The sequence below is a fragment of the Oryzias latipes genome, chromosome 17 (genome assembly GCF_002234675.1).
Source record: "Oryzias latipes chromosome 17, ASM223467v1".
Lineage (NCBI taxonomy): Eukaryota > Metazoa > Chordata > Actinopteri > Beloniformes > Adrianichthyidae > Oryzias > Oryzias latipes.
In genome coordinates, this window is record NC_019875.2 from 9,551,891 (window position 1) to 9,840,248 (window position 288,358).

A 288,358-nucleotide genomic window follows, 5' to 3' on the forward strand; every position below is an offset into this window, starting at 1 on the left:
CTGGGCAACACGGACTTTATACTCTCTCCAAAGATTATCTATGGCAGGGGTTGGGAACCTTTTTGGCTGAGAGAGCCATAAACGCCACATATTTTTAAATGTAATTTCGAAAGAGCCATACAATAATGTAGTGTCCCTTTCCCACACTGAGGCATGGAGACTTAACCTCTTTTAAGGTTCTTTATTCTGGTTACTGCAGGCCGTAACCAACGCCGTACAAATAATTCAGCAACTCAATCTCTCCTGCTGAGACGAGAGCGCTTCTCCCAACTTTATATTCCCTCACTGCCGCAACAGCCCTTATTCGGTCCATAGCTTAACCCCATTGGTCCAAACTCCCCAGGCTGAGTGACAGAACTGAGAGCCAATCAGATCTCTGCTTGATGCGTTCAATGAACTCCAGAATTTAGAACGCGACCCAACAACAGCCACCCAGTCCAACTCAGTCCGCAACAATGTTTAAAACTAAATATACAAGTGAATGTGTGCATTTGATGTAATTTCAACACTTTTAAAGAACAATAAGTCTGTGGCTTCTTTTTTAATATCATTATTATACTCTTGCTAATAAATGATGAGTATTTCTTACTATAATTAAAACTTCTGGTGCTGCATGGTTTTGCTGATGGTCTAGTCTGGTTGATACGTGGTGAGTTTCAGCTTCATGCAGGCGTTAAGACTTTAAACGTGATCTTAGGTCTGAATGTTCTGTAGATGTGAGACAGACTGCTCACATGCAGACGCGGAGCCAAACACACACTCACATGCTGCAGTGAGTGACGGGCAGCGCGTTTTAAGTTTTGACAATCCCTGCGCGATTCACCTGCTGCCTGTGTGCCCAGAACCCCCCTTTCTTCCACACACATCCCGCTGCAACTGCGCCTTTTCTCAGAGACGGGAGCGCGCAGTTGAAGGGATGGCGGTTCGCAGGTTTCGGGCTGTTATAAACTCTGTGAAATAATACATAATAGTAAATTGATAGTGGTGCAGATTTATTTTCTCCAAGCACTGATAATACTGCGCGCCCCCCCTGGCATCGCATGACACCCGAGAAGGACTGGTCTAATGAAAAAAAAAAAGTATAATTAAAGATTTGTCTGCGAGCCACATGTGACCATCAAAAGAGCCATATATGGCTCGCGAGCCATAGGTTCCCGACCCCTGATCTATGGAGTTGAGTTCTGTAGATTAGCTAAGCCACACTGTTCTTGTGATCATTTTGATCCCATGGGGTGAGATCTTGCGGGAGACCCAGATAGAGGGAGATTATCAGTGGTCTTTTGTTACGTCCACAAACGTACAGGTCTATGGCTGGAGTGTACGCAACATAAACACACACAATGTAAGAATTTAAGAGTTTTATTGAACAAGGAGGAGGGGAGGTAGGGACTAAGGTTGGGCCAAAAGGAATGAAATAAATAGAACAAAACCCAGCCTGGCTATCAAAACTCTAAAACTAAAACAAGAAAACAAAAGTCTCACTGACTTTTCTATAAAGTGGTGATAAAACATACAAGGGGTGGGACCAACCAACTTACTTAGTGTGTCTAACAGAAAGCAAGCTACATGAGATGTTCAGGGTACCCTGTCAACAAACCTCGCACAATCTCCAACACAAAGACCTGTTCACATTCATCTGTTTGTGATCCAGCCTGAGCTCTCCCTTCAAGTGATCCACAAGAGCTTATATGCAGGCCTGGTGGCTGGCTCTGGGGCCTGATTGCACAGCTTGTCTGGTCTTCACCAGGTGTCTTCACTCAGCACTTTTAGCACATGCAGAGGAAGGAAACAAAAGAAAGACAATGAAAAACCCCTGCATGTAACATCTTGCATGTCTTCCATTTCCTAATATTTGCTCCCACAGTTGATTTTCTTTAAACCAAGCTTCTTGCCTATTGCAGATTCAGTGTTCCCAGCCTGGTGCAGGTCAACACTTTTTTTCTGGTGTCCTTAGACAGCTCTTTGGTCATGGCCATAGTGGAGTTTGGAGTGTCACTGTTTGAGGTTGTGGACAGGTGTCTTTTATATAGATAACCAGTTCAAACAGGTGCCATTAATACAGATAACCAGTGGAGGACAGAGGATCCTCTTACAGAAGAAGTTACAGGTCCGTGAGAGCCAAAAATCTTGCTTGTTTGTTGTTGATCAAATACTTATTTTCCACCATAATTTACAAATACGCAATTTACCATTTTTATACAGTCACATCATTACCATGGTAACATGAATAAAGCTATAGTCTCCGGCACCTACGTGAGTGTAAACCTGTACAGGTGCTGGGGGGGTTTGGGGTTGTCCGGGCTTGTGGAGGGTCGTGGAGAGGAGCAACGGGTCCAAGGCGTCTCAAGGGGAGCACAGGTGTGTCCTCCAGTTCATTTGAGGCTGGTTGAAAATGGAGCAAGTGATTGTTGTGCATGTGGCAAGTGTGTCGTGAAGTATTTGTACATATGTGAGTTAAATTGCACTTGTGACATACAGATGATGCTGCCCTTATGCCACACTCTAGTCATTAGTAAAACGTTAGTCAGAATTGCCCTTGGCTAGATACGGGCTGTCTGCTGACAAAAGCATGGGCAAACCAGTACGGGCCACGCAAGGAGCTCTTATCGCGCTTATCGCTCCAGGGATCCATATGACACGCACGTGTCTCTCCTACTCCATCCTTTCGTGTTGTTTAAGTGTTAACTACAACCTGACGCAGCATCCAAGTGGAAAACAATGAGCATGGATATCATAAGTCTACATGCTTACCTAGTTGTCTTAGACCATGATATTTTGGCAGGACGCTTGCATCTCCTGTACAGATTTGGCCATTTCTCACCTGCTGGTAACCCGTACCCACCTGTAAGGGCAGTTGGGACTGAGGCATGTGAAGGTCTTTACCATAGATTGAAGTTAAATATATTTGGTTGAATCAAATATCTCGGTGTGATCATTGGGAGTTTTAGTGTAAAATTGTTGTCCTGCTGAGGCGATGAAGCTGTTCAGCTAGAGTAAAGATTTTCATTAGTTACATTGTGTGATGCTAAAACTGGTTAACTAGCTAAAACTAAACTAACACTCCAGTAGGAAATGTCAAACTGTGAAGAGCTTTCAGGCTGTGTTACCAAAGTCAACCTGGAGGTTTTTTAACAGTAAATATGACATCATGTCAGATTTGACATCACTGCCCCGCCTCCCCCTGTGGAACTGCTGAGTGGAAATGAATTATGCGACAGTTTTAGCGCGGTGGATGTAAAAACAAAAATGCCCTCTTTGCATTTTCACTTTAATTATGTCACAGAATTAGCGGTGTTGAAGAAGAAAATAAAAAAATTTCTGTTAATCCATTTTAATTGTCAAATTAGTTATTTCTAATTTAATTTTGCTACACATTTACTAGAGAACTTTTTGTAACTGAAATGTCAAATACTATTTTCTTACATAACAGAATGAGCGGTGTTAAAGAAGAAAAAGTCGCTTGGCGGCTTAATTTTTCATTGTGTTCTTGAGTCATTGAACGCAGCTTTATTGTGAAAATTATTCCAGTATTGACTTTTATTTTGAATTATTAGACACATATGCTTCCATAGAAAACTAGGATGTTTATAGATAATCAAATTAAAATGCTTTTTTGTGTCGCATTTAAACATCATTTAATCATGCATTGTGGTCTATGTTTTCCAACCCATTAAGCATCAACACTGGTTATTCACAGAGATATTAAAATGGTGAAAGCCCTACATCAGGGGTCTCAAACTCGTGGACCCAAAGATGATATTTTGCGGTCAGATGAAGACAAAACTGCAGTTAGACTGAACACAGAATAAGAAGTTGGAGTTGTCCTTAACATTCAATTTAGTTTCAATATGCCTCTCCCCCTGTGTTATCATATCTTTTATAATTATTTTTATGTTTTGTAATGTATGTGCCGGAAGCCTTTTTCTATCAATAGGTATTTTAAATTATTTTGATTGATTTGATTTGATTGATGAACGTCAGGACACTATTTCCCATTATGCGTTGTTTAGTAGTCATAGGCAGCTGGCAGTCAGCACAGTACTAAATTTCCAGCTAGATCGCTTAGGCTGGCGCCTTGCTCCCGCCCCTTTTTTGTGATGATTGACAAGTGATGTTGGAGCATAAACAATAACATACGTCACTCACCAGGTTATCGGTGCAGCGTTGCGTCCACCTGGGTGATCTCAAACATGCTTATTGTGCATCTTGGCTGCACTTATTTGGTGTTGCCAACATGAATTTCCATCCGTTTTTGAGCCTTTCTATGATCTCAGGAATCGGTAACGATTGTTCTGATCTCCAATGAACAGCGCCCGTTCTTTTACAAACCACAGTTTGAATTCATCTATGAAAATATAGGAGTGGATGACCAGCTGCTCTACAATAACTTGTGACCAGGGTTTAAATGTGCAAAAAGTCATAAGAAAGAAAATCCAAAAATGGTAACTGAATTTTGTGTCTCCTTTACTAATTTGTGTTTTAAAGAGTAAACTTTAAAAAAAAAAAATTCAACACAGACTCAAAATTGGGAGCGCAAATCTCTTATCATCCGTAAATTTCAATAAGTCCAAGTACAGTCCAGATTTACAGACAATCCTCTTCATCCACACTGAGGGTCTCGGCTGTTTGGGAGGAAGTGCTGCCAAGTGTCCAGCAGTAAGAAGAAGACAAGAGAAGCCGTGTTCAAAAGAACCATTGATGGGTTTACAGACTGTAGAATTGGAGTCTTCTTTTGTGTTTAATAGTGATAATTCAACAGTGTTAACTGAACTGTGTTAATAAGGATGTTTAAATCAGAAAACAGTAGATATAGAAGACTAGATGAATAAAAATGTATTACTGATTTATTTACTTATTGATTTTTTTTTATTTGGGTATTTTATTTCATTTGAATGAGAGTTTTATAAGTAAATTTTTACGGAAAACAGTTAATAATAGTGTATAGTTAATAGTATAATATATGTTCCATTCAAATTTGCTGTCTCTCAGACACTCACAGATTGTGTGTCTATGTGTGTGCGCTGAAGTTGCGGCCCAGCCTCAGCCAGACCCTGCCTTCAGTGGCCTTCAGGTAAATTGAGTTTGAGACCCCTGCCCTACATAGTGAACTAAGTAGTGAAGGAATTCGGACAAAACTTCAATGTTCAAACGAGGTGAAACTTTGCGGTTATCGTAGGGAAGTCACCATTTATTTGCCCTTTTCTCAACATTTGTTGATTTTTAATTTTATTTTTTTAATATTAATATTTTTTTTACCCTTATCTTTATCAAGGATTGCATGTCTCTGGTTTTTATAGGGTCTTTTGTTCTCGAAAGAACGCTGAAGCAGGATCCATTTTTCACCATCTACAACTCCCAAGTGTTTTTTTTTTAATTTAATATAACAACTTAACACCTTTATGGGACACAAATGAATTCATGATTTCCTGAACTTAACATAAAATCAATTTTTTAAAGCTTTTTTTTTTTTTAACACGTAACTGTTTTTTTTTAACCCTTGTGCTATCCTAGGCACTCTAAGATTGGGAGTTGGGTCATCTAGACCCACTAGACAGTGCGTTGAACCTTTTTTCTTCAATGATTTGTGATCTTCACTGGTGTCCATGGATTACATGAAATCTTTCCACCTTTATCCACCTTTGTCATGGTAGGGAGAACACATCAATGGTCATCTTGACCCCATAGGATAGCACAACGGTTAAAGGTCACCAATAAAAACTGTCATTTTCTTCTCATTTCCACACGTTTGTGTGTTTCACACATTTTCAGGTGAATGTAGAGTAAACGCCAAACCAGAAAAGGCGTCAAAAAGGGGATTAAATTAGCAGATTATTGGTGAACAAAAACTTTCAGATGAGCTGGAGCTCCCCAGCTGAAAACTCCATCGATCCAAGAGTGGACGGAGCCAAACTCCAGAGCATCCAGCTGCTCTGCATAAAGACGGCCCGCAGCACGGGGCCGCCGTTTGTGTGTCTGCAGACGGGCGCACGCACACACACTGCTGATCCAGAAAGACGATTTCCAAATGTCAAGTGTTTGTGGAAGAAATGTCAACCGGCTGAGGGATGGGAAATCAAAAGGCTCCTCAGCGGCGGCTGCAGTATACCGTACGGCACCAGTGAGAAAAACAACCTGACAAAGAGCTCAGAGGAACTGAGGGGGGAGAAAATACATTATTGATTTCATTTTAAAGCATTCTTGACATGTCTGAAAGAAGAAAACTGGAATCCACATGAGGCATGTAAAGAGAGCAGACAGCTCTGTCCTGGATTCAGAACAGCTGGAGGAGGATGCTGGGGATTTATGGGCCGTCAGTCAGCCTGAGCCGCTCTTGTGATCTCAGTGAGGCTGCAGCACACATGTTCAGTGGCAGAGGCCCTGGTGTGTCGCATGGTCACACACCGACATGGAAACAATCAGTACGACAGTCAAAAAGTCCAAAGCCTTGTCTCAGCATCGGTCACCTGTTGTTATGTCGCAGCAGGAAGGGCAGAACAGCGTTCCGGTTAGTCCTGCTGCTGCTCCTGGTCACATCTGGAGGGTTTGCAGATGTAAACAGCAAAATCCACAACAGAGACACAAAAACACGCAAAACAAAGTTGCCAGCTCTGCACAAGTTCGTCCGAACGCTTATTTTCCAGGAGGTGGCTGTGATTCTCACAGCATCATATTTTTTTTTTTTTTATTTGTTATTTGAAATGGTTTATTTCAAGCAATTAAGTAGAAATAATACACAACAGCAATATAAACATCAGTTATACATTCATACAGTAACTAATCAAACTTAGGATAATTAGACATATTAATAAATATTGCTTGAAAGGGAGTGGAAGGAAGCAAACTTATATAATCCCACCCCGTTATACTGTAACCATTTTATTACATGATTTATCAATATCCGGTTCCCGGTTTTTATCAGACAGAATTAAAAATCATAAGATATCGATAAAGCACATGACAAAGATGAATTACTTAGGTATTACGTCAAAAATAACTATTTTTGAAATCAACATGGCAAATGCAGATCAGTCATCTGAAATATATGCAGATTATATTACTTATAAAAGCCATTCATATGAATAAAACATAATACTATATCAGTAAAATAGACAACACTGTTTCAGGAATTTTCATAGCAAAATTTCATCAAGTATCAAAAGATAAAAACATGTGCAAAATTATGCTACATTGGGAAAGATTTTTGAATCAATTTATCAATTTTTGGAGAAAGTGAAGTAATATCATTAAAAGTCAATCAATTTAACAATTTTCAATAAGTGATTAATCATTTGTTTTACTTTTTTAAATATTTTTTTGTATTTTTATTTTTTTATTTTTTTTATAATAAAGTAATGCTGTAGAGGAAAAGTAAAAAGGGTCCATAACTGTCGATTGTCCAAGGTTGGTATTTCTTCTTTTACTGGTAACAGCCGTTCTTCTGGGTTCAAAACAGTTAATAGTTCTCTTCGATGTTATGTCTGCAGACATTAGATTCATGTCCATATCCTTCTTCAGCTGATATCAGCTGCGGTGAAAGTTGAGGTCAAGTTGTCTGCAGGTCAAAGACTCTGCTGTTATTCAGGTGACGTCAGACATACAGAGAAAGTGAGGAATCCAGGTGTCATATTTCTTGAAATTATTTGGCTCTTTGGTTTATTACTCCATGTTGTTTCAGACGACCGTGATCAAACACTTCTCAAAGTCCTTCATGGTGTTCACAACCAGAACCTTGGATCGGTCCTCTGGACTGAGCGGTTTGACATAAATCCTGCAGCCTTTAACCCAAGTGTTCTTAATCTGCTTATGCTTCCTGAGAAGCCGTGCATGTTTTGAGATTTCAGCATTCCTTCTGGTCAGATGGTCGTTCAGATAAACAGCAGATCCTCTGAGATTTTTGCGTTGATTCATCAGAGCTAGTTTGTGTTTGTGACTCACAAACCTGATGAGGATCATTGGTTTATCCGTCTCCTTTCTCCTGGGGAGCAGGTGGCAGGTCTCGATGGTATTGAGATCCAGGGAAATCCCTTTAGATGTGAGAAATGAATGTATTTGCTGCTCCAAAGACACTGCACCGATCTCCGTATTAGCACTGCCAGCTACGCTAGCGCTAGCATTAGCAGTGCTTGCTCCTGCTGCATTCAGCTTCGCTTGAGGCTTGATCGGTAATCCATTTAGAATGACATTATTCATCCTTAATTGTTGTTACACATCGTCCAGTCTTTTCTCCAGAATCTCGACCCGGTTTTCTCGCTGCTCGTTTTGAGCCGAAATCTTCGGAACTCTTCCATCATTTCCCAAAGTGGCGTTAGCTTAGCCGACACTTGTTCCAAAAAACTTTTCAGCGTTTCTTGAATAATGTCAAGAGTCTTTTTGAGGTCTTCGTATTCCTGGGGTTTCTTCGAGGGCATGGTCAGCTCTCTTTTTTGGGGAAAATCAACCTTTTAAGCAATTTGAAGATAGTTGTATTCGCAGAGAGGCACGCCACGCGTCCTGCTGTGTAACCCGGAACCGGAACCTTCAATCAACCAGGAAAAAAACATGTTAAAGATCCCAATGACAAATAAGAAAGCAAAACAAATAACAAAAAAACTAACGTCAGATTTTGGAAATCAAAACAAAATTTTAGAAAGAAAAACATAAAAAAAAACGTTTGAGAAAACTATTTTTTTTTCCAGTAATCAAAATGAAAATGTTAAAAAATGAAACAACATAAAGAAACTGGAAAAGGAAGTCTTATGGGACGTCGATGATTGGAAGACGACGTTTGAGTTTGAAGAAAAAGGATGTTTTGATCTAACTGTGGTAAAGAGTTGATTGAACCATTACTGTACCAAACTTCCAGAGCCAGAAGCTTAAAGTTCCTCTTCGATCATCTTTTGATCTGTTCTCAAAGCGTTTCCAGGGCTCTTTTGATTATAATGAGGCCGTTTATTAGCCAAAATTAAAAAAACCTGTTTTGTTTTCTAGTACAAGGCTTCTGAAGAGCAGCAGGAGTCCATCAGAAATTCACCTCTGAAGCTATGAACACTGTTTAGCCCATGGTATTCACACTGGACAAGCAAGGAGGGGCTTCTTCGTTTTTCTTTCCATTGTTTACCAGCGCATGTCCGCCACCTCCAGCTGGAAGAGGTTTGGTGGGAAATATAAAAGGTGGTGTAAATCTGGTGAATCCGACCTTTCCTTTTACAGCTTTTCTCCGATATTTGAAATCCAATCCACACGTCACTACCAAATCCAAGTCCCTGGTTGGTCAAAGTTCAACCTGCTTTAACTTTCAATGCGTGTTGTACGGAGATCCCTCAAATGCTCATAGAAACATGCATAGTCAGTGTGAGAATGCGAGAGTTTTAAATGCAGATGCCTGAAACGTAACCTGACGGGCGGATGGGACCGTTGGTGCCGAGCAAGTCTGCCTCACCCTTACCCAACTTGGTACAGAGAGCTCTCTGTTTACATCCTCTCCCGCTAGCTTACAACCCCTCACACCTGAAAACTAACATTAGTGCTGCAACAAAAAGGGCAAGCAATGTTGGAGCTATCCAGCCGTACGGTTTTGATCCAGATTCCAGCTCAGACGAGGAAAATGAAGACGTACATGGCTCTATTTGTCTGCAAGTGGATGCAGACAAATAGAGCAAGGAGATTGTGGCCCCTCGATTGTAGCTTCTGCATCATAAAGTCTTTTTTCCTTATATCTGTCCTCCATCATGAGAAAAATGCTTCAATGACATGTTAAAAAGACCAAAAACACAATTTTCATTGGAGTGGGTCTTTAATCTGTTTTTGCATTGTGGACCACCGTAGGACAGGGGCCCAGAGACCTGTTGACATGTCCAGGTCTCCACTTCTTCGACATCTTCCTCCTTCAAAAACCATGTAACATGAAACTAAAGGCTTGGTTTGTGCTAAAGTGAAGGCTTTGAAGATAAAAGTTGAGATTTTTCTGCAGCATGTCTGCTTTGAGCTCCACGGTGAACCAGAACACGCTGGCAGAATGTTCTTCAGGAGGATGGAAGCCATGATCTGACCTACTGGATTACTGAGCGTCTAGCAGTCGCTTACAGCGTCTGGCTAAGCCAAAAAGCTTGGTTTTATGCTTCAGATTGTGAAAACAACAAACCTGTTTCTGTCTGACTGACTGCATGAATACTATCTTCTGTAAGTCCTGTCGTCACGGTTACGTAGCGCTGACTGTCAGACATGGAAATGGTGAAGCAGCTTTTTCCTCTGATGTTTATCCTTCCTGACACACGGATGCCCCCAAATTACACGTCTGCGACTCGTCTTGCTCTTCTGCTGAGCAGGAGAAGATCCCCTCCTCTCTTGCCGTCAGTAATCCTCCCTGCTGCGGCCTACTTTCCCTGCAGCTGGAGCTGAGCAGGCGGGACAGGAGTCAGCAGCGGCTCAGGTCTGCCCTCTAAAGAGAGGAACCGGGTTAGTGTCTGCGGCTGCTTCACCGCCTGCAACTGCACACAGCTGCATCTCCTTCACTTTTCTCCCACTGGAAATACGTTTTAACACTTCTTCCTGTTGAACTGATGACAAAATATCTGTTGGAGCACAAAAATACCTTCATAAAACCTTAAACTGTTTAAAATTGACCACAGATTATATATTTATTCCTGTGTTTGTCTTTTATATTTCTTTAAAACTTACTTTTTTTTTTTTTTACAATTCTTGCTTTCTGATTTGATCACAAATCTAAAAAAACACCTCGCAGGAGACAAAAAATCCAAAACATCCTGACTATTTGAAGCATTTTTGTTCTTCTGTTTTCATCTTCTATCAGTTTTCACTTGTCATGTTTCTTTAAATGTTAACCATTGACTCACATACATTTTTTTCAACTCACTTTGCCAATTAAGCATAAAAATTAAACAAATTGTCTTTATTAAAATTTAGTTATGTCTGCTTGGTTTATTTTCAGTTATTTGCTTGGCATATTCTAAATAAGAGCAGAATAGAATGCACTGTGTTTCAGCAGCGTCTTTGTAGAAACACCAGAAACTACAACCTGTCAGATGTTGCTTCCCTCGTGAGAGGACTGCAGCTTTAATGTTGATGATATATAATAACAATAGCCCAAAATATTATACTGTTATTTAGGTTTTTTATGTTATGATTTAACACCAAATAGAAAAACCTGGAAGCAGAATCAAAATGTATTCCCAGCATGTTTGAATAATCCATTTATACATTACTTTGACGCTTTTTCATTTTTTAAGGTAGAAGCTATTTCTGTGTAAAATATCATTTGGCCGGTTAAAAATATGTTTGGCAGGAAGTTTTTTTTTCCTACTGGCCAACTTGGTCAGTAATTAAAAAATGTAATTTCGGTCCGTGTGGAGGCGTTACACTTATTTAAAATTGTCCAGAGGGCATGTTCGTTCTAAAACTGACCTTTTTTCTCATCTGAAGCAGATCCACCAAGCATGTTCAATCTCAGACTGAAATAAACGATGATTCTCCAGCAAGAACAACAAAGGTAAAACCTGCACAGCAGCACATATAAGACCAAACAACTATAATAATAGGCCCTGTGTGTATCTTTTTTTTGAATGCTCATATATAAACCAAGTTAGGGTGAACAAACATTATAAATGCGCATATATAAAAAATTTTTAAAAAATAGGCAAAGGCAAGGCAAAAAACAATTCAAAATAAAAATACTTTTGAAGTCTTTTGATAAATTACTGTAGTTTTCTTGTTTTTGTTTGGAATGCATTTAAGACACTTGTAATAATAAAAAAACAATTCAAAAAATACTAAACAACGGGCATGTATTTTTTCCATTTACATAAATGAATTAAATGTTTGCATAAAATTAAAACAAAATTGATGACATCAGAATGTCCTGGGTCCAGATTTCCCATGAAGAAAAGAACTGCATTAGGTAAAGAAAAAGGGAATATTTAAAACTTTGAGTGACAACCAATTGTGAATATCAGTCCAAAATATTCCTATCTGGTTGCAACTGTATAAGAGATGTTCTAACATTTCAGTTTCAGATGAACAGAATATGCATTGTTCCGATTGAAATTAGAATCTTTTATGTAAAAGATCTTCAACAGGGTAAATTTTAGATATTATTTTAAAATGTGTTTCTTTCTTTTTTGGTGGAAGTGGTTGTTTTGTGTATAAAGAAAACGATTTGTGCACTAGGGTGGTTTATTTATTCTGTAAAACTTGAAAACAGTAGAATTTATTAGTAGAATTAATATTTTGTTTTTTTTAAATGGAACTGATCAAACATTGTAGCATTCTGTTTTATTTATGTTCTTGTTGAAACTTGAAAGCTTTTTCTTTCATTTCCAGGGAGAATCATTTTCTTTTTCCTGGGGGGGCCTGGCAATAATATTTGAGAAGCACTCGATTTGTCATGGTTTGAGTTTGTTGTGTCTTGTTTTTCGTTTTAGTTCTTGTTCTGTCTTGTTTGGTTCTGTTTCCTGCTTTATTTTGAAAGGTTTCCTGTTTTGTCTTGTTTCGTGAGTTTTACTTCCTTTGGTCCCCATCTGCCCTAATCGTGTTCACCTGTGTCTTGTCTGCGCTGTCTGTATTTAAGTCTTGTCTCTGCCTTCCTCCTGTGCTGGTCCATTAGCTTTGTCATGGTGTTTTTGTCTTCCTGTCTTCATGCCTTGTTCCATGTTTCAAGCCACGCCACAGTAAGTTTAGTTTTTGTTATTCCTGCTCTGCAGCGCTTTTTGTTTTTGCATTAAACCCCCTTGCCCTTGAACTGTGTGCCTCCGCCTCTGCATTTGGGTCCTTCCCTGGCTCTCGACCCCCCCACATCGTGACAGGATTAGCATATATGATTTGGCAAAGAGTTTACGTCGGATGCCCTTCCCAACACAACCCTCTGTATTTAACCGGGCTTGGGACTGGCACCATGAGACCCTGTGTAATTATAGCTGTTTTCAAATTTTTTTTGTTACTTCATTTATATTTAGTTAATAATAGTTATAGTAAATTTGTAAATGATATGATAAATAAAAAAAAATGTTATCATTAAAAATATTTTAGAAATGTTAATACAAAAAAAGACATGTTAGAAAAAGATTCCAGCTCAGCTTTGGTCCAAGACTTCGTTTTATTGCAGCCCAGCAGTTAAAGACAGCCCCAGACAGTTTTCAGCTGCATTCCTTCACCCCCCACTCCCGCAAAATAAGAAACAAAGGTGAAGGGCACGCCTACGGGTTTAACAATCCAAAGTTTCTTCAACAATTCGGCCACTGACTGCCAGGTCTGGACCTCCAAACCCATGAAGAAAATCCTCCTCCCGAAAAGTTTCTCTCCACTCTGTGGAAAAATCCCCAAAATGAGCTTCAAAAACAGGGGCAGCACGTCGGCCTGTTGGTTGACACGGTTGACTGAAAGCAAAACAAGAATGCAGAAAACACCAATCCCAATACATGCAATAAAATAATTAAATAAGACCCTGCACAATAAAATACACAAAAACCAACATAAGAAAAAGAAAAACAATTTATGAAGAGAGATCCCAGAAGGTGCCGTCTGCCCTGTCCTCCTTTTGGCCAGGGAGTCAGTGTAGACACAAACACCCCAGCCAAGGGTGAGAAAACACTCCTAAACAGTCTAATTTGGCAAAAAAAAAATGAAACAAATAAATATCAGTCACCAAATTTATAGGGAGATAAGTCAAACAAATCCTGGCAGTCCTGTGGGTTTTCTCCAAGTTCTTTGGTTTCCCCACAGTCATTTTCAGTGATTGGCTAGTGACTGATGAATTCCCCTCCCTGAATCGCCACCTTATCGTGGTGGAGGGGTTTGTGTGCCCGGATGACCCCAGGAGTTGTGTTGCTGGAAGCATTTGCCCTGTTGGGCTGTTTCATGGTAAACTGCTCCTGGGGGACGGGCCAGACTAAGGGCGATTCAAACAAAAAAAAATTTAATTACAGGATGCAAGCATTCCTCCCAAGATTTACCTGGACCTCAGCCTGGAGCCAGAACCATTAACACAACTTTGTGTTTCTTTTTGCACATAGATTCAGAGTTATTGTTCTTACTAAGTAAATGATCTTTTGTTTTTTTATTTTCTAGTCTTTAGCTGCAGATATGTTTAAAATTTTGATATGGTATTAAAGTTAAACATTTTTGGCTTAATTTGTCACAGATTTCTCTCAGGGGAGGGGTTGAACATTTTTCCTCCTCCAAAGGGGGGAAGAAGACAAAAAGTTTGAGAACCACTGCTCTAAGCAAACGTTGGGAAAGTTTCAAACCAGGACATTTCTCAGAGAACGTGACAGCAGGAAATCCCCTGCAAACAAAAATCTCACTGCTATCCCGGGCTCTCTGAAGAGCAGTAGAACATCTGGCGTGCAGCTGCCGCCTCAGCAGATGAAACGACAGCCTGAACACCAAAGCTGAGCCGTTTGGTTTAATTTCCACAGCTTGAACTTCTCACTGTCATTTAGAGAAAAAAAAACTCCAAATCAAATAGTGAAATGTGGATAGTGCTGAGCGCAGCTTCGATTGTGTCTTCAGTGACGAGCTGACAGCAGAAATCCAGCTGTTAGCTAAATATTGACCAAAAATGCAGCAGTTGAACGCGTGTTATCTGATGTCAACCATCTTATGGCGACGCTGTTTGTGTTTATGTTCCTACATTTGTCCTGTCCTCAGTCTCACTGCAGTCTTCTGTTTTCTGCCCAGCTTCCTTTGATCAGTCCTCATTTTTCTCACCTGTCAACTAGCGGTGTGCGTATCAATCAGTAGTATCGAAACTACTACAGTAGTATTGATTCGAGTGTGATGAGATTGACCCTTTCTACACTTTCGTTGCCGTTTTTATTTAATACGTGCAGCAAGGTGCTTAACTCTTGTGCTATCTTGTGGGGTCAAAATGACCCCACCCCTTAAATTGACGTGTTCTCCATACCATGACAAAGGTGGATAAAGGTGAAGAGGATTTCATGTAATCCACGGAAACATGTGAAGATCACAAATCATTGAAGAAAAAAGGTTCAGCGCACTGTCTAGTGGGGTCCAAATGACCCCACTCCCAACGCTACTGTGGCTTGGATAGCAAAAGGGTTAAATTTACTTATGGAGTTAATGCAAGCGTGGTCTGTCTGCAGTGTTGCCAGAATGGGCAAAAATCTGGCTAATTTGAGGAAAAACTCGCCCAATTTGAACAGAAAACTGCCCAATCTGACAACACTGTGTGTGTAAACAGCATAGACTGTAAAAACAGTGGAGGAATCGAGGTGTGACGTCCCCCATAGAAAACACCTTACCTCCAGCTCTCACGAAGTCAGGCAAAATCCCCCACCATTGCTTCCTGATTTGGGCGCCACCATGTTGAAACCGGTCAACAGTGACTGGTCTGAGTTGCTCCGAGTCATAGTATCTATAGCAATGGCGACAGAGCAGAAAGAGTCATTAATCTTACCATTTTTTTGTTGGTATTTATATTTTTATATTTATTTAAACCACCAAATGGTTTCCAAGCGTGGCTGTGTCTGCAGCTCCCCCAGTGGTCAAATGTGGGGAACACATTTCACCCAAGGGACTTTAACTTTATAACAATGTTGCTTTTGTTTACTTTTTTGACCATTTACTTTGTTATTTCACTACTACCCTTATTTTAATATATCTATTTGGGGTACTTTTTTAAAATTATTGTATTTCATTGTAGCTTTTTTTTCTGCACAAGTTACTGTTTTATTGTAATTAACTGTTTTATTGTATTTTACTGTATTATTATTGTATTATGCCAATATTAATATATTATATTATATATTAAGATGAAGATCAACTTTATTTAAAAGTAAATTCAGTTTTCAGAATAAATAAGTCTTCTTTAAAGTTTAGATTGTTGTAATTCATTTTAATTTGCTGAACGTATCTTTCCTTTGTTTTATTTATGCACTTAACAAAAAAGTGTGCATTTCCAAAAATGACTATTATCACAACGTTTCAAACAAAAAGTATCAGGATCCATGTCAGCGATGCTAGCCCTGTAGTTACTTGGTATTGGACCTATACCCAAACTCCCAGTATCGCCCACCCCTACTGCATATATACTGTTTCTGTTCACTCCAGTGCTGTTTGTTTGCTCCGTCTTAGTAGTTGTTGTGACTCTAAGTGTGGATTCCTGGAGGTTGTCGCTGTGCTGGACTGCTGTCAGTTTATTTATTTATTTATTGAATTGTTTTAGAGGATTTTCAGGTCTTTGCATTAATGGACCGCTCAAATCAATATGGAGTGAAGAGGATCATGCTGTGTGGAGCTTTTTTCAGGAGGAGATTATCCCACTCTAGATTTCTGCTTCCTAAAAAAATGTGTTTAGTGTGCAAAAGGTAACATATTATCATATATGAATATAGTTTACTATGAAAGGTTTAAGAAAAGCATGAAATATGCTGTTTAAAAAAATCCATGTGACAAGTGAACAGACAAATGTTTGGTCTGAAGTCTTGGAGTTAAGTCACTGCATCCACACTTTTTTCTTTGAAATGTTTCAACAATCAACCAGGTAGCTTCATCAGAGAATTATATATGAGCAGTCTCTGAAGGAGCCACTTGGATGAGCGGTGAAACATTTCACAGGAAGATTTTCAGTCAAGATGTCATGACTCGCATTCGAGACGACATCTCATGGATAAACGAGAACCATCATTTAAAATCTGGTCTGAAGAGGAAAATCCTCAGCAGACTCTTATTATATCAGCTTAAGTCAATCATAATTAACCCTGTAAAGCCTATCACATCAACGAATTGACAGAAGTTTATTTTTTGTTTGGAATTAGGTTTTTTTAAATTAATGAAATCCACAAAAAATGTTGCAATGTCATTATTTTAATAAGATGGGTTTCAGCTTTGACCAATTATGAGACGTTGTGTGATTTGGTAAGTTTTTGCTCACGATTATGTTGGTTTAAGATGCAAAAATATGAATATGTTTTCAGAAACGACCTTAAATATCCACGGTCTCAAATTTAAGTCAGCACATTTTGAACATGGTGTAACTTTATTATACAAAAAATATCAACAAGTTTTGCATTCTTTCAATGCAGCAAGTAGTCATTTAAAAAATGAATAACAGATGAGTTATTCTTACCTTAATGTTTAGAAAATTAACTAATCTTTGACCTGCCAGAAGTTTTTTTGAGATTTCACGGAAGCTGATATTTTGAAATGAAATGAACAGAAAATGCCCTTCTACTGCCTCTAGTGGAATGATGATGAACTACAGGGCAGAAAACAAGTCCACCGTGCACAAGCTCAGGTGCAGGAGTAGAGAAGATGGCTGCATGCATTTGTTTTCTCGCTATGACCAAGTTTGAAGTATTGCTATTCCGCATTAACCAGAGAGGGTAAAAATTAAAAAGAATAAAATCAGGGGACCTTTTTTATTATTGCCTTGATGAAAAAAAGAAAAATATCATAAAGTTCAGGAGGCCCGAGCAGGCTGGCTTCCCATAATCGCAGCAGGTCTCTGTCTGGTCGCCAGCTCTCCTCCCGGGAGGCGGAATAGTGACCGCGATTGCTCCAGCTCCAAAGGCCCTGCAAGGGACTGTCCAGGGTGTCCCTCAGACGGGATGGGTACTGTTGGGCGATTTGGTTCAGACGGGTACCAAATTGCGCCACACCACTCAAATCGCAGAGCTGCACCTTAGAACGCGTCTGTACCATTAACTTAACATTGGAACTGGCCGCCTCTAATCGCGTGAAAGCAGTTTCACGTAACATATAACCCTAAACTTAACCCTTCGTCTGGGTCTGTGCCACTATAAAAATGGTCAGCACTGGCCGCACAGATTTAGAAAATTACGTTCAAATAGTCATTTTCTTTAGGAATGGAGACTGTCAGTCGGTGTTGTTTCATGCCCCCCCCCCCCCCTATTGTATCAAGCTCTTCACTCATGCAAGACACAGCCTGCAGAACGGGGGAATTGGGGACATAGCTGCTCAGCTCAGCACCAATAGCCATGCCCAAAGGAAATTCTGGAAAACAGAGGCTTTAGATAAACATGAAATATAATTTTAAAGACATTTAAGTTGTTTGATTTTGGTTAAAAACATTAAAATCAGAATCAGAAGTACTTTATTGACCCCACACGTGTGAATTTTGTGCATTACAGTAGCATTGTAGCATTTAAAAAAAGAATAAAATAATATTTAAAAAAGTTCTTATTATTTAGTTTGTTTTTTAAATTAAACAGTACAGGCAAAAATGTGTAAAAGTTATCTATTACACTGTGAGTTATTGTAAAGTGTTATTGTATCGGACAGCTTTTGAGCGGAGCTGTCTGAGTCTCTTAAAGAAGGAGCTCCGCTGTTTGTCCAGAACAGGGTGGAGAGGATGGTCTGGGATGTCCATGATGTATAAGATCTTGTTCAGTGACCCTCCTCTCCACCACTGCTTCAACTGTTTCCTGTTTGCAGCCAATGACAGAACCCGACTTCCTGATCAGCTTATTCGGTCTGTTGGTGTCACTGACTGCAATGCCGCTTTCCCAGCATACCACAGAGGAGAACAAGGTGCTGGCTACCACAGACTGATAGAAGATCTCCAGCATCTTGCTGCACACATTAAAGGACTTCAGCTTCCTTAAGAAAGGTGGCCTTCTTGTACACAGCAGTACTATTGCTCCTCCAGCTCAGTCTGCTGTCGTTAGTCACTCCCAGATATTTGTACTCCTCCACCACCTCCACATCCCTGTCCAGAAAGCAAAGAGGCTACAAGACTGTCCCCTTCCTTTAGTGGTCAATCACCATCTGACTACGTTGAGCAGCAGGCGATTCTCTCCCTCCCACTCCGTCCACTGCTTATACACCCCACTACCACAGAGTCATCAGAGAATTTCTGTAAGTGGCACGACTCTGAGTTGTGCTGAAAATCTGAGGTGTACAAGGGGAACAGGACTGGAGAGAGCACAGTGCCCTGTTATAATTAAAACATCACTGGGAGCGTATCAATATGACACAGATGGTTATGTCGGGTTAGAGTAAAAGTACAAAATACAATATTCTATGTGCTGGTGAACTTTCTGAGTAAACAAAGTCAACAAATACTAATCAGATGAATCAATAATAATCAGATGTTAATGTCTGATGTGTTTTGTCTTTGAGGTACAGAAATCAACAAGAAGAGATCAAAGTTGTTAGGTCTTTGGCTACGAGCTCCAAGTTCAAAACCCCAAAGCAAAAAGAAAGTTTCATTTCATCATTAGTGTTTTATAGTCAAAATAAACAAAATATTTAAAGTACAAACAAAATATTCTGATGAGTTTTAACTCCTCTGAGCCCCTGAGTCCCTTTTTTTCGTTTTTCTAAAAAATCCACAAAAACTCAGGGTTGTTTTTTTTAGCATTGTTTAATCATGTGAGTTTAAGCAGCTTAGTTTTCTCTGTCATGTCTTGTTTATGTTGACTAAACTGTTATGAGGGGTTATGTGTGGATAGAAAATCACAAGTCAATTCCATGAGCCAGATGATCTCCAAACATTGCCGCCGTGGTGCAGTGGTAGGGCAGTCGACCTCTTTGCACTTTGGGCCTTCGAGGAAGGTAGAAAAGTGCTATACAAGTATATGCCATTTACCATAACACTATTGTGGGTTCTTTCAGGTGTTTGACGGGTTAGGCTCTTTCTGGGAAGTTCAATGGTTTGTTGAGCAAAAGAGACATTAGTGTGTTTAATGATTCGTGCAGAGCTGAGGGTGCCTTTGATTTGACTCGCACGCCGTTCTTGTCCGTTCTCGGTTCCATAGCAGCTCGTCAGCTCCACGCCCTGTCTGCGTGTTGTTGCTGGGCGGTTGCTGGGATTACTCACACAGCCGTGAGGTTGCCGGGTCAAGTCCAGACATGGACTGAGCAGAGGAAGTCACCTGCAGAAGGGCGTCGCAGGTGACTTCCTGCTGCTGCTTCCTGAAGAACCAACAGTCTGGATGCTGAGAGAACAGAGGAGGAAGCAGATGCTGTGGTTCTAAAAAAGAACTTGATTTTCGATCAATGATTTAAACTGAACTAAAGCTGTGCTTCTATAACACACATAAGCAAAAATTTATTGACAATCTATTTGGGACCAAAGCCATATGGTGTTCACACCATCCTGCACCACCTTCAGCACCATCCTGCTACATTCACAGCGGCCTTTGGCATTGCTCATTCAAGCTGCCACTTCCAATGGAAAGTCCATGTAAACGCTCCTACATGCTTCGCTTCGGGCTTCTGCCTTCAAAACTCTTGTGTTCAGGCGAAGCTACGCAAGTTTCTACGACTGTTTTTGGACTGTATGTACAAAATGCGCAGTCATTGAATGCACGTTGAACTAGGTCGAACTTTGATCAATCAGGGACTCAGATTTGGTAGTGACGTACGGATGCTGTCCCTTTTAATGGCATAAGTGCCAACCCTTTGAAAATTGATCATGGAGGATAAATTACTAATTACTGTTTGTAACCGGCCAGAATTCTATGAAGTCTTACACACATGGGAGTAGATCTTTGAAGCAGAGCACTTTTTTTCCTTGGGTTCACAAAAAATCCAACAGCAACCCTGGAAATCCAAATGTATCAAAACTGATCATTTGAAAAAATATCAAGAATTCTGCATCTCTTATTCCATTCCTGAAGTCACAAACCAGAGAAAAAAAGGTTTGGATTTAAAGCACTGTCCGACTCTGTTTTTATCACTCTAATCTGATTTTTGGAGTGGACATAGTAAAGACATACAGCTGTGAACCCAGAACCCCCTTTGTCCACATCCCAATTTGTCACAAATTGGAAAAAAAATAAAATATCTCAAAGCAGCCAGTCATTTTTTTTCATAATGATATTATTTAAAGGTTTTATTGACGTTGGGGCGTCGCCTAAGCTCAAAGACTCCCCTTTTCCCAATGACCCTGATTCTGTTTCTCGTTTGAAACTTCTCCTTAATGGACTCAAAGTTCAGACAGAACGTGTCTTTGATATTTAGGCTTTGATGCTTAAAGAGCCGGATCAGAATGAACCCAGGCTCATCAGAAGCAGCAATAAATCCCCACAACCATCAAAACACTCAATCCAACTTTATTGATCTGAACAAAGAGGAATGGTGTCTTTGAATCTGCCGTCTGCTGCCAGAGCCTGAATGTTAATGATCTCCTTTTAGTGAGACGCTGTCACTCCTTCAATGAGAGAGCATGATTCAATCAGAGCACAAAGCCACAGATGTCAGAGTATCTGGAAAAAACGAAAACCAATGTACAGAATCTGATGTCACAGTTTAAGTGTTACTAAAATACTGTCGACTGTAGTGATGCTGCTTCTGTCCGACTGCAAAACTTTTGGCATTTTGTTTTTGTTGATAAAGAGAAAAGAGCTTTTCTGTTAAAAGGCATTTAAATACCAAATGAATAATAAACATCTAGATTGTATCCATTTAGGTAAAACAATTAGCCACAAACCTAATTGAATTTTTACGTATCTATTTGTGGACCATGACCAAATGATAAGATCCAAAAAACAATTTGGAATATCAATTTCAAATAAAGAATTTGCAGAAAATACAATTAAAAAAAAAACAATAAAAATATTAAGTTTGTAGCCATACTGGTGTATTTTTTACATAGATACATAAATATTCCCTTTTTAGCTTTTATCACTATTATATATCACTTTACAAAAATGGTTTTATGAAATATTTTGCTTGTTTTCTATTTTAATTATGTCACATTTGTATTGGTTTTTAAGGTTTTGTTTCTTCTTATGTTTTATCCTGATCTTCTGTTTTCAAACCGTTCAGTGAGTACAGCTCTGATGTGAACATGTACTGCATTAGAGCGATTACACTAACTCCATCTTTTTGTGCCTCTGGCTGCTGTCACTCATTTGACTTTAACGCGGTCGGCACGCCATCTGCTTGGTCAAAGCCTTTAATGACCCTTAAGTCCATTGGACGCTCCAGCAAAGGTCCTTAAGAGCTTAAAAAGCACAAACGGCACACTTTCACGCTCACATCAGCTGTGAGGGTTACAGTTGGTTCAGGATAATTACCATCAATTGGGGGGGGGGGGGGGGGCTCTGAGCAAAAGATTGCAAGTTCGGTTACCGCTCTGCTCACCCACTTGCCACTTGTGTCAGTGTCCTTGGGCAAGGCACTGACCCCTATATGTGTGAATGAGCCTGCAACTGTAAATTACTTTGGGCCTTGAAAAAGGTGTAAACAAATACAAACATATAGTATGACATATAGCATTTATGGTTGAGATTAAAATCTTTTTGAAGTATCTGTGCTGTCTTATTATCAATAGCTCAGCAACCTGACGTAAGTAACCACAAAATGTTCCTTGTTGACACTTTTGTGAATGCTGAGCCCCATTAGTTCATGTCTATTTCTCTATTTAAAGTGTGGATCAAAGTAAATGTCCAAACCCGCACGTGGTCTGTGGTTAAGAGGTTGAATAAAGAAGCTTCTTCTGTGTTTAGCGAGATCCAAATCTGTTCCATCTGTCACATATCGGCTTGTCTTCTTGTAGACTTGTCAGGATTCACATTTATGCAGGTGTCACACAGGTTTATGTTGGAGTCTTCCGACACCTTTGTGTTTGACACGCATGCCTTTATTTTACAGGTCACCATAAAATAAATAAATAACATGTCACGAACCCTTTCGCACTGGAGCTTTAACTCCGGTGTGGACATCACTTCAAACTAGCATAATTATTCAAATGTTTACAGAATTAATGTGAATCAGGCAGATTCTGAAGTGGAGAAAAAAGGAGTTTTGGAATTTACAGTAGTGAAGTGCTTGTGCCATCATGCTGGTTTTGGCACAACGAAAACTTTACTGTTTATAAATGCTGCATATCAATGTGTTGTGTAAATGCTAGAAGAGTTATGGTATGTCAAAGAGCGTGTGGTGTTTAAATGTCATTTCCAACACCTCTAGTGTTAAAGGGTTAAAGCCCAAAATAGTTTCAGCACATCATATACACTACATAACTCAGCCACCAAGTGGTAGATGACACAAACTAATGGAGAGCGCAGAGTGCAAAAAAGGTTGGTGACTTTCTGCACAGTCAATACAGAGCTCCAAACTTCATGTAACCTCCAGATTAGCCCAAGTACAGAATGCAGAGAGCTTCATGGAATGGGTTTCCATGGCTGAGCAGCTGCATCCAGGCCACACATCACCAAGTGCAACGCAAAGCATTGGATGCAGTGATGTAAAGCACGCCGCCACTGGACTCTGGAGCAGAAGAGACGTGTTCTCTGGAGTGATGAATCACACTTTTCCATCTGGCAATTTGATAGATGAGTCTGGTTTTGGAGGTTGCCAGGAGAAAAGTACATGTTGGACTGCATTGTGCCGAGTGTGAAATTTGGTATTGGTGGAATTATGGTGTGGGTTGTTTTTAGGACTTGAGCTTAGCCCCTAAGTTCCAGTGAAAGGAATTCTTAATGCTTTAGGATACCAAAAAATTGTGGCCAGTTTGGAAACAGTTTGGAGCTGCCCCTTCCTCTTCCAACCTGACAATGCACCAGAGCACAAAGCAAGCCCCATAAAGACATGGATAACAGAGTCTGGTGTAGATGAACTTGACTGGCCTGCACAGAGTCCTGACATGAACCTGATGTCAGATCACTGTCACATATTTACTTTTTTAATTAGATTTTAGTAGGGTGGGTAAAATAAAACACAAACTAGTGAAATATTTAGTTCTTAAGAGCCTTTAGATATTACTATGACTGTAAAGCGAAATTCGTGAAGACCCACTTCACGGAAAGTCAAACTGTTGGTGTTTCTAACATGTTCTTGTTATTTTTTTTGATGATGGAGGACGTGCAGAGAAAAGGAATAAAAGATCAAGAAACATTTTTTTCCAGTAAAGATGGGAGTTTTGAAAGTCATGGATGTATTGTTTTTTGAATGTTGTATTAATAATTACCGCTTTAAATCAAAGTGAATGTTTTTGTGGTGGTCTTCAACTTGATTTTGTTTGATCAATCTGAAAAATTAAAATCAAAACATTAATTTTTTTTAAGGTCAGACATTGTTCATAGCTAAGGGTCTCCTGCAGTAGATTTACCGTGCTTTAGTTTGTGTATTGTTGTGTTGCAGTGACTTGAGCTGAAACTATTAGCATGATGCTGGAAGCAAATTATTTCAATTCTTTACGTTTGGAGACACCTTCTCATTCAAAGAGTTTTCTTTATTTTGATGAAAATTGTAGATTCCCACTGAAGCCATCAAAACTGTGAATTAACACGTGGAATTATATACATAACAAAAAAGTGTGAAACTGCTTAGCACTTGTTGGCCCTTTGGCCTTCACTCTGCGGTCCAGCTCACCCCTTTGTCTTGAGCATCTTTGATGACAAATATGTAACAATTATTGGGCGATACGGCCATCGCCATGTTGGAAGCAGACGTCGTCAGTAGGCAGTAATTGGTCCGAGATGGAGTGAGTCTACATTTCTATAGCAACCACTTTCTTCTGTCAGGAATAAACCTGTTGGAAGACCACACCACTTGCACTGAAAACAGGCTCCGGAGAATCTGTCAATCAAACACTTTGAACGTTCAACGTTGAGACTCTATGCTTTTACTGAGGTATCAGATCGATCACTTTATAACTTAAATAACTTGCGCTAAAGCCAAAATATGAAAAAAAAATCATTAAGAACATGTTTAAAAAAAAAGGTATAGGAGAAGGAATGGTTATTCTGATGAATATGACTGAGCCAGCTGTTTATTTTTCAACAGAAGTCTATGGGTTTTTGCAATGTAAAGGGGAGGGGTCACTTAGTTCAGTTATCTTTCACAGTCAAAAGTCGGGCAGCTGAGTTGTGACTTTGTGCCCTTGTCCGCTAAGAATGTGACTCCGCCCCTGAACTCTGACTCTAAATCGTAAAAAAAAGTTAATCTTACGAAGAAAGTACCGCAGGTTAACGCAACAGTTGCGTATTATTTCAGATAGATTTGCTGTCACTGAGAGAGGGGGGAGAGAGACACCTGGCTGCTATAATTAGCCGCGTGCCCGGCCGGATCTCGCGCGTGCAGGCTGCGTTGGACCGCAGCGGGGTTGTGGCGGGCGCGTGACTGGCTCCCGTCACTTCCGTATCTGTCAAAGGTGTTGCAGGAGGCTGCGGAGGAGGCGAAGCGGGCGTCCTCCTGCAGGTGAGCCCGCCTGACGCCTGTCGGAGTGACGGACGGGCGTCCAGCAGCAGACGTTAGCTTAACGTCTTCGGCTAAATCCTTCCTGCGGCGTGTTCACCGGCTCGCCAGGTTTGTCTGCGTGTCAGCGCCGGAGCGGCCCGCAGGCGCAGAGCGGTGATTTGTGTGCTGCGGAGGAGCCGTCATTGATTCCGATGCCCGCCGAGGCGGACAGCCAGCGGAGAGGCAACATGGAGGCTAACTACTAACCCCCGGACACCGGACTGCGGTACATCACGGCGACATGCCAGCCGGTAAGACGACCGTCTGTGTGTTGACACACACTGACTAGAACAAAAACAACAACACGCTACTGTTGTGTGAGAACGTGCTGCGTTTAAAGACTCCTTTAATGGCAAAGGACAACAAGTTAAAAAGAAGTGGAATGGTGCGTTCACGGAGCATGGGATTTAAATAAGTCCCCTGAATGTAAATACACTTTTACGGGAAGCTAATTAGCTTTACTCCAATAAATATCTTTAAAAACATAGAGACGAGCAAAACTCACAGATAATAAAGCAATTAAATACAAAGGGTTAACAATGGTCAATATTTAAATGATAAAAAGTTGAAATATATGGTAAAATAAAACAAAACTACATTTTTTATTGCTGATACCCCACAAACTTAATATTATTTAGTAGCATTCAGATTTATATCCACATATTACTCTGTTGAAGTTTAACCTGAGTTGGTTTAGTTGGTTGACAGTGTGATTGTTGACATATTTGTTGGTGGTTGAGAAGAATCCTCCTTTGTCTTGTCCCATCTTAGTTGTGCAAAGGTCCAAAGGTGCATTCTGGGTGAAATCTCACCACCATACTGCATGTTTATGGAGAGAAATTAGACTCAGTCGGATTTGTGCGTGCGTAATTCTTGATTTGTGCGTAAATTAGGATTTGTGTATGCATATTCTTGCTTTGAGCGTGCGTAAATTAGGATTTGTGCATAAATTTGGATTTGTGCGTGATTTGTTACTCACATAATACGTTTTGTGTATAAGTTAAAAAAATATAAAATGAAAAAAATACAAAATGCAATTTGCGTATGCACAAATTAATATTACAACAGCTTGAAACTACTTACACACACACATCTTTGAAAAACACGCATGAATCCCTTGTTACGATCACACGAAGCTACGCACGGATCTACCGTGAGACTGTTTTCACGTCTCACAAATTCGTCTGTAAGTGCTGCGTTTAAATACTAGTGGAATGCTCGGTCATTAGAATTTTCCTATCAGCCTTCCTTTCTAAACATATTTCCTTCAGTGGGTGTAGCAGGGTTAAAAAAACTTTAAAGGAAAATAAAAATTATTATCTGAGAATATTACGTTCCCTTTTAAACGCTAATATATATATTAAAAGTATATTATTCTCCGAGACACCGAATTGATACAAAATGCGTAACAGGAACGACCAGTAGGGGGCACTGTTTTTTCTTCCGGAAAAATCAAAGGCAGTCAGACTGAGAGAGTCACGGGAAGAATGGCGGCCTATCTCGGTGGTCAGCGCCCCGAAGTAAGTAGCCTCTATGTTCAACACTAACATCTACTGTCTTACTGTATTGATTGAGTCATTGTCTGGATACGTTTAGAAGGGAAGGCCAATAGGAAAAGTCAAATGACCGAGCATTCCACTGGTATTTAAACGCAGCACTCACAGACGAATTTGTGAGACGTGAAAACAGTCTCACGGTAGATCCGTGCGTAACTTTGGCTTCGTGTGTGTGTAACAAGGGATTCGTGCGTGTTTTTTAAAGATGTGTGTGTGTAAGTAGTTTCAAGCTGTTGTAATATTAATTTGTGCATACGTAAATTGCATTTTGTATTTTTTTTCATTTTATATTTTTTTTAACTTATACACAAAACGTATTATGTGAGTAACAAATCACGCACAATTCCAAATTTATGCACAAGTCCTAATTTACGCACGCACAAAGCAAGAATATACATACACAAATCCTAGTTTACGCACAAATCAAGAATTACGCACGCACAAATCTGACTGAGTCTAATTTCTCTCCATACATGTTCCAGGACTTTGGCTTCTGTTTGTTGGATTAGGAGAGGAAACCATAAACCACCTTTATGGGCCTTTTCCACTGACTCTGTTGCTCCTGCGGACTTTTATCAGCACGCATGTAGGGAATCCTCACTGGATTTATGTTCTAAGTTACACAAGAACATTCCAGAGTAAAAAAAAAATCAACATTTGGATCCAGATCCTTAAACTGGACTGGCTAAAATCCTAAGCGTTTGCAGAGAGTCCTGCAGAATTTTCCATCAGAGGAAACTCTCTAAATGTGTGGATCAGCCATGGAAATCAAAGGTAGACTCTTTTGCTTTAGATGAAACTTTAAGGGGAAATGTTTCTGCTTCTTCTGCTTTTGTCTCATGAAGCACAGTCAGCTGACTTCCATGATGAACTTCCTCTTCTACTCAGAGGGAAGCAGAGCTGCTCTGTTTGTGTTTTTTAAAAAAAAAAATCAAACTTGTGTCGCATTATTTAGAAACATCTTCACATCTCAACATTGATTCTGTGTTTCAACAGCAGATGTTTCTGCAAGAGGTAGCAGATTGCAGCTAAAGTCTGGATTTTGTATTTCCTGGAGACTAAACTGTCTCATAAATGCATCATTTTAAGGCTGATCTAACTGAACGGCTGGTGTTTTACTTTATTCTCCTGTAGAGAAAGTGATTTTTTTCTGCACAGAGACACAGTTCTGGTCACATCAAATTGACCTTTTTAAAAACATTCATTCATCTTCTAAACCCGTTTGTTCCCTTTCGGGGTCCCGGGGCTGCCGCAGCCTATCACGGCCACTCGTGGGGGAATGGACATCCTGGACAGGTCGCCAGTCTGTCGCAGGGCCACAATTTCACACCAATTTATTGTAACCAATCAACCTATGACGGTGGTAGGACGCCGGAGTCCCCAGAGAAAACACGTGTGCACGGAGAGAACATGCCAACTCCACACAGAAAGGTCCCCCATTGGTGTTCTGTTTCAGGTCCCCCAGCCGGGACTTGAACCGGGAGACAAGAGCGCTAACCACTGCGCCACCTTGCAGCTGACCTTTTTAAACAGTTTTCTGTTTGACTTTACTTTTTACTAATTAATTTGCTCTGAAGTAAAACAGAAGTCTTTGTGTGGCGGTCTGAACCTGATGGAGCAGTGGTTAGCGGGAAGGCCCTGGTTCGAATCCCAACTGGGACCTTTCTCTACTGTTTGCACTCTGGCTTCTTCCTACAAAACATGCTTCATGCTTACTCTAAAGAGTCCCTAGCTGTGTGTGTGATTGTGTGCTCTGTGACAGACTGGCGACCTGTCCAGGGTTTACCCCGCCTTCGCCCAACAGTAGCTAGGACAGGCGCAGACGACCCCGTGACCCTGAAAGGGATAAACGGGGATAAGAAGATGGACGGATGGTCTGAAGCTGAGAAGAAGGAAAAAAAAACGGTCCTTTCTTTGTCAGACTTAAGTGACTCAGCTTCTGCATAAGTCAAAAAGTGACTCTTTACAGTTCTGGCTTTTATTGTTTGGTCTGTATAAATTCCTGAAATGACTGAGATGGTTTCTGTTTGCATTTGTTCAAACTTGACTAAGAAAATGTAATTTAAAGAAGTAACACTGTTCACATTCTGGTAAATTAGTTGGAAAAAAATCCCCAAATAGCAAAGCTGCATGTCAAATGAGCTAAAGAGGTTTTAAAGCTGCTACAAGTCATGTTGATGGAGATGACACTAAAAAGGAAATTCAGATTCATCTGCAGAAAGTTTAAATGGATTAAAAAACTGCTTTGTGCCAAAGGTTCTTAAGTATTGTTATTTTTCTAAACGCTAAACGTATAGAACGTGTGAATTGCCACCAAATCTAAAGCTAAATAAGCCTAAAGAATGAAACAGAAATAAATTGAAAGGATGCAGCATTTGCAAGAAACACAACAAATGCTAAGCTACACTGAAATGTAAACAATGACTCAAAATGGGTAAACTTAAAACACAAAATGAATTGCCAAATAAGAGCATTTATTAAACAATAAAAGAGAAAACTACTGATGCAGAATTAGCTGAAGGAAGTATAATGCTGATGGAAATAAAGTGAACTGCTACACATGTTAGGCTACATGCTAAAGGATATGAGATAAAGAACTTTTAAAGCAAGTTGTGTTGAAGCCAATAATTCTTAAACACTGAAGAAATTTAAATGGATGCTGATGTCATTTGTTATTGACATGCGTCCAGTACAAACAGCAATAAATTCATCTTGGCCGCATGTATTTAAAGTGCGTTCAAGGCTAAATGCCGTTGTTGGCCGCACATATTTAGAGATAAAGTCTGGTTAGCAGTCTGCCTTGGTGTGTGAAATATGTTGTCCACAGTTGAGGGGCAGAGGGAGTGGTGAGCTGCAGAAACAGAAACCATTTTAACCCCAAATGAAATTCTAACCTAAACCTGAAGTGCGGGTCGATGCGGCCAAGAAAAAAGTCCAGACACTTTTTTTAAATGTATCTGAGCAAGTTTAGGATGAGGTATATAAACCTGGGTTGTGTTAGGTGCTAATATAGTGCTATTTTTGTAAAAGCTAAAAGTATAAAAAGTGTAAATTGGCACCAAATGAAATACCAAATATAAAAATTAGCTTGAGAATGAAGCAGAAATTAAACAATGCAGAAATAGACTAAAGACACGACAAATGTTAAGCTGTATATAAAAGGAAGCAATACATTTGCTTAAAGTGTTAATATTGTTAAAGTATGCTTACGTAACTTAAGTTTTTGCTAAAGTTGAGCTATTTTACAATGAATTATCTAAAGAATTTAAAGATGAATATGGTTAAAACACCAAAAACTGTCAAAGTTCAAAAGTAAAACAGAAAAGCTAAATTAGTTGGAGAAAGTGGAATGCTGGCAGAAACAAACCAATGCTATGAATGCTAGGGACATGCTAAAGGAGGTGAAGAAGCAGTGAACAGGTGAAAAATTGGATGAATGTTGGATGATGGTCAGAGATGGGAGTGAAAATGGTGACGGTTTCCATGAGAGCTCAAGGTCACAGACGAGGTGGGAATATCTGTTTCCTCCTGACATGGTAATCTGTGGATTATTGTGTAGAGCGCGTAGCAGAACCACAGCTGTGATGGTGAAATGTTTTGACGGCCTCCTTACTGCAGCGTCGACCGCTTTGACCTTTGCAGTCGTTTACATGCACCTGCTTGAGCTTTGCAAACAAAGCAAAGACGCCACCACGTCTGTGTCTGTGCTGCTATTTTGGGAGCGCTGCTTCCCTGCGCCGCTCTGTCAGGTGAGCGGCTGGAGGTCTTCCTCTGATCTGTCTGGATGCTGCAGAGAACCCCCCCAAACCCCCACATCTGCACTGCGTCTGCGGTCGCTGCTAAACGCTGTTGGTGGTAACGCGATGCCTTCAGCATGGATGGCTGGAAGAGGCCGGGATGGAGCGTCTGTGATGCTGGCGGGCGCGCTGATGCCTCCCACCGCCTGCTGCTGTCAGCAGGACCTGGTTACATCATCATGCAGCTAAACCAGCCTGCCGGTGGAGTCTGACCTGGAAGAGCACAGACGCACGGGGAGCTCTGAGTTTGAAACTGGCGTGTGTCAGTTCAGCTGTGTTTCATTCTCTGTTTTACTCCTGCTTTTCTTCCTGTGTCTGTGGTGGCTTCTCAAAGTCCAAACTCCTACGCTGGAGTCGCAGGCTGCAGGCGGATGGATGGATGGATGGATGGATGGATGGATGGATGGATGGATGGATGGGGAAGATCCTGTTAGCACTAACCCGGAAGTGTGCAGATTGAAACTGTTGGGATGGCTGGAGTTTTCCTGCGGTCTCCAGAGGCTCATCGACAAACCAGATAATTTCTGCAACAATAACTTAATTAAAGTTCGTGGAATAATCATGGAAGGTTTCATGATGGTTTTTGAACTTGTGAAAGATCCTAAAACTATAAACCAGTACAGCGGTTATCAGTCCTTTGTTTTCCTTTCTTCTGTCAAAATTTGTCCTTTTAAAAATGACAATTTTAGCGCGCCGGTGGCTCCTGTGAAATATCCTAGAACAGTGTTTTTCAACCAGTGTTAGTGTGCCGCGGCACACTAGTGTGCCGTGGGAGATGGTCAAGTGCGCCGTGGGAACTTGCCCTCATTAACTGATCTAAAAACATTTAACATCTCCAGGATTTCAGCTCTGTGTTCATCCAAACAGGCCCTGATAAAACACTGAGTAGTTAGGAATATAAAAGATCTTAAAATTAGTTTTTCTTTGTGTTTATTTAATTCTATTAAAGACATTTTGATAAGAATCACGGTACCGCGATTTAGCTGCAGCTATAACTGTGTAAGGAAAAGTCCCGCCCCTTTAACTGTCTCCACCAATCATTCTTGAAGGCTTAATCACATGTCATCAGTCTGACCAATCAGAAGTGGTTAAAGTCTTCACTTCCTTGTTCTTAATTCTGCTGATAAAGTCGCTCAGTTCTAACAAAAATACTAGATGAAGCTCGTCCTTAGCTGGTGGTTCATCTCTTAGAAAAAAACAGCCGCAACTTCCTGCTTTTTCTGCCACAATTATCATACAAATCCACGTGAGATTGGAAGGGGGGGGGGGGGGGGGCTGTCGATCAATACAGACCATGAATTTCTGCTTTTTCTTTTTTTGGGATGCTGGTGTGCCGCGGGATTTTTGTCAGGGTTAAAGTGTGCCGTGGCTCAGAAAGGGTTGAAAAACACTGTCCTAGAACACTTAGTAAGCCTGTAAAACCTGTAAGGCAAACATTCTCATGTAGTTTTTTTCTATGCGTAGAGCTGTGACGGTGTGGTATTTGTGATCACTGCGGTGATGAACCAGCAGGGGGCGCTGTGTCGTGGTCACCCGCAGCCCCCCCCAAAAAAAACAAAAAAACAACACAAAATCCCCCGGCAGCCACGTCGCAAATGAATTCAATTACAAGTGTGTCGGGGGTGCTTGTTGTTTTTTGTGCAGTGGACCGCTCTCTAGCTGCACCGAGGATTCACCTGTGCTCTCTGGTACAGACATCTTCTCAGAATATTATGTATTGCCCAGTAATAAACAGACTGCAGACACTTTGTCACCTTTCTGGTAGCCATGAAGCCTGACACCCATGAAGAATGCTGGGCAGGAGGCTCCGCCTTTGTTTATACAGAGACGTAACGTTGCGCTGCACAAAATAGTTCCCAAATAAAACATGTAGTGATATTCATCGAAATCTAACAGTGCACGTTCATGTTTGGTGTTACGGAGTGAAGGAGAACAGTAATATCCCCCCCCCCCCAAAAAAAAAAAAAAAAAAAACAACAACAAAAAAACAAAAAACAAAAACAAAATCCTCCGGCGCACGGCTGCGTCGTGCATTCAAGAAAGCTCGCAGCTTGTAATGGCAATGAAGACAATGGAAATTAATAATTAGAACGCAGTAAATTTGTCATATTTCCTCGCGAGACGGAATCTTCTGTTTCAGCATGAGGATGTGTGTGTGTGCTTCTGAAACCTGCGGCGTTCAGTAAGGGGTCAATACTCGCACCTTACTAATGACTAAAAGGTGGTGTATGGGCACTTCATGACAGAATCACCCGTATGCCACAAGTGCCTGCAACTCATATTGCGCGTACAAATACTTAAGGATACACTTACCAAATGCACAACAATGGTTTGTTCAATTCCATGACGCTCCTTGAGGTGTCCATATGAGCATCAAGGAAACTGACTGGATGGTGATGTTTAAGTTTTGCAGAAGCAGAAGGATGTTCTGATTAAACTGTGGTAAAGAGGTGGTGGCCAGAAGCTTAAAGTCTCACTCGATCATCTTTTGATCTCTAAAGTCTTACCCGTGGTCCCTTTATTGAGCTGTTTTTAGCCTAAATCAAAGAACCTGCCGCTTTCAAGGACATAGTTTCTGCAGAGCGGCAGGAGTTCATTAGAAACTACCTCTGAGTTGTGGGTGAGACTGTTGGAGGGGGGGGTAAGCCTGCGCTAATTTCCCATTATCCCTTTGTTTACACTCCCTTCCTTTAGCCTACATACAGCCCCACACAAACCCAAGCTAACATTTGCAGTGCAACAAAAAATTTTGAGTCGGATGCCAGCTCAGACGAGGAAAACAAAGACGTTAATGGATCTTTGTGTCTGCAAATAAATGCCCATGGAGACAACTATTGTTGTAATGTTGGGCTATATGAATGAAACTGAATTGAATTGAATTAGAATGGAACAGAGCATGGTGCTTGAGGCCTGGCTATTGTAGATCATATGTAACAACTACCGGTACACATTTTTCTGCCTGCTCCTGAATCACCACAATTTGGAATAAAGAAATACTTAGAAACACAGTATTAATCTGAAATTTTCTTTATATTTGTCATCCAGCATGAGAAAAAAATGCTACAAAATCATGTTAAAAAGAGCAAAAGTACAATTTTCCTTGGATTGGTTCTTAAAGATGCACCTTGATCCGACTGGTTGTCGGTAGGACCACATCTCCCTGCTGGTGCGTGTGAATGCAGCTTTAGATGCAGACAAAGAAGAGCCATGGTTGGACTTGCAATGGAAGAAACGGTTGCTAGGGAAAAGTGTGAAACTGACTTTAAGATGAAGACTTGAAATAAGCTGCATGTTTTCATCATCCTGAGACCGAAAGGAAAAGCAACGGTTGCTATGGACCGTCACCTTCATGGCAGCTGCAATTTATAAATAAAGCTGTTTGTGGGTTTATAGTTTGAGGTTACAATCGTTTCACTACTGTGATGCCAAACAGAGGCTTCAACAGGAAAGCCAGAGGGCTGCTGGGAAATAAGGGGGGTTGAGGCCTATTTGAACCCACTTGTTAATGTTAATAGAATATAGCATTACTTTGAGCTGAAGAGAAGCAGCTTTTTCAGGTCACTCTGTGGTTTATTTTTGTTTTCCTCAGAATTTTCTCTCTGAGGTTTCATTTGATGGCTCCCAGCATGCATCTGTGTCCCATGCGGAACGGTTGCATTTGCATTGCAACTGGAATCAAAGACCTACCGACGTTCGATGCTCGGCTGGGTAATCGCTTATGCGGAGCTGCTTCCCGCGCTCTCAGGACTGTTGCTGGATGTGATCTGTGTTCACAGCAAAAAGACGGTTTGCTCTGCAAAGAGGGATTTTGGCCTAAATATAACTTCAAAGGAGGGGCACCTCCCCACTTCTGCGCCGCCGGTCCCTTCTTTGCACGCGCCTTTATCTTTCTGTGCCTGTTGTGTGGCGCTGGATTGGCTGCTCTTCATCCGTCTGGGAGGGATTTTCCATCCTGCGGCCGTTAGACGGATTCTGTCGTAGAGCTGCGGTTCTGTGACGGGCTCTACCTGCCTGGTTTACGGCGAGCTAGCACGGCTCAACCTTCACTGCATTGGTTTGCTAAAGCAGATTCACAGAAACCCATCAGAGTGTTCAGAACCACCTAAAGGCAGTCCTCTGTCTTTACATGTCTTCATTGTTGAATGAATTCATTACTGGTTTTCTATTGTTCAAAGAAGGTTACAGAAGGAAAACGCTGACTTCTTTATGAGAAACATTAAGATATTGAAACCCATTTAATTATTTTAAGATGGTTTAAAAACACTTTTGGATGTTGTTTGTGAGAACAGATTAATATTTCAATGAACTACAACAGTAGGATAACATGATTTTTGATGCAGTCCCCCTCCCCCCCTGCATTTTGGGCTCTTTTTTTTTCTCTTTGAAATATATTGTGGCTATATTTTTAGTCACATGACTGTGACTGTATTTTATTTACAGTCTGGAACAGATTTTTGTCTCTAAATCAGGGATGTCAAACTCCAGGTCTCGAGGGCCGGCCTCCTGCTGGTTTTCCAGATTCCCTGCCTTATCTGCTGCTGATTACCTGGATCAGGTGTTTTTAGCCAATTAGGAGCTTCAATGGCAGGTTGGTTGGAAAACATGTCGGACACCGGCCCTCATTCTGTCACCCTCTGCTCAGGAGGTTTTGTGGAGGATATACAGTGATCCCTCGCTATAACGCGGTTTACTTTTCACGGTTTCGCTACTTCACGGATTTGCATCATGCATTGTGTTCTGCATTCTGATTCGCTAAAAAGTCACTCCGGTTCTTCTCTACCTGTGCGTCAATAACGTTGCAGTTTAATATGTACACGTACGTAAAACAGCTTTCCAAATTTACAACACGTACGTGCAAATTCCTTTGCAATTTCGAGTTTCTCTAAAGCCCATAGAAAAAGAGCGACAACAACTGCCAATCACTATGTTCTTCCCCTGAACAAACACTGCACCGCGGGCTTCAAAGGGAGAAAACACTGCAGAGCGGAGTCAGGATGCAGTGGCTCAGTCTGTAGAGCAGTGAAATACACCTGAGTCACTATTTGTCCCCATGTACTTTGTATTTTATTCATAATCATTTAAAATTTTCTCCCGTTTAATCCAATTACTCGGGTCGCGGTGGGCAGGGCTAATCTCCGTGATTTGAAGCCTTCTGTTCACATTGATGATTAAAATTATTATTTGACAGTACAGTACAGAAGTTATTCGTTTTTAAAGTACTTCTAATTGTGAAAAAAATGCTTGAGCCTGTAAAATGGTCTGTTCTTTCTTTTCAATGTATAACAGTGTATTTAATTGTATAATAATTATTAAAAAAAAAATAGAGGTTTCTACTTCACGGATTTTGCCTATCACGGGTTCTTTTTGGAACGTAACCCGCGCGAAAAACAAGGGTTTACTGTAGTTCTTGTTGGGGTTTTTAGGTTTCTAATGGTGTTTAAAGCTCCACTTAGGAACTATTTGCAGAGTTTGCGTTTTAAAGTCTCACTCTTCTTCATGACTCCAGATTTCTTTGTGTTCAGTCAGCTTTACAATTCACCTGGAAATGAGTAAAAAAGCAGCTGATAACTAAAAATCAAAAAGTTAATGAGACTTAATGGGAAATGCATGTTTAATTATGGCTACATTCACACTGCAGAGCTTAATGCTCAATTCCTACCTTTTGAAAAAATGCAATTTTAATTTTTTTTTTTTTTTTTTTGCACGTCACTCGTTGTTCGCGGAAGTAGCTAACGTTAACAATGGATGGTAACAACGGAGCTCTTTTTGCATTATTAAATTTATTTTCACAAAAGAGCCAGCACAATTAAAATCTTCTCATTTTAAGAAGGCATTGGAGCCAGGATCGTCTGTACCCACAGTTGTGGAATGGGGATGTGTTTGTGTTGGGGCCGCGCGCGGGTGTGTAAGAGAGAGGAGAAGGCGTGTGCAGCGAGGTAGGGAATGAGGGGGCCGGAGGAAGTGTGTTAGGGGCGCGCATTCATGTTGTGTGTTATGGAGGAAGGAGAACGGTAATAAAAGAAGGCTTCCCCCAGAATAAATGCTATTGACTCTTTATTTACCGGCTCTGGATAATCTGAGGGTCCGAACGGGGAAGTGAACCCTGAAGGAGGATCCGCCTTCTGTCCCCCGCACTTCTGACCACGGTCGGAAAGTAAAAAAGGTAATCGCGGGAAAGGTTCAACACCACGCTCGGCCATTTCCCTGGAATTTATTTCAAAACCTGCCTGGTTGAGATAAGAGACCTCAAATTTGGCCTAAATGGAGCTGTCACCCAAATATTAATCCTATCGGTGACCTCGCTTCCCTTCCACTGACTGGTCTCAGGAGCATCGTCCGCCATGGTTGATATTTATGTTCTCGTTCCCGCCTACTTGAAAGCAGAATGATGACGTTTGTAGCGTATCGATGACGTACGGGTCGGATACATGTGGCCTGGCCGTTCAGACGGAGGTTGCATTTCAAAAGATCGGATACGTTTCGGATTCAGGACCACATACCCAAGTGTCCTGGTTCGCATTTTGAAAAGACCTTCAATCCACCCATCAGTGCTGTCCGTCTTACCTTCGCACCAAGGCTGCCCCAGTGGGATATTATTGACCTGATATAAGCATAGGAAGAGTAGCTACAGCCCCTTCTGTAGGACTACATTCAGAGTTGGACTTTTCTCCTTTTGGTTGACAAACATTCAAACACTTCCACAAAAGGAGAACAAACATGCTGCTGGAATTCAAAAGATGACCCTTTTTTTTCCAAAATAAAGTCACGTTTCTGAAGTTTTGTGGAATTGAAGTTAGATCGCTGTCACTCTGCCGAACAAGTCTGAATTAAAAAAAAACAAAAAACATTTAGACTGATAATTGGATTGTTTTCTGTGTGATCTTTGTTTTCCTGGTCATTGCTTGTCTTAGCATCTGCGATATCACCTGTTGGAAGTGCAAGAGAATTAGGCTCATAATGGTTTGGCTCTGAAATTTTCCACTGAATCAAGTTCTAGTCACTCTGAAACCAACTCTTCAGTCCAGCTCAGGGCAAATGTTTGAGTTTGAAAATTATAGCCTCAAATTAATAACATGCGGACACAATTTTTAGTTTGAGGAACCTGATCGACTTAGGCTCTACATTCTGCGTAGAGATTTTCTGCTACTTCTGAAGAATCTGTGAACTCTCCTGAGCTTAGACCACAGTTGGGAGAAAGATTAGAAATCTGGCATTAAAGTGATCTGGAAAGCATGAAGCAACGTTCACACTGCCTTTTGCAACAAGGAACCACCTTCAGTGAAAAGTCTATATAAATGTATGTTTTGGGCTTCCGTGTTAAAAACTCTCATGTTCACGCGTCGCATCGCTACGCGATGACCATTTTATGACCATTTTCGGGCTCTACATACAGAACATGCAACCATTGAAGACATGTTGAAAGTTAAACCAGGTCGAACCTTAACCAATCAGGGACTTGTAGTGACGTATGGATGGTGTCACTTTTAATTCCCTGAAGTGCCAACCCTTTCAAAATTGATCACGGAAAAGACAATTAAGGTTTGCGTGTACAACATGAATTATGACACAAAGTCTTTCAGAAACCTGAACAGAGCTGTGACAGAAGCAAGCTTCATGAGATTTGCACCATTTTGACATTTTGCAACAGGCCTCTGTCAACTGTAGACGATGGACATGTGCTTGTAAACAATAGAAAAAGAAAAAAAAAGCCCCTCCCTGCCCATGCAGTGTGAACACCGGGGTCCAAATGTGCTTTCAAGTATGCACGTTCTCGCTCCACATCTCTCCATGTTGGCATGGGGGTTACATAACTGCTGAGGCCCACTGGTTCATGTAAAGAAACCCGACTGCATTGTTCTTCAGGGTTTCTGTGTAAACGCTGACAGAAATGCTTCAGCTCTGCTGAGCACGCTCTGGGGGTGAACGCCTGTGCACTTGGCTCCGGGTGGGGCTGTGGCAGACCAGAGGAGTTGTCATGATTCACCTGCAGCCCTGCTGCTGTCAACAAGGGGAAGCTCTGCACTGCAAGGTCAGCCGTGGGTGTCAGTGAGGGAGGCGGGTGCAGGGGGGGACGGAGAGCGACCGAAGCTGGAAACAGTAGGACGGAGGTCCAGCGCTGCACCTGCAACATGGACTCTGAGAGCAACGACTGTGGTAAGAGTGCGCTTTCCATCGATCTGCCTGACCACCTTAGACAGATGGTCCTCCGGTCTCGGCCTCACCGACCAATCAGATGCCTTCTTAGAGCTGATCGCCGTTCCTTTACACCGGATGCTGAGGCTTCATCAGAAGGTTAGACTGTCGCAATTGTGAGGGAAAAGCTGAGGAGATTCTTATCTTATCTTTAGTCATTCTTATCTACTTTAGTCTTTCGCCCCTTTTTTAATGTTTTTACTCGATAATCCTCAGAATCCTTTGTCTCTGTAAACACGCAATTAAAAAAAAAAAAATCCAAAGCAGAGAAACCCAGCAGACATGAAATACAACAGATGATCCAAAAACTGGAGCATTTTTATGTTATTGTCATTAGCTTGTTTGGTGCATTGCTGTTAACATTGTTTAGCATTTAGGTATTGGCGATATTTCGGTGCCAGTATCGGTGTCGGACGATATTTGCATGATTTGAGTGTATCGGCATCAGTCAGATACTAAAAAAAATTACTGATATTCTTCGGACTATTTTTAGAAAAACTTTATTTTTGAAATGTATTCTTGTTCCTAATAGGGAGCTGGTTTAGCTCGTGCTGGTTTGCGGCGCCTTCCGTCCGTGAAACCAGGGTTCGACTCCGGGCTGCTCCCTGTTCCCTTCTCTACCTCTGTGCCGGTTCCAAGGCCGGCTTGAGAAGGTTGCGTCAGGAAGGGCATCCGGCGTAAAACATTGCCAAATTTACCATGCGACTTGTTCGCTGTGGCAACCCCTGATGGGAGAAGCCGAAAGTGGAAGAATTCTTGTTCCTAATAGATTGAGAAGCTTCTGTTTACATTCATAGTCTGCAATTGACTGGTTTCAGGTTAATGTTTTTTTTCTGGTTTCTGTATTAGTCAATGAGTCTTCTGCACCTGTCCACAGGTATTTTGGCCCACTCCTCATCAGCAAACTGCTCCACTTGTCTCAGGTTTGACGGGTGTCTTCTCCAAATGGCCTGTCTCAGCTCCTACCATAGATATTCAATGGGATTCAGATCTGGGCTCATAGAAGCCACTTCAGAATAGTCCAACACTTTTCTCTTAGCCGTTCTTGGGTTTTTTTGGCTGTGTGTTTTGGATCATTGTCCTGTTGGAAGACCCATGACCTGCGACTGAGACCAAGCTTTCTCACACTAGGCAGCACATTTCTACCCAGAATGCCTTGATAATCTTGAGATTTCATTTGACCTTGCACAACTTCAAGACACCCTGTGCCAGATGCAGCAAAGTAGCCCCAAAACAGAACTGAGCCTCCTCCATGTTTCACAGTAGGGACAGTGTTCTTTTGGTTGTATGCTTCATTTTTGCGTCTAAGAACATGGAGCTGATGTGCCTTACCAAAAAGCTCCAGTTTTGTCTCATCTGTCCAAAGGACATTTTCCCAGAAGCTTTGTGGCTTGTCAACATGCATTTTTCCAAATTCCAGTCTCGCTTTTTTTATAATTTCCTTTCAACAGTGGTGTCCTCATTGGTCGTCTCCCATGAAGTCCACTCTGGCTCAAACATGAGTGGTTCGATCTGAGACTGATGTACCTTGATCTAGGAGTTCACCTTTAATGTCTTTGGAGGTTGTTCTAGGCTCTTTAGATACAGTTCCAACTATCCGTCTCCTCAATTTGTCATCAGTTTTCCTCTTCTGGCCACGTCCAGGGAGGTTGGCTACTGTCCCGTGGGTCTTAAACTTCTGAACAATATCTGCCACTGTCGTCACAGGAACTTCAAGCTGCTTAGAGATGGTTTCATAGCCTTTACCTTTACCATGTTTGTCTATAATTTTGTGTCTAATGTCCTGGGAAAATTCTCTCCTTGGCTTTCTGTTGTCCATGTTCAGTGTGGTACACACCTTTTCACCAAACAGCAACGTGACTATTTGTCTCCCTTTAAATATGCAGACTGACTGATTATGGGTTTGAAAACAGCTGTGATGTCAATTAAAGGACATACCTGAGTTCATCATGACCCCCTTGACAATTAGTTCTCAGTCTTTTATGGAGGTACCATCATTTTTGTCCAGCACTATTTCTTTTTTTAAATAATTCTGTTAATCATGAACTCAAAAGTAATGGCTGATTTGAGTATTTAATTTTCAACAAATGTTAATTTATTGTTACTTTTGAACGTTTCAAGTCATTTCAGTGAGCATTGTGGACTTTCTTTCTTTAATTGAGGGGTACCAACAATTTTGTCCACCACTGTACATGTTGTTCCTAACACATCCCTGGCCATGGGGAGCTTATGGTTTACAACAGTGACGTGCTGTGAGGTTCATGGATAGTGAGGCACATTTACAATTGCTAGAACTGAATATTTCACCATTCATCCAACAGCAGGTAACAGCATATAAGATGCACATATTTCTCCTACAGAGAATATTTCTTTTATAGACATGAATAGAACATTCTTCTTGTGTATACATTATTCATATATACTGTAAACAAATAAAAGTAAACAGATGTGTTCAGCACACATTTTCATTTTGAACCCCCTTTATTCAGTGCTATCAAATGATCATTCAAAATAATTTTTTTAGGCCTAAAATTTAGTTTTTAAATACTTTTTTTCCCTACTTACTCCCATGTTATTTTTCACTAACAAAAATTGAAACCATGTTTGGCCTTACTTTTGTACGGAAAAAAATACATCGGTTCAGGTTAAAAGTTGACAATTTGGAAAGGTATTTACTAAAATGTTGGTGCACATTATTTCTCTTTAACATTGTTTAGCTTTTTTGTTAGTTTTATTTTAGATACTTACTGTTTATGTATGTTTTCTATATTTTAGAGCCATTTTTCATTGGTGCTTTTCATAACTTCTTTGTTTTTGCAATTTTAAGCCCATTTTTTTGCATATTTTCATCTGTTCAAGATATTGCATGTCTTTTAGTCGTCTTGATAATATTAATTGATGCATTTTGGAGTCTCTGTTTTTATATTCATATTAGTTTACATTATTCTTCTTTGGAGGCATCTTCAGATTTTATCTGGATTTTTAAGTTATAAAATAAGCAAACTTCTTAAAGCATTTAGAATCTTTTCTCAAATTACTATGTTTATATTTTGTCTATTTATCATGTTTCAAAGGTGGCTTGTTTTAATGATATTGCTACAATCCAAAAGTTTGAGAAACTGGTCCAGAAAATGGAACAGGGTTGGTTCTTTTAACTCCCTCCCCTTTTAACATTGACCTGGAGTCTGTCAGACCTGTTGGTGTTCCTTCCTGCAAAGGGAATCACAGGGAGGAACACCCTCTTCCCATTCACTTTTCCTTCATTTTTACATTTTTCTCAGCTTTAATGTCCCCATAGCAATTGCTTCTCTGTCTGAAATCTGCTGAAGCTGTGATGGAGATGCTGACTTGTCTCTGCGGAGTGTGTCCACACGTTAGTAGAGCGTCCGTTCACCTCAGTCCAGTGAGGATTTGAACCTTTACGTTCTCTCATAACCTGCATGGCTGCAGATGTGTGGATGGCAGACAAACACTGAAGGTTTTGGAAGGAGGCGTGGACACAAACCGTCACGCTGGATCTGTTCTCTCTGCAGTGCCCCCCCTTCCTGCAGGACTGTCCTTCACAGCAGTGTGGTGACATTGCTGAAGGGGGAGCAATGTGTTTTCGTCAGAAGAGCTCTAAAGAGATGATTTTGATGCATAAACCTGGTTATTTCCCATCATGCTTGTTGGAAACTTCCTGTTCAAATCAGATGTAGCTTTAAACTGAATTTTTTCTCGTTTGTTTTGCAGCGTGGAAAAAGCCATTCAATGTGAGAAAAGATGTTTTCGATTTATTTTATTTATATTTTTCCTGCTGAAAATCATTCCGGCTGTGTTCACCTCATGTCTTAGTGACAAAAAACCCTTGAACTTTGTCAACTTTATTTAAAAACAAACCCCAAAATGACGCCCCCCACCCCCTTGTGTTCCAAACAGGAAGAAGCCGCTGGCTCCAAGAAGCCAAAATCCCATCGACTTCTATAGATAAATAAACAGCTGTTACTCAGTGATTCTATTGGTCTAAATAACTATTCTTGTTCTGCTACATCATTTTATCATCTTTTTGCTAAACCGATTTTTTTTTCATGCTATTTTTTTCTTTACCGAAAATGTTTAGTTATAAATTGACCAATCAGTTGCATCACTAAAAGCATGCAGTGACCCTCAGAGGTTTGATTGACAGATTCCCCTGAGCCACGTTAAGTAGAAGAGGTGTGGACTTCAAAAAAGCGTACTCATGATTGGTGACAGTAGTGCTCTTCAAACACTCAGACTGACTTGGACTGTCAACTGGCTCTGAATGGCGGTGCACGTTTGGCAGAAAAATGGTCACTGAATTGGCTTCATTTCGCTGGAACAGGAGGTGAGGCCTTTTCCATGGGTGACGTCCCAGCCGGCTGTGTTGTTGCTGCGAGTCCTGTTGATCATGGCTGTTGGATTCAGTCCCCTTTGAATTATGTATGTTGTCTGCGTAAAATGAGTATTAAAGCGCCGGTTAGGTTGATATTTCAGACAAATCGTGTATTTTGGGGCACAAACAGCAAATTTGCCATGGATGTACCTTAAGATCTTAAGACCTCTTTCAGAGAATGTCATTAGCTGTTAGTTATTTTAATAACTGGCTCCGTTATCAAGTCTGCCTGTAGAAATTTACATTTTTCTCCATGGAAAAGAACTAAAAGGTTCCTCAAAAAGAGCCTTGTGGAACTTCAAACTTTATTATTACAGTGTTTGAGGTTGCCAACTGCAAACAGCCTAAATTATAGATTAAAAACAAACAAACAAAAAGTTAAATGCTTGATCAAAAAATAAAAAAAATACATTTAACCCATAAAATAGTTTGACTTTATGTGGAACCAATCAGAAGGCAGGCCCACCTTCGTCTTTTGTTTGTTATCTTTTAACTAAAAAAACACTAAAGTTGATGGATACCTGCTGAAGGATAAATGAGCTGTTCATCAGTTATTCTGACTTTTAGAGGATCTGATGTGAAGTTAGTGTAAAAAGTCATTTTTTAGCTGAAACACTCCACTTATTTAGCTTGAGGATAAAGGGTTATTTTTGATCCAAGTGTGTCGTGTCACAGCGATAAAAGATTTTCACACTTACAAGATCCCAAGCAAACAAACATTCACACTTCCAGCAGAAAAAAAAGTCTACAAATCTTCAACTTAACACCAACATGGAATCTAAACCGTTCAGTGACTCAATCAGATGCCTGGTTTTTTTTATTTTGCTTATTGTTATGCTCATTTAGAATAAAATAGAAAAACTCAACATATGCTAACTTTTAGCTACAAAGTCTTAATAGATAAGCAGCAATTCAAACTTTAGCTTAACAGTTTACAACCAGGACACACAGCTTTGTAGTTGTGTAGCCAGTGTAACTTCATTTTAAGAAACAGTTTTGTTTTGTGTAACAGTTTCTAACTGTCCTTTCTAATTTAGGTTAGACTTCTTTTTATTGCTTTACAGTTGATCTCAGGCTTTTGATCAAATGTATTTATTTCTGGAGCTTCCTGGCTGTTTTGTAAAAAACCTCCAGCCATAACTGAGTGACTTTACAGCCTTTTCTATCAGGTCAACCCTTTTTCTTTTAGCTTTGACTTGTTCTTCTGGAGCTTCAGTATTCACATGTATTTTTGCAATACCTTAGTGGTTTTGTGCTCTCTCTTGGTGGGCAGGAGCCTGGGATTCATAAACCATACAATGTATAGTAGATGAAAAATGGTAAATCTGTACAGTACGCTAAGGTGGCCTGGATAAATATCAAGGTAGTGTACCACTTGGTGAGTATCTAGAGCAACAAAAGCTCATGCTGATTTTTTTTTTCTTTTCTTTTATCTCTCCGAGTGGGCTGCAAGTGACGGATAGTAGCTAACATGTATAGAACATACACTGGTAAGTCAGGCTGAAGTGGGTGGACATAGGCGTGTTTTACAGGTTTTTTTTTAGTTCTGTAGTCACCCCATGTGTAAAGTGCATGCTTCTTGCGTCACGCTTGTGTGCAGCATTCACTCATGGTCATTGAGTGAGTACCAGCAGCAGTAGAGAGGAAGATTTCTGGACTGAAATCTGCCTGCTTTTTTCTACATTTTTTAATCATGACTTTAAGCTTTGGTGAAGGGGGTCTAAGGGCAGGGATGCCAGTTTAGCTTAGTCAGTTTGTTAGTTCATTTTAGTATTTTTCTATTGAACTCTATGTATTCATGATCCTTCTGATTTTATGTTTCACTTTTTCAATTACCAATACGAAGCCCATCGAGACGACTGTTGTTGTGAATTTGGGCTATACAAATAAAATTTGAAGGATTTTTTTTTTTTTTTTTTTTTGGAGTGGATGTTTTCCTCTAACAGAGAGTAGGTTCTAACCCCTCTACAGGGAAGAGGAGGCTGGATTGAGTTCTGGGGGAGGAAGCTCATCCTCTGTGTGACACTTGAACCCATCTGAGTGAACCCTTGAGCAGAAGATGAGCCTTAAGGTTTGGACTGCTGAGACTAGATTTTCACACCCAGATGTTTGTATTCAGAGGAACTTGACCAACTCAGAAACCTTTATTGTAAAAGTCAAGTTTCTGATTCAGATTGAGTTTGTTTTTCTTTTTCTGCCATTGGCTGTTTGTTTCATTTGAGGGAAGTGTTGAAGTAGAAGGTAATGAAGAGTCCTTAGTCTTGATTCATGATGAAGTACATCAGTGGTGAGCTTCTCCATTCATCTCTGCTGATTTGCGCCATGTTTGGGTCAGTTCGCCACATTCTTTCAGCTGGTTTTGGGGCAGACGATGATGTGAGAATGATGGGTGTGGTCAGGAGTGTCGCCTTCAGGCCCCGGTTTAAGGTTTTGAGATGATGGGCGGAGACTGCCTGAATCAGGTGTTTTTTGGGATACTCAGCCTGTTGGACTTGGGCCCTCTCTGGAAACAGGAGGGATGGATGATGAAGAGGGGGGAAAAATTACTTTGAATTGGACCCATTTGTCAAATCCTTTTCTTCTCCACCCCCATCCATCCTCTGTTTTTTTCTTCCCGTCATCTCATGGTTTCAGCTTTTTTCTCTCCCTCCTGTCTTCATCATTCCTTCTTTCATTTCTTTCCCAGCTCCTTTACTCCCTCACTCCCCTGCCCTTCCACTGGTTGATTTCTCCCTCATGGTGGCTGTAATTTGCTGGTAGATGGATGGACGAGCTCTGCAATCATTCCCTTGCCTGCTGCTTTTGATGGAGCTCCCGCCTCAGCTGTTGGCGTTCTCCTGGCGGCAGGGCCCACCCCTCAGCAGCAAACTGATGGAGCTAATGACCGCCGTGACGGGACCTTTAGCTGTCACGTGATTCCAGCGTCAACTCAGGCATTTCGGTCCAGGTCCAGAATTGGTCCAGAATGCTGCTCCTCATAAGAGAATTGACCGAAACTGAAGGAACCTCATAGATTGTAGACGTCATAGCAACGTAGACATTTAGGAGGGCACAGTGTCATTTTGTCCTCGTCATTCGTTCCTGCTCATTTTGCAGATAATTTGTGGAAATGTCATGTTCCAGAGTGCGTGCTGAGATGAGTGATTGTGGAGCCGTCAGTCACGCTTTAAGAAAAGGGTCAACGTTTAATGAAAACGCTTTGAGTGCTTCTCTGAGAGCTAACGCTAACACTTATGAAGATTTTTTTCTTCTTCTGCCAAATAAAGCTGAATTTCACTGCCAAATTCTGGATTTGATTCAATATCAATTCAGTTTTAAGGGCCATTGAAATTTACAATTGCTTCACATCACAAACATTTTTAGATTCATAGTTTTGTCTGCATTCATGCTTCCGAGGTTTTTTGTTTTCAAATTGGGCCACAATTAATATCAACAATCATTTAATTGGATACGTAGACTTTATATGAGAACTAGAATGAACGAGTGTGACGTCATCCATAGAAAATGATTGGTAGAGAACGAGAACCCCCCCCCCCCCACCCGTTATAGACTGCTGTATGCTCTATACCCGTCACACTATGCGAATCATGCGTGACTATTGGGCTGTTTATATGCAATTAATTAGGGATTCGTGCATAAATTACGCAATTCTTACATGATATGAAAGTTGTACAGTGTGAAAAGTCTGTTAGACATACGTGGAACGGTCATAGCAAGCCACAAACTTGCGTGTGCTTCTCACAAGAATTGTGCACAGTTACGTATAATTCATGTAATAATTGTGGATGAACTAAATAAATTAACAATGGGGGGGGACTGCTGCTCATTTAAAGGACCTAAAATTTTAAATGTCTCAAAACTGAATTTACGTAAGGGCCTGATGGCTAAGACCCTGGACAAACCTCTGCGCACATTGAAGAATGATAAACACAAGAAACTATTCTGAATTACGGATATTGTGCATATACCACGAAAGACCGAAAGTTCATCAGTGAAAAATGCACAAATTGTATGTAGCGGTTGTGTGATACAGCCTTTAATAGAAGTCTATGGAATTTTTTTCTTCTTGGAGCCAGCGGGAATGCGAGGGGGGGGGGGGGGGGGGGGGGGCACTCAGTCAAGTTCTCATGCAAAGTCTGTGATTAGACTAAATGTAGAATAAAAACTGATTGACACTCTGTAAACCTTGTTCTTATGCGTCTGCTGTTTTTTATTTTTATTTTATTTTTTTAATCAAAACACAAGACTATAGCAGTCTGGAGTAGCAAGATAGGGTCGGCTCTGATTCCAGTCAAGGTTGGCGTGTTCGTCTTAGCACTCAGTAAGAGACAGCTAGAACAGGACAATCTGTGTCAGATGACAATGATCCAGGAAAAAACAGACTTAAGTGAACCACAGCAGAGTTCATGTCGGAGGTGTTCTCTCTGGGGCATCTGATTGTTTGATTTAGGGTCCTACGATTCGATTATCAAACGATTATCCCAACATTTGCACTATTTTTTTAAGCATTTTATTTTTACCCAGAGTGTTTGTTGTAGCCCACACTTTCAAATTAAATCATGGAAGTCATCAAAACATCTTCTTCTCAACAGTTTTACTCTTGAAAAGTAGGAATAAATGGCACATATTCCCCACATTTACAAGAAACATGAGCTGATAAAATTCTGTAAATAGTATGAAAAAAGCTTTGATGTATTAAGGCCTGCCTTTTGTGTTTGCTTGACAAAATACCTTCAGAGATGGTGTTGAATGGCGCATACTTGTATAGCATTTTTATAGCTGCTTAGAAGGCCCAAAATGCTTTACAGTCACCCAAGCGCACACACATCCACACTTTGATGGCAGCTCCACTGCCAAACACTGGCGCCAACCTATAACCACCCGACGAGATTTGGGGTTTCATTGTCTTGCCCAAGGACACTTCGACACATAGGCACACATAGGTGGTAACCAAACCTGCAACCTTTAGATTTGAGATCAACGGCTCCACCAACATACTGTTCAACACACTCAAATTCAAATCATCCATTCAGCCATGCATCTATTTATGTATTCATACATTCATTATTTCATTGATACATTTATTTTCTTCTGCTCAAACAAATTCAAATCATAATGCATCCCCTACCATGCCGGGTAGTTGGATTGAGACATTCTTCAAAGTCATTTCATGAGCAAATATGTTTGTCTCTTGTTTTCTCACGCTTTGCATGATTCTCTTTCTGAATGTCTAAATAAAACTTGATCTTGAACTGAATTTAGTTTTAAGACCTGGAGAAGTTCAGACAAATCTTTTTGCATATTCCCTCTCCATGAACGGAGTCAACCCTCTAACCAGTTTCTCTTATTTACTAAGGTCTCCGAGACCTTTGCCACACTCTGTTAGCCCTGTTTTCGTGTGTCCATGCAGACGGTCTGTAGTCGTTTGCACAGCTGCGTGTCCCGATGAAAGTCACAGTAACTAAAACACCCAGAAGCAAAAGCAAAAAGCAAAGCTTCCCTGTAACGGGATGAAGGTGTAAACGGGACTGGCAGAAATGTGGAGGAACCAGCCTCAAACATTCCTCGAAGGTAAAGGCAGATAAACGAAAGTTGTTGTTTTTTTTTTTTGTGGCACAGTGGAGACACTTCAGCTGATCCCTCGTCTGCTGAGGAATGTAGACACATGTCGCTCTTCAGCCTCAGACAAAGGTTGCTCATGCAGAGGAACCGTTTCAGATGGATGGCTGCAGATTGGATCTTTTCGAATGCCCCCCCAGCTTTGCCTCATAAACATTTAACAGCGAGTGCTCAACGCTCAGTGCCTCGTGATAAATACGTTGTGCTCAAATTGAATTATGATTCAGCCGCAGATAGTGGACTTGCTGTGGGGCGGGCACTGCAGCTTATTTAAATATTCATGTGGGCTGGATGAAGCAGAAGCCACAAGAAACCTGAGACTGCTGTTTCCTGGATGAGGGAGGAAGAGGAGGAGGAAGAGGATGGGTCGGTGGGGCAACTTCAGTTTTTTTGCACAAACGCTCAGATGAACAAACAGCTGCTGAAGTGCAAGAATACATTAGCAGACACGTCTTGAAAAGAGTGAGCGTGAAACATGTGAGCCGGACCAGCAGATGTGAGGAATGTTTTCTGTCAAAGCAGAGCTGAAGGCCCCGCAGTTCCTTCAATAGCACCTGATGAAGGTCATAGTAAACCAGATTATGTTGGAGTGAGAGATGAATATTTTATCAAGTCACATTCATATTTCAGCATCTTGATAATCTGGTTTGTATGGTCCAATCTCTTTGACCATGGAATGGAGATGCATCTTTAAAAGACTATATCAAAGCCTTGGGTACATGCACCAATATCGCTGTTGCAGGTTTTTGGGTTGACTGAACGCATTAAGGGGAGTGTAGGTATGTCTTGAAGTTTCCTGAGGCTCGTGCAGACACCTCAGAAGGACGTCATGAAAATTAAGTTGTACGCACTCTTGACATATGGGTGCTGGTGTGGAATGTTGACCTTACGCCACACTCTAGTTGTTATGAATGGGGTGGGCACGTTTTCACTTATTACAGGAATAGTACTAACAGGCTCTATGAGCAGTCTGCATAATTTTGAAGGGGTCGGAAATATGAAATATGTATGACACGCTTGTGTCTCACCTACTCCCCCCCCCCCCCCCCCCCCCCTTATTTACAGTGGTATGTTCAATGAAGCTACGTTTACACCGTCCTCGGCAGCGTTCAAATGGCCACATTATGCTAAAATCTGTTTTAGGGTTCTACGAACAAAAGCTGAAAGTTAAACCTGTTAAATTTTGACCAATCAGGGACTCGGATTGAAAATTGATCATGGAAGAGAAATCGATAAATGTTGTTTGTGTCTGGCCGGTATTATACGACACCAATTCTTTCATATATCAGAATAGAGCTGTGAACATTTCCTAAGAAGCCTTCTCCAACTGTCAGTATATGCACAAGCATGGGTATTGACAGTCCAGTGAACACCATATGCTGAAACACATGTCAGAATGTGTGTTTAGCACGACACTTGCCTGGTAGCATAAATTCTCACCATGGCCGGTTGCCTGCTACACACCCGTAGAAAAAAAATGTGCATCAAATTTTTGATTGTACAGGCTCACTGAGCAACTACGGCCCATGAGGCTTTGTGCAGGTCACCTGCGTGTCACGTACAGATGGAGGCAATTGTGACAAAGGTTTAAGCTCTGTAGTCCTAATCTTTTCTGTTTCTCACCATCTTCAATTTTTAGGTTATTTTAAAAAGCCCAGGCCTCATCTTACCTGCTCATTTCAGTCTCTATAATTTTTTGTTGGTTTTAGTTTAAGTTTTGGTCTCTTTGGTGGGTTTTATACTATGTTCCTATTTGATGGTCACTTCACTAGCAACGGTTATGGAGTTTGTCCTCCAAGACAACAGAGATATGCGTGGAAGCAACCACAGGAAATTAAAGATTAAAGGTATGAAAGCTTGAAGACTGACAGACCTGCTGGATTTCTTTTTGCTTTTTTTTTTCTCCCCACCGTCCTGGTCAAAGCTCATATCAAGCAATAGCGCCCCCAAACGAACAGCTGTTGGAATTGCACTGCTCTTTCTCTAGGTGGTATGAAACAATCCAAAGCAGAAGAAGGCCTGAATTCTTTAAAACATCCAGCAAACTGTTCCATAGTTGGAGCCTAATGGCTGCAAAAGATAAAAGTCAGAAAATTCTGGGGGGAAACACTGAGTTTATAGACCACAAGGACACTGGACTTCTTCATTTTACACTGAAACATGGAACTGGGTTTGTCTGGTTTTTCCCTACTACATCCATTCAGGTTACAAACTTTGGAGCTCAGGTTCAGTTGACCTACCAAAGAGGAAGGTCAACTACAGTGTGAAACATGAAGGTGTCTCTTAACTGTCTTTGAACGCCAAACCTCTTTGAGCAGCAGGCTGCAGTTAGACGGGCAGTCAGTGTTTCCACACCTCCTTTTCATCTCCAACATAATCAAGGAAATTAATGATGCCTGAAAAGTTGTGATTGGTTAATTTTGTCAGCTGGTTGTTCATGGAGCTCAGATTTACTTGGATCTAATTCAGATTTAGACGTCCACATTAAATATCATACTCTCCACGTCTGTGGCTCTGAACTGCACAAGTGTGGCGTTAATCTTAATATTGAGAAGGGATCTGTGGATGTCTAGAAGATGGATGGAGCACTTTGCTTCTGCAGCTCCACATAAATCACAGAACAAATGCAATGTAGATAATAAAGATGGAGATGGTAATGGACTCCAGAATTCTTTCATTTTATCTTAATAAAGGCCTCTGGCAGCAGGTCCTGAACATTGATTTTTAGATTTTAATGAGAGTTAACAATGTCTTTGGAGCGTATAATAAACAATATTGGGATGAAGTGGTGGATGGACGAGCGGGCGGATGGCGTTAGACGGTTTGAGGCTTGTTCTCTGTTCATGGAGCAGTTCATGAGGGATAAATGAGTAAACAGCTGGTGGTGTTCTTATTATTATTATTATTTGTTTTTAATGATTTGGACTAAATTGTATTTCTTTTTGTGGGATATGCAGATAAAACGGCCAAACTTATCCCTCTAAGACTATAATTTTCACCGGAGTAGAAGTCGCACTTTTGGGAGAAAAATGCAACACTTCTGAACAAATACACCAAGCCCTATTGCTGCGTTCACACCGAACACGATACATGCACCAAATTCGAGTCTGTTGCCTCTTTTGACGCGCGTCAAGTTATTTTTATTTATTTGTTAATTTTCTTCATTTTACGCGTGTCAAACTCAATGCTAAATACGTGTCCAAGAATGTCTTCATAAACTTGATGCTCCTGTTGTGTGTGGGAGAAGCTAACGTTAAGTTGTTAGCCTCATCGTTTGTCTCATTGACAATGCATGGAGGACACAGATGACAAGAGATCAGAGAAATTATTTTAAACAGCCTTTACCATGGCCTTGGTCAACACGTCTCAATGTCTTTTGTGTGAGATCATTCAGTTTTATTTTTTGACTGCAATCTTTACCTTCCACTGCAGGAGCTACATGTGAATGACGGCTGCTTTTAGCGGTACTTTCGTCTATAATCCAGACTAATGTCTTGCTATCCCGCTTTAGTCCGAGGAAGGAAAAAATGAAATTAAAATGAATATTCTCTCGATGCAAACAAGCAAAATATAAAGTTCAGAAAGAAAACGATCAGATGCCATGTTTGTTTTGGATGGTGCTTCCTCTTCAGCGTTGCTGTCAGTAGCAACCACTAAAAAAAACCCACAGTACTGAAGCTGTTTGTAAAGAACAGCCATTTATTGATCGGTTTAGATCAGTTGTGGTTCATTAACCATGTTATCTGTGTTTCTCCTGGTCTGTTGGTCTTGATAAAGAACCCAGAAGATTTAAGAAGAATCTTTGTCGTTTTCTCTTTGAGGCGAGCTTGAACCCCAAAGTAATTGGAGCCAGATCAGTTCTGTGTATCCAGTAGGTTTCTTCTTTCAAAATAAAACCTGCCATCATAAACATCAATACAAAACAGCCCAACGTCCCAACAACATACAGTTCCCTTGTTTATTGTCCTGATCTTTACTTTTTCCAAATACCATTGATATTTTAAAGGAGTAAAACCCCCCACGGGGTTCATTCGGTCATGAAAAACCTGGAAAGGTTTTGGAAACCGAAGATGCAATTTTTAGGTTCTCAAACTGTTTTTGAAAAACGAAATCTTCAGTAAAGTCTTGGAAAAGAAATGTTCATGTCTTGGAAGCAAAAAAGCATATAAAAAAATGAATTTGAGATTCAAATTTGTGGCAAAAGTTCAACCGCACTATCTGTGACGGGAGTTAACGTTGCCGTAAAGCAGTTTCAGTTGTCGTCGATTCAGTCTGTGGCGCTTTCAGCCTGCTGTCGTGAAATGCTACAAAATGCCGGAAAATCTGGCTTATTAAACAACAAGTGGCTTTTCAAGGAAAGACCATGAAACGCAAGTCCATCGACATAAGCAGCATTAGAGGAGGGGGGCTGGTGAGCCACTAAAGGTTAGAAGCAGCAACAGTTGCCGAACACTGAGGACTTCCTCCCACCGTCAGCATGCTTCATAGATTCATTGCTTACTGTAAATTGTCCTTAGGTGTGTGTGTTAGTGTGCATGGGTGTGGGATTGTGGCCCTACGAAAGTGGCCGGGATTGGCTCCTGCAGCCCCATGACCCCGAAAGGGAGATAAACGGGTTTAGAAGATGACTGAATGCATTGTGTTGGTCTTCCTACTGGCTTTATCCACAAATATCATAGAGCAAAACACTGGATGTTTTTTTATTGACCAGTATGAACTGTTTATTTATTTGTTTATTTCTGAGTCAATCCTCACAACAATAATATCAGGCAGAAAGTGTCTGTGGGTGACCTGCTGGACGCTGTGGGTGTGGTCAACTTTGTCAACCTCGCTGTGATTTTTTTTTTTTTTTTTTTTGTAATAATTTTTTTTTCCAGAATTCTTTTAAATATTTTTTAGGACTACAGCAGTTATAGTTTTCGGTTGATTTCAAATAAAATGTCATGCAAGTAAACAGTCGGACCCTTATCTTTTATATCTGAGAACAACGATATTTATAGATCAAAAATTAAATCAATGTGATTTCAAAAAAAGTCTAACAATTTTATAGCGATTAACTAAATAATTTGACGTCCCTACTTTTTTGGAGCCCCTTAAATCCTGCAGAATGTGCAAGGGGTCTGTAAGTGCTGTTCGCGTGAGAAGTGCGTAGTCCTTGCTGTTTCATGCAGCTTGACAGTTAGAAATAAGGAAATGAGTCAATCGGATCGTAGTTATGTGAACGTCTTACAGGCATTTACACATTAAGTTCACGGTCAGTAAGGGGGAGGTGTTTGCACCTTACTAACTGGTAGTGTTATAAAAACTTCCCAATAAATCTGCCACATCCACAACAATGCATTCTGTTTTCATGAAGTCTATAGAGCTGGCTGAGGGAGCCTAACGGGAACGTCAGACAACCCAAAAACCCCCAGCACCTGCACGGGTCAACCCTTCCTGAGGCTCTTCGTTCCTTTGATTATACAAAGATTTGAAGTCAACATCACTTTCTTATGAATAATTTCCTTAATCAATCATCACACAATAAATTCCTTTTTTTTAATTGGATAATGTCTGCAATAAACCTTTTTTGTTTGTCAAGAGCTCCCAGAATGCAGCGAGGTTATCTCTGCTCCTCAAACAGCATGTCAAGGAGGGTCTATCTCCAGGTCTCTTCAAGGGCGAACAAATACCCAATCAGAGTGATGTTGACAGTCTGCTCACGGTCTCTGACCCGCACTGTGCTGCTGAACAAGGACACAGCGGGATGATGTTGTCACGTCTCGGCGTTCTTGTCAAAGGCCAAGGAATTAATCAGCGGGGGCCAGCAACCATCTTTAATCTTGTAGATGATGTTGTGGAGATGTTCTGGGTGGTAGATGAAAGCGCAGGGCTCTGCAGGGGGCGGGATTGACTGTGGCGTGGTGAGTGACGGCTCACCTGCGAGCTCACGTTTCATTTTCCTCCACGTTCGAGCAGCAGTGGAGGAGAGCTTTGCTTCTGTCATGTTCTCCTTTCAGACCTTCAATTCTATTTGTTGAGGTGGGATTTTGCAATCCATGTTGGTGGTTTCTAGACTCAAGTCAATCATCAAACTTTGTACCTTAAAATGAATCAAAACACTTAAAACATATTTGCTTTTTCCTCAAAAGAATAAACGTATATCTTGTTATGATTGAAATCGGTTTCCTTTTGCAAAAATTGGATATTTTATTTTGAAAAAGGTGATCCATTCATTAGATGTACCCCAGTTGTGAGTTGTTTCCATGGCGACACTAACAGTCTGGTTTTTAAGGAGCTCTGGTGGCTGACTTTTGGTGGGAATTCTTTTTAGAGCAACTTTATGAAGAAGAAAAATAAAAATGCTTCTTCCGGCATGGCTTTTTATTCTGCTGCAGAACGTTTGGGCTCGAAAAATCAAAAAATCAATTCAAACTAGAACGCGCCATCGATGATGTTTACGTCTTTTTTTCCTAGGTGCAGGTTCATGAGCAGCAGGACCTCCACCTCTTTGGTGAAACACGGCTGCACCGTACAGCCTCTGAAGGCTCCTTTGTGTCCAGGTTTATCTGAGAGTCTGGTCACATTTTCCTGTGAGCACAGGAGCTAGTAACCCGAGTCCCTGCGCTCGACTTCCCTGTCAGAACGAGAGATGTCCTAGAAATGCGCTCATTGGGTAAACGGGTTGTCCATCAAGGATGACGCGTGGAATCGGCCTCTAAAAACATGCACCAGGGAGCTTTTTGGTTTGTCTCACCTGGCGAGCTTGCAGATTACGTCACTGGAACTTGTTCAAGGTGGATTTTCCTGGAGAAAAATCATTTGGACTAAAAAGATTTCCACAGACTCTGTTAGGACTTTTATTTTGGGGGGTAGAGGAGCCTTCCTTGGGTCATGCCATCTTTTTGTGTCACTGTGAGGAGGGGGATCCTGAGGAGATACAGGCAGGTGCCTCGAACAGAGGCCGATGGGACCTTCAACTACAACCGAGCCTCCAACCGCCAAGGTCTGCTGAGCGCCGGTATGTCCATCCATCTTCTCCAAGTAAAAAAAAAACATGAACAGGATTTAGAAAAAACTGTCCACAAGCCTTCAGCCGGATACATGTTTGACAAAAAAGTCAACCCAGAATGAAGTAAATATAGACACAAGAAGTGGAGTCTTATTTTGAAAAGTAAAAATAGGGATCTGAATTTATACACTTTTATACACTGATAAAATGTGAATATGAGGTCAGAAGTTCCTATTTCAGTCCAAAAAAATTCATTTTTCTTTTCTAGATTTTTCTCCACAATCCAAACTTTGACTAAAACTTAAAATTAAAATGCAGAACATTGCGGAAAATAAGGATAAAATCATTAACTTTTTTCGCAGTGTTGATGCAGCATTCAGCTGAAAATATTTGCAGGACTTTCTTTTCAGTTACATTAATTTGAATAAAGAAACAAATTAAGCTTCATTTATTTAGCAACAATGTCATCAGGAAACCAGAGGGCCGTACAACAAGAGATGATAAAGAGACAATTAAAAATGGAGCAAATTAAAAACAAAAATTAAGAACGATTAAAAATACAAAGACTTAAGAAAAAAGCCTTTTCTCTAAATCTGTCCTTGTTTTCTCAGCAGGTTTAAATTTGACTACAGTTGGTTCAGACTACAGGTGACTGACTGATCCCCCCCCCCCCCCCCCCTTTCTTTTTATTGGGAAGTTTTTCAGCAAGAAAACAGAAACGACTCCTTTATGATTGAAAGTAAAACATTTCATAGACGGCCTGAAATCAACAAAAGCAGAGAGCTAGGATTGGTTTGGTTGGTAGTTTTTTTCTTATTTTTTATCTAACTTGGCTGGTGAGTGAAAAATGAGATTTTGGTCACTGTGGATGTGATTTCAAACTTGCAGCATCAAAGCACACGCAGCAAAATCCGATTTAAAGCCGTTGCTACCAGAAAAGCTCTGCCGAGTGCGTTCTAGTATCTTATCTTTATGAGATGCTTACGCTAGCGGTAGCTCCTAAAACATCTGCTGCATTGTTCTACTAACATCTTTACAGCTTCGTATTTAGTTGAACTTTGTGTTAGATCCAATTTCCGAAAGAGAGGTTAAAATAAAAGTTTTTGTGAAATATATTCCATCATTTGTAATTAATAAGAGCAGAGAGAGAGAAAAAAACGATTAAAATTGAAAATCAAATTTGGAATGAAAAAATCTGAGATTTTAGTTTTTGGCCATATCGCCCAGCTCTACTTTATTTTGAAGTGTTCCATAACAAAACACAACACTGCCTAACCTATTCCTAGGGTAAAATGTTGCATAACGGACACACAACACTGCTTTTCTTTGCATCATAATTATTTCATTTAGGTTTGATTGTGTCAAAACTGTAGTTTAATTGCTTTAGTGATTATTGTGATGTGGAGAACAATGAATAAGTACCAGGCTTACAATAATCTGAGAGGTAATCAGGGCGTGGATTTGTGTTTCAAGGTCACTGCAGCTCAAGAAAGTTTAGCTTTAGCTAAATGACTCTAGTGATAAAAGCTCATTTTGACAAGATTGTCAGTTAGTTCGTCAAAGTTAAAACAGCTGTCAAAGATAGCCCTTCATTTATACTCATTTAGGTATATAAAAACAGTAAAATAAAAACCAAAAGCTTGGGCTCGTTTTGAATGGCAGTAGTTTGATCAAAAGCTGCTTATTTTAATTTTTACTTTGTTAAACTTAGAAAACTTTCTTTATGGAATTAAATCTGAAGTTCTTCTTTTAGTTCCCCTGACAGTCAATAAATCTCCAAACTGTGTTTTAGAAGAAGAAACCTTTAGTAATTTGTTTTATGAGCTGCAGTGTGTCGAGTTGGCCCCTAACAGCATTGAATGCTGGGATGTTGGCCTCCAACCCTCCTCAGATTTACTGAGACATTTTAATGAAGAATGGACCTCCTGTTGACGTCCTCTGTTCCTCATGGTCCTTGGCCTATGTCTTGCATCTCAGTTTCTGGAATGATTCCTACCCATGACCCATTAGTTGGAATTCTTTCCTGAAATTGCTGCTTGGCTGCAGGCAAATGATGCGTCTGATCTTCTCTATTGGTCTTTAGGGGCCAGATTAGCTGTTGTTTGTGCTTGAGTGTAATTTCTCAGGGGACGTGCACGCTGTTCGCCGCATGTTCACCTCCATCTCAGCGTGGTACACAGTAGCCCATCTACAGCTACAGACTAGGGCTGATACATCTCCTACATAACAGTATAAGGGTGGTTATCCTCACAGCCGGGATGCATTTGACTGTGATTTGAATCTGCTCCATACAAACAAACGACGGCTGATCACAACAACAGCAGAAACACCTGATGGTGGATGTTCCATCTGTCAGTCTGATGCTCCAGGACTTAATGGTTGAAGATCAAATATTTTCACACTTTTTTTAGCAAAATTAAAAAGGTTTTGTGGTGAAAGTATGATCTTCTTGATGGCATAAAGTGCCCACTGGTGACCCAGTGGCCCAGAGAGGGATACGGCGGGTTAAGAAAATGAACGGATGGATAGTTCAGGAGAACTATTGGATTGATCCGCCATATTGAATGTGTATTCTATCCGCTGATTGAGTCACTCAAGATGTCACATCCCCAAAGCTGAATCCCTGACATTGTCTGTGTGGTCCCTGATTGGTTGACCTAACACAGTGACCTTGCCAAAGTTCAAACATTTGAACTCTGGCGAATTGCGTTGCATCACTCAAATCGCAATGCTGCCAGACCACCGCGCTGTGCCTGTCGCTCGTATCGCGCCGCAAGACCTCAAATTACATCTGTACCATGACTTAACATTGATACTACTCCCCCAGACCCTCGAATCGCGTTCAGTGTGAACACACCTTAAGGCTTTAGTTAGAGATCATTGATGGAGGTGGAACTGGAGATGTTGAAGTTAACTGAGAGTGATGAGGATGAATCAGGAATGAATCCATCAGAGGAACAGGTCATTTTAGATGCCCAAATCCAGGCCTCGAGGGCCGGTGTCCTACATGTTTTCCAACCATCCTGCTAATGAAGCTGCTAAGTAGCTAAACACACCTGAACAGGTAATCAACAGCAGATAAGGCTGGGTTTCTTAAAGCTAGCATGAGGCCAGCCCTCAAAGCCTGGATTTGGGCACCGCTGTTCTAGAGACAAATACAGGAAAGCAGAAATGGTTTGGACATATTTAGAGGGAAGCAGTTTTGATGTTGGTCAAGGTCTTACAGACCATGGAGGAGGTTCATAGATGATGTTTAGCAGGACATGATGGTGGTTGGTTTGAGCGAGGAGGACGGAGATGATGGGGATAGATGGAGGCCGACGATTTACTGTGGAAACCGCTAAAGGAAGCTGCCTGAAGACAAATTTAGATTCTGAGCTACAAGTAGTTCAAACAGATGCTGTTTGTTTTCCAATCCACCATAGCCAAGATTACACGTCTAAATCAATTACGAAAGGAGCTTTAGATAGTGTCTTTATCCCACAGCACCATTCAAACATCTTAAAATAAACCAATAAAGTTTTTTAGCAATTTTTAGATTTGAAAGTTATTTTTCTTTTCCCTCATGGATCATATTTCACTGAAGGATAAGTGAAAATGCGTCACAATTGGCCGTCTCATCTCATCTGCGGCGCTCATTAAGACTGACACCAATTTGTCAGCAATTAAGCTAATGAGTCGACATGAAGTTCTACACAATATTGACTTCATCGTGACATCATAGGTGATGAATGATTTAATTAGTGCTCAAATTAGTCCACATAAATGGCAGACTACATGTTTCTTCAAAGGGATTGAAGTCGAAGGTAATTTGTCTGGACTTCCTCACCTTTCTGGAAGGCTAACGGTAGAATGACTGGACCCGCTCTTTGCTTGTGATCATTTTGCTGGATTGAATTCATGGCGTCTTCCTTCAGGGATTCGCCTCCAGACTGGCAGAAACTGAAAGACAAATCCCCGTGAAGTCATTTCATTTTTCCCCTGAAGATGCTGAACTAATGAGGCAGAAAATAGCCGGCTGTCATGGCGGTACTGTCTGCAGCCCGGTCCTTGAGCCGACCTGGTTCTGGTCCCAGAGGACCTTCGGAGTGTCTTCATCTGCTGTTTGTGTGTGTGTTTGCGTGTGCTTTCAGTGTGAGGACTGGAAAAAAAAAACAGATAAAAGAAAACCGAGCGGCACGTGGAGTTGACCTCCTCTGTGAATTGGCAGCAGCTCCGAAATGCTAGCAACAAACTTAACTTTGGTCGACTTATTTATCCTCATTTTAAGGTAGCAATTCAATTTGATCCTCAACATAAGGGTCTCATTTGAAGTTGTCAGCATCACTACGCAAACACATACATGGTCATAAAACATCAGTTACACATAAAACTATTGTAACATAAAACGTTTTATTTTAAAAAAATCCTTGAAAACGTCTTCTTGCTGAACATTTCACTGTGAGGCTGTTTCGTGTGTGACAGACAATTTGTGAGTTCCAGCGTTTTATTTCATTTTCAGCCTCGGAACATCAAATTAACACTAGAAAACATGGATCAAACACTGCATCAATTTAATCTCCTGCTGAAGTTAGTCACTGATGATCAGTTGAAGATCAAATATTAATGTTAATGATCCTTCTGACTGAGAAATGCTTCGGTTTTCTTCGTTAAAAACTGCCAAAAGTGAAAGACGCAGAGTTGTGCTGTCGTGTTCGAGGCGCTTTGACTGCAGCAGAGTAGTAGCATGATCCATGATGGGAGTTTTTGCAGTGGAGTGGTTGCCTTGACAACCGCCTCCCAATCTGACCTGCAGCGAAGTTGATTAATCTTCACGCTTCGAGGGCCCCCATCAACCTGCAGAGCCGCTCGCTGGAAAAATAAACTGCAGAGATATTGAGGTGACCTCTCGCCACCTGACGGGCTTTTATGCAAGTCCCCCCTAATGGGGTGAGCAGGGGCATCTGGGAAATGAAGTTCCCAGCCTTTCAGATGATGTTAAACAGGCAACAAGTGTGATGGAAGGAAAGTTGAAATCCTTGAAGGAGAAAAGAATTTAGCTTGATTTACTATTTGACTTTTTGTTTCCTTTTACCATTTAAAAAAAAAAGGGTTTGTTGGATATAAATTATTTTTGGATACTGTTAAGTATGAAATTATTTTACCCTAAAACAACCAATCAAACTCTGTTTCTATAGACTAAGCTTTTTACTAAAGTTTTGAGGAAATACTTATCACTTCTGAGTTCAAAGTGAATTTTCGAAAACCTAACTATAGTACACTACAGTACATTCAAGTAAAAACATCTCACACACATTTTGAGCTTATTTCAGCTGTTTTTTATGCTTTAAATTACTTCAGTTTCTTGTTATTAAAATGCTGACCATAACAGAAGTCATCTCATGGTTTCACGCAAATAACGCTAAAAAACATTCAGTAGAATCAAGATAAAGAAACCAATTTAGTCCAAATGACTCTGAGTTCAAATTATTCTGATGGTGTTTTATAATGGTCTGTATCAGTGATCAACAACTTCATGCTGAGCATGCAACTGGGAAACTGAACACCAAAAATACTGGAACATCTGCTTAAAGATGAAACTGAGACCCCTTAAAACCCAAAGAAGGCAAGGCAGTGTACATTGTTTGACTATTAAAGGGGTCCTCACAAAATCAAGTCTGCCTTGATTTATTTTAACCCTTTGAAGACCGGACTTTAAGTCTGGTGTTGACGTTCTTTCAGCTCCATAACTTTCAACCGTTTACGCAATTAATGCAATTCCACTGGATTCTTAAGTGGAAAAAAGCAGATTTGCGCTGATTTGAGACGCTATCAACATTAAATTAAGTATTTCTTATCGACGCATAGCTAATATACAAAGCTGTTTTTCAGAATTGGTTGGAATTACATTAGTTGCAGAAACGGTCAAGGAGTTGGAATTAAATTGGAAGTAGTTGGAGGAAAACCATAAAAAGGTTTAAAACGATGGATGGTGAAGATGGTTGTGCTTGAAGTGAATCATTTAGATTTTCAAGTCTAGAGAGGCGACCTCTGAGCCCAAAGACCCAAATCCCCCACACAGAACCAACCGTCTGTCCATCTTCTGTTGATTGTTATCCTAAAATCAAACCTACCTGTCGACGTCTAACGTCGCAGACCAAAGACGAGAATCGGAGTCAGGCAGGCCAACCGGAATATGAGCTCTATTAAAACCAAACAATTTTTCAACTCTGCTTCCCATTCTAGTAAAAAATAAATAAATAAATAAATAAGAATACTCATGAATTCTGTTCAAAACGTAACGTTAAGCCTCAGCATTTTAATTTAAGCCTTTAGATGTTAGTAAAGAAAATTTCTGTTTTAGAATAAAGACCTCACCACACAGAACAGCACAAAGAAAACCAGAATTTTATTATTTTAGTTCAGTTTCCTGGTAACAAATCTCCACTACAGACCATTCAAAACTTCTGTGTTTATTTGTAGGATTTTCATAGCATGCAGCTGCGTCTCAGAGGCTAAATGGTTTGCCACTTCGATCGTCTGTCAGCAAAGCTGAAAGCTGCAGTGACCTTTGTGCTGCTTGTCTGCTGCTCCTTCACACTCCAAAACATCGACATTTCACAGACGGCGTGCTGCTGACAGCTAGGAAGGAGTTCTGTGCTCGGGCTGCAAATACAGACAATTATCCTTAAGATGGATATCATTGCTCCTTCTGGAACCACCTTCTTTTTTTCTAGATTTTAGACGTAGATTCAACTGTTGCTCCTTCATCAAAGCAAATGGAAGTCTTAAAGTCCAGAAACTCTCCCTTTCACAACAAAATGAATCTAAACACCAATGAAACTGAACAAAAAGTGTGATTGTAACTTGTCTTAGTTGAAGTGTAAAGCCTTAGTCTCAAGCACTTGTACGGTGCGGGTTGACCCGTTTGGGTGCTGCATGTGTTTGGGTTGTCCGGACCCGTGTAGGGTGGTAGAGGGGAGGGGCTGCAGAATGCAGTGTTCTTGAGGCTTTTACGGTAAACTCAAGAGAGATGATGTGGTAAGTAAGTATGTTTGATGATGGCGTATACTGTCCTCACTCTAGTCATTGGTAAGGTGTGAGTACTGGACCTGTAATAATGATGCATAAATGCTGGATGCACGGGGTGTGGACTTGATATACAAGTACCAAAAGGATGTCCACACAAAACGATTGTCTAATTTCTTCATTTCTAACTGTCAGACTGCACGCAGGCAGTGTATTTATCATGTAAACAGCCCTAAATCCATAGGATTTGGGAGGATTGAATACATGAAAAATGTGTACGACGTTCCTGCAACACGCCTACTTCACCCTTACTTACCCTGACGTTTTGTTTAAGTGGTCAATACGACCTGTCGCCCACAGCATGCCCCTAGAATTTGCATGAACTTTTTCGTTCTATAGGCTCACAAAGCGTAAATTGTGAATGACATATACTTACATAACACTTTTTTTCTTTCCTTAAAAGCCCAAAGCGCTTTACGGTCACTGTCCCATCCACACACTAATGGCGGTTTCCCTGCCAAACACTAGCGCCAACCTATAAACACTAGGATCAATAAGGGGTTCAGTGTATTTTCCAAGGACACTCCGATGCACAGGCGGGCAAGGCGGGAACCAAACCTGAAATCTTCTGATTAGCGGTCGACCGCCTTACCTTTGCACCGCGGCTGATCTATGACCTTGATATTTTTTGCAGGTTACTTAAAGACCTCGTCCGTGCAGGTTTGTCAACGTCTTCTAATGATTGGATGTTCTGTGTTCCTGCAGGCGTCTGTGGCTGCTGCGGGCCGCTGAGGCCGAGGTACAAACGCCTGGTGGACAACATCTTCCCCGAGGACCCTAAAGTGAGTGCTGGCACGCGTCACGCCGTTCAACCAAAATGAAAGTGACAAGATCCACCGGCCATTTTAATTCCTCATTACGGCCAGATTGGGCCTCCCAGCTCATCTCACTGTCCGGATCGGTCAGAGTCCGACCTTAAAACAAAATCAAATGTTGCAAATGGAGACAAATGAGAGGCGCCATTTGAAACAAGGTTATTTGGCAGCAGCGGCTCTGATGGAATGGGAAAAGGACGGGCGAAGGCTGCGAAGGCGCCGGAAAACTGGGTTTCAGATAGAATCGGGTCATAGCAGATTTAAATGACATTAACGCAGCTCTTCCTCCCAGTTTGTCTCCTCAACAGTGAGGGAATTGATGAGCAGGGAGAATTCCCTCACAGCCACCCAAGTCTGACTGTCCTGCTTTCAAATTGATGCCCCACTTCAGACGTTTTGGCTCAGTTTTGTTATTTTATGCGCCGAAGAGGTGAACTCACATCAGCGGTTCTGTTTTTCCACTTTAGTTCAGATCAAAAATCTCTAAATCTCTATTGTTCAGCTTTTCTTAGAAGAGAGCTGATGTGGTTTGGTTTAGCTAAAGTGAAGACCATGTGATCAGAACAATCAAATGAATGGAGCTGCTGGATAACAACTGAACAGACTTGATGTGTCGTCCTGTCAGTGTAGCAATCTTGAGGAGGAACATGTGATGATGCTTTTACACAAAACGCAAGTCACTACCTCTGTTTAGACGCATGGCGAATTCACTGCTGGAATGTTGTCCAAAAATGTTCTGGGGGACCTACCGAACCACATCTAAATACATTTTTACCTAAATTACTGTAACATTCAGATTTGAGGACCAGAAAGAAAATATGTAAAAAAAAAATGTCAGTCTGGAAACAAAAGTTTTTGTCAACGTTAAATCTGGGTTCATATGAAATGTTGCATATTATTCATTAGTAAAATTCTAAAATGAAAAACCATGTGAACAGGAAAATAACACAAATAGTTATCTTATTTAAAACGTATAAAATGCTGTATTTTTGATCAAAGAAACAAATCTGTTCATTTAAGAAAAAGGCCTACGGAGTGTCACAGAAGTTTCCCATGATGGATGTGGCCACAGGTTACCCACGGCTTATAACGAAATTTAGCCAATCACAATCAGAAAGATAGTACACACAGTTCTTAAAATGTGTTTATAAAAAGAAATGAACTGCAACCACTGCTACCTCCTGTTAATATCTTTTTAAATAAAGAAATGACTCTGCCGTGTCTTAATAGGCAAAAACAGATTTCTTGGACATTTTATCGATTTCATGACAGGACGGTAGGATTTTGAACACCAGCCGCATTTCCCCCACGGGCCAGACTTTGGACATGCCTATCGTATACAATGCATGACAGACACAGAGGATCTTGACAGAACTTTAGCTGCGCCACATTGTCGCCCTGCTTGGAAATCCCAGCCACCAGACCATCGCACCACACCCGACGCTCAAATCACGCCACGGGACTTCTCACTGCGTCTGCACACGGGCCGTCCCTGGGTTCGGTGTGAACGCAGCATAAATCTTGTCCCTGCTCAGAGACATTGTAATCATGTGTGTCATTGAGAGTTGGTGTTCTATGTTGGGTTATAAATCATATATTTTTAATATTTCAAAGTCTGCAGCTGTCCTTCTGGTGAAGATCATGGCTTCAAGTTTTTCCACAGCTCTGCTGTTGACCGTCGTTCTGTAGAGGAAGTGTGGGGATCCTGGAGATCCGGGAGTGACTGTTTGCTCTCATCTCCCTGTCTCAAGAAATCGATCAGTCTGTCCTGTGTGTCCTCTGAGAAACCTTCACACTTCATTCTGTTTGTTTAACTACACTTTTTCAGCTGCTCTTACCATCAATCCAGTATAAAAAACCTCCAGCCGCCTCCATTAGTTTCATTTTTGCTGTTTTTATGTTTTTAAAATGTCAGATTGATTTATGTTCCTATAGAATGAATCACCAAAAATGTTGCCCTCTTCGAGATTTAAGATCTTCTGAAAACACTCAGTAGATGGATGGTTCAAAACTTTTAATAACTCAGCGACTTGGATAATACTCTGTCCTTAAAAATTCATTGTTTTTAAATATTAAAGTCCAGGTAAATGATTTAGAAGCAATTGTTCACTTCAGCTACTTTATCAGACTATTTTTAAGCCATTTTAAAGAGCTTTGTGTATTTTTGGAGCTTTTATTTTGCAGTTTTTATTCATTAGTCCTCCTATTTTATTTATTTTTACTTCTTTTTTTTTAAACCCATCAGTGCCAAGCTGGTAATGGTACAAACGTAAACAGTACTACCAGTACTGAGGAAAAATGCAGATTTCCATGCTTTATTTCCGACATGTTAATCATTGTTGTTTTTAACGTTTCCAGTGATTGTGAGGGTGGGTGGAGCAGAAGGCAAAGCTGTACTTCACAGCAAAAGACTCTAATGCAGCCACCTGATGGACATGAGTTTAGTGTGCAATGCTCCAAAAAAAGGACAGACATCGTGGCGGTTCGAGCACCATTTAGGCACAGGAACCATTTGAAAAGTACTGGTTCAGCACTGGATCATGTCCAAACAGTACCCATCCCAAGTATTTGATGCCCTAAGGTTGTTTTCATTTGGGACGAGTTGGGTTTTTAAGTGAAGAAGATGTTGCCCCACATCATTACACGTCCTCCACCAAAGGGTGCAGCACTCTTTCTCTTCTCCCCGTTCTGACTCCATGTTTCAGCTGCTGTAGAGAGAATCTGAACCACTGCAGGCTGCAAATGCTCGTTTCAGTCGTTGGTACATTTCTTTTTCCCCCCACCCTAATGGGTCCCGCTTTGCCTCGTATCAGGATGGCCTCAGCAAGTCCGACATGGAGAAGCTGACCTTCTACGCCGTGTCGGCTCCGGAGAAGCTGGACCGGATCGGAGCCTACCTGGCCGAGAGGCTGAGCAGAGACGTGGTACGACACCGATACGGGTGAGTGCCGCTGCACCTCCCAGCCCGCCATGCGGCTGAAACTCCCTCCATAATTTATGCCCTCGCACAGATAATCAATATGTTTCCGCTCCAAGCCAAAGAGAACCCGGGGGCGCTTGTCTGCAGGAGAGCAAATACTCCAAGCAGAAGGTTGACCTTCAGAGACAGAAACTGATGGGAAGGAACGGAGCTCTGATAAAGAGCAGCTTGTTTCTGCAACATGAATGTTAAAATGATTATGCTAAACGGCTCCGTTTGAGGTTACTTGGGAGTCATTATTGATTTAAAGATTAAAAGCATGTAAACAAAAAGGAAATGATTTCATTCTGTGTGGCTTTCCAAAAAAATAAACACACTTTAGAAGCTGAAAATACATTAGATAATTAGAAAATGCAGCTTTTTAAACTAAATGTATTCAATTGTGACAGTTTTAGTGCTAAATTAGATCTTTTTTAAAATGACGACAGAACCCACACGTTTAAGAGCCTTTTTCTGCCCAACCCTCAACTGTCTTATAGCTGTCATCCTTCATCTGCAGGGGGCGCTATATAAATATCAAATCTTCTGCAGCTGAATAAAGAACATAGATGAGCTTTACTTGTATGATTAGTTCTGTTTTAACTATTGATAATTATGAAACATTTCAGGAAATGTTTGTTTATTTATTGAAAAAATAAACTGCATCCACTGCTACCTGCTGTAAATATCTTTTGAAATCAAGAAATGACCCAGCAGTGCCTTTACACCCAAAAACAGTCTTCTTGAACATCTTGATGAATTAAGGAAGTCTTTGTTTTCCTACAGACTGACGATTACTTTCACTTAGAAAACACAATTGTGGTACGGCCCTTCAGGCCTGCTTGGCTCCTTACAGCCGAAAATGTCCTGACATCAGAGGTTCAGGATTAAACAGATGGTTGAAATCAAAGTCCAGTTTCAGCGTGACCTTTTTTGCAGGTACGTGGTGATCGCCATGGAGGCTCTGGACCAGCTGCTGATGGCGTGCCACTCCCAGAGCATCAAACCCTTCGTGGAGAGTTTCCTGCACATGGTCGCCAAGCTGCTGGAGTCCAGAGAGCCCGACCTGCAGGTTCTGGGAACCAACTCGGTGAGAGAAGAAGCAGATGATAACTCTGAGATCCGGAGCAGAGCTTGATTTTTGTATTTTAAAATTGCTGAAGAGAATCATGAGATTCAATGAAACAGACTTATGAATAACACAAATTGACTTTACACCAAAGAGAGCCCATTCTCTTGCAGATGTGGTGCAGAACCTCTGCAGTATTTCTGAGAATATTTTTCATCACATGAAACTTTAATGCTCCTGCTGACAGTGGAGCTCTTCTGCTCTCTGTGCATCATGCATTCTTCCACGAATTGTCCGTATTTCCTACTTTTTTTTGTTTTAACAAACGTATCGTGCAAAGACAACAAAGCTGTGTCACGTGAGCTGTAATTATATTTATTCTCTTGGAAGCCACAACCAAATCTGAGCCTCATTTTCTGTTTCAAATGAGCTGAAGGTGAAGCCCCCTCCCTCCTGAGCCCGCCGCCTCGCCATTGTTAGCTGCCCATCCGAGCCGAAACTTTAGAACCAACACCCTCTGCATTATTAATGTGTGATATTTAGAGTCTGACAGAGGAGAGCAGAGGCATCTGAGCCGTGGGGGGGTGAAGGCGCCTTCAGCGTCAGACGCACGCGGCTTGTAGGTGGAAGCTGTAATTACATTTTTCTTTCTTAAGCAGTTCCCTACAAAGCCGACGTACAATGAATGCTTCTGATTCGTGTCGAGCCAAACGAGGCCCTGCGTGTTTGTTGTAACGTCTGCCTGTTTGAAAAGTCTGCAGAGCTGCATCAACACAACTCAGCCACCAAACGGCTCCCAGCCACTAATTACCCACAAGCACTTTCCGTTTGTGTGTACATGTGGAGCGGGCTGCGTTCAAACAGCAAAAACGACAGGGGGAAACTCAACCAAAGCTTAATTTTTTAAACAAAACAAAAAAACAACTTTATTTTTATAGTACTTTTAATTAATTAAACAACAAACAAGGACATTTTTCCCAGTGGTCTTTTAAGTATTATTACGCAGTTTTTAGCCAAAATCCAAATAACCGTGTCGTTTTCTAGGACATAGTGTCTGTAGAGCAGCAGTCCTTCATCAGAAATTCATCTTTGAGTTGTGGGCGTGACTACTGACACAAACCATCCCCGCCCCCCTTCCTGTCCCCCATAACTGTTTTTATGCTCTCCTGCTAGCCTACAGACCCTCACAACCCCTAGCTAACATTAGCGGTGCAACAAAAATGGCGAGCAGCATCTGACGTACTGTATTTTTCGAAGGGTAAGCAGTGATTTATTTTTTTTGCATAGATTGCCCAAGGACCGGAATTATACTCAGGTGTGCCCTTTAGTAAGAAAAAACTATACCTCAACGTAGTCGTCAACAAGTGGTTGCATCATATTTTCGTATTTTCCTCATCACAAATACATTCTTTCAATTCGAATAAAAGAAAAATTCAATACAGTTTTTAGATTATTTTCTTTATATATGTCCTACATCATCATCAGAAAAATGTAACACTTTATCAGAGTGGCTGTTTAAGTACGAGGGCGTTTTAGAGTCACCATAAAAAAGTCAAAATAAGAGATATAAAGTCGTAAATGTACTTCTTTTACGCATCGTAAATTTACGAGATTTAAAGTGATGAATCTATGAGATTTAAAGTCGTAAATTTCCAACGTTAAATCTCAGAAATGTATTACGTTTTTTTCCTACATTTGTTTTAAAATTTTTATTCGTAAATTTGTGTTTAAAAAATCATAAATTTACGTCTTGAAATCTAATACATTTACGAGAATAATTAATACATTTAGCCGATGACTTTTAAAGTCATAAATAAAATAAAAAACCTTTACAAAAAAGTTTTGTAATCTGGCCCTCAAGCTCTGTCATATTTAAGAATTTGTAATTGACAGAAAATAAACAACAAAACACACAAGTTTCTGTTTGTGGCTACTTTTCAATGAAGTTAAAAAAACTCATGATTTTTAATTTTGTGAAAAGGATAAATCAACTGCTTCAATTTTTGAAAACTTTAAGCTTATTATTGCCAATGATTTAAAAATAGATTTATAATAGCTCTGTGTTTTAGAAAACAAAATAATCAAACATTAAATAACATTAATGTTTAACAACCCAACATTTAAGAAAAGTCAAATCCCTCATCGAATTGAAGCCCAAACAGCCGGCAGAACGTGGAGGAAGTGAGACATTCCGGTGACACTGAAGAGAAAACGGTCAGAGCTGAAGGTGATAAATCACTGCTCAGATAATTTATACAAACCCTTTACAGTAAGTCCAGCAGTGACATTTTTATTAAAACAACACATTTATCAACCTCAGGGTGAGTGTGGTGAAGGGACCTCACTGCTTTGTGATCCCCTTCTCCTTACCGCTCTGTCACTGAACTTTATCACAAGAGCCTGTCTGTCAGGCTGTGATGGCGACGAGGTTTTCCTCCAGGACTAAGTCTTGACAAATGAGTATCTCATGGAAATGCACTCAGAGCCTTCCTTTGGGGGGGGGGGGTTAAGTGGACTGGGAGTCCACATACCCCCTGTCTTTGTCTTCATCAGTTTCATCGGATTTGCTTTAGTTCTGTGATCATATTTTTTTGGAATTTATAGCTGATCCTGGACAAAAAGAAATTTGTATCTTTTTGTTTGTGAAAAATCCTTTTAATGGCTTAAATGTTGGAAGTTTTCTGCAATCTACAGTTTCCTTCTTCTTTTTGTGAAATTCCATCTGTTGACTTTGCTCTTAGTGTGATTTTCACACATTACATGCAGTTCACAGATGGTCAGAGGTGTTGGCACTCTTCAAAGGGAGACACTGCTTGACTTATTTTCTGTCTTAACACTTTCTGTAGAGACATTCATTTGGCAAAACTTGTGAGCAAGTCAGTAAATGTACAAAAACATGCAAATATAAAGATTTCTTAAAAAATTAAATCATATATACTAGATCTGGGGTGCTCATTACGTTGATGAAGGATGTGACGGTAGATCGCGGACCATTAAAGATAAATAAACCAAAAAATTAAAACAATGTTGTTTTTTTAAATATCCGTCAGCTCAGCGAATCATCATCATCTTCCCCGTGAAATACATCTCTTGATTGACATGCAGAAGAACCAATAGAAAATCCTCTGAAACAGGCGTCACTGTGTTGAACTGCACCGAGGACCAGACGCCCACATGGTTTACCACAGAGCATGAAACGTGATTGTTGCTTCTTTCTATTTTATAAAACAAAAGGCCTTATCTGTTCTGTGTATTACTACAAAATATTAACACACAACAACGCTATCTCCTTACAGATATTTGTGAATTCTCTCTATAGTTCCTGAGTTATCAGTACATGAACAGTGTTTTTGACTAAAGTTATTAGAAGTTGTCAACTTTGAAGTTGAATAAAGGGACTTTGGAGCATATTACCAGGCCATGACCAGTATTGTTCTACACGTCATCTCATAAACATTTGTTTTTCAATTAGTAGTAAGTAAACATTGCACGTTGGACTATAGATACTGTTAAAAATAAGTTGTCAACTTTGAAGTTGAATTTAAAGTGATCTTGGTGCACCAAACAATTCATCATGGGTAGCTGATAATAAAATAAATTTGTGTCTACTAATCGGTCTAGAAATGTAATTTCTATGTATACTTTTAATCCTTATTTTCCCTAAATTCTGTGTTTTTTGCGTTTTATTGTTTAGTATCGGAGTAGACTGCAAGGTGAAGCAGTGCGCGGATCGCAGCCTCACGGCAGATCTCTCAATCCTGTAAACTGGGTTGAATTTTAGCCTTTTTAGTTTACACAGCATATGTAGATTATGTCATGTTTGTTTAAATACGTTTTAAACATTTTCTATTGTATGTCCTCACTTTTCAGTTAATAGTTAATATATATGCATTTGTCTAACTTTAATTTAGTGTTCAGATCTGACATAAAACTGAACTGAAAAGACGTGAAGTGTGGAAAACAGCTGTGCTTTTTATGATAAAGACACAATCAATCATTTATTTATAAATGCATAAACATTTTTGGGAGGATTTTTACTCTTTTTGTTGCACAAAAAAAAAAAAAAAAAAAAGTTTCTTGTTTTTTCTTTGCTTTTTTTTAAACTGATTGTTCTTACTGTTTAAGAAAAAAAAAGGGGGGGGGTACGGAAGCTCACCTTTGGTCTCCTGTTGTCTTGGAAGCTCAAGGGGAGTCCACGATTTTATGTTTTGCTCTGATTAGCAACAAAATTGTGGATTTAGTATCATTTAAAAATGTCTCAAAGCTGGACTATCAATCAAAAATGGGAATGATAAATAAAGGAGGATTGATTACTGCTAATTACAGCTAATTAATCATTCAACTTTTTGGGCTGGTTTTTGTGGGAAACCGTGACTCTATCTGGCAACACTGAATGTACCTTGAGATGCAGAGTTTTTGTTTCTTCCTCTATAATGATCTCTTTAAGTGTTGACCTTTTCAAATCATCGGCGCGACCCAGTAGAAAGTGCTCAACCGTGAATCGCCTGAATTACCTCCACCATCCTCCACCCTGAGGCGAAGCTGCTCTCCCGCTGCTGGCTGCCATCCATCTGAGCCATTACCCCCAGGAGAGGTTAGGTATCAAATGAGAGGAAATTACCAGACATAACAGTGGGGTTTTGTCACTGATGCTGAAATGAGCGCGAGCAATTTGTTGCAGTGGACAATGACAGGGTAGTGAGAAACGCCAGCTGAATGCGAGGAGGAGGTAGAGGACGAGGAGGAGGAGGTGGAGAAGGAGGAGGCCTCTCCAGAGGACACTCTATGCTTGTTTGGAACAAGAAAATTACAGGCTGGACAGAAGGGGCCTGTTCTCTTGATGGTTGTCATTACCAGAGCCACGCAGGATTATGAATATGCTTTTAGTCACATTAATGTCATTGTTCGACAGACCCAGAGGAACACCTGTTTTTGTCACCTAATAGCTCAAAGGTGATGAGGTTCTCTGTTAGCAGCTTCAACGCCCTCTAGGTCTGATTTCAGGCTGCTGAACGAGAGCGCCTGTCAAGTTCAGCACTTGATCATTTGACTTTATTTTTAAGTGGATGATGGGATAATTATAAACATGTGATACTGTAGAGCAGGGCGGGTCCTCCATAGCTGCTGGTTTTCCAGAAATCATCGCTCTGTGGCTTACCTCATGTTCAAATACAGCCTAGTTACAAGCTAAGAGAGCAGGAATGTCTGTTACAGGTAGGTCACCAAACTAAAAGCATTAGAGATGCACTGACAAACTATTTAGATCGAAACCACAGATAAGATCATTTGATCAAAAAGCAAAACACTGTTAGAAAACCCTCATATCAATGTTGGCTGCTTATTTCAGAAGCCTTAGTCACATGTAGAGGGGGTGGAACCGTGCAGGTGCTACTGATTTTGGGGTAGTCCAGAGCCATGGAGGGATTTAGACAGGAGCGATAGCATCTTAAGTGGAGCGCCGATGTGTCTTGCCGTTCCCATTGAGGCTCATTGAAAAGAAAATGCCTGATTATCCTGAAGCATTTGTAAAGTAAACGCAAGTTGCGCCACATACTTATGACGCACACATGATGCCAGCATATCCTTACGCCACACTCTAGTTATTAGTAAGGTTTTAGTACTGAGCCCCTTACTGACACACGGGGTGTTCAGGTAATGGGTATATGTCCATAGGACGCTAATATGACAGACACACAAACTGCTCTCTGTCTATTCTCCTTACTCCAATCAGTCGAGCTGCACCGCAATGAGCACAGCGTATCACTCAGACGGCACCAACAAGCTCCTTCCACGGTCCATGGAATCAGGGGAAGGGCTGAAAAAGGAAAGATTTTACAACACATTTGCGTCACATCCACTTCACCCACACGTTACCATTGAGTGTTGCTGGCCCTAGGGTGCCCGTAGAAAGAAAAGTTGATTAAGATACTAATTTATACTAAAATTGTTTATGGGTATCTTTCTGTAGTTTAAACCAAAACATAAACATAAAATGTGTGAAAATCTTCAAGCATGTTACTCCCACTTTCCACATGTTCTTTATGTAATATAATGACGTGAAACTGGGGGGATTACAGTGGCGCTCTAGTGTTTCAGAAGCAGAAAAGTGTGAACAAGAATACAAAATTAACAAGTAAACTGTGTCAATGCTTCTCAAAACAAACAAACTTCAGACTGGTCAAAGCTGTGCTTGTATTATGTAGATTAGTTGCAACACAAGTTGTTGATAAGCCTAACCCAACAGTCATGTGACCTTTGTGGCTCCTGAACAAATTTCACCAACAAAATTCCCAACAAAAAGTCCAGACAAAGAGGTTCAGATGGGACCCAAAGTTCAATCCAAAAATGAAATGCCGATGTCAAAAACTTAAAAGCACCCAAGGACTGCTGTCATTGGAGGACGTGAGGGAAGCCTGAAACAAAGTTGCAGGAGGCGGAGTGAGGCGGTGTGCTGGACCACACTGGGCCTCCTGCAGAGGAAACAGACACACATAAACACTACTAAGGCCCGGGACATTCTGCCTGCTATTACTCTCGTTTAGTGACGCTGGGTGAAGTTTGACCCAGGTTGAAGGTTCCTGATCATGTTGCTTTCATCAGTAAACTTGACTGTCAGGTTTCTGTTCATCTATTCCTGTGACTCTACAATCTTTTTCTTTCATTAGGTCTCTGTTTTTGTACAGAAGACTTTGGCTGTCACGACGTTGACCTTATATTGCTTGTTAATGTTTCTCCCCCCGTCTGTCTGTCTTCTGTCTAGTTTGTAAAGTTTGCCAACATTGAGGAAGACACGCCGTCCTACCATCGCCGTTACGACTTCTTCGTTTCCCAGTTCAGCGCCATGTGTCACTCCATGCATGAGGATACCGACACCAGAAACAGGTTCTGTCACACAGCCTTTTACTTTTCAAACTCTATTTTTGCCAGCTTACATTATGTTTCTGCAAAGTCCCTCAGGGTTCACTGGTCAATCTCCTTTAGTTCTCTGTCCAAATGTTGCTTCTGCATTTTCCATTTAGAGGACATTTCTAACAGAATAATTACCTGATGGGAGTAAAAATGGATGGAATTTTCTTATTAGCCACAATAAGGGGTGGATGATGCTAGGAATTTGGGTATTGATCCAAGCAATTACAGGGTTTGTATCGATACTTCACCTTGGTATCGATATTATCGATACCTGGATCGATGCGCCCACCTCTAGCTGAAATCAATATTCTAACAACATTATGCGTCTTTGAATGAAGAGTGTACAAAAGTTTTAGCACAATGTCTGCTTTAGCTTGGATTTGCATAAAAGTAACTATCAGCTTTAGGAACTTTTCAGTTGAGTTCCATTGAAACAGTTCGGCTTATACCCTACAACGACCATCGGTGCCTATCTAACAGTAAGTTTACCTGAAAAAGTCCAGTGTCCTTGTGATACTGTATTCACACTTCATCAGACAGCCTACAGTGGTTTCATGAACACGCATTCAGTCAGTGCTGTACACACTGGACACAAAAAGAGCAACAGGGAGAGCGATTCTTCTAAAGTTTTTTTTTTTTTTACTGTGTACTTGCGCTTGTCCGCCACCCACAGTGGGATGAAACTTGATGTGAAAAGTCACATTTTTAATAGCAAATCCCACAAAACTTGCTCCAGGCTTTTTGCTTTCACAGTTCTTGTTCTATGTAGGTCTTGGTGTCATATTAATCCTGCCGGGCACAAAACGGTCATTAATTTGTCCTTTGTTATGTTACAACGGTTGGTACTTCTGTATTTTGAAGTGGACGTTACTTATACGTCACTTTCTAATCCGAGTCTGTGATTGGTCACAATGCTACCTACGTTGCCGCAGTTAAAGCGTGAAAAAAAATGGAATGCCCAATTTGTACGTAGTGCAGGCGACCAGACTTAAAAACTTGCGTGGGGACGCACGATCACGAGGGTTTCAGACGTGGAAGACTGAAATTCAGGTCTAGGCGCATTTGCGTAGACTTTTCATTGGAAGTCAACGCGGGTGATATAGATGATAAAGAGTCAGAGGCGCCCTACCTCCCAAACAAGCCATAATCAGTAGTAGCTGTAATGGAATTTACCCGTCAACTCTGAAAACAAACAAAAAAACAAAAACAAACCGTGACTGAAATGAATTTGTGAGACATTGGATATTATCAACAAACGCTTATTTTAAGAGTCAACACAGCGTCAATGGACATTTAGCGCAAATGTGGCTTAAAAATACCAAAACATAGCATCTCTTTAGAGAAACTTCATTGAAATTTGACATTTCTGTGGAAAGGGAATATATTCTTTTTATGTGGTAAATCTGAGCGTTAGTCAGTCACACATCCTTCATCATATTAGGGCAAATCACACTCAGTCATCCAGTTTTAATAATCAGTGGTTTTAATAATCAGAGCTGAAACGATTCATAGTAAATCCATTAGCAACAGAGGAGTTTACTCTGTGGAAACATTTGTAATCTTGTTAGACATTTTCCCGGAAGAGATGCACAGTTGGCCCTAATCTGTGAAGAGGGAAAGACCATCAATTAGTTGTGCACATCAGTCTTCAGCGACTTTAGGAGTGCAGGCCTGCAGGATTAGAGCCTGATGAGGATAACAAGCCTATTAGTTGGTGTGAACACACTGAAGTTGTGTGTTTTTCTGAAGATGTGCTGAACCGTGCTCACAGTTTTTGGTTGCATATATTCTGTTGATTGAATTCAAGGTAATATCCAAACTTAAGCCACAAAACACATTTTTGAACACTTGCTCTGCTTCTATACGGAAAACAAACATGTTTACCTTCGCTGAAAATACAAACTAGAAGGTTTTAGACTTTCACTTTGAAAAATTCTCTTTAATCTCATTAGGGATTCCTCTTGGTTAATTACTGGGCTCCATACTTTTCTTTCTATTAATTTTCCAGCTTTACTGTTTACCTTTCTCCAGCTCCAGCTTGTTTTTATTTTATTTAGCATTTGTGCAGGAAACTTCTAACAAACTGATAAATAAGTAACCCTCCAGCCATGCCTTACATTCACTTGCTAAAATCTGTTTAGCATTAAATGATATAAAGTCTGTCTTGGTTATCAAGCCATGTGCAGCTAAAAGAAATAAAGAAATTCTACCACTGAATGGCTCCAATTCATTTTGATGTGGACGGGCGGCACGTGAAACCAATATTTACAGTCTTTTTCAAGCTCGCTCTGGTGAATAGTCTGACGTTATTTGCAGAGAGCTCCTTCCAGCAGCTGAGCCCTCTGAGCGCTCAGGATATTTGTGCATAAAAACCCACTTTTGTCTCCATTTGTATGTATGAGGGAATACGCGTGCTGGTCGTCTGGTGGCGTGGCAGCCAGGAGATTCTTGGATTGCTTTCCAGTTATTTCTTCTTACCTCTCCGCTGCCAAATAGATATCACTGCATTCTGCCCCCTCTGTATTTCATTATTCCATTCAGTGGCGAGATGCCGGAGGTGAAAAAGAATCCCCTAATAGAATTTCTCTGGCGGAGATCAGAGTAGGTGGGAGTTGGGGTTACCTGCCCTGTTTGTTGTTATTGCTCTGAGAGTTTTGTGCCCAAAATGGAACTGTTAAAAGGAAAAGGCAGCCTCGTCTGGCCTTGATTGGTCCGGACTCCTGAGAATATTCCTGCTGTCAGACTCCATGGAGGCTGTGCTGTCTGGATCACCGGAAAGACTTGGAGATGTGCGAGTGTGTTATGTGTGTGGTCACACAAACTTAAGGTGAGGAATGGAAAACTCATTTTAAGTCCATTTCAGAGTAAACTTTTGACAGACTTTGAAAAATCTCAGTTGCACACCTTGTAACTCTTTGTTTGGCTCGATTTCGCTTCTTTCTGTTTCGTTTTGCATGAAGCATTCAAATGTTCATGAAAATTTAGGAATAAATCATGTTTTAGTCCTGAATCTTTTCAGGTGTATTACACATTCCTTTTTACATTACTGTTATTAAATGCATTTAGCTTTCATTGTTGAAAATCGTAGTTTTGCTTCTTAAAACTGTAGCTTTGCTGTTGATTTTGATTCCCATGTAGCTTTAGGTATTTAACAAATCATTTTAGGTATCTTTTGCTATATGACACATGCAAAACATACATATAACGAAATAGATTGACTTTATTAATCCCAGATAGACTTTATTAATCCTGAAGGAAATTTCAAGTGGCCAGCTGCCCACACCTAGAAAATACAATCATTCCTATCACAAATAAAAACATAAAAAGATAAAAGGATAAAAAGCAAAGAACAATTACCTAAAATCAAGTTTCTCAGAACATTTCAGCCTGATCTAATAAAAAATTATAGTAAAAGCCCTCTGCAGTCTGATGGCTTGTGGGACAAAAGACTTTCTAAAGGCCCGTACACACCGGGACGAATATTCGCCAGGCGTTATTCGCCAGCGTTATTCGCCAGCGTTATTCGCCACGTTTTTTGTGTTCACACCCAGGCGATTTTCGCTGACGATGAGCCGAGCGAACATGCAATTTCATTCCCTGACATTAGATGGCGCTTAATGTGAAACAGAAATACTCCTGTACACAAGGTGGCGCTGCGCAACTTTACGCTTCTTAAAGTCTCTTTTCACTCAGAAGAAGAGGGCAAGTATTTCAGCGCTTGTCAGAATCATACAAAGAAAACATGAATATTTCAAGCACCAGTAGCTCCAACTGGTGCTTGGTTCGGGGATATTTTAGGATGTCCGTCATTATTTCTTCGCGGCTGTGTTGACGCTACTTGGCGTCTATCTTCTTCGCTGGTATGTGTGCTCAGAAAGGCAGTTTTGTGTTTAAGCGCCCCGAAGTTGTGTTTTACTGTAACTTCAGAGGCTCCAGACACGTGTGCAAAAGCACCATTCTCATTGGTCGAATAGATTTCGACGCAACGCGTCGAAAAAAAAAAACGAACCCGAGGCGTTTTTTTTTTTTGACGCTTTGACGCGTGGCGTTTTTTCGCGTTGGTGTGCACACTCTCATTGGTGCCCTTTGTTTAGTCACGAGGCGTTAAACGTCGGCGAAAATCGCGCGCGAAATTTGTCCCGGTGTGTACGGGCCTTAAGATGTAAACTCCTCAAGTGTGACACCTAAAGACCTGGGGATTGAACAGTGTAGGTGAAATTTTCCCGATTTCTTCTATTTTTGGTAAGATAATAAAGTGTAAACTAAATATGTGTACAAACAGACAAGTAAACAAGAATTGATGGCAAATACATTCAAATTTTAATGGGTGTATTCAGACTGGACACAGCGTTAGAAATAAGGAAAAAAAAATGCTGGCAACTAAACTTGCTTGTCCTTCCCAATTTTTGGTTGTCCTTCGATACCGATATTCAACAGCAACGAAACCTACTCAATGTCAGTACTTACATCTTTATTTCTTCTATATGTCTAATATCAACTGCCTCTTATGATGGACATTTGAAAAACTCTTTAAATATTAAAAACAAACATTTTACTAAATTTATAAGCATCTGGTTACACAAAGTATTGCCAAAAACGTAAAACTAATATCTTTATAACTAGTATCTTTACACAGATTTAAATATTTAAATTGGTTCTTTTTTTCTTTGGTTTTCATAATCGTTGCTTAACTAATATAAAATACAAAGACTGTTGTAAAAATTTAGAATATCATATCAATCCCATGGAAAAAGGGTTTTTTCAGCTTATGTCAGTCAGTTCTGCTGAGTGAAAGTTATAGTGTTTTATGAATGTGTTTTAAATCTTTTTGCGTGTTTTGGAGACCTCTAGCGCTCGCGCCAGGTACTGTTGTTCAACACCATTTGAATAAACTTTATTGAAAAGTGAACATGTGGAAACAGAAAAGATTCGCTAGCATGCACGCACTTCGTTTTTTTCTTTTTTTTTTTTTTTTTTTTTTGATGCAGAACAAAAGTGACATACAGCAAAAGAACAAGAAACAATAAACTAAATTATACAGCTGAGCAAGGTGATACGTTTTAATAGCTTTTTTGTTTGTACTGGGGGAAATAGAATGTAAGTAACATCTAACTTGGGCTAGAAAATCAAGAAAATTAGGAGCTTTATGGCTGAATTTAGATTTGTGAATATAATACTTGGTTAATAAAATCAGAAGATTTATTAAATAAAATTGAGATAAAAATGTCTTATCATAATTAACGTAACCAAATAAAATGTTTGTCCAGGTTAAATTAAAATGTGGATAAATTTGAGTTTTTATCAAATTTGTCAATTTGTCCCATATTTTTTCAGTGTACGTGCAGGTCCAAAAAATATGCACCAACGTTTCCTCAGACTGAGAACAGAAAGAACAGTTTTTTATCAATATCCCTTTTTAGCCTTTGCATATACTGATTTGTTGGATAAAACCTATGAATGATCTTGAACGAAACCTCTTTCACTTTGTTGTTTAGAAGATATTTGTTTGGCAGAACCCAAACCTTTTCCCAACATATTTGACCATGAAGTGAAGTCCAGAAAGTTATGGCCGGGGATTCAGTTTTTAGCTCCTGCTGGAACAGTCTTCGGATGGCTTTGTTTTGATTTCTCAAAGCAGAGAAGCAGAGTTTTCCGACAGCAGTGTCCGTCACATGAAGCTGTGGTTGGGGAGCAGATGGAGTAGGAGTTCCTTTATAAAGATAGGTGAGGTTGAGGGAAACGGCATCAAAAACAACCGAAAAGTCCTTCATAGAAACAGGGATCTGGTAGAAGTGAAGGAATTCGGTGTAAGTGTAAAGTTGACCTTGTTGATTGAATAATTGACTAACTAGTCTGATATTATTATCAAACCACTGTTGGATAAAGATAGTTTTGTTTTTGTAAAGAATATATCTATTGTTCCAAATGTAAAACCTGTGAGGAGAAGAGAGGTTTATAAATCATGGACCAAGCAAGTAACATCTGTTTATGAAATGAAGACAGTTTGATGGGCACTTTGTCGGGCTTGTAGGTGCAGAGCAGTAAAAAGTCGAGGCCACCAACCTGGGAGAAAATATAATTGGGAATGAAGTTCCACAGAGAGTTCGGATTTTTTAAAAACTTTCTTATCCAATTAATTTTAAAAGTCATATTTAAGGTACTGAAATCCAGAAAGTTCAGACCCCCACTAGTGTAATCATTCATTAGAACAGATTTTCCTTAAATCTGGGCGCTGACCACCGAGATGGGCCGCCATTCTTCCCGTGACTCTCTGTGTGACTGCTTTTGTTTTTTCCGGAAGAAAAAAAAGTGCCCCCTACTGGTCGTTCCTGTTACGCATTTTGTATCAATTCGATGTCTCGGAGAATAATATACTTTTAATATATATATTTGCGTTTAAAAGTGAACGTCATATTCTCAGATAATAATTTTTATTTTCCTTTATAGTTTTTTTAAGCCCTGCTACACCCACTGAAGGAAATACGTTTAGAAGGGAAGGCTGATTGGAAAATTCTAATGACCGAGCATTCCACTGGTATTTAAACGCAGCACTTACGGACGGATTTGTGAGACGTGAAAACAGTCTCACGGTAGATCCGTGCGTAGCTTTGGCTTCGTGTGTGCGTAACAAGGGATTCGTGCGTTTTTTAAAAGATGTGTGTGTGTAAGTAGTTTCAAGCTGTTGTAATCTTAATTTGTGCATATGTAAATTGCATTTTGTATTTTTTTCATTTTATATTTATTTAACTTATACACAAAACGTATTATGTGAGTAACAAATCATGCACAAATCCAAATTTATGCACAAATCCTAGTTTACGCACGCACAAAGCAAGAATATGCATACACAAATCCTAATTTACGCACAAATCAAGAATTATGCACGCACAATTCCGGCTCAGTCTAATTTCTCTCCATAAACTACTAACATGATACACATTGTTTCTCCCAACAATCTATAAACACTTATCAGTGTCCTTTCTTAGCTGTTTTGTTCTCAGTAACCGCCCTGCAACATACTTGACGTTGATACAGGCGTTTAAAAATGGTCAGTGAGTTTGAATAAATAAAAAATCCCGACAAGGACTGCAAAGCGCAGGTCTTTCATCACTTCTGCCTCTAGTTACCTTGCCCCACCCTCTTAGTTTTTGGCCAATGACTGAAGAGATCTTTAGTCATCTGCTTTTCTTTACAAAGTTTGGTTGGAAACAGGAAAGTCTCCTTGACGGCAGTCTGAATACAGACCAAACATACGGTTCAGGACTCTATTTGGAGCAAATTAAGGGGACTGGGTCCAGTACAGCCTGAGTACACCTTTAGTTTCCTAAAGTTCAGCCCACTGTTGTTTTTCCACATCCAAATAATCCAAAAGGAACATAATTAGAACATTCTACCACACTTTAGGGTCAAATGTCTTTGCTTAATTCAGTGTTTCCACACATCAGACTGTTATGATGGACTGATCCTTTTCCGCTGACATCACACGTGTGTTGTCCACTGTGATACACTTGGTCATTTTTATGTTATAGTAAAATAGACCTACAATGTCTCAATCTAAATGGTATTTTCCAATATAATTAATGTAATTTTGAAATAAACTTTAATGGTATAGGTCAGTTTGATTGGATTTGATCAACAACTAGCTTTTTTTGTTGGTCATGTCTCTTCAGCATTAACACTGGTTTTGCTCTTTCAGATTTTTCTTAACATATTCAGCATATTTATTTTCCTTTTATGACTTTATTTACAAACGCATCACTGTTTTTATTCACAAAAACTGTCATTAAGTCTCATTTTATGTTGCATTTAGGTACAAAAAATGTCTTTCCCACCCAAAAAGACCAACAGTCTGTGCCGAGGTGGTGGAACTCATTTGGATGCGCCTCCATTCGTCTGAGCGTTTGCGTTTGTGTGTTTTCGTCAGGATCCGTGTGGCTGGGATTAAAGGTCTCCAAGGTGTGGTGAGGAAGACTGTGAACGACGAGTTGCAGGCCATCATCTGGGAGCCCCAGCACATGGACAAGCTGATTCCCTCCATGCTGTTCAACATGCAGGATGGCGAGGAGCCGGACAGGTGCGCCACTCGCTCAGCTCCTCTGTGTCCCGCCCCAGGGGCAGAACTGGCAGAGAAAACTCGGCTGTGGTTTGTGTCTCTCCATGACCCATTATTTTTGGCTTGAAAGCAGAGCTGTATCTCCATCAAATGTTAGATTTTTATAAGGTAGAAGCTTTTTCCTTTTGGAGGTGACCTTTTTAATGAGGCGGGCTTCAACAGAGAACTTTCCACCAAATCAATTATGCATGGAGCGCTGGGCTTTGCTCTCCCGGCTGTTCAAGGAGCCAAACTAGTTTTCCTGCATCATGAAACTTTGCTCCACAGAGGAGGAAGAGTGAGGAGGCTGTCTCAATGGAGCCTTCAATTCCTGCAATTTAAAATAATGACTTTAAACCTACTGGAAACCTTTTAATAATAAGCCTTTTGTCAATCAGTAAATAAATAACAGAATAATATTATTAATAGAAATAAAGGACTGCTCGACTTGACCCGTAAATTTGATAACTTTAGACTCCACTTAGCCAAATGTAAAAATACTTGCTCCTTGATTTGGACTTTAACAGCAGCTATTTGTGACTTTGTTTGGACTTATGACTTGAAAAAACTTGCCACTTCCACCAACACCTAAAGGCTTTGTCAAAGACCGCCTTCTCTTTGTGTTCATGCATGTGTCTTTGCTGTCTTTGCTGTCTTTGTTGTGCTGTTGGCACAACATCCAATCAAATTCTGTCCATGTTGTTTTGAATCAACACCTTCCAACCAATCAAATGCAGGACAACCAATAGGAGACGCTCCATCAATGATTTCCCAAGGCCATTACGTTTGGGTATAAACATTTTTGCAGAAGATGCAGCTAAAATAGAGCAGTCCGACACGTAAGGCTCCACAAAGAACAGTAAGACCTGAAGTAAAGTTGACGCTAGCTTATTTGCTAAGTAACTTCTACCCGTACAGGTAAATCAAAAGACTGTAAAGTGACCGTTGCAAGTACGGTAAAATAATAATAAAAATAATAATCGATTAGATTACCTGCGCTTTTTCTTGGTGCTCAAAGTGCTTACAATATGTCCATAATTCATTCACTCATCATTCATACTTGGTAATGGTAAGTTATTGATGTAGCCTCAGCTGCCCTGGGGCAGACTGACAGAGGCGTGGCTGCCAGTTTGCGCCTACGGCCCCTCTGACCATCACCGGGACATTCATTCACATTCACAATCACACACCAGTGGAGCCGCACTGGAGGCAGGGAGGTGGCTTCAATGAATTGATTTTGGAAAGTAGACACCATTTTTCACCATTTGATGTAGAAAATTCTAAGTCAAATCCTCAAATATGTTATTTAGTGTTGAGTCAATTTATTTGTTTGTTGGACATAAAAAAAACAGTCTTTCGGTTAGTTTTTCATGTAAAAAAAAAGCAGGATTTTAACATTGAAAGTCTCACCTTTGTGCAGTTTTTTGGAATTATTATGGAAAAAAAAAATGGTTATAAAAAAATAAAAGAAAACTGGTTTTTGATGTAAATTTGATTAATTTCATTGTGTAGAATAAAAAATTGTTGCTAATCAAAACAGACTTGATCCAGTAGATTGGAAGTGACACCAGGCCCTACATCTAAAAAACTTAGACAGGTCTCCAAGTTAACTTCTGGAGGAATTCACCTGCAAAATACTGTATTAAAGTGTCATCCCACGCTTTCACAATAGGTGAAGTTGGCTTACAAGTTCCATTTCCAATAGAATTTCTTTCTACCAGCTTGTTAAATTCAAAGTTTGTACCAAGTTTTGGGTTTATGAGCACAGGTTTCCTCAGATAAATGAGTGAAGTCATGGTTTTGCTGCTGTTGGAGCCAAATCTTGTAACTTCTCATAAAGGTGTTACCAAAATAAAAGCAGTCTTCATTGTATGGAAGCCACCAGGCAGAAATTAAGGATAAAAAAAAAAAAAAAAACATGACCCGCCATTGAAGCCGAAACATGACAAAAACAGTTGAGCGGCTTTTTTTGTGGTTTTTCTGGTGTAAACTCCTCTCCACCTGGTCACCTGTGGGTCTTGGCTGCTGTTGTGTTTGTTCCTTTTTCCCCCTCTCTCCTCCTTTCCACCTGAACAGCATTTCCTTTTTGTCACTTATTTTTATCTCCATCTTTGTGGCTCTTTTCATCCGCCTCATTCAGACACCTCTCCTTTCTTCTTCGCCCTCATTGTCGCATCCTCTTTGCTCCTCGTCTCATTTGTGTGGTTTCCATGCGAACACAAAGCTATTTTTAGATGCTTTAGTGTCCTTGTGCTTGTGTTTCCTCTCCCACCGAGTATTCCTCACCGAAACAGAGGAGCACTTGGACATGTGGAGGAATTGAAGCAGGTGGTCAGGCCGAACCGACAGGCGTCTGTCATTCGCTCCTTTCTTATTCTTGTTTCTGAAAATGGAGTCCAACAGCAGTCCATGACCAGTCATCTTCCACAATCCCAGACGTTTTTTTGCTACTTCCTGAGCTAATCCTGGGGAGGATGAGCTGCTTTGGAAGAAACATGTCACAGCATGCCTCAGATGGCTTCCTCTGTGCAGTGTTTTCTCAGCACACAGAACAGAGAAACATCAGGGTTCACTGAAAAAATGCTGACAGAATTGCGTTTGTCCAAGCTACTGTCTGGTAAACAAAGAGAAAAAGGTTCTTAAGGTTTTTATGGAGAACAAGAAAAACAGAAACCTAGGAGGACGACTGGTGTCAACATCACTGACTGAACATGAAACCTGGACTGAGTGACCCCTCCCCCCTGGCTTCCGAATAGGAAGTACCCGCTGGCTCTAATCCCATAGACTTCTATATAGAAAAAACAGCCATAACACAGTCATTCCATTTCTTAAAATAATCATTCCATGTTCTTGCTATAGTTGCATTGCAAGTTATTCATGTTAAGAACTGACCAATCAGATGCTTCAGTAAAAAAATATATTTCTCACTGGCCCCCACCTCAAACGTTCGATGCACTTCATTGACAGATTCTCCTGAGCCATCTTTTTTCTGATGGGGTGTGGACTTGCAACAAGCTCACTCCTGGTTGGTTAGACTGGGTTGGTATAGAAATGTTGTTGACCCAGACCAATTTGAATCAATCATTGCTTACTGATGATGATTTCTGGTTCCATCACGGCAACGTCTGTATTACAAAAAAATAGTGAATTGACTTCATTTCTTGGAAGTGTGACATCACATTCGCTCAGTCCAGGTCTCTCATACCAGGGGTGTCAGAATCCAGGCCTCGAGAGCTGGTAACCAACCATTCTGCCATTGAAGCTCCTTAATGGTTAAACGCACCTGATCCAGGTAAACGGCAGCAGATAAGGCAAGATTTCTGGAAAACCAGCAGGAGGCCGACCCTCGAAGCCCCAAGTTTGACACCTCTTTTTTATACAGTCCATGGCTGACACCCAATGCATACCCTTTAGTTACTTTCGTTTGAAAGATACAAGTCTTTATACCAAAGCGAAATTATGAGACGTTAGGAAACTACCGGAGAAGGACCAGAGTTAAGTCAATAATTGATAATACGGTGTCTGTAGATCAAAGACCTGTGAAGTGGAGGACCTTTTTTATGAATTCTTGGTGTTCTTACTGACCCCAAACTGATTTCTGTGGAACATGACACTCAAAAATCTGTCACGTTTTAGTATGACTTTGGTAAACAACACAGCGGCACCACTTGATGGATTGTAGTGTTAGGCAGCAGAGTGTGTGAATGTGTGTGTGTGTGCGGGAATGGGGCTGTGACTGCAAATCACTTTGGTAGGTAGCAAATAGGAGCATATGCTATTTATCACTGATCGAGCATTATGGCTGCTGTAGTCAGGAGCCTGGTTGAGTGATGCATACTTGTTTTGTATTTAATGTGTTAGAACTGAACAATGTTAAGATTTCTGATGAATAAAGTTTGATTTGTCTGTTGTGTTGCACTCCCTGCAAAGGTGGATTATTGCTGATAAGGAGACAACATGAATAAACACAATTCTTTGGAAAAAAAATCTCCCATCAACTCCTCTGATCAATTGCCTGACTTCATAGGCATTCTGGGTAGTCATAACACACAATCAAATATTTTGTGCTTAATTATCTGATGGTCGTTCTGCATGAGAAACCCCTGTAGTCCGTACGTAAATCCATGGTTTTGTTCATTTTAAAGGAGGAATCCAGTTCACGCACTTCGAGGCAACCTGGACGACCTGAGCAAGTTGAACAGAATTAACAAAAGCTCTTCTCATCTTATGGCCCGGTTATCGCTTATGCAAACAAACCCCTAATTTACCCAAATGAAAGCTTTGTTTAAACTTCATAAAGGTCTTTTCCTTGCTGTAGAATGTTACATGTTAGAACAAAGATATAGAAAATTCCTGTATCTTAAGCTTAATACGATCTGTTCCTCAAAAGAAACCAACTTTCAAAAAGTCGTCTCTGCCCACATTCTTGAGCAGCAATAAAATTTCACCTTTTGTAACACTTTGTCTCTCATTTTCCTTCTCCTAACAAGCGATAAGCATTTAATTTCCCATGAAGCTGCTGTGTGGGTCGACAGTAATTGCATTGTTTCTCTCCTGAGACCCGGCAGCCTCCGGTCCATCTGTGACCGCGCTCATTGCCGGGGAGCCAGTTCACTGTTGCATTATTTTATGGCACAGCGGGAGAGGTTTCGTTTTTCTACACAACCAGGCGATTTGAAAAAAAAAAAGTATCTGACAGTTTCTCCTTTTTGAACCATAATTATTTAAATCTTTCATTTCAAACATTTAGAGGAACTTTTCTGATCCTGCTGAGAGGAAGTTCCTTTTCAGAATAGAATAACACTAATAAACACTACGTTACCAAAAATATTAGCTCACCAGCCTCGACTTGCATATGGACTGAAGTGCTATCCCATTCCTAACCCACAAAGTTCAATATGATACCGATCCACCTTTTTCAGCTATTAAAGCTTCAGCTCTTCTTGGAAGGCTGTCCACAAGGTTGAGGAGTGTGTTTGTAGGATTTTTTGACCATTCTTCTAGAAGCGCACTGGTAAGATCACACACTGATGTTGGCGGAGAAGACCTGGTTCTCAGTCTCCGCTGTAATTCATCCCAAAGGTGTTCTGTCAGGTTCATGTCAGGACTCTGTGCAGGCCAGTCAAGTTCATCCACACTAGACTCATCCACACTAGACACACTAGAAGAGGAAGGGGCTGCTCCAAACTGTTCCCACAAGGTTGGGAGCATGGAATTGTCCAAAATGTTTTGGTATCCTGAAGCATTTAGAGTTCCTTTCACTGGAACTAAGAGGCCAAGCTCAAGTCCTAAAAACAACCCCACACCATAATTCCTCCTCCACCAAATTCCCCACTCGGCACAACACAGTACCTTTCTCCTGGCAACCTCCAAAACCAGACCCATCTATCAGATTGCCAGATGGAAAAGCCACTACACCACTACACAGTGGTGGCATGCTTTACATCACTGCATCTGATGTTTTGCGTTGCACTTGGTGATGTGTGGCTAGGACGCAGCTGCTCAGCCATGGAAACCCATTCCATGACATTGTCAGTGAAAGATTCATATGATGCCTTTGAAGTAGAAGTATTCACACAAGAGTGCAGGGGGGGAGGGGTCTTCAATTTGTTGGATCAGCTGGTAACGGATGAAAGACTGCATAGTGGCCTTTGTTATCATGGACATGACACAGGGCAGAGCACATGTTGTAAAAAGACCAAACAGGCGCAAAACGATGAGTATAGGCGTCAGTCATTTCAACAAAAGATGCCACCATGGACCAGATGTAAGCCAGGACCAAATGTCACTAATGGGACTGGCACCAGGAGTTGCAGACTTAACGTAGGCTTGCAGGTCTGTTAAGTTCTGCAGTGCGGTAGAACTGTCCTGTCAGTCACTGGTGCCGTCGTTCCTTCAGCCCAGATAAAGAACTCCCATGGGACTCCAGTATTTGTGGTTATTTGTAAGGCGTTCATGTGGAACTCCGGTGCGTTTTCGTCGTGGAGGGTGAGGTTTAGAGACAGTTCTGTTCTGAAGAATCGCAGGCAGTGTGTCCGCACAGGAAGTACCAATCAGCTAGGACCCTGGATCCTCTGTCCCCAAGCCAAATATTCGTCTGATCAGGAATAGTCCACAGCTTCCTCTGACCCTGCTGGTATTCTGCACACGAGCTCGGTGGTTAGATCGAACGGTAAGATTGTAGTCACAGAAGGTCAAGGTGGTGTTACACAGATGCCAGGGCACCATGCCTACTTTCACTGCACCATTAGTGTATACACACTGTCCAAGTGTGTCGGGCTTCATGCTCACCAAAAATATCACCTCCGGGAGCTTGATGGGGTCTTGTCGTAGTGGCAACAAGTCTCTCATTGGGTCAAACGGTCCATGGGTGTTATTGGGAGGAACCCAAAAATGCTCTGAGTAGTTCCTTTTGCTCTAGGAGTTGAATGTGCTCCCGTTAGTTTGGTTGTAGCCAGGGTGTGTGCTAAGTTCATACAGGCAATCTAGTTGTCTTTTGGTGATGTTGCCTGGGCGGAGACCTGTGTTGTGTGAAGCATAAAGCATGAAAGTGCACACATAACAGCTAGTAATATTGCTGTTTGAAGCAGTTCTGTTCATTAGTTGCCACCGGAGATTGGTACTTTAGGAATGATTTTGGGTGGCAATGTTGAGGTGAGTTGTTTTTTCATACAGATCCCATGACCAGTGGGCTAGGTTGGAACCGCCTTCTCCTGGTTTCCTCATGGCTAGGAAGGTTAGGGCAACAAACAGACATGCTATAGTCACAGTGCAGCTCCGCACACACCTGCTGAGGTCCCCAGCAGTGGGCCTTCCATGCTGCTCGGTTGCAGAGTCACTTTGAGGACCCAAGTTCTAATGGATGTCGAGTTCTGTTGGTTTCTTCACTGAAGATTCAGACAAACTGCCACTAAAAGGCCAAACCCCCTTTGTAGGCAGATTTTACCAACACAACCTCCTTTAGGCCTCTAGTGCACGCTGCAACTCACTATCCAGCAGCGGCATTCAGCTATCTTTACAGCTGTTGGTGTGGTTAGAAGGACTTGGTATGGTCCTACACAAAATTAAAATTAAATTAAAATAAGTGTATGCATAAAAAGTGAAAAAAATGCCCAAAACACCTAGATCTAATTAACAGCTCAATTAAATAGATGCGTCAACAGTGGATGAGGCCCTCACATCCTCTGGCAGGCTGTTCCATAGATGGTACCTGTAGTTTCTAAATGAGGCCTCGCCGTGGATTTTTGTTCTGACCATCAGCATGCCCGCACCTGAGGACCTAAGGGCTCTGGAAGGTTTATAAGCTAAAAGCAACTCTGATATAAAAGAAAAACCAAAACCATGAACACTCTTATAAACTATTAAAAAATCTTAAAATGAATCTTAAAGCTGACAGGGAGCCAGTGGAGAGATGTTAAGATTGGTGTAATGTGCTCCCTCTTCCTGGTTCTCGTTAAAGAGCATGCAGCGTTCTGAACTAGCTGCACATGATTAAGAGTGGTTTTCTTTACACCAGAAAGGAGGGCATTACAGTAATCTAATCTAGATGTGATAAAAGCATGAATTAAGATTTCAGCACTAGAATCAAACTGCAAAAGTTGGTGAAAATTGCAATGCATGGTAACCTATGTTCTTTGATCTTTGATGCCCGCCTCCTATATAAACGGGGGTCATTTGGAGTGTAATTTAAGTCATGTTGGCTTTAATTGAAATTAAACTGTTGCAGTGAATTGGAATTGATGTATTTAGATGTTTTACTATTTGTTCAAGTATCGCAAGTTATATTGCCATTGCAGTGGTGATTACTAATATCGCAAATCAAAAGTTTTCCTCATATCATGCAGCCCTGTTTAGGAGCAAGGAAATTTTGCCACTGGATTTGTTGCACAGGTGACATCCTATGACAGTTCCACACTGGAATTTACTGAGCTCCTGAGAGGAGCCCATTCTTTCACAAATGTTTGGAGAAACAGTCTGCATGCCTGAGTGCTTGATTTTTGTACCCCTTTGGCCAGATCAATGATTAGGACACCTGATTCTGATCATTTGGTTGGGTGAGCAAATAGGTTTGATAATATACAGTAGTGTACTTTTGTCTATAAGCTCGCATCAGAGTAGATGAAAACCCTCAGCAATTTAGTCTGTCTGCAGCAGTCGGTCCTACAGGTATAGAAACACACTCCCACCTGTCTGACTCAGGCTGGTCGATATTTGCTTTTGATTTTTCCCTTTGTTCGCTGCTCTGATTGATTCTTTTAATCCTGTGCTCTGATGCTTCTCCATTCTTCAGTGGCTCTTCTTTGCCATCATCACTCTTTTTCTCATATCCTGAAGGGCATTTTTTAAATTTTTTTCTCTTCAGATTGTAATTTTTTTTGAGATTCCTTTTCTGTTCACTGAGATGATTTCTGCTCATGCTCACTTGGTGTTTTCTCACAGACTGTGAAGGTGCCCAAACACGAACTTGATGTTGGTTTGTCTCTGACAGGACGGGACACCCTAGCACGCCTTCTGGGACGGGGCAGGATGGCGAGGAGAACCCCGCTGTACTGGCTGAGAACTGTTTCCGGGAGTTGCTGGGCCGAGCGGCATATGGGAACATGAACAACGCGGTTCGGCCCGTGCTGGTGTGAGTACTTTACCGGCGGTGACACCATACACTCCATATATGAAAAGAAATGTCTAATTTCTCCCCATTTATATAAAAAACATATCAGATTTTCTTTTTCTTTTTTCTTTTTACATTTTAAGTTAAAAGCTTTACACTCTTAATGGCTTCCTGTTACCTTTGGCATGCCCCAAGGTTCTGTTCTAGGGATTTTTTTCTTTGTCTATCTTCTCCCCCTTACTCACATCTTCTGCAAATACATTTAGAGACCACAGTTATGTCTACATCTCCACCCAGTCCACCCCCCCATCTCACTCACTGCCCTTTTTGAAAGAAATGTTTGGTTCACTCACTAATTTTCTCTAATTAAGGCATAGTCGTATACACCAAAACAGAGGTTGGCCTGTAAGAGCCATTTACCCATTTACTCAATTACCCAAGCCCCCAAATAGTCTCTGAGTTGGCAGAAGTCAGTCCCTCAAAAGGCCAATGGAGGCAGGTTAAAAAAGGCACAATTTCTGCCACTACCTGGGTAGAAAGTGCAACTTCACACCAGAAATAAGGTACTTTTCTTTTATCAGAGCCCAAATTTCTGCTTTATCAAGCAGCCCATCAAATATACACAGTAGTATGTGCAGTATATGCAGTCGTAGGTATGACATGCTGCATGTGTCTGTCTCTCTCAAAGAAAAGCATGTTGTGTTCACACACATGCGAGTGTGTGTGTGCACTCACAAAACAAAACAAAATAAGCTCTGCTGCACCCCCACCACCCAGTAATCGTCTCCTGGGCTTTAAGCCACTGCCACTGTTGGTGGCGCGGACCATAAATGAGACAGTAAATGGCCAAGCCCAGCCGAGGATCTCTCTCACCTGGTGTGTTTCTGCACTGCAGAATGGAGGAAGCAAAAGGTTTCACTCACTCAAAAAATGATAACCTGGTAGACCAGGGGGACAGCGACCTTTACCACTTAAAGAGCCATTTGGACCTGTTTTATTTGATTTAATTTTTTTTAAACCTAATACTCAAACGACACAGACTGTCTCTATTCCCAAAAGTTTCTCTTAAGTGATAAAGAAAAGGTGAAAAGTGGGATATTTTTGGCTCCAAATTGACATTTTTTAAGCAATGTGAGGAATGATGTGTCTACCAGACCCTACTGTTTAATAACATTGCACACATAACAGAACTTTGATAAGAACTTTGAAAAAGGTTTTGAACTACATTATAAAATAAGTTACATTGCACCAGCAAACAGCACCGACTGTAGATCATTTAGATTGTTCATTTTGACAGCAAATAAAATGAAATGCCATAAAGGAAGTGACTACTCACACACAATTTTCCAAGTATGTGCGGCCATTGCTGAACTTTTTTCTTGTCCCCACAGACCCAGAGGAATGGTTAGGTTTAGGATTACAGGTTAGGGTTAAGTACCAAACTCACCAAACGTGATTCGCGTGGTAGAGGTGGCCAGCTTTAATGTTAATTCAATGGTACAGACGCGATTCAGTGGGAAAGTCTGGCAGCGGTGCAATTTCAGCGGCGCAATTTAGTACCCGTCTGAACTAAATTGTGGGTGCATCCTGGACAGTCTGTCACAGGGCTAATGGAGCTGAAACGATCCCTATCACTGTTCTGGCTCCAGGGAGGCGAGCTGGCGAGAAACCCGTTGCAGGATGGGGCACCACCCTGCACGGGCCTCCAGAACTTTGTTATTGTTCTTATTTTCATCGAGCTAATAATAAAAAAAGGTTCCCTGTTTTTAAAGTTATTATTTTTACCCTGGTTAATGTGGGACAACAAGCCTTCAAACTCTGTCAGAGAGAGAACACAAATGCGGAGAACACATTTGGGACTTTAACTTTAAGTTTAAATTTAAATACATGGGTCCAACAACAAAATCCAGCCTTGGACACATTTAAAATACATGCGGGCAATGCGCCATCTTCTCTTCTCCTGGACCTGAGCTGATGTGCACGCTGGACGGGCCAGATCAGGGACCCTGTGCAATTCGCATGTGCGGTTGTGACATCGCAACGGCTCATTCAATCAAACCGAGCGTCTTTGTAAAAGTTTGATTGACAACGATTTCAAAGGAGAAATACTTAGAAATGCAAAAATGAAATGATTTTTATTACATTTGTTCTCTTTCATTAGAAAGATGCCACATGTACATGTCACAAACTCAAAATACTTGGTTTTCATCTGAGGGGGACTTTAAACACCTTAGATGTTGCCAGCAACACCAAAATAACTCTTTGACTTGATCAGCATGAATCAGCTGATTCTGTTGAAACAGCACATGACTAAAAGCAAAGTGTTGCATAATGGCACAAAGCCCCCCCCCCCCCCCCCCCCCCCCCACGCGAGATAATAAGCTGATTTAAAACGCTTTACTGCTGTAAAGTGTTGCATATAAGAGCAAAGGAGCTTTTATCCATTGCCGATTACCCTGGAATTACGCTAATCGCCAAAACGGTTAAAGAGTTACGTTAGTGCAGTGTTTTTTTCAACCTTTTTTGAGCCAAGGCAGACTTTTTCCTTGACAAAAATCCTGCTGCACACCAGCATCCAAAAATTAAAAAAGGAGAAGCTCAATAGTCTGTATTGATGTACAGTCCCTCCACAATGTCAAATGCATTTTTGTGATAATTGTGGCAGAAAAAGTTGGAAGTTGCAGCTGTTTTTTTTCTAAAATTTGTAATAAAAGTTAAGTTAGTTTTCAGTAATAATTTGCAACCAAATTATTTGACTTTTTACCCTGTTAGTTGTTTTTCCCTTCAGTTTATTAACATGCAATTTTATGTAACCTCACAAAAAACAAAGTAGTCTTTCTAAATAGTGATTTATTTTTTTATATATTTTTTTCAATGTTAGTGCAAAAACAACTGTAAGTTTTGAACAATTATATGATCACAATATGTTTGATAAATTTTACACAAAAAGACTAACATTATATTTATGTTTTCTGTAGCTACACAAAAAGTTAACATGTTGAAGTTTTAGTTTTTCTTTTGTCTTAATTAAACATGAAGTCTCTGAAAACTTTAACAAAATTGTTTTATTTCCTTTTAGATGATTAAATTGTTTCAATTTAGTTTAATTGTGTCTGTTGGCCACTTCACCTTAATCCTGTTTCTTAAGTGTTATTATTACTTCTTAAATTTAACATATAAAATAATCCAGAACTTTTTAGAAAAGTGTTTCACTTAGAAAGATGACTTGGAACAAAGTCTGGGAAGTTTGGCTGTTAATAAACACAAACCTTGAAGGAGAACTAAACTGTTGACCTCTGATTTCATCAAGAAGATTTAGTGTATTCGTTGTGGTTTCAAGATGTTTAACAAGGAAGACTCATTGTACGCTGAGACACTGTCACTTTAACCCTACTCATCATGGGAGATGTAGCGGGAAAATGCTGCAGATCGCAAACAGACTCGCTTCTCTGAGCTTCATTGTTTTGTTCACTTGTTCCACGGTCTGACATCGGATCCTGCGAAAAGCTACACCACTAAAGACGAGCTTTAGCTGTTATGTTTTGTTGGAACAGAGACTACCGTAATTTCCGGACTACAAGCCGCTACTTTTTTCCTGCGCTTACAGCCCTGCGGCTTATTCAGTGACGCGGCTAATTTATGGATTTAATTAGCGGCCGCCATGCACGTACTTTCAAACTCAGTGAATAGTTTGAATTCTCTATCTAACACCAAGCACGAGGCATTTTTATTCAACACACCTCTAAGCAGCCAAACAGCATGGACTTGACTTCAGGTCTTAGACACTTCAGTCATGGTTCAACAAAATGAAACACGCATGCCCGGCCGCATCCCAGAATCCTTTGGTGCCATTAGACCCAACGTGCACCAGATCGCCGCTACAATATGATGAAGCTTTCAAGTTAAAGGCAATCGTTAAAAGCAGCGTAAAAAAGTCCACCGTCACCAACGGGTTTGGAAAAGCCGGTTTGCTGCGTGACGGAGAGAACAGCGCATGGAGTGAATTTACACTCCATTTTCGGCTTCTAAGGAAACCGTAAAAGCGGAATTTTGCTTTGAAAAACTCACAGCCTCCGTGTGAGCTGGAGACATCTTCTCCTGCTGATTGAGCTGCGGGGCCGATGGCAGTCTGAAGGCTCCCACACGTAACAACGCACCCGCCCCTCATACACAAAACGTACAGTAGTCCGATTGCTTTGCACAGAAACGATTTGCTCCATCCACCGGCGCAATGGGGATGAAGTGTTCCTCCTTGAAGCCGCCCTGGCCAGAGGTGTCGGAGTAGATAGGAAGGGGAGACAAGGAGCGCGCGGGGCGGGAGCGGAGCGCAGAGGCGTCCGCGGAGTGCAGAGGCTTCTGAATTCTGACGCACGCGCCGCACTGAGGCGCGCGTATCACGCTGAGGCGCGTGCTTTTCAGTCGCCGCTGCTGTATTTTACCGGTGTGTTTTTCAACCAGCCCTGTTACTCCCATAACGCTGCCGCGACACAAGCGGAAGGAGAGCTGTACCCGTTCACCCCTCCATGCACTGCTGATACTTGCTCATTCTTAAACACGTACAACAGAATGGCGAGCCGGGCATTGGCCCCGCCTTTAGCCCCTAAGACTCATGGGAAATGTGGAATCGCGGATGTAAATTTCCTCATCATAACTGAGGGATGTAATGTTGATTATATGGTTACTGTTTGTAATTTTATTTATGATACCTAGATTGTCAATAAGTTAAAAAAAATGAAATAAAAACACCATAACTGAGGAACTTGTGAACAGAATATAGGTCCATGCTGTTTGACAGATGTCGATACACTCAAATACGTGACCCATAGTCAAAACTGGCACCACCCACAATGTGCTAATGAATTTCACTCACTCTGGGATACTGGCCGTGATCTGTCAGGACGACAATATCGCCTAACACATGCGCGGCTTGTACTCTGACGCGGCTTGTGTATGTATAAAACTAATTAAACACGTGAAAATGGGTGGGTGCGGCTTGTAATCGGGTGCGCTTTGTAGTCCGGAATTTACGGTATATGAGCTGAATCAGAACAATGAAGTGAAGAATTTAACCACTTCTGATTGGTAAGACTGATGACGTATGATTAAGCCTTCAAGAATGATTGGTGGAGACAGTTAAAGGGGCGGGACTTTTCCGAAAACAGCCAAAACTGCGGCTAAATCGCGGTACCGTCATTCTTATCAAAATGTCTTTAATAGAATCAAATAAACACAAAGAAAAAAGTATTTTCTGATCTTTCATATTCCTAACTACTCAGTGTTTTATCAGGGCTTGTCTAAATGAACACAGAGCGGATATCCTGGAGATGGTAAATGTTTTTAGATCAGTGAATGGGTAATTTCCCACGGCACACCTGACCATCTCTGGTTAAAAAAACACTGCATTTGTAGACACTTGAGCTAAAGCTCCAGTGCTAAAGGCTTAACTGAGGTGAAGCATTAAGTCAAGAAATGTGTGATGTCACAGATACAAACTATGGTCCACATGAAACACTTTAGTCTTAACTTTCCTTTACACCTTTTGGACGATTAAATCCTAAAATGTAGTGAAAACCCTCAGAAAAGGCAGCAAAACACAATATGTGCATCATCTGCGTAGGTGGGGAGTTTTAGGCCCCCTTTCTTCCTTAGAAATTCATTTCTGCAAATAGAATCAGGGTTCAATGGTCAGATTCAGCCATAATAATAAGAAACCATAACAGCCAAAGTGAGCATCAGTCAATGTTCACATACTTTTAGACACTGCAGTTTTTGTGTTTACAGTTGTCCTTCGTGTGCTATGAGGGGCCGTATAAGACATTATTTATTCTGAACCATTCACATTCATACATTCTTGCTCTCACAGTCATATATACTCTCTTTCGCATACATATATTCTCTTACGCATCCATATATTCTCTCTCTCACATTCATACATTCTTGCTCTCACAGTCATATATACTCTCTTTCGCATACATATATTCTCTTACGCATCCATATATTCTCTCTCTCACATTCATACATTCTTGCTCTCACAGTCATATATACTCTCTTTCGCATACATATATTCTCACTTGCACATCCATATATTCTCTCTCTCGCATGCATATATGGTGGTAGGCGGGCGCCTGTGTTTGGCAGCGGAGCGACCACCAGTGTGTGAATGTGTGAGTGAATGTGTGTGTGACTGGGTGAATGGGTCTGTGACTGTAAAGCGCTTTGTCCTTGTAGGAAGAAAGGCGCTATATAAGTATACGCCATATATTCTCTTACGCATTCATATATTCTCACTTGCACATCCATATATTCTCTCTCTCGCATGCATATATATTACTTTACACATACATACATTCTCACTCTCATTGTCACTCTTAAAAAACAATGTATGTATGTGAAAGACAAGTATATATGAACGTGTGAGGAAGAGTTTATATGTGTGTGTGAGAGAGGAGTATGCATGAAACGGAAGTTACTTTGCATGAAAAGGAAGGCACTTTGAATGAAAAGGAAGGCACTTTGAATGAAACGGAAGGCAGATGATTTCTCGTGCTCTGATTGGACGAGAGGCCGCCACCTCCCATTTTGAACACACTCTAAACCCTATCACTTGTACTGACTCATAACTATTAAGGTTACACAACTTAAATGTCATTTTGTAGTTGATTCAACTATAAAGTATTAAGCTCTATCAAGATTTTTTCAAATTTAACTTAACAGTGCTAAATATTTTAAAGCTTATTTGTATCTGGCACTCAAAAATTTTAAGATCCGTGAAGTAGCGTTATGACGTCATCACGTACTGGTGGGAGGGTGTTTCGTTTTCTCTACGTTAGCTCAGGTGGCCATGTTGGATTTGCCGAATGCGAGTATGCGACGTTTGAAATTGAAAGTCGAGCATTTTATTATTCTGCAAAGCGTTGCGATTTCGTCCCGCTTCAAGACGCCCCAACCTCGGGTTTTTTTTTCATCCGCCTCATCGCTGATGGTGCCGTCTTGTCTTCAGCCCTGATTTAATTTGGTAAGTATCGTTCATGGTTTATGAATGAATGCTTTAAAAATGCTCTTATACTACCGTAAATGTGGTTTACTGTTGTTTAAACATATGTGTGTTATGATTGTTTTAGAGATTAATGTGGAAATGTATACATGATTAGTTTGTCATAGCAGACGTATGGCGAGCCAAACCCAAAATGCATTTCTGCCCGTAAGTTACGACAGTGATGAGGTTTTTTTTTTTTCAGAGGTAGAAATGATCTGTTATGCTGCAATCACACTAAACATGATCCGCGTGTGAAATTCGCGTTGGAGGCCTCTGTCTGTGGCTAAAGTTTGCTGCTGGACATTTGTCCAAAAATGTCACTCAAAGCCTCTAACGGTTGTGTGGGAGGAGCTACCGCCAACAGTTTTAAGCCTGGTTGCTACATGGAAGCATTGGGTTTTGAATGCAGCTTTAAGCTTTTATAAATCACTGATCTCCGTTATAAAAAAGGTTTTTGTAAAAATAAATTAATCAACGTGCTCGTGTTGTGTTCAGGTACCGAACTACAGAGTGTTCAGTGTTTCACCTCCAGGTAGACGCCAAGGCCAGCCAGGTAACTTGTCTCAGTTATTTGTCTAGAGCTATTTTAAAAAAACAAAAAATGCAATAGGTTGTGTAGTGCAATAAATGTTTTTTGATCAGAATATAATTGAAACATTTTTTAACATTGAAAAATCTCTTTTGGACTTTTTCAGATACTGAACTTCAGAAAGTTCACCAGAAAGTCACCATTTCACCAGAAAAGACCTGTCAGTGGGTGAGTTTTATACTTATTTAATACATTCATCCTGAACTATTACCATTATTAGATTTATACGGCAGCATGGAAACATTTATGCACATTTTAACTAGCCAAAGGTCTAAATAGAGCTGAAATTATTTACAATTTAACTAAACATATTTAGATTGCAGGCTGAAGGTGGCACAATGGAATGGAGGTGCAAGTTGTGTTCTGTTACTTTGGCATTATGCAGTACTACATATAATACTGCAGTACTACATAGCCAATATTCCAAAGTGTTTCCACTGCCATGTATGTGGAGACACTTTGGAATATTGTCATGTCTTTATGACAGTATATTACAATAATAAAATGATGTTGCATTAGCACCATTCCATCATTTGAAACCATGAAAACTCATCTGTCAAGATCTGAAATGGATTTATGTAGAGTAGATGCAGTCAGAGGAAATTGTGCAGTTTTTACATGTTTGTGTAACTTAAAGCTGCCCTTTTCTGAGACTAAGTCCACCAAAACAGACAGGAACTGGCCAGCTTGGTTAGGATTTATGACCTCCAGGTGAATTTCTAATGTGCATAATTCAAAAACGGATAACAAATCATTTGTAAACAGCTGTAAGAAGCCACGGTGTAACTTGCCTTCAAATGACTTTGGGTCTTTGACCTGAAGTGGATCATGACATAAACACTGTATTGTCCTCTTACTAGAAATAGACATCTAGAAAAGGTATCATTTTATTATTTCTTAAAGTTCCTTAAGTAAATATTGGAAGTGTTTGCTCTGCATTTGCTTCAAAGGTAATGGATATTTCTTTTTATTCTTTTAGGACCAGCGTGACGTGAACATGAGACGGGCACTTGTCCTCCTTGCACTTCCTGTTTATCTGCATGAAGATGCCTCCAACTTCTTCAAGACCTGTACAGTAAGTGCACACGACTCCCTGTCAATGGTTTTCACTAATCCTTTAATATTGATTGAGATTTTATTGAGTGACATAATAAATAGGGCAATTGTTTGTAGTTTGTAAACTGAGTGATATTTTTAAATGGTTTTAAAACTGAGACGGAAGATGAAAGGCGAACATCAGGGACTCCTGATTGGAAGGAGTGGAGTTTCGTTTACCTTTTCTGCTCCTGATCCATCATTATTTGAATAAAGAAAAATGAAGCTTTAGTCTTAAATTATTTTATAAATGTCCTCCTTCAGAAAAATGCTAAAGAACTTTTTAAAAACACAATTTTAATTGGAGTTGGTCCTTAAAACATCATAGCCAGTTGATTAAAAGCTAACAGAATGTTAGCATGAAAAGATTCCTATTGACAGATGGCAGGAATGTCAGTTTTGGACATTAGTGTGATGAATATCTTTGAGGGTCTGAACTCATCTGTGTTTTTTGTTTTGTATTTTCCAGAATACCAGACCTCACAGACACTGCTGTGGGTATCTTCTCAGTTGTCGTGGTGACGCTCCGGATGCTGCCGTCAGTGGTCCCACAGATCTGGCTGACTAATCTCTTCTAACTCTTCGGGGACATCTATGCTCTGGACCTACAGCACCCCAAAAAACTTGAACTTGCCTTCATATTTATTCAGAATGCTGTCTTGAGCCTTGAGGACAGCAAACCACTGAAAGGACATTTATTGACGCTGAAGAATGTTTCGTTGAGTGAGTCTTCCAGAATGGACTATTTGTTGGTTTAAGTGTTATGTAACTAATGTGTTTTGTTGTGATCATTTGCTTTTTCTGCCGTAAAATACAAAACCAACTCTTTTTGTCAATATGTTGTGTGGCACTCTTATAATGCAGTTTTATTGCACTTATTGTTTCTTCATCCTCTTGATATTTGTGCTTTTTTTTAAAGAGCAATTAAAAAAAGTGTATTAAGCAATCACTATTGTGTGGCCTTCACGTTTGTTGGTTTTTATCAATGTTAGCCTTTAAAATGTAGTGGGGCAGTATCAATATCTCTGTTTAGAATACATTTTAAGCTGAAGAATTTTAAATATTTTCAATGCTACACATTTAATGAGTTAAAGAATTTATAAAGCATTTGAGTGAATTTTACATATTTTATGAGTTGAGTAATATAAAAATATAGTTAGTTAAAGCGTTTTTTAGTTGGAAAATATTAAAAACTTTAAGTAAATAATCTCTCTTTTATAAGTTGAGGAATCTTAATATTTTTATATGAAATAATACAAATGTAAGCCAACTGACAATATGAATTTTAATAAATGTTAACTTAAAAGTTTTAATAATATAACTTAACTGTTGCGTAATCTGTTACAAAATAATTTTTAAGTTCAGTCAACTCGCTAGGGATTACAGTGCAGACGCTAACATGAACAAGCAAGAAATCCCAAATTAACAGACTTGTGTTGTGGAAAGGTATGTTTTTCAGCTAGCAGGAATAATCAAAGTATCCGTTCTCTGTTTCAAAATGAGATTGCCACAAAACCGTATGTTATCTCATACTGGAACAGCTTTGGATGTAGAATTCAGTGGGAAAAGGTTTGGACCCTGCCACAAAAGTATTTCATCACCAATAAAATCAGAGAAATTTCTTTCAAAATTCTTCACAAATTTTATCCAGTGAAACATTTCTTTACTAAGTTTAAAAAAGATCTGGACATAAACTGTTCATTCTGTCATTCCTCACCAGAAACTGTGCCTCATCTTTTTTGCTTTTGCTCTTTCACTCAACTATTTTGGAAAGATGTGATACATTTTATAAGAACTCATCTATGTGAAGATTATAGATTATTTTACGAGCATATTATTTTTGGATATTTTACACAAGAAAGACTTAATGCAGAAAAAATATATGTAGTTAATTTACTTATAATTATGGCTAAATACTTTATACACAAGTGTAAATATGCCAACAAAAAAACCGTGTTTTATGTTTTTCAGAAAGAAATGGTTTTGTATGTGAACAGTATTAAATCTTCCACTAACAAAAAAGCTGTCAGAACAGTTGAAACATGGTCTCTCCTGAAACTTTAACAGATTCCTTTGCCTTATTATTTTTGTTTTCTTTTTGCATAACCTGTTTTACATGGTTATCATTATGTTTTTTTGTTCATTCTCATGGCGAACGTGAAGATTGTATTTTGCACACAGTGGAGTTTTGTGTTTGGTATTTTGTATGTGCAAGATATTGTTAATAAAGTTTATTTTTTTTAAAAAACGAACCGGCAAGAAGTAGCCACGGGGGTCCTGCAGCCATCGGAACCTTAACAAATATTTCATCTCCACCTCACCGTTGCCTTTTTTAAGAAATGACAGCTGGTTTTCCCACATTTATATGTAGTTATGGATCGAAAACAAGAGGAATTTGTTTTAATGTAAATGCGTGTTCCAGCGTCTACAGGAAGTGTCGCCCATAATTCACGCAAAGGCTCATGGGGGCTAGGAATAAGGTGGATACGGATTTTCTGTTTCGGTGGCACTTCTATTACCATTATTGGTATTTGAGACATTCCTTTGTGTCTCTAGAGATGCAGACAGATTTGTGACCACTTGAGGTGAAGATAAAATATTTCTTAAGGTTCCGATGGCCTTCTTATTGGTTCGTGTTAGCGTCTGTTCAAAATGGGAGGTGGCGGCCTCTCGTCCAATCAGAGCACGAGAAATCATCTGCCTTCCGTTTCATTCAAAGTGCCTTCCTTTTCATTCAAAGTGCCTTCCTTTTCATGCAAAGTAACTTCCGTTTCATGCATACTCCTCTCTCACACACACATATAAACTCTTCCTCACACGTTCATATATACTTGTCTTTCACATACATACATTGTTTTTTAAGAGTGACAATGAGAGTGAGAATGTATGTATGTGTAAAGTAATATATATGCATGCGAGAGAGAGAATATATGGATGTGCAAGTGAGAATATATGAATGCGTAAGAGAATATATATGCATGCGAGAGAGAGAATATATGGATGTGCAAGTGAGAATATATGTATGCGAAAGAGAGTATATATGACTGTGAGAGCAAGAATGTATGAATGTGAGAGAGAGAATATATGGATGCGTAAGAGAATATATGTATGCGAAAGAGAGTATATATGACTGTGAGAGCAAGAATGTATGAATGTGAGAGAGAGAATATATGGATGCGTAAGAGAATATATGTATGCGAAAGAGAGTATATATGACTGTGAGAGCAAGAATGTATGAATGTGAATGGTTCAGAATAAATAATGTCTTATACGGCCCCTCATAGCACACGAAGGACAACTGTAAACACAAAAACTGCAGTGTCTAAAAGTATGTGAACATTGACTGATGCTCACTTTGGCTGTTATGGTTTCTTATTATTATGGCTGAATCTGACCATTGAACCCTGATTCTATTTGCAGAAATGAATTTCTAAGGAAGAAAGGGGGCCTAAAACTCCCCACCTACGCAGATGATGCACATATTGTGTTTTGCTGCCTTTTCTGAGGGTTTTCACTACATTTTAGGATTTAATCGTCCAAAAGGTGTAAAGGAAAGTTAAGACTAAAGTGTTTCATGTGGACCATAGTTTGTATCTGTGACATCACACATTTCTTGACTTAATGCTTCACCTCAGTTAAGCCTTTAGCACTGGAGCTTTAGCTCAAGTGTCTACAAATGCAGTGTTTTTTTAACCAGAGACGGTCAGGTGTGCCGTGGGAAATTACCCATTCACTGATCTAAAAACATTTACCATCTCCAGGATATCCGCTCTGTGTTCATTTAGACAAGCCCTGATAAAACACTGAGTAGTTAGGAATATGAAAGATCAGAAAATACTTTTTTCTTTGTGTTTATTTGATTCTATTAAAGACATTTTGATAAGAATGACGGTACCGCGATTTAGCCGCAGTTTTGGCTGTTTTCGGAAAAGTCCCGCCCCTTTAACTGTCTCCACCAATCATTCTTGAAGGCTTAATCATACGTCATCAGTCTTACCAATCAGAAGTGGTTAAATTCTTCACTTCATTGTTCTGATTCAGCTCATATACCGTAAATTCCGGACTACAAAGCGCACCCGATTACAAGCCGCACCCACCCATTTTCACGTGTTTAATTAGTTTTATACATACACAAGCCGCGTCAGAGTACAAGCCGCGCATGTGTTAGGCGATATTGTCGTCCTGACAGATCACGGCCAGTATCCCAGAGTGAGTGAAATTCATTAGCACATTGTGGGTGGTGCCAGTTTTGACTATGGGTCACGTATTTGAGTGTATCGACATCTGTCAAACAGCATGGACCTATATTCTGTTCACAAGTTCCTCAGTTATGGTGTTTTTATTTCATTTTTTTTAACTTATTGACAATCTAGGTATCATAAATAAAATTACAAACAGTAACCATATAATCAACATTACATCCCTCAGTTATGATGAGGAAATTTACATCCGCGATTCCACATTTCCCATGAGTCTTAGGGGCTAAAGGCGGGGCCAATGCCCGGCTCGCCATTCTGTTGTACGTGTTTAAGAATGAGCAAGTATCAGCAGTGCATGGAGGGGTGAACGGGTACAGCTCTCCTTCCGCTTGTGTCGCGGCAGCGTTATGGGAGTAACAGGGCTGGTTAAAAAACACACCGGTAAAATACAGCAGCGGCGACTGAAAAGCACGCGCCTCAGCGTGATACGCGCGCCTCAGTGCGGCGCGTGCGTCAGAATTCAGAAGCCTCTGCACTCCGCGGACGCCTCTGCGCTCCGCTCCCGCCCCGCGCGCTCCTTGTCTCCCCTTCCTATCTACTCCGACACCTCTGGCCAGGGCGGCTTCAAGGAGGAACACTTCATCCCCATTGCGCCGGTGGATGGAGCAAATCGTTTCTGTGCAAAGCAATCGGACTACTGTACGTTTTGTGTATGAGGGGCGGGTGCGTTGTTACGTGTGGGAGCCTTCAGACTGCCATCGGCCCCGCAGCTCAATCAGCAGGAGAAGATGTCTCCAGCTCACACGGAGGCTGTGAGTTTTTCAAAGCAAAATTCCGCTTTTACGGTTTCCTTAGAAGCCGAAAATGGAGTGTAAATTCACTCCATGCGCTGTTCTCTCCGTCACGCAGCAAACCGGCTTTTCCAAACCCGTTGGTAAATAATGTCTTATACGGCCCCTCATAGTGTGCTGTTTATCTCTTGTTGCATCCATGTTTATTGAACTCTGTGAATTCATGAGGACAAACTCCAAGCTCCAAAAGCTTTAGTCTATAATAGTATGTAGGCGGTCTTGTCTCCATTGCAACGCTAGCCCAGGTTCCTGCTTATTGTGTTATTAAAACTTGTGCACCATTTATAAAAGATTTACACGAGAGAAGTTATGATTAAAGCTCCAAATTAAAACTCAAGGGGGTATTACATAAAGCAGGATGTGCTAGTTACCACGGTAAGTTTGAGGCTAAGGAAGCGGATAACCTCAGCTTTTGGTTCCAAAAATTGAGGTATGTTTCAGGGTGTGCCAAGTTGCAATAGCAACTCATGCTCTGACCATAACCTGGTCTGGAGCAGGTTTAGTTGAAGGTTAGTTTGATTTCAGAGAGGTGAAGCAGCATGCCGTGTCCATTTGAAGATAATTTAGTGGATGAAGAAGCTCAGATAAATCTTTTTCACATCAGACAGTTATTTTACTTTCATTCAAATTATTTCAATTAAGTAGGTGTAACTTTGGTGCTGCTGTTAGATCGGCAGCGCAAGGAACTGTGTTATACCATTCCCTTTGCCTGTCTGGACGGATTGTTGTTTAAGTGTGGGTTTTTGTCCAAATGTGTTTAGTTGTTTAGCTGTTTTACTGTGTATTGCCGAGTTATTTTGTCCTGTTATGTTTAATTCTTTCTGCACCATGATTGAGAGGGAGGGAGAGGATGATGAGTTTATTTAGCACCCCTAGTGCTATGCCATGTTACAAGATCAAGTTAAAGTCAGACTCATGATAACTGAATACATGTTATATATTGCAACTCCATATTGAATTACTCATTTTAATGTTATACAAATGAGAATATTTGCAGGCTCAAACTTAGACATATTAGAGTTAAAAAAATACAATAAATTAGGATGGAAAAATATTTAAATTGGAGTAATATGACATTTAGTTAGATAAATATGTAAATTTGAGTTGTATAAACATTTGGATAGACTGTTGACAGACGTTGGATAGACGTAAAAAAATTAGGTTGAAAAATGTATAGTTACTTGTTGTTACCAATTGAAGTAAATCGTTTACGTTGGATAAATTATATATATGCGTCATAATGAAAATAGAAATAATATCAGAAACTCTTGCGTTTACTTTCTGTCCATTATTTTTCTCCAAGCAGAAACTCTTTCTTTTGCTGATGATGCAGCCGTATTACTTAATTGATGGGTTTATAATCTTCATACGCCGTCATTAAAATCTCCAACTTTGTCTCACTGGAGTATATATAGCACTCTTTTTTTTCTCCACTCGTTTCCATGGTGACTCCGGAAGTCGATGATTTATTGAGAATGTCTCTGCACGCGCATTAACCCAGGGTTACCAAGTCGAATGTAATTACGCTAACTCATATCCGGTCTTTTGGAACCGACATACCCAGAGTAAGCAAGTTCAGACAGATTTCAGCCAGAGTTCAGGGTTAAAGTCAGGGGAAGTTTAAACATGCTTCCTGGAATACCCCCCTGCAGAAACCTTCAGCTAAACTTCCATCTCCACTGAAGACAGTCGTTCCATGTTTGGGATCATTGGAAAGCCCCAAATGTCCTCTGTAGATACCAAAAGGAGTTTATTTAGTTGTATGCAGTGGGAGAAATTGAGAGAAATTCAGGTTTAGAAATGTCCTCTACAGAGGACAAATTTTCATTGCTGGTAGTCAGAAGGACACAAGGCATCTATAAGCCACTAAAGTCCCATCAGTATGTAATGAAAGTGCAGATGGTTCCAGTGCTAGGAAATTCTAGAAAAACTGAGAAACCTGAATCTGGAAGTTAAGAAATGTGCAGATGTTCTCATTCTGGAGTCTCCGAAATGTTTAGGAGGATTAGTTGATGGTTTTGATTGCCAATCATCCTCTGAAAGAAGTCTCTCCTTTCCTGATCTTCAAATTTCAGAACCTTCCTTGTCTTGTTGCTGAAAGATTTCCATGTTGTTGTGTCTGTTGTTTTTATTTATGGTGCAAGGCTGTCGGCGGTTTTGCAGCCCTTCCTTTGGTCCGTCTGTAGAGTAATCGTGGTTGTTTCTGTTGACAGGCAGCACTTAACAGGCGTGACACTCGACACGCTCGCCGTCTCGCCTCCAGCCAGAACTGAGTGCAGCTGAAATCTGCTGCAGTGTTGTTCTCACTGTTCTCACTCTGGCAACCAGACGCTCACAGATTGGCTGGAAACTATCGCCCCCTGCAGGCCGGACACGAGCTTTTCATTCCTGAGTGATACTTTGAGCTCCTCTGATCCTTCGTTCCAGTTTGCGACCGTCTAACCGCACTACTGCAAGTCAAGAGTTTTCTTTGCCCTCGGCTGAGACTGCTGTCACGCTCAAGAAAAGCTTCTGCAGCTTCAGTCGACTTTCTATCCATTTTCCTTCAACTATAAATGCAGGAAACTCTGCAGTTTCATGTGTAAACTGTTTGTGCAGAAAAGGATCACTTTGTTCTATTTCTGTCTGGAGGTATTTGCATGCGCGTAGTTATTTACACGACTATTTACATATTTTCCAAACAGTTTTTTTCTCCTGAACTGATCTTCCTCTCGCTTCAGTCTGTCTACAGCTGACACATCCTATTTTCTGATTTACTCTGTTATAGTGGGTGGGGGTAGGAGAATGTTCTGCTCTTTTGAACTCAGCAGTTTTGCAGTTTTATTTGAAAAACAAATGAATTGTGCATTTAGATAGTCATCTTCTCAAAGGTCGTCTGTGGAGCTGCATCTCTGTTCATCCCTTACTCCTTATTGTGAGAACGCCTGTTATTTAGATACAGGCGTCTGTTGTTAAAAACGTGTAACACACTTGTTTAAACGCACTTTATTTTCAGCAGACTCCTGGTCAGTTAAAAAGCTCTCTAATTGAAGGTGCAGCTTTGCTTCGACGCTTTTATCATAGACAGAAAAAACAATTTAACCCCTTAGCACCGGAATGTTACCTCCAGCGTTTACATTCTTTCGATTTTGGTAACTCAGAGCTCATGCTTGCAGAGCGGCGGGGGCTCAAAGTCTCTCACACAATATGTGTTTTATCCTACAACTTTTAACCGCCACTAAACAAAGTTTAAAGAACTAGATTGGTCAAACAAATGGCAAACTTTTTTCTACAATTGAAACTATGGATAATGTTCAATCATATGATACATTAAAAAGAAACTAAATTCAAAATAATTTTAGTTTTATTGCACCTTTCATGTAAAGAAAACGGCTCAAGGTGCTGTACATAAAAACAAACGAGAATGCAAAATCACTAATTCCCATTCATGCAATAAAATAACTAAACAAGCCCCTTATAATAAAATACACTGAAACAAACGCAAGTAAAAGAGAAATGACTAAAGAAAAAAAAAGTTAAAGAAGAGAGAACCCAGAAGGCGGCGTCCGCCCTGTCCCCCTGTTGGCTAGGGTATCAGCATAGACACAAATACCCCTGCCAAGGGTGAGAAAACACTCGTAAACAGTCTAAAATTTAAAACTAACCAAGCAAACATAGATGATAGGCGCCAGAGGCAATAATAACATACGTTCAAAAACAAGGTAATAAATAACTTCAGACCTGTAGTGAGGAACAAATGAACCCATACCAAACAAGGGCCACTTATTTTGACCGTTTAATCTGGTGTGGGGGGTGCTCTGGGAGTATGGGGTCCGGGGAGCCTTACTGAGGGCTGTCCGGTCTCTGTATGACCGGAGTAGGAGCTTGGTTCGCATAGCCGGACCTGTTCCCGGTCCCCGGACTCCGGCAGGCCTGCCCTTTATCACCGGTTCTGTTCATAGTTTTTATGGACAGAATTTCAAGGCGCAGGCAGGGGCCGGAGGGGGTCTGGTTTGGGGACCACAGGATTTCCTCTCTGCTTTTTGCAGATGATGTTGTCTTGTTGGCTTCATCAAGCCGGCTGGGGCGAGGGAAGTGTGGGCATCTCTGCTAAGACTGCTGCCCCCGCGACCCGGTCCCAGATAAGCGGAGGAAGTTGGATGGATGGATAGAATCTGGTGTTTCTTTTGTATTTTATACACGATTTCCTTTCCCTGCACGACCTACCCTGTGCTCACTGGATGCGCTATGCCCCAATGTTTGACACAAGCATAAATTGAAATACTGATTAATATAGAGCGTTTTTCTGAAATGTTATCTGTATTTAAGCTCGTTGAATAAGTGGACGTTTTTTCATTCACTCTAAGCCCATCCTAATTTGACCTCATAGTTACACCATAACTTACTGGTTCGAGGTGCTTAACGTCAGGTCTCCTCAGTACTCTGTGGAACAGCAGCTTGCCATGCCGTCGCTCGCTATGTGTCTCCGTCTTTGGCGGCTATGAGTCAGAGTGGAGCCACAGAGACAGAAGCAGCAGCTCTAAAGCACCCCGTAAATTGGGTCCGACAGATAACCGTGGGGATTTTGTTTCGCCTTTTTTTTTTTCTTTTCTTTTTTTCTCACACCTCTGACATGAATTTATTAGTGCTAATGAGTAATTTAAAAAAAGGTCCTAGGGCACTTACTAATATGAGGCTAAAATGGCAGGTGGTCAAGCACTGCTGGGGCCTTGTGTGTGGACCTGCCTGCTGTTACTCTAACCGTTTACGCAAATAATGTAATTCCATTGGATTCTGAAACAGAGAAAAGCAGCTTTGTGTTAATATGCAACAGTTAACAATGGTGAAGTTCTTAGACAGTTTTGATAAAACAGCTGATTCTGTCCTGCAGAAAAGCAGCACTGTACGGTTATGCAACACTTTACTTTGGTTAACATGAAGTATTGCATGTTGGAGCAGAGCTGCTTTTCGTTGCGACAGAATCGGCTGATTCACATTGATTGCGTAAATGGATGACGAGTTATGGTAGGTCAAAGGGCGGCGACATCTCTGGTGTTCAATGGTTAAATAAACTGCATTCACTGCTGGCTAGAAGGTAAAATGATGGTCTTCGTGGACATGAACAGACTGAGAATCAGTGAAAGCAAAAGAAAGTCTGAGCGACTGAGTAGCGTAAACGCTCAGTTTACACACACAGTGTTTGCCGTGAGACCTAACGTGACTGACCTCTGCTGCCATCATTGCTCTGGTTCTGGCTAAGTTTGCTTTTGATCTTCTTTATTTGGGATTTTCAAACAAAAAAATGTTCAAAGTCGTGGTTGTTTTTGGCCAACTCTGCATTGACGGTCAGCTTTGCTAATTTGGGAACCCTACGGTGCTCCTTTTTTTTTTTGTTTAGTCTGAGGTGGGAGCAGCGCCTCCTTTGAACCTGCAGCTGGATCTCTATCTCCTGGGTTTTGTTTACACTCACCCAGATGTTAAACTACGTAATATATCAGAAAAAGGTGTGTGCATGCTGGGAAATGTTGTCTCTTATGGAAAAAATCTACATGCTCTAATGTGATTTGACTTAATCAAATAACTATCATTACCAGGTAAGACATCCTATTATTTAGTCTACGTGGTTCTTTAAAATGTCTCGTCCAACCAGGTGAAGGTCAGACATTTGGTGTGCATGTAGATGGGCTCAGTGCCACGGTTGCGTCCATCACGTGATCAGGGATGAGTGGGCGGGAAAGTTTTCTATTTTTTTTTTTTTTTTTTTTTTTAGAAGGAAACTTTGTTCCCTAAATGCAGCCTCTGTCTTTGAACTAAATCTCTGCAGCTCAGCTTGATGAATGCGGCGCTTCAACGTGCTGAAAAAAAACCGTGACACTCTGATGACAGGAGAACGATGAAGACATCACAGTTTAGATGTTTGTCGGGTTGATTCTCGCAGTCAGAGTCTCTGGTTGTCTTCACAGATCCATCAATCTGCCACAGATTAGTCGTCTTCACTTTTTCTTTCCTTAGCTCGGGTTCATGTTTAAGAACTTGAACAAGAACCTCTGAAGGCCGCCAACAACAAAGGTAAAACCTTCTCCGAATCACCGTCAGCTGAACCCTCACTGTCCGTTAAACGGCAAAAGATGCTTTTCTGTCGGAGGGTGAGACCACTTTCTCCTCCTGCAGGGAGGAGGAGTGAGGGGGGTGAGGGCGTGCTATAAATAGCGAGGATTGGGGTTAACAGAGAGAAGGGGGTGGGGGTTTGGGGTTTGGATTGACGTCATTTTGGCAAATCGTTCTCCTGCGAGCAGCTTCCAGACGTCTTTATGGCTCTCCTCTTTTGTTCCTTTCCTCCGTTGTTTGGCTCTCTGCTCCTCATTCCTCCTCCCCTGTCACATCTGCTCACATGCTGCTGGTTTGTGGTAGTTCAAACCGAACAGTCCTTTTTGCTGAAGGTTTCATGCTCACACTGCTTTCGGTTTAGACTGCTAAAAGGAACTCTGTCCATAATCGTTTAGATCCGTCTGGAAAGCAGACTCTGGTCATTTAGAATCACTCCATCAGTGATGGACTTGCTTTTTTTCTGGAAAATGCAAAAAAAATAAATAAATAAATGAATAAAGGAAGACATTTTGAGCTTCAGGCAGCATTGAAGCCCCTTACTTTGCCTCCACACATCCATCTCCCCCTCACACCTGTCAGCCCTCTCACCTGAGACTGGAGCATCCCAATCGTCACTACCCGATCAGTACCGGAAACCCAATCGGTAATCTGCATGCACGAAATGAGTCAACTTGCACTTGAAGCATTTTTGGTTCTTATAGGTCAGAGTGCCCTACGGGTTGATTCTGTGGGCAAACCCTGAATGAGACATGCATGAAAGATCAAGGTCGTAGCAAACAATTATCTACCAATAATTCTTATTTTAAGAAAATAGTTCTAGTCACTGAGACATCTTTTCTCAAACCGATTATTTTGCTGTTAAAAATGTTTCTTGATGCGATTGTATTTTTCCTGCAAGACAGAAAAAACAAGGGTCTTTTTACCTTCTTAAGAATCTGATTTTGCTGCGTACAGTGGTGTACAGCGTACAGATCGGGTGGGGACACCAATGACCCAGGAATTTGATTAAAGCTTTATTTGTATTGACAGTTTTAAGAAACGTGACCTTCAGAGTAGAAGAGCACAGAGGCTCACAGCAAGGAGGCTTTATGCTGCAGAAGAGCAAAAGTCAGTCCATTTTCTTCCTCCCAATACGTGAGAAGCTGATATGAAGAGAAACTTTTCATTCTCCATAAACTATTCCAGGCTGAAGCTGGACTTCAGCATAACTCACATCTACCTGGTAGAGAAGCCTCCACCTTACTCACGCTAAAGATACGACTAAAGTACAGACAGTTATTGTGTTTTCATCAGGATGAGTCATTCACTCTGAAATCTTTTTAAAAAAATGAAGGTCACAGCGAACTGTTGGACTTTTCACCTTGCAGTCGCAGCAAACTGTTGGACTGGATGGAGAGATTGTCCTGGTTTCAGGTCAGAGAGTCGGTTCCAGAACCAGCGAGGCATCTCTGCGGGTCGGTTTGTTTTTATGAGAAAGAAGAGGCGGGCGGCCTCCTGCAGGTCCTTAATCCTCCAAAAAAGGACAGCACAACCTTGGTCAGCACCCTGAGCTGCTATGGCTCAGTGTTTGGGAAGTTTCTGCTCACAGAGGGACTGTGAGGCTGAAGTTTGAAATCAGTGTTTTGGATGAAGCTGTGGATGTCTGGAATGTCCTCCCAAGATCATCGCCTTTCCGTGTACTCTTTGTTACTTTTCTAATAAGGAGTATAGTAAATTCATTTTGTGTATTTTTTTCTCTCTCATTGCAACAGTAAATAACCTCTTCCTGCTTTTTTCATTGTTCTCTCCAGTTTCTATATTTTAGCGTCTGGACAGATAACAGCCGTTCAGTTCCGACAGGAGTTTTCTCCTCAAATAGAAGATTTCCTAAAAATATTTTTTCTTTTTTATTGAGTCGTGTCTAAAACATGAGGCAGCTTGTGGATTCTCACTGTGACTCACAGAAGTCTGAAAATGAGATCCATGTGTTGGGCTCTTGTGTCGATCCAGTTTCTGTCACATGAAAAAGTAAACCGAAGCGAAGTGTGAGTGGATCACACTTCACACATGTCTTGTGTAAAGGGAGGTGTGTGGGCGTGTGTGAGCTGCAGTCTGCGTCGGCGCGTCTGCAGACAGAAATAGCAAACGCATGTATTGATTGTTTTACCTGCAGGCTCCAGATCAGCTCCTACAGAGACGAACAGATCTCTCTCATCGCACCCATCTTATTTACGCCCACGTGACGAGTGTTTATTTTTTGGTTTGAAGCCGGCGACCTCTAGCGTCCTCAACCATACGTTTCCCTGCAGGGATCAGGGGTGGGATGTGTCAGATTTCCTCCTTCGGTTTTCCTGCGTTTCTGTGGTTTATTCATAACTGATCCTCCTCTGCATTATCTAATTATATCAGTGTGTTTGAGTAGAAGCACAGCTGTGTGATATTAGAAGCACTGTTACTTTGAAAAAACTTCACTGGGTAGAATCCTGGTTATAAGCCACTTTTGACAAAAAATGCAAATAAAGAATATTAAACAAGATGAATTAAGTGATCGACCATCACAATTGTTGTTTGGTTTGTGTGTAAAATGGATCGATTGCACGAGGAATTATTCATAAGCCAGCCAGCTGGTGCTGATGGAATAAACAACCCAGAAACAAATAAAGCAGACAAACTGTAATTAATCTGCTGCAAAATGAAAAGAAGCCATAAATAGATTAATGTAGGATTGGACAAAGAAGTACACAAGCCCAATTATCTGTTATTTTATGAGATTAATGTTTAAGTCATCAAAGCCACCAAGAAAGTTTAAAAGCTACGTACAAAACGTACTGCAATTCAACATGTGTTGAAGTTGGACCAGATTGAACTTTCACCAATCAGGGACTCGAATTTGGTTGTGAGGAAAACAGTTCTGATCCCAAAAGCATCGCCATGGTAACAAAGGAGTAGCTATGCAAAAAGCATTTCAAGATTGTCGCGTGGTCTGTCCAGTCATTGGACCTCAGTTCAGTAGACACTCTGTGGAGGAAGTTAAAATTTGGTGTTGCCTGGCAACAGCCCTAAAGCATCACAGCTCTTGAGATGATCAGTATGTAAGAATGGAACAAAACAGAAGCCACTGAGCAAAGCTGCTAAAGACCTACAGGAAACTTTTGACTTCTGTCATTGATAAACCAGGGTTACATCGTATGTATTAAAATTAGTCCTGCACAATTAATCGCAAATTTATCGTTATCGCGATTTCAAGCCGTGCAATATCCATATCGCAGAAGTTGGAGAAAATCGCAATAAATGGGAAACCTTAAATGTGCTAAAACAATCTAATGGCAACTTGAACCATTTAAATAATGGAATAAGTCCCTTTATGCATTTGACCAATAAAACGGAGCCCTTCACGTTGTTGACCAATCGGGTGGAGCTTTTATGTTAGATGTCACCCTTTTAATTCGACGAGGGTTGTTTTCTGAATAATCTAAGGTATTTTGACTCTTATTTGAATTAAACTTTTGCAGTGAAATGGAAATGTTTTTGTTGTTTTTGCTATTTGTTCATTTATCGCACGTTATGTCATCATCGCAATATTGATCACTCATAACTCATATCGCGAGTTTTCCTCATATCGTGCAGCCCTAATTAAAATTAACTTTTCTCCTTGTTCAAAACTTATTTTATGCTCCTTTTTATACAAATAAATTCTTCAATAATCATTTAATGTTGATTTTTTTTTTTTGTTTTTACATTTTCACTCTAAAAGTTGAAGTGTTTCAATGATGAACATCACAGACCAAAATCAACTGTTTCAGTGGAACAACTTGTAGAACTACTGTCTTTTGTTTTTTTCCAGTCACTTGGACAACCATCACTTGTGGGATCCCAACGATTTTGCAGTGTCCTGCTTTAGGATCATCATGTACTCCATACAGGTAAAGTCAACATTGATTGGGATTTTTGTAATTTGACTGTTAGTTGTTACGAAGTAGAGCTGGATTATTAAGAGGTGGAAGTGGATGTTGTATTTACACAAAATAGATGCCCAAGAAGGAGGGAGCAAATTAAAAGTAAGGGTCCCTAGGACGGAGCTCTGAAGCACACCTGCGGTCACATGAATGTGGATTTCAGATGGACAAACTGAGTGCAGCACCTAAATATAATTTTACAGTTTGACAGTTTGTTTTTGGTCGTACTTTTTTATTTATTATTTTTTTATAACTTTTCATGATAAAAACTCTTGTGCGCGCGTGCATGCGTGTGAAACGTCTGGTATTGGATTTCATTGACCGGAAAAGTTTTGATCTCGCAGAGCTGCAAAGTAGTGATGGACGTTTGTGTGGGAAGTTTACAAAACCCACTCTTCCCGAAAAAAAAAAACGTCGTACAGATTAACGTTATAAACCTCATTTTGCTTTTAAATATACCAGAAAAAATATCTTGAACATTTTCTTCCTTTTTTCTCTCGAATAATTCAGTAAATAGTGTTTGATGTCTTTCACCGAGCAGAGTTTTTAGTTTTTTTCCGGGAGGTAAACCGGCTGACTGTGAGCATCGGATCAACGCTATTTGCTTTAAAAACGCCGTCTGAAGCCATGTTTCAGTCGGGATACTGGTTTTTTTGGGGTCATGCACCCTGAGGCGCTCCATTGAACTCCATTAAAACTCGATGTCCTTTGTTGTCATTGTGTTGAGTTCCACAGTGAGAAATCAATTTAAGGTGAGGAGAACATTGATCTCCTCGCTCATGGGAGCAGGGGATGATGCGCTGTTGCTCTTTTTTTTTTAATTTCAGAACCATTTTTCATGTTTGTGTTTTCTTACTTCTCAACTCTTTCTGCTGGAATGTGCTTTTTAGAAGTTAACATGATTTTATTCAAAGAAGCTTCTGTTTCTCCATAAGTCTTCATCAAAGCTGGTCTGTCACAGATGACCTTGCATGAACTCTCAGATCCAAAAGAGTCAGGTGTTGTTTTTGGATGAACTAGGCGTCAAAATCTGTGCGGGTTCACGTCCTGTCTGTGTCGTGCAGGCTCAGCACTCGCACCACGTCATCCAGCAGGTCCTGAACCACCTGGACACCAACAACAAGAGCACGCCCCGCGTCCGCGCCGGCATCGTCCAGGTCCTGCTGGAAACTGTGGCCATCGCCGCCAAAGGCTCTGTGGGTGAGTCCGACTTCAGAACTGTTGGAGAGAGGGTGTGGAACTTTGCCAGTCTGAGAAGAGGGATGGTGGGAAATGTTGTGCCTTCATCCAGTTTGGTTTAGTTTCTCACACGGCGCTCCTGGGGAGCAAACCAAAACTGAAGTAGACTTAACCATCCAGAGGAATTTGTGCAGTTCCTGCAACTGCTCGTTTGGAGCGCTATGGCACAAAAATTAGCTGACCAACACTGGAAAACCAGGACGGAGAATAGCAATTAATCAACTAGTTTGCAAATTATTAAATGTCCTTATTGGGAGAAGAAAAGAACCAGAGAAAAGAGACGTTCTTCTGAAAGATCAGCAACCAAGTTAGACCGAGTTCAGTTTGGTTTGTTTTCCTCTTTTTATACAGTGTTAGCATTTTTATCCATGATTTTACACTTGAAGCCATCAATAATCAATCAATAAGACAAATCTGTTACTGATCAATTTGATAGTTGATGGTTTTCATCGTTTCTTTACATCTGACACCAGAGACCCTGATGGGGAAAGGTTCAAACAGGAAATGGTAATGGCTTTAGCAATCACAGAAATGTACACTTTGGGGGAAAATGTTAATCCCAAACCAACCACATCCTCTAAATCTGATTGTCCAAAAATGTGTTTGGAAACCTGATGCTTTTGACGGGTGTGGGAGGAGCCACTGTCAAAGGCTCATCGCTGTCTTAGCCTCATCGCTACATGGAAGCATTGACTATATATGTCATGTACAGTCAATGCCGTGGTCCACTTTAAATATCTTACAGTTCAGGGAAGAACAGATAGCAACGATCAGCTTCTCCTCCATGTTGGTTTTTGGCTCCACCCCCTGATGACAGCATCAACACGTCGAGGGCCAAAGCTGAGTTCCTGATTGGTTGATGTGACTCAAATTCTTCAGCAAAGTTTGGATATTTGAACTCTGGAGGCTTTGTGATGGAACACTTGAAATGCTTCCTGGTGGACCACCGTCTCACCACGTCTTAATGTGTCTCTGCATTGACTTTCCTTGAAATTGGACGGCCATGCCACTCAAACCACGTTTGGTGTGAGCATAGCTTTAGTCATAAACTGACAAAATAGCTTTTCAGGTTTATTTTCTGAATTTCAGAGTTCATTATTAAAGTCTGAGATGTTTTATTCATTATGTAGGTGAATTTAAAATTAGGAAGTGACCTTTAGCAGAATGTCAACTGATTCCAGAATAAAACAGGTGTTAGGTGTTGGTAGTTCTGCTTCTGCATGATGCTTCTCTGCTGGAGCGTCTGCATGTGATAATTAGGACAAATCAAACAACCGTGAAGATCATCGCCCTGAGATGAACAAGACGCTGCTCCAGGCGGAGATAATCAGCAGCCATGTTTGGGTTTAATCATTTTAGGAATAAAATCATTTCTGCTGATTTTGTTTTTGTGCCGTCGCTGCAAACAGGGATGATCCAAGAGTCTCGGAGAAGCGACGCCATCAGCTTTGAGAGCGAAAACAATCCTCCCAACCTGTGGCTCGGTAGGGTTTGAGCGTGGCCAAAGCTGCAGCTGCAGCTCTTGCAGAACCCCCTCCCACCCGCCTGCCTCCATCACTGCTTCATCTGCAGCCATGCACTTCCTGTTCTTCCCCTCAGACTAACACCTTTGAGGGCAGCATAAGTCTGTTTTGCAGTTAAAAGGAAGCCCACATGAATACCTTCCTGGAATAATAGAGGAGCAGAGAAGCTGTGAGATGGAGGAGACGCACACAGATACATCAGTAGAAGACACAACATCTAGACACAACATCAAGAGGCAATCCAGTGGAGAGGACGACCCACCGCCAGAAGAAATAAACAGACACCAAAACAGACACCATAGGCTGCTGTTTGGCGGAGGGAGGCACAGGGGGCGCTGCAGGCTTTGCTCATGGTTTTGGTGTCCATGTTGGATGTCTGTAGAGTAGTTTCTGTGGACTAGAACAGTACAAACGAGTGAAAGTAGCAAAGTGTTTGTCCTTAGAAACAGAACCGGAAAAGGCTCCTTTAGTGAAGTCTGTGTTTTTGTTCTGTTAAGCTTCTAAAATGTTGGACATGAAAAAAGTCATAATGTTGAAGAAGATTAATTAAGGAGAATATGGCTTACAAAATCAATTAATCAACTTTTATAATCTTTAATTGCATGTTGTGCCGGAATTTCTGTTCTGCTTTAGGGTCAGGAGTGTCCAAAGCCCGGCCCACAGACCAGATACAGTCCTCTGTCAGTTTCAACCACAGCCACTTATTATTTCATACGACTTTCAATCCCGGAAAAATGTCAACAGTTGTGTCTGCAAATACTTTCTGTCATATTGTTTTCTCACAATAACAAATCACTAACTCATTCTCACTAGACGAGAAAGCTGATAGCTGACTTGTGATCTTGAATTTTTTTGTCTGTTTTCTTGAGCTCACTACGGAGTTGCCTTAGTCTGCACAGGTGTCGACGGGGGAATCTTCTTGACGATGGCTGATTTGAAAGTTGTCTCTGATCAATAAGCTTCCGCCTGAGTTTGACCACGACTGAAGTCATCAATAAGTTGATTGATTGGTGATGATCTGGTGTTTGCCATTTCGGTTCACATCTACCTTAAAACTTTGATGTTTTTTTTTTTTTTTCTAAACTCCTACTTAAAAAAAAAAACCTTTAGGTTCAGTGAGCAAACAAACTGAGGTATATTTTTATTCTGTTATCTTTAGAAATCTGTCAATAAATGTCACTCCAGCAGATTCTGAAGCAAATAAAAGCAGCTTTGCGCTGATATGCAACACTGTAGTGTGTTGATTGCATTGCCCAATCAAAATGAATCCTCTATTTCATGCGCAAAGCAGTTTGCTTCAGTATGTAACACATTACCAATTTAAAGTGTTCCGTTTCAGTGCAAAGCTGATCTGCAACACATGAATGCTAAATAAAGCTTTAAAATTTACTTCCTCTTTTAGTCACTACAATCGGTGCACATACTCAGCTGCTAACGCATAAAAGAATTCTATGGTTGCTATGCTATGGACTATCAACTTAACCAAGGCCTGTGTTTTTTTTAATAAAGATGACATATCACTGCTGTTGCTAAATACATTTTTAAAATGATTTTTCACTTACAGCCACAGAAATTGGTGAACACATCCATCAGCTGCTGATATGAACAAATTCTCATCACTTTTGTGAAAGCCTCCTTCTTCACGTAAAGATGTCATCTCACTGATGTTGTGTTTAGTGTAAAATTAAGCTGTTGTTTTAAACTCAAAAGTGTTGAAACAGCCAGACTGCCTATAGCCCCTATGACATGGGGGGGGGGGGGGGGGGGGGGGGGGGGGGGGGGGGGGGGGTAGTAAGAGGCTGCCAGCCTCCTTCATCTTATTTTAGCCCACAAAATGCTTTAAAATTAACAGTACACATTGTTGTTCACACATTTTCTCATTGTTTTTGACATAATTGGAGGTTTCACAGCCTCAGGCAGTCAGTGACTGTGCAATAATCCGAGGTGTGGTGGCGTGTGACAGAAAGAGTTGAGATAACTGTAAGGCTGTGACTGTACAGGGCTGCACACCAGCATGTGTTCCTTTCTCTTCATGCTCTGTTTAACCGAGCACGGTTTCCCAGTTTTCAGTCGGGGTCAGCCGCCTTGCCACAGCTCTGAAGCTGCGTTTGAAGCCGCTCATGCAGAAGCCGCCGTTGGTCCTGATCTGGTGTAATCGATTGCTGTGTGACGGCAGGTCCCACGGTGCTGGAGGTGTTCAACACTCTGCTCAAGCACCTTCGGATGAGCGTGGACTTTGAGTTGGGCGAGAGCTCCCGGAGGAACTCCGCCTGCAGCGTTTCATCTGGGCGCGGGAAGGAGAGCGAAGAGCGCATCGTCCAAAATGCCATCATCCAGACTATCGGTATGCTCGCCACTGTGGCTCTTCGACAACCCCCTTTTGTAAGGACAAAGGCCAAAGTGCATCCCCTTGACTCGTCCCCTCAGGCTTCTTTGGAGGAAACCTTCCAGACTACCAGCGCGCTGAAGTCATGATGTTCATCATGGGAAAGGTGCCCGTGTATGGCACGCCCTGCCACACCCTGGATACGGTGAAGATTGGGTGAGTCCCACATCTGTTTTTATTATTCAGGAGGTATAAGGAATAAGCCTCAGTGGGTCTCAGTAACTGTGCTGGGTTTTTACAATTCAATGAACACAAAAACCCGACAGAGAACATGAGAATCAGCTAATATTAACTGAAGATCCACCACTTTAGTTGATTATTATCAAAATGAGATCAACAGTAGTTCTTCTCAATGAAAAAGCATGTTTTGTTGTCAAATTCATTCTACAAATGCTTTTATCCTGTTATCATTATGAGGGTGAAACAATCAATGATTTGTATTGCTGGCATTAACCCATTAACACCGGACACGTCACAGATGACGCCTAAATAACACAAGCCTTGACATACCGCAACAATCGACGTGAATCGGCTGACTCTGATGCGGAAAAAAGCTTTGCACCGATACGCAACGCAAAGTGTTGCATATCAGCACAAAGCCACTTTTCTCCACAACAGAATTTTGTTGATTGTACATGCCTCTTAATTCCAAGAACATCCACACTAAAGCTGTTAAAGGTTTAAAGTTTTAAGACTGGAAATGATTAAGGAGATGCTGCCATACATCCAACACAGTAAAAAAAAAACTGCACTTCAGTCCAGCAGAGTAAACATGAAAAACTGTCTGACCTGTTCTTCAGAGGCTCCATGAGTCAAAGAAGTAACTGCAAGGACAATCAGGAAAGAGAATTGGTCATTAGAAGGCCTAAAAGGACAAATCATTGATCCCAAAGACCTCTATTGAGAAATACAGTTGTTTTCAAGTTATTATGCAAATTGTATTTAAGTGTATTTAACTCTAACCTACATATTATCCCAAACCAAACAGAGACTATCCTGCTCTAAATCAACCTCCTCAGTGATGTACAGGCTGTCCCACACTATGGAAAAAGATTGAGGCTTTCTCTTGGAGGAAAGCTCTAACTTTATGCCTGCATCCTTGAATACTAAATCCTAACTTTACAGAGTTCTGGCTGCATTTAAACTTTTCCATGTCACTTTCATTTTTTCCAGCAGAGCAGCTTGCTTTTATGTCTGCAGTTGTTGTTCCTAACGTGTTTGTGTTTGACTCAGGCATCGGGGCACCAAGCGGATCCAGACCATGCTGCTCAGCTCCCTCATCATGGTGAGAACAATGCTCTGCTCCTGTTCCTCCGAACATCCTGAATGTGGCTGTGTTAATGAGGGAGGCGACCTTGCACTGAGTCATCCAACGGACATTACTGTTTCTGTTGGGTTAAAATGAGTCGACGTTTTTATGAAGATGTTTCATCTTTGTGATTATCTGACACCGAAAGCCTCTTCATCTTTGGGGGGAAATGAGGAGGCGCAGGTGGCACCAGCACCTCCACGTTTTCCTACATCATTTGTGCCGTGCGCTTTGGTGGGCCGTGCACGCTCTCGGGCAGCTTCATAACAGCCATCTGTCCTCGCCACCACCTGCTCCTCTGAGCAGCTGGAAGGGGGTAAATGGTTGCAGTATAAATGAACGCTGCAGCTGCAGATGAGGCCAAGCGGCGGCGGTTTGGAGGTGGTCAAAGTGGGTTGGGGTTGTTGTAAAACTGTCAGTGTGAAAACTGTTGCAACACCACAGAGTGTTGGAGCCCAGATGTTGAGAATCGCTCCTTAAACTGAAGGTTAAAGCTGTGAGGTGTAATTACTGCCCGAGGAAGACCACATGAAATACAGCAAACGCAGACACATGGATGGGAGTTCTGGGCCAAAAACATGTTTCAAACAAAAATAAAACACTAAAAGTGATGAAGGAATGAAGGAATGAATGAAGGAAAAAAGGCTAGCATCTAAACATTTTTAAAAAACAAAGTTGTGTAAATACAGTGAAGTATATCTCAATTGGGCAGAAAACCACTCAACAACTCCGGCCGAACTGTCTAGAGACGCTATGCTAGCCTGTTACCATTGTTCTATGTACATAAATAGCAACGCCGTATTGGAAAGTGGAGTTAACAATGAGTCACGCATGCCTAATCTTGGACCGATTTTAAAATGAAAAACATTTTTAGTCTCACAAAAAGAAGACTCAGATTGTTGTATTAATGCTTTTGTACAAAGTGCAACAGATGAAGGACATTTCAAACCTTTCTATAAAGAAAAACGTCATAGGAAACACAATGCATACCTGATACATGGTTATGTCCATCCATACATCCATCCATCCATCTTCCTCCGCTTATCTGGGACCGGGTCGCGGGGGCAGCAGTCTTAGCAGAGATGCCCAGACTTCCTTCGCCCCAGCCACTTCCTCCAGCTCCTCTGGGGGGACCCCGAGGCGTTCCCAGGCCAGCCGAGAGACGTAGTCTCTCCAGCATGTCCTGGGTCTTCTCTGGGGCCTCCGCCCAGTGGGACATGCCTGGAACACCTCTCCAGGGAGGCGTCCAGGAGGCATCCGGACTAGCTTCTCACCCTATCTCTAAGGGAGCGCCCAGCCACCCTGCGGAGAAAGCTCATTTCAGCCGCTTGTATTCGGGACCTCGTTCTTTTGGTCACGACCCATAGCTCATGACATTAGGTGAGTATTCGAACGAAAATCGACCGGTAAATTGAGAGCTTTGCTTTTTGGCTCAGCTCTCTCTTCACCATGACAGACCGATACAGCGACCGCATGACAACGGACGCCGCTCTGATCCGCCTGTAAATCTCACGCTCCGGTCTTCCCTCACTCCTAAACAAGACCCAAAGGTATTTAAACTCCTCCACCTGGGGCAGGGACACTCCACCCACCGAGAGATGGCAAACTACCTTTCTCTGGTCGAGAACCATGGCCTCAGATTTAGCGGTGCTGACCCTGATCCCAGCCGCTTCACAGTCGGCCGCAAACTTCCACAATGCACGCTGGAGCTCCTGGCTTGATGAAGCCAACAGGACAACATCATCTGCAAAAAGCAGAGAGGAAATCCTGTGGTCCCCAAATCAGGCCTCCTCCGGCCCTGGCTGCGCCGAAAAAATCTGTCCATAAAAACTATGAGCAGAACCGGTGATAAAGGGCAGCCCTGCCGGAGTCCAACGTGGACCGAGAACGTGGACCGGCTATGCAAACCAAGCTCCTACTCCGGTCATACAGAGACCAGACAGCCCTCAGTAAGGCCTGCCTCCAGAGTGGGGCCCCAGTGACGCCAATCTGGGCGACGTAATCGGGTCCTTGTTCTTTCCTTTCATCAGGGGGTTCTGAACCGCTCTTTGTCTGGTTCGTCACCCAGGACTTGTCTGCCATGGAAGACCCTAGCAGGGGCTTAAGCCCCAGACAGCTTAGCTCCTGGGATCACTCGAGCTCTCAAACTCCCCAACCACGTTAAGGTGGCGGATCACTGGGGAGTACATGGTTATGATTTTATCATCTCGCTCCACAGGTGACATCCGGCTTTAAATCCAAGTCCATGTCAACTGCGTTGCCGCCCTCTTTCCTGGACCCGCTCTTCTCCATCTCCCTGATGGAGGACAGCGAGCTGAGGCAGCTGGTGCTTGAGATCCTGCACAACATCATTGATCGCCATGACAACCGCGCCAAGCTCCGCGGCATCAGGTACATTGATGATAGGCTATGTGGTCATCAGGATTTCTGATGTTGCTCTGATATCTGAAGTTTGTGTCTTGGTTTCAGAATTATTCCAAATGTGGCGGCATTGAAGATCAAGAGGGAGAAGATTTCCAAACAGGATATTGCGTTCATGAAGAAGGTAGAAATCATTTTGATGGATGGATATTGCTGATCTCAACAGATGGAAATTCCTTCTGTTGGTTTAGGATGCCCTTTAGGCAGTTGAAGATGTATCGGGGGGGGAAGGGCGTTGGTTGTTCTGCCTTAAAGCACAACACACAAGCTAAAGTGTAAAAAACACAAATTACAGAGTTCAGATGCTCCTCTGAAAAATCTCACCTCAACATCAATGCATATTTTCAGCTTAATATGATACAAATCTTAGAACAGAAGAAAGAAACCCCCGCCCCTTGGCAGTGTGCCCCCAAAACGCCCTCACACCTTTGTTTTTTAAGCGGGTCTCTGAGCTTATTGACCCCGTCAGTAAGCGTCCTTGTCACTTCTGTAGCATTTCCTATGACAGCCTCAGAGTTTCACACCTAAGTCACACCTGAGCTTCAGTCTTTAGCCCCACCCCCACCCCCTCTAGCCAGCTTCCACAGATCTGCAGTTTGAGAGCATTAATGAAATCTAATTGAGAGTCATTAGTAATGGGCAGAGGTCAGCGCTCCTCAGTGTCCAAACCCCCCCCCTTCAATTAATGCAGAGCGTCTGCTGCAGCAGAGACCCTGAAACTGTTATTTCTGGAGCCATTTACCTTAATAGGAGTCTTTTTTTTTCACTGGCATTTGCATTTTTGCAGAACAATAACTTGCTGGTTTCCTTCATGGTGAGCGAGGTGAGTTATGGTGAGGGAGGAAGGGGGACCGCATTTAAAACAAGGCTGTTTGTTCTACTAATTCACTGATTATTGCTAATGTTGGGAAAAAAAGCTCAAGGTTAGTGGAATGGCAAAAATTGAGTGCAAATATGAAAACTTAATTTTCTACAGACATGTGAGAGCTCAGCTTTATTAGGCAATAAAGCCACAAACACACGGGCGTGTGACGCGCCTTCAAGAATAAATTGTTCTTGACACACACTGCTTAAAATAAGAACATCTGAACAACTTAGTCTTCCCCCATGTTGTGCACATTTCTGTGTAATTAAACTTTCCCATTAGGATGTAACACTGACTGACAATCAATTTAACATGTTTTTGTGCAAGTGGAACAGACAACAGGTAGAAATAATAGCCGAATATTAAGACACCTCCAATAAAGGAGTTGTTCTGCAAGTAGTGACTACAGACAACTAGAAATAGTGGTCCTGATGCAGGGATTTGCAAGGAGAAACTGAAGGAACACTGCCAGAGCCCTCCAAAATTACCTTCAGAAGGCCCGGCACTGCTCGAACTGTTAGAAACAGACTCCATAAGGGTGAAATGAGGGCCCAACGTTCACAGGTGGGAGTTGTGTTTATAAACAGCCCAACACTGTGCAAAACATTTCGTATTTTCTACAGAACACCCAGAAAGGCAAATTCGCCACTGGCGCCCTGTGCCCAATACAGATGAAAGCAGGTTCACACTGAGCACATGTGACAAACGTGACAAAGTCTGGAGACGCCATGGAGAACGTTCTGCTGCCTGCAACATTGTCCAACATGACCGGTTTGGCAGTAGGTCATTTATTGTTTTGGTTGGCATTTCTTTGGAGGGCCACACAGCTCTCCATGGACTCACCAAAGGTAGCCTGACTGCCATTAGGTACCAAGATTAGATTCTCAAATCCCTTGTGAGACTGTATGCTGGTGCGATTGGCCCTGGGTTTTTCCTAATGCAAGACAATGCTAGACATCATGTGGCTGGAGTGTCAGCAGTTTCTGCCAGACAATGGTATTGACGTAATGGACTGGACCACCCATCCCCAGACCTGAATCCAATTCAGCGCATCTGGGACATCTTGTCTCGGTCTATCTACCAATGCCAGGTTGCAGCACAGGCTGTCCAGGAGTTGGCGGATGCTTTTTCCACGTGTGGGAGGAGATCCCCTAGGAGACCATCCTCCACCTAATCATAAGCATATCCAGGCGTTGCATTGAAGTCATACGGGCACAGGGAGGCCACACACACTACTGAGCCTTATTTTGACTTGTTTCAAAGGCATTACAGTGTTTGAGAGTTTGATTGATCCCAGAAGCTAAGCTGTCTGGGGCTTCGCTCCTGGAGGGGTCTCCCAAGGGAGACAATTCCTGTTTGCCAAGTCAGACAAAGACCAGTTCAGAACCCTCTCTGAACCAGAGCTGGGTTTTGTCGTTTAATTTTTGTGGTTGTCAAAGCTTGTCCATAGTGAACACCATGCTCCAGCACAAGAGTGTCCATCAATACACATGGCATCAGGACACCCTAACTTCGGCTGTGTGTCTTGGACACTTGGGTAACTCAGGATTTGCTGGAGGGGAAGGAGGCCAGAAAGATTTGGGAGACCCAAGCATACTGTGAGGGTCTGCTGAGAATGTCTAGCTCAGCCAGGGAGGTCTTTAACTCCCACACCTGGGAGAGCTTCAAATTGGTACCATTGGAGGTTGGTGATTTTTATTCCGAGTGGACCATGTATGCCACGTCTTTTGTCTCTGCTGCTATTCGGAGCTTTGGTCACAAGTTGCATGGTGCCTGTCGCGGTGGAAATCCCAGAACGCGGTGGTGGATGCCGGAAGTAAGGGATGCTGTTCAGCTGAAGAAAGAGTCCCACCAAGCCTGGCTGGCTTGTAGGACTCCATAGGCAGCTAACAGGTACTGGCAGTCTGCAAGCTGCAACTCCGGCTGAAACCGAGGCAGACTTTGTCCTGGGAGGAGTTCAGGAAGGCCATGGAGAGGAACTATCGGTTGGCCTAGAAGAGATTCTGGCGAACCGTGCGGTGCCTCAAAAGGGGAAAACAGTTTTTTATGCAAACAGAGTTTTTAGTGAAGGTGGGGAGCTGTTTACTTCGACTTCAACATTGTCGGTTGCTGGAAGGAATACTTTGAGGATCTCCTCAATCCTTCTGAAACACCTTCTCTTGAGGAAGCAGAGGCTGAGGACTTTGGGGTGGGGCTGTTCATCACCCAAGCTGAACTCATTGAGGAGGTCAACAAGCTCCTTGGTGACGAGCCTAGGGGAGTGGATGATGTCTCCCCGAGTACCTCAAGTCTCTGGATGCTGTGGGAGTGACACGTCTCTGCAGGCAGTGGTGGTGGTTCCCCTTTTTTAGAAGGGCGACCAGAGGGTTTGTTCCAAATATTGGGGAATCACATGCCTCAGCCGCCCTGGGAAAGTCTTGGGTACTGGAGAGGAGAGTCCGTCCAATAGTTGTAGAGGGGTTTTGCGTCCTGATTGTTGAACAGTGGACCAGCTCTACATATTCTTTAGGGTGCTGGAGGGTTTGTGGAAGTCCATATGTGTTTTGTGGATTTGGAGTACCCGTTCCACCACATCCTCCGTGGTGTGCTTTTGGAGGGGTTCTCTGAGAGTATGGGGTCTGGGGAACCTTACTGAGGTTTGTCCCGTCTCTTTATGACCAAGACCTTGGTTCGTATAGCCGGCAGCAAGTCTGGTCTGGGGACCACAGAATTTCCTCTCTGCTTTTTGCAGATGATGTTGTCTTGTTGGCTTCAGCCAGGATCTCCAGCATGCATTGTAGTTAAGTGTGAAGCAGCTGGGACAAAGGGTCGACACCACTAAGTCTCATGCATTTGTCTTAGACGCCGACTGGCTGTGCTTCTTTCTGCTCTTCTCTCTCTGCATCTCTTCATTGCCTGTTTTTTGTTCGAAACTCCTGTTAACCTTTATGGTTGTGTGTGTGTGTGCCCCCCCTCCTTTCCAGCATGGCCAGCAGCTCTACCGTCACATCTACCTGGGCTGCAAAGAAGAGGACAACAACCACAAAAACTTTGAGCTGCTCTTCACCACTCTTGCCATCGTCACCATCGAACTGGCCAATGAGGAAGTAGTGATTGACCTGATCCGACTGTCCATCGCTCTGCAGGTGACTGCTGCTCTTTTTGTTAAAAAAAACAATTGGTCTGCTTTCGCAGATCCCCTGACTATCTTACTTTTGCAGGAAATGTGTCTGATAAACGAGGAGAACATGCCCATGTTCATCCGCTGTGGCATCATGGCATCCGTGGCAGCATACCTCAACTTCTTGAGCCAGATGATTGCCAACCCCCCGTTCTGTCAACATGTCAGCAAGGTGAGTCACCACCACCTCTCTGCTCTGGTAGTCTTGCTCAGAGGAAGATCTCGTTACTGACTTTGCTCTTCTCGTCCTCAGGTTATAGAGATGAGAAGCGTGGAAGCTCTGTTCCTCCTGCCAGAACACATTTTCAAAGACAAGTGTCCGTGAGTGCTGAGATTCCTGTGTGAAAAACATGTCTGTCATAGTTCTGTACAGAAGCTAATAGAGGACAAAAATAAATGCTGTCTACATTCAACATACAAACATCACCTACAGAAGCCCAAAGAGAACAAAAAAAACACTGTTTTCCTCTCACATACAAAATTTACAGAAACAAACACATTTATATACCAAAGTAACTATTGTCCAAACAACAGACTCATTGATTCATTAAAGAAATTTCATTTTGGGTATTATTTATTGTATAAAATTAATGATTTTCAAAGTTCTGAATTTTTTTATATTTAACTCTTTTTAAATATATTTTTTTACACCCTTTTTTTATAAACAGCTTTCATTTGATGTTATCTTTGAACCAACTGCCGTTCTAAATGATCATTTGTGATCATTATTATTTAATCAAAATAAAAGTGTTAAAAAATGATCACAAATGGAAAAGTGGATTTGACTCAATAAATGTAGCTGTAAAAATATTACAAACCCTTCCCTGGTGTTTTTCTGCATCTGCTTTGTGTGAAATCTTTCTGCGGCTCAGAACTCCATCTGGAATAAAAAGCAGACATCTGTTGATCGCAGATGATTATGAGATTATAAGATTCCATCTCTGATCTCAGAGCTCCTCGTTAAAACACTCTCAGCAGTCAGAGATTCATGAGCTGCAGCTGCTAAATTTGACCTTTGGAGCCTCAGCGTCATGAATCTCATCCGGATATTTCATGCGTCTAAATTTGGTTTCAGACGAATCCGAAGAGTTTAAAGAGGTGAAGTTGGATAATTAGCTCTGGCTTCTTTCCTGCTTTCTTCCAGACTCCCTGAATCATTGGACAAGGAAGACAAACATCTTTATTTTCAGACGGCAGACATTGCAGAGTGTCTGGCAGGACCGGGATACAACGCAGAGAGGCTGTCCGTCCCGTACATTCCCCAGGTCACAGGTATGACTAGAGCTACATTCAGGGGAAGGGGTTCCAGATGTTAACACACATTTCTATGTGTGTATGTCTGTGCAAATGACAGAAGCATCTGGATTTGAAATGGTTTTTGGTCTAAAGATTGCTGACGAAAGTTTTAGAAATAAAAAAAAGTGCTTAAACTAAATCACAAATAAAAAACGGTTTTAGCTTAATTCTTTGTCTGGTTTCTTCAGTTCTGTTCCTAGATTTTTTGGGATCCAATATAATGCTTAATTTATGAAGCAGCTTTGAGGATGTGAAATAAAGATTAAAAAGTGATCCACTTAGCATAACAGAAATTGCTGTTGTAATAGTTGTCAACAACCAAACCAGAAGTGGTCCAAAGTAAGAACCCTGTGAAACATTGGCTGTGGCCAATTCTACCTACATCACTGAGGTTCAGTTTAATCTTTGTAATCAGTGGAGAAAGCTAATCAATGAAGGTGTTTGGGATAAAGGCTGAACCTTTTATAGGAAAAACTTGATGTTTAAAGCCACAACTGATGCCTCAGACTACATCAAAGGCAGTTTGGAGTTGGAATCCTCCACAGTCATCATCATAACTAACGTTAGTTATCTGCATTCTCACCAGAAAACCAAAGGAAAGCTAATTAGTGAGATGAATTCTCCTTTCAAACTTCAAGCTTCAAATATTTGCTCATCAAAGAACAGATCAGTTCATTTTTGTTCTTGCAAGGATTCTTCTTCTGAGGTGAAGAGATTAAACAGAAAAATGGTTAATCTTGGTTGTTTTCCTTCTGCTGCCCCCTGTCGTCAGTGCTGTACACTGTAGGTAAAATCATCCACAGGTGCAAGCAGACGTCTAGAGGTAACGGACTGAAATAGAGCTGTAGACGTAGTTTCCTCCACTGTTATGTAAGAGCAGATCAGCGTCAGATGAGAACCCTCCCTGACCTCCTGCTTTCAGAGCAGACACTCCTCCACAAACGTTTTTTTAAAAACCCTGTGTATAGCTGTGTGGTTTTAGCACTGTTGGTCATGGTTCAAACCCCCCACTTGACCACTAAGCCTCAAACTGTGTCTGTGTGGATGTTGGCACGTAGAAATATGTTGTGCAGTTATTATGCTCACCAAATGAGTGAACATCATTCATGTTGAAATGTGTAAATGTGTGTTCGTGTACAACAGCTACATTTTTGTTGAATTATAAAGGTAAAAGTTTCAAATTAAAAGTAGAAAAAAGTAGTAGATACTTGTAGATAAATGATTAAAAAATCCCCAAATATGTAAACAAAGTTAAAAATCAAGAAGCGGAAACGACTTAGAAACCATCTGTAGCTTGAGCGGATTCTTCAAATATGTTGGCACTCATCCCAGTAGGCGGAGTCTCTCATCATAAAGTGTGGTCTGTAGTGTGGATTTGAAATCGTGATGCAGAGCCTCCTCCTCTGCCGTTGTCCAGAACACCTGTAGCTGACTGTTTCCTGCAGCAGACCTGTAGATGTCTATGTTAAAAAAGACCCCCCCTCCCCCCAATGATGCGATTAAAACCTTTAGTCTGTAGGTCTTCACAAGTTTTTAATGTTGTTGATGTGAGATCCTAAAAACAACAGAGGAATAATCTACGCACTTTGTTCATCTGCATCTCACCTGGACGTGTGGTGGTGAGTATCTGCTCTAGACCTGACTGTTGTAGCTGAAGTTTGATGCTGCTCATGTGTCGAAGTCTGCATGACGCTTGGTGGAAACCTGGGACACAAACATCTCTTAATGCTGCCTGAAGAATAGAGGCCCATAGTGCCTTCATTGACACCACATCCAATCATAGCACATCCCGGACTACCCCCTCACATAACCAGCCAGGTTTTTAAAACTGGCGCAGCTTCTGAGATGCATTAATGAAGTCATCAGCCTCAGTTGGAATCATTGGTTGTTGTATACATTTTTTTATTCTTTCTTTCCATCTCTCTATCTCTCTCTCTATCTATGTCTCTGTTCTATCTATATCCACCCCCCTCCTTTTCTATCCGTCTTATCTAATATACCATCACTAGCTGCGTTTACATGGGCAAAAGTAATCAGAAAGAACGCCTGATCGGAAGAAAAATGCATCATGTAAACACGCCGTTCGGAATACTCTGCCCCGATCAGACTCGTTCGGATCAAAATTTCTTTTCGATCGAGATAGGTGGGTTATGCCGATTGTTGACCCGATCGTTGTTCATGTAAACGGTTCATTCCGATCGTGTGTCACTTCTGCTCTGGTTTTACGACATGCATAGACGGTGTTTTGCTCCAAAGAAAGCTTTGGAGCTCAAACAGAACCGACCCACTCCTTTGCGGAGGCCCGGTGAAAAGCGCCACTCCGCTCTCGCCCCGCTGGCTCTTGGCCTCCCCACTCTCTTACACCCCTCACGAGGGGGGTGCCGGGGAGGAGCGCTTCGTGCCCCGTGACGGCTGGACCCTGCGCGGTCCTGGCTCGGTTGCCAGTGGACCGAGCGAACTGTGTCTCTAAGCAGAGCAACCGGATTAAGAACTTTGTGTTTGAGGGGAGGGAGGATGCTTTGTCACGTGTCGATTTTGTTTTGCGCTTCATGATATTCATAACATTAATAAAAGCATGTCTGGAAGATGGCTGCACGGTGGCGCAGTAGTTAGCGCTCTTGCCTCACAGCAAGAAGGCCTCCGGTTCAAGTCCCGGCTGGGGGACATGAAAAAAACAACATCAATGGGGGACTTTTCTGTGTGGAGTTTGCATGTTCTCCCCGTGCAAGCGTGGGTTCTCTCCGGGATGTCCGGCTTCCTCCCACCGTCCAAAAACATGCTTTACAGGTTAATTGGCAACTCTAAATTGTCCATAGGTGTGAGAGTGAGAGTGAATGGGTTTGTGGACATTCTACCCTGCGACAGACTGGCGACCTGTCCAGGTTGTCCCCTGCCTTCGCCCACAAGTGGCCGTGATAGGCTCCGGCAGCCCCGTGATCCCGAAAGGGAAAAACGATCAAGAAAATGAAAGAATGAATGTTTGGAAGATCGTCTTATATATTACCGAGCAGCTGCATAAATATATATGACAGCAAGGTTTGTTTACTGTGGGACTCATTTCCTTTTCCAGTATTTTCAACACTACTGCACATGCCCAAATGATTTATTCTGACCGAAAGTGTGACCATCTGAACGTTTGTTCTAATCGTAAAAAGGTTTTCTGTGCCAATGTGCACGGTTGAATTTTAATCCGACCATTCTGATCAAAATATTTTGCCCATGTAACCGCGGCCAATGACAGTGACTTGTTTCCATTATTTAGTCACTGAGTTGATGGTTTGATGCTGGACTATTTTACAGAAACATTTCTAAATGTGCTCTAAAATGCTCTACTTTTACAAAAGCCATTGTTCTCCCTTACAAAGAGCTTTTTCTTTCAGTGTGGATGTTCAGAGCTGCCTCTGTCAACCTGTCCCAGGTGTGCAGAGGCGTTGGTGCTGATAGAAAAAAGCTTACTGCGTGTCACAAGTCAGAGTGCGGACAGATAGAGCAGAGATTTCTCTGCAGGTTCGCGATCTCTCCACAGTTGGAATGAGCCTCCTTAGAGTGCAGACTGCTGAGTCATGTTCCAGGCACACAGCGGAGGTCGCGGTGACTCATGCAGAAGTTAATTAAAAAGTGCTGCCACTTGGCGTTCCTCTTCGTTGGCTTATTTTTCACACTGATCTGTGTAAAAGCGTGGACACTCATCCTGCATCGCTGCACTTCTCCAGGTTTTTCTCCTTCCTTTGGAGATGAGCATGAAAGTTTCTTCCTGGTCATGATTAGACTGTTTTTGTTGAGCTTTGAAAATGTGATGACTGATAAATATGTTTGGAGAGACAAAAAAAGCCTTTTAAATGTCTTCATTAAGAGATGTGTGGGTTGAAGCATTTGGTTGGTCGTTACCATGATGGTGGACTTGTTCAGATCTCAGAACTGCAAGCTTAAGTTGTCCACGAGCAGCAATAGAGTAGAAAGTTGTAGTAGAGCAAGATAGTTCAAGGTTGGACTAATTTTAAGTGCTTGCTCATGTTTTGGATGCAAAACAGGGGTTAAATAGATTTAGATTCATCCAAATTATTTAGTAGTACCACACATATACGGTACATTTGCATGACCTGAGTGCATGTCCCACTAACTTGGCTGCTGACCAGAAATGCATCTGGTTTGTCTTAGTTAAGAAGATACTTTGTGCATTTCCGTATTACTAATCCTCATTTACCCGGACAAGCCCCCATTTTTCTTTGGTTCAAAGCCAACAGAAGCAGAAATAAGTAGAAATACAGCATGGTGTGAAAATAGTCATCGTCAGTACATCACATACAACTTCATCTGCTAATGCTGACTACAAAGACACGCCCCTAAAGCTACTCCGTGAGGGAGCTTAATGCCCCCTCAGCGGGGATCTACGTGGGAGCCTGTTTGGCCCCCCACATTCAGCTTTTAGTAGTAAAAGAAATCCCAAAAGAGGAAAAATATAAAGCTTATCTGTAAGATACAAGAGACCTACAATAAACTCTGCTGCTTCATGAAGCCCTCACAGTACATTTAAAGGCCGCCGGGATTTATTGGCAACTGTTGTCCTGCAGATGAAGACCGACTGACTAGGAGGAAGAGCTTTGTTGACACCATCTCCCTGCAGGTGGACATCATGCCCAACAGCCTCCCAGATAAGGTTGGTCTGATTCTTCCGTTGTAAAAACAAAAATGAGTTCATGTGTGAAGGCAACACGGCTCCTGTTCTGTGCCTCAGCAGTCACAGCTGGCAGAAGAGATCACCTTTGCCACCCTCAAGAAGGCCATTGGTAAGCACTTTTCTGCTCTCCTGACCACAAAATATACCCCTTCCACCTTTGAGCCGAAATGAACCGATCCAAACACGCTGTCAGACACCACCGGCCTGGAGGAGCAGGAGCGGGAGAAGAGGCGTCAGCTGATGGAGAAGTTCCAGAAAGCTCCGTTTGAGGAGATTGCAGCTCACTGCGAGTCCAAGGTATCAAAAAAAGAAAACGAAAATAGAAATAGTCAACAGATGAAACATGATGAATAACGTTCCACCCTAAAATGTGTTTTCTTTAGGCAAACATGCTGCACGACCGTCTGGCTCAGATCTTTGAGCTTACCATCCGGTAAGTTTATTGTTTTAAGCTTCTGTTTAAAAGTGTACATCATATTTACATCTGTTTATGGTTCAGAACCTGGAATAAACAGAATCAAAACTGTCCAAGATTTTTCTTTAGGGATGCTATGGGTTATTTCCTTTTTTTCTTTTTCTAAGACTAGAAAAAAAGTATATAACAGTGGAAATGATTTGTGACCTTTGTGACTAAGCGCCATCTTAAGTCAAAGTATGATATCATATCACAAGGAGAAAGCACCTGTTCAATCCAGAAAGTTGTCCTGCAGCGTCCCGCTTCTCCCATGAAGTCGTCCAGGTTCAGAGTGATCCCAAATGTTCATGCTGTTGGGTGATTGCTTGCTAGCAACGTTTGCCTGCAAAAATTAACATTTCTGAACTGCCAGACTATGTTGTACTAAAAAACAAAGGTATATAGACGTTTGCCTTGAACCTAACAATTCCACCGACGGCAACCCTCTTTAGTCAGTTTAGAAATGTGGACTATTATCAGTTATTTGTTCTGCTCATGAACGGGTTTCCTGCCAATACATCGCAAAGATTTCTGTCTGTCTTTTGTAAATACTTATAAGCGGATAACAGCCATGTTGTTTGATCATGTATCGTATTATCTCCACTAAAATGAAAGATCCATTTTTGAACTTATGTAATAAATAAGTAAGGGTTAATGGCCGACGAAGTGTCATTATCACTATTTAATGCACGCCTTGGAAGCCTGAACTTTCAGGCTTCCACGGCGTGCCTTAAAAAGTAATAATGCATACTTCGAAGGCCATTAACCCGCTTATACCATGGTCACTTACAAAAGCAATAAATATTAAACAGTTTTTAGTCCTTAAATCTTGTTTTCCGATTTGGATAACTTTACTCACAAAAGCGGCCTATTTGTTACGTGGTACGGCGCGTCACGTAACAAATAGGCCGCACCACCGCTGTAGTCAAGATCCGGCGATATAAAGTGAAATACAGTATATATATGCTGATCTTTCCAATGGGTTGAATAAAGCATTAGTTCAGAGAGGAAGTTCACCTCTTACCGCTTGTTTTTGTCCAATGCTAAAGGTTGTTTTAAAGAAGCCGGCACAGTGATGCAGAACATTTAAGCTAGGTGACCGGAACTTCTTTTTTCACCATGCAGTTATCCTGTGGTATATGACTTTTTAACGCACACCCAGCAGCCAATCAGAATCGAGTATTCACCCGGACCATGGTATAAGGCCCATTGAACTAGAGGCGAGACAAAAGAATCAGAAGTCATTCAGACGTCATTGTTCACCGTAACTCTGGAACCTGTTTGTAACATTCTACAGGTTAGCCAAATTAGAGGTGTTAGCCACATTAGCGTTTTTTTTTTTTACGATACCTAAAACTACCATGCTAGTTTGCAACAGACCAATACAGCTAAAACGAACGTTACTGTTCCTACGCTACCTTCTGTAAGTGTGCCTGAAAGTGTGGAAAATGTGGTAAGGACTGGGTTGTCAAGGAAACCAGGGAGGTCTTAAGCAATGTCTGAATTCCTGCCCTAATACCAAACTACTAAAAAAACTATTTAGTGCGGGACTATGTGGTGCCCTGGATTATAAAAGCAATTTGGACACCATGCTCACTACTATTTTTAAACGCCGAATATGAAATTGAATTCACGAATGGAAAATCAAATTGATGTCAGCATTTTGCGACAATTGTAGCAGCACCACAAAATGGCGAACGCACTATATAGTGAGTAGTGAAGGAATTGGCTCATAGCCTTAGTTCTGGGCAGAGACGTGAATCTTGCTGCATACATCGAGCAGCTCGAGGCATGAAAATAGATGGATGGTTGCTATGGACTCCAACCGTTAGTATGGCAGCTGTCTTGGGTCAAAGTATAGCATTGGGCAGCAGAAACCTTGCTGTTATTTCTTTATGTTCAGCTGCAGACTAAGCTGCTGAGCGCACAGCGTCTCTGCTCTCCTGGTTTTCTGGATGAAAGTGGAGTAACTCGTTTCTACATCCACCCTGCAGGCCTCCCCCCAGCCCGTCTGGAGTGGTCTCCATCTCAGCGGGACACACTCAACATCCGTCCGTCCCCGTCTACGAGATGAAGTTTCCAGACCTGTGTGTCTACTGAACGCAGTGCCGCAGCCACGGTCTGCACTCCAAAAAAAAAAAAAAAGGGAGGAAGTGATGCAGTGAGGGAGGAGAAGTCTGTCGGTCACTAAAATCCTGTTAAATCAACCTCTGCAAACCACTGTCTCATCTTTGTGTTCTTGGAGATGTTAAACATTTGAGTCACGTCCATGAAGCAAAAAAGAACTTTGTGTCAAAAAGAACAAAAAAAGGAAAAGCCAAAATATTGCTGTGTCATGGTTTTCCTGCTGAATTACACATCGTTTATCGGTAGACCAGCTTGTACATAAACTCCACGCAAAGACAAGCGCTTAGAAATGAGGCCAAGCAGCTTCTGCCTGACTTTGGCTGCACAGCTCCTCTTCCTATAGTTCTCAGTATTGTATAGAATACATAAATAGTAGACATACACGAGGAAAGAGTGGAGGAATGTCGTGGTCAGCAGGTACTTTACAGATTGGAAGCAGAATCGGGAGCTGATCAGGATAAAGGTTTATGATGGGAAAAGGAAGTCCATGATGGAAACTAAATGTGATTTCAGAGGTTTGGTAAAAGAAAGCGAACTTCAGCCCAAAACTGTGACACTTTCATTTTACGCTCTCTTAAGATTCAGGGAAATCTATCAAAGATCATGCTCAAATCATACAAAATCTATCTTAATATTAAAAATAATCCAGCCTCTAAAGCGCTTAAAGTCACAGAGATTGTGAGGTGGCTTCAAATGAAACCTTTGGAGTCTCGAACCTCGATCAGAGCATCAGAAATGTTCACGCTCAGTTTGCAAACTTGGTTTCAGTGTAGGCGTCTAAAGCACAGCTTGACCTACATGCTAGGATAGAAAAACCACCAAACCTGAGTGACAGCAGCTACCTAACCAGAGGTAAGGTCACCTGAACGACCTGCATGGATTATGTGAGTGGTGAGTGTTTATGCAGGAGGCTATCTGCTAAAATCCTTCCAAACATGTTAGCTCAGCCTCTGACCAGCAATAAAAGCAACACCTACACGTCTGCACATGTAGGTCCAGCTGTGTTCAACCCGATGCTTTCAGTGCTTTTTCTGAGATCAAATGTGATCCCCCTGTCAGAAACTCAAGGCTTTCTTGGAGAATAATCCAGCGCCTAATCCCAGGAAGCTCTTCCTGGTTTGGGTTCGAATTTGGCAACACAGATGCTGGAAAACCGACATTTTTGCTGCAAAACAGCCTGATGTCCACCTCTTAGCCTAAAACCGCACAATCTTAGCTTCTCGCTGAATCGTCTAAAGGGTTTTGGGAAGTCGGTTCATGCTGATGCGTGGCTGGAATGTTAATGCGTCGTCGGCAGGAATGTTTTCTGCATGGTGGAAGCGTCGCCTGCTGGAGCAGAGATCAAAAGGCCTTCATAGCTTTGGTTTTTTTTAAACTCGTAGAGCATTTTCTCATTCTGTGGATGAAACTGAATCAGTTTTAATGTATATCTGTAGTCAGAGTCTATTTTTTGAAATCTGTGCAATGTGCTAATTTTAGCTCCAAGATTCACTGAAACACCATCTGCAAAAAAAGTTGTTTTCATCGAAAATAGTGATGGATCACCTCATATCTGCTACACATCAGAACAAACACATCAACACAAACCAGCCTGTTTTTTAAAAAAGTGTTTATTTTGAATGTTTAGGAGACTAAATGAAAAGAAACCAGCTTTTTCATGTTTGTCGTGATGTTTGTCCGCTTCTTGTCTAATGCGAATGGCTGCTGCAGCTGTTGTTCACGCTCTGCTGGCACACACGCCACACTAAAGGGAAAATGATTTTGAGCCACATCAGAAGAAGCTTCCTGTCTGTACGTTCATGTTGGAGAGATCAAATAAAATGTTTTTGTGGAGTTGGACCTTCGTCGTTCTTCTTCAGCACCTGTGGTCACGTTTTGAAACTGGTTCAAATCTCACAGCTGCTGAAAGACTGAAGATGATCTAAAATTCTTCTTCTTCCTCTTCCTCTTCCTCCTCCTCTTCCTCCTCTGCTGGTCTTTGGTTGTGGGTCTGAATCCCGTCGAGAGCGGGCTGTTCTCTGCTCTCCTCGATGGAAATAGGGGGAGTTTCTTCAACCCACAATTCAACTTCTTCCCTTTGGTCCGAATCCTCTTCACTGCAGACAATGACATTTTATTTTGAAGGAGTTGATTTTATTCTTACACTTACAAAACAATGTCAAATAATGAAAAATGGTTTTACTAAGATCCAGAGTAGCAACCCCACCCAGCGTATTTTTTATGACACTAACACAATCTTTTTCAGACTGTTTTTTTTCCATCTGCACCTGATTCACAACGATTTGAATTACGAAAGAAACTCATAAAATGAAATTTTAATTATAATTTCCCTCATAACATGTTAAAAACACCCAAAACAATTTTCATTGGAGGGGGTCTTTAATGTCTGACCCCCATGCGCATTCTTGAAGGTCTGACTGTATGTGCAAATGTTTTTGCTTGATTTGGCCAAACTTTTTGGAGATCTTGTTGCTCCACGTCGACAGTCCCGCCCACAACTCGGAGGTGAATTTCTAATAAAGTATTAACGCTCTGCAGAAACTATGTCCAAGAAAACGACAGGTTTTTTTTTAAATTTTGCTTGAAAACGGCATTTTACCTAATGACCACTAGAAACGCTTTGTTAATCGATCAAAAGATGATCGGAGTGACTTTAAGACAAAGACTCACATGCTGCTTTGTGTCATTATGTGAGCGGAAATCTAACCCTGATGCTGAAGCTGAAACTCAGCGGTTTAAAATAATCCTAAACTCATCAATCCAACAGTTTTAGGTTCAGATTATGTACCAGAAACAACTTTCAGCTGCTGTTCAGAACACATGGTGGTTCCTCTGATGCACACGGTGGCTGTGAATCATGTTGGAATATCTTAATCATCTCGATCTGAAGGAAAAGATTAAACGATCATGGAAACTAGATTTTGCAAAAAGTAAAATGTTGGACTACAGTTTAATATTTGTGATTGCCATAAAGGGTCATAGGTTTTATGCAAACATGAGGGGGGCCCAGCGCAGAACTTTGTGGCATTCCAGGGTCTAAATGTTTTTGAAGTTTTATGTTTAAAGCAAAATTCACTTTTTTACAACACAAACAGAACTACTGTTTTGTGGTAATTTAGATTACACAAATATCTGAAAATGAAGCAGAGGTGTTTAAAGTGTTTTACCCACCAGAACTTTATAAAAGAAAACGTGAATTTTTCTATTGTTTTCTTTTGTTCTGACGAGTTTTTAGACTTTTAAACCAAGTCCTGTTGGCAGCTGCCGTGCTCCTTGCCCTCTTTGCCATTAAGGGGGCGTGTCCTCTCACCTGTGGGGGGACTGCACAGGTGGACTCGTGGGGTCCTCTGGCCTGGCGCTCTGCTGCTGCTCCTCACTGGACTCAGGGGGTTCCTGCACAGGTTTTGGGGGTCTGCTGGGCCGCCGGCAGGGGGGGCTGGGCCCCCGGCACTGCTGCGGGGCCGGCCTGTGGTTGAAGTGAGCCGCCGCCATGCACTCTGCTGTGGTTTTGTCGCACACACACTGCAGCTTGTCACACAGGGTGGCGCCCTGACCTGCGGGGGCAGCAGAGTGTGATGCGGCCGGCAGCTTTGTGTTGTTGCTGTTGTGTAGCATCAGACTCACAGCGGGGTTTGTGCTCCTCACAGGAGACCTGAACACTCCGGCTCCTCTCCACTCTGCAGCCCATAGAGCTGATCTGCTTCAGGCAGCAGTGATGGAAGAAGCAGCACCTGCAGAGGAGCAGCACAGGTTTAGCGCCCCCTATGTGAGAGCATGGGACCTGCAGAAATGAGACTCAAATCACTGTTAAAATACTCACTGAAAAACTCAAAGGTTTCAAAATGTGCAGAAACATGGAAAGGCTGAAGAAAGGTTGTCATGGTAACTGTCCAAATATGGTAGCGCTAGCTGAACATTTATTTACTTCCATCCAGAAAAACAAGACAAAATGCTAATAAACATGTAAAGATATTTGTTGAAGTAAAATTATTATTTCAGTTGATTCTTTTAATGTTTGTATAGTCTTTTTTTTGTAGAGCGCCACCTTGCTCTGCAACCATCCTCATATCCTCGTGTTTAGAGTTGTAAAACTGAGGATGAAATGTTAAACTGTCCAATAACAGACAAGCATGACCCTCACATAACAGTGCGGCTCTCAAACACTTAACAGTTGTTAATTACTTATTTATCTATAGTTTTAGTTGCAAATAAACAATTTTTTCTAAGTTTCATGTTTAGGAAGAACCAAACCTTCGCCAAGCCTGTACCAAAATAAAACTAAGCATAATATCTTGATAATATCCTGAAAAAAAGGCTTAAAAAATGTTCAATTGTACTTTCTCACATAAACACTTTTAATTTACTAAAAATGTTTATCAGCCCAAAAGGAGACAAAAAGTGGATTTTTTTCCCATATGGATGCTTTTCCTAGATGCTTTCGGGGGCTGACCTGTCCAGGCGGTCCACGGGTTGCCCCGCCCCCTCCCGCCCGCAGTAGCAGCCGTACATCTCGTACTCCTGCGGACAGCGCCCTGTCAGGCAGTGCAGCATCTGCCCGAGCGCTGGCATCTCCTTCCTGCTCCGCCCATCGCTGCCGGACACGCTGAAGGAGAGGCTGCACTCTGAAACGGAGCTCGGCGGTTCAGTCACACTTACAGAAACCTCACTGCCACCTCTGACCTTTGGCCTTTACCTGCAACGTTCGGCTGCTGCCCGTCAGTCAGACCAGCCGAGTCCAGCAGGGTCCAGGCGAAGAACGGCACCGTCCTCCTCTGAGCCCCATCTGCCAGAAGACATTTGATTTAAATATCAAACATAGTTTTTAATCTTTGTTCATGAAAAACATTTTTGCAAAACTGTTGATTTGAAGTGAAAAAATGTAGCTGATTACAAACCACCCAACTAATTACAAAAAACTGACAAGAACAAAAATTTAGAAAATGGGATGGATTTTTCATCAACACACCTAAAACACTGTCAGTATTTCATGTTTAATTGTCTGTGAGGCGAAGCTGCAGAACTTTTTTTGAGTTTCTGTCTTCAAGTATTAGTTTTGAGCTGAATAAAAAAGAAAAAAAGAAATGGAAAAAGCTTTAGGTCAATATAAAAAAAAAAGTTTAATAACTGAAAAGATCGGTCTATAAACATTCAGCAGATAGACTAATTCATTGTGGTTTTTCATCATTTACACTTGTGTGAATCGAACAGAATCTAGTCTGAATTTAGTCCCATTTAGTCGGAACTTTATAGTTTGTCCACTTTTTTTTATTTTAACAAATATTTTTTACAAATTTTTTCCATTTTAAAACAAATTTGGGACTTTTTTTTTTTTGTAATTATTGGATTTTTACATTTTGTGCGAAATTATTTTACTCAGTCTGAAATGTTATCTTTGCAGTTTAGTAATATTTTTATTTTTCCCCTATTTAGCCCACGTGCTGTCCTATGACCCCACCTTCACATTGACGTGTTCTCCCTACCATGACAAAGGTGGATAAAGGTGGAAAGATTTCATGTAATCCATGGACACCAGTGAAGATCACAAATCATTGAAGAAAAAAGGTTCAGCGCACTGTCTAGTGGGTCTAGATGACCCAACTCCCAATGTTAAAGTGCCTAGGATAGCACAAGGGTTACGTAAGTTTAAACGGTACTATGTCAACATACACATATCTTCATGGAAAATATGTTTGTTTTTTGTTCTCTGTTCTCCAGAAAGAAAGTTTCTTGTAATCTCAGATGTCTATAACAGAAGCCGCTGCAGGTTTCGTACCCACTCCTGCAGCCGTGGCGTTCTCCAGCAGCTCCTCAGACCCCGCCTCCATCTTGGCTACCCACATGGTGGTTCTGATGGGCGTGGCCTCAGAGCGAGGCTTGAAGGTTTCTCCTCTTTGTGTGGATGGGTGGACGGTTGGAGATGAAGAGGTTGGAGAGCCTGTGAAGGAGCAGAGTTCCCCATTGTGACTTCTCTGCAGGCAAATGGGAACTTTGAGCTTCATGAACCATCAACGTCTGTGTTTGAGAAACAATTTTCTATTTACAAAGAAACACAGAGAAAGTTTTGTACTCGGAGCAGAATCCAACACTGAAGATTTCCAGAAGAAAAAAGGATTTCTTCTTCAGGTATCTCAGAATAAAAGAATCTAAACTGGCTTCTGTAGCCTAACATCAACAAGACTTTCATCTTATTGTTGCCTTTGTATCAAATTTGGGTTATAAAAAAAAAAAAAAAGACAAAGTCACTTTTATCAACGTCAAGATCAAACATACTGAACCATGAAAGTTTGAGGAAATCACTGTGACCCATAACCCTCGCCTTCATCAGATGTTTCACTTTGATTTTTCTCCTCATCAGCAGCATCCTCTGCCTCATCTTCTTCAGAAGACTCTGGGTGGATCTTTCGAGCCGAGACTTTTATCTTGGGGCTGATCTGAGGTTCAGCCAGGGTCAGAGGTGACCCCATGGGAAATCCTGGATCTGCAGGAAGAAGATTGATAAAAAAATTACTTAAATAAACTTTTATCTTAAGCAAAAACACAGATTAAAGCAAAAACACAGATTTAGGCCTTGAACTCTATGTTCTAAATCTTTGTGATCTCCTGTCGAGGCTTTCTTACATCAAAATCAACACGATTTCCTGAAATTTTAATTTCAAAAATCTACTAAGACAGAGATTTTAAATCAGCTTCCAAAGCAAAAGGCCAGGAAGGAAAAAACAGGTCTACCTTCATAAAATTTTGTGTCAATAAGACAATTGTTTTATCATTAAAATTGTTTGCGAGTTTAAACCACAAGAAACCTGATTGAGGAACATCATCACCTTCCATCTTCTTCAATTCTTTGAATGTTTTTAAAAACGTTTAACCCTTGTGCTATCATAGGCACTTTACCATTGGGAGTTGGGTCATCTAGACCCACTAGACAGTTAGCTGAACCTTTTTTCTTCAATGATTTGTGATCTTCACTGGTGTCCATGGATTACATGAAATCTTTCCACCTTTATCCACCTTTGTCATGGTAGGGAGAACACGTCAATTTAAGGGTGGGGTCATAGGATAGAACAAACCAGAAAAAGTCTGGTGGTGAAGCCACAAAGATTCAGCATCAACATCTGTCAACACTTCCTCTTTATGCTGATAAAAAAGATAAAAAAAAGGGTATAAGTCAACTGATGTTTTTTTTTTTATTATTTTATATTTCCATCTGTAAAAAACAATGTGTTTTACATCCAATCAAACTTTTTTTTTGGTTATCGTAGAGATATGAAAGTGGCGGAGTCATGACTGGAGTCATTTCTCCTCCACTGGTGAAGAGCGCCACCAGTGGGGGGTGTTATTCCTAACTTGAAGAGTCCACGCCATCTTTCTCCAGGACCACGGCCTCAGGCCTGGACGTTGTTCTTTCTCATCCCAGATGCTGCTGAGCAGCAAGTCAGAACATCTATTTGTAAGAAAGACCTAAATTCAAGTCGGAAACATTCTAACAGTCATGCACGGCACGGGAGCAATGATGATGTGGGGTTGATTTGTTGCCACGGACCATAAACTGCAGAGCAGAGCCCTTAAGTGAGGAGTCAAAAGACAAGAAGTGGAATCAGAAAAGATGGAACTGGGTTCTGGTAATGGCGATCCAGTCCAGGTCACCTGATAAACTGACGGTTAACTGACGGCATCATTTGGAAACAATAGGAGGTCAGAATGTCAGAGTGATGGGACGACCTCAAAACAGACCTAACGTTCAATCCCCAAAAGAACTTCACGCCTTTGTACTTCAGAGTTTGGACACTAGGGGGAGTGCAGAACGAAGCAGTTTACTGTATCTCTATAAAAACATGTGAAAATACTGGATCACTGCTACTTTTACAAATTCATTAAATATCTGACAACCTGACAGGAGCAAATATATTTGCTTAAAACTTTATAAGTAAAAAGTAAAAATTTCAATGGAAAGCAATGTAAATCTCTGCAAAAGTTGAACTTTTTCTCGTATAGTTTTCCTCTTTTATCTGAAGAAACCCCTTCCTGTATTTCAAAGAGATGACTTCCTTCATCGCTCCTGTTCTATGACGTGTCTGAAGCTCACCGGAACCGACAGCAGAAACACTCGGACCCGTCCGCTCCTCCTCCAACTCCTCCGGCTCCAGCGCCTCCTCCACACCCGTTTCATTCAGCCCTGCAAAAGAAGGAAAGGTCCCAGTCAAAGGAGCAGCAGGAGGCTCATTCCTCTACCCGCTGCAGCCAAACTTCTCTGAGTTTGCAGGAGGCTAGCAGGAAAAAACAGCAGAGACTACAGTTACCTGCAGCAGTGAGACTCATTTGTGTCATGTCTTCCACCTCTTCATCAAGCTCCTCTGAGGACAGAAACATGATCACAGCTCCCTGCAATCTGCATGTTAACATTTCAAGACCTTTACGTTTCCAGTGAGAGGCTGCCGAAGAGTTACTGAACTACCGTTTTTATTAGGATGACCTGAAAAACGTGGGTTTTCATGGACGCACCAGGCCTCAATCTGAGGATAAAAGGGCCAAAATTCAATCCCTTTGGGATTATTTCAATCCTTAAACAATATCATGAATATTATCAAGACTCAAAAAACGTTCACGCCTTCCATGTCAAAAAAAGTTTTGATATCAAGTCAGTCAGCCTCTGGGACACATCTGTTCCTCATGGCTAATTCTGACCTGAGGGGGGCGCTGTTACAACATTGAACTGTGACGCAACAGCAAAGAATGAATAATACACGTGAATTTAGACGCGTGAACCCCAGACATCAAACACAGTGTTCTCACTCATCAGTTTATAGTTGCTAATGTAGTCGTCGCAAAGTTTTTAGCTTTGTGCTTATATTGTAAACACTACACACTTATTTGGTCAACACAAAAGAGCAACACACTGAGTTTAAGATGGTACAAAATCACCACTAACAACTGTCCATTATGGCAAACATTTTGAATGGTTGCTAAGGAAACCCAAAAAAAAACTTTGCCGTAGAAACACGACTTTAGTTACAGATGTTTGTGAAAGCGGGACATGAAGAAAAATGGATTGTTGCTATGAGTTTCTCAGCTTCACAAAGCCATAATTTTGAATCAAAACCTTGACCTGTTCCTTGAGGAGTACAGGTGGGCGGGGTTAGAGGCTTGGGCAATGACTATTCAGGCTTTTGACTCTTACTGGTGCAGAGTTCCTCTTCTCTTCTTTGTTTTCTTTGAACAAAACAAACTTGATCCACTTCGGTGCTTTACAGTGGAACGTACCAGCATGCGGCGGCAGGAACGGCGCTCCTGGTGGTGGAGTGATGGCATCACTCGCATCACTGCGGTTCAATGATGTTGTGTTCATCAGGAAGTCGTTCTCTCCTGCTTGGACACAAAATTTATTTTTTAGAAACCTCTAAATCAGAAGAACTCCATTAAATCTATAAAAAAATGGATGAAGACCTTCTATCCAAGCTTCAATGCTTTCTCAGGAGTAAAACTCCCAAACATCTAAACTCAACTGAGACACATTTCACAAGTCAAACCTTTACCTGCAGCCAGGAGGGACGAATTGGAGAAGAAATCCCCTGTTGAGTCGTTTCCTGCAGGAAAAGCATCTGAAAAGAAAAACGTGTTGTTTTATCACTGTTTTAGAGGAACAACACATTCTACCAGCTTTGGTTCTAATATATATTTATACATTTTGCACTTTGAGGTCAACGGTTTTCATATTTTGGACTGATATGCATTGAAAAGCCACAGAATCGGCTGACTTATGTTGTTTGCGTTAATACTTCCGCTGCTTTTCTCCTCTTCACAATCTGCTGGAATTATGTTAATTGCGTAAACGGTTCATACGGTTCATGTGATGCGCGTTCAAGAAAGCACATTCTTGAACGCGCATCTAGTTGATGCTGTTCACACCGGCAGTGTTGCCAAATGGAGTTGTGTTGCAAATCTGCCAGGTCCCACAAAAAACAAAAAAAAGTTGATCAGTGATTAATTAGCTGTAATTAGCAGTAATCAATCATCCTTTATTTAATTTTCCCATTTTGATTGAAAGTCCAAATTTGAAACGTTTTTAAATGATAATAAATCCACAACTTTGCTGCTAGTCCGAGGAAAACATCAAATCGTGGACTCCCATTGAGCTTCCATGACCACAGGAGACCAAAGGTGAGCTTTCCTGATTATAAAGTATTTTGATAAAGAATAAAACCCGCCAACCCGACCCCAAACCCGCCCAAACCAATTTTCACCCTCAAATTCACAATCAAAACCGTCCAATCTGGGAACACAGGGAGGGGATTCTTCTTCTATTCCTTTTTCTGCTGTGCGCCTCCTACAGTTGGGAGAGGTTTTGTGCCAAATGGTGTAAATCTGGTGAATTTTGCTTCAGGCTTTTTCTTTCACAGCTCTATTCTGATATATTTTTTTTAGTTTAGTTTTAGCCTACCAACAGTTGGTACTTCTGTGTTTTTAAAAAGAACATCAACCATACGTCACTACAAAATCCCAGTTTTTCTTTGGTCAAAGTTCAACTGCTTTAACTTTAATAGACGTGCATTTTGTTTGTGGAGCCCAAAAATGGTCGTAGAAACGTGCGTAGCAATGTAAACGCTGAAACCTGAAATGTACATTTATGGCCATTTCATTGACTGTGAACGTAGCTTTATGGGTGCTAAGGCTCTGTTGTTAAAGAGTTCAATCTGAGGGAATTTCACTTCCTCTGCTGAAGTTTCCATTTGGACGTCGTGAGTCCAAGAGAGCTGCTGACCTCAGAGAGATGTTTGAAGGTGGAACGGGTTCACACAGACTCAAAGAGAAACACTCTGAACCCGTGTGTCCATCAGGCCTCAGAAACACTCGACTTGAAGGGAGTCTGAGACGGAGTGCGTCTGCCTCGACAAACGCCGCTCACAACACCTCAGGCATTTCCTATCAGGTGGGCGGAGAACATTAACCATGAAGAGGCGGTTGTTTTAATTGGCTGAGGTGTGACGCAGCCTTTTCCTGACCCGCTGAGGAAAGTGACGCACCGCCTGCAGACGGCTGACGCAGGAGCGGCTCCCACTCAGGTTCAGCTGAAGTGTGCACTCAGACTCACCTGCTCCTGTGAGGAGCTCGCCAGTCTCCGTGGCGCCGCTGAGCCAATCTGCAACAGCAAACCAATTCAGAGTCACTTCCTGCGCTCTCTAACAAGCAGACGTCATCATGTTCCTAACAAACTTTATCAGCAAGTTTGAGTCAGAAATTCAGACTAAAACTTTCTAACTGATTGAATAGTTTCACCTAAAGAGGCAAAAGGAAATAAGAAAAATGTTCTGCTTTCAACCGATTCTCCAGTCTTCCTTAGCAACCACAACATACCAACAAACATATTAAATGAGAAATTAAATGATTCCTGTTTGCTACGAGCTTGAAGCTGTTTGCAGCTCAGCAGACATCAAAGCTTATTTTTTCAGAATAAAATCTGCATCTTTACAATAACTTTCCATTTTACTGACATGTTTTTCTAAATTTCTGGCTTAAATTAGGAGACAAAATGTAATGTTTGTGTTTTTATAGAATTGAATACCAGTTGCCATAGTGACATTTACTGAGTGGTGAAGCTTTAAGTTTTTTTTCCTTTGACCATATAAAAGCTCATTCCACTAGAACTGCAGTAAAAAGACATGGACACTAAAACAGGTGTTTTACAGTGTCGGTTCATGTGTTTTGATCCTTCAGGAAGTGGTAGAGAGGATGACGGAGACCTGAGTGATTTGCAACAAAGCACGCTGACTCAGCAAAGCCTCTCAGAGAGGCGTTGTAGTGGCTCAGAGTGAGACAGGCGATGGCGGCCTGGTCACATTCACAGAACTTCTGCTGACACGTGTCACCAACGTCTGCATCAAGACACAAAGTTTGAACAAACGTCAACACATGCATAGGAAGTCCCCAAACTAACTGTTGCGTTAAATGTTCTTATTGTGAATCACAACGAAATGTTACGTACAGCAGAAAGTATCTCTTTTTGGCCTTATCCTGTTGTAAAGTTTTCAAAATAAAAGTCTCACCACAGCTGCTGTTTGCTGCAGAACAGCTGAAGTTGTACGGCGCTGGAGGCAGCTCCAGCCTACAGGGGGCAGCGTTCTCATAACACAATCTGTGGTTCGCGCAGCATCTGGAGGCAAAAAAAGAAACTGACTGGATTCAGCAAAATACTTTAACTGCGAATTACAGCTATCACAACATTTTTAGCTTCTCTTTTGATTATTTTATTCCTTTCATTTCTTTTTCATCATTTAGCTTTTTAACATTATTCTTTATTAGTTTTGCACTTTTAGCATTTGTTTCAATGAGCATTTCTGTTATGTTATAAGACTTTTTATATTTTCATTTCCCCCTTTGTTTTTGGAGTTTCTCATTTAAGACCTCCTCCAATGACAATAATGTTTTTAACATGTTCTTGTGGCATTTTTATCATGAAAAAAAAGTTGAGATTAAAACTACACTTCTGAATATTCCTTTATGAAAATCAAGATGAAGCAGAATCCGGTGAAAAAATCCAGCTGGAGTAAAAATGTTCTGCACTTTTTATTATCTTTGTACAATTCAAACACGGACTTTGTATTTTTAAGCATTTCATTTTTCTATGGAAGCCAAAAACAGCCTACGCTTTTCTTGCCCATTGTCCATAGATAACCTCCATTTTTGGCTTCCGTCATTTTCAAATTACTTTGCATAAATTTCCCCGATAGATTGTTTGAATGTTTCCATTTGTTTAATCAATAATTTTTAGGAAAGAAAATCCCCCAAATGAAAGATTTTAGGTTACTTTTGAGAATCATTCTTAAAAAAAATAGCATTGTTAGAATTTCCTTTAGCATGGTTAGTACTTTTAACCTCCTTTGTGCTGCTTCCATGTTTGCAGCTTTACAAGGAAGCATCACACGTTTAGGGTTGAACTTTTGTGTGGATCATTCTGAGCCTTCTTAACCCTTTATCATGCTTTTCTTAATCATGACTAAACTATATCCATGTATGATAATATTTATTACATCTGGCACACTGAAGAACGATTTTACTGGTCTGTTTGTGGATTGGGAGGGGCTTGTGCTCAGAGAAGGTTTTTCGAGAAATATGCAAAAATGGATGAATGGATCATAATGAGGAATGAATATTATAATAACCTGTAAATGCAAAATCAACTATTTGAGCTTTAAGGTGTATCATAATATTCATTCCTCATTATAAACCACAAAGTGGTATTTTGAAAATAATGCAAATTCTATTTTTGAGCTTTATTTTCCCTAAATTATATAGAAATGATTTACATCAAATGTTGGCTTTTAGCATTCACTTTGGCATCTTAGCTAGGTTCACAAAGTTTACACTTTTTTATTCAACAGTTTGCAGAAATGAGTGCATAATATTATTTTACATTAATGGGTATTTTTTTTTATTGTGTTTCTTTTCCATTGTTTTAAAAGTTAGCATTAGTGGTAAATTTGAACTTTTCAAATTTTACTTTAGCTAGCATCATCAGGCTTCACTTCACTCTCCTGACAGTTTTAAGTTTTGCTGTTGTTCAATCATTTTTGTGCATTTCTTTAAATGCTGTAAGTGACATTTTAACATTGTTTATCCTTATTTTAATTGTTATATATATATATATACGTGTATAACAATGTTTAAACTTCCACAGTAGAGAAGGCTGGTCCTCTGTTGTGGTTAGCATTCAAAGCTGTGTTTTCTCTCACATTGCATGAATTAATCATGTGATGGGCTCGATCTTCTCTTAACAGAATATTTTTCACGCCCGCCTCTATCCTCACTTAAACTAGGCCGCCGTGCTGCATCTTAAATTCAGCAGCTGCTGCTTTGGCGGCGGCTTCCCGCCGGATCTGATGAGACTTGCTTACACATCCAGAGGATCCACGGGGTTTCCACGCGCCGCATATCTGCAGGAGCAGCCGTAATCTTCCAGGTCACGTGGGCAAATCCCCGAAGCACAGCGGAGCTTGGATGCAAAGTTCAGCAGAGAGGGGAAATTATGGAAGATGGCGTGCAGCCAGGTGAAGCGCAGGCCCAGACAATCTGACAGGAGGGGAATGAAGGGACACACAGTGATGCACGAGGGCAAAGCCAAACAGACGTTTTCATTCTGCTGGAGGAGAGCAGAGTGATTTAATCATAGATAATCCTGTTGGCAACTTCCAGTAACACAAGTCCAGAGGAGCCTGCAGGGCAGAGCACGGGGGCACGCTGCTCATTAAACCTGTAGGCGTCCCAGAACATCAGAGTAGAATCAGTCAAGCATCATGACAACAGCTGCACTGCAGACTGCATAGGTCGAGAGGGGGGGGTTCAATCAGCTTTTACCCTCCGGCCTGACATTTCTTCATCCATTCATCTGTATCCCTCAAAGTTCAGCCTCTGACATGACCAGGTTCTGGGATGGAGAATGGGAACATGTTTGAGGCTCAAATGAAGTCCATCAGAGGGGCAAAGATGGGTTTAGGAGAACGGAGAGGGCCAGTTCTTGATAAGTGGATGAAAGCATGTTTCATTATCAGATAAAGGGGTGCAGCCGATTAGAATCCTGCAGGCTTTGACTCATCCTTTCAGCCCAATGAAGCATCAGGTTTAATCTGTGATTAATGCTAATTAATTCCTCTGCTGATCCCTTCCACATGTGTCATGACCACTGAAGGGCCATCAGCCGGTTATGCAGCTCACCCGTCATGTGACCCGCGAGTCCACTGCTGCCCTCCGGCTCCGGGCAGAAGATGGGGGACAGAGCTGGAGACAAATGAAGAGTTCGGGGGGGTTAGATCCACGCAGACATCGGTCAGCAAGCGGCTGAGCGGCGGCTGTAATGACGGTTTCAGGGGTTCCTTTCATGGTTAATGGAACTCACCACTTGAAGATGCTGATAGACTCAAAATCCACATCAGAATCATAATTTATGTCTGCAATCAGGAGAAAAAGGCCCTTTCAGTACAGTGCACATCATGTTTCTGAACATGGTTTTGACAAAACTTTGGAGCAAAGTTGTTTTCTTTTATTAATATCTGCAATGAGTTTGATTTATCTGTGTTTTGTAGTCTGTTTATAGTTTATTTTATTATTTTAATGCTTAAGATAAAGCAAAATATGTAATCAAATGTATTATTTACTTACGTAGGAATATACAGATACAAATTCTATCTGTATAATTTTAAATTAAATTAGTTAATTATCCTTATTTAAGGAGCTAGAAAACAGTTTTTTTAAGTGTTCTGTAAGAATCAAATCCACATCACTGTGAAACAAATGATCATTTTAATTGGTTACTCTGTGTCCATGGAAATTAAATTACTTTAAAATTCTCGATATTTCAATATTTTGCCAAATAAATGTTGAAACAATAGCTATTTTTAGGCTTTTCTGTTAAATTTCCTGCAAAAGCCCAAGAAAACTTTGAGAAACTGTGACACAAACTTTTGACTGGTTGGAGAAAAGATGATATTACTTTTAAATTATTTATAAACGTCTTTAAATGTCTTTGGTTGTTATAAAACTATTAGGACTATTTTGTTTCTTTTGCAAAGAGTTTAAAACTGAATTTGTTGTTCATCACTGATATTATCGAGCAGTTTCAGTTACAAAGATTCACTTTAATTTCTGCCTGTTTATAAAATAAATGTTAATATGATATTAGTGTAAAATGTTCATTTAGTGTTGTTTTTTACATTTTATTTTAAATCAACAAATCGTCAGTACGTTACAACCACAACATAAAGATAGATGGACTGAGACCCAGAATGGCTAGGAGGCCCAGGAGACAGAATATCAAGGTCAAAAGGGTCAAAGGGCAGTGCATGTTCTAACGAGCTGTAAGTGATGCTTATTTAGTATTATTTATATACATTTATAAAAGCCACACAAAATGAGATCCGATCTCGCGCCACTTTTACGGCAATAATTTAGCGAGTGTTAACAAGACAGAGCAGCACGACACAATCTGCTCAAAATGACAGTTTTTTTAAGCAAAGTTGTTGCAAACTTTCAGCAAAGTTTTACCACAGTTGTAGCAAAGAAGCAGCAAAGTTTAAGCAAATATGCGGCACAGTTGTGGCAGAGTTGCAAAAAAGTTGTTGAAAAGTTGCAGTACATTGTAGCAAAGTTGCAGAGAAGTTGTTGCAAAGTGGGTGTTACGTCGTAGCAAAGTTGCACAAAAAATGCAGCAAATTTGTAGCTAAGTTGCAGTGCAATTGCAGAAAAGTTGAAGCAAAGTTGCAGAGAATTGGTTGCAAAGCTGCAGCAAAGTTTTAGCAAAGGTGCAGCAATGCTGCAGTACTGTGGTAGCAGATTTGTAGCAAAGTTGCAGAGAAGTTGTTGTACGGTGGTTGCAATGTTGTAGCAAAGTTGCATTAAAAGGCAATAAAAATTGTAGCAAAGCTGCATAAAAATGCAGTAAAATTGTAGCAAAGCTGCATAAAAATGCAGTAAAATTGTAGCAAAGTTGCATAAAAAATGCAGAAAAATTGTAGCAAAGTTGCATAAAAAATGCAGTAAAATTGTAGCAAATTTGCAGTACAGCTGGATAAAAGTTAATGCAAAGTTGCAGAAAATTTGGTGCAAAGGTGCAGTAATGTTGCAGTACCGTGGTAGCAGAGTTGCAGCAAAGTTGTTGCAAAGCTGCAGCAATATCTTAGCAAAGGCGGAGCAAAGTTGCAGCACAGTTGTAGCAAAATTGCAGAATTGTTGTTGCAAAGTAGTTGCAAAGTTGCCTTTAAGAAAATGCAGCAAAATTGTAGCAAAGGTGCAGCCAAGTCGCAGGAAAGTTGATTAGATGAAGAGTAGAGAAAAAGTGCAGGAATTAGTTCAATTTACACCTGGAAACCCTGGAAGTTAACTTATGGTGGTGGCAGCCTACGCCCAGTAGAGGGCGGCATTGAGACACTTTAACTTTTTTTTGTTATGTTTTTTTTTTAACTTTTTTTTAACTTTAACTTAGCCACGTTCGTTTTTTTTTTTTTTTTGGTTTGACGCGTCGCATCGAAAACTATACGACCAATGAGAACGGCGCTTTTGCACACGTGTCTGGAGCTTCTGAAGTTACAGTAAAACACAACTTGGGGGCGCTCAAACATCAAACTACATTTTTGAGCACACATACCAGCGAAGAAGATAGACGCCAAGTAGCGTCTACACAGCCGCGAAGAAATAATGACGGACATTCTAAAATATCCCCGAACCAAGCACCAGTTGGAGCTACTGGTGCTTGAAATATTCATGTTTTCTTTGTATTATTCTGACAAGCGCGTAAATACTTGCCCTCTTTTTCTGAGGGAAAAGCGACTTTAAGAAGCGTAGTAGAAGTTGCGCAGCGCCACCTTGTGTACAGGAGTATTTCTGTTTTACATTAAGCGCCATCTAATGTCAGGTAATGAAATTGCATGTTCACTCGGCTCATCGTCAGCGAAAATCGCCTGGGTGTGAACACAAAAAACGTGGCGAACAACGCCTGGCCTGGCGAACAACGCCTGGCGAACAACGCCTGGCCTGGCGAACAACGCCTGGCGAACAACGCCTGGCGAACAACGCCTGGCGAACAACGCCTGGCGAACAACGCCTGGCGAACAACGCCTGGCGAACAACGCCTGGCGAACAACGCCTGGCGAACAACGCCTGGCGAACAACGCCTGGCAAATATTCGTCCCGGTGTGTACGGGCCTTTAGGCTGCAGTTGCAGTTGCAGTCAGGTTGGTTGAGCAGAGCTCCACTTTATGCAGAAGAACTTTGCGATTTTTTGGATTTTTTTGAAAATCTTTTGGCTTTGAGGTTTGATCTGAAAACTGCCCTGACAAAACTGTAGCGTGAGCCCGCACTGCATGCTGGGATTCTAAAGAGGAGCGCAAACAGGAAACGTTAGGAGTTTACATCCAGCTTTTAAAGGGGCCTGGATGAGTCAGAGATGTGAGCTTCAGCACAAACGTTTCTACTCAGACTCAAACCCTTCTCCGGCACAGAGGCCTCATCATTCACGTCACAGCTTCTTGCATTAATGACAGGAGCAGAAATGTTACTGCCGGCTGTAATGGAGGCTCTGACATCTCATATCCAAGCTCCATAAATTGCCCCAATCATTACAGTGATTACAAAGCGGGGCTTCTGCGCCTGATGGCCTCAAACAGCTCGGCCCACCTGCAGTTCAGCGGCGAGAGGTGAACAAGTTAATGCTGCTCCAGCCTGAGAGAGGGGCAGACTTTACAGAAGGGGGCGGAGCTTTTATGATGCCCTCATTACATCTTTAATGTCAGCCTCAGAGCTGAGCAGCTCATTATTATGGATGCAAGAGAGCACAGAGAGGCTGTGATCGATCTGCAGACAGGAAACGCTCTAAAGCTGAGAAGAAACTGCAGAAAAAATGTGGAAAACGGAGCCAAAATGTACTCAGAAACAACAGATTTTCAAACATTTACTGCTTATATGTTTAATGACTAAACTAATAGAACTAATAATTTGTTTGTAGAAGAAAAGTTTGCGTAAAAGCAATTTTGCATGTTAGAACAAGCTAAATCATTTCCCTAATCAAGTTTCACTGTGAGGGGAGCAGAAGTGCAACATGACTGTGGAGAACGATCAGGAGCTGACAGAGGTGCATGCCATGTGGGAATCATTGACCTCGTCTGCACGGCCTGATTTTCAAAGTAAAACTTAAACGAAAACGACCTAATAAGGAACAGGATTTCAAAGAAAGACTAAAGAAGTGAAGTGTGACCACAACAATCAGATCCAAGAAACTTATTTAAAAAGAAGTAATAATAGATAATACATATTTTCTAACTTTTTAGTCATTTTTTCTTAAAAACTAAAAACATTTATTACTAACATTTTCTGATACAAACTAGAGAATTAGTTTTCAGGCTCTTCATCAACAGTCTTTTCAACAAAATATGAGCTGACTTATTGCCAATCAGAACAGATAAAATATCATAACTTTTGCTTAAAAGAATAAATGTCTATTTGAACATTTAAACAGCAGCAGTTTAAATCAAAGCTTTTCCCCTTTTGACTGTGAGAAAAAAAAAATTCTATAGAAGTTAAATGTTCACTGTTCAGTCATAGTGCTAAATGATAACAAATTTTAATAATACAATATTAACATGACCTGCATTTAAAAAGATCCAAATCCATGTATCCATTTTATTTTAAAAAGATTGTTTTTAAAGCAAGAATTCATAATTTTATTAATGTAAGTTTTTTTTTAGTTTGAATCATAAGTTTAAGTAAAAATTCTTTGTCTGTAACTAAATGTAATTGGTTTACTTTCATCACTTTTATTTTTTTAGTGTCTCATTTATTCACTCATTTATACTGAACTCAAACTTCAAAAATGAATCAAACCTTAAATGGAATTTAGAAAGAAAAACTGGGCCTTCATGACAGAAAATTTTATTTAAATAAATATTATGAAATAGAAAATATTTGTCTGCTTATTAAATTGCAATAAAAAACACTTTGCATTCTTCTATTTTTGTAAAAAATGTTAGAATTTGTGGAACAATTGACTGATGCTATTTTGAGAAAACAAAACAAAACAAAAAATCAAACTGCAAAGACTTCCTGAAAAAAACGCAAAGCAGAGGCCGTCTCATTTTAACCAGAAATGTTTAAAAAGTTGCATCAAAATCAGAGTTTCTGGTGAAATGAAACATATTATTGAATTTTAAAAAAAGGACAATTCAGACATAGTAAGGGTTGTGGGAAATAGAAACTGTTTTGTTTGACTTTTTTTTTTTTTGGGTGAAGTAAAAATGAATGAATTTTGTGTGAAGTAATAAAAGCTGAAGCTGCAAGCAGACGATCACAGATGAAACACTGAAGCAGAAACAGCAGGGAGGCTGAAAGTTTTATTGCAACAGAAACCTGTTTCAGGACCAAGCAGATCCGGATTCTGGCCTCCTGTCTGCACGCTTCCTGCATCATATCAACACATCAAACATGCCAACAGCTGAGATCTCACCTGGTTTGGAGGCGCAGGCTGCAGCAGGTGGAGTTTGTTCCGTCGCCTTGTTTCCTCAAAGTAAAGCCTCAGCTCTGAAAAGTGACTTTATCAGGCGGAGCTGGGAGGGGGGAACAGACACTCCCCCAAAAGATCCTCTAATTAGTCATTGTGTGACACCTGAGCAGCAGCTTACGGTGGTTTGATTCCGTTCAGGTATCTGCGGCTTTAAACACACACTGATTCCTACACTGGGGTTTGTGTGTGGGAGTGGGGGGGTCCCCACAGAGTGGCCTTTGTCCTGCAGGTCCGGTCCTGTAACCTGTGGTCAAGCTGGTCTCACCTGATCCGTGCGGAGGTTCAGATCAATGACTGGGGGGTTTCAGTGATGCAGAAGAGCTGCTGGTTTAATAACAGTGGGCTGATAGTGGGGCATTGTGTCAGACAGGTGCATCTGTGAGGGAGGGGGGCTGCAGATGCAGCACAGATGAACACAGACAGAACACTTTTGAAGGTTCTGGTTGGGGCAGAGCTGCTGCTGCTGCAAGTTTGCCTTCCTGGTTTGATGCTCATCAGAATAAAACCATGTTGATGAATGTGGGACTTCAGATCGTTTTTCTGCCAGATGTTTCTTCCCTTCCTTTACTCATCTGTCTGTTAGGCAGGGGTCTACAACCTTAAAAGTAACCTTTAGGTGTGTTTTTGTCACCATCAAGTCAATAATTTGTCAGTTCTTTTTAAATTTATTTTCCTTTTAAATTACATGTCTGAAATAAAATGTCATCGTCGTCAGCTATGTCATTTATATTTAGAATTCTAACATGTCAAATAACAGAACACCAATGTTAAGAGTGGTTTATTATTAGAATAAGCTTGAAGCGTATAGATTTATTCTAAAAAATGGATTCTACATCAATGTTGTCATGTATTCGAAAAGGAATAAAAAGGATGACGGGTCATCATAACGATAGAAAACTCCATGTTTGATTTGACTTTCTTACTTTTTTTATTTAAGTAGCATAGATTTGCTGCAGCAGGAGGATCCTTTTAGACACAGGGTGTTTTTTATTTTGAAGAGATATCAAATATGCTTAACCCTTGTGCTATCCTAGGCACTTTAACATTGGGAGTTGGGTCATCTAGACCCACTAGACAGTGCTCTGAACCTTTTTTTCTAATTGATTTGTGATCTTCACTGGTGTCCATGGATTACATGAAATCTTTCCACCTTTATCATCGTAGGAATACCACGTCAATGAAAGGGCGGGGTCATAGAATAGCACAAGGGTTAAAAGGCAATATCGTAGTAAAGTGGACCAAATGGTTCTATTGGCATTAAAGGTTGCAGACCCATGAACCAGACCCTGTTGTTCAGCAAAAGAGAAGAAGACCTATTAAAAATCTAAATCTAAATGACAGATTTACCATAACCTTAAACCGACTAGTCATTTATATCTTAGCATTTTTCTTCAAAGTCAAAAAGCGACAATGGTGGGATGAAGGAGCTGCATGTGACCTCAGAACCTCAGGTTGCAGAACCTGGATTTGCTCTGTCGTGGTTAAATTCTCCCCGATTTTTTTTTTTACAATGTTGGCTAAAATGAAAATTAATTCTTGCTTGATAAACAGAAAACAGGAAGATGTTCAACAGGTAAATCAATCCACAGATTTAATTGTTCAATACTTTATTTACAAACTGAAAATGGATTTCTTTGTTGAATTGCTTTTGGATCCAGCCCTGAAGTGACGTAAATCCAAAGGAAGCTCATGAGGAAGCTAATAAAATCACCTACATGAATCCATGACAGAAAAACATTTTCCGTTACAGAGAAATTCTTCCTCTCTGGGACATTTCTCTCAACAGACTCTGTTTGAATTGGCAGGACCACTAATAATTGCCCTTTTGCAGCGCAACTTTTAATTTGAAAAACTAAATCCTCATTTCTTTTTACAATTATTGAATAGAAACTTCATATTTGGCAGAGATTTAGAAACCTTTAGAGTCTTTTCATGTTTGGGAATCTTCACCCACGTGTCCATGAGTTGCTCCAGGGGTCCGTCCTGGCGGTTTCGCCCACTTCCTGCAGCGATGAACGGCTCCTTGTTCCCGTGCGTCACAGTTTGCTGCACATCTTGGTCAGGCATCTCTGCTTCAGATCTGTCAGGGGCACAAAAGCGAGCTCAGGTATGTGACTGCAGCTCCGCCTGACGGGGCGACAAGTCATCCAAACATGATCATCGAGAAGAAAGGCGCTCCTTCAAAAGGACGCAGGTTTGAAAAGGAGAAGCGGGAGCTTCAAATGTTTTACTGACACTTGAAGAATTAAAAATATAAAAAAATATCTGAAAATAACGTAATTCCAGCTGATACTAAAGCGGAGAAAAGCAGCTTTACAGCAATATGTGACACTTTACAGAATGGAATCGTTCATGCAATCAATGCAAATCAGCTGATTCTGACACAGAGAAATGCGGCTTTGCGTCGTTATGCAACACTTGAGGTTAGATTCAGAATCAGCTGATTGACGTTGATCGGGTAACGATCAAAGAGTTACCATACAAACCACCAGTCGAATGGAATCCAACAATCTGAAACAATGTCTAAGGAAAAAAACTTTAAATGAGGTGAAAAATATTTAAGGAGTTTTAAGTTTTTGTCGGAAATTTTCACAGCCACTTTGTGATGTCAGAAGAATCGTGGATGGGGCTGGTCCAATGGGTTCACCTCAAATCGAAGCTCAGGGCTCTAGAACCTTCTATAAAGTAGTTGGAGGGTTTAAGGCATCTTGGAGTGGATAAAGTCCCAACTGTCCTTATGGATGGATTTGGGCGGTCTTTGGCCAAAGAATTAGGTAGGGGGCAAACCAGTGGCCCGCAGGACCTCGAGATAAAATGTTTATGCACATTTTTTTCTATATGCATGCTGCGGATGACAGGTTGAAGTGAACACTTAAGGGGAAGTATTGGAGAAGTAGGTGAGACGCAGGCGTGTCGTAGGGATTTGTCCTTTTCTTCCAACCCCCCCTAAGCCCTGCATGTAAATGACCTCTAGATTCAGCCTATTATAGTTTTATTTTTGCAATTCTCCCATTTTGGATAACATGGATGTGGCCCTTATTTTGAAGGACGCGCTAAACCGGAAGTCATCACGCAAGCGAACGTGAAGGCTGCATGTGCTTCGTATCAGCCAAAACGGTTATAAAAGTGTTAAAAGTTTAAAAGAAACGAAAGTTTACAATATCCTAGAGCACCTGGTTGATGAGGGAACAAGGTTTGTAATTTTTATGTTTTGGCAATTTAGTTCTGTGTTTTCACATAATTTTACATTGTCAGCACATTTTGTTTGCCCACTAGGTGGCACTGTAATGTCAAGTTAATGCTGAGTCAGTTTGAAATGAATGCTAATATTAGGATTTATTTTATGTTTATACAGAAGGAAACGTAATTTTATTGTTAAATGATTTTGTTGAAAATTCAGTTACATTAGTTTATTTGCATCAGAGGTTAAACATCTTAAGGTAATAAATTAATGGTTTAAAGTGTTGAAAGTAAAGAATAAAACAAAAGGGTTGAAATGGTGAATACAACGGTAAGAGATGTAAAATATATTTGTATTTTTTTGTAGCTCTTACGGTGTGTTCACACACACGGTGAAATAAAGGGTTGTGAACCATCAGTTTGAGAGACCATCTTTTCAACCGGGGATGCTACAGTAAGAGCTTGCCCTGAAGCCCAAGCTTCAGCCACGAGGTCCCAGAAAGAGCCGCTCCAGCAAGGTTTCATCACTGCGACTCAACCCAAGGTTACCTGGGATTTGATAGTCTACACACCACCATTTAAAACATGGAGGCACCTAAAGAAAGCTCAGAGGACACAGACAACTATGAAGTAGGTGAAGAAGACAAGCTTCATCACTCCGCTCGTCAAAGAAAACGCACAGAAAGGATGCAGATGTATCAGGAGGAGGAGGCACACAGAAAAGAGAAACGGCTTCATCATCTTTACGAACTATGGAAAAAACAAGTACGTTCAACACGTGAGCAACTTAAACAAAACATCTCAAACAGTCAGATTGGTCAACTTTTGGACAATTTAGAACATGAAAGAGACAATGTTATAAAGTTATACATTGAAATCCGAGATCACATTTTCCCCAGTACGGACACAAGACGTCTCATAGATGCCTGTGAAGCTGTCACAGCAGACATAATTAAAGTGGCACATGAAAGACTTTCAGGAGTGGATGACTATGATAGCGACAAGGTAAAGTTCAGTCTTCATGAGCTTCTGAAGGACTATGCTCACTCTGTTTATGGCTCTTCTGTTACAATCTCAGATCAGCACTCCTCTGTTAGCAAATCACATTCATCTGCAAAATCAGTAGTGGCGGCAAGGAGAGCGGAGGCTGCAGCAGAATTAGCAGCTAAGGAAGCAGAATATGAAGTGGTACGAGAAGAAGAGAAACAAAAGGAAAAGATTGATCTTTTGAATCGTGAGCTGGACAGACAAAAGGTGGAAAAGGAATTAAAGGCTGCTCGAGCTAGACTGAAGACTTATCAGGGCTCCAGACTGCGAGCAATTGGTCGCATTTTGCGACCAAAATTTGAGAGTGTGCGACTGAATTTTACATCCAGTCGCACATGTGCGACCAGTAAATTTGCCTCCCCCACCCTCCGTATTTTTAATACATCAAACGTGGAAGGGGCACGTCAATGATCAATGAAATAATCAATGAGAGGCGAGCGCACACTCACGCAGGCAGACACACACACTCGTGCACATACTCATGAAACGCGAGCACACACTCGCGTGATGCCTGTGTGTGAGGCGGCGAATGCGTGTGAGAAGAATAGGGAAAGCCACTGTGAGTGGCTAAAATGCGTGAAGGGGGAGGGGCCTAGAGATAGTCACGCGCGCGTAAACATCTGTGGGAAGGAAATAGAGACAAATAACACAACCTGATATGTGCGTCTGAGCTATGAGCAAGCGAACTATTGATTCGTTCTTCCGACCTGCGGCTAGTGTACCAGGGCCAGAGTGTACATCAGGGGTCTCAAACTTGCGGCCTCCAAGATGATATTTTGCGGCCCCCGCCTTAATATGAAAAAGTTCAATTTTAATGCGGCCCGCCAGTTTGTATGAAAGACACTTTTTCATTGTCGTGCGCGGAGCTGACCAACCAATCACAGTGGGGAATATGACTCTTGGGGGGCGTGACAATGACAGGGTTTGAAAGCAGGAAACCTGACCGCCCCCTCCCTCCCCGGACCACATTAAGGAGTTCCTTACTTTCCTTTAGAACGTATTTATTCGCTCGTAATTTTCTAAATACATGCAGTCCGTGCTGAACTTTTCTCTGGGTCGCACAGACCCGGAGGAAGGTTTAGGGCTTTGGTCAAGCGCGCGGCGGCGTGTCACCCCCGACCACAAACGGTTTACGCACGGCTGTTAGGGCAGCTCACCGCTCCCGCGGGAGTCGTGTCGGCTGAGGAGAATAAATGTCCCACACCTACATGCGTGACAGCTAACGGGGCTTACGGACAGCTAACGGAGCAGTCTTAGACACACTGAAAACACGTGTGGAAAATGCAACGATAGACGTGTTTAAGATGATCCAGCGCCGCGCCTGGATCGTTGGGGAGACCAGGCGGGGGGGGGGGTAATGAAGGAGAACAGGAAATTGGAGTTGTCCTTAACATCCAATTTAGTTTTAATTTTCCTCTCTCCCTCAGTATGATCTGTGTTATTATATATTTTATGATTATTTTAATGTTTTGTGATGTATGTAGCCTTTTTTAATGAATTGGTATTTTAAATTATATTGATTGATCACTGAACTACAAAAACCATCAGGACACATGTCCCATAATGCATTGTTTTGTAGTCTGTAGGGCAGCTTTCAGTCAGTGCAGTCCTAAATTTCCAGCTGCGTTCGCTCAGGTTGGGGCCTTGCTCCCACCCCTTTCTCTGATATTTTTGTTTTGATTGACAGGAGATGTTGGAGCAAAAACAAAAATATAGGTCTCACACCAGGTGATATGTGCAGCGTTGCGTCCATCTGGGTGACCTCAAACACGCTTATTACACATCTTGGCTGCACTTATTTGGTGTCACCAACATACATTTCCATCTGTTTTCTTTACTTATTTGTACTGTCATGACAGCGATGCTTTTGTCAGTTTACCTTGTTGTTGCATTTTCAAAAGTGCAGATTAAAATGTGACACTGAATTTGAAACAGCACATTGTAATTTCTGCATCTATTATTAAAGTATTTATTAGTAATACAGTGGAAATTAGTAGATTTGGTTAGAATGTTGATTTACGGTATGCGCCCCTAAATTTTCTGGTTGTGCCCCTAAAATTTTCAGTTGGGGGCCACTGTGCTCCTAGTGAAAAAAGTTAGTCTGGAGCCCTGCTTATGATGAAGAAATGAAAAGAGAAAACAAGTGTTTATTCTGGAGATGTCAGCAGATCAGTGCAGCAGATTCCCATAGTATCATCTCTCCCTCCAATGGTCAATAGTATTGTAGCCATCCCTTCACCTCCACAAGCAGACGTCTTCTACTTAGCACAAGCAGTGCAAGACAGTATTGCAATGAACAGACTGCCAATGCCAGAGCCTGCTATTTTCACAGGTGACCCAATACAGTTCATCGAATGGAAAGCTGCATTTTCTGCCCTCATAGATAAAAAGAACATTTCACCTGCTGACAAGCTGCACTATTTAAAGAAATATGTTGGAGGACCAGCTCAAAAGGCACTTGATGGCATATTTTACAGAAATGACAGTGATGCATACAAGGATGCATGGGAACGTCTCAATGAAAGATATGGTCAGCCATTTGTTCTGCAAAGAGCATTCAGAGAAAGGCTTGCAAACTGGCCCAAACTGCAAACTAAAGATGCTGCAGGCTTCAGAGCATTTGCTGATTTCATCCAGACATGTCATGAGGCTATGCCCCACATTAAAGGCTTAAGCATTCTCAACGATTGCGAAGAGAACCAAAAACTTGTGCAAAAGCTACCAGACTGGGCAGCTGCAAGATGGAATCGTCAAGCTACTCAGTTCCATGCACTCCGGTCATCAGATACAACTGCAGGTAAAATTCAAAGGGACAAAAGACCAGCTTGTAATGTTCTGCATACAGAGACATCAACAGAAAAACAAAATGCCAGAATGACAGAACAGAAAAGACCCAATGTAAGACTCTCATGCATGCTTTGTCAAGATGAAGGGCACAAGCTTCACAGTTGCTCACAGTTTAAAGGGAAATCACTCGATGAAAGGAGGAAATACATAAAGGAGAAAAAACTGTGTTATGGCTGTCTGAAACCTGGACACAGTGCAAAGGACTGCCGCAATAGGCACGTGTGCGAAATATGCAAGAAGAAACATCCCACATGTCTCCACGACTTCAACTATGAAAAGGAAAAAGAAGTTACAAATCCAAATCAGAGCAATGCAGAACAGACTGCAACCACCCTATCTCTCAACGCTAAGACTGACGAACAAGCGAGCACTTCCATGATTGTACCAGTATGGGTTTCCTCAGAGCTCCAGCCAGGTACAGAACAACTTGTCTATGCACTTTTAGACACCCAAAGTGACACAGTGTTCATTGATGAAGATATTTCAAACCGTCTCAAAACCAAGTCCACTCCAGTAAGGTTGAAGTTAACAACAATGCTTGGTAAAGATGCTGTTATGACAAGTAAACGTGTCTCAGGTCTCAAGGTAAGAGGCTACAACTCCTCAGATTTAACCGAACTCCCTCCTGCTTACACTAAAGACTGTATCCCAGTGAACCGCGCACACATTCCTTCCTGTGAAACAGCAAGGCAGTGGAATCATCTCAAGGTAATAGTAAATGAGATTCCCCCACAGTTGGAATGTGAAGTAGGACTGTTGATTGGATATAATTGTTCCAAGGCACTGGCTCCAAGGCAGGTAATCTTAGGAGGTGAGGACGAGCCTTATGCAGTTCGTACAGCATTAGGTTGGAGCATTGTAGGCCCCACAGTTTCAAGCAATACCACACTAACCAGCTCATCTATATGCCACAGAGTTACAGTCAAGGAACTCCCCGAAGTTACTCCAGCAGAAGCTCTCAAGATTCTGGAATTTGACTTCAGGGATGACAATAAGGAAGACAGGTCAGTGTCACAGGATGACATTTTCTCTATTAACACACTCAAGGAAGGCATTTACAAAAATAAGGCAGGACATTTTGAAATGCCGCTCCCATTCAAGGAAAGACCACACTTGCCGGACAACAAACACATGGCTACTGTCCGACTTGAAAATCTCAAAGGTAAACTACTGAAAAATCCAAAGTACAAGGAACAATATACAAAGTTCACGAGTGAGGTAATACAAAACGGTGATGCTGAAGAAGCACATAGTGAAGCAAAGGAAGGAGAAAAGTGGTATATTCCCCATCACGGGGTATATCACCCTCAAAAACCAGACAAGCTCAGAGTTGTCTTCGATGCCTCAGCAAAGTACAAAGAAAGCAGCCTCAACGAGCATTTGCTATCAGGCCCAGACCTGCTAAACAATCTATACGGTGTTTTACTCAGATTCAGAAGACACCAAGTGGCATTGTTGTGTGACATTGAGAAAATGTTCCACCAGTTTCATGTGCATGAAGGTGACAGAGACTATTTAAGATTTCTATGGTGGAAAAATGGAAACCTAAGTGCTCAGCCAGAAGAGTATAGACTGAAAGTGCATCTCTTCGGTGCAACATCCTCACCAGGATGTGCCAATTATGGCTTAAAACATCTTGCCAAGGAGAACGAGGCTCTGTTCCCTCTGGCTTCACAGTTCATCATGAAGGATTTCTATGTGGACGACGGAGTGACAAGCACTACAAGTATTAAGGAGGCCATTCAGTTGGCAACAGAGGCTCAACAACTGTGTGCATCCGGTGGCCTCAGACTGCACAAGTTTGTAAGTAATGAAAAATCTGTGTTGAAAAGCATTCCTCAATCAGAATGTGCTGTACCAAAGCAAGATTGTGAGTTATCCTTTAATGACTCTAACATTGAAAGAGCACTAGGCATACACTGGCACATTGATTCAGACAGTCTCAGATTTCGTCTTCTCCCCAGCGAGCAAACTGCCTCAAGGAGGGGCATCTTGTCAACGGTCGCATCACTGTATGACCCACTGGGACTTGTCTCCCCATTTGTACTCACAGGTAAAAGAGTGCTGCAAGAAACATGTAAACAAGGGATATGATGGGATGAACCCCTTCCTTCGGGACTCAAACCAGTGTGGGACAGCTGGAAAAATGACTTGATAAATTTAGGGAAAATTTCAATTCCACGCTGTTATGTTCCCAAAGACTTTGGTCAGATAGTGAAAACTGAACTGCATCATTTTTCTGATGCTAGCTCCTATGATTATGGTCAGTGTTCATATCTGAGACAAGTTAACAAAGATTGTGATGTACATTGTGCTCTAGTTACAGCAAAGGGCAGAGTCGCTCCAATTAAAGTCACAACAATACCAAGGCTTGAATTGACAGCTGCCGTTGTCTCAATTACTGTAAGTAATATGCTAAAGAATGAGCTTGGATTGTCACAGGCAGATGAGTATTTCTGGACAGATTCCAAAGTAGTTTTGGGATACATAAGTAATGAAGCACGCCGTTTTCATACATTTGTATCAAACAGAGTTCAAAAAATAAGGCTGAACAGCTCTCCCCAGCAATGGAGATATGTCCCTTCAGATCAAAACCCAGCAGATATTGCTTCCAGAGGTTCCACTGCAAATCAGCTCATTGCATCAGACTGGTTTAAAGGGCCGCATTTCCTCTGGGAAAGGGAGATACCACCCCCTGTGGAAGTTGACAAGAACATTCCCCTTGGTGATCCAGAAGTCAAAAAGGTACAAGCGCTGAACACACTCAAAACAGAACACATATGTTTATCAGACAAGCTGATCAAGTTTTCCTCTTGGTACAAAGCCACTCAAGCCATATCTCGACTCATGCGCTTCATAAGGAAGGACAAAGCAACAAAACATAGTACGGTACAGGAAAGAGAGAAGGCACAATGTGTTATTCTGAAGGACTTACAAGCTACTGCTTTTGCAGAAGAGATAAAAACACTCAGAAATGGAAATCCACTTCCTTGCAAAAGTAAACTGTATGCAATAGATGCCTATCTTGACAACGATGGACTCTTAAAGGTGGGAGGAAGGATGAAAAACGCTTCATTCTAAAGTGCTTTGAAACATCCGGTCATAGTCCCAAAGAATCACCATGTCACAAAACTTCTGATAGCTCATTTTCACAACAAAGTGCAGCATCAGGGAAAAGGACAAACAATTAATGAGATCAGATCAAATGGATTCTGGATTCCAGGCATCAACAAAGCAGTTGCATCTTTTGTGCATAAATGTGTAAAGTGTGGTAAACTAAGGAGAGGCACTGAAGAACAAAAAATGGCTGATCTTCCACCAGAACGATTGGATCCATCACCACCGTTTACATATTGCGGAATGGACTGTTTTGGACCCTTTTTAACTAAACAAGCTCGCAAGGTGCATAAGCGTTATGGACTTCTTTTCACTTGCCTTTGCTGCAGAAGGGTTCACATAGAAATGTTGGATGACATGACCACAGACGCCTTCATTAATGGACTCCGCTGCTTCATAGCAATAAGAGGAGCAGTAAGAGAAATAAGGTGCGATCAAGGAAGCAACTTCATTGGAGCAAAAAATGAACTGAAAGAATGCTTGAAACAAGTCGATTCTGAAAGACTAGTCACATTTTTAGCTGAGAAACAGTGTGATATCATTCTCCACACTCCCCATTCAAGCCATACAGGAGGCGTATGGGAAAGACAAATCAGGACAATTCGAAACGTTCTTCGCTCATCAGCATCACTTTCCTCAGGCAGAATGGACGACGCATCCTTAAGGACATTCTTTTAAGAGGCAATGGCTATTGTAAACAGCAGGCCTCTTACAGTGGACAATCTAAGTGACCCTAACAGCCCAGAACCCTTGACACCAAATCATCTCCTTACTATGAAGTCCAACGTTGCACTGCCACCTCCAGGTAAATTCATCAGAGAGGACATGTATGCTCGCAAAAGGTGGAGACGAGTCCAGTACTTAACAGAACAGTTTTGGTCACGCTGGAAAAGGGAATATCTTGCCAACATTACAACAAGGCAGAAATGGCACACTCCACTGAGAAACCTGAAAGTTGGAGATATTGTCATGGAAAAGTCGGATGAGCTGCCTCGCAATGAATGGAGATTAGCAAGAGTAATGGACACTACAACGGACAAGGATGGACTTGTGAGAAAGGTGAAGATTCGCTACGGAGAGAGGAAAACTGAAAAGGGATATAGTTCCGGAAAACAGTCAATCCTTGATCGCCCAGTGCAAAGATTGATTTTGCTTGTAGAGACTGAGTAAGATTAACTTAAGTGTATTTAATGTTACAGTTTATGGGTCATTGCTACATTTGTAAATCATTCTCGCTCGTTTTTAGTTTGTAGATACGCTCGATTGATTTGGTGGGAGTGTAAATGACCTCTAGATTCAGCCTATTATAGTTTTATTTTTGTAATTCTCCCATTTTGGATAACATGGTTGTGGCTCTTATTTTGAAGGACGCGCTAAACCGGAAGTCATCACGCAAGCGAACGTGAAGGCTGCATGTGCTTCGTATCAGCCAAAACGGTTATAAAAGTGTTAAAAGTTTAAAAGAAACGAAAGTTTACAATATCCCAGAGCACCTGGTTGATGAGGGGACAAGGTTTGTAATTTTTATGTTTTGGCAATTTAGTTCTGTGTTTTCACATAATTTTACATTGTCAGCACATTTTGTTTGCCCACTAGGTGGCACTGTAATGTCAAGTTAATGCTGAGTCAGTTTGAAATGAATGCTAATATTAGGATTTATTTTATGTTTATACAGAAGGAAACGTAATTTTATTGTTAAATGATTTTGTTGAAAATTCAGTTACATTAGTTTATTTGCATCAGAGGTTAAACATCTTAAGGTAATAAATTAATGGTTTAAAGTGTTGAAAGTAATGAATAAAACAAAAGGGTTGAAATGGTGAATACAACGGTAAGAGATTTAAAATATATTTGTATTTTTTTTGTAGCTCTTACGGTGTGTTCACACACACGGTGAAATAAAGGGTTGTGAACCATCAGTTTGAGAGACCATCTTTTCAACCGGGATGCTACACTGCATGCTGCACAGAAAGCCTGTTAGGGATGTTTAAGTTACATGTGCATGTCCCTCACGTGCAGCTGGGAAAGAAGAAAGGAGACAGGGTGTAGTTTGGATGGACATGCTACTGACACTGTCATGTCACCTGCACACCCCGTGTGTAGCATTTGCACATGGTCAGTTAGGAGCCAGTCCGACACCTTACCACCAACCATAGGATGTAACATAAGGACATACAAACAGCATGACCTGTACAGGTGTGTATGACGTACATTATCCTGCGCCCTCCCTTCTTAAAATACAGCCGCTCCTCTCTACAACGCGAAAACCTGCCACATCATCTGCAGTTTGTGGCTTCATTGAATTCGGAAAAGCAGCACCTCTGCTTTGAAACAGAGAAAGATGGAGAGCCCCCTCAGGGCAGGACCAAGTCCCTCCCAGGTGGAGGACTCTCATTGGGTTTGAGTCTGGGTCTGCTCCTGCGTCTCTGGATTCCTTAAATCCAACCAAACGGATGGATTATTCACAGAATTTGGACCCTGAAATCCAATTTTCCCCAAAATAAGCCTGACTTTCTTCCAGGAAACAAGCTCCTCTTAAATAAATTGAACTTTTCTGTTCATTATTCAACTTTCTTTGTGCAAAACAGTCTTCTTAAAAAGTTAAACCCATTTCCAGTTTTTCTCTCTCTAATGTTTGAGTCTTTACCAGCTCAGCCTGAACAGCTCGGACTTTCTGACATTTTGGATTTGAGTCAGTGACCTCTGGGATTTTTCAGTTTCTAACTAGCCCACCTGGGGGGCTAAAAATACACGCCAAGGTCTCATTAGAGGCGGAGCTGGAGGGATGTGGCAGAGTTTGCACGTCTGTTTCCGGCATGTCAGACCAAGCGGAGCTCCCCAGGACCTGGGCCCCGTTATTCCCACTGAGCTGCAGCTCTAATGAGCCCGACTCCCACCAGCACGGCCGACGCGTCACACACAGACCAGGTGGAAGACAGAACTGTGACACAATTATTTCTGAGTCCAGGCCTCTGTCTGCAACAATCTGAATGAACTAGCAACCTTTTAGCTACAAACACCTGACTTCATAGAGCCAAAGTGGGATTTTTCTTTTTTAATAAACTATATATTAAATATTTTTAATTGTGTTCTTTATGAGTTTGTGTTTTATTTTGAAGGCACGTGCCCTTCTTCCTGTTTGCTCGCTTTCCCCGCACCCCCTTACTGCTGATCAGGTGGTTAAGGGTGGAACACACCTGATGCAGGTGTGAAGACCATGGATGTCCAGTAAGTAAAGTGAGGAAAATACTTTCTGTGTCCTTAACCCTTGTGCTATCTTAGATGACCCCACCCTTGCATTGACGTGTTATTCCCACCATGAAATAAGGTGGAAAGATTTCATGTAATCCATGGACACCAGTGAAGATCACAAATCATTGAAGAAAAAAGGTTCAGAGCACTGTCTAGTGGGTCTAGATGACCCAACTCCCAATGTTAAAGTGCCTAGGATAGCACAAGGGTTAAACATCCCCCGGCAGTCTATGCCTATGGTAGAACTACTGAAGGCGTAGATTGGGGTCATCCTCGCCATCCTGAACTATGGGCTTCATCAATGATCTATCAAATAGCCTTCAAGAAAGAAATATTAGACTTTTTGTGAAACCTTGAAATGCACTAAAGACCAGTTAAAGTTCTGTTTTGTTTAGAGAGTTTTTCCTGTAGCTTTTCAAAATAAAACGTTTTAAGGTTATACATTTTTTTCCCTCCTTTCTCTACCAATGCTAAGTGTTTAACTGTAAATGTGATTTAAACAATCACATCACTAAATTCGTAACAGAATGATGATTTCATGAGACATACTCTTCACGCTCACAGGAAAAATTGGAAAAGGAGCTCAGACCTCCTCTAAAGTGGGCTCTGTGAGCAAAGCGGTGGGGGTCCAGCCTCTCAGATGAGAAGGGATTACCTCTGACAGCTTTGGATCAGCCTCCTGCACTGTTCACTTACTTCTGGAAAAGGAGATTCTCCGAACGCGACGACAAACCTCGGCTGTGTGCTGCTCGTACCAGAGATGGCTATCAGAACAGATCCTGGAAAACAGACACATATGGATGCTCAGGTCACCACAAGAACTGCTGCATTTTGAAATAAAATCTTTTTTCTTTTTTCTATGCCATATTTTCCACACTACGAGGTGCACGTAAAAGCCTAGATTTTTTTAGAAAAATAATCCATAGTGCCCTATATATGCATTTATTCTGGTGGTATTTACTGATGTTAAAGCGATTTTGAGAGAAACACAGCGTTCTGTCAAAATGTCCGTTTTTTCTTCTTATGACATGCAAACAAGGTTTGACTTTATTGTAAATACACTAATGTGGCTAACGAGATACAGTGTTGGACTTTTCTTTTTGTTTCTGATTTTGTTTTTTTTACGTGTTACTAATAGGGTTGGGTGTTAGCATAGTCCCAGTAACATTGGTTTTAGCTTAGTTTTGCACCTGAGTGGGGAGGGCGGGGTTGCTGCATGGTCTTCAGGGCTTGGGCGTAGGGGGTGTGGATGGCACAATTGGGTGGGCTGGCCTGGCTTGGGGGGTGGTCTCTTTGCTTGCACTGGCGCAGGGCCCCAATTGGGCAGGGGTGCTGTCTGTAGGAGAGAGGGGGGTCTACTATCGGTACAGGACCTTGGAGGTGGCGGGTTGGGGTCTCCACTGAGGCAGCCCTACCTGTCCCCACTGTCCTGTCAGTGCCTGACCAGAGCTCTCGCAGGGGCGGCGCTTGGGGGCTGGGGCCTTGCCTACTGGGACCGGCTCTTCCTTGGCTCCTCTCTCTTTTTATGGGGTGGGGGGTGTTGGGCCTGGGGGTTGGCTCCTCATGCGATTGGGCCCCTGGGCTGGAGAGACTTGGAGCCCAATGCTGGATGGGGCTGGGGGGTGGTTGTTTTACCAATCGGGGGTCAGTCTGGCAGCTGTGTCCGACCAACCATCTTTCCTCATACGACCACTAATAAAGGCAATATGGGGGTGGTGGTGGTGGTGTAGGGGGTTCAAGCCTCCAATGGAACTTGGGGGAGGAGCAACTTGGCAGTAGTCCCCCTCCCATGGTTGCTGCATGGATTTGGGCCCCTTCCTTTTCATTTTTATTTGCAACTATGAAGGACCCTTTTTGATGCCCAATACACAGTACTTTACGCTGGTTTTCCTGGCGATTTATGATCCTTTAGACTTCCCATAGAGTAAATGTAACATGGCATTAAATTAAAAAAGTGAAAATTTCCTGTCTGTTAAAAGTAAAAGTACCACCTGAGAAGAAGCCTGAGCACCATAAAGTCTGCAGATGTAGCTGCTGGGAGGTGTGACATGCAGGTGTGGAAACCTTTTCGTGCGTGTTCTCTGGCTGCACAGACACTGCGAGAAGAACTTGCAGAGCTCAAAGATGCAGGGCTGCAGCTTGTGGGCACTGACCACCGTGGTGCTGCCGGGTTGGGTGCTGCCGTTTGGCGCCGGCCTTCTCCAGGGACAACCTCCAAAACAGACGGGTGGAGACGCCACGTCAGCCACAGATCATAATGCTGAGGTTCAACGTCCGCACCAGTTTTTAATGAAAGTTTGGGATCACAATAACCGTCCTGATTCACTCTAACCTATAATGTACCTCAGTGAAATTATTTAGCGGGATTACATGGATGGTGGATAAAGGAAGGCATGGGAACTTCTTCCCTGAATTTAGATTTGGTCGTAGAAGAATTCGTGGGAAAATGAGGAGCCGACTGAGGCTGCGACACTTGAACCCTCTATGGGTTCCTTTAAAGACAGAGCGTGTCCTCGGATCACCTCCAACACAACTGAAGCACAAAAAGAGCCGCAGAGGTTGTGGCTTCATGAGCTGCAGCTGCATGCGTGCAGAGCTGCAGCTGCATGCCTGCAGAGCTGCACCTGCATGCATGCAGAGCTGGAGATGCATGTGTTTTGCTGCACTCTGCACGCTAATGACAATTTACACATGAGGCTCATGTTTGATTGTTGCTAGGCAGAAAGTATGGGGAGGGGGTGAGAACTCTTTCTAAATCTGAGTTCTTACTGCCATCTAGCGGTCAGACTGCCAAACCTCAGATTTAATTTGTTCAAAATTGTCTGGACATGTGCACCGCCACTTCCTACAGTTCCTACAGTAAACCTTGACCATCTCAGCAATAATCAAGCATGGTGGTGTAAGTATCACGGTGTGGGGCTACACTGATTAAACCTCAAATTCTGTCTTTTTATTAGCTGTTAACAAAGTTCATGAAAATCTGGGTTTTCTAACAAAATCATGATTTTTTGAATTAATCAATGCGATCGATGGTTCTGGAGAGTTCTGTATAATCTTGATTTCAGATTCTGTTTTTAGTGTTTACTTCTGCTAAGAGCAGATTTTTAAAAACAAAACCATTGTTTATTACATTTTATAGAAAGATCTGCTTATACTTTAAGTCGCTGAAATTTATGAAAAACAAAAAGAAAAAAACTCTGCTGTCATTTTTTACTGCAAATTTATCGTTTTTATTTTTATTTTTTTAACAAACCTAAATGTTTTAGCTGCAATCTCCATACATTCATGCTGTCTGCATTTTACCACACATCTTGTTGTTTCCCGGGTCTCATGTCGGTGCTTTTTACCCTCTGATCATGCTCACGTCCAGGGAGGCAGCTGGCGTTGCCATGGTTACTATCTCCTACATGGCTTTCCTCCGTCTCCCCAAGCCATGCTCCAGCACACACACTCACGCGAGCAGCACACCTTTCTCCCGTGCTAAAATTGAATCTGTCAGAAATGACAGCAAATGGGTTGGATGCTGGCTCTCCTGATGGGGGAGTCAAGTTGACCTCCCCTTGCAGCCCCCACCTATCAGTAATGGTTCAGATAGATTTCAGTGTCAGTTTTATGTGTTGACAGAAACGGTTGTGTTCTCGTCTTTTGACCTGTGACCTCTCCTTCTCAGGTCAGACCCTTGAGGTCCAGTGTTGTCAGATTGGGCCATTTCCTGCCTAATTAGGAGGTTTTGGTTCTGAATTTGTGGGCGGGTGAACATAATTTTGACAGGTTTGGTTATTGAAATACATTTCAACCAGGGATGTGTGATCAGGGGAGGCAAGTGAGGCAGTGCTTCACTTGACATCCTCACTTGACAACATAAGATGTATTCCAATAATAAAATTTATATAAATGATTTTTTAATGTATGCTTCCTATCCTTTTAATCATTTTTATCCAGAAAATCTCTGCATATTTCCTGTTCAAATACAGTGTTAGCTGTGAGGCAGCTCTGAGCTTCTTCCAATGGCGATCAAAATGTAAAGGAATAAATAATGGATGATCAGTTTTGGACCAACACATTTTTGTTGAGGCTGAAAGGCTTCTAAAACTAAAAAGATAGGGAGGACTTTAACGATAGAGTCATGTAGATTTTGTCCAGGAGAGGCTTTTTGTGTGTCTGTGTGTGTGTATTCTTCATGGTGCTGTCTCTGTGTTGTAGTCTATCTGTAGCGTTCACTTTGGTGTTTTTTTGCTGAACCGCTGGACATTTTTTGTTCTCCTTTGGTCCAACATGGTCCTGCTAAGTTCATAAAAAGATGGTCATATGAAACTTAATCCGTAGTAGGTAAATATTATTTGGATCACGTGTTTGTAAATACTCACAACAGGTTATATCATTTTTGATGAACTTCTTGGTGTTATCTTAAGTTTGTGATATTTTTTGGATCTACAATGCAAATAAAGAGCTCTCAATTGAAATAAATAATGTCTTAATCAAAAGTGTTACAGAAATCAAATTCTTGTTTGTTTGTTTCAGTTTTTGTTGCAACTCCTCTTAATCTGGAAATACCTTTGTTCTCTCTTCCCAGAAGGTCCGTCACCTCCTGGTGGACCAAGGAGAAATTGCCACAGACTCTCAAAGAACTTTTATGTCTTTATGTGATGTTCAAAAAATGTTCAAATATTCAAATATTAAAGAAAATGTATAAAGAAACTCTTATTTCAGGATATGAAGATAAGAGGATTTAAGGATCATCAGGTGTTTGAATAATTCCAAATACATGTGTGAACTTCATTGTGGTGAAATAATCAAAGCTCTTTTAATCACAACCAATGAGTGTTACATTGTAATGTGCAATAATGATTACTGAAAGGTTTGAATTACAACCAATAAGCTATTGATTTTGTTTACTTGATCTGCAATGTGTAGCAATAATTACTGGTTTAGTGTTATCATGTGTTCTAATGATAATCAATGATTATTACATAATGGTTACCATTACTGTTTACTGAAAGCATGAATGAATGTTTTCTAAAGATAATCAATCATTACTAGGAACTGGATTTTGTTACTTGAAGACAATCTATCTGATCAAAACCGGATTTAAAACACTGTAAAACTATCAAATGAATGAACTCAGTAGGGGTGGGATTATATAAACGTGCTTCTTCCTACTCCTTTTCAAGCAATAAATCAAACTCTACTTATACTTTAGATAATAATCACTGTATTAATTTAGCAAATGTGTTATAAGTGACATTTTGGTTTTGTTTTATTTTCTGTCTTTTTAATCTATGCATTTCATCATTTCTGTATTGAGTTTGATAAATATGTGTAAATTCTTTATTGCTTTGACTACAATGCTTGAAATAAATCAATAAATCAAATCAAATCAAATTAAGGTTGAGTCATAGCAGCTTGACTCAAAAACGTTTGGCCGCGTTTAGCCTCACCAGGTAAATTTGTTGCCTCTCTCACCTGTGTTGCAACCTTCATAGCAGCTGCTGTCCAGCCAATCATTGCCAGAAAGTCACCAGAGCCTGTGACTCCCCAGCCAGGGTGGGTTTCCCTGTTTTACTCGCCTGAAAAACGCTCTTCTTCTGGTGAGACTGTTTAGACAATGTTTTGGTTTTGGATTACAGAACATTTGGATTATCTTGACCATGTAGTTGAACTATTAGTCCCCACCAGATACTACCTTCATCACACAAGTGAGTGACGTTCAGCCTTTGCAGTTTTTGTTGCAACTCCTCTTAATCTGGAAATACCTTTGTTCTCTCTTCCAAGAAGGTCCGTCACCTCCTGGTGGACCAAGGAGAAATTGCCACAGACTCTCAAAGAACTTTTATGTCTTTATGTGATTATTCATATTTTGCTCAACTAATTCTGAGCAGTGAGTGAATCATTCGCTTCCTGCTCACTTTTCAGATGACTTTTGGGCTGGAAAACCGGAACTCCATCTGGCAACACTGCCTTAATTTTCTAACGCTTGAAACTGTGACACAACATCAGACTGAAGGATAAACGCAGCTTTCTGCTGCATCAGTTTAGATTATTTCCACTATTGAGTGAAAATCCTGCAGGAGGATTGCGGTTGGAGAGTGGTGAACGTTTACCTGCTTCCTCTGTTTGCACCAACGTGCTGGACGCTGTCGTTCTCCTGCCGGTGCTCCTCCTGGATGCCTTGGAAGTGGCTGTTGACTGGACGGGTGGGAATCTGGTTGCTACAGCAGCAGCAGCAGCAGAGGTTTGTTGAACCGCTGTCCTCGCTGCTGCTGTCACCAGAGAGGGACCAGGACCTGGTGTGTGTGGTTCTGAGGTGAGCTGGGAGGAGGTTGCAGGTGTACTTCTTGGGCCTGGGGCGGCTGAAGAAGAGGAGGAGCTCCATCGCTGAGGATTTGTGTCCGAGGATCCAGCTGTTGTTGTTCTGGGATGTGAAGCTGAAGTTTTGGTTTCCACTGATGGCGTGCTAAACTTTCCGGTTGTCCGTGGCGTCTCCTGCCTTCTAGTTGTGGGAGTCTGGGGCACGAAGGTCGTGGGAGATCGTCGTGCTGTGACCTCATTTGTCGTCACAGATTTTTGTTCCAGAGTGACTGTTGAAGCTGAACATCAGCGACATGAAGAAAATAAAAGGAAAAGGTATTTTTGATCCTCAAGCAAATTTCATTAAATGTGAGTTTCTACTTAAATAAACATTGTTAAAGATTAAATCTACAGAGTTCAGGCTTTACATTGTTTTATCACAGAAAAATAAAAAATTGAATTGAGGCAGTGCTTCAGCTGTCATCCTCACTTGACAACATAGGATTTTTGCTAATAATAAAATTTATATAAATGATTTTTTAATGTATGTTTCCTATCCTTTTAATCATTTTTATCCAGAAAATCTCTGCATATTTCCTGTTGAAATACAGTGTTAGCTGTGAGGCAGCTCTGAGCTTTTTCCAATGGCGATCAAAATGTGAAGGAATAAATATTGGATGATCAGTTTTGGACCAACACATTTTTATTGAGACTGAAAGGCTTCTAAAACTAAAAAGATAGGGAGGACTTTAACGATAGAGTCATGTAGATTTTGTCCAGGAGAGGCTTTTTGTGTGTCTGTGTGTGTGTATTCTTCATGGTGCTGTCTCTGTGTTGTAGTCTCTCTGTAGCGTTCACTTTGGTGTTTTTTTGCTGAACCGCTGGACATTTTTTGTTCTCCTTTGGTCCAACATGGTCCTGCTAAGTTCATAAAAAGATGGTCATATGAAACTTAATCCGTAGTAGGTAAATATTATTTGGATCACGTGTTTGTAAATACTCACAACAGGTTATATCATTTCTGATGAACTTCTTGGTGTTATCTTAAGGTTGTGATGTTTTTTGGAAACTACATTGAAATAAAGAGCTCTCAATTGAAATAAATAATGTCTTAATCAAAAGTGTTACAGAAATCAAATTTTTAGGGTTTTTTATTGATGACAAACTAAGTTGGAAGCCACACATCAGACACATACAAACTAAAGTCTCAAAAAGTATTTCAATCGTAAATAAATCTAAACATATGTTAGGATACAACAGTAGATATTTATTGTACTGTTCTTTAATATTACCATATTTCACCTACTGTATAGAAATTTGGGGGAATAATTACAAGAGCTCACTACATCCTCTCTTTTTACTTCAAAAACGAGCCGTCAGAATTGTACATAAAGCCGGATATCTTGATCATACAAACAATTTATTCTATCAATCTAGACTTTTAAAACTGTATGACCTTGTGGATTTTTACACTGCGCAACTTTTATACAGAGCCAGCTGGAAACTGTTACCATCCAACATCCAAAAACAGTTCTTAGAAAATGAAGGAGGCTACAGACTGAGGGGAATTAGGAACTTCAAGATCAAACTGATAAGAACCACAAAAAAGGTTTCTGTGTCGGTGTGTGGCACTAAGCTTTGGAACAGTTTAAGTAATGAGCTCAAAAAATGTTCAAATATTCAAATATTAAAGAAAATGTATAAAGAAACTCTTATTTCAGGATATGAAGATAAGAGGAGTTAAGGATCAACACGTGTTTGAATAATTCCAAATACATGTGTGAACTTCATTGTGGTGAAATAATCAAAGCTCTTTTAATCACAACCAATGAGTGTTACATTGTAATGTGCAATAATGATTACTGAAAGGTTTGAATTACAACCAATAAGCTATTGATTTTGTTTACTTGATCTGCAATGTGTAGCAATAATTACTGGTTTAGTGTTATCATGTGTTCTAATGATAATCAATGATTATTACATAATGGTTACCATTACTGTTTACTGAAAGCATGAATGAATGTTTTCTAAAGATAATCAATCATTACTAGGAACTGGATTTTGTTACTTGAAGACAATCTATCTGATCAAAACCGGATTTAAAACACTGTAAAACTATCAAATGAATGAACTCAGTAGGGGTGGGATTATATAAACGTGCTTCTTCCTACTCCTTTTCAAGCAATAAATCAAACTCTACTTATACTTTAGATAATAATCACTGTATTAATTTAGCAAATGTGTTATAAGTGACATTTTGGTTTTGTTTTATTTTCTGTCTTTTTAATCTATGCATTTCATCATTTCTGTATTGAGTTTGATAAATATGTGTAAATTCTTTATTGCATTGACTACAATGCTTGAAATAAATCAATAAATCAAATAAATCAAATCAAATCAAATTAAGGTTGAGTCATAGCAGCTTGACTCAAAAACGTTTGGCCGCGTTTAGCCTCACCAGGTAAATTTGTTGCCTCTCTCACCTGTGTTGCAACCTTCATAGCAGCTGCTGTCCAGCCAATCATTGCCAGAAAGTCACCAGAGCCTGTGACTCCCCAGCCAGGGTGGGTTTGCCTGTTTTACTCGCCTGAAAAACGCTCTTCTTCTGGTGAGACTGTTTAGACAATGTTTTGGTTTTGGATTACAGAACATTTGGATTATCTTGACCATGTAGTTGAACTATTAGTCCCCACCAGATACTACCTTCATCACACAAGTGAGTGACGTTCAGCCTTTGCAGTTTTTGTTGCAACTCCTCTTAATCTGGAAATACCTTTGTTCTCTCTTCCAAGAAGGTCCGTCACCTCCTGGTGGACCAAGGAGAAATTGCCACAGACTCTCAAAGAACTTTTATGTCTTTATGTGATTATTCATATTTTGCTCAACTAATTCTGAGCAGTGAGTGAATCATTCGCTTCCTGCTCACTTTTCAGATGACTTTTGGGCTGGAAAACCGGAACTCCATCTGGCAACACTGCCTTAATTTTCTAACGCTTGAAACTGTGACACAACATCAGACTGAAGGATAAACGCAGCTTTCTGCTGCATCAGTTTAGATTATTTCCACTATTGAGTGAAAATCCTGCAGGAGGATTGCGGTTGGAGAGTGGTGAACGTTTACCTGCTTCCTCTGTTTGCACCAACGTGCTGGACGCTGTCGTTCTCCTGCCGGTGCTCCTCCTGGATGCCGTGGAAGTGGCTGTGGACTGGACGGGTGGGAATCTGGTTGCTACAGCAGCAGCAGCAGCAGAGGTTTGTTGAACCGCTGTCCTCGCTGCTGCTGTCACCAGAGAGGGACCAGGACCTGGTGTGTGTGGTTCTGAGGTGAGCTGGGAGGAGGTTGCAGGTGTACTTCCTGGGGCGATTGAAGAGGAGGAGGAGAAGGAGAAGGAGCTCCATTGCCGAGGATTTGTGTCCGAGGATCCAGCTGTTGTTGTTCTGGGATGTGAAGCTGAAGTTTTGGTTTCCACTGATGGCGTGCTAAACCTTCCGGTTGTCCGTGGCGTCTCCTGCCTTCTAGTTGTGGGAGTCTGGGGCACGAAGGTCGTAGGAGATCGTCGTGCTGTGACCTCATTTGTCGTCACAGATTTTTGTTCCAGAGTGACTGTTGAAGCTGAACATCAGCGACATGAAGAAAATAAAAGGAAAAGGTATTTTTGATCCTCAAGCAAATTTCATTAAATGTGAGTTTCTACTTAAATAAACATTGTTAAAGATTAAATCTACAGAGTTCAGGCTTTACATTGTTTTATCACAGAAAAATAAAAAATTGAATTGAGGCAGTGCTTCAGCTGTCATCCTCACTTGACAACATAGGATTTTTGCTAATAATAAAATTTATATAAATGATTTTTTAATGTATGTTTCCTATCCTTTTAATCATTTTTATCCAGAAAATCTCTGCATATTTCCTGTTGAAATACAGTGTTAGCTGTGAGGCAGCTCTGAGCTTTTTCCAATGGCGATCAAAATGTGAAGGAATAAATAATGGATGATCAGTTTTGGACCAACACATTTTTATTGAGACTGAAAGGCTTCTAAAACTAAAAAGATAGGGAGGACTTTAACGATAGAGTCATGTAGATTTTGTCCAGGAGAGGCTTTTTGTGTGTCTGTGTGTGTGTATTCTTCATGGTGCTGTCTCTGTGTTGTAGTCTCTCTGTAGCGTTCACTTTGGTGTTTTTTTGCTGAACCGCTGGACATTTTTTGTTCTCCTTTGGTCCAACATGGTCCTGCTAAGTTCATAAAAAGATGGTCATATGAAACTTAATCCGTAGTAGGTAAATATTATTTGGATCACGTGTTTGTAAATACTCACAACAGGTTATATCATTTCTGATGAACTTCTTGGTGTTATCTTAAGGTTGTGATGTTTTTTGGAAACTACATTGAAATAAAGAGCTCTCAATTGAAATAAATAATGTCTTAATCAAAAGTGTTACAGAAATCAAATTTTTAGGGTTTTTTATTGATGACAAACTAAGTTGGAAGCCACACATCAGACACATACAAACTAAAGTCTCAAAAAGTATTTCAATCGTAAATAAATCTAAACATATGTTAGGATACAACAGTAGATATTTATTGTACTGTTCTTTAATATTACCATATTTCACCTACTGTATAGAAATTTGGGGGAATAATTACAAGAGCTCACTACATCCTCTCTTTTTACTTCAAAAACGAGCCGTCAGAATTGTACATAAAGCCGGATATCTTGATCATACAAACAATTTATTCTATCAATCTAGACTTTTAAAACTGTATGACCTTGTGGATTTTTACACTGCGCAACTTTTATACAGAGCCAGCTGGAAACTGTTACCATCCAACATCCAAAAACAGTTCTTAGAAAATGAAGGAGGCTACAGACTGAGGGGAATTAGGAACTTCAAGATCAAACTGATAAGAACCACAAAAAAGGTTTCTGTGTCGGTGTGTGGCACTAAGCTTTGGAACAGTTTAAGTAATGAGCTCAAAAAATGTTCAAATATTCAAATATTAAAGAAAATGTATAAAGAAACTCTTATTTCAGGATATGAAGATAAGAGGATTTAAGGATCATCAGGTGTTTGAATAATTCCAAATACATGTGTGAACTTCATTGTGGTGAAATAATCAAAGCTCTTTTAATCACCACCAATGAGTGTTACATTGTAATGTGCAATAATGATTACTGAAAGGTTTGAATTACAACCAATAAGCTATTGATTTTGTTTACTTGATCTGCAATGTGTAGCAATAATTACTGGTTTAGTGTTATCATGTGTTCTAATGATAATCAATGATTATTACATAATGGTTACCATTACTGTTTACTGAAAGCATGAATGAATGTTTTCTAAAGATAATCAATCATTACTAGGAACTGGATTTTGTTACTTGAAGACAATCTATCTGATCAAAACCGGATTTAAAACACTGTAAAACTATCAAATGAATGAACTCAGTAGGGGTGGGATTATATAAACGTGCTTCTTCCTACTCCTTTTCAAGCAATAAATCAAACTCTACTTATACTTTAGATAATAATCACTGTATTAATTTAGCAAATGTGTTATAAGTGACATTTTGGTTTTGTTTTATTTTCTGTCTTTTTAATCTATGCATTTCATCATTTCTGTATTGAGTTTGATAAATATGTGTAAATTCTTTATTGCATTGACTACAATGCTTGAAATAAATCAATAAATCAAATAAATCAAATCAAATCAAATTAAGGTTGAGTCATAGCAGCTTGACTCAAAAACGTTTGGCCGCGTTTAGCCTCACCAGGTAAATTTGTTGCCTCTCTCACCTGTGTTGCAACCTTCATAGCAGCTGCTGTCCAGCCAATCATTGCCAGAAAGTCACCAGAGCCTGTGACTCCCCAGCCAGGGTGGGTTTGCCTGTTTTACTCGCCTGAAAAACGCTCTTCTTCTGGTGAGACTGTTTAGTTTAGTTTGTTTTTGGTTTTGGATTACAGAACATTTGGATTATCTTGACCATGTAGTTGAACTATTAGTCCCCACCAGATACTACCTTCATCACACAAGTGAGTGACGTTCAGCCTTTGCAGTTTTTGTTGCAACTCCTCTTAATCTGGAAATACCTTTGTTCTCTCTTCCAAGAAGGTCCGTCACCTCCTGGTGGACCAAGGAGAAATTGCCACAGACTCTCAAAGAACTTTTATGTCTTTATGTGATTATTCATATTTTGCTCAACTAATTCTGAGCAGTGAGTGAATCATTCGCTTCCTGCTCACTTTTCAGATGACTTTTGGGCTGGAAAACCGGAACTCCATCTGGCAACACTGCCTTAATTTTCTAACGCTTGAAACTGTGACACAACATCAGACTGAAGGATAAACGCAGCTTTCTGCTGCATCAGTTTAGATTATTTCCACTATTGAGTGAAAATCCTGCAGGAGGATTGCGGTTGGAGAGTGGTGAACGTTTACCTGCTTCCTCTGTTTGCACCAACGTGCTGGACGCTGTCGTTCTCCTGCCGGTGCTCCTCCTGGATGCCGTGGAAGTGGCTGTGGACTGGACGGGTGGGAATCTGGTTGCTACAGCAGCAGCAGCAGCAGAGGTTTGTTGAACCGCTGTCCTCGCTGCTGCTGTCACCAGAGAGGGACCAGGACCTGGTGTGTGTGGTTCTGAGGTGAGCTGGGAGGAGGTTGCAGGTGTACTTCCTGGGGCGATTGAAGAGGAGGAGGAGAAGGAGAAGGAGCTCCATTGCCGAGGATTTGTGTCCGAGGATCCAGCTGTTGTTGTTCTGGGATGTGAAGCTGAAGTTTTGGTTTCCACTGATGGCGTGCTAAACCTTCGGGTTGTCCGTGGCGTCTCCTGCCTTCTAGTTGTGGGAGTCTGGGGCACGAAGGTCGTGGGAGATCGTCGTGCTGTGACCTCATTTGTCGTCACAGATTTTTGTTCCAGAGTGACTGTTGAAGCTGAACATCAGCGACATGAAGAAAATAAAAGGAAAAGGTATTTTTGATCCTCAAGCAAGTTTCATAAAATGTGAGTTTCTACTTGAATAAACATTGTTAAAGATTAAATCCACAGAGTTCAGCCTTTACATTGTTTTATCACAGAGAAATAAAAAAATTGAATTCGGATGAATGGCAAATATGCCAAACATTATTTCAATCTAGTTCATTTTATTCTTTTTCAGACACCCATGAACTGTGCGCATGTGCATGTGCGCTCAGCCTTCAGTGGCTGCAAGGTGAATTGAGTTTGAGACCCCTGCTTTAAAGCCACAACTAAGTTCCTGAAACTACACACATCCTTCATATGGGTACAAATAATTTATTTAAAAAAGGATTTTGTTGGTTTTCAAAGTGTCACAGACTCACCGTCGCTGCTGGCCGGCGTGGAGCTCATCCCAGATGGAGGAGAGTGACTCAAACTGGTGAGCTGCTGGTTCCATTCTGAGGTAAAAACAGACATAGATCAGGTTTTAAGGACAGAAACAGCTCTTTGATGACCAACTTCTTCTTAGTAAACACTCACCACCAGGAAGCTCCAAGGAAGATATGTTGGTTACTAAGAAATGGAAAAAAAAAGCTCTAGAAATGTCTTACATTTTCTCCTTCAAATAAGATTTATCTCCAAATTTCACAATAAAATAAATCTTCATTGCAAATTGTGTTTAAATTTCCAGATTACTGAAAACAGGAAGCATCTAATCAGCAAAAGTTTATGGCGTCTTTCTTTTTGCCCACAATTCACCAAATAATATTTGTTTGGTCTGTTTGTTTGTTTACAAATAAAAAATGCTCCAATGTTGGAGTTAAATCCATGAAGGATAGTGTGAAATCACAGCTAACAACACGACAGTCATGGAAACAAAAAAGATTCTAATGATTTAACATTCAGAAAATGTGACTAAAATTCTCAATCAAACAGATTATAAAGAGCAAAAACACAAAAGCACAATAATCTGTGTTGAAACAGTTGTAGCAGGTGAGTGCTGCCACCTGCTGGTCATGCGACTCATTCACCTGTTTGGGGACTTTCAACAATAGTCTGGTTGAATAGTGGAGTGATGGAGCCGTCTCTCCAAAGATCAGGAATGTCTCTGCCTGAAGAAGCAGAACCATCCAAGAGGAAGATTTTTAAAAAATTAAAGCCCTGCAGAATTGTTCATATTTTTTTTGAATAAAATCTTGATTCAGATCTTTGTTTAGGAACAGCAGATCGGACCGATCAGATCTAAAGTCTTGTGAGGTCTCATTAATGTATTAGGTGGTTTAAAACCTTTCCTTTTCTAGGAGTTTGAAAAATCAGACAATGATAAATAGATTAGCATTTTGCAAATCACCATTACAATTGAACACTGTAAAAAAGTATGGTTTGACATTTTGACCCCCCCCCTTTTTTAAGTTATTATAATTTTCTATATTGTCCTGTTTTACAGCTGAACAAACAGAAGGCCTCTTGTGTTGGACACTTTTTACTGTTACAATAGGAGGTTATGAATCTTATGACACATGAGGTGTTTATTTGGATGAACCCCTGTCAGTATTTAAAGCTTAACAGTATTTATATTCATTAAATTTGCCTTTATTTCTTGTTGAAATTAAACAATTTTAAACATTTTAAAATCAAAATCAAACCTTTAAAATGTTTTTAAGTTACTTTTCTAATTTTGGAAGAAAACATTTTAGATTAGATGACAATAGAATAGATTCAACTCGACTGTCAATATGTCCAAACACAAGACAAAGAAATGGAGTGAAGTATAAATAAACAGCAAGGGTTTGAAGTTTACTGTTCTAAATGTAAAAAATACAAAAAAAACAAACACTCACATTAATGTTTTTTTTTTGTTCTTACATACACCACTAGGTGCTACTTGGATACATCATCAGTGATGAACCTGAGGTCATGGGGTGTTTTGGGTCTTTAATCATCAAACAAACTCGCTCAAATGACCCGGCCAGGGGCAATCGGTCCCTGACTTGGTTCCAAGTGGCCCACTACTCCACAAATCCCCCCTCAGGATCCAAAGCCATCTTAAGGCTTTCTTCGCAGCCTTATTGATGTTTTTATGGCTCTTCTGCACAGCTGACCTTTTCCCTCAAGGAATTGAGTAAGCCCTGGCTGCAGCCTGCAGAACGGCTCAACGTAGTGGAATGCTGGAACGCTGAGGAATGTGAACACGCTGTGGAATGTTAACCCCGCCCACGCTGAGCCCGTGCATTTGATTCACCTTCGTCAGTGCAGTTGTGATTGCAGGAAAGGGGAAGAATAAGTGGAGCATATTTTGTGTCATTGGTAATTATATGAGGAAGAAAGAGAACAGAGGGGAGGAAAATTTGAATGGTGCAATGTTTTTTTTATCACTCAAAAAAATGATTCAAGCCCCTCTTTCATGTAACACTATAAAATTGTGTTTGTTTTATTTAAAAATATTTATTTTAAAAGAATGTATCTACATTTAATTCACCTAACACAAAATGTATTAATAGTTTCCCCGAGAACTCCAGTAATCCAGAATAATTGAGTTCAAGTAAGGGACATGCTGTTGAATGCTGTTTCCCTGTTTCTCTTTATTTATTCTTTTTGCTGTCTTACGGCTACAATTTTTCACATATTTTAACCATTCAACTATTAAAATGTTCAACTCCTTCGTCTAATGCCTGGTTTGACTTTTGGTCCTTCAAATCCTTCGACTTTTCACGTAAAAAACGAACTGTGGCATGAAATCGTTTCAACTCGGCTTCTCCCAATAAGATGAAACACGACGAGCCTCATTCGTGTAAATAATTAATCTATTTGTTTATACCGGCGGCTCTATGACATCACAAAAGTGTTAGCTCACTGGATTAGTTAGCAGGTTTAACATCCAGAGGTTCTGCGTTTGAGGCTGGTTTCAGACTGCTGTTGCATGTTTTTTTTTCCCTTGCCTTTCTTGATAAAAATTAAGTTCAATTGACTCAATTATATTTCGTTACATGGAAGAATTTTCTTTGAGGTGGGGTTACACATATTTATTGGATGGAAATCCTGCCCACAATTAAATTGAGTTCATCCAATGAGTTATTTTTTTGAGTCCGTGAGGCCAGACAAAATTTATTAACTCCCTAATACATGCACATGGAAACTTGTAAAATGCATAAGAAGACAGCAATCACTGTATAAATTCTCTAATTCAATAAAAAAAAAAAATTTATTTAGCGCCAATTCGAATTACAGACGTCTCAATGGGCTTCATACCGGTAATTGTAAGGTAAACATACAACGACAAAGGGATCATTAACACAAAGAGTGCATTAGGATTAATACTAAACTTGAACAAAACAGATTAATCTAAACTGATATTCCTGCCCTTAGACCCCCCCTTCACGGTAAGGAAAAACTCCTTAAAAACTGGTAGGTGGCAATATTGCACATGGAAACTTGTGAAACCAAAGAAGAAGATGGGCTCAGCATGGGCGGGGTTAACATTCCACAGCATGTTCACATTCCTCAGCGTTTCAGCATTCCACTATGTTGTGCAGTTCTGCAGGCTGCAGCCAGGGGTAGTTGAAGGAATTTGAGGGTATGTGGTAGTGACTGGCGAGAAAAACCCCAGCTCCCCAACTCAACTGTTTCACAGCTGGCTTTCCAGATTTTGCACCGGCATTCTGACACTAGCTTGGCGTATTTGGCCCACATGTGTTCGTTGGGCTCCTCCATTCTGTCTTTCCAGTCAACAGTAAGCTTAACCAGGACCACTTGCTTTCATGACTGATGTTAACACCATGTCTGGGTGGAGTGAACTGTTGTGCTCTGGGAACTTGAGTTGTTCTAGGTGGACTTGGAGTCTCGTGGAGTGGTGAGAACCCCTCTTGCAGGCTTGGCTGCTGTTGTGCCTTCTCCCCAGCTCTGACAAAGGTGATAGACTGCTTGGGGGTGTGTTGGTACTTGCAGTTGATGATTGCTGTCCTTACTGTGTCTGCCAAAGCCCTCAGGATTTGGTTGTCATCCCATATTTACTCTGAACTATTGACCTATTAAACTACTGTGTGATCATATGTGACGAAGTGTGCAGACTCTTTTTGCAAGAACTTGTTTTCCAGGAAAGTACAAGAAAATCCTTTGACTGCAGCACAACGGCCCAGCATTTATCCAGCAAGTTATCTCTGCAAAACAGGATGCAGGCCCTAACCAAAGACTGCTGAGCCAGCATAACATGTGAACAAATATGTTTAGTTTTCTGTCTAACTAAATATGTTTAGTCAGTTTCCTGGCCTGCATGGCTGCTGTGTGACCCCTAACCTTTAGAACGGTCACACACATGTAACCTAAGAAATGCCCTGAGATTAATAAAAGGAGAGGGGATGGCAGAATATGCTTCAGAGCAGTTGGAGATTGTAACTGAGCATATCTCTATCCGTTTTCCTCAAGCGTAAAGGTACCTTGAATCTTTCTTGCCTTTCTGTCCTTACGTTATTTTCTGACGTTGCAGTTTGTTTGAACCCAACATAAACGTGGTCATTCGAGCCGGAGATCACTACACCTAAGGATTACGGGGGGCATGGTGGAACTCTAGGAAAACGATGGTCACAGTCAGCGAACCAAGGGTGAGCTGTTGAGACCCTTTCCGGGGTTGGTTTCCCTCCAGGGGATGAGTCGTTCTAACCCCTGAAATGGCTGCAGTGGGCAACCTCACAGCTAGGTTTCCTCACTGTGAGGTCGCCCATAAATACTCTTATAGGGGATCGCAGAGTGCCAGACTTGAGTATTGTTTTTAGTTTTACCTTATTTTCACGACCATAGGGCACACTGGGTTATAGGGTGCAGTCTCAGGTATGGGGGATTTTTCTGTATTTGACACATACAACAGGCGCAGCAGGTGTTAGGGCGTAGGCAAGTTAACACATACCGGTAAAACATGCATGCTAGTGTGTGTTTAAAAAAGGCAGCAGGTGCAAAACTGAGTTGGTTTTGATTTATTTTTCATCTTTCAGTCATCAATCAGCATCCAAAAATCTGTCAAAGTCCTCATCTTCTGTGTCCGAAATTAACAGGTGTGCAAAATTTCATTAAACACGGCAGGTTCCCTTTGGTCATTGTCAGAGTTCGTCTCATTGCTGTGTGGCCCCTCGAGAATGATGTCAGCTTTTCGGCACTTTGTAAGCAGTGCAAGCAGACACATTAGTTCAAGCTTCTAAAATCCATTCACAAATTTTGGCGTAACTTGCCCTGCGCTGCCTTCCACAACAATAAAGGCTTTGCCCCATTGTGAGTATCGCTACCATGCTGCTACCGTTCTTTTTGACGGTGTGACTTACCAGGATGTCATCCGTGTTAGTGATGTGGCTGTGCTGGAGGTGTTTGTCGGCAATCTTTTACTGTAGTAGTAACGGAAGATGGGCAGCTTTTCATTATAATCCGCTGGAAGTTGCTGCACCACCGTATTCCTCGTCGGGATGGAAAGATGAAAGTGTTTTTATAAAGCGAAAGTAAAAGCTTTATTCGCAAGTGTTACTGCCCTCAGACGAATGGTGACTATAGAGATGCGTCTCTTAGCTGTTCGCTGATCGTTTATTATTTAATTCATCGCTCGAGTCGCCTTTTTTCCACGGAAACTCAGCCGCTTCATCTTGACTTGTCTGAGTTCATTTTCCAGCTTCCTCCACTTGGCTTCCTCCACTTGGCTTCCTCCACTTGTGAACAATGGATTAATTCATCTTGAATTCTCTCGCAGCTGCTCACGTGTTCCTACGCGTAACTGATAGCTTGCAGTTTAAACTGTGCTTTAGTGATGTTGTAAACAATGCTGTTCTGTTGTTCACACCCACAATTCCCTCCCGTGTTCCCATGCCGTCGTCTTCTATGTTCCACAACAACACATGCACCGCCTCATAGGGTGTCCCCTACCTTTTGGAGAAAATTTAAGACTTTAAAGTGTGCCTTATGGTCGGGAAAATACGGTAATTGGGAGTTTTGATGGGGTCACGTCAGTTGTCAAACCTTTGACAGAGTTGAGGGTATAGGATTACAGAATAACAAATTAATTAAATTTAATTACTTTTGTCAAATATGTGTATACAAATGCAGAGTTGGGGATCGGTCAAAGTACAGACATGACATCATTGGTGCAGTCACATTGCTTCAATTCAAAATCCAATGATAGATAGAGATTAAGTGAGAAGACCTCCCGTCTCGAGTGTTGGACTCACATCCCCAAGAAGCAACAGGTGAGCAGAAGAGCAGAAACCCCGTTGCAAATTAAATGGTTCCTAGATTCATTAACCAGATTAGTTTCCCCCGAAAATCCAGAAAAATATTTCAGTCTGAATACATTCAAGCAGACCCTGGTTTGGGACCAGGAATCGCTCTCCGACCCATCTTTCAAGGTGGTCTCAGTTCGTTTCCAGTCGGACTGAGCTTTGGTTTGCCCGGAATTCCTTAGTCTAAATAAAATCCGTCCTCGGAGCAGACAACTGAACCAATTCAGACGTCGATTTAAAGAGAGTAGGAATGAAACAACAGATGAACCGTGGACAAATATAAAGCAACGATCCCTTGGCTTAGAACAAAAATCCACTGCGAGGCTCAAAACTATGGGTGCTCCCAGAGTTCGTCCTCTGGTGTCTCTTGTTCTGAGTCCTCCTGGCCTGGTGTGCCCATGTCAGGTGCATTAGACGCAGGGGTTGGGGGATTGTGGGGAGGAAGGTGCTGGAGATGAGTTGTTGTGTGTTGCTCGGATGCTGACACCCAAGCCAACAGGAGGACGGGGCGGATGGTACCTTCTGGGTTCTCTCTTTTTAAGCTTTTCTAATATTAATTTCTTTTGTCTTTGAGTTTGTTTTTGTGTATATCATTGTGAGGGGCTTATTTTATTATATTATTGCATGTGTGGGGATTGGTATTTTTGTGTTCTTGTTTGTTTTTATGTACAGCACCTTGAGCTGTTCCTATTACAAGAAAGGTGCTTTATAAATAAAATTAATTTGTAATTTGAATACACCCTTTCAGTTTCAGATTCGATAGTTATATGTAAATAAGTGTAGCAGTCTTTTATCACATATCACTTTGCACAATGGCATGGGACTCGTGTTGTAACTTGTTTGTGTCATTTTTCACCCTTTTGTCTGATTTATAAAATCAGCTTCTTTGGACGAGGTAATATCCTCAAACTTAAAGTTAAATGGGGGTAACAAGGGGGTCTTGTTAATGTTGTTTTTCCCTTGAGAATGTGTATATGAGTGGAAAAAAAAGTATAGTAAACTAATGAGTAGTGAATTACTTTTTAAATGAAGGAATGAGTACAATAATTTAATTACAATTTCATCCAGTAACTAAAGTAAAGTAGTCAATAACTTTTTTAAGTAATTTACCAAACACTGTTTCGAATAATAATAAGTGCATTGTTCATGTATATTTAAACGTTTAAATCAAATCACTTCACTAGAGCCTCATAATTAGAACTTTAGGGGTCAAATGATGAAACTTTGTGGAACACCAACTGAGAGGCCATCTGAGATGAACAGCTGAGTCATTACAGAGTGCAGGATTGCGACAAAAAAAAGTTTTTTTTTCGGTGGTCATTGTAGTTCTTCTTCCCACCAATTAATAGCTTGTGAAGTTTTACTCTTAAGCTCATTAGCATCCCATAGTTGGGGTTTTTTTGTGTAGGTTTTTTTGTGTTACTGCAGGGTGCGATTACCCCTGCAGTCAGAGTTTGTGTTGAGATAACTTTAGTCAATCCATTCAGGCTGAAAACGTATTTTTCATTGCTAAATTAGGATGTAATGTATGTCTTTGACCACCATGAGGTGCAGTTTAGTTGCTCACAATGCACTGTGAGTGAGTGGGAACAGTTTGGAGCTGTCCTGAGCCATTAGTTAAACTTTTTTGTTACTACATATACTGAGAGATGAAATACTGTTTTCCCCATTAGCTTCACAGCTTCAGTTTGGTTCACCAAAGTTGAAACGTTTTTTCTGACTCATGTTGCTTCAGAAAAATAATTGAAAGTAACAACTTTTCAGTGGACTTGCCCTGCACAATAATTGTAAATTTACCTTCATCATGATATTAGCCTTTGAAATACCCGAATCGCAAAAGATGGCGAATACTGCAGAAAATGGTTACCTTAAATGTTTACACACACGCCAATACAATTTTACAACACCTTGAATTACTTAAAGAATCCAAAAGAGCCCTTTATGCATTTGACCAATCGGATAGACCCTTCACATCATTGACAAATCTAATTAAGCCTTTTTAAGTTAGATGTCCGCCTCCTATGTATAAGTGGGTCATTTTGTGTTTAATTGAAGTTATGGTGGCCTTTCTTTAAACTTTTTTATGTTTTGCTATTTGATCATGTATTGGAAGTCATATACCCATTGCAATATTGATCATCGTAGGTTTTCTTCACATGTTGCAGCCCAACCGGGGACTTTCCTTCTTTAAATTTCCCTATCTTTTGATTGGTTATAATACAGTAAGGTGAGGTTTCTATTTACCCGTCTTCCCCGCCATCACGCAGATGTAGATGCAGTCCGAGTCGTTCCGCTGACTTACTGAGACACAGAAGCAGAAACACAAAATTTCAACTCTATTTTACAAAATGTCAACTCCAATACCCAAATATCAAACTGTTTTTTTTAATCCCTTCCACCTGACAAATCCCTCCCACCTGACAAATCCCTCCCACCTGACAAAAAGGAGGAAGACTTGAAGAGTTCTTGCAGGTGACTGGTGGAGTTCCCCATCACATCCAAGAGTACAGCTGTGAAATCTGATGTGATAAGAAGATTTTTCAAAGGTGTTCTTTAATGATTCCCTTCTGCTGAGCAGTAACTGTCAGACCTGTTAAATCGTTGGTCTGGTTAGTGACACAGTAGCAGAACCTCCTCTTGAACACGCCGCTGTCCACGCCTCTGACGCTGGAGACTGGAAAAACATCCAGAGAGCAGAATGAGGTCAGGGAGACACAGACTAAAAACATTTTAATCTCTAAAACGTTAATATTTTACAGTATTTCATTAAAAGAAAATGAGTTTAATCGGTTAAATAAACTTAAGTAAAATATAGTGGAAATAAAACCAGTGTATTTATCAAAAATTAGCAGTGATCAGAACCACAAGATGGCAGCATAGTCAAAGACATGAACTGCAGGAAACAGCAACAGGTAGAGCTGGGAGTAAGCGCACATGTGAGTCTGTGTGTACATGCATGTATCTCTGTGTGCATATGTTTGTGTAATAATGATTACATGTTGTTTGAGTGTACATGTCTGGATGCATATAAATGTGTATGTATGTGTAATTGTGTGTGTACAACTGCCTGTGAATTCATGTGGCCAGGTGGTAATGTGCGCATGGGCATGTTTGCATGAGTGAGTGTGTGTGTTTGTGCGTGTGTGAATACATGTGTGCCCATGGGCATGTTTACACGTGTGTGTGTGTGATTGTTTGATTGTGCTTGTGTGTAAAGGTTGCGCACATATGTGTGCAAATTCTTTAAAAATTAAAATGGTTTTCAGGTTTCGTAATTGTTAAGTGTACTTCCTGATTTTTTTTTTACAGCAGCAGCAGTTCAGGAAATGTTGGATCCTACAACTTAGTAAAAAACTGTTAGGTCCTCCAAAGAATAATTACGAGTATGTGTGTGTCCTGCATGTGTGTGCATGTGTGCGTTCGTACACAAGTGTACATGTGGATTAGAATGTGTGTCCTTGAATGCATAAATGCACGAACCTGTGCATGCATTTGTCTGTGTGTGTCTGTGTTTGTGTGTGTGTGTGTGCACATGTGCGAGTTCATGTGGAAGTGTGACGTACTGTTGTAGACCAGCAGGGTGAGCTTGTGTAGAGCCAGAGAGCTGTAGGACATGATGCTGAGCAGAGAGAAGAGCTGCTGGGATCCTGCAGGACAGCAGTCATGGAACCACATCAACACACGTGTGAAACATGCAGATTTGTGCAACAAATACTCACCTGTCTGACTTGAATTTATTAAAGTATTGACGAGGGAGGTGAGGTCGATGGCATCCGGATCGATGTGCTCCGCCAGCGTATCTGAGGAGTGAAGGCATAGAGAGTTTAGTCACAGTTTAATCTCTGATGCTGTCTCAGCAGGAAGGGCCTGAATAATTACTTGAGGAACTAACGGTACCAGTAAAGAGACAATTACGCAGCCGAGTTGTATCCTGGGGTGTTAGTCATGTGACCAACTCAAGGTCAGATCAAAAGTTAGTCCTTCAGCTTAGCCATGACTGAAACATCCAGATCATCCTGTACGTTAGAGGGTAGCCCCCGATATCGAGAAGTAAAGAAAATACTATTGATTTTTAAGAAAACACATCCAATGTATCGTTTTGATCAGGCTTTAATACAAATACGAAATATAGAAATTCTGAACAGAATTAGAAAAAGCATGCAGCTATCTAGAAGAAATGGGGGAATCAGAATTAACATGATTTTTTGATTTTTCAGCCTTGTGACATTTTTGTTATTGAGCCCCATTTAAAAAAAGACTAAGTTTGAAAATAAAAAAATCCAGCTTTAAACTAAAAAACAGCACATCTGTGAACTAAAAACCTTTTCTTCTTCTGATAGGCCTTAATGCAATTTGTTTTCAAGAATTAAAAAAAAGAATCCCAAACTCATTCTGTGACTTTTGAAGAACCCCCCCACCTCACATTCCTGATTTGGTAGTAAAGGTTGCAGTACTTCAAAAGACCACTGGATGCTGGTTTCAAAAGGGAGCAGTTTACACTTGATTACCATGTCACTAAACTTACACTCTGGTTTCAGAGTGTAAGTTTGTTCTTGGTTTGTTCTTGGTTTATTACTTTTTTTATTCATGAGACCTGTTAACGTGTTTGTGTCGGGGGTGTGTGTGGTAGTTAATCAGACATCTGTTTATTGACAACCAAACTCTTGCCTATCAGGGGTGTGTATTTAAAATGGTGGGCAGACCTATGAACGACTTCTATGGAGAAGAAAAACAGCTACTCAGTCATTTTATTTATCAGATGAATTATTCTTGCTCTGATACATTTTTAGAAGGCTCTTTCTAATGCAACATTTTAGTGATTTTTTTCTGTAGTTTAAGTTATTCAAGTTATAGACTTACCAAACAGATGCCTCTAAAAAGCAATGGTCTCACGACAAACTTTCAAAACTGATTGACAGGCCATGTCTAAACTCCCTCCTTACTCCCTAACTACTAAAAAGTCAATAAAATGCAGGAATATCCACTGCCCTGGATTTTAAAACCTCAAGACTGTTTTTTAAACTCTGGAGAACTCACAAGGTCAAATTTGGCTGTCCTTTTTTTAAATTGCATATTTTTTTAATTTTTATTTCATTTATTCATTCAAGAAATTTTGTTTGGCTGTTAATTGCAGCCACTTAAAATGAACACACACAAATAAAAAGTCAAATTAAGTTTAAGGGCCTAGAAGAAAATTTCTCTTGGGTTCTCAAGGGTTCAATGGGAATTATGACATCACTGATTCTGAAATAAAAACCTTATAAACATTAGTGTTTTACGAAGACTATTTATGAATCCACTGTGATCTAATTATGAAATGGTATATGAAAAAATATATTTAAATACCTTTTTTTTTCACATGAAAAATTGTTTAAACGCAATGGTGGGAGTTGTTGCCATAGAAACATTGACTCAGACCAACTCTGACCAATACCTGCTTATTGACAATTTCTGGCTCCAACATGATGTTGAAAAAAAGGCCACTGAATTTGCTTCCTTTGGTTGAAGAAGGAAGTAAAAAAAAATTATTGATGAGGTCACACTCACCCAGTCCAGCTTTTTTTAAATGGTCATTGGTCATTGTTCCTACCCTATCAGACCTCCAATCAGTGTGTATTTCTGAGAACCAACACCACAAGCCCCTCCCACCTCCAAAGACGGAGTTTATCCATCATAAAATACAACAAAAGCTGTTTGTTTTTCCATTAAAATATTTCATTTCTAACAATCTCTGAAAAAAATAAGGATCAATAATGTATCAGTGAATACAGCAGTTGAAAAAAAGATGTGAAAAAAGTTGGTCAAAATATGCTCAATATTAGACTTTAGAAGCGCAGAACTAAAGATAATTAAAAGAGTCTCAGTTAATTTGTCCAAACATTTCAACTAAACCACAAACACATTTTTATTGTGACAAACCAAAACCATTTGCAAATAAATTTATAGAAACTGAAATAACCATGGCAACACAAACAAAAAGAGCATAAAAGTGAATTCCTAAATACCTGTGGGATCAGGAGAGTGTCTTCTCTGTCTGCCTGCTTCATGTTGGAGTCTAAACGCTTCAGGAAAACAGCAGAAAACAGATGTTTAAAAGAGGAATTCGACATTTCTTTCTTACTTTTCTTCTTCTGGAGTCTAAACTGGGACCCTGGTGACCTGTCCAGGGTGTACCCCGCCCTCACACCACAGTAGCTGGGACAGGCTCCAGCAAATCATGACCCTAAACTGGATTAAGCGCCTTTGGACAAGGGACGGATGTCTATGTGTTACTGAGACCACTTTTTTCCAATCAAACATTGACTTAAACAGAATTTCATTAAACTTTTTCCTACATCTGATGAGGCAGAAACATCCCAACAACTGCCACTGTAAACCAGGAAAAATAACAAAGAAATAAAAAAAAATCATAATTTCACACCATAAATGCTGAGAATTCACCTCGACTGAAGAAAAAAAGGAGGGAGACTGCAGAAAGCGTGGTCAGAAGAGCGAGGCGTGGATGATGCTGGAACCTCAAGGAGCCGGCCATCCTGGTGGTTTACCCTGACAACACAGCAGCATCGGAATGATCACAGGAACCAGTCAGAGGTCTTTCAAGGCTTAATTCAAATCCGAATTTCAAAGAAAAAAAAGTGTTGGAGAATGCAAGAAAAAAAAGGAACAAGTAGCAATAAGTCCTTAAATGAATCAGCGAAAAACACCTGTTGAATGTGAGTACAGGAGGGATGAAAACTTTTAAAAAGCATAAAAGTAAAGAAAAAAACATTTGCTCCACCCTCAGATTACTGGACATAACAAAAAAAAGAAAAACACAAATGGACTGGACCATTTTCCCTACAACCTCCCCATGTAATGACATGAAGACACAGACATGGCTTACCTGCAGCCCAAATCCTCCTGCGATCGCTGCAGCCCTTCTGAACTCCCCCAACATTGAGCCCAACCCCAGAGCTCAGCAGTAAACATGCTGGTTTTGATCAGCCGGGGTGGCAGCAGCATCATCATCCTGACACACAGTCAGACTTTAGGAACAATCTGCCCCCCTATGGCTGCACAGTGCTGCCCCACAGAGGCAGAGAGTAAAAATACTAATTAGTGCAGATCATCTATTTTATTTTTTGCTGAGAGCTCAGAAAAAAATCCACAAAAGGCAGATTACAAATGTGAAACAAAAGCATCAAACCTACTGTTGCTTTAACATTAAAGTTTTAGTTTTCGTTTGACAAAAACTACCCTTCCGTTCAAAAGGAAATGTATTGAAGTCAATCAAAGTTTGTAAAACTACATGAAAAGTTCAAAAAATAAGACTCCAGTTAAGTAAAGTGCAGCTACAGAAAACTACAGGAATACTGAGACATGCGGTCCAGACTTACCGGTATATACTGCAACATGCTGCATAAATGCTTCAGAAAAAAAGAAACTATCAAGAGTATCTAAAGGAGCAGAGTGAAGAGACTATCTGCTAAGACTAACTGCAAACTTCAGGTTAAAACAGGAAAAGTTTGTACCTGAAACCACATTAGAGACAGAAACAGCTGCTCTTTAGTCACAGCAGGGCCGGCCCCGGTCTTCCGGGGGCCCTAAGCGAAATTTAATTTGTGGGCCCTCTAACTGATCAGCAGCACCAACAAAACGCAACTGTTGTAATATAAATGAGATCTCTCTATTTATACATTTTGTGAATGTATCATTATTATTAAAACAGCAACTTAATAGCAAATCTAATATCAATAAAACAATCCAAAATAATGAACACAAGAGCTCAATGAGGGGGATTTTGGAAAGTCATAGTCTTTCTCAGTCTGAAAAGGACCTCTTTGCACCAAATCCATTCTTACTGGATCAGAGAGTGTGGTTGGCCATTCAGCTGGACCAACTGATTTGAGGTAGGTGGAATTTTGGATCCAGTAGGCTCCTCTTCCATAAGCATCTCTCTTGGAGCCTCTGGAACAGAAGATACATAACTTCAAAAAAAGTAAACAGTGAAAAGTCAAACTGTCTAATCAAATCTACATAAAGGTTGCTGTGACGCTGGAAGCAGAATGATGGAAAGAAGTGCCTTCACTTTTGCGTGTGTGTGCAAATGTATGACTATTTTTCAAGTAATTATGAAACAATAAGTTTAATATAGGTTCTATATTGGGTTCTATATTAGATTAGATTCATAAAAGCCTCTAGGAGAAGACGTGATACATCTTCAATACGTAATGATCAACCCAAATCCAGTTTTTCTACTCCACCAATGGATGTATGAGAGTCCACATAGGTGCCCAAATCCAAGCCTTGGTAGTTTTCCAGAAACCCTGCCTAATTTTCTGTTGATTTCCTGGATCAGGTGTGTTTAGCCAATAAGTAGCTTCAAAGGCAGGATGGTTGGAAAACATGTAGGACACCAGCCCTCTAGGCCTTGATTTGGGCACCCCTGGTCTACACAGACCACTGGGAGAAGCAAACATTCCTTAATAGTGTTGTCTGTTGTCCGTGTGATACAGTGTGTCTGTACAAAGAGAAGTGCAAGAGAACAAGTCTGACACAAAGAAGTCTGACGAACACTCGCCACGCCTGCACCGCAGATAAAACCTGACGTCTTTCCCTTCCTTGAAAGACTCTTCACTGGGGGTCCCGCCCAATGAGCTCATTCCTTTTGTCCCACACAAGCCGTACCTTCAGAGGCCGCTGCACCAGCTCCAGGCTTGGCAGAAAGTCTTGAGTCCTGTAACCATAACCTCTGCGGGTCTGAACATCCCTTCCAGAGAGCCATTCAGGCTCCGTATAATGGAGGTGAAGGAAGGAGAGCTTTCACAGGGATAATACCTTGTCTCACGCCAGATTGAATTCCTGCATTTTGTCAGCTGTGTGGCCTACGGATTTGCCGCCAGCATGTGTGAGCTTTGGCTTATATCACATATTGCACTGTCACATGAAGATGCAGATTGGTTTATCAGTCAGGAAATTGCAGGAATTTTTGTTTATTCGATGGAGAAATGTGTCAAAGACGGACATATTTATTGATAATCTGATAATTTTCATGTACTAGTTTTTGCTCATGGATGACAAGGACATTAAGGTCTGCTTTGAAAAACAAAAGACTGGTTGTCTGGCTTAGTAACTCCTCTGTGTGGGGATGCTTGATACCCATCAGTGATGTCAGGATGTAAGGAAACACCTTCAATTCCAGATCAAAGATTCAATCATATCGTTCTTCTCTTAATGTCACATTGGATTTATTTCAGCAACTATGCAGAAAAAGCTCTCAGATTTAATGAGCAGCACAGAACTTTCTTTAAGATTTTAAACCCGTATAATCTGCTGACCTGGTGGCCCGGATGACCAGCTTAAGTGTACAGTTGGGATCATGTCCTCCATAAGGATGTCCAGTTGAAAGCCCCCCTCCTCTAAGGCTGGGTCTGCCAGCGACCCGGCATCTGCACCAACACGAAACAACGCAAAAATTATTTAACGTTCAAAAGAACAAGGAGCCGGAGGTGCTGGTCCAGCTGGTTTGAACTCTCACCTTCAGAGCTCTGGCGAAGGGTGTAGGCCTTCATGCGGAAGGCAGTGCGGAAGCGTTCCCGGTTGCACACCCATGTGTCGAGGTGTCCTTGGGCAAGACACTGAACCCCACCTTGCCTCTGGTGGTAGGTTGGCGCCAGTGTTCGGCTGGGTGAATGGGTCTGTGACTGTAAAGCACTTTGGGCCTTGTAGGTAGAAAAGCGCTATATAAGTATACACCATTTACCATATATGCCATTTAACTCAGTTTCTGGCTGAAATCGAGAAGAAGACAAACTCAGGGGAATCTGGTGGGTAAACAAATATAGTTATAGAGACACCTCAATGCATCATAATCAAGGCAGATTATTTTTTTTATGTGGGAAACAGATTTATCAAAGAATGAGAATTTGGTCTGCGTCCACCATTGACTCCCAGTTAGCTTGTTAACTTGTCATTGTTAGCATGTCTTGTCTGGTAGTCTCTCTTTAGATGGAACTCCTTAAAAACAGCCAGAGGCATGTAAGGCAGACACAGTTGTTAGATGTTTCACTGAAAGATTTCACCAATTCCCATTTGTCCTGGAAGTGGTGGCCCACCGTCAACTTTTCTGTTTTATTTACAGTTAATGTTTTGGAAATGAGCTACAAAGCCTCAGGGTCATATGACATTGTTGACAGAGATTTACAATAGATATGGGCGATATATCGGCAGCAGTATCTGACGAACACTCCCACACTGTTGGTATCGGCTGACATTTGCATAATTTGAGTTTATTGGTTAAAAACAAATTCTACTGATATTCTTTTGATTCTTCTTATGTTGCTTTGTTTTTAAATGTATTCGTGTTCCTAATAGATTGGGAAGTTTATGTTTACAGTCATAGTCTGTAATTGACTGTTTTCAGGTAAATGTTTTTTTTCATAGGGATACATGTTGTTACTGACAGATCCCTGGCAATGAGAAGCTTATAGTTTACAGTTATGTCCAATCTTCAATAAATGGTCTGAATGCTTTCAGATATATCTATATTAAAGCTTTAAAGCTTTAACTTTGGGAGTTGGGTCATCTAGACACACTAGACAGTGTGCTGAACTTTTTATCTTCAATGATTTGTGATCTTCACTGGTGTCCATGGATTACATGAAATCTTTCCACCTTTATCCACCTTTGTCATGGTAGGGAGAACATGTCAATGTAAGGGTGGGGTCATCTAAGATAGCACAAGGGTTAAAAGGTCAATGTGATTGTTTCCATTAAAAGAAAAGTTGTGCATTTCTAATAAAGAAACAAAAAGGAAATCTAAACATTGTGTTACTGCAGACACTTACTGTAAGTATCAGTATCTGCAAATATGGGCTATAAGCCACAGTTGAAGGGTAAATATTGGTTTTTGGTATTGGCCGGAAAAACAATTATATCAACCCATCCCCAGGACACTTAGGTCAGTAGACATCTGAATTTGGGCCACATTTGGCCCATGGGCCAGACTTTGCACATACCTGATCTATATATTAGAGAAACTATTCAAAAAAAGGTGTTTCAATGCAGTGTTGTCAAATGTGACATAAATTTAGCGTTTTGAGTGCTTATTGATGGATAAATGGAAAACCGACACATACTGTACACATGTATATTTATCAAAGTTTTAGGACTGGCAGGTATTTAACGATTTCTTTTTTGTTGCTGTTGCTGTCCAATCATCAGTGGTTTATCCTTCTCTGGCAGGTTTTCCACGGCAAGCTGTCTCACCGTCTCGGTGCTCACCTGCCAAAAGAAGCATCAAAGAGGCGAGGGAACCCGGGCTCCTTCTATTGTCCAACACTAACAATCTTTGGCAGCACAAAGACGGGAGCTCTGTGGGTAAAGTAAGACTCCTGTGTACCTTGGAAGGGGCAGCAATGGAGGTAATTGGATCCTGCATCAGCCTGAACGAGGCCTGTGAAATGGGGAGGGTATTCTCTGCGACTTTGCTCCCACAGCAGACACACAATATGTGTCTGTATTTGGCCTCGGGGGGCGGAATAAGAATGGCAGATTACGGCGCTGAGAGGCTGCGGCATGGGAAGCTGCGAAGGAAGATACAATCCTTTCCTGACTGTTTTTCAGCCGAATAAAGAGCAGAAATCGAGGTGCCATTACCAAGCCCATCTTTGGAAATGAAGCAAAACAGCAAGAAAAACATGAAAGCTCAGTTCCTATCGCAATGCTTTTCCAAGTCAGATTTTTTCACTGAAAGCATGGCCCATTAGAAGGAGATCAAATACTCTTAACCCATTGGCAAATTTCTATTAAATAAACAAAAAAAAAGGTCTTATTTTAAGAAAATATTGTAGTCACTATGACATGTTTTCTCAAACTAAGATTGTTTTGCTGTTGAAAAACAGAGAAACAATCAAGAAAAATTATTTTTCTTGCAAGACAGAAAATAAAAGTTTTTCTTGAAACAGGTCTTTTTATTTCCCTGGGATTCACTGGTTGCTGCCTGCTTTTTTATGTGTCTTTATATTATTGTTACGGAAGTTACATTAGAATAAATCTTTCGGTCCAAAAAAATAAAAATAAGATTCCACTTTAGCCCTGGAGATTACAAGAACAACTTTCACCTGGGATTTAAAAGTTATTTTGACATTTTTTTCTGTTTGTTTGTTCTTTTTGGTTAGCCACAATAAAAACAGAATAAAATAAAACAGAAAATAAATTTGAATTTGAACTTGTGCATTCGCCAGGGTCAAGGATCGTGCCCACTTTAATACCAACAAACTATCTTGAATAAAAATAATAACACTTATAGAAACATTTTTTTTACAAGATAAGAATCAAAATCTTTTATTGTCATTATGCAGGGCACACTGAAATTATTTTGCACTTTTGAATAAAGACCTTTACAAGTATGAAAGACTGTACAGTAAAATATGAATAATTTGTGCACAAAAATTTAAAGTGCAGCCAGAGCATGTCACAGTGTATTGTCAGGGGTTAGGGGGTTGTGTTAAGTCTGCATGTGTGGGGGGGGGGGGGGGGGGGGCACAAGTGTGTGATTAGGGGAGGAGGGGGTGGATCGACTTCACAGCTCTGGGGATGAAGCTATTTCTCAGTCTATTTGTGTGAGTTTTGATGTCCCTGTATCTCTTTCCAGAGGGATGAGGTACAAACGGTTGATCTTCCAGGTGGGTGGGGTCTGCAGCTATGCAACCAGCCTTCCGTCGGAACCGGTTGTCGTACACTGAGTCGAGTTGTGGGAGAGGTCCTTCCACAATCTCCTGTGCAGTTTTCACCACCCGGGCCAAGTCCTTTCTGTCTTGAGTAGTGCAACTCCCGTACCGCACCCTTTTCCTAGCAGTTGCATTAAGAGTCCAGTCCTCTTAAGCTTCCTGAGGAAGAAGAGTCTCTGTTAACCCTTCTTCACCAGGTGGGATGTGTGCAGCGACCAGGTGAAGTCAACAATAACCTCCCTTTGGTCTCGGAGGTGTTCAGGACAAGCTTGTTGTCGGCACACCATTCTGTTAGATGCTGGACCTCCTCTCTGTAGTGAGTCTCATCATTGTTCGATTTGAGACTTACTACGGTGATGTCATCAGCGAACTTTACAACCATGTTTGTGAAATTGATAGCAGAGCAGTAATGGGTGAACAGAGTGAAAACGGCCGGGCTGAGGAAAAACCCCACTTGAGGCCTGTTGGTGAGAAAGTCCCTGATCCAGAAGGACAGAGAGAAAGACAGGTTGGGAAGTTTCAGCGTCAGCTTGTCCGGGATCACAGTGTTAAAGGGTGAACTGAAGTCTACTAACAACATCCTGAGGTAGGTGTTAGTATTCTCCTGGTGGGACAGGCCCATGTGTAGGGCTAATGAGACTGCATCTTCTGTTGATCGGCTCTCCCTGTATGTGAACTGATGACTGTCCAGTGTAACAGGAATGATGTCCTTAATGTGGCTCAGGACAATCCTTTTGAAGCAATTCATAATCGCCGGTGTCAGAGCCACCGGCAATCTTTCAGGAAAGAGACAAAAGATTTTTTCGGCACAGGCACAATGATGGAGGACTTGAGGCACACAGGAACTGAGCTGAGCAGGAACTGGTGAGCTCCAAGGACCGATTGAAAATGTTCAGAAAAACTCCAGCCAGCAGATGTACACATACCTTCAGAACATGACCTGACACCTTCTCTGGTCCTGCGGCTTTACTGGTGTCAATCCTCTTCAGGACGGAGCTCACTTGATGTAGATGGAGGATGAGAGGCTGGGACTGTTCCTCCAGCTGTAAGAGATGACCAGTGTCTCTTCTGCTGGGCGGGTCAAAGCGTGCAAAGAAGATATTTAAGGTGTCAGGCAAGGTGGAGTCATGGGTGATCTGCTGCATGTTGCTCCTGTGGTCTATGATGGTTTTAATGCCTCTCCACAACTCCCGCGGGTTGTTGTTAGCAAAGGGCTCCTCTATGCATTGTCTGTGCCTGCGTTTGGCCCGGCTAATGCCCTCCTTAGCTCTTCCCAGGCCCTGCTCGCCTTTCACCTATAGGCTGCATCCCGAGCTTTGAGCAGAGACCGCACCGTGCCATCAAACCATGGTCTCCGGTTTGGAGACACTTTGATGGACTTTATGGGCAGGACAGCATCCGTGCAAAACTGCACATAGCTCAGGACAGGATGTTGTGTTGTCCTGAAGGTCTGAGCCATTTTTAAGCACATCCCAGTCAGTGAGTTCAAAACAGACCTGTAGTCTGAAGAAGCCTCTTCGGTCCGTACCTGAACTGTTTGGGTGGTTGGTTTGGTCCTGCAGATCAGAGGTTTGTATGTTGGGATTAGCTCCACAGATATGTGATCTGACATGCCCAGGTGAGGAGCTGCTGCAGCCTTATATGCACCTGAGATATTGCAGTAGACTTCATCCAGTGTGTTGTTGTCTATGGTGGGAAAGTGTATAAACTTCTGAAATTTAAGAAGCACTGCTTTGAGTTCCACATGATTGAAGTCTCCTGCCACAATCACAGCTGCTTCTGAGTTGGAGCTCATCTGCCTGCAGATCAGACAGTAGAGCTCCTCCAGCGCTAGCTTGGATAAATATATAAGCGTTTATGAGTATAACCTAAAGGAAGCACATTCATTTATCTTTCACGCTGAATTTTCTGTTGTTTTGAATCAAGAATTTGATAGATAGTCTAGCATTACGCTCTGTGCAGGCACACAAAGATGCACCACATGTCTTATCTCCCAGCTGCTGGAAACCAAAGCGGCGTTAAAGTCCTCGTCTGAGCTACAGCACAATGTCAGGCAGCTGCTTCCCCTCCTGCAAGGCCATAGAGCGCTCTTCCTCTCAGCTCTGTTTGATTGTTTTCCTCCAACTAAGCTGAAATGTTATCTTACCAAAGATTTTAGGCATCCTTAGTTCACCAAAATGATGGAGCGGCAACGTCTGAAATGCAACAAAAATGCAAAGAAAATTAAACAAAAAAATGTTTGACAACAACTCAGATAAAACTGCATAAGGATACTTAGAGGGGGAGTTACAGTTCAGAAAAAGTTTATGTGGATTTATTGAAAACAAAGGAAAATTGAAAACTGAAGTATATTATGAAAGTTGAGCTAAAAATTGTTTTTTAAAAATGACAAAATGGCTTAAATGCTGAATAAAAAATAGACTAAACATGTGACTTTGGGAACTGCCTTTACTGTAAAAGGCAAGTTTTAAAGTGCAAAATGTCTAAACACTAAATTCGCTGAAAAAAAAGGTAACCATCTGAAATTCGGCAGAAGACATGAAAGTATCAAATATATCTGCTGGAGCTTTAAAATTACAAACATTAAAATAACACAATGTAAATGAAGATGATACTAGTTTTAATTATATATTCATTTTTCCCCAACTTACCCCCTTCCTCATATAACCTCATATTAGGGTGATGGTATAGGGTTTTTGGCCTGCGATGCGCCTTGGGGGAGGGAGCTACTTGGCAGTGGTCCCCCTCCCATGGTTGCCGTATGGAGTGGGCCCCCCCTCTTTCGGTTTTATTTGCACCTTAGACATGTAGGGCCCTTGGTAGGGGGGGTGCTTGGACATCACTGCCAGCAAGCAGCAGATGTCCTCCTAGCACCCTACCCGCCAATTTTAACTGCACCTTAGACATTTAGGGGCCCTTGGTGGGCACTGTGAGTAATCAGGAGATGTCCCCTCAGTCCTCTACCCGCCAATTTCAACTGCACCCCCCTTAGTACACACACCGTTCACTCCTCAAACTATACATTCAAACATAAACACACACACATGCACACAAACACACATACACGGACACACATTTTGCAAGGAAGGTGGGACCTAGGACCATTTGTCCCCTACCCCTTCCCTGGTGGGGGGTACGGGGCCCTTGGCAACGGCGGCCGGGGGTGTCCGAGTCCCTGGGGGTTGGGTTCTGGTCCTTGACCCTGAGCGCTGGGCCTCGCCAAATTTCCAACTTTGGCCGAGCCTGGTCGGGCCACGTTTACAAGACCACTTGTGGGCCACCCTTTTCCCCGGGGTTCTACCCTCCTGGGCGGGGGCGGCTGGCCCCTGCCTTGCTCCTCCCTGGACCAACCGTGGGCCGGGTGGGTGGCTGCCTGGAGTGCGGAGCGGGTCTCCCTTGGGGGGTCTTGGCTCGTACTTGGGGTTGGAGTGGGGGTATCCCCAGAACTCCTGGGTGGTGATGGGGTGCTCGTCTGGGGCTGTGGGCGCCCTTCTCGGGTGGGGCCCTGTGTTGGGCTCTCCCGGTGCGGCGGGGGGGCTGCTCTTCTGGTTGGGCTGGGGCGGCGCTCTATTTCCCCCCATGCCTCCCTGCTCTCTGGCTCTGGGGGCCTCGTGGCAGTCCTGCTGGCCCTGGCCTGGGTGGCGGATGTGGTCGCCCGGGGGGCGGTTGTTCCCTGCCTGCTGCCGTGTGGCGTTGGGGGGTTCCGGCTGCCGCTGCGGCGGGGGTCTTCGTGTGGGGATGGCTGGGCACTCTCCCTCCTTCTTTTCACATTCCACCATCCATTTTAGAAGAACATACACACTCACCTGAGCACAGGTGTTAGCTCACCTTTGCACTAATAGTTTGCATGATTGAATGAATGAAATATTTCACACTAGTTGGTTTAAAGGCATAAGTATGCGTGTGTGAACACTATCTGTTTTGTGTACATGTTGACATGTGGACATTTTTGCAGCTAGCAGGTGTGTTGATAACATTTGAGTGTGTGTGTGGACAGGCCCCGCCCTTTTTGTACTACATTAATGATAAACAACCAGTAAACTTGCGGCTCTATGCTGCTTCGTGGTCTTTCCCCCCCCTTCCTATCATCACCCTCCTACCCCCCCCCCTCTCTCTAACATCCCTCTCTCTTCTTCTCTTCTTTCCTTCTTTCCTTTTCCGTCCGGTCCAACACCAAAGATTTTCAAACATGATTGAAATTAATAAAGTTTGGCCTCAATTACAAAAGGGGTTTATTCAGACATACCTTTGGTTTGTATGAAAATTAACAACCCCTGTTGTTAAAGTAAAATATGTCCAACACAAGAGGCCTTCAGTTCTCATCTGCCCGCCCAGCTGTTGGACAGGACAAGTTAAAAAAAAAAAGGAAAAAAAGAAAGTAACAATTTTCACATTGTTACGGCTGTGGCCGTATTTGGTTTTGGTTTATTTGTTTGTTCTGTTTTTTTTGTGTGTTATTTCTGTATCAGAGTGGGACTTGTGTTTTTTGTGGATCTTTGTTTGTATCTCTGTGATTATTTTCAGGTGTGCTGAAAAGAGTGTGGCCTTTAAAGCCACCACATGGACCTCCAGACCATGAGAAGGGAGCTTGGCTGCAACAAGTCTCCAATGCAGTTTGGCCCTCTTCTCCATTTTGTTTTTGATTTCACCTCTTGTTTAGTTATGTGTTGCACTTTTGTATTTTGTATTCGTAGTCCTTCGTAGTTTTGTCTGTGCCCACTCTGATAAGTCTTTTGGTTTATAGTTATGTTAAGTGAAGCTGTAGGGGTGAACAGCCATTTTCTTTAGTACATGTTTTCTCCTGTTTTTGTTAGGTTAAGGAGGTTAGTTTTTGTCTTTATTTTCCTTTTCCTTTTTACAGGTAAGATTACATGTTTCAGTTAGTTGGGGTTTTGTTTGTTATTTTGGCCTGGGTTCACCCTGAAGCCTTTTAGCTTCACTTTTAGTTCTTGTTGGTTGTTTATTTGTAAATAAATTTTTCATATTTTTATGGAGACATTTGTTTGGTGCTTTTTGTTACAGTTAAATTATTAGCCAAAACTTTACTTTTTTTATGTTATGCTGCCTCGGTGCCCCTAGACACAAAGGGGGCGTAACAACATGAAACGTGTCAAGGAAAAAGCTGATGCATCCACTGCTAATGGCTTAAAAGCCAGGGATGATGATTTAGGCCTCCTACCTGGACTTTTAGAATATAAGAAAATGTCAGATCATATTTTACAGGTGGCCGGGACAGGCTCCGGCAGCCCCGTGACCCCAAAAGGGACACAACGGAATACAAAAATGAATTAATATTTTACAGGAGAAAAAAACTGACACAAAAATAGTAAATCCGCCTTAAGCCACTTAAATTGTACTGTAATAAAATACAATGGTGTTAATTTAAAGACTTGAATTATTCTGGCCAATGAAAACAGAGCAAATTTACATAAATGACCAATTAATTGGGTGGTACAGACAGGCTAATCTCTGCTCACATTTTTTTCTTTTTAGAGAAATACTAATTTTAAGGTCATTTTGCAACAATGGAAATATAGGTTCATATTTTAGATTTTCTATAGATTTAACCCCTTTTTTCTGTCTACAACACCAGAACATGTTCTTTCGTTCAAACCGATCAAATCATCAAACTGCTCTGGATTCTGTCTGTGTTGTTTATGTAAAAATGTTTTCTGTTTTTCTAAATGTGGTGGACTGCAAACATGGAATCTCAACACCATATAAAGACACTTGTTTTCTCATCTCGCAAAAAAAAAAAAATCTGATTAAGGAAATCTGACAGCAAAATAATTTCAGTTTGAGAAAACATTAAATTACATTAAACTAAAACTGCTTATTTAAAGAAATTTTTTAATAGATTTTAAGGGTTTAATTTTTTGCTGTCTTCTTTCTCCTTCGTGGGTTGTTTGTTGAAGCAGAGTGGTGTGTTATGATAATTTCTGCTGTGTTAAATGGATTTTTGGGCCATTCCTTTTGATCACTGGCTGACTAGGCGGGCGCGGAGGCATTACATCCATTATACACGCATTTCTCCCTTCTTTAACAAATCTGATCAGAGTTGCAAAGAAAGGCAGGTGTAGGCATCCAATCAGTAGTGGTCACATGTGCAAAAATGTATCAACGATGCCTCTGCGCCCCACAGTTTGAGAAACTGCACTGTGGAAGTGCCAACAGTTTGAAAATTTATCATGGAGGAGAAACGAATAATGGGAGTTTGTGGCCAGTCAGAATTCTACAACACCAAGTTTTTTGTATATCACAATAGAGCTGGAAGTCTAGAGCAAGATCTACCAGATTTGCTCCACTTCAACCTTTCCCACCAAACCTCTTCCAACTGTAGGGGTGGACTAGTGAACAGTAAAAATTGCTCACTGGTCACTGGTTCTCCATGCTCCTTCTCGCTTTTTCAGCGTCATATGTCTTTCCCCCATTCTTTTTCTGACTCGCTGGTCCCCCATCTTCTGATGTGGTGGCGTCCGTTTTACCGCGTCTGCCCCTCTTTTTTCGGCTGTTCAGCAGGCAGTGTCGCAGCTCCCGGAACTGCAGCTCTCGCGTCTCCGGCGTGCATCTGTGGGGGGAGTTCTTGCAGTGTTCAGGTTGTCAGCGGTGCTTGATTGGGAGATGTCTGGGCGTTCTTGAATGCCATGATTGCCGGAATCCCAATGGTGAGAATACACTATGAAGTTAAAAAAAATACTTCTATGAATCTATGATGGGACAGCAAATCCACATCTACAGGGATAGCTTAGTGGAATAGTCATTGGGGTCAGTTAAAAAAAATTTCAAGGAGGGAGGGAGCCAGTGACTCCCTCCCCAAACTGGTCATCTCTTTCAGCTGTTAACGACTCAGGTGGAACTGGTTCGGTTTGTTTGGGTTTCAGAACACTGCCGTAGATGGATGGAAGAATAAACCTGAGACCACCATCCTTATTAAGAGAAGGTTCCAACTTGTTTCCCTTTAAGACTTTGAACTTTCAAATGTTTTGTCATAAGGAGGATTTCAGGATCAGAGTCCAGGACAGTCTGTGATCTCATAGAACAATTGGGTGCAACTCAGAAACATTTATAGCTTTTACTGTCAGTCAAAGATTAAGAGACAAAGTACAATAGAGTCCTAATTCTATTCAGCAGCAGTAAGTAGGAAAAAGGATGACAGTTCACCAAAGTAATAGCTATACTGATAGAAAATGTAATTTTTCACTTGTGTTGTTGACATTTTTCATCAGAGAACATTTGCTGCATCAGGATGATCCTATGTTGACAATGGTTTATTTTGAAAGGAACTCATATAATCCTTTGTTAAATGTAAAAATCAATAAATTAGTCTTTAAATATCAATTGTTTATCAATTACTTATTATTATTACAATTATTATTACAATTATTACAAAAACTACATATAATGGGCACAAATCAAAATTGTAACATTACAGTTTTTCTCAGTCGCTTTAGTACAATTCTCAGATCAGAATTGAAGTTTGCAAATACGTGTGTGCATTTCTCAAAACAATTTGTACAACAGCAAAACACTATGGATTTCTGGCAAAAGCCTGTAACTTGCTCAAAATCTTTAGTTCATCTCTCACAACTAAGTCTTTATGTCATTGAACATGTCAGTGCCATCAGAATGTCAAGTCCTTGTGTCATTGTCTACGAACAAGACAGTCAAATTACTTAGTCATGTTGTCAATATAACTGTGTACTTTAGAGGGAGGTTCTGATGTAAACTATGGCTAAAGTTTTGATGACAATTATTGTAAAATGTAAGTTACACCTTTTTTGTTTGATTGCAGGAGACTGGACAAGATTCACATTTACACTTTTATTGTTCATATTGTAATTTGTTGACAGACCATGTCATACCAACATAGAAAAAACCCACTGCAAACAGTAACACAAAGGGAAAAGAAAGATAGGACAATATTCTGTGTGGTCTTCCTACACCTCTTGTCGTTCCTGTATGTTAGGCCACAAATTCTCATCCATATCACAGCGAATATCCTCTCTTGCAATGCAGTGAAATGTGTTTGTCACATTATGAAAACTTGGTCAACCATTTTGCAGTTAATGACTTATACGATGAACTAATGACTAGGTGTTTTGAGGAGTAAGACTATTGCAGAGAGAACTATATAATACATTTTGATCAACATGACATAAACAATTGATAATGTAGCAAAGAGTAGAGAATTGTACATAATCATTTGCATGGATGTACCAAAGCAATTGCAACTTGTTCAAAGAAGTGAGAAACTGCTTATATGATGTGCACAAGTGACATCATGATGTGAAGACTGAACAAATAGTTTTGGGAATTTCATTTTCAACATAAATATAAAAGAGGTGTTGTGTTTTCCTGCTTTGCTGCTCCTACTGGATCAAACGACTCCTTCAGTGTTGAAGGTTGCAGACTCCTAATCTAACCATTGCCTGTAGAGAGACCTGGATAGCTTAACTCCTCCCCCCTGCCTTTTCAAACAGGAAGTACCTTCTGGCTCTTAGAAGCCAAAATCCCATATACATCTGAAGAGAAATAATTGACTTGATCTATGGCTGGACTTTTTTTTATCACAATATTGTTTTACATATCTAGGAATAACGATATAAATCATGACATAAACCAAATAAATGTATTTGTTAAATTTGAATGCTCTGTGGCTTATAAGAGAAATGTGTAATCATCAGCAGGTTGTTTAGATTTCAATATTTTCTTTCTTTCATACTTTAAACATAACATGCACTGAAGGACCATAATGCAACAGTTTTGTCAGATAACTAAGAAAATACTTTCATTTTTATTTTTTTCCACTTGTCCTGTCCAATATCTGAGCAAAGAGAGATGAAGGCCTCTTGTGTTTCACATGTTTTGTTTTAACTACAGGGGTTATGAATTTTCTGGACGGACCGGACGGAAAAGGAAAGGAAGGAAGAAGAGAGAGGGAGAGGGGGGGAATAGGAGGGTGATTATAGAGAGGTTACTGGATGTTTACAATAATTGCAGTGAGGGTCAGATGTAATACAATTCCATAAGGGCGGGGCCTGTCCACACACACACTCAAATGTTATAAACATACCTGCTGGCTCCAACAATGTTCACATACAAACATGTAAACAATACAACTAATGTTCGCACATGCATACTTATGCCTTCAAACCAACTAGTATGAAATATTTAATTCAATCACACAAATTATTTGTGTGAGTGTTTATGTTCTTCTAAAATGGATGATGGAATGTAAAAAGGAGGGAGAGTGCCCAGCCATCCCCACACCAAGACCCCCGCCGCAGCAGCAGCGGCAGCCAGAACTCCAACAGCCGCATGGTAGCAGATAGAGAACAACTTTCCTCTGGGCAATCTCATCCGCTACCCAGGCCAGGGCCAGCAGGACCGCCACAGGGGTCCCCAAAGTGAGAGAGCAGGGAGGCATGGGAGGGGACAGAGAGTGCAAGCCCCAACCCAACCAGAAGAGCACCCACAGACCCAGACGAGCACCCCACCACCACCCAGGAGTTCTGGGCATCCCCCCATCCCAACCCCAAGCACGAGCCAGGACCCACCCAGGGAGACCCGCCCCATGCTCTAGGCAGCCACCCACCCGCTGTTTGTTACAGCGGGAAATGAAGGAAGCACCCAGGCACAGCGAAGATGAGGCAGCAGGAGGTTCCAGGAAACAGGATCTTTAATAACTAAACCAAACAAACCAAAAAAAACACAGCTGAGCAGGACAAACCAAACTAGAGACTTGAGTCGAGAGCTAAAAAACAGGGAACATTAAAACTACAAACTGAGAACTAGAGTCGACTTACAATAGGGAAGCACAATGTTATGGACCAGCAAAGGAGGAAGGGAAAAACAAGACTTAAATACTCACAGACAACACGAGACACAGGTGAACACAATCAGGACAGATGGGGACCAAAAGTAAAATTCGAATACAACACAAAACAGGAAACCCTACAAAATAAAACAGGAAGTGAACTCAAAACATGACAGAACAAAAAAGAACCAAAAAACAAAAGCAAAGAAACTGAAACCGTGGCATGGTTGGTCGAGAAGAGAGCAAGGCAGGGGCCGGCCACTCCCGCCCAGGAGGAGGACATCCAGGAGAAGAGGTGGTCCACAAGGAGTGTTATTAACATGGTCCGACCAGGTTCACTCACAGTTGGAGTTTTGGCAGGGCCCAGCGCTCAAGGGCAAGGACCAGAACCACACCACAAGGACACGGACACCCCCTGGCTCAGATGTGATGTGATCCCCGGCTCTTGGTCTTGCCAGAGAACTCAGAGATCCCTCTCCCTGCATGGAAAAAAAGGGCCGCCGGGCCCAGGAAGCAAGCACCCAGGGAACACGGCCACCATCGTCAAGGGCCTGGTACCCCCCTTCAGGGATGGGATAGGGGACAGATGGCCTGAGGTCCCACCTTCCTTGGGAATTGCACCACGTGTGTGTGTTTGTGATGGTGTGTGTGTATGTACTGTATGTGTGTTTGTGTTGGAGTGTATACTGTAACCCTTGTGCTATCCTAGGCACTTTAACATTGGCAGTTGGGTCATCTAGACCCTCTAGACAGTGTGCTGAACCTTTTTTCTTCAATGATTTGTGATCTTCACTGGTGTCCATGGATTACATAAAATCTTTCCACCTTTATCCACCTCTGTCATGGTAGGGAGAACATGTCAATGTAAGGGTGGGGTCATCTAAGATAGCACAAGAGTTAAGGGGTAAAAGGTGGGTATACTAAGGGGGTGCAGTTAAAATTGGCGGGTGGGTTACTGAGAGGACATCTCCTGATTACCCACAGTGATGACGTATAAGGTGCAGTTACAGTTTTTCTCAGTTGCTTTAGTACAATTCTCAGATCAGAATGAAATTCCCAAAACTATTTGTTCAATCTTCACATCATGATGTCACTTGTGCACATCATATAAGCAGTTTCTCACTTCTTTGAACAAGTTGCAATTGCTTTGGTACATCTATGCAAATGATTATGTACAATTCGCTGCTCTTTGCTACATTATCAATTGTTTATGTCATGTTGATCAAAATGTATTATATAGTTCTCTCTGCAATAGTCTTACTCCTCAAAACACCTAGTCATTAGTTCATCGTATAAGTCATTAACTGCAAAATGGTTGACCAAGTTGTCATAATGTGACAAACATATTTCTATACAACTCCATTTTATATGTTTTTGTCTAAATCTGTCCTGAATTGGTAAATTGCTCTCAGGTGACTTGACTTCCTCTAACAAAGGTGCATCTCATTGACAATCAACCGGCAAGTATATACTGTATATGGCTGAAGCACAACACAATGTTCTATGTTTGACAATAGAAGGACAAGGAATTGGACGGGGTCGCTATGATGTGGATGAGAATTTGTTGCCTAACTAACATACAGGAACAGCAAGAAGTGTAGGAAGACCACACCAATTCCTACTGCACTGCCTGTACTGTTGTACAGAATATTGTCCTATCTTTTTTTTCCCCTTTGTGTTACTGTTTGCAGTGAGTTTTTTCTATGTTGGTATGACATGGTCTGTCAACAAATTACAATATGAACGATAAAAGTGTAAATGTGAATCTTGTCCAGTCTCTTGCAATCAAACAAAAAAGGTGTAACTTACATTTTACAATAATTGTCATCAAAACTTTAGCCATAGTTTACATCAGAACCTGCCTCTAAAGTATACAGTTATATTGACAACATGACTAAGTAATTTGACTGTCTTGTTCGTAGACAATGACACAAGGACTTGACATTCTGATGGCACTGACATGTTCAATGACATAAAGACTTAGTTTTGAAAGATGAACTAAAGATTTTGAGCAAGTTACAGGCTTTTGCCAGAAATCCATAGTGTTTTGCTGTTTGTACAAATTGTTTTGAGAAATGCACACACGTATTTGCAAACTTCAATTCTGATCTGAGAATCATACTAAAGCGACTGAGAAAAACTGTAAGAAAAATAAATCCCGTAAAAAGAAAAGCAGCATAATCATTTTAAAAGAATGAGCGAAACCACGAAAGATGAGCTGCGACATAGAAAGGTAGGAATACCTTCAGTTCTGTTTGACAGGGATTTTAGAGAGTTTCAGGTCGGGGTACAGACTGCAGAAGGGTGAAATAAAATGTCAATTTCTATACAGGTCTCGATCGTGTGGCCAGATTAGTAAAAATCATTCATCTCTGATATTGTGTAGTGGGCCAGACCGAACATGGAGGCTTGCCGGATCCAGCCCGCGGACTGTAGTTTTCCTATCACTGGTCTATCCTATGCTATTCTTAAGCCATTTGTAGGGAACAATGTCCATATACGTATATGATAATATAGGCCTTTTACCTTTGGCACACAAAAGAACAAATTAAAAAAAATATATATATTTTCCTGAGCTCTTTTCCAACCAGAAAGTAAGACGGCTCTGATCTCTGAGGCAGCGCCTTTCGCTTCATCGGTGAAATCCGTTTCATGACATCAACCTAAAGCTGGTCTGGGCAGCGTCTCTGCATTTCACCCAAGAAAATGGACAGCATAGATGGATAGATAAATAGATAGATAGATCGATAGATAGATAGATAGATAGATAGATAGATAGATAGATAGATAGATAGATAGATAGATAAATAGATAGATAGATAGATAGATAGATAGATAGATAGATAGATAGATAGATAGATAGATAGATAGATAGATAGATAGATAGATAGATAGATAGATAGATAGATAGATAGATAGATAGATAGATAGATAGATAGATAGATAGATAGATAGATAGATAGATAGATAGATAGATAGATGGATGAGTGGGTGGGTAGGTATTGGCATTGGACAATGAAATTGAATCCATTACCATTTGCAGTGCAAAGACAAAAACTAACGAAATATAATATTAAAAAATATATCAATAAGTACAATAGGCACAAATTGTAAAACGGAAGTGTGCAATGTGCAGAATATGAATGGTGCAAAGGTTAAATATAAAATATATAATGAAAATAATCTAAATTTTGCTTTCAAGCTGTTTTTTTTATGATTTGTCTGTTGTCCCAGTCTGGGTGGGCGTTGTGGCAATGCTCCCATGAACAAGCTGGCTCCTGGAATGAAAAGATTCCCATATACTGTTTCCTTACAGCAGATCCAAGCCTAACTTGTCTGTTTATTTATTTATGTATTTATTTATTTACAGTTACATAGTCATTATTAGTCATTGCCGTGGTGCAGCGGTAGGGCGGTCAACCCATGATCGTAAGATTGCAGGTTCGATTCCCGCCTTGCACGCCCATGAGTCGAAGTGTCCTTGGGCAAGACACTGAACCCCACCTTGCCTCTGGTGGTAGGCGGGCACCTGTGTTTGGCAGCGGAGCGGCCACCAGTGTGTGAATGTGTGAGTGAATGTGTGTGTGACTGGGTGAATGGGTCCGTGACTGTAAAGGGCTTTGTCCTTGTAGGAAGAAAGGCGCTATATAAGTATACGCCATTTACCATTTACCATTATTCTTTGTACGTGGGGGCCATGGGTCATATGTTTTAACGGAGGGGAGTGAGAAGGGTGAAGGGTGGGTTGGGTTTTTACCTTATTATTGTGTGTTTTCTATTTTTAATGTTAAAGCGCTACTTTAAAAAGTTTGATTGATTGATTGATTGATCATAAAGTGTGATTGCCTGGAGGCAGAATTAGGACATTTCTAGAAAATCTGTCCTTTTTTTCTCAGCATGTTTGAATGTTAGTATTCAGTTATTTTTTTTATTATTTTTTTTATTTTTTTTACTTGTCCTGTCCAACAGCTGGGCAGGCAGATGAGAACTGAGGGCCTCTTGTGTTGGACATATTTTACTTTAACAATAGGGGTTATTAATCTTCAGACAAACCAAAGGTATGTCTGAATAAACCCCTTTTGTAATTGAGGCCAACCTTTAGAACAGAGAGGGATGTTAGAGAGGGGGGGGGTAGGAGGGTGATAATAGGAGGGGAGGGGGGATGAGACCATGAAGCAGCATAAAGCAACAAGTTTACTGGTTGTTTATCATTACGGTAAGGTTCAAATGTAGTTAGTATACAGTTAGATGACAACAAAGAAGTGTTCAAACCATTTATAAATTACTCTGATGCAATTTCGTTCAAAAACAAAATAAAGAAAACAAGTCAAAGAGTAAAACCCCTAAGATATTTCTGTGTAAGACAGTAATAGAATTTGGCTGGTAAAAATATGTTTGCTCTGAATTTTTTTTTTTGGGCCATTAAAAAAGTTAATTTCGGCCAGTGTGGAGGTGTTTCAGTTATTTAAAATGTGACAAAACAGAGTAACGTGTTCTGCAAATTGTGCAGAGGGCATGTTCCTTCTAAAACTGGAAATACCACCAACCGTTTTTTCACCTGAAGCAAAGCCACCAAGCATGTTCAAACACAGACTGAAATAAACAGAAGTAAGACTTGCACAGCAGCAACAGCCCAAACTGCTAGAAGAAATTCTGAGAATGTGCTTACAGTTCCTAACTTACACACAGATTTTTGTTTATTCTGTAAAACTTGAAAAGATTAACAGTAAAACTTTATTAGTAGAATGACTGCTTTGAATTTTAAATGGAACTGATCAAACTGTTTAGCATTTCATTTTATGTATGTTCTTGTTGAAACTTGAAAGCTTTTGCTTTAATTTTCAGTTTAGTTTCTTTTTTTTTTTTGTTTTTTCTTTTTACTTGTTCTGTCCAACAGCTGAGCAAACAGATTAGAGCTGAAGGCTTTTTGTGTTGGACAGGTTTTACTATCACAAAAAGAGGTTATATAGCTTCAAGAAACTGAGGTGTAGATTTGTATAAACCCCTTTTTGTCGTATTATTTTTTATTTATTTGTTACATTTAGTGTGTGTGGGGAGGGAGAGGGGAAGAATGTGAGGGGAGGGTGGAAGAGAGTAAAAGGAAGAAAGGTGAAAAGGTGGGGGATACAAGCACTGATTTGAATAAGTTATTATTTTAAGCTGTAACAATTATACCAGATCTGCTGGAAAGACGAATGTTACATCAAAGGTGAAAATCTGACACTAAGATGAGCGAAAAAAAAATCTGTCCATCAATACACTGTAGGTAAGGAGGAGGGATGAAGCAGACAGGGAGCAGTGTGGCAGTGTGCACGTGCACGTGGGGGTGGAGATACATGCATGCTGCCGACGTGAACCGTGTGTTCATAAGGGGAACCAGATCCTACCCAGCCAGACCAGCCAGACCAGGAGAGGGGAAGAGAGCCCCCCAGGCCAGAAGCCCCCCCAGCATCCGGACCCAGGCAGCCCGGGAGGGGAGGAGGAGGGGACCGCCCACCCCACCAGCCAGGCACAGAGAGGGCCCCCCTACAGGGGCCCCCCCAATGCCCAGAGGCACAAGCGAACCCAGTGTCCGGCCCCCAGGCCACAAGACAGGAGCGCTTAGCCGTACCAGGCGGCAGCCATGGGGGCCACCGGGCGCCGGACACCGAGACAAAGGCCAGGGACGAAGCCAGGGCCCCCGGAACCCATGAGCCGGCCACCACCCGACCGGCGCCCCGTCTCCGCAAGCCAGCCCAGGCACGCGACCTTAGCAACCCAGGGATCGCCACGCACCCACAGCCACCCCCCATAACCCTAAAAACCCTACGCACTACAACCCCCCCCCCCCGCCATAATATCTGAGCCCCCCTCCCCAACCCTCTCAGTGCCCTCCCCTCTCTGTGATGGGGAGGGAAAGCCCCAGAGGGTCCCAGCGAGCCAGCCCCCAGGTCCGTCCTACCCATGCACTCACACACACATACTCACAATCATCTGGTTACCCTCCCTACCCCCGCCGCCACGCAGTAACCCCCCCCCCCCCCCCCCCCAGCCGGCCGACCCCCAGCGCCGCATGCCCGACCCTTCCCGCAGCCGACAGGATACCCATAGGCCCGGCCGCCCTGAGAGGACCAGGCGGGTGAAGACCGGCCGCCCCCCCCCCCGACCCCACCCATGTATAAGGTGTGGGAGTGCTGTGTGTGTGCTGCAGGTAAAATAGGAGGTCACCAGTGTGGGGGGCTCCACCGCTGCCAAGCCGCAAAGCCCCCCACTGCGGAGTCCCTCTGTGAGTGGTGTGTATTTGCTGTGTGTGTGCTGCTAGCATGCAGTGTGTGTGTCTACAGAGGAAGTTAAAATTGTGGTGGGGGCCAGTGAAAGGTGAGCACGGATGTTTCACCGTACCCCCCTCCACCAGACCCTCTCCACAAGGCCCTAGATGAATCAGAGTGTCTAATATGCAAGTAAAAAGCGGGGAGGAGGGCGGGTGCCAACGAGAACCCAGAGAGGGGTATCCCCAGTGAGCCCCGCCAGCATACCCCTCCCATCCAGATCCCGGGGCCCTATGTGCCTGTGTGCAATATTTGTTTGGGTGAGAGCGGGGAGGAGCGGGCGGATGGGCACAACCGGGGGAGAAGGCTCCCCCGAGCGACCGGCCCCCCAGCCGGCCGCGGTAGGCGCCCCCCCTCCCAGAGCGGCCGGGCAGCCAGAAACGGCAAGCCAGCCGCAGTTGGAGGCCAGAGCCTCGCGGCGCCGAGAGACAGCCAGCAAGGAAGGGCCCCCGCGCCAGAACGGAGGGGCAGGGGTTCCAGCCCCACCATTCATACCCTGGCCCCCCTAAGGACTAGCACACCGCCCCCCCAGGCCCCCCCCCAAAATAAATTAATAATAAAATAATAATAATAATAACAATAATAATAATAAAATAACTAATATAATAATAATAATAATAATAATAATAATAATATTAATATTAATATTAATATTAATATTAATATTAATAATAATAATAATAATGAAATAAACCCACCCAAGTGAACCCATTAACCCCTGCTGTGACTGCGGCGTCGACCCCCGGGGGGCCAGGCCACGCACCAACTACCGGCCACGGGCGAAACATGGGCAGACGACCCCAGGCCCCAGAGCCCCAAGCCCCCCCCCAGCCCCCGCCACGGCGACCAGCCATCCAGCACGGCACCCGGCCGCCGTTCCCGGTCAGCCGCACTGCCTACCCTGCGCCCAGAAGGCACCCGCCCAGGAACCCCTGCCAAGTTGCCGGCAGAATGTGCGCCCCCACCACCACCCCACCCAGGCAACCAGAGACCCGAGCCGGGAGAACGACAGGCCCGGGCAGAGCCCACCCCCCCAAACCCACCCCGGCCCACCCAACCAGCCAGGACCCGGCTCAACCTATCACCATCCCACCCCTACTAGGTGATGTGACTAACCAGCTGGAGCCAGGGAGAGTCTGAAGCCGACAGGTTTTTTGTGGAGGACATTATCTCTAAACTAATATGCTCTGACATGAGGTTTCTGTAGTGGTTGATGCTAAGATTATTTTTAGATTTCCAATTTAGGAGGATAGTTTTCTTTGCGATACATACAGCGGTGAGAACCATATAAGCCTTGTTAGATTCCATGTTGATGTTATTCAGGTCACCTAATAAGCAGAATTTGGGGCAAGCAGGAATCTTATGATTAAACCAGATTGATAAATCCTCACAAACCTTATGCCAAAATGATTGGACAGGTGGACAGACCCACAGGGCATGCAAATAGTCGTCTATGTTGTTACCTATGCACTGTGTGCATATAGCAGACTGATTGAGACCCATTTTAAATAACCTCTGTCCGGTGTAGTGAGTTCTGTGGAGAATCTTGTATTGAATAAGTTGCAGATTAGGGCTTTTTGTCATATTAAAGGCATTCAAACAGATCTGTAGCCAAAATTGATCACTAGAGTTCAATGATAGCTCAGACTCCCATTTTGTCATGGGTAAGTAAATGGTTTCATCTATGTCTGATAACATCTTGTAAATTTTGGAGGTGAGTTTGGGATTTTTAAGGTCCATGAAACGTGTTACTGTAAGGGGGAGGTCTAGGTCTATTTGGGTCAGGCAGTATTTAGTGCTTATAGCTGATTTAAGCTGCTGATATTCTAGAAATTTGTTTATATTAATTCCATAGGTTGAGGATAACGTTGAGAGGGACATAAATTTTCTATTCTGAATTATATGCTGGAACTGCTGGATTCCTTTGTTCTTCCATGAAGCAAAATGAATCATGTTTTTGTTAATCAAAATGTCAGGGTTATCCCAAATGGGGGTAAGTTTACATGGAAATAATGTGAGGTTGTTTTTTTTTAAGAAAATCCCACCAGGCTGTTAAGGATGAGCTGATGTTTAAACTTCTGAAGCATTTGTGTTGTTTAATTTTAGAACTGAAGAAAGGTAAACTAGAAATATCTAGGTTATCACAGAGATTTTGTTCAATGTCTAGCCAGGATTCATCTAGCATACCAGGATTCAGCCATTTTTGTACATAACACAATCTTTTCGCGGAGTAATAGTCCTGGAAGTCTGGAAGGCCTAGTCCTCCTCTATCTTTAGGTTTTTTAATAGTTTTTAAACTGATCCGTGGGGGTTTACCTTCCCAGAGGTATTGGGAAATGAATGAGTCTAATGATTTGAACCAAGTAGTTGGAGGTTTGGAAGGAATCATTGAAAATAGGTAGTTAATTTTTGGGAGAATCATCATTTTTATGGTTGCAACTCTCCCGATTAGAGAAATGGGTAGGGTTTTCCATCTAGTGAGATCAGCCTCGGTTGTTTTAAGTAGTTGGGTGTGGTTTAGCTTGAGTAGATCAGAAAGCCTAGAGGAGATATTTATACCTAAGTACTTTATGTTGCCTGTTTGTATTTTAATAGATGACGGATTTAGATAATTGCAATTAATTGGTAGAATTGTGCTTTTAGACCAGTTTATGGAGTATTCTGAAACTGAGGAAAATTTATTAATTAGGGAGATGATTTGGCAGATGGAAGATTGTGAATTTGGACTAAATAGTAAAACATCATCTGCATAAAGACTTATTTTGTGTTCTAAATTTTTGGTTTGAATGCCTTCAATGTCTCGACTTTGCCTAATAGCAGCAGCTAGAGGTTCAATAAATAGCGCAAATAAAGACGGAGATAGTGGACAGCCTTGTCTGGTTCCTCTTTGTAAATTAAAGCTTGGAGATGTTTGATCATTTGTTCTGATACGAGCATTAGGAGAGGCATATAGTATTTTAATCCAGTTAATAAATGATTTTCCAAAGCCAAATTTGTTCAGGGTGGCTATTAAAAATTTCCAGTTGACCCGATCAAATGCCTTTTCTGCGTCCAGTGACAAAATGGTTGCTTCTCGGTTGTTGATGGTTGTATAATCTATGAGGTTGATTAATCTGCGCATGTTGGTAGATGAATGTCTACCCTTTATAAAACCTGTTTGGTCAGGATGTATTAGAGAGGGAACTACCTTCTCCAGCCTTCCCGCCAAAGCTTTGCAGATTATTTTAAGATCTGCATTAATCAGCGATATGGGTCGATAGCTGGATGGTGATGTGGGATCTTTCCCAGGTTTCAGAAGTAAGATTATATTAGCAGAATTCATATTTGGAGGTAGATAATTGTTGTCCTTAATTTCTATTGTCATTCTGAGAAAAATGGGAGCTAAGATTTGCCAAAACTCTTTATAAAATTCTGCTGGGAAGCCGTCTGGTCCTGGGGCTTTTTTACTAGGCATGTTGGTTAATGCTTTATGTAGCTCTTCTTTAGTAAAAGGGGACTCCAGGGCTGTGATTTGTTCCTCTGTTGGTCTAGGCAAATCTATGCTATTGAGAAAACTGTTGATGTCATTGTCAGAAGGATTAATTTGGGATGAGTAGAGAGATTGGTAAAAGTTTTTAAAAACTGAATTTATTGCAGCTGGATCATGTGTTGCATTTCCTGTTAAGTCTATGACTGATGAAATAGTTGTCTTCTCTTTGTTTATTTTGAGTTGATTTGCCAAATATTTCCCAGATTTATTACTGTGATCAAACCTCTCCAGGCGTAGTGTCTGTAATAAAAACTGTGTTCTTTGATTAGTTATTTCATTTAATTCGATTCTTACTTTCCTTATTTGTTGTAGAGTTTGTTCGTCCGGAGAGTTGCTGTAGGTTTCCTCTAACAGTCTGATTTTTTGCTCTAAATCCACTAGTTTAGAGTTTTCTTTTCTTTTTTTGTGGGATGAGAAGGCGATTATTTTTCCTCTCATGACTGCTTTCCCGGCCTCCCACGAGGAAATACCTGGGTGGTCATTATTTTGAAGATATGAGGACCATTCTTTAGCAAAGAAATCTATAAAGTTAGGGTCTCTGAGCAACGATGTATTGAACCTCCAGCTCCTTAATGAAGGTGGTGATGTTTTGTTTTTAAGAGTCAGGGAAACTGGTGCGTGGTCGCTGATAGTAATGGGGTGGATCTGTGCTTCCGTAGCTATGCTCAATAAGGAGCTGTTAACCAAGAAATAATCTAGCCTGGAGTATGATTGATGAACTGTGGAGAAAAAGGTATAAGTTCTTTTCGTGGGGTGGAATAAACGCCAAACATCACAAAGACCAAAATCCTCCATGTACTGTTTAACAGTGTTTGTGGATTGCCAGATTCTAAGATTTCCTGTGTTATTTAGCCTATCCATCTCTGGGTCTAAACACATGTTGAAGTCACCTGCAATGATTAGCGATTTGTCTGTATGTTCAGATAGCGCAGAGAAGAAGAAATGAAAGAATTTAGGGTCATCTACATTGGGGGCGTACACATTAGCTAAACACAGCTGCATATTTTGAGTGGAAAGAGTGACTATTATAAATCTTCCTTCTGGGTCTATGACTGTACTAGTTTCTGTTAATTTAATTTCCCTATTTATCATAATTGTTACTCCTCTCTGTCTAGAATTATAACAGGCTGAATATACGTTGGGAAAATCTGCTGTGGCGAGAATATTCACTGAGGAATTAGACATATGAGTTTCTTGAAGAAACGCAAAATCAGTTTTGAGGTCTTTTAATTTGCTCATTATTTTCAGTCTCTTCTCTCTGGTTCCAGCTCCGTGCACATTCCAAGTAACTAACCTTAGGGTGGACATGCTGCTGTTGAGGTGAATGCTAGAAACTGTATGTTGTTGATGGAGGCAAAAATGAGTATATATGTACACATAATTGTGTGCTTGATGTTGCTATGAGGCTTAATGTGTAATGTACAGTGCATGTGATGTAATGCTGGACATGCTGAGTGTCTGAGTGTGTTGTGCAGATCAGTACTATTGTAGAGTGGCTGGGTTATGTGGCAGCTTAGGTGAGGGGGAGGGAATAGTGTGTGAAAAAAGAAAAAAGGGAAAGGAGTGCAGAGGGGGGGATAACTAAGAAAACAGGGAGGGTAGAAACATAACAAACCTATCATAAACAGGCTTGAAGCTGCTGAGGAGACTGGTGGTGATTTTACCTAAAGTGGAAACCTTTATGCCCCGTGAGTTATGCCCAGTGTGTCACATATAAGCATAAACTAACACCTGTGCAGAGAGTGTAAAGGGTGTGGATACATATCTGGTTTAGCAGAGCCAGGGAGTGACGTTTGGGTCGCGGTGGAGCTGTCCATTCACATAGAGTCGGTCCACAGAGATGACAGCGCGGGCCCCTTCGTTCAGAAATTTCTTCCTGATGGGGAACAGGATCCTTCGGCGCTCCAAGATTTCTTTGGGGAACTGATCATCCATCCTGAAGTCGGTTCCCCGGAGCTCCCTGCCACGGCGCCTCACCTCTTCCTTCTCCTTGTGAAGGACAAACTTGGCCACGATGGGTCTGGGCCTGCGGTTCCCAGGTCTCGCTGCTCCCATGCGATGCACACGGTGAAAGTTTATGGTTTTAACTTTTTCCTCTGGAAGCTTTAGCTGGGTTTGAATAAAGTTCTTAATTTTTTCCTCGGCGTTTTCTTCTGGCGTTTCTGGTATTCCCATGACCACCAGGTTATCTCTCATGGATCTTGATTGAAGATCCAGAATGGACTCCTTGATCTTCTTATTTTCTTCAGAGAGTCGGCTCATTCCATCAGTGATGGACTTTACCGACTCCCTCAGCGCTGAATTCTCCGCGGTCAGGGTTTCCACTTGTTTTTGGGAAAATTCTAGAGCATCCTTGATCTCTTGAAATTCCCGGTGAAGAACTTCCAGGAGGGAAAGACGGCTGTCGAAGCTGGATAGTTTTGCATCAATGCTAAGAAGCATATCCCACGCGTTAGATTCAAACTCCGTCTTCGGTGGAGAAGCTCCCGGTGATTCTTCGGGTCGGCTCCGCTTGGTGGGGGCGGCTGGCTTGCCTGACTGAGGGGTTTTTCCCATGACGAGACGCTCGTATTGCTCGTCGATGTAGCTTGTAAAGCTGTCCAGATCCTCCTCGCTGCTGCAGCTCTCCAGGACGTTCGGAGTTTACTTTGGAAAAAATTCGGGGGGGGAATGACACTGGGACGGTGTATTTATCCCAAAAAAGAAGAAAAAGAGAGAAAAAAGATATTCCGCTGGCTTGTTTGTTGTTTTAGTTTCCCAGGATTAAATCATCTTATTTTCCACCAGGTCTCGAGCCGGTCCGTGTCACAGCGTCATGCTAACCCGGAAGCGTCATGCTAACCCAGTTTAGTTTCAATTATAAATGCACTTGGGCTTGGGGGGGGGTCATGGCCTTCCGGTACCCGGTGGGGGGGCAATGGGGTCTTCGATAGTCGGGGGGTCGGGTCCGGTGCCTGGGTGGGGTGGGCTGGAGATGAGAGCCCCTGGCTGAGGAGAACTGGGCCCTATGCTGGGGGGCCGCTGTTTGACCACCAGGGGACTGTCCACCAGCTGTCCCCGACTTACCCTCTTCCTCATATAATTTCTTATTAGCGTGATGGAGGCCCCCCCCCAGGCTGCCCCCCCCCCCCCGGTCAGCCTGTGATGCACCTTGGGGTAAGGAACTACTTGGCAGTGGTCCCCCCTCCCATGGTTACCGCATGGAACAGCCCCCCCCCCCCCCCCCCCCGTTTTAATTGGGTGCTTGGACATCACTGCCAGCAAGCAGCAGATGTCCTTTTAGCGCCCTGCCCACCAATTTTACAGTTTTTCTCAGTCGCTTTAGTACAATTCCCAGATCAGAATTGAAGTTTGCAGATACGTGTGTGCATTTCTCAAAACAATTTGTTCAAACAGCAAAACACTATGGATTTCTCGCAAAAGCCTGTAACTTGCTCAAAATCTTTAGTTCATCTCCCAAAACTAAGTCTTTATGTCATTGAACATGTCAGTGCCATCAGAATGTCAAGTCCTTGTGTCATTGTCTACGAACAAGACAGTCAAATTACTTAGTCATGTTGTCAATATAACTGTGTACTTTAGAGGGAGGTTCGGATGTAAACTATGGCTAAAGTTTTGATGACAATTATTGTAAAAAGTAAGTTACACCTTTATTTGATTGCAAGAGACTAGATAAGATTCACATTTACACTTTTATTGTTCATATTGTAATTTGTTGACAGACCATGTCATACCAACATAGAAAAAAACCCACTGCAAACACAAAGGGAAAAAAAAGGTAGGACAATATTCGGTAGAACAGTACAAGCAGTGCAGTAGGAATTGGTGTGGTCTTCCTACACCTCTTGTCGTTCCTGTATGTTAGGCCACAAATTCTCATCCACATCACAGCGAATATCCTCTCTTGCGATGCAGCGTAGAAAGAATCTTTTAGAGTGTCTCATCCAGCCTCTGCAGGCGTCTGCTGTGATGTCATAACACGCTGCATCCATGGCAGCCAGGAGGGTCATTTGTGTATGTGGCTGGCGATCGTAAACTTTCCATTTCCATGCTGAGATGGAAAGTTTACGATCCATGTCTGAAAATTCCTCAATAGGGTTAAGGAATGGAGAGTAGGGTGAAATGAACTCCATCCGCATCCTGTTGTGGGATGCAAACCATTGCCTTATTATGTTGGAGTGATGAACTCACATTGTCCCAAACTATCACATACGTTGGCAGGTGATCTCCACTCTGACCCCTCTCTTCTTCAGGGATGAGATCTCTGTAGAGAGCTTCTAGAAAGGTTATAAGATGTTCTGTGTTGTATGGACCTAATATGGGAATATGAGTAAGCACACCATTGTCACAGATGGCAGCACCCATGGTTACGTTCCCGCCCCGTTGGCCTGGCACATCAACTGTAGCCCTGTGGCCGATGATATTTCGGCCACGCCTTCTGCCTTTTGTTAGGTTGAAGCCAGCCTCATCCATGTAGATGAAGCTGTGCGGCCGTTCACTTGCTTCAAGTTCCATCATACGCTAAATACAGAAGACACAAAATGAGTTTTATGAATTACAAAAATTTACATTTTGGCCAAGATAGAGTTACATCAAATGTATAAATCACATATTGCATTACTTTTCTACAGCCATAGCAAATGTGTAAAGATTTGTGTAATGTGTAAAAACCCGCTTACTGTAATGTATATCGTTGTATGATATACATGTTGTTTACTGTGCAGTACATTTGCTGCTTGTCCATGCATGTTTTACCTGTACATACTGGTAGCGTAGTTCCTTCACTCTTTCACAATTTCTTTCAAATGGAACAGTGTAAAGCTGCTTCATTTTCATCTGGTTTCTTTTCAGCACTCTGTCAATGGTTGAGATGCTGACTGTTTGGATATTTGCAAATATGTTGTCCTCTATAATGACACTCTTTATCTCCCTTAGTCTTATCGCATTGTTTTCTACAACCATGGTGCAAATAGCCTCCTCCTGTTGAGCAGTGAAAAGGGGCCCTCTGCCGCCCCTGTGAAGTTGTCTTGCAGTCCTATGTGGAAAAGAGACAGAAATGCAAAATTCAGGAAGATAAAATGTCACTGTATAAAATGTAGGCCTACTTACAGTACTTACTGAATGTTGCAAAAAGCTTTACATATTGTAAAAATACTGTAATATTTTATGAAGCATCACAGAACAGTTCATATTTTAGATTACATACCTGTTCTCTCGACGAAAGGTCTGAATGATTGAGGATACAGTTGTTTTCCCAACATTTGGCTGCACCCTTCTACCAGCCTCAGCCATTGTGAGCCCATGGTTGACAACATGGTCTACAAGTGTGGCTCTTATCTCATCAGGAACACGTACATGTCTTCGGCCTCTTCCTCGGTTTTGCCCCCGAACTCCTCCACCACGCAGCCTTACTCCTCTTCCTCTTCTTCTTCTCTCTGGCTGTTGACCCCATCCAATTCCTTGTCCTTCCATTGTCAGACATAGAACATTGTGTTGTGCTTCAGCCATATTCAGTATATACTTGCCCATTCATTGTCAATGAGATGCACTTTTGTTAGAGGAAGTCAAGTCACCTGAGAGCAATTTACCAATTCAGGACAGATTTAGACAAAAACATATAATGGAGATGTATAGAAAATATGTTAAATATGAAAAGAAAGATAGGACAATATTCTGTACAACAGTACAGCCACTGCAGTAGGAATTGGTGTGGTCTTCCTACACCTCTTGTCGTTCCTGTATGTTAGGCCACAAATTCTCATCCATATCACAGCGAATATCCTCTCTTGCAATGCAGCGAAATATGTTTGTCACATTATGACAACCTGGTCAACCATTTTGCAGTTAATGACTTATACGATGAACTAATGACTAGATGTTTTGAGGAGTAAGACTATTGCACAGTGAACTATATAATACATTTTGATCAACATGACATAAACAATTGATAATGTAGCAAAGAGCAGAGAATTGTACATAATCATTTGCATGGATGTACCAAAGCAATTGCAACTTGTTCAAAGAAGTGAGAAACTGCTTATATGATGTGCACAAGTAACATCATGATGTGAAGATTGAACAAATAGTTTTGGGAATTTCATTCTGATCTGAGAATTGTGCTAAAGCGACTGAGAAAAACTGTAAAACGGCCAGAGATCGGTTTTCAGAGCTTCATTGTTTTGTTCACTTGTTCCACGGTCTGATACCGGATTCTGTGGATAGCTGCACCGCTAAAGACGAGCTTTAGCTGGTATTTTGTTAGAACTGAGCGACTTTACGAGCTAAATCGGGACAAGGAAGTGAAGACTTTAAGCACTTCTGATTGGTCAGAACGATGACATGTGATTAACACTAGAAGACCTGGATTTTTCTGGCTCTCCTTTAGCCACAGAGACACTAACTGGCTACTGAGTTGACAAAAATTAGCATCATTTGATTTGTAAATCGGGCCATTACCTGAGGAATGTGCATGGAACTGTGAGGTGGGGGTGGTTGCTTGTTTGTGTGGAGGAGAGAGGGCTGATTGTGTTGAGATATTCTGTGGCAGAGGATTGTTCATGTAGGCATGTAGGGTGGGGGAGTTTCTCCATTTGACCCCAGTAGAAGCTTACAGAGGTCAGAACCTTTTTGACTGAGAGAGCCAAAAAACCCACGTATTTTACAATCTAATCCCTTGAGAGCCTTTTTTTACAGTATAAACACTCTCAATGTATTTTCAACATTGTTGTGACAAAATTATAACAATAACTTACTAATAAAAGAGAGTGTGGGGTGGTGTTGATTGTTTGTATGGGGGAGAGAGAGCTGCTAAGCAGGTGTGTTGAGATGATCATGGGCAGAGGATTGTTCATGTTGGAATGTAGGGCGTCGCCTAGTTGTGAACAGTTTATTATAACATTTATTGCAATTGTGATCTTGCGGGGGCTTACTAAGGTTCCATCACTACGTGACTGCTGGTCAGCAAACCTGGGAAACCCACAAATCATTGGAACTATGTCCCGTGACCGCTTCAAAGACATCATGCGACACCTACGCTTTGATGACAGGTCCACCCGCAGCGAGCGAGCAAAGAATGATAAGTTTGCTGCAATTTCTACTGTGTGGGGATCATTTGTCACCAACTGCATCACATCCTACAACCCCGGTCGGCACATCACTGTTGACGAACAGCTTTTCCCATCAAAGACTCGCTGCTGTTTCCTGCAATATATTGCAACTAAACCCGACAAGTTGGGGATCAAGTTTTGGTTGGCTTGCGACTTGAAATCCAAGTATATATGCAATGTCCTCCCATATCTTGGCAAGGACCCCAGTCGTCCCAGTGGGGAGCGACTGTCTGAAAACGTAGTGATGAGGCTGATGGACCCATTCCTGGACAAGGGCAGAAATGTTACCACAGACAATTTTTTTACATCTTTGTCACTCGCGCAACGACTGCTTAGCCGGAAAACCACCATTCTTGGCACACTCAACAAGATTCGCCGGGAAATTCCTCAATCTACTAGGCAGACAGACCGCGATGAATTCACCACTCAGGTATGTTGCAGGTCTTTTGTTGCTCTATGTTTATGTGTTTCTAATTTGTGTGTGAAAGTGCTATGAAAGTAACAACTTGTCTTTATTAGGTATTTTCAACCACTGGTGCCACGCTGACGGTGTATGCGCCCAAAAAGAAGAAGACCGTCTACATTCTAAGCAGCATGCACAGCGAGGTTCAGACTGAGGAAACCACTAAAAGGAAGCCAAACACAGTCACCCTGTATAACACCACAAAATGTGGAGTGGATGTAATGGACCAGATGGTGCGGTAGTACACATTTCGCAAAGGAACACGGCGCTGGCTAGTCGCTGTGTTCTTTAACATGGTTGACATGGCAGCACTAAATGCACATGTGCTGTACCAAGCATGCATCGGGAGGCAGGAGAAACGGGTGGACTTCCTGGTGGAGCTTGCAAGAGAGTTGGCTCACTCTTATGTGGGTGCAAAGAAGGCACAAAAAGAACAATTGCTTCGGCAACAACCATCCACACCCAGCCCTGGAAAAAGAGCCACGTGTCAGGTCAAGCATCACTGCAAGAACAATCATGCTAGTATGCGATGTGTTGACTGCTACAGATACACATGTGGCAAATGCAGAAAAGAGATGCCATGGCAGTGCCAGGATTGTGAGTGATTTCTCAAAATGTACTCATTGACTTTTGTAATTTGTAAATATGTGTAAAAATGTCAGTTTTTGTACGATTTCCATAAATAAATCTTAGTGAAGGAAAAAACCCATGTGTGTTGATCTCTCCCCAAGATGACAAAGTGAAAAACAAGTTTCATTGAAGTTGGTCAGCATGGCCCTAGCTATGGTGCACCAGTAAGTGCCTTATTTACATCAGAAAAGCAGCCGTTCACAGCTGCTTTAGGATATTAGCTGAAAGTCTTTTAGTCGATCGACTAACTGGCAGGCTCTATAGGTAGAATAGTCAAACGGCTCTGCCTTAGGCCTTTTAGTGTTAAACCCCCCAAGAATTATTGGTGGAGACAGTTAAAGGAACGGGACTTTTCCAAAATACAGCCGAAGGTGCAGCTGAATCGCGGTGCCGTCATTCTTATCAAAATGTCTTTAATAAAATAAAATAAACGCAAAGAAAAAGTATTTTACGATATTTTATAGTCCTAACTCCTCAGTGTTTTATCAGGGCCTGTTTGGATGAACACAGAGCTGAAATCCAGGAGATGGGAAATGTTTTTAGATCAGTTAATGAGGGGAATTTCCCACGGCACACTTGACCATCTCCCACGGCACACTAGTGTGCCGCGGCACACTGGTTGAAAAACACTGCTTTAGAGGGAGGTTCTGATGTAAACTATGGCTAAAGTTTTGATGACAATTATTGTAAAATGTAAGTTACACCTTTTTTGTTTGATTGCAGGAGACTGGACAAGATTCACATTTACACTTTTATTGTTCATATTGTAATTTGTTGACAGACCATGTCATACCAACATAGAAAAAACCCACTGCAAACAGTAACACAAAGGGAAAAGAAAGATAGGACAATATTCTGTACAACAGTACAGCCACTGCAGTAGGAATTGGTGTGGTCTTCTTACACCTCTTGTCGTTCCTGTATGTTAGGCCACAAATTCTCATCTATATCACAGCGAATATCCTCTCTTGCAATGCAGCGAAATATGTTTGTCACATTATGACAACTTGGTCAACCATTTTGCAGTTAATGACTTATACAATGAACTAATGACTAGGTGTTTTGAGGAGTAAGACTATTGCACAGTGAACTATATAATACATTTTGATCAACATGACATAAACAATTGATAATGTAGCAAAGAGCAGAGAATTGTACATAATCATTTGCATGGATGTACCAAAGCAATTGCAACTTGTTCAAAGAAGTGAGAAACTGCTTATATGATGTGCACAAGTGACATCATGATGGGAAGACTGAACAAATAGTTTTGGGAATTTCATTCTGATCTGAGAATTGTACTAAAGCGACTGAGAAAAACTGTAAAATCCGGCTGTAACGTAATGTTGATATCTAATGTTGTGAAGGCTCAGCCCACTGTTGATGAAATCATTGGGGAATAATCTTCAAGTGTCTGACAACCAGTTTGGCCAGTAAGTGCACTTGGATCTCCTTGGAGCAGAGGTGGGCACTGAGGGCCGCAGTCCTGCATGTTTTCCAGCATACCCTGCTCTGGCATGTTCTGATTGGCTGGACACACCTGAACCAGGTAATCAGCCATCAGTAGGGCAAGATTATTGGCTGGACACACCTGAACCAGGTAATCAGCCATCAGTAGGGCAAGAGTATCTGGAAATCATGCAGACACACCGGCCCTCGAGGCCTGGAATTGCCCACCCCTGCCTTGGAGCATGGATGTGGACGCGTGACTCATGACCCTAAGGAGGTTCATCGCCAGGCTTGGGACACCAGCAGAGATCTGGTCTGATTGGGGGACTATCTTCAAAGGTGGAGAGCTTGGACTCAAAGAGGCCTTCACAAGCATGGGACTTGCTCTACAGCAACAGCTTGCTCAGCAGAGAATCACATTCCACTTCAACCCACCTGTAGCTCGGCACTTTGGTGGTGTGTGGGAGCAGGAAATTTGTTCTGTGAAGATGGCCATATACACCTCTGTTGGAGCCCAACCAGTACACGAGGAAGTGCTTCTCCCTGTGCTCTTGAAAGTGGAGTCCATCCTTAACTCTAAACCTCTTGGCTATGTCTCTGCGGACGGATTACTGCCTCAAATGGTCTATCCAGACACTGAGATCCTGAGTCGGAGGCATTGGCTGCACTCACAGGTGCTCGATGACCACATTTGGGCAAGATTCCTTGGGGAATACCTGCTAACCCTGCAGACTAGACAGAAATGGCATTTACTCTACGTGGGTGCGGCGATCATGTTAGTTGACTCTCAGCTGCCCCGAGCTTCCTGGCCCATAGGAAGAGTTGTCAAGCTTCATCAGAGTGATGATGGACACATCTGTTCGGCTGATGTTGAGGTAAATGGACATGTGTACACCCGACCAGTAGCTCGTTTAGTTATGTTACCTGCATTGCCGGATGGGGAAGATTAGTTTTAGTTGGCATTTTATGTTTTCTTTTGAAGCAAATTTCCCTTGCACATTTGGAGGCGGCTGTTGTGAAGGCTCAGCCCACTGTTGATGATGTCACAGGATGTGATGTCAAGTTCTTCTTCTTCTATGGTTTTCTCTGTTTTCATGAGGCAGTTCCTGTTTTCCATGTGCTCTGGGTCAGCAGAATAGAGAGACTCTAGTTGCCCAAGAACCATGTCTTATGTCTTCGGTTCATTCCAATTTTATTATTTTCCGTATTGAGTAACTGACCAAACGTAAGTGTTTAAATCCATTGTTATACGTGCATTACTCATTTTATTTGTGCTGTTATTTTCTTGGCCACTTGGTGTCACTATTGTTACATTTTGTTTTGTGGTTTAAAGCAGATTTAATAATATTTTGCATATTATAAGGAATTTATGTTCTCCATGACATACTCAGTCAGTTTTCCTTGTTTTACGTACTTTATTTTATTTACAGCAGGCCAGTTTGTGCTATTTGTGTTGTGATGAGAGTGATATTTTTTATTTGCAGATTAACTTGGAATATTAGTCAGCAACAGAATAAATTTGGAACATCTGCCAAGTGGAGTCACATCTCTATTTCCTCCTCCCTATGTCCTGACCAACACTCTGTCTTGTTTCCTGTTAAACTCCTACCACAAATAAGTGATACAGTCCTACATCCTCAGAGTCCTCCCTAACATCTAAAACTGTTATGGTGCCTGTCAGTCTCCTCCCCCTCCCCCTACTGCTCTGCTCCTGACTCCACCAGCTGGGACCAATTCACCTCATCACCTGCTCTGCTCTCAAGGAGATCCAGACCCATTAGCCAACGCCAGTTCGTTACCCTCTATGGTGACTCTACCTGGTCTCAAGTCTAGTTCATGTTTTCTTGTTAAGTCTGGCCTTGTGCTTAACCTGCCTCTCTCTGTCTCAGGATTCCAGCCTCCAAGAGTCCCCAGTGTGGATGTCAGCTCGAGTTCTCCAGCAGTCTGGTGGAACCCTCAAGCTTTGCCAAGCCGCACTTTTACCTCCAGCCAGTGGCGGTTTTTGATATGGGCGATGTGGGCGGTCGCCCAGGGCGGCACTTCATAGGGGGCGGCACTTGCCGTGCCCGATGCGTTTGCATTACAATGTACTACTATATTCAAACAGGCGACTTTGCGCTTTTAATTTGAAATTGCTTCAACTGCCGACACACTTTACACTTTAACTTAGACACATCAGACTCTTAAAAATGTCTTGATCCTGTTTCCTCTTCACACTTATGGTGCAAAAAAAAAAAAAAAAAAGATGAAATTACTCAGAGTGAAAAAACGTAAAACAGGCACATGAAAAAGAATTAGGCAGAACAAACACCCATGCTCAACCAAATTTCGACAAAAGCAGGCAATGGGGATTATTTCCCACAATTACTTGCTCCAACACAGCAGACCCGACGCGCACGTGACCACCGCCCTCTGCTGCAAGATGCTTGCGGCCACACCTCTTTGCGGTAGTCTTTGGAACATAAGTCAAAAAACTCGAGAGGGGGGCGCAACTCGCCGGTGGCTGGCTGAATCACACTAACGGGTGGGAGTCTTTTTCTATCTGACAATCAACTCTGGGCCGCAGCTGCGCCTCCCGTCATAGAGACGGAGCCGCGTGTGTCAGAGGGAAGGGGAGGGGGAGGGGTTGTTACGGGGGGAGAAGGGAGGAAGCACCCAGGCGCAGAGAGCGAGAGAGGAGGCAGGAGGTTGCAGGGGAACGGGGGCTTTTAATAAACAAAACTAAGGACACAAAACCAAAACCACTGCAGACGGCAGGCTAGAAACTCGAAACACTAAACACTCGAAACGGGGAGAGCAGACTAACAAGGGACTAGAAGGGAATGACAAGACTTAAATACATACAGACAACCGAGACACAGGTGAACACAATCAGGAAGGATGGGGAACCAAAGTAAAACTCACAACAAAAACGAAACAGGAAACCCTACAAAATAAGACAGGAAGTTAAACTCAAAACATGCCAGAACAAAAAGGAAACAAACCACAAGGGCAAAGAAACAGAAACCGTAACAGGGGGGATGAGCCGGACCATTTTTTATGGATTGAGTTTTTTTGGAGGATTTCTACTGTTGGTGTTGCACAAATTTAGGGAAATGCCAAATATTTTTGGAGTAATCCCACTGATGAGTTCTAAGATTTAGTCTTTAATGTTTTATAAGACCTAAACATATTAATCACAATAAGTTTTATTTTAGATCTAATCCCTCTGATATGTTTCACAAAGACACACACAGGACGTCACACATTAAGAAATTATTGCTAAAAATGAAGCAGGAGTCCAGCTCTAAAAAAATGCTCTAAAAAATTATAAAAGAGCAAAAAAACCCGGAAATATTTGATTTGTTATTTCTTACTAATATTTCCAGGCTTTCTTTGTTTTGTTCTGCAGCATGTTCATATTTGTATAATTTTGACAGAATATATTTCTATGGAGAGCAAAATATTACAAGTTATTTAAGGTTTAACTTGTGTTCCTGTTTTTATTCATATTTATGTTCAAAAAGTTCAGTTTAAAAGGTTTAAAAGTTTAGCTTTAGTGTGTTCAGTAAATGAACCGGCCCAAACCTTAGGCGTGTTTTTAACTTAGATCCCCTGTGTGACTGAGTTTGACCCCCCTGTAATACGAGTCTAGAAAATTGCCTGTGGGGTTACTCGCCCAGGGAGTAAGTTAGTGTAGAACCGCCACTGCCTCCAGCCACGCCACAAGCCGCTTTCCTCTCCAGCTGCCCACCAAGTCACACCACCTTTCCTGGAAGGAAAATAAAACCCATTTCTTACCTTTCACCTGTCTTCGTCCTCTCTCTGGGTTTCAGCGTCTGGGTCTGTCAATCCTTCAAGTCATGACAGAACGAACTGACCAAACTCCTGACCCAGCTGACCCAGAAGGACTCCGCCATGCAGTCAAACAACAAAGAACCTTTCTGGAACTCCACTCCACCGCCATTACTCGGATGACTAAGATTCAAGAAGACCTACTGTCACGGCTCAATGGTATGACGCAAACATTAATCAATTTACCCGGACAAATGTTTCACTCCGTCACCACAGCAACGCTACCTACTTCCGGCCAAACTTCCACTCCCGTTCCGACCCCAGAAAATTTCCGCCTGCAACCAGAACCATTCTACGGTGAGGTAGAAGCATGCAGCGGATTTCTCCTCCAGTGTTAACTTCTGTTTCAACAAGCTCCCAGGTACTACCATTCTGATTCCAGCAAAATCACTCTTATCGTCAACTCCCTGAGAAATAAAGCCCTGCAGTGGGCCCAAGCTTTTCTGGCGGTCAATCCCATTACTCACCTTCCTTTTGAACGTTTCATTAATGAGTTTTGTCTGGTGTTCGATCAGCCAAAAAAGCAGGAAGAAGCCACCTCAAAACTCCTCGCTCTCAGACAGCGGAACCGCCCAGTCAGCGATCACATCATCGACTTCAGAATTCTGGCGGTGGAAGCCGGCTGGTCTGATCCAGCGCTTCGCGGTGTCTTCTATCAATCCCTCAACGAAACCATAAAAGATCACTTATGCACGCAGCCTGAAGCCAATAACTTTGAGGAACTTGTCTCCGCAGCCCTGCGCTCCGATGCCCGCCTTCGGGAGCGTCAGCATGAAAATCCCCCTCAGAGACGTAAGACTCTTAAGCCCATACTACCGACTGCTGATGCTCTTTTCTCCCCCTCCTGTCCTGCAGAAAGACCTCACAGCTCTCATGAGGAGCCCATGCAGATCGGCATTTCACGAATCTCCGCCGAGGAACGTAAAAGGCGCCGGGAGGAGGGTGCGTGTTTTTACTGTGGCCACCAGGGGCATCAGGTACGCCAATGCGAGCTGCGTTTAAACTCCAGAACCCCCCCGCTAGAAGGCAGGCCGCGGGTGGGTACTCCTGCTAAGAACTTTCTCTTTCTACCTGTCAAGTTATGTAATAATGCTAGTATTATTGACCTTCAAGCCCTTATTGATTCAGGCGCCGAACAAAGCCTCCTAGACCATAGTATAGTTTCGCGTTTCTCGCTCCCTGTCGAAAAGCTCAACTCTCCTGTTCGAGCTGCAGGCTTAGGTGGACAACACCTCTCCCTCATAACTCATCGTACTAAGCCCCTATTACTTATCACATCTGGGAACCACAGGGAAGAGGTTCAATTCTTCGTTACTCACACCCCTCAAAATCCTGTAGTTTTAGGTTTTTCGTGGCTTAGAAAACACAACCCCCAGTTCGACTGGACCAATCATTGCATTATCAACTGGAGTGAGTTTTGCCTTGCCAATTGCCTTCGCTCAGCGGTCCCTACCATTAATAACTCCCCTAGCGGTCAGTCGGAAGACATTGACCTCAGTAACGTTCCCGAGTGTTATCACAACCTCAGCTATGTGTTCAGTAAATCCAAAGCCAGTTCTCTTCCTCCCCATAGACCCTACGACTGCTCCATCCAGTTACTAGATGGTGCAACTTTGCCCAAAGGGAGGTTATTCAACCTGTCTGGTCCAGAGAAAGTTGCCATGGAGAAGTACATCCAAGAGGCGCTTTCTTCTGGGCACATCCGTCCCTCTTCATCTCCCGCTGGGGCTGGGTTTTTTTTTTGTGGAGAAAAAAGACAAGTCCCTGAGACCATGCATCGATTATCGGGAGTTAAATCAAATCACTATAAAAGATAAATATTCCTTACCCCTCCTCAGCTCCGTTTTTGATTCCATCCAAGGTGCTCGTATCTTTTCTAAACTCGATCTCCGTAACGCTTACCATCTTGTACGTATAAAGGAGGGGGACGAGTGGAAAACCGCTTTCAAAACCCCATTAGGACACTATGAGTACCTCGTCATGCCCTTTGGGTTAACCAACGCTCCGGCCGTGTTTCAACGCCTGGTTAATGATGTCCTCAGGGACTTCCTTAATCTTTTCGTCTTCGTCTACCTCGACGACATCCTCGTTTACTCAAAAGACACCTCCCAACATGAGACTCACGTTAGGTCTGTTTTGCAACGTTTGGCTGAGAACCACCTATTTGTCAAGGCTGAAAAATGCGCTTTTCACACTACCTCCGTTCCGTTTTTGGGCTACATCTTTGAAGCCGGCAGCATCCGGCCTGACCCAGCCAAGATAGAGGCTGTATCCCAGTGGGAACCCCCCACCAACCGCAAAAAGCTCCAGCAATTTTTGGGCTTCGCCAATTTCTATCGACGCTTTATTCGGAACTATAGCTCAATTGCCGCTCCGCTCACACAACTCACGTCCATTGCCAAACCATTCTCCTGGAACGCCACCGCTCAGTCCGCCTTCGACCACCTTAAAAAGTTGTTTGTCTCGGCCCCCATCCTAATTCAGCTCGACCCTGACAGACAATTTATTGTGGAGGTCGATGCCTCAGACTCTGGAGTTGGGGGGGTACTGTCCCAAAGGGAAGCGGGCACCAACAAACTGAAACCATGCGCCTTCTTCTCCAAGAAGCTTTCCCCGGCTGAGAGGAATTACGATGTGGGTAACCGTGAACTTCTAGCCATTAAACTGGCACTTGAAGAATGGCGTCATTGGCTGGAGGGAGCGGCTCATCCCTTCATTGTGTGGACGGACCACAAAAACCTTGCATATCTCCGTACTGCCAAGAGGCTCAATTCCCGTCAGGCACGCTGGTGTTTATTTTTCGACCGTTTTAACTTCACCATTACGTACCGTCCTGGGTCTCGCAACACAAAGCCCGATGCCCTGTCACGAAAGTTCTGTTCCACTGAATCCACCTCCGTCACCAGCGTCCTGCCCCCCACCTACGTGGTCGGAAACCTTACCTGGGACAGGTAAGGTTTCAGGTAAAGGCCTTACCTGAGGCCAGAGTCATCCAGGCCCAAGGTGAGGAACCCAATCACCCTGTTCCTCCTTATGGCACGTTATTTGTCCCCAGTTCCCTAAGGTCCGACGTTATCTCATGGGCTCACACTTCACGCATCGCCTGCCATGGGGGAATACATCGAACCATCAGCCTGATCCGTAGACGCTTTTTCTGGCCGACCATTAATAAGGACGTCAGGGAGTACGTGGCCGCATGTTCCATCTGCGCCCGTTCTAAGTCGGCTCACTCTCCACCTTCAGGGCTTCTCCATCCTCTGCCTACGCCTAGCCGACCGTGGTCTCACATCGCGGTGGACTTCGTCACCGGTCTCCCTGACTCCCAAGGTCACACTGTCATTTTTACTGTGATCGACCGGTTCTCTAAATTCTGTCATTTCATCCCTCTCCGTCAGCTCCCCACGGCCACTGAAACAGCGGACATTCTGGTTCACCATGTTTTTAGGCATCACGGCATTCCTTTGGACATTGTTTCGGACCGCGGACCTCAATTCATCTCCCAGGTGTGGAAGGCCTTCTGTTCTGCCCTGGGAGCCACAGTCAGCCTCACGTCAGGGTACCACCCTCAGTCTAACGGCCAGGCAGAACGTGCAAATCAGGAGCTGGAGGCATCCCTCCGTTGCATCGCCGCCGATAACCCCGCTGACTGGTCCAAGTACCTAGTATGGGTTGAGTATGCCCACAATTCAAATCCCTCTTCTGCCACAGGAATCTCCCCATTTGAAGCATCCCTCGGGTTCTCACCACCATTGTTCCCATCCCACGAACTCGACCTGGCTGTGCCATCTGTGCAGGACCATCTCCAGCGCTGTCAGCGTGTATGGCAACAGACCAAGGCAGCGCTTGTCCGCACCAGGGAGCACAACTGCCGGACGGCGAACCGTCACAGGGTGGTGGGACCCGAGTACCGACCCGGCCAAAAGGTGTGGCTTTCCGCCAGGAATATCCCCATTCGGGCCACGTCTCGCAAACTCGCCCCCAGGTCTATTGGTCCATACGTCATTGATAAAGTTATTAACCCCTCATGTGTCCGCCTCAAGCTCCCGGCCGCACTCAAAATTCATCCCTCGTTCCATATCTCTCAAATCAAGCCGGTCTCTGACAGCACCTTGTGCCCGCCTTCCACTTCCCCACCTCCCGCCCGTATCATTGACGGTGCTCCGGCTTACACGGTTAGCCGCATCCTGGACGTTCGGCGGCGGGGTCGCGGCCATCAGTTCCTCGTCGACTGGGAGGGGTACGGTCCTGAGGAGCGCTCCTGGGTCTCACGTTCCCTCATTTTGGACCCCGCCCTCATCACGGACTTCTACCGCGCCCACCCGGACCGCCGCCCTGGACCACCTGGAGGCGGTCGTTGAGGGGGGGGTACTGTTATGTTGCCTGTCAGTCTCCTCCCCCTCCCCCTACTGCTCTGCTCCTGACTCCACCAGCTGGGACCAATTCACCTCATCACCTGCTCTGCTCTTAAGGAGATCCAGACCCATTAGCCAACGCCAGTTCGTTACCCCCTATGGTGACTCTACCTGGTCTCAAGTCTAGTTCATGTTTTCTTGTTAAGTCTGGCCTTGTGCTTAACCTGCCTCTCTCTGTCTCAGGATTCCAGCCTCCAAGAGTCCCCAGTGTGGATGTCAGCTCGAGTTCTCCAGCAGTCTGGTGGAACCCTCAAGCTTTGCCAAGCCGCACTTTTACCTCCAGCCACGCCACAAGCCGCTTTCCTCTCCAGCTGCCCACCAAGTCACATCACCTTTCCTGGAAGGAAAATAAAACCCATTTCTTACCTTTCACCTGTCTTCGTCCTCTCTCTGGGTTTCAGCGTCTGGGTCTGTCAATCCTTCAAGTCATGACAAAAACACTTGGTTCAGAACAGTACATTATGGTGTCATACTCATACAGATGAATATTAGATTTGGAGCAGCAATTTGGCAGGTCAATAATAAATATAGTAAATAACAAAGCCCCAAGAAAAGAACCCTGCGGGATTCCTTTATTTATTCCAATACAGTTTGACTTACTGCCCCTATATGACACACAACACTAATGTTACAAATTTAACCACAGGAAGGATGGAGTACAACAACCGATGGCAAACAATTAGTCTAAAGGCTGGGAATGTCTACTTAATCAAATACCTTCGTAGGGTCCAGGAAAATAGCACCAGTAAAGAATTTTTTTGTCAAAATTTGAAATACTTTCTCTTCTGGTCCTGTTAGAGCTCAGTGCAGCCTTTGACACTATCGACCACAGTATTTTACTCAAAAGATTAAAGCATGATGTAACCCTGCTTAAGTTACTTAGTTATTCTCTTTCATTTAGTGTAATTTTCAGTTTCACCACTGGTGGCAGTCAACATTTTAAATGTTGGTTTTTTGGGATTTGCCAGGAGTGATCATCCTGTCATGTTTTTATCTTTGACGTCTTTTCAACTTTTCTCAAAGCATAGCGTCAGAGGAAAAAAGACTTGAGCGAGGTAAAGAGGAAAAAAGACTTGAGCGAGTTATAGTGTACCCAGGAAGAGAAATCTTGTTAAAGAGCGACGTTGGACTTTGTTAACTTTTTGGAAAAATACGTTACCTCGACTGTTTTTTTCTTGGTGTACATCTGGATCCCAGACCTTCCTTCATTCAACTCATCTACTCCATCATCATTCCGTCATCTTACCTCCTTGGTTCATCTCATCTACTGGATGGACATTAAGGGGGTTACCTTTATTTATTTTTTTGAGTGCACTCAAAGGGTTATTTATTTTTATTCTAAAGAAAAGAGAAAGTTGGACTCAGATTTAAGTTTCTTTTTGAGATCTCAATTTTATTTGAACCTCCTTTTCATGTCAGTGGCCACTTGTTTTTTGTTGTGAAGTGTAAATATAAGTAATTCACTCAGTTCTTCAGACTGTTATTTTGTGTTATTTTATTGCCTAAACCTAAGTATTCTTTTCTGGTTCAACTATAAATCATACATTTCTATGGGGTGGAATATTCCTGGCTAAATACTGGAATACATGACAGTCAACAGTCTCCTCATTGAACCTAGACTTAGAGTAACTCCATTTGAAGGGATTTAGAGCTGTTACACACAGCAGCACCGTCTAGGGGTTACAATGACATAAGGATCAGAGGATCTGCCCTTCAGTGGTTTGAATACCACTTATCCGAGAGATACCAGTTTGTTCATGTAAATGGACAGTCCTCTAATTGCACTCGAGTTAGCTACGGAGTCCCACAGAGCTAAGTTCTAGGACCCATCCTGTTTATGCTTTTCATGCCTGACCAGAATGACCATATAGAGAAACGGAATGCCTGAGACATCAAGATGTGGATGACAATGAATTACCTCCTCCTAAAGAGTCCTTGACAGCACTCTCTTCTTTACTGCCCACATCAATAACATCACCCGGACTGCTTATTTCCACCTTCAAAACATCTGCTGTCCGTCCCTCTCTCAGTCTTCACTCCACAGCCATTCTGGTCCGCAGTCTCATCACCTCCAGTCTGGACTACTGCAACTCCCTTTTATCTGGACTCTTTAGCAAACTATAAACAAACTACAACTGCTCCAAAACTCTGCTGCCCGGATCATTACACAAACCCCCCTCCACTAGGCACATTACCAGTGCCTCTTCAGATTAATTACAAAATCCTTATTCTGACCTTCAAAGCCCTCCATAACCTTGCCCCTCCATATCTGTCTGACCTTATCCATGTTGCCATTCCCACCTGCTCCCTTAGGTCTGCCTCCTCGCTGCAGCTTGTTACACCCACCGCTCAGCTCATCTCCATGGGGGGCAGAGCATTCAGCCGCTCTGCCCTTCAGCTCTGGAACTCACTTCCCTCAGATTTACAGATCATTGACTCACTCCCTCCGTTTGCTAAAAATATCAAAACCCACCTTATAGCCTATGCACCCCAATTAATTTATGATTCTATTGTTTGTTTGTTTTTTAAATAAAGTTTAATTCTTGTAACTACATTTTATAATTGTTTTTTATCTGTAAGGCGACCTTGGGTGCCCAGAAAGGCGCCATATAAATAAAATTAATTATTTTTATAATTGTAACCCAGAAAAAACTGAGGTCATTGTACTAGGTCCTAATAACTTCAGAGATGCTCTGTCTGATCAGATAGTCTCCCTGGATGGTGTAAGTATAGCTTCCAATTCCACAGTTAGAAACCAAGGGGTTTTATTTGACCAGGATTTATCATTTAACCCTTGTGCTATCTTAGATGACCCCACCCTTACATTGATGTGTTCTCCCTATCATGACAAAGGTGGATAAAGGTGGAAAGATTTCATGTAATCCATGGACACCAACTCCCAATGGTTAAGTGCCTAAGATAGCACAAGGGTTACGGCTAGCATATATCAGGCTTGTAAAACTGCATTCTTTCACCTACTGAATTTAGCTAAGAGAAGAAATATATTATCTAAAAGTGATGCCGAAAAACTCATCCATGCATTTGTTACGTCTAGGCTGGATTACTGTAACTCTTTGTTAGCTGCGTGTCCTAAGAGTTCCTTAAGATGTCTCATGCTGGTTCAGAATGGAACTGTAAGATTGTTATCTGGAACTAGCAGAAGATTTTTCTCAAATACAGTTGGAGGTAGAGCCTTTAGCCACCAAGCCCGTGTCGGATGGAATAAACTCCCAGCTCTTGTAAGGATGACACAGTTTCTACATTCAAAGTTAGTCTTAAAACTTTACTTTTTGTACGGGCTTATTGCCAGGCTAGCTAGTAGTCAGAGGATATTTAACTTTTTGCTCCCCCTACCTCACCGACTGTAATGAAGTTTTGGGGAATAATTACAGTTTTCATTAAATCTATTATACATTTTTCTCTGCTAAAGGGAGATTGTTTCATAAACCAGGCCAGTCTGTCACATTCCCCCTGCTTAGATTAATACTATATTGTATTAATATTGCTGTTGTAAATTCCCACCTGTTTAGATATTTTGTTCAGGCACTGCTGTAAATTACTCCCTGTTTAGTACATTTTGTTCAGGCATGTATGTGGACGAGCGGGGTCCCAAAAATAAACAGAGGGAGGGAGGGGGGCAGGCATGCTACATGTGGCAAGGCTTTGAACTCTGTAAGAGACTGAAAACTGAAGGAAACTGAAGATAAATGTTTAAAATGCTCATCTTGTCCTGTGCTCTCTTATCGGAGTCCTGATGCAGATGTAGAAGTCCCAGTCCGAGGAATATAGTGCCTCCTTTACATAACATTTGGTCCTTTCGAGCCAGATTTCTCACCCGCATCAGCATGGACAGAAACGGAGCAGCGATGAACGTGAGTGAAGCGCAGCATGCCTCATGACTGCGTCAACTCCCCTCATATCTGCAAAGCTACCAGGTCAGTCTGCTACAGTCCCTCCAGCCTTATGCGCCCCACACCAGGACGTCAGAGAGCGTGTCGCTGCTCAGCAGCTGCAGTCACCCAATTTGCAAACCCAAATTATTGCTAAGGAGGACCGGCTGTTCGGAGCAGTTAGGCCACGCTCCTGCCCCCCTTTTTCCGGAGCAGCCGATAGGGAGAACCAGTGGAGTGGCACAAAGCATGCAAGCTTATCACCTGGTTTGCTAACAATATGCAGTGAGTTCCGAACATCATCTCCCCAGGAAAAAAAAGAGTCCATAATATCACAGGTCCCAGTTTCATTCCGAGCGACCACATGCTACAAGGCCCTCAACCGACGGCGTTTCTCAGTCCAGCTTCTCCTTCTGACTATTCCCCCCAGCTCATGTCCCCCGTGATGAGTGGTGTTCAGCAGCTACCCCCCCTATCAGAGTTTCTCCTCTCAGAACAGTAGTCCACTCTTAATGACACCACAAACAGGCCTCAAAAACACAATGTTGCAAACCCAAGCAGGAGCAACTATGACATATTCAAGACAAGCATTAGATTATACACTAACCCAGTCGCTTCCAGCAACTTTCCGACAACATGCTGTCGCCATCAGTGGAGACATCAAGGCAATGTTCCACCAAGTCTGTCTACTCCCCAAAGATAGACCATTGCTGATATTCATATGGAGGAACTTGAGACGAGAAGAGCCTCCTGATATCTACCAATGGCGTGTACTACCATTTGGTACCACCTGCAGTCCATGCTGTGCGATATTTGCCCTCCACAAACATGGGAGAGAGCAAACTAAAGACATCCTTCCATCCATTGAGAAGTCATTCTATGTGGATAACTGCCTACAAAGTCTCCCCACGGTTGAGTCGGGTAAGAAGCTTGTAGATGAAATGAGGAAGTGTCTGGCTTCATGAGGGTTTGAGATCAGGCAGTGGGCAAGTAACATCCGAGCGGTTGTCTCTCATCTGCCCTCTTCAGCTCGATCAGAAAACACTGAACTGTGGTTGTCTGAAGAACGCACAGACCGTCAAGAACCTGCATTGGGACTACAATGGCACTGCCCCACAGACCACCTTTGCTACCACACCAGGCCGAGTAAAGATGAGACTGCAACACTCCGTTACATATATAAAGTGCTAGCTCGCCAGTATGACCCTATTGGTGTCATCATCCCATATACAACCCGGGCCAAGATTCTGGTCCAGAAACTCTGGGCCAAGAAGAGGAGCTGGGATGATCCAAATCTTCCACCTGATGTGGCTGAAGCCTGGTCCAGCTGGGAGAGTGAACTCCCCAGTGTGGCTAACATAACCATACCAAGAACGTATGCACCACCGGAGGCAGCAACCGATTCGACCGAATACACACTTCATGTTCTTGTAATAATAATAATAATAATAATGGATTGGATTTATCTGCGCTTTTCAAGACACCCAAAGCGCTTACATTGTGTCCATTATTCATTCACTCCTCATTCATACTTGTAGCATACTTCACCTCGAGATGTGATGACACCACCCATGTTGCCTTCGTGATGGCAAGGTCCAGAGTGGCTTCGAAGCGCCAGCAGTCTATGCCGCGACTAGAGCCATGCGCAGCCTTAACAGGTAATTAGCTGTCTTCCCTGATCCACAGAGAACATACTGTTAAGATCATCCAGACTTTCCTCTGGACAGATTCCACCACAGTTCTGACCTGGCTTACATCCGAATCATGTCAATTCAAAGTCTTCGTCGGGACCAGGGTCTCAGAAATCCAAGACCTGACAGCTGGCCACACATGGCGCTATGTGGACACCCTTAATAATCCAGCTGACGACCTCACAAGAGGAAGTACTCTGGCTGAGATAGCAGCTCCAAGTCGATGGATTGACGGACCATCTTTTCTGCACAATTCAGAAGATCAATGGCCAGTACATCCAGCCTCCACCGCACCAGAGGATACCACAGAGATCAAGCAGCACGTATTCTGTGGTCTTATCCAGAAAACCCAGGATCCACAAACACCAGAAATCACACAATTTGACAACTGGATTGATTTAATCAATGCCACTCAGCAATTACTTCACCGGGCGGCTGGAGATGGTGAGCAGTCTCAAGAGAGAGCTGGTGAAGCAGAAAACCTGTTCCGGAGAACAAGCCAAATGGAGTGCTTTACTGAAGAAGTGAAATGCCTTAAAGCTGGCAGACCAGTACCACCAAGCAGCAAATTGAGCACATTGACCCCAGAAATGGACTCTGAATCAGGTCTTATCCATGTGGGAGGACGCCTCAGATGGAGTGACTCTTCATGCATCGATGAAATACATCTGGTTGTGTTGGATCCCAGTCATGATATAACCAAACTTATCATCAAAGATGCTGACGCACGCCTGCTCCACCCAGGAACTGATAGAGTGTTTGCAGAAATCAGGCGTTACTGCTGGATTCTGCGTGGAAGACAAGCCATCAAGAAGTTCCAAAGAACCTGTGCAGAATGCAGAAGGTGGAAAGGAAAGTCAACTATCCCAATAATGGCAGACCTTCCCCCTGCACGACTGCGACTCCTAAAACCTCCATTCTTCTCAACAGGGGTGGACTGCTTTGGTCCGTTCACTGTAAAGATAGGCCATCGAGATAGATAGGCCAGAGAAGCGTTGGGGGATCATCTTTAAATGCCTAACTACCCGATGTGTTCACTTGGATCTATTGAATGGCCTCGATATAGATGCATTCTTATTAGCAATGAGAAGGTTCATTGCACGCAGAGGAACCCCATCAGAGATTCTCTCGGATCAAGCAACAAACTTTCGAGGTGCAGAAAGAGACCTGTCTGAAGCTTATGCAGCTATGATGCCAGAGATCCAGGACAGGCTTTCGCAGAAACAAATCAAGTTCCAGTTTAACCCACCTGCAGCTCTTCATTTCGGTGGTGCCTGGGAGCATGAGATACAGTCAGTTAAAAAGGCCCTACAAGTAGTGTCGGGAAATCAACCCTTTGGTGAGGACGTTCTACTGACACTACTTATAGAAGTGGAGGGAATCCTCAATGCTAAGCCTTTGGGATACGTGTCATCAGAGGTTGCTGATCCAGACCAGTGACTCCCAATATGCTGCTGATGGGGCTGCGAGATGCCACCCTACCACAAATCACATACGCACCTGACACGCTCACCAAGAGACGGTGGCGTCACTGTCAGATGATGGCTGATCACTTCTGGACACAATTCCTGAGGAATTACCTACCCTTTCTGCAAGTAGCAAAGGTTGTCTGTGGGGCAGTGCCATTGTAAAAGCAAGACAGAGGTGTTTGTTTTTGGAAAGTCTGACCTGCTGACAGGCTGCTGTAGTGCTGTTGGCCAGCTGGACCCTTCAGATGCTCCGTTCATTAGAAAACTTGGGGTAAACCTTGACAGACATTTTAAATTTGACAAACAGGTCAGTCTTGTAGTCCAGTCTAGTTTTTATCACTTGAGGCCAATTAGCAAAGTCAAGCCATATCTTCCTCCTCACGCTTTGCAACAAGTGATGCATGCTTTGATCTTTTCCAGACTGGACTACTGTAACTCTCTGTACAGCAGTATGGATCAGTCTCTGCTCCGCCGTCTCCAGCTGGTTCAAAATTCAGCGGCCCGCCTGTTAACGGGGACCAGACGGTGTGAGCATATAACCCCGATATTACGCTCACTTCATTGGCTGCCTGTGTCTTTTTGAATTTCTTTTAAGATTCTGCTTTTGGTTTTTAAATGTCTGAATGGTCTGGCACATCAGTATCTTTCTGAGCTTTTGCATGTTTATTGTCCATGTCGAGTCCTAATTTCTGAAGATCAAATGCTTTTAGCGGTTCCCAGGACTCGGCTTGTGACTCGGGGAGACAGAGCCTTTTCAGTTGCAGGTCCTAAACTCTGGAATGCTCTCCCCTATTCTGTGAGGTCTGCCAGAACTGTCAGTAATTTTAAGACTCTTTTAAAAACACATCTTTTTACTCAGGCTTTTAACTCCAGTGAGCATATCTAGTGTGACTTCTTCGTCTTATTAATTTTATTCTTTTATTGTTTTTATTGTTTTATTGCTTTTAGCGGAGCCGGTTTAGCTCGTGCTGGTTTGCAGCGCCTTCCGTCCGGGAAACCAGGGTTCAACTCCGGGCTGCTCCCTGTTCCCTTCTCTACCCCTGTGCCGGTTCCAAGCCCGGTTTGAGAAGGTTGCGTCAGGAAGGGCATCCGGCGTAAAAACATTGCCAAGTTTACCATGCGACTTGTTCGCTGTGGCGACCCCTGATGGGAGAAGCCGAAAGAGGAAGATTGTTTTGTTGCTTTTATTGTTCAATTGATTTTATTGTTTTATTGTTATTGTTTCTTTATTGCATCATATTGTTTGTGATTTTATTGGATTTTATGTTAAGCACTTTGGTTGCCTTGGCTTTTATAAGTGCTATACAAATAATAAATTGATTGATTGATTGATTGATTGATTGATTGATTGACAAGTGGAAGAGGCCAACTGAAGATCTTCAGCTAAATTCAGTCGTGATGATCATTGACCTGCAGCTCCCTAGAGCCCACTGGCCAATCGGCCGAGTCGTCAAAGTGATTCTAAGTGCTGATGGACATATACGTTCAGCTGAGGTCAGAGTACGAGACAAGACATATGTACGGCCTGTAGCACGTCTTGTCCAGTTGCCAGCTGTTCCAGAAGCTGAGTAGTTCGTTTGGAGACTTTGTTCTGTTTGGTGAATTTACCTGTTTCATGATAGCCTGCTATTCTGGGGGCGGCTGTTGTAAATTCCCACCTGTTTAGATATTTTGTACAGGCACTGCTGTTAATTACTCTCTGTTTAGTACATTTTGTTCAGGCATGTATGTGGACGAACGGGGTCCTAAGAAAAAAACACAGGGAGGGAGGGGAGCAGGCATGCTACATGTGGCAAGGCTGTGAACTCTGTAAGAGACTGAAAACTGAAGGAAACTGAAGATAAAAGTTTAAAATGCTCATCTTGTCCTGTGCTCTCTTATCGGAGTCCTGACGCGGATGTAGAAGTCCCATTCCGAGGAATATAGTGCCTCCTTTACATAACAATTGCTATCCAAAAAATCTAGATTTTCTATTATTATTACTATTAGCATTAGCTATGAGTACCAAAGTGCACGCAACTTACCATTAAATGTTTGAATTCAATTTAAAAGAACAATGAAAAGTAGTTGCTAGTTGTCTGGTAGAAGTTTGAAGCTGGGAAAACTATGGTGCACTGGTGTTCTGTCCTGTATTCTTATCTACTTCTCCTCTTCTTTATTCTTGTTCATTTATTTATCATTTAATTCTCCATTCCCCTGGTGCCATTCATGTTTTGTACCTCTTTCCCACTCTCTTCTGGGGGAGCAACAGAGTTTCCAGATGGCTCGTCTGTACTCCTTCTCCTGTACTTGGCCTCTGGTTCGTCTCGCGCCCCCAGCCTTCCCCCAACTCCATCTGGTTGAAGCTCATCTGCTGGACTATTTAAACATGTAACTGTAGAGTTAGAAAAGCTAATTATTCTTTAAGAGTTTCTGGTACATCGCCTGTCCGTCCAGGGGGAGGAGCCCTCCCTCCCATATTTGGACATCCCTGAGGTTTCTTCTTGTTTTCCGGATTCCGTTTTTTTTTTTGGAATGTTTTCTTGCCAGGAAGGAAGGTCTGAGGGCAGGGCTACCCAGTGTAGGCTAGTCTGTTTAGTTCAATGTAGCCATTAATTATTGAATTCTTTGACTTTATGTTCTTTATGAATTCATGTTCTTATTACAATTACTGGTATGAAGTCCATTGAGACGACCTTTGTTGTAATATTGCGATATATGAGTATAATTAAATTAAATTAAATTTATATAAACTCTGTCATTTCTGGAGTTCCAGGAAAACTGCCTCAGCTCTTCGCTCATATTATTTACACTTTTTTTGATCAGATTTCAAACGCTGGAATGACGACAAAAGAATCAGGATGTTTTTATTGTCAAATGATCAGAAACAACTTTTCTCTGAAGAACATAGAAATGAAAACACAAATCTTCAATCACACGTTGTCAAATAAAGCAAAAGGAAAGAAAACAAAGTTGTAAAAGTTCTTCTTTCTATAAAAATTAAAAACAGTCAAATCCCAAAGTTCAAAGAAACAATAAGAAAACAGATTTTACTCCAAAAAGTTCGAGATTCATGTTCAAAAATGTCTCAAATCCACATTCTAGAGATTTTTCATTCCTCTCTTTATTTCTGACTACAAAGATTACTTCACAGAATATTAACAGTTAAAATGTTTAGTTCAAAATGATCCAAAGCAGAGAAATCACTAAAGACAAACATTTTACTTCTATTAAGGAACTTCTGGAACTATTTCAGTTTACAGAACTCTGCCGTATCTCCAACAAAACCCAACCTCAGTCCAGCATGGAGCGTCTGAGTGAATGTGGTCTGGACTCTGTGGAGGAGAGTCATGCTTTCAGAGACGCTGTAGAAGGACAGAACACCTGCTCTGTGATCCAGGTACACTCCTACTCTGGAGGAAACAGGAGCTGAGATGGAGGTTTTTATGTTGTTGTGGTTAAATGATAATCTGTCTGGATAACAAACTAATGACCAAGATTTGTCATTATAACCAAATCCACTTTCATTTCCAGATCTGCTGATGTTCTTGTATGCGACTGCTACATCAACAAAGTCTCTCCACTCCACCTCCCAGTAACAACGTCCAGTCAGACTCTCTCTACTCAGAATCTGAAGATAATATGTAAATCTCTCTAGATGATCAGAATCAGATTGAGGTTTTTCCAGCACTGTCACCTTTCTGTTCTCCTCTGACAGTAACAGTAGTCCATTTGCTGTGTTTGGATCCAGTGTGATTTGACGTGAATATTTGATGAAGTCAGCTCTGCTCTTTGGTTCTGGTTCTGGCAGTAAAACATCCACATGAGTGACTGTCAGTGAGATGTTTGTCCATTCCTCTCTCAGAATGTCCTGCAGTTTGTCTCTGAGCTCTGACACAGCTGCTGTCACATCCTCAAAGTATCTCAGAGGACGGACATTGATGCTGGATGAGTGTGTGGACTCACTGAGTGCTGGCAGTGAGGGGTAGTTGAGCAGAAACTGGCTGTGATCCTCTGTGAGTAAGAGCTGCTTCAGCTCAGCGTCTCTCCTCTTCAGCTCAGTGATCTCCTGCTCCAGCTCCTCCTGAAGATCTTTGACTCGACTCACTTCATTTTTCTGCTGGGATCTGATCTGCTGCTTCACATCACAGCTTCTTTTCTGGATGAGACGGATCATCATAATGAAGATCTTCTCACTGTCCTTCACTGTTTTATCAGCAGAGTGATTGATGGCCTCCACCTCCTGTTGAAGCAGCTTCACCTCCTTCTCTCTGTCCTGGATTCTCTGCTGGATCTGTTGTTGACTCTCCTCCAGCTCTCTCTGCCTCTCAGTCCTTTCTGCTGCAGCTGAGACTGTGTCGTGGCCTCTATGTTCATCCACAGAGCAGAGATAACAGATACACTTCTGATCAGTGCGACAGAACATCTTCATCACCTCATCATGACGGGAGCAGATGTTCTCCTGCAGGTTCTTGGAGGGTTCCACCAGCTTGTGTCTCTTTAATGGAGCTGCATCCAAATGAGGCTGAAGGTGTTTCTCACAGTAAGAGGCCGGACAGATCAAACAGGACTTGATGGCTTTCCGTTTTCTTCCAGTGCAGACATCACAGACCACATCTTCAGGTCCAGCATAGCAGAGATCAGCAGGAGCAGCTTGGAGTCCAGTCTTCTTCAGCTTCTCTATTATATTTGCTAACATGGTGTTTTTCACCAGAACAGGCCTCGGTATGAAGGTCTTCCTGCACTGAGGACAGCTGGGGATTTTCGCCTCTTTATCCCAAATTCCTTGAATACACTTCATGCAGTAGCTGTGTCCACAGGGAATAGTCACCGGATCCTTCAACAGATCCAGACAGATGGAACAGCTGAAGGTTTCTTGATCAAGATCAACTCCTTTATGCGACATTTCTCCTCTCAGACACAAAGACTGTGAGAGTTTCACTTTCTCAAAATCTAGTTTGAATCTGATCCTCCAATCAGATGTTTACACAGGTGTGTTGTGAGTTCAGCCAATCAGATTCTTCCTTTCTTTTTTGTTGGTTGCGCCCATCATGACAAAGGAGGAGCTGCAGATCAGGAAGAGGAAAACTTTAGTGAAGATGGCAGTTAAACTTTTCAGAAAGACAAAAAGAAGACATCAAATGTCTTCTCCTTCATTAGATCCAGACAGATGGAACAGCTGAAGGTTTCTTGATCCAGATTATTTCTGGTCATTTTGCTTCAGAGTTCCAGTTGAAGAAGCTGCAGTTCTTTCTACAGTAAAGGTTTCATCACAGCTTGTTTCCCTTCGAGACTTTGAACTTTCAAAGGTTTTCTCATCAGGAAGATTTCAGAAAAGGAGACCAGGACAGTCTGTCTTCATGTTCTTCATGGTTATCAACAAATGTGTTTTAGCAACAACAGTCAGAAGTTTGGATCTATGAAGTGATATTTATGTTAATAAACTGAGGAAAAAAATACATAAATATCTCACTAGTTTTTTTCAGAAAGGAAGTACTAAAAACCATGTATTGTTTATACTTTATAGAATCTTTTTTTATATCTTTATAGCAATTCAATTATCCACAGAAAACATGACTTAAAAATCTGAACAGAGGACTCATAAAATAAATAGTGATGGAAGGAACAGAAACACATGTTGGAAGAAATATCTGAAAGAGAAAAGTAGTAACAAAACAACAAAGTGATGAAGAAAGACAGAGACAGGTCTCAAAAGAAATAGTCATGGTTTGGCTTTCTTTCTTTTGGTTTTCGCTTATGGTTTTCTGTCATGTTTGAGTTCTGTTTCCTGTTTTATTTTGAAAGGTTTTCTGTTTTGTCATGTTTTTGAGTTTTACTTCCCTGGTTCCATTTCTCTTGATCGTTGTCACCTATGTCTTGTCAGTCCTGTCTGTATTTAAATCTTGTCTCTGCCTTCATCTGAGGCTGGTCTATGAACATCTCTTCCTTGGCTGTCATGTCCATGTTTGTCTTCTGTCATGTTTTCAAGTTTTTCCACAGTGAGTTTTGTTTAGGTTTTCCAACTTGGCAGCGCTTTTTGTTATTATAGTAAATCCCTTGCTTTGGAACCATGTGCTTCCCGTCTCTGCATTTTGGGTCCTTCATGCACACCAGCCCTCCCTACCTGACAGAGAAAAGGAAGAAGAACTTGCTACAAAAATAACAAGGAAGCAGCAGAAAACAAAAACTTATTAAAACAATAGAGGAAGGATTAGCAGAGGAAAGAGGAAGGACAGAGTGAAGTTTAAGTACTTACGTTTAAGTAATTACTGCGGACACTCCACTTGATCTAAATGGCATAACTTATCCATCAATCACCATATCTGAGCTCGTTCATCATTTTGCTAGACTGTCTTGACTGCTTGGAAGTTGTTAACAGAAAAACGAGGCGATGAAAAACCGCCTCATCGTTTTTTCACACCTGCCGTTCGTGTTTGCCGACATGAAATCTGGCTTATTAACCCAATTCTGAAGCCTGGAGGGATCATTATCGCCTCGGGGGGAGAGCGTCTCCAAGAGGGGCTGATTGACATGAAAAAAAAAACAGACGTGGGCCGTAAAATGATATTTTGGAGAGGTGAGAAATGGACATGGAGACTATATGGTCTAGGCCCCCGTAGCAGGGATTCTTGTTCAAGAGTTTTTGAAATTTAATGGGAATGCTTCACCCCTGAGGACATTTGAAAGAGATAGTTTGGCATATCGACGTCTGACGTAACCATGAACCCTTCCAGAACAAGAGTGAAAGGAACCGAGCTCCACTACTGAAAATGTCAGGCGTTCAACGGCAAATATGTCAAATGTGGGTTGAGTTGGTAACGATGTTCACACCGCCTTCAGCAATGTGTGTTCTCTTCCAATGAAAAGTCTATGTAAAAGGGTGTTTCTGGCTTCCGCGTTCAAAACATTTGCACTCATGGATAACTACATAAGTTTCTATGACCGTTTTCAGGCTCTAGGTACAAAATGTGTGGGTATTGGACGTGTGATGAAACCTATCCCAGGTTGAAATTTGTCCAATCAGGGACTCAGGTTTGATAATGTCATGGATGGCGTCCCTTTTAATACAAGTGTAGTACCTCTAAGGGGTAGTTACAGTAAAAAACCCGGACCAGTAGGTTCAACTATAAACTTGTACTTTGGAAAACCTGAAAAGACTACAGACCACAATATAGTTGAAAATAGCCGGCTAATTATATAGATAGTCACAATCATGACACTTACCAGTACATACATTCATTTTTGGCCGCTTTTTTCCTTTTGGGGTCACAGGGCTGCCGGAACCTATCCCGGCTACTTGTCGGCAAAGGCAGGGGACACCCTGGACAGGTTTCCAGTATGTCGCAGAGTCACACATATCACACACCCATTCACTCTCACAGTCACCTGGGGACAATTTGGATTTAACAATTAGCCTGTAGCCCTTCTGTACTCGTAGATTGAATGAGTGGGCTCTGGGTTCTTATTCTCTGATCAATTTTACTGAAAGTAATAATATTTTGGATCAATGGCACTGTTTAAAATAAGCGTAAACTCCATGGTGAATATGAAACCCAAATAATCAATCAAGTCCCAACACAAGTTAGAATGTGAACATTAACCCCATTTTTAATAAAAGTTAAATGGATATAAAATAAAACAATATTAATATGTTGTTTTTACCAAATAACGCAAATTATAGACTCTTGCTGCACAAATACAAATCACACATTCACAGTGTAGGCCAGGGGTGGGCAATTCCAGGCCTCGAGGGCCGGTGTGTCTGCATGATTTCCAGATAGTCTTGCCCTACTCATGGCTGATTACCTGGTTCAGGTGTGTCCAGCCAATAATCTTGCCCTACTCATGGCTGATTACTTGGTTCAGGTGTGTCCATCCAATTAGAACATGCCAGAGCAGGGTATGCTGGAAAACATGCATGAATGCGGCCCTCAGTGCCCACCTCTGGTGTAGGCAAACTCTCAATCACAGGTCAGTAAATTAGTTTTAAACTTATGCTAAAGCCGGCAAACTCTTTTAAATGCTACGTTGCAGGCTTGAATCGCTTCTTGTGTTTGTAGGGACCAAAAACTCCACAGTCGCTTGGCTGAACCAGCAAAATAAAATAAGGTACCTTGTGCATTTGAGTTTTAATTCCAACAAACTTCTCTTCTCCTAGAGATGCTCCTGTCCGGGAATGGCACACTCCAACTCACAGCTCCGACTCCATTTTGTAACATGTGTTGCCCTTAGCAGTCACAGATTCCTCGTCCTCGGCTCATCTCCCATGTTGCCAGAGGTCCTCTGAGCTTCCTGGGTGGCTCAGAGTGCTATCTGGATCTGAATGCTAGTTCCCCAGTCTGGGAACAATCCTCTATGAGTTTTTAGATTCAAGGCGATCTTGTGGACGGCAACTCAGTCCTTTGCTAAACCTGTTAGCGTCGGCTAATTACGAGTCTAACGTCACAGTAAACAACAGTTACAAGTCCTGAGCAAAGACTTACTATAACCTACCGTTTTCCGCACTCGATCATTAAAGGGACGTCAATCAAATGTAACTACCGTATTTTCCGGACTATAAGTCGCCCTTTTTTTCATAGTTTGGCAATGGGTGCGACTTATACTCCGCAGCGACTTATATTAGAAATAAATTGAAATAAATACAACGTTAACCCTCCTGTTATTTTCATTTGTGAGGAACAGAGATGATGTTCCTGGGTCAATTTGATGTATGAGGTATGTTAAGTGTTAAGAGTATTTTAAGTGACTCAGAGAATCAGCAAACCTTTTTTTACAGTAAGATCTTGAAGGCTACCAACATAATATTCTATTTTCCAATGATTTCATAGATTCAGAAATGCAATAAAAATGACAACTGTTTCTACAAATACAGGATGAAAACAGAGAATTAGTTGGGCAATGATGCTTCATGAAAGGAATAAATAAATAAGTATGAGAAAGAATTACTGTCAAATTATGAGATAAACAGTCTGCTATGATTGTGTCATATGAGTTTGTGCAAGTTATAATATCTTGGTCTCAGATTTTGTCAAATAAATTTCCCGTCAAAATGCGACTTATAGTCCAGTGCGACTTATCTGTGTTTTTTTCTACTTTATAATGCATTTTTGGGGTGGTGCGACTTATACTCCGGAGCGACTTATAGTCCGGAAAATACGGTACATACAACGCTGTTAAGCACTGCAAGTAACATTTCAATCATAACTCTTCCCAAAGAACGTATGAGCTTCCATAAAAAAATTAATTAATTGGAACAAAATAAAAACATTTGAATTTACTGTTTTTAACCTATCAAGCCCGGTTGCTTTGAGAGGGTTGCGTCAGGAAGGGCATCCGGCGTAAAACATTGCCAAGTTTACCGTGGGACTCGTTCGCTGTGGCGACCCCTGATGGGAAAAGCCGAAAAGGGAAACAAACATTTATTTATCTATTTATTTATTCATGAAATTTTCTATTTGTTCCATTTTTACCCTGGCTACAAACCTATGAAGCATGCTTTTAGACTGTGGGAGGAACCCGGAGACCCTGGAGAGAACCCACGCATGCTCGGGGAGAACATGCAAACTCCACACAGAAAGGTCCCCCATTGATGTTCGGTTTCATGTCCCAGGACTTGAACCGGGGGCCTTCTTGCTGCAAATTTAGAACCAAAACCGCCAGATCTGGTAATACTGTGGATGTGTTGAGGTGCATACTCCCCCCTAGTGATGAGGGGTGTGCATGCGCCATTACGTTCACTGAAGCAACTTCGATCGATGTAGTTAGGGTGCTGCTGCTTATGTCTGAGTAAAGGAGTAGCCAATCACAAAAGAGTCTCCCCCTTGTCTGGTTTGATTGACAGACAGACTCATCCTGCTGAAAAAGCTCTTTATGAAATAGTCAATTCATTCTAAAAAACATGCAACGTGAAATAAAACCAAAGCTACTTTGGAAAACATTGATTTTGAAATCCAAGGTTCTGAAAAAGATATTAAATTTTAATAATATTAAAGATGATTAAAATTAATATTTTAAAATGCTGTTTTAAAATAATGGACAGGTTTTTAAAGCAAAATGAAATACATTAAATAATATAAAGGCTAATTTAAAATCTGTGTGCAGGTTTTTCACAATTTCATTTTATATATTTATCAAAGATTTACTGGCTAAATTGTATATTGGCACAAGGTCATACTTATTTATTTAATTATGAACAGTTTGGGGCTCCATACATCAGCATTTTGAATCTATACAAGTATCACAAATGAATGATCACAATTGCCAAATCGATTATTTCTAACACCCCTAATTTCTGCATCCTTCATACTAGCGGCAGGGAAGGGAGCTTTGTTACACTATGCGGTTTTGATTGCTTGACATAGTTTTTCAGGGCTGCTACGCAACAATTAAAACTGTGAGAAACATTTCCACGTTCTGTGGTCTGGAGCTTCAGACCCTAGCCTCCTCCTTCCAGTTGTGTCCAGACAAAATAAAGGCTGATATTATTCCCACATATTTACATCCAAGATGCTCATTGTGGCATTGCTCGCATGGAGTTTAAGTTAACCCACGGCTAAAGGTTTTTAGCAGGTATTAGCCTAATGCTAACCCTTCTTCCGACCACTTGCAGCCAAGAAAAGAGCACTGACTGCACCGATTTAAAAAAAATATGAGCGAACAGGCTCTTCAAAATAATAATAACAGTAATAAAAGCACATTAATAAGATAGTCTTCTGCAGCTTCGCGCCAATTTTGCTGTTCAAGGGCAGCTACAGCACCCCTCAACACAGATTTTGACATGCTGAACTTTTGCCGTTAGGGCCAACCACTTACTGATGCCCCTCCCTCCCCATAAAAATTCTAACTGGAATTGAATTATGCTACACTTTTCCCACGGTGACTGTGAAAACGCAAATGCAATACCCATATATCATATACCAATATAAGCAGTTTTTAAGTAGAAAACGAAAAAAAGCATTTTGGAGGATTGATTTTTAATTTTATTTTTTTGTTATTTGATGCAGTAACACTGGGAAAATGAAAAGGCACTTCTGTTAATCCATTTTAATTGTCAAATTAGATATTTTTTATAGAATTTTGCTACACATTTACCAGAGAACTTTAAAAAAAAATGAAATGTCAAATACCATTTTTTCAATAACTTTAATTTAATGACAGAATGAGCGGTGCTGAAGAAGAAAAAGCGGTGTGGCGGATTGCTTTTTCTTTTTTAATTTTGAGTCAAGAAATGCAGCTTCATTTTGTAAATTAAAAAGGATTTCTGTTATTGATTTCTATTTTTACCTATGCAACAGAAATGCTTTCATACAGGTATGATGGTACTGTTCACTTTTCACCCTTAAATGCCACGTCATGTCAATGAAAACTGCCTGTAGGACCGTCTTCTACCTCAACATTCAAAGTCTAGAAGTTTATTTATCAGGTTGATTTTTTTTTTTTACACAAAAGGTTGATCCTGTTCATAGTATCAAATCAAATCAAACTCTATTTGTATAGCACTTTTCCAACTCATTCTTCCCAAAGTGCTTTACATAAAAACATAATCAAGTCTTAAAAACGAAATGACAGAACTGTTACAAAGAGGGAGTTGAGGAAGTACCCAGGCGCAGAGAGGAGGAGGCAGGAAGTTCCAGGTGTAACAGGATCTTTAATACTCTAAAATAAAACTAAAACAAAACCACTGCTGAGCTGGCAAGGCAAACTAAAAACTACAAGAAACTCGGAAGAGAAAACAGCAGACTACACGGGAAGAGCATAATATGGACCAGCACTGGAGGAATGGAACAACAGGACTTAAATACTTGCAGAAAAAAAGACACAGGTGGAAACACTCAGGACAGGGACCAAAAGCAAAATTTGAAACAACAACAAAACAGGAAAACTTTAAAATAATAATAATAAACTTTATTTGTATAGCACCTATCAAGATAAAAACACAGTAAAACACACTGTAAACCTGAATATTCTAACATATATGTTAGAATAAAAAACAGGAAAGCTTGTAAAATGAATATAAACAGGTAAGAAAAGAATATGGTTGGATAATCAAAAGTGGAAAGGCAGAAAAAAATGAATATAAATGAAAAAGTAAACATGCAGGAAGAACAGGGGCGGAGCTATAGGGTGGCAAGAGGGGGCAGCTGCCACGACACCAAAAAGTTTTGCCCCACCCACTTGCCACAACAAAAGTTTTGAGTCAACATTGACAAAGACCCCTTGATGCCGACAGAGACGTTCCTGTCTCAAACTGATTTTGCTCTAAATGCACCAAAATACTGTCTGCGTTTCTCCACTCCCAGTTGATTTACTTTCTATTTCTACAGATCAACATTTTTTAAGCATGAGTTTCTCCTAGGAAGGGTCAGAGGCAGAGCACCATCCTGTTCCTGTTTACAAAGACCAACTTGTGCTTGAACGTCTGTTTTGAGCTACAGCCTCCCAAAAATAATTTAACTGCAAGTTGTGCAAAGATAAAAATATGTAAATATTTACTGATTACTTTTTCACAACCACAAAGCAGGAAAGTACTTTTGATTAATATTTTTGAAGATATTGATGATTTGGGTTTGTCGCTGAAATGCGGCTTCAGGCTACGAAGAAAAAGGCTCCGCCCTAAATGTGGCGACGTATCTAAGCTGTGTTCAACACTCGTGCGTATTTTAACTTCCCTTCCACAGACTATTTATAGCCATTTTAGTAATATTGTGGTGGGATAAATGTGATTTCTGTTCAATTTTGTACTTTAGATCTGTTCTAAGAGGAACATGGCTTCGTCCTTAGTGGAGCACTGTGGGGAAAGTGATGAAGGATCCCCTCCTGTACCAGCAGGTGATTACAAAATCATGCTGTCTTAGAGAGGAATTAACTTATCTAAATCTACAACTACATATATAAAAGTCCAGCAGACGAGCTTCATCTAGCCGTGGTTGTGGGGACAGTCAAAGGCGCGAGTCGAGCCAGAAACATGAACCACAGCCAGGTGTAGGAGCAGGAGCAGAGACGAGGTACTCGGTCAGGTACAGAGCAGAGACGAGCCAGAGATGAGCCAGAGGCAGGATCCACAGCCAGGTGTAGGAGCGGGAGCAAAGGCGAGGTACACGGTCAGGAACTGGAGCACGTATGAGCCAACTGGAGTCTGGACGCACTCCCACTCCCCAGGAGGGGAGAGGGAAAGAGGGACAATACATGAATCGCACTGCACCAAACAGAGGCATGGAGAACTAAATGATAAATTATGATCAAGAATAGAGGAGAGGAAGCGTAGAAGTAGAAAAGAAAAGAGGACAGAACCCCAGTGCACCATAGTTACCCCAGCTTCAACTTCTAGCAGCCTTTTAAAAGAAATAGTTATTAAGTTTAATTTAAACAAATTAACATTAAGTTAAATCTCTAAATACTAACTAGTCTGACAATAAGCCTGTCCAAAGAGGAATGTTTTCAGTCTAACTTTGAATGTAGAAACTGTGTCGGCCTCTCTTACATGAGCTGGGAGTTTATTCCATAAAACAGGGGCTTGGTGGCTAAATCCTTTACCTCCAACCGTACTTTTACTAATTCTAGGAACCACAAGCAGTCCTGCATTTTGCGAGCGAAGTGTTCTCATTGGATGGTAAGGGACTACGAGGTAATATAGGACGGGGCCATTCCATGTAAGGCCTTATAGGTTAACAGGAGGATCTTGAACTTGATTATGGAATCAACTGGGAGCCAATGGAGCGAAACTAACACAGGAGTGATGTGATCTCTTCTGCTAATTCCTGCTAACAATCTTGCTGCTGCGTTCTGAACAAGCTGAACACTTCTAAAGGAACTCTTAGGACACGCTGCTAACAAGGAGTTACAGTAATCCAGCCTCGACGTAACAAATGCATGGATAAATTTTTCAGCATCACTCTTAGAAAGTATATTTCTGATCTTAGCAATATTCCGCAGGTGAAAAAAGGCAGTTCTACACGCCTGAGATACGTGAGCCTTAAATGATAAATCCTGGTCAAATAAAACTAACTGTGGAATTGGGGGCTATACTTATGCCATCCAGGAAGACTATCTGAGCAGACAGAGTATCTCTGAGGTTTTTAGGACCTAGTATAATGACCTCAGTTTTTTCTGGGTTCAAGAGGAGGTAATTGTCATCCAGGTCTTGATGTCTCTGATGCAGGCGTTCAGTTTCTCTATCTGGTCATTCTGGTCAGGTTTCATGGATAAATACAACTGTGTATTGTCGGCATAACAATGGAAATTAATGCTGTGTTTCCTGATTATGTTTCCTAGGGGTAGCATATAAAGCGTAAACAGGATCGGTCCCAAGACTGAGCCCTGTGGGACTCCATAGTTGACTCGAGTGCACTGAGAGGAATGTCCATTTACATTAACGAATTTATACCTATCGGATAAAGAGGATTTAAACCACTGGAGGGTCAGATCCTCTGATCCTTATGTCATGCTCTAATCTTTGAAGTAAAATACTGTGGCCAATCGTGTCAAAGGCTGCACTGAGGTATAACAGGACCAGAAGAGGCCAATAACAAGTCATTAGAGACTCTAATTAGAGCAGTTTCTGTGCTGTGGTGAGGTCTAAACCCCGACTGAAAGTCTTCAAAGTGGCTGTTGTCCTGTAGGTGGCAGTAAAGCTGCTTAACTACAACTCTTTCTAGGATTTTAGAAATAAAGGGGAGGTTTGATATCTGTCTATAGTTGGCCAAGATGCTAGGATCCAAACTGGGCTTTTTCAGAAGAGGTTTAACAACTGCATATTTAAAAGACTGTGACACGTAACCCGTTTCAAGAGAGGCATTTATCATTGTTGAAGGAATTTATTTTTTGTGGTTCTTATTTCTCCTAGGTTTTTATCTTATCTTTATTTCTTTGAAGGTTTTCTTTCAGGTTTAGTGTGTGTGGGTTTCAGTCATTTCAATTAAAAGGGACTTCCTGATAATTGCATATGTAAAGAGGTTTTCATGCTGCAGCTCCAATCTCAACCCCCTGCAGGAGAAAAACGGTCTTTGATCTTCTGAGGCCATTTGGTTGTAGGTCTGACTTGGATCATAAATCAATCATCTCTGAGACGGATTTCCATCCCTGGGAAACGCCACAGGCATCTGCTCCCGTGTGGGGAACAAAGGTGTATTGTCTACTGTATGTTAAGAAGATCCGGCCACATGGGGGGGCCACCTAGGGAGCCATTTGGTTGCGGGACCATGTCAGTCTGGGAGGTGACTTCAGACGCGAGGACAAAATGCTGTAATTCCAAATATGGACTAACGGAGGTAGGCAGGCTCCCTGCCAGCCAATCCTAGCGTCCAGAGGAGGAGTCTGGACACCATGCTGTTTTACGAAGGAGGAGGCTGAAACCGAGATGTTAAAACAGCTGGACGGAGGAACTTTCGTTGTTCCCAACAGGCTGACACGTTAAGACGTTTGTAATTTGGCGCTGTGCAAGCTCTGAAACTTTGGGAATCCGGATATCTGTTATATTTTGTTTTACTCTGTTTTTAGAAATATTGTTAGGGAAATAAATGTGTTAATCTTTAATCCGGCCGAGTTCCGTGGTTTCTCCTTCTCGACCTTATTGAACATGCAACAAGGAAAGTAATCTCAAGGCGACAGATTATATTTTCCAACATTGTTAATATGGGATCATTAATTAGAGGAAAAGTTTCTTTAAAAATATCCACCTTGGGTATGTGGTCGGGAATCCGAAACGTATCAGATCTTTTGAAATGCGACCTCCGTCTGACCGCCCAGGCCACATGTATCCGACCCGTACGTCATCGATACGCTACAAACGTCATCATTCTGTGTTGAGGTAGGCGGGAACGAGAACATAAACAACAACCATGGCTGACGATGCTGCTGAGACCAGTCAGTGGAAAGGAAGTGAGGTCACCGGTTGGATTAATATTTGGGGTGACAGCTCTATTCAGGGCAAACTCGGGCGTTTTTGAAAAAATTTCCAGCGAAAAGGCCGAGCATGGTGTTGAACCTTTCCAGGGATGACTTTTTTCTTTTTTCCCCTTTCTGACCGTGGTCAGAAGAAGCGCGTGGGAGAGCGGCTTCTCCAGGGCCGAAGGCAGATCTTCCTTCGGGGTTCACTTCCCCGTTCGGACCCTCAGATTCTCCAGAGCGGTTAATAAAGAGTCAATAGCAGTTATGCTGGGGGAAACCTTTTATTGTCGTTCTCCTTCCTCCGTAACACAACATGAATGCGTGCCCCCACTGCCCCTTTCACTGCCCCTCAGAGAGGATAGAGCTCCACTGTACGCGCTCTCTCCTCTCTCCTACACACATGCGCGGCCAAGCACATACACATCCCCATTCCACAACAGTGGGTACAGACGATCCTGGCTCCAATGCCTTCTTAAAATGAGAAAAATTGCAATTGTGCTGGCTACTTTGTGAAAACAAATGTAATAATGCAGAAAGGGCTCTGCTGTTGACAACACTGTTGTTGAAATCCATTGTTAACGTTAAACGAGTGACGTCGTTCACCATCGAGTACTCTTCTGCACATGCGGGTCACTTCTGGGTTATTTCACGGTCACACAGGAGATCACAAATGTTCGCATTTAATTGGAAATGTGAACGGCCTTGCAAAAAAAAAAAAAAAAAAAAAAAAAAAAATCAGATTTTTTCAAAAAAAAAACGGAATTGAGCATTAAGCCCGTCAGTGTGAACGTAGCCTAAGGACCACCGTTGTTTAATGCTGAAACACGTTCTCATAAACATGTATCTCGCAAATTAAAAAGAGAATGGTGCCGCTCCGGCTCAGAGCAGTCTCTGAATACCTAGAAATATAGCTTATAGCTATAAAAAAATATCTGCGTAATTACAGAACCCAATACTATACAACCTTAATAGCAGAGAATAGATATAATCAGAGATTTCTTTTTCGTACAATAGCCAGACTATCCAGCAGCCAGAGCTCATTCAAACCACATACTTGTAACCTTTCTGTGTATCAATATCTGAAACACACACAGTAGTTATTCAATGGATACAGGCTAGATCAGAAGATCTCTGGTTCGACTCTAGGAGTGGAGAAAGAGACTGAGGCTGAATTGCGTTTGTTGGTACCATATAATTGGGAAAAGAAACAAAGGAAAGAAACAAATGCATTCACACACTTAGAATGGCCATACAATTTACAAGAACAAATAATTCACATTTGTAAATTATCCTTTTTTTTCCCTCCAAGAAGTTCAGTTCCTCAAGATGCAACTCAATAGTTCATTTGCAAGAGTTCATAGTTCGTTATTAGGCCAAGTGTCCAACAGAGGGTAATCCAGAGTGAAGGATAGGGATTGTGTGAGTGAAAATGTGAATGGCCGCGTAACTTGGTAGCGAGGAAACTGGAAGGAAGAAAAAGAGGGTGGCTGCAAGAAGCCTCCTACCAGCCCGACAGGAGCAGGTGGAATTCATAGAGTGCTTCGGACTAATTGTCCAGACTTCCGGTTGGTTCTAGGTCCTGGGTTGTAGCTCACCATCCAAACTAATCACCTGACCTAAACAGAAAATAATAGGTCCCAGTTCCGTGTGCCCACAAGGGTAATACATTTCCCAACATCACTAATATATAAAGCTGATTGTATTATAAATAAGTGTCATCTTCCATAATTGTACAATTGTAAGCAAAATTGGTTCATGATCAAAATAACAATGAAATACAAACTTATTCATTAACCAGTTCATTTATCCTATTAATCACGATTTAAAGTGCAAAATGTTAATACACATTGATTGACATGTCCAATTCAACAGTTCTGACCAACATGTGGACCGTAGAAATTCATGCATGTAAAAACATCACAGTCAATAAAAGATTGGCTATAAGTTACGTTTCAAATTAGTTAACATTTGGAGAAAGTTGGTTGAAATAACATTGCTAACCGCTCCATGTAAAGTAATGGAACGGTGGCTAAGCTAAGCGCTAGCTCACTGACTCACCAGTTCTGTTCTTTTAATTTCGTGTTTCGCTCGTCTCCGGACAAATCTGCGCCAGCAGTCGGCTCCTGTGTTCCGACGTTAGTTGTATTAGTGTTTGGGATGTTTAAAGTGAAATGACGAAGAAAACCCAGTTAACGTACCTCCAGCTAAACACCCAAGCCTTCCCCACACGCTTCTTCCGTCAACCTACCCACAGCTGTTTTTAAAGGGTTCCGATTGCACGGCCCGAGTCACATGACCGTGTGACGCACCGACGCACGCAGTGTGATGACGTCATCACGTAGGGGATGCGAGAGGAAACTAACGCAGTTTCTCACCTGGGTTACATACTCCTACTACTCTCAGCTCTAAATACGTCCTTAAATATTTTGATAGTAAAATCTCAAATATTAGACATAAGTTGAATCAAGTTATTCATACTATCAGCCCAGAGCAGGCTGAAGCAGTAGAAGTGAAGGCATTTATAGAAACCTCTGTAACATTAGACTGCTTCACTGCTGTGGATCAAAGGAAATTACATCAGTTATTACGTCCTCCAAAACCTCAACTTGTCTCTTAAACCCAATCCCCTCTAAACCTTTTAAAGAAACCTTCACCTTATTTAATGTATCCATATTAATTATAATAAATACCCCTCTAGAATCAGGCTATGTGCCACAGTCTTTTAAATATGCAGTTGTTAAACCCCTTCTGAAAAAGCCCAGTTTAGATCCTAGCAACCTGGCCAACTATAGACCAATATCAAAAATCCCATTTATTTCAAAAATCTTAGAAAGAGTTGTAGTTAAGCAGCTTTCCCGCCACAAACAGGACAATGGCCACTTTGAAGACTTTCAATCGGGTTTAAACCTCACCACAGCACGGAAACTCCAATAGTTAGAGTCTCTAATGACTTATTATTGGCCTCAGAAATGGACTACTCTCTATTCTGGTCCTGCTAGACCTCAGTGCAGCCTTTGGACACTTTTGACCACAATGTTTTACTACACTGACCAAAAATATAAACCCAACACTTTTGTTATTGCTCCCATTTTGTATGGTATAAGCTCAAAGACGTGAAACATTTTCCACATACACAAAATAACCAGTTCTCTGAAATATTGTTCACAAATCTGTCTAAATCTGTGATAGTGAGCTCTTCTCCTTTGCCAAGACAGTCCATCCCACCTCACAGGTGTGCCATATCAAGATGCTGATTAGACAGCATGATTATTGCACAGGTGTGCCTTAAACTGGCCACAAGAAAAGGCCACTCTGAAATTTTCAGTTGTATCACACAGCAGAATGCCACAGATGTCGCAAGTCTTGAGGGAGCGTGCAATTGGCATGCTGATAGCAGGAATGTCCACCAGAGCTGTTACTAGGGAATTGAATGGCAGCACTTCCAACCGGCCTCACAACCGCAGACCATGTGTAACCACACCAGCCCAAGACCTCCACATCCAGCATGTCCACCTCCAAGATCGTTTGAGCCCAGCCACTCGGACAGCTGCTGAAACAATCGGTTTGCATAACCAAAGAATTTCTGCACAAACTGTCAGAAACCGTCTCAGGGAAGCTCATCTGCATGCTCGTCATCCTCATCGGGGTCTCAACCTCACTCGAGTTTGTCGTCGTAACCGACTTGAGTGGGCAAATGCTCACATGCGATGCCGTCTGGCACGTTGGAGAGGTGTTCTCTTCACGGATGAATCCCGGTTTACACTGTTCAGGGCAGATGGCAGACAGCGTGTGTGGCGTCGTGTTGGTGAGCGGTTTTCTGATGTCAATGTTGTGGATCGAATAGCCCATGTTGGTGGTGGGGTAATGGTATGGGCAGACATCTGTTATGGGCGAAGAACACAGGTGCATTTCAATGATGGCATTTTGAATGCACAGAGATACCGTGACGAGATCCTGGGGCCCATTGTTGTGCCGTACATCCAACAACATCACCTCATATGTTGCAGCATGATAATGCACGGCCCCATTTTGCAAGTATCTGTACACAATTCTTGGAAGCTGAAAACATCCCAGTTCTTGCATGGCCAGCATACTCACCGGACATATCACCCATTGAGCATGTTTGGGATGCTCTGGATCGGCGTATACGACAGCATGTTCCAGTATCCAGCAACTTCGCACAGCCATTGAAGAAAAGTGGACCAACATTCCAAAGGCCACAATAGACAACCTGATTAACTCTATGCGAAGGAGATGCGTCGCACTTCGTGAGGCAAATGGTGGTCACACCAGATACTGTCTGGTTGTCTGAGTCTCCTGACCCCCTCAATAAAACAAAACTGAAGATTTCAGAGTGGCCTTTTCTTGTGGCCAGTCTAAGGCACACCTGTGCAATAATCATGCTGTTTAATCAGCATCTTGATATGGTAGACCTGCGAGGTGGGATGGATTGTCTTGGCAAAGGAGAAGTGCTCACTATCACAGATTTAGACAGATTTGTGAACAATATTTCAGAGAAATGGTTATTTTGTGTATGTGGAAAATGTTTCACATCTTTGAGTTCATACCATAAAAAATGGGAGCAATAACAAAAGTGTTGCGTTTATATTTTTGGTCAGTGTACAAAGGTTAGAGCATGACATAGGGATCAGAGGATCTGCCCTCCAGTGGTTTGAATCCTATTTATCTGATAGGTACCAGTTTCATGCTACCCTTAGAAAACATAATCAGTAAACAGAATTAATTTTCACTCGGATGCAGTTGTATTATACAGTAACCCTTGTGCTATCCTAGGCACTTTACCGTTGGGAAATGGGTCATCTAGACCCACTTGACAGTGCGCTGAACCTTGTTTTCTTCAATGATTTGTGATCTTCACTGGTGTCCATGGATTACATGAAATCTTTCCACCTTTAACCACCTTTGTCATGGTAGGAATAACACGTCAGTGTAAGGGTGGGGTCATCTAAGATAGCACAAGGGTTAAACCTGACCAGAATGACCATAAAGAGAAACTGAATGTCTGCATCAGAGACATCAAGACCTGGATGACAAATAATTACCTCCTCCTGAACCCAGAAAAAACTGAGGTCATTATACTAGGTGCTAAAAACCTCAGAGATGCTCTGTCTGATCAGATAGTCTCACTGGATGGTGTAAGTATAGCCTCCAATTCCACAGTTAGAAACCTAGGGGTTTTATTTGACCAGGATTTACTATTTAAGACTCACTTATCACAGGCTTGTCATCTCTAGACTGGATTACTGTAACTCTTTGCTAGCAGCGTGCCCTAAAAGTTCTTTAAAAAGTCTTTAGCTTGTGCAAAATGTAGCAGCAAGATTGTTGGCAGGAACTAGCAGAAGAGAACCTATTATTCCTGTGTCAGCTTTACTTCGGTGGCTACCAGTTGAATCAGTTTGTTCAGTTCAAAATCCTCCTGCTAACCTATAAGGCCTTAAATCAGGAATGTTCATTGCGTCTATCACGATCGACCGGTCGATCTTCAAGGACATGAGTGTAGATCGCAGGCCAGCATGGATAAATAACCAAAAAAAGAAAAACATATTTCTAAAAACTCCGTCAGCCAATCAAAATCCTCACCTAGAGGTACGGGACTGTATTGACATGCAAAACGGCCAATCGAATATCCACTGATACAAATGTCACTGCACATGCGTGTTTAAATACACTGAGCGCAAATTCTGTCTGTCATAAGAAAGTCGCTACTTGCCCCACAACACATCAAGTCCCCGGCAGGAGACCACTCTGGCCCACTGGAGTCTTTATTGAGGACTAAATCGCCTTGCGTGCCTCCACAGTTCCCGCCCAATGTAGCCGAGCCCACTAAAGCAGCAATGTTTTCCTGTAGCATGACCTTCTCGAGCTCTGCCCACAGAGAAAGCAGCGCATTCGAAATGCCATGCTCCCCCCATCGCAGGGTTTACAGCAGAGCATGAAAATATAAGTCACTAAACTTCTCATTTGTTAATACTAAAGTATTTCCTCCCAAATATTTTTGTATTTTTACTGTGTAGTTTTTGAATTACAACAATGTTGTGTACTAATAGTTCATAATACAATGTTTATTAAACAGTATTTTTCTCTCAAAATACTCAATTCTTAATTATGTAAACCTACCCAAGTTAAATGAGAATCAAATTGCAAACTTAGACTCACCGCTCTCATTGTCTGAACTTAATGAAGCTCTTTTACTTATGCCTAATAGCAAAGCACCAGGCCCTGATGGCTTTCCTGCTGAGTTTTAAAAAGAACACTGGGAACAGCTGGCAGCAACGTTTCATAAAATGGTCACATTTATCAAGGAAAGTCAATCATTGCCAGTTAACATGAATTCCGCCAACATAATCCTTCTTTTAAAACCAGAGTAAGATCCCACAAGTCCCTCAAGCTATTGTCCCATCTCTTTAATCAACGCAGAGGTAAAAATTATTATTAAATCACCACCACAGAGAACAGAAAAAAAATCATCCCTCCCATAATTCACCATGATCAAACTGGATTCATCAAAGGCAGACGCTCGAGTGCCAATGTTCGCAGACTTGTTAAAATAATAGAGTTTGCCACTCTTAAAAACCAGGAAATGACCATACTCTTGTTGGATGCTGAAAATGCATTTGACAGATTAAACTGGAAGTTCCTCATTGCAGCACTCCATAAATTTGGGTTTGGGGAATTGACTGGATTAAAATATTATATCACAACCCCAATGCATCAGTTAGAATTAACAGTCAGACTTCTTACAGTTTTTTTCTGGAAAGAGGAACCATATAGGGTTGCCCACTCTCCCCCTCTCTTTTCGCTGTATTTATTGACCCTCTAGTTGCAGCAATAAGAAAGAATAAGAGCATTAAAGGAATTCAAACAAAACACAGCCATCAAAAAACTAGTTTCTTTGCCGATGACATATCACTCTTTTTTAAATAACTAATTTCTGTAAATGAAACAGCAGCAATTATTAATGAATTATCCTCCATATCAGACTATTTAATTAATTGGAAAAAAAGGGTTTTCTTATCACTGAACAGTAATGTTGAGGAAAGACTCTCGATACCAGTCAAAATCAGGCAATATCAAATATCTAGCCTTTTTATTTCTCCCAGAAATAAACTTAGACTTAAAACAGGCATTATGTGGTTCACAGAATTAGCAGTTGGATGTAGAGCCTTCTGTACTTGGCTGTGGACCTCCCTTTTGGCTCGTCCCTGCTCCTGTTCCTATACTTGGCCATGGACCTCGCCTTTGGCTCATCTCGCACCCCCAGCCATCCCCCAACTCCATGTGGATGAAGCCCATCCAGTGGACTAGTTAAACATGCAGTTGTTGAGTTGGATAAGCCAATTCATCTCTAAGAGTTCTGGCACATCATCTGTCCGTCCTGGGAGAGGATCCCTCCTCCATTTGGACATCCCTGACGTTTCTTCTTTTTTTCCCCAGAATCTCTTTTAGTTTTTACTTACCACGAAGGAGGGTCTAAGGGCAGGAATGCCCAGTTTAGTTTAGTCTGTTTAGTTTTGTTAGCCAATACCTATTGAATTTTTTTTTCTTAAACAATTAACGGTGTGAAGCCCATTGAGATAGCTATTATGGGCTTTAGAAATAAAATTGACTAGAATTGAACTGAAATGGACTCTGTCATTTCTGGAGTTCTATGAAACTGCCTCAGTTCTTCCCTCATATTATTCCCACTTTTTTTCATTAGATTTCACAGAAACTCTGGAATGAAGACAAACGAATCAAGATGTTTTTATTGTTAAATCCCAAAGTTTAAAGAAACCACAAGAAAACAGATTTTACTCCAAAAAGTTTGAGATTCAAGTTCAAAAATATCTCAAATCCACAATCTAGAGATTTTTCATTTCTCTTTTTATTTCTGACTACAAACATTATTCCACAGAATATTAGCAGTTAAAACGTTTAGTTCAAAATGATACAAAGCAGAGAAATCACTAAAAAAAAAAAAAATCACTTCTTTCAGGAACTATATGAGTTTACAGAACTCTGCTGTGTCTCCAAAATCACCATACAACCTCATTCCAGCATGGAGCGGCTGAGTGAATGTGGTCTGGACTCTGTGGAGGAGAGTCATGCTTTCAGAGACGCTGTAGAAGGACAGAACACCTGCTCTGTGATCCAGATACACTCCTACTCTGGAGGGAACAGGAGCTGAGATGGAGGTTTTTATGCTGCTGTGGTAAAATGAGAATCTGTTATGAGAACAAGATAACGCCCAAGATTTGTCATTTAAACCAAACAAACTTTCATCTCCAGATCTGCTGATGTTCTTGTATGCGACTGCTATACAAACAAAGTCTCTCCACTCCACCTCCCAGTAACAACGTCCAGTCAGACTCTCTCTACTCAGAATCTGAAGATAATATGTAAATCTCTCTAGATGATCAGAATCAGATTGAGGTTTTTCCAGCACTGTCACCTTTCTGTTCTCCTCTGACAGTAACAGATGTCCATTTGCTGTGTTTGGATCCAGGGTGATTTGACATGAATATTTCAAGAAGTCAGCTCTGCTCTTTGGTTCTGGCAGTAAAACATCCACATGAGTGACTGTCAGTGAGATGTTTGTCCATTCCTCTCTCAGAATGTCCTGCAGTTTGTCTCTGAGCTCTGACACAGCTGCTGTCACATCCTCAAAGTATCTCAGAGGACGGACATTGATGCTGGATGAGTGTGTGGACTCACTGAGTGGTGGCAGTGAGGGGTAGTTGAGCAGAAACTGGCTGTGATCCTCTGTGAGTGAGAGCTGCTTCAGCTCAGCGTCTCTCCTCTTCAGCTCAGTGATCTCCTGCTCCAGCTCCTCCTGAAGATCTTTGACTCGACTCACTTCAGTTTGCTGCTGGGATCTGATCTGCTGCTTCACATCACAGCTTCTTTTCTGGATGAGACGGATCATCTGAGTGAAGATCTTCTCACTGTCTTTCACTGTTTGATCAGCAGAGTGATTGATGGCCTCCACCTCCTGTTGAAGCAGCTTCACCTCCTTCTCTCTGTCCTGGATTCTCGGCTGGATTTGTTGTTGACTCTCCTCCAGCTCTCTCTGCTTCTCAGTCCTTTCTGCTGCAGCTGAGACTGTGTCGTGGCCTCTATGTTCATCCACAGAGCAGAGATAACAGATACACTTCTGATCAGTGCGACAGAACATCTTCATCACCTCATCATGACGGGAGCAGATGTTCTCCTGCAGGTTCTTGGAGGGTTCCACCAGCTTGTGTTTCTTGAATGCAGCTGCATCCAAATGAGGCTGAAGGTGTTTCTCACAGTAAGAGGCCAGACAGATCAAACAGGACTTTATGGCTTTCAGTTTTCTTCCAGTGCAGACATCACAGACCACATCTACAGGTCCAGCATAGCAGAGATCAGCAGCAGCAGCTTGGAGTCCAGTCTTCTTCAGTTGATCCACTAAAGCCGCTAACATGGTGCTTTTCACCAGAACAGGCCTCGGTATGAAGGTCTTCCTGCACTGAGGACAGCTGGGGGTTTTATCCTCTTCATCCCAGAATCCTTGAATACACTTCATGCAGTAGCTGTGTCCACAGGGAATAGTCACCGGATCCTTCAGCAGATCCAAACAGATGGAACAGCAGAAGGTTTCTTGATCCAGATCATTTCCTTTCTGCGCCATTTCTCCTCTCAGACACAAAGACTGTGAGAGTTTCACTTCCTCAGAAATCAGTTTGACTCCGATCCGTTTCACTGTAAGTTTAGCCCTTCAGCTTCTTTCTTCTCTTCATGTTGGTTACACCCATGACAGACCAGATCTAAGGTAAACTTGGGAACACACTGGAGCTGTAGATCACACAGAGGAGAACTTTAGAGACAGATGGAAGAGCAGAAGGTTTCTTGATCCAGATCAACTCCTTTCTGCACCATTTCTCCTCACAGACACAAAGACTGTGAGAGTTTCACTTCCTCACAAACCAGTTTGCCTCTGATCTATTGATAAGGTGTTTTCACTTTGAGTTCAGCCAATCAGCTTCTTTCTTTTCTTCCTGTTGGTTACGCCCATCATGACAGAGGAGGAGCTGCAGATCAGGAAGAGGAGAACTTTAGAGAAGGTGGCTGTTAAACCTTTTAGAAAGACATCAAATGTCTTCTCCTTCATTAGATCCAGACAGATGGAATGGCAGAAGGTTTCTTGATCCAGATCATTCGTGGTCATTTTGCTTCAGAGTTCCAGTTGAAGAAGTTGCAGTTCTTTCTGCAGTGAAGGTTTCCTCACAGCTTGTTTTTCTTCAAGACTTTGAACTTTCAAATGTTTTGTCATCAAGAGGATTTCAGGATCTGAGTCATTGTGTGATTTGTTGTGTGATTTCACAACAGAAGAATTTACTGCAACACTTAAGGGTTTTCAACAAATGTTATTTTTAGCAACAACAGTTATAGGTTATTTGGAATTAATTTAAGAAAGACTCTGGTTTATGAAGTGATATTTATGCAACTTAACTGAGAAAAAAAGACAGTAAAATCCCATTAGTTTTCAGAAAGGAAATGCTAAAAATCTAGATTTGAATTTAAGCTATAATACTTAATAAATACAATTATACTATATTATACTATATTTTTTACAATATATATACCTTATAAAACTTAAACTTGTACTTAAAAAACATATGGCTATACTGATAGAAAATGTTATTTTGACTTGTGTTGTTGACATTTTTCATCAGAGAACATTTGCTGCATCAGGATGATCCTATGTTGAACAACGTTTTATTTTGAAAGGAACTCATAAAATCCTTAGTTAAATGTAAAAATCAATATTATAGTTTGAAAGAAATGCTGTTTTCTCTTTAGATTTGAATATGTTATCAATTAAAAATTACATATAACGGATACAAAACATAACATAAATAAACATCAACATAAATATAAAGCAGTGTTGTGTTAACGATGAAACGTCTGTCAAACACCCAGACTTAAGTTAAGTGAGATGATGGAAACATTTCACTTTGATGCAGATTAGTTTCTATTTATTAGGTTTCTTTAAATCCAGCAAACTCAACAAATTATAATAATTTTATATATGACGAATATCATTAGTTATTAATTGTTTATAGTTATTAATTATAATTATTATTAATAGTAATTAATTAATAACACCAATAGGCAGACAGACCTCTCCTGTTCAGCGAAATTAACATAATAAATTAAAGGAAAATTGACTGACTTGATGAGTTAAATATGGCAGATAACGTTTATATTTTGTGGGACACAAAAAATAAAGTGACTTATCCAGTACCGATAGCAGAACCGTTTAGGTCAGATCTTAACGATACTGCGGTCTTGAAGAATGTGGCCCCGGGGCGCGTTCAATACCGGGGCTCGGTACCCATCCCTACTTTGGATATAGTTCGCACGATCTGTCTTCTCAATTTGTCATCAATTTTCCTCTTCCGGCCACATCCGGGGAGGCTGGCTCCTGTCCCGTGGGTCTTAAACTACTGAATAATATGTGCCACTGTCGTCACAGGAACTTCAAGCTGCCTAGAGATGCACTCTGCATCTTGGCTGCACATAAATATGTGCGAATAACATCAGCCTTTATTTTGGCGGGACACGACTGGAAACACAAATTCACGTGATTGTTTGAATGGTTTCAAAGGACTGAGCGACATTTCTTCTTTGAAAAGTTTGCAAACTGCCCCAAAGCCGCTGTGTGAGCTGGACGTCTGAGCTCTGCTCGAACACATGGTTCTCCTGACAGCTGCTAACTGAGAGCGGCAGGACGGATTGCAGTCACACACACAAACAAACAATAAAACGCACACGTAACAAAGCATCCTCCCTCCCCTCAAACACAAAGTTATTAATCCAGCTGCTCTTCAGAGACAAAGTTCGCTCGGTCCACCGGCACACGAGCCAGGACCGTGCAGGGTCCAGATGTCATGGGTCACGAAGTGCTCCTCTCCGGCACCCCCCTCGTGAGGGGTGTAAGAGAGGGGAGAGGGGAGAGCCAGGGGGGCCAGAGCGGAGCGGCGCTTCGCACCGGGCGTCCGCAGACCAGCCAGTAGGTCCTGTTTGAGCTCCAAAGCTTTCTCTGGAGCTAAACAAAGTCTATGCGTGACGTTAATCCAGAGCAGAAGTGACCCATGTTCGGAATGAATCGGTATAACCCACCTATCTCGATCGGAAAGAAATTTTGATCTGAACGAGTCTGATCGGGGCAGACTATTCCGAACGGCGTGTTTACATGACGCATTTTCCTTCCGATCAGGCGTTCTTTCTGATTACTTTTGCCCATGTAAACGCAGCTACTGTTACAGACGTGGAAAAAATGGAACTCTTCAAGGAAGTGGAACACGAAGAGCTGATGGACTTTATCGGCTGGATGTTAAAAAGGACTTACAAGTTTGTCATAATACATCAGTAGCAGCCAGTTTATGGCACCAGCGGCTGGGCCACACTACCAAGCTAAAGGAACTAAAAGATCTGGTGAACGGAGTGGACTTCTCCACAGTAACAGAGGTTTCTTCCTGTGAGGGATGTGTGGAAGGCAAACTGTCTAAGCAGCCATACAAGTCGTTTGGAGGAATTCGTTCCAACCACAGAATGCAGCTGATTCATTCTGATGTATGTGGTCTCCAGATGCTGCAAAGTGTACTTCCTGAAACACAAGAATGAGGTGTTAGCCAAATTCAAAGAATTTGAAAGAACATTCACAAATTAATGTGGACAAGCTGTTAAAAGACTCAGAACAGATAATGGGGTGAATACACATCAAAAGAGTTTCAAGAATATTTGAAAACTCAAGGCATCTAACATGATGTGACTGTACATCACTCACCACAGTAAAATGGTGTTGCAGAGAGGAAAAACATGACTTTAGTTGAAGCAGCTAGAAGTATGCTGTCACATGCTAAGTTGCCAAAAATGTACTGGGCAGAAGCTGTAGCCACAGCAGCTTACATTCCGAACAGGCTGCCTACATCTGTACTGAAGCAAGAGACACCCTATGAGAGACAGTGTGGAAATAAACCTGACATGAGTCACACGAGGGTGTTTGGATGCATTGCTTATGCAAATATTCCAGATAAAAAAAGACAAAAACTGGACAAAAAGGCTATGAAGCTTCGTCTTGTAGGCTATGCAAACAACACTAAGGGTTATGGCCTATATGATGAAGAGAAAAGAAGGATTTTAATCTGCCGGGACTTCATTTTCAATGAAACAAACTTTGACTGAAAACAGGGAGCAGAAGAGCCCCACCCAGAGAATGAAGTAACTGTGGACACAAATGAGAATGAAACACAATCTGCATGTTCATCAGATGGACATTGTAACTGCATTTCTAAAATGGACACTTGGAAGAAGAAAACTATATGGAGCAACCAGAAGGATACATCAAACCCGGACAGGAACACCTGGTGTGCAAACTAAAAAAATCAATCTATGGACTGAAGCAATCTCCACGTTGCTGGAACAAAGCTTTCACAGAGTTTATGATGGAACTTGGGTTTAAACAGAGCACATCAGATTCCTGTGTGTTTGTGAGATCAAGACAGGAGCTTGAGATACTTTCAGTTTATGTGGATGATCTCATTCTGATAACAAAGTCAACTGAGAGCATGAACATGTTGAAAGCAGCTCTCAAGAAGCGCTACAAGATGAAGGACATGGGGGAGCTGTCCTACATCCTGGGTATCTCTGTGGTCCAAGACAAAGAGAAGAACTGTGTCTTTCTACATCAGAAGAGTTATATTGAAGCCATACTTAAGAAATACGGGATGGAAAATGCTAATACTGTAGCAACTCCGCTTGATACCAACGTGAAACTAAAAGAAGGTGATGTGTTAGTAAACCAGTACACCAACAAAAATACCAGTCAATGGTGGGAAGTTTGCACTATGCTTCAATAGCCACACGACCAGACATAGCTTAAGCTGTGAATGCGGTCTCAAAGTTCAATGCAGATCCCAATACTGCTCATCTGACTGCTGTGAAGAGGATACTTCGATCCTGAAAGGGACAGTGAATCTTGCTCTTAACCCTTGTGGTATCCTAGACACTTTAACATTGGGAATTGGGTCATCTAGACCCACTATACAGTGCTCTGAACCTTTTTTCTTCAATGATTTGTGATCTTCACTGGTGTCCATGGATTACATGAAATCTTTCCACCTTTGCCATGGTAGGGAGAACACGTCAATGTAAGGGTGGGGTCATCTAAGAAAGCAAAAGGGTAAAATTTGAAAGGTCAGACTCTGGATCTTTAATTGGATTTTCAGATGCGGATTGGGCTGGTGACCAAGATGACCGACGCTTGACAACAGGCAACATGTTTCTACTGAGTGGAGGTGCGGTGAGCTGGCTCAGCAAGAAACAGGCAACAGTTGCACTCTCAACAGCAGAAGCTGAATATGTTGCACTTAGTCAAGGTGCTCAAGAAGGAGTTTGGCTGAGACCTTTACTGGTTGATCTTGGAGTGGAGGATACACTCACAGTGATCATGGAAGACAACCAAAGTGCCATCGCAATTGCAAAAAATCCAGTGGATCACTCCAGAACTAAGCACATAGACATTCGATATCACTACATCCGTGAATGTGTGCAAAATGGACAAATAAATCTACGATATTGTCCAACAGAAGATATGAAAGCAGATATCTTGACCAAGCCATTGACCAAACAGAGGTTTGAAAGTATCAGAGGAGAGATTGGACTTTGTTTTATGTGAGAGTAGTTGAATATTTTTTTGACTGAATGTATCCATAAGTATTTTGTTTTGTAAGAAAATGACTATGTAGGTAAGAAATGTAAAAGAAAGGACATAATTACATATAAATGTTATGGGATACAATAAGTCAATTTGAAAATATATATCTGGAATTTATTTTTTCTTAAAAAGGAAACTGTTAATTATATAGATGTTTTTGTGAAGAGGAAAAAGAAAAAAGGTTTTGTCTTCAAGGTTCTAGATAACGTGAAATCAAGTGGGAGTATTGTAATACTGTAATTTCAACATTAGGTGTCAGTGTCAGTTGTACTGTTGTTGTTTTGTCCTACAAAGAGTTAATAAAAGAACGTGGTGACTCGTGTCTGAAACTCAACATGGACTCACTGAGTGGTGGCAGTGAGGCGTAGTTGAGCAGAAACTGGCTGTGATCCTCTGTGAGTGAGAGCTGCTTCAGCTCAGCGTCTCCCTTCTTCATCTCAGCGTCTCCCTTCTTCATCTCAGCTTCTTTTCTGGATGAGACGGATCATCTCAGTGAAGATCCTCTCACTGTCCTTCACTGTTTGATCAGCAGAGTGATTAATGGCCTCCACCTCCTGTTGAAAACTTAGGAATTTTAAGCCTTTTTAATGTGTGAGAAACCTGGGTGTACTTTTTGACTCTGAGCTGAGTTTTATTCCTCACATCACTGATGCATGCTTTTATTTTATCGTCACTTAGATTATTGTAATGCCCTGCTCTCTTGTTTACCAAAAATGTCACCATCAAAGTTACAACTATTGCAAAACTCTGCTGCACGAATTCTGACGAGAACTAGAGAACGGGAACACATTACACCGGTTTTAAAATCACTGCATTTTCTCCCTGTGTGTTTTAGGATTGAGTTGAAAATTCTTTTAATGGTGTATAAATATTTTTATGGTCTTGGGTTTTCTTATTTAAATGATATTGTTTTAATGTCTGAGACCTCGCGGACCCTGAAGTCCTCTGGCACGGGCCTCTTGGTTGTTCCTAAGGTGAGGACAAAAACACACAGTCAGGTCTTGTTCCACCATTACGGATTTTTAGTAATGGTGTTTAAAGAGGTTTTCAAGAGGAAGCTCAAGACCCACCTTTTTAATCTGGCTTTTACGTGACTTTGACAATTGCTTATGTCTTTGATTCTGTATTTATTTATTTATGTATTTTTTAAGGACTATTATCATTACGTTTTATGTTTTTAATATGCTACTCTTTTTATTGTTATTACTTTTTATGACATTTGAGGTTGTGTTTTAATCATTTTACGTATATTTTTTTAACTACTAATATTGTTATATCTAATTTAATTTTATTATTGTTACTTTATTATAATTTTTATTCTGATGTGTTTTACTCCAGTGTTTCCTCTTGGAGATACACTGTTCTGTGGCACTACCAGCTTCACCTGTAGGGGGTGCTGTTGCTGTAGTGTTCGTTCTGTGGTCCCGCTCTGTAGTCTAATAGCTGTAGAGTGGGCCCAAAGCTGCTCTGCGTTGGGCGGCTGCTGTGGCAATGACCCCCGCTGTCGGGCTGGGCCTTGGAATTAATGGATCCCCATTATGCCGCTTCCCCATGGCAGTACCAAGCCAAACTTTTTCTTTAAGCTGCAGTTCTTTGTTTGTTCAGGGTTCTACTGAGGGAACTGGGTGGGTGGAGGGAGGAATCTGGTGAGGAAGGGGTCCCATCTGTGTGGGATTCTCCTGTGTTTTTTGTTTTAAATAATTTTCATATTTTATGACTATTTTATCTGCTTTTATGTTAACCACTGTGACTCAAATGTGGAGAGAGCATAGGGCTCAACATTAAACCAGGGGCGGAGCATTTCACTGCATTTCTGAATTAGACTGAAGCATTGCACACTTTCTGTGTTGAAGGGACAACTATGCTGAAATTTGTGTTTGTAATAAGTTTTTTTTAGTTCATTGAAGTGGTTTATTAGTTCTGTCAGTCATTGGATTGAAAATACTGGAAATAACTATGCTGCATAAATAAAAATCTTCTCATACTGGAGATAGAAACAGCTGTCTTTTAATCATACAGTACATGCTGCTTGCTGCCGATAAGCAACAAACCTAAAATTATATAAATTTTTAATCTATTGTCAAATTTACTGGCTCAACTTTATTTAGCATTTCTTTGAATACAAAAACATTCTTTTCAGACTTAGAAATAAATTCAAGTGTCATGCAGTTTAAAAATCATGAATACACACAAGCATCTCCAAGCTTTAGAAATATTTATTCATTTATTTAAACATTTACTAAACAGTGGGAGGATCAGCCCCTTGAGATGATTCATCTGGTTTTCAAGGGGTTCCTCCTTTTAAGCACAAAGCAACTAAAAAGAAGAAAGTATAGAAGTATATTTATGGACAAAAGTAATCGGAATGTACGGCTGATCAGAAAAAAAATCTGTCATGTAAAGGCAAGGCAAGGCAAGGCAAGTTTATTTGTATAGCACAATTCCTACACAAAGTAATTCAAGGTGCTTCACAAAACAGAAAAATGCATTAAAATCACAATACATCATAGAAATAATCAACGTAAAATTTACTTTAAAAGAAAAGAAGAAAATTTTTTTTTTGAAAATTGATTTAAAAATAAAGAAAGGAAGGAAAGAAAGGTGCAGATAGGACCTTTCAGTCATATACACGGCTAAACAGAAATGTTTCAAGTCTAGATTTGAACATGAACACAGAAGAGGCCTGTCTTATGCCTTCAGGGAGGCTGTTCCAGATTTTAGCTGCAGAATATTGAAACGCTGATTCCCCTTGTTTAGTTCTGACTCTGGGAATCAACAGGAGGCCGGCCCCTGAGGTCCTCAGAGTACGAGATGGTTCATATGGCACTAATATGTCAGAGATGTACTTTGGTGCTCGGCCATGGAGAGACTTGTACACAAGCAGAGCTGCTTTGAAGTCTATTCTTTGAGGTACAGGGAGCCAAACACGTCGTTCGGATTCCTCTGACCCCATCAGACTCATTCGGATCAAAATTTTCTTCCGGTCGAGATAGGTGGGTTTTGCTGATGTTGATCCGATCGTGATGCATGTAAACAATTTTTTCAGATTGTGGGTTATTACCGCACTAGCTTTTGCGTCATGCATAGACGTTGTGGAGCGCGAGGAAGCACGTCTGAGCAGAGCAGTGGGACTTGTAACTTCATGGTTACAGTCAAGGGAAGTGTGCTTTGTTATGTTTGCGCTCCAGAGGAGACTTCGGACTGAAGTCCACCCTGCTGCTCTGGGTTTAATCGCTACAAACAAACATTTCACTACTTTCAGGAACTATTTGAGTTCACAAAACTCTGCTGTTCCTCCAACGTAACGAAACAACCTCAGTCCAACGTGGAGCGGCTGAGTGAATGTGGTCTGGACTCTGTGGAGGAGAGTCATGCTTTCAGAGACGCTGTAGAAGGACAGAACACCTGCTCTGTGATCCAGGTACACTCCTACTCTGGAGGGAACAGGAGCCAAGATGGAAGTTTCTATGCTGTTGTGGACAAATGAGAAACTGTCTGGAGAACTAACTAATGCCCAAGATTTATCATTTAAACCAAATTCACTTTCATTTCCAGACTTGCTGATGTTCTTGTATGCGACTGCTACACGAACAAAGTCTCCTCTGCACTCTACCTCCCAGTAACAACGTCCAGTCAGACTCTCTCTACTCAGAACCTGAAGATAATCAGTAAATCTGTCTGGATGATCAGAATAAGACTGAGATTTTTTCATAAATGTCACCTTTCTGTTCTCCTCCGACAGTAACAGTTGTCTGTATGCTGTGTTTGAATCCAGTGTAATTTGACATGAATATCTGAAGAAGTCAGCTCTGCTCTCTGGTTCTGGTCCTGGTTCTTGTACTGACAGTAAAACATCCACATGAGTGACTGTCAGTGAGATGTTTCTGGGTTCCTCTCTCAGAATGTCCTGCAGTTTGTCTCTGAGCTCTGACACAGCTGCTGTCACATCCTCAAAGTATCTCAGAGGACGGACATTGATGCTGGATGAGTGTGTGGACTCACTGAGTGGTGGCAGTGAGGGGTAGTTGAGCAGAAACTGGTTGTTATCCTCTGTGAATGAGAGCTGCTTCAGCTCAGCGTCTCTCCTCTTCAGCTCAGTGATCTCCTGCTCCAGCTCCTCCTGAAGATCTTTGACTCGACTCACTTCAGTTTGCTGCTGGGATCTGATCTGCTGCTTCACATCACAGCTTCTTTTCTGGATGAGACGGATCATCTCAGTGAAGATCTTCTCACTGTCCTTCACTGTTTGATCAGCAGAGTGATTGATGGCCTCCACCTCCTGTTGAAGCAGCTTCACCTCCTTCTCTCTGTCCTGGATTCTCTGCTGGATTTGTTGTTGACTCTCCTCCAGCTCTCTCTGCCTCTCAGTCCTTTCTGCTGCAGCTGAGACTGTGTCGTGGCCTCTATGTTCATCCACAGAGCAGAGATAACAGATACACTTCTGATCAGTGCGACAGAACATCTTCATCACCTCATCATGACGGGAGCAGATGTTCTCCTGCAGGTTCTTGGAGGGTTCCACCAGCTTGTGTTTCTTGAATGCAGCTGCATCCAAATGAGACTGAAGGTGTTTCTCACAGTAAGAGGCCAGACAGATCAAACAGGACTTGATGGCTTTCCGTTTTCTTCCAGTGCAGAAATCACAGACCACATCTTCAGGTCCAGCATAGCAGAGATCAGCAGCAGCAGCTTGGAGTCCAGTCTTCTTCAGTTGATCCACTAAAGCTGCTAACATGGTGCTTTTCACCAGAACAGGCCTCGGTATGAAGGTCTTCCTGCACTGAGGACAGCTGGGGGTTTTCTCCTCTTCATCCCAGAATCCTTGAATACACTTCATGCAGTAGCTGTGTCCACAGGGAATAGTCACCGGATCCTTCAGCAGATCCAGACAGATGGAACAGCAGAAGGTTTCTTGATCCAGATCAATTCCTTTCTGCGCCATTTCTCCTCTCAGACACAAAGACTAAGAGAGTTTCACTTCCTCAGAAGCCAGTGTGACTTTTATCCTCCAATCAGGTGGTTTCACTGAGTTCAGCCAATCAGCTTATTTCTTCTCTTCCTGTTGGTTACGCCCATCATGACAGAGGAGGAGCTGCAGATCAGGAAGAGGAGAACTTTAGTGAAGGTGGCTGTTAAACTTTTTAGAAAGAGAAAAAGAAGACATCAAATGTCTTCTCCTTTATCAGATCCAGACAGATGGAACAGCAGAAGGTTTCTTCATCCAGATCATTTGTGGTCATTTTTCTTCAGAGTTCCAGTTGAAGAAGCTGCAGTTCTTTCTGCAGTGAAGGTTTCCTCACAGCTTGTTTCCCTTTAAGACTTTGAACTTTCAAATGTTTTGTCATCAGGAGGAGGGATTTCAGGATCAGATTTCAGAACAGTCTGTGATTTCACAACAGAACACGTTTTTTCAAGTCAGAAACATTTATGAAAGAGACAAAGTACAAAGTTCTTCATGGTTATCAACAAATGTGTTTTAGTAACAACAGTCAGACGTTCTTTAGAATGACTTTTAGTTACACTTTGGATCTATGAAGCTATACTTATGCCACTAAACTGAGAAAAAAATACAGAAAAATATCATCAGTTTTTAGAAAGGAGGTACTAAAAATATACGTACATAAACTTTATAGAATTCATTTTGGATCATGAAACATTTGCTGCATCAGGATGATCCTATGTTGAACAGAATGTTTTATTTTGAACGGAACTCATATCATCCTTTGTTAGCTGTAAAAAATAAATATTATTGTCAGAAAAAATATTGTTTTCTCTTTATATTTCAATGTTTTATCCATTATAAACTACATATAATGGATACAAATCATAATTGTAACATTACCTTAAATATAAAGCAGTGTTGTGTTTTTTCTGCTTTGCTGCTTCTACTGGGTTTAGACAGAGAGAAAAAAAAAAGGATGACTGTTTTAATGTTGAAGGTTTTAGACTCCTAATCGAACCATTGACTATAGCAGTGATCACCAACACAGTGCCCGTGGGCACCAGGTCGCACCCAAGGGGCCACATAAATCGGCTGCTGGCCTGTTCTTAAAAATAGCAAAACTCACAAGAGAGCTGCGTCTAAAGTTTACTTTTATTATCTTGCTATTTTTTTTAAATCACACATGCATTTATATAGAGTTTAAGATGACAATATCTTAAACTCTTAAATAACTGCTTATAACAGCTGCTTGAAGCAGTTCCTGAACCGCTATAACCAACGTTTGTGTCCCTACATGGAGAAATGGGATCAGCTGACTCAGAAGCAGCCGGAAAGTAACCTGTTACGCTGACGTAGAAATTGGCGTACAATAATTATCATCTAGATGAATTAGCAAAAAGTGAGCAATAACTCACACTCCAACACACACACATACACACACGCACATGCTCACAAAGACACATACATTATACAAGGAAGGTGGGAGCTCGAAGCATCTGTCCCCTACCCCCTCCCTGACAGGGGGTACCAAGCCCGTGGCAACGGCGGCCGTGTCCCTTGGGTGCTGGCTTCCTGGACCCGTTGGCCATATATGTATACATATACAGTGGTGGTTCTACACTAACTTACTCCATGGGCAATTAACACCCCCACACACACACACACACAGATAAAACCTTTTGTGTTTCCTATCTTCTATTTTTAGAAAAAAAAATTACAAAAAAATGCATGGATTTTCTTGACTCGTATTACAGGGGGGTCAAACTCAGGCGGACAAGGGGCCTAAATTAAAAACACGCTTAGGTTTTGGGCCGAAGAAAGATAAACATTTATTGAACACATTAAAGGCCCGTACACACCGGGACGAATATTCGCCAGGCGTTATTCGCCAGCGTTTTTCGCCACGTTTTTTGAGTACACACCCAGGCGATTTTCGCTGACGATGAGCCGAGCGAACATGCAATTTCATTCCCTGACATTAGAAGGCGCTTAATGTAAACAGAAATACTCCTGTACACAAGGTGGCGCTGCGCAACTTTACGATTCTTAAAGTCGCTTTTCACTCAGAAGAAGAGAGCAAGTATTTACGCGCTTGTCAGAATCATACAAAGAAAACATGAATATTTCAAACATCAGTAGCTCCAACTGGTACTTGGTAAGGGGATATTTTAGAATGTCCGTCATTATTTCTTCGCGGCAGTGTAGACGCTACTTGGCGTCTATCTTCTTCGCTGGTATGTGTGCTCAGCAAGGCAGTTTTGTGTTTGAGCGCCCCCAAGTTGTGTTTTACTGTAACTCCAGAAGCTCCAGACACGTGTGCAAAAGCTCCATTCTCATTGGTTGAATAGATTTCGACGCGACGCGTCAAAAAAAAAAAACGAACCCGAGGCGTTTTTTTTTTTTTTTGACGCTTTGGCGCGTGGCGTTTTTTCGCGTCGGTGTGCACACTCACATTGGTGCCCTTTGTTTAGTCACGAGGCGTTAAATTCATCCCGGTGTGAACAGGCCTTAAAGCTAAACTTTTAAACCTTTAATACTGAATTTTTACAAAATAAATATGAAACACTAATCTAGAATAACTCCAGTTAAACCTTGAATAATGTATAATATTTGGCTCTCCATTAAAATGTATTCTGTCAAAATTATACAAAAATGAACATGCTGCAGAACAAAACAAACAAAGCCTAGAAATATTAATAATAAGAAATAACAAATTATGTTATTCATAATGTATCTATTATGAATCTAGCCACAGGGGTTGCAATCTAGCCACAGGGGTTGCAAGCCAGTTGCCTCTGTGCCGGTCCCAAGCCCGGATAAATAGAGAGGGTTGCGTCAGGAAGGGCATCCGGCGTAAAAATTGCCAAAATAACCATGCGAATCATCCACAACACTTTAGACATACCGGATCGGTCGAGGCCCGGGTTAACAACGACCGCCACCGATGCTGTTAACCTACAGGGTGTCGGTGGAAATTTGACTACTGTTGGTCGAAGAAAGAGGGGAGGCAGAAGGGTCCGTGGCCAGAGAGAGAAGGGAAAAGGCAGGAACATAGGTTTGAGAATAGGGACTCTTAACGTTGGCACAATGACAGGGAAAGGCAGAGAGCTGGCAGACATGATGGAGAGAAGGAAGGTAGATGTACTGTGTGTGCAGGAGACAAGGTGGAAGGGCAGCAAGGCACGTAGTATTGGAGGAGGATACAAACTGTTCTATCATGGTGTTGATAGGAAGAGAAACGGGGTAGGTGTGATTCTGAAGGGGGAGTTTGTAAACAGTGTTCTAGAGGTGAAAAGAGTCTCAGACAGGATGATGAGCTTAAAGTTAGAAATTGAAGGGGTGATGGTGAATGTAGTCAGTGGGTATGCGCCACAGGTTGGCTGTGAGTTAGAAGTGAAGGAGAGATTCTGGAGTGAGTTGGATGAGGTCATAGAGAGTTTCCCCAGAGGAGAGAGAGTTGTTATTGGAGCAGACTTTAATGGGCATGTTGGTGAGGGCAACAGAGGTGATGAGGAGGTGATGGGCAGGTTTGGTGTGAAGGAAAGGAATCTGGAGGGACAGATGGTGGTGGACTTTGCGAAGAGGATGGAAATGGCTGTAGTCAACACTTACTTCCAGAAGAGAGAGGAACATAGAGTGACATACAGAAGTGGAGGTAGGAGTACCCAGGTGGACTACATCCTATGTAGACGAGGTCATTTGAGAGAGGTTATTGACTGCAAAGTGGTGGTAGGAGAGAGTGTAGCCAGACAGCACCGCATGGTGGTGTGTAAGATGACTCTGGAGGCCAGGAAGAAGAAGAGAGGGAAAACAGAAAAGAAGACCAAGTGGTGGAAGCTACAGAATGAAGAAACTTGTGAGGAATTTAGGCAGAAGTTGAGACAGGTCCTGGGTGGTCAGGATGAGCTTCCAGATGACTGGGAAACTACAGCAGAAATGATCAGGGAAACAGGTAGGAAGGTGCTAGGTGTGTCATCTGGAAAGAGGAAAGACGGTAAAGACACTTGGTGGTGGAATGAGGAAGTACAGGAATGCGTCCAGAGGAAGAGGTTGGCTAAAAGGAAGTGGGATGTAGAAAGGACTGAGGAAGGTAGACAGGAGTACAAGGAAGCGCAGCGTAGAGTGAAGAGAGAGGTGGCAAAGGCCAAACAGAAGGCTTACGATGAGCTATATGACAGGTTAGACACAAAGGAAGGAGAGAAGGACTTGTACAGGCTAGCCAGACAGAGAGACAGAGATGGGAAGGACGTGCAACAGATAAGGGTGATTAAGGACAGAGATGGAAAGGTGCTAACAACCCAGGAGAGTGTACAGAAAAGATGGAAGGAGTATTTTGAGGAGCTGATGAACGTGGAAAATGACAGGGAAAGAAGGGAGGAAGATGTGGTTGTTGTGGAGCAGGAAGTAGCAGAGATTGGAAAGGAGGAGGTTAGGAAGGCTCTGAAAAGGATGAAGAGCGGAAAGGCCGTTGGTCCTGATGACGTACCTGTGGAGGTATGGAAGTGCCTAGGAGAGACAGCAGTGGAATTTCTAACAAGGTTGTTCAATAGGATTTTAGAGAGTGAGAAGATGCCTGAGGAATGGAGGAGAAGCGTTCTGGTTCCGATCTTTAAGAACAAGGGTGACACGCAGAACTGCAGCAACTATAGAGGAATAAAGTTGATGAGCCACACAATGAAGCTGTGGGAAAGAGTAGTGGAAGCCAGGCTTAGGAAGAAGGTGGAGATCTGTGAGCAGCAGTATGGTTTCATGCCCCGTAAGAGCACCACTGATGCTATTTTTGCTTTGAGAATGTTGATGGAAAAGTACAGAGAAGGTCAGAAGGAGCTGCATTGTGTGTTCGTAGATTTAGAGAAGGCGTATGACAGGGTGCCGAGGGAGGAGCTGTGGTACTGTATGAGGTCGTCTGGAGTGGCAGAGAAGTATGTCAGAGTAGTTCAGGACATGTATGAGAGAAGTATGACGGTGGTGAGATGTGCTGTAGGTCAGACAGAGGAGTTCAAGGTGGAGGTGGGACTACACCAAGGATCAGCTTTGAGTCCTTTTTTGTTTGCTATGCTGATGGACAGGCTGACAGACGAGGTAAGACAGGAATCTCCCTGGACAATGATGTTTGCGGATGACATTGTAATTTGCAGTGAGAGTAGAGAGCAGGTGGAGGAACAGCTAGAGAGGTGGAGGTTTGCTCTGGAAAGAAGAGGCATGAAGGTCAGTCGTAGTAAGACAGAATACATGTGTCTGAACGAGAGGGATCAAGGTAGAAGCGTTAGGTTACAGGGGGCTGAGGTGAAGAAGGTGCAGGAGTTTAAGTACTTGGGGTCAACAGTTCAGTGTGATGGGGAGTGTGGAAAAGAGGTGAAGAGGCGAGTGCAGGCAGGTTGGAGCGGGTGGAGGAAAGTGTCAGGAGTGTTGTGTGACAGAAGAGTGTCAGCAAGACTCAAAGGAAAGGTGTACAAGACAGTGGTGAGACCAGCTCTGCTCTATGGGTTAGAGACGGTAGCAGTGAGACAGAGACAAGAGGCTGAGATGGAGGTAGCGGAGATGAAGATGTTGAGGTTCTCCTTAGGAGTGACCAGGTTAGACAGGATAAGGAACGAGTACATCAGAGGGACGGCTCATGTTGCCTGTGTTAGCGACAAAGTCAGAGAAGCCAGACTGAGATGGTTTGGACATGTTCAGAGGAGGGATAGTGGATATATTGGTAGAAGGATGTTGGAGATGGAGCTGCCTGGCAGGAGGGCAAGAGGACGGCCAAAGAGGAGATACATGGATGTCTTAACAGAGGACATGAAGTTGGCTAATGTTAGGGTAGAAGATGTCCATGATAGAGTGAGGTGGAAAAGGATGATTCGCTGTGGCGACCCCTGATGGGAAAAGCCGAAAGAGAAAGAAGAGAATTGTGTGCTACACCAACAGTAGAAATCCTCCAAACATATCAATCCATTCATAAACACCTATTGTTTATTTATGATTTCCTGAAGTGCAGCTGTTTTACTGCATTATCTGCTTTTTTTTATTAACTTAATGACAGAAAAGACACTT

At 41.6% G+C, this 288,358-nt stretch overlaps 6 protein-coding genes and 1 long non-coding RNA gene across 19 annotated transcripts; 2 read left to right on the forward strand and 5 right to left on the reverse strand.

Moving 5' to 3' along the window:
• The first annotated feature begins 24,961 nt into the window (after positions 1-24,961).
• On the forward strand, positions 24,962-138,316 carry efr3a (EFR3 homolog A). 9 transcript variants are annotated; one of them, XM_023965564.1, is made up of 26 exons: positions 24,964-25,125; positions 25,234-25,415; positions 63,487-63,563; positions 66,410-66,537; positions 67,495-67,645; positions 74,385-74,506; positions 82,458-82,607; positions 91,114-91,254; positions 114,914-114,992; positions 116,090-116,225; positions 117,674-117,748; positions 119,964-120,131; positions 120,215-120,329; positions 121,407-121,458; positions 123,701-123,873; positions 123,952-124,027; positions 127,732-127,893; positions 127,969-128,100; positions 128,182-128,249; positions 129,073-129,200; positions 129,997-130,047; positions 133,802-133,881; positions 133,960-134,011; positions 134,096-134,199; positions 134,286-134,335; positions 136,351-138,316. In XM_023965564.1, the coding sequence occupies exons 2-26, from the start codon at positions 25,406-25,408 to the stop codon at positions 136,454-136,456; spliced, it is 2,586 nt and encodes an 861-aa protein (XP_023821332.1). In that variant the 5' UTR covers positions 24,964-25,125; positions 25,234-25,405; the 3' UTR covers positions 136,457-138,316. The 9 variants fall into 9 exon arrangements, with proteins under 9 accessions (XP_023821333.1, XP_023821338.1, XP_023821332.1 ...); XM_023965565.1 differs by having other exon boundaries at positions 24,962-25,415; positions 133,963-134,011; XM_023965563.1 differs by having other exon boundaries at positions 24,964-25,415.
• Positions 137,848-156,917, reverse strand: oc90 (otoconin 90). Of its 5 annotated transcripts, none has more exons than XM_020711290.2 (18): positions 156,462-156,917; positions 151,368-151,419; positions 151,187-151,249; positions 150,370-150,544; positions 148,522-148,628; positions 148,219-148,350; positions 147,570-147,617; positions 146,014-146,079; positions 145,742-145,846; positions 144,781-144,834; positions 144,567-144,656; positions 142,800-142,961; positions 142,257-142,418; positions 141,177-141,266; positions 140,934-141,105; positions 140,108-140,214; positions 139,794-140,037; positions 137,848-138,579 (listed from the first exon to the last, which is right to left on the reverse strand). In XM_020711290.2, the coding sequence occupies exons 2-18, from the start codon at positions 151,408-151,410 to the stop codon at positions 138,405-138,407; spliced, it is 1,995 nt and encodes a 664-aa protein (XP_020566949.1). In that variant the 5' UTR covers positions 151,411-151,419; positions 156,462-156,917; the 3' UTR covers positions 137,848-138,404. The 5 variants fall into 5 exon arrangements, with proteins under 5 accessions (XP_020566949.1, XP_020566950.1, XP_020566952.1 ...); XM_020711291.2 differs by having other exon boundaries at positions 145,742-145,843; positions 156,462-156,916; XM_020711293.1 differs by lacking the exon at positions 147,570-147,617.
• Positions 156,918-158,083: 1,166 nt separating this feature from the next.
• On the reverse strand, positions 158,084-203,625 carry LOC105356161 (mucin-5AC). Its single transcript, XM_023964923.1, has 21 exons — positions 203,462-203,625; positions 202,403-202,942; positions 202,152-202,287; positions 200,837-200,890; positions 200,704-200,718; positions 198,974-199,001; positions 198,774-198,884; positions 193,176-193,256; positions 193,020-193,103; positions 192,047-192,130; positions 191,892-191,975; positions 191,701-191,757; positions 184,237-184,317; positions 183,746-183,778; positions 183,589-183,663; positions 182,689-183,186; positions 179,371-179,862; positions 176,063-176,548; positions 172,026-172,173; positions 170,658-170,740; positions 158,084-158,598 (listed from the first exon to the last, which is right to left on the reverse strand). Exons 1-21 carry the CDS (start codon positions 203,623-203,625, stop codon positions 158,555-158,557), a joined length of 3,378 nt encoding a protein of 1,125 aa, XP_023820691.1. The 3' UTR covers positions 158,084-158,554.
• A 29,315-nt stretch (positions 203,626-232,940) lies between these two features.
• On the forward strand, positions 232,941-233,714 carry LOC110016945. Its single transcript, XR_002875124.1, has 2 exons — positions 232,941-233,275; positions 233,358-233,714. It is a non-coding gene; the product is annotated as an uncharacterized LOC110016945 (long non-coding RNA).
• A 16,261-nt stretch (positions 233,715-249,975) lies between these two features.
• Positions 249,976-251,664, reverse strand: LOC110016942 (E3 ubiquitin/ISG15 ligase TRIM25-like). The gene has a single exon (XM_023965375.1). The coding sequence runs from the start codon at positions 251,647-251,649 to the stop codon at positions 249,991-249,993; it is 1,659 nt and encodes a 552-aa protein (XP_023821143.1). The 5' UTR covers positions 251,650-251,664; the 3' UTR covers positions 249,976-249,990.
• Positions 251,665-270,493: 18,829 nt separating this feature from the next.
• Positions 270,494-272,531, reverse strand: LOC101162071 (tripartite motif-containing protein 16-like). Its single transcript, XM_023965376.1, has one exon. It carries the CDS (start codon positions 272,281-272,283, stop codon positions 270,628-270,630), a length of 1,656 nt encoding a protein of 551 aa, XP_023821144.1. The 5' UTR covers positions 272,284-272,531; the 3' UTR covers positions 270,494-270,627.
• A 7,664-nt stretch (positions 272,532-280,195) lies between these two features.
• Positions 280,196-282,866, reverse strand: LOC101162551 (tripartite motif-containing protein 16-like). Its single transcript, XM_023965110.1, has one exon. It carries the CDS (start codon positions 282,314-282,316, stop codon positions 280,640-280,642), a length of 1,677 nt encoding a protein of 558 aa, XP_023820878.1. The 5' UTR covers positions 282,317-282,866; the 3' UTR covers positions 280,196-280,639.
• Between the last annotated feature and the right edge of the window lie 5,492 nt (positions 282,867-288,358).

What these genes read in the sequence shown, in the direction of transcription:
- efr3a (XM_023965563.1), top strand. An exon ending in GACTGTCCATCGCTCTGCAG is followed by an intron (nt 127,894 to 127,968) that starts GTGACTGCTGCT and finishes TTACTTTTGCAG; the next exon opens with GAAATGTGTCTGATAAACGA. An exon ending in GTGCAAGCAGACGTCTAGAG is followed by an intron (nt 130,048 to 133,801) that starts GTAACGGACTGA and finishes CTGCAGATGAAG; the next exon opens with ACCGACTGACTAGGAGGAAG.
- oc90 (XM_020711290.2), bottom strand. Translation starts at nt 151,410, where the DNA reads ATGATTCTGATGTGGATTTTGAGTCTATCAGCATCTTCAAGTG. An exon ending in CCCGTGGATCCTCTGGATGT is followed by an intron (nt 148,629 to 150,369) that starts GTAAGCAAGTCT and finishes TTTTGCCTCCAG; the next exon opens with ATGCTGCGCGAACCACAGAT. An exon ending in TGCAGCAAACAGCAGCTGTG is followed by an intron (nt 148,351 to 148,521) that starts GTGAGACTTTTA and finishes GTCTTGATGCAG; the next exon opens with ACGTTGGTGACACGTGTCAG.
- LOC105356161 (XM_023964923.1), bottom strand. Translation starts at nt 203,625, where the DNA reads ATGGCTCAGACCTTCAGGACAACACAACATCCTGTCCTGAGCTATGTG. An exon ending in ACCTCCGAGACCAAAGGGAG is followed by an intron (nt 202,288 to 202,402) that starts GTTATTGTTGAC and finishes TGCAACTGCTAG; the next exon opens with GAAAAGGGTGCGGTACGGGA. An exon ending in CACGCCGGCCAGCAGCGACG is followed by an intron (nt 183,187 to 183,588) that starts GTGAGTCTGTGA and finishes CATGTCGCTGAT; the next exon opens with GTTCAGCTTCAACAGTCACT.
- LOC110016942 (XM_023965375.1), bottom strand. Translation starts at nt 251,649, where the DNA reads ATGTCGCATAAAGGAGTTGATCTTGATCAAGAAACCTTCAGCTGTTCC.
- LOC101162071 (XM_023965376.1), bottom strand. Translation starts at nt 272,283, where the DNA reads ATGGCGCAGAAAGGAAATGATCTGGATCAAGAAACCTTCTGCTGTTCC.
- LOC101162551 (XM_023965110.1), bottom strand. Translation starts at nt 282,316, where the DNA reads ATGGCGCAGAAAGGAATTGATCTGGATCAAGAAACCTTCTGCTGTTCC.